The 285,277-nt window shown below is 39.6% G+C and overlaps 14 protein-coding genes and 4 long non-coding RNA genes across 33 annotated transcripts; 11 read left to right on the top strand and 7 right to left on the bottom strand.

Moving 5' to 3' along the window:
- Positions 1 to 23,746: 23,746 nt before the first annotated feature.
- mzt2b (mitotic spindle organizing protein 2B) lies at positions 23,747 to 29,754 on the bottom strand. The gene is made up of 5 exons (XM_082540754.1): positions 29,650 to 29,754; positions 29,263 to 29,448; positions 29,021 to 29,181; positions 26,607 to 26,744; positions 23,747 to 24,241 (listed from the first exon to the last, which is right to left on the bottom strand). The coding sequence occupies exons 2-5, from the start codon at positions 29,436 to 29,438 to the stop codon at positions 24,093 to 24,095; spliced, it is 624 nt and encodes a 207-aa protein (XP_082396880.1). The 5' UTR covers positions 29,439 to 29,448; positions 29,650 to 29,754; the 3' UTR covers positions 23,747 to 24,092.
- A 94-nt stretch (positions 29,755 to 29,848) lies between these two features.
- On the top strand, positions 29,849 to 40,015 carry trim23 (tripartite motif containing 23). Its single transcript, XM_082540750.1, has 11 exons — positions 29,849 to 30,191; positions 30,816 to 30,978; positions 31,389 to 31,510; positions 31,600 to 31,878; positions 31,970 to 32,152; positions 32,234 to 32,449; positions 32,598 to 32,732; positions 32,850 to 32,979; positions 33,101 to 33,211; positions 37,624 to 37,748; positions 37,827 to 40,015. The coding sequence occupies exons 1-11, from the start codon at positions 29,991 to 29,993 to the stop codon at positions 38,004 to 38,006; spliced, it is 1,845 nt and encodes a 614-aa protein (XP_082396876.1). The 5' UTR covers positions 29,849 to 29,990; the 3' UTR covers positions 38,007 to 40,015.
- Positions 40,016 to 40,212: 197 nt separating this feature from the next.
- On the bottom strand, positions 40,213 to 46,241 carry ppwd1 (peptidylprolyl isomerase domain and WD repeat containing 1). Its single transcript, XM_082540749.1, has 11 exons — positions 46,073 to 46,241; positions 45,853 to 45,955; positions 44,907 to 45,010; positions 44,630 to 44,750; positions 44,063 to 44,510; positions 43,787 to 43,977; positions 43,415 to 43,604; positions 43,147 to 43,328; positions 42,983 to 43,064; positions 42,717 to 42,899; positions 40,213 to 40,417 (listed from the first exon to the last, which is right to left on the bottom strand). Exons 1-11 carry the CDS (start codon positions 46,203 to 46,205, stop codon positions 40,274 to 40,276), a joined length of 1,881 nt encoding a protein of 626 aa, XP_082396875.1. The 5' UTR covers positions 46,206 to 46,241; the 3' UTR covers positions 40,213 to 40,273.
- Positions 46,242 to 46,466: 225 nt separating this feature from the next.
- Positions 46,467 to 79,798, top strand: cwc27 (CWC27 spliceosome associated cyclophilin). The gene is made up of 14 exons (XM_082540751.1): positions 46,467 to 46,886; positions 47,015 to 47,111; positions 47,523 to 47,635; positions 47,747 to 47,890; positions 48,053 to 48,151; positions 48,237 to 48,340; positions 50,266 to 50,335; positions 50,501 to 50,580; positions 50,671 to 50,713; positions 50,790 to 50,965; positions 63,847 to 63,950; positions 72,278 to 72,387; positions 72,491 to 72,594; positions 79,301 to 79,798. Exons 1-14 carry the CDS (start codon positions 46,845 to 46,847, stop codon positions 79,461 to 79,463), a joined length of 1,449 nt encoding a protein of 482 aa, XP_082396877.1. The 5' UTR covers positions 46,467 to 46,844; the 3' UTR covers positions 79,464 to 79,798.
- Positions 79,799 to 95,943: 16,145 nt separating this feature from the next.
- Positions 95,944 to 170,996, bottom strand: adamts6 (ADAM metallopeptidase with thrombospondin type 1 motif, 6). Of its 3 annotated transcripts, XM_082539453.1 has the most exons (27): positions 170,942 to 170,978; positions 170,525 to 170,739; positions 169,331 to 169,493; positions 169,103 to 169,243; positions 168,616 to 168,998; positions 166,203 to 166,377; positions 165,379 to 165,581; positions 165,160 to 165,243; positions 162,853 to 162,998; positions 160,232 to 160,275; positions 155,597 to 155,702; positions 153,883 to 154,029; positions 146,791 to 146,932; positions 140,732 to 140,839; positions 137,397 to 137,542; positions 133,603 to 133,666; positions 130,780 to 130,882; positions 129,723 to 129,856; positions 120,756 to 120,879; positions 119,003 to 119,083; positions 111,976 to 112,139; positions 111,112 to 111,250; positions 109,139 to 109,268; positions 105,307 to 105,511; positions 105,047 to 105,223; positions 100,854 to 101,010; positions 95,944 to 98,318 (listed from the first exon to the last, which is right to left on the bottom strand). In XM_082539453.1, the coding sequence occupies exons 4-27, from the start codon at positions 169,200 to 169,202 to the stop codon at positions 98,209 to 98,211; spliced, it is 3,372 nt and encodes a 1,123-aa protein (XP_082395579.1). In that variant the 5' UTR covers positions 169,203 to 169,243; positions 169,331 to 169,493; positions 170,525 to 170,739; positions 170,942 to 170,978; the 3' UTR covers positions 95,944 to 98,208. The 3 variants fall into 3 exon arrangements, with proteins under 3 accessions (XP_082395579.1, XP_082395580.1, XP_082395578.1); XM_082539454.1 differs by lacking the exons at positions 170,525 to 170,739; positions 170,942 to 170,978 and adding an exon at positions 169,935 to 170,387; XM_082539452.1 differs by having other exon boundaries at positions 169,103 to 169,493; positions 170,525 to 170,996.
- Positions 137,893 to 151,589, top strand: LOC309710193. Its single transcript, XR_014277678.1, has 2 exons — positions 137,893 to 138,048; positions 151,322 to 151,589. It is a non-coding gene; the product is annotated as an uncharacterized lncRNA (long non-coding RNA).
- Positions 170,997 to 171,022: 26 nt separating the features above from the next.
- LOC309710194 lies at positions 171,023 to 178,213 on the bottom strand. Its single transcript, XR_014277679.1, has 2 exons — positions 178,121 to 178,213; positions 171,023 to 171,092 (listed from the first exon to the last, which is right to left on the bottom strand). It is a non-coding gene; the product is annotated as an uncharacterized lncRNA (long non-coding RNA).
- On the top strand, positions 177,402 to 181,188 carry plac8.2 (placenta associated 8, tandem duplicate 2). Its single transcript, XM_082539460.1, has 4 exons — positions 177,402 to 177,559; positions 178,666 to 178,771; positions 179,282 to 179,406; positions 180,404 to 181,188. The coding sequence occupies exons 2-4, from the start codon at positions 178,687 to 178,689 to the stop codon at positions 180,506 to 180,508; spliced, it is 315 nt and encodes a 104-aa protein (XP_082395586.1). The 5' UTR covers positions 177,402 to 177,559; positions 178,666 to 178,686; the 3' UTR covers positions 180,509 to 181,188.
- Positions 181,189 to 183,697: 2,509 nt separating this feature from the next.
- On the bottom strand, positions 183,698 to 190,085 carry cops4 (COP9 constitutive photomorphogenic homolog subunit 4 (Arabidopsis)). Its single transcript, XM_082539443.1, has 10 exons — positions 189,908 to 190,085; positions 188,232 to 188,311; positions 187,981 to 188,132; positions 187,763 to 187,866; positions 187,517 to 187,670; positions 187,274 to 187,424; positions 186,982 to 187,152; positions 186,563 to 186,678; positions 186,326 to 186,410; positions 183,698 to 184,218 (listed from the first exon to the last, which is right to left on the bottom strand). The coding sequence occupies exons 1-10, from the start codon at positions 189,979 to 189,981 to the stop codon at positions 184,085 to 184,087; spliced, it is 1,221 nt and encodes a 406-aa protein (XP_082395569.1). The 5' UTR covers positions 189,982 to 190,085; the 3' UTR covers positions 183,698 to 184,084.
- A 1,883-nt stretch (positions 190,086 to 191,968) lies between these two features.
- Positions 191,969 to 207,470, top strand: lin54 (lin-54 DREAM MuvB core complex component). Of its 2 annotated transcripts, none has more exons than XM_082542010.1 (14): positions 191,969 to 192,112; positions 194,050 to 194,822; positions 196,449 to 196,560; positions 196,703 to 196,833; positions 199,649 to 199,804; positions 201,689 to 201,881; positions 201,977 to 202,050; positions 202,135 to 202,332; positions 203,264 to 203,355; positions 203,535 to 203,606; positions 204,894 to 204,996; positions 205,088 to 205,225; positions 205,323 to 205,525; positions 206,370 to 207,470. In XM_082542010.1, the coding sequence occupies exons 2-14, from the start codon at positions 194,079 to 194,081 to the stop codon at positions 206,569 to 206,571; spliced, it is 2,418 nt and encodes an 805-aa protein (XP_082398136.1). In that variant the 5' UTR covers positions 191,969 to 192,112; positions 194,050 to 194,078; the 3' UTR covers positions 206,572 to 207,470. The 2 variants fall into 2 exon arrangements, with proteins under 2 accessions (XP_082398136.1, XP_082398137.1); XM_082542011.1 differs by lacking the exon at positions 191,969 to 192,112 and adding an exon at positions 192,130 to 193,543.
- A 1,365-nt stretch (positions 207,471 to 208,835) lies between these two features.
- Positions 208,836 to 209,762, top strand: LOC309709713. The gene is made up of 3 exons (XR_014277581.1): positions 208,836 to 208,908; positions 209,373 to 209,426; positions 209,638 to 209,762. It is a non-coding gene; the product is annotated as an uncharacterized lncRNA (long non-coding RNA).
- Positions 209,763 to 210,656: 894 nt separating this feature from the next.
- Positions 210,657 to 235,532, top strand: sec31a (SEC31 homolog A, COPII coat complex component). 8 transcript variants are annotated; one of them, XM_082539447.1, is made up of 28 exons: positions 210,657 to 210,907; positions 212,017 to 212,096; positions 214,117 to 214,240; positions 214,334 to 214,532; positions 214,633 to 214,728; positions 215,614 to 215,754; positions 215,861 to 216,003; positions 216,417 to 216,516; positions 216,614 to 216,775; positions 217,441 to 217,593; positions 217,692 to 217,922; positions 218,018 to 218,092; positions 218,186 to 218,227; positions 221,211 to 221,510; positions 222,419 to 222,533; positions 223,058 to 223,236; positions 223,319 to 223,445; positions 223,629 to 223,774; positions 224,565 to 224,738; positions 226,077 to 226,313; positions 227,180 to 227,281; positions 227,761 to 227,863; positions 228,988 to 229,344; positions 230,975 to 231,030; positions 232,154 to 232,399; positions 233,259 to 233,378; positions 233,465 to 233,536; positions 234,074 to 235,532. In XM_082539447.1, the coding sequence occupies exons 2-28, from the start codon at positions 212,018 to 212,020 to the stop codon at positions 234,251 to 234,253; spliced, it is 4,059 nt and encodes a 1,352-aa protein (XP_082395573.1). In that variant the 5' UTR covers positions 210,657 to 210,907; position 212,017; the 3' UTR covers positions 234,254 to 235,532. The 8 variants fall into 8 exon arrangements, with proteins under 8 accessions (XP_082395573.1, XP_082395571.1, XP_082395570.1 ...); XM_082539445.1 differs by having other exon boundaries at positions 228,988 to 229,389; XM_082539444.1 differs by having other exon boundaries at positions 228,988 to 229,389; positions 232,151 to 232,399.
- A 1,454-nt stretch (positions 235,533 to 236,986) lies between these two features.
- Positions 236,987 to 242,908, top strand: tmem150c (transmembrane protein 150C). Its single transcript, XM_082539455.1, has 8 exons — positions 236,987 to 237,138; positions 238,233 to 238,347; positions 239,492 to 239,545; positions 239,624 to 239,659; positions 239,756 to 239,823; positions 240,062 to 240,189; positions 240,303 to 240,480; positions 241,930 to 242,908. Exons 2-8 carry the CDS (start codon positions 238,274 to 238,276, stop codon positions 242,115 to 242,117), a joined length of 726 nt encoding a protein of 241 aa, XP_082395581.1. The 5' UTR covers positions 236,987 to 237,138; positions 238,233 to 238,273; the 3' UTR covers positions 242,118 to 242,908.
- A 1,043-nt stretch (positions 242,909 to 243,951) lies between these two features.
- LOC309710789 lies at positions 243,952 to 248,346 on the bottom strand. Its single transcript, XR_014277806.1, has 3 exons — positions 246,252 to 248,346; positions 245,949 to 246,097; positions 243,952 to 245,622 (listed from the first exon to the last, which is right to left on the bottom strand). It is a non-coding gene; the product is annotated as an uncharacterized lncRNA (long non-coding RNA).
- enoph1 (enolase-phosphatase 1) lies at positions 246,064 to 252,682 on the top strand. Of its 2 annotated transcripts, XM_082540550.1 has the most exons (7): positions 246,064 to 246,127; positions 249,177 to 249,231; positions 250,205 to 250,306; positions 250,610 to 250,812; positions 250,980 to 251,112; positions 251,328 to 251,451; positions 251,762 to 252,682. In XM_082540550.1, exons 1-7 carry the CDS (start codon positions 246,120 to 246,122, stop codon positions 251,899 to 251,901), a joined length of 765 nt encoding a protein of 254 aa, XP_082396676.1. In that variant the 5' UTR covers positions 246,064 to 246,119; the 3' UTR covers positions 251,902 to 252,682. The 2 variants fall into 2 exon arrangements, with proteins under 2 accessions (XP_082396676.1, XP_082396675.1); XM_082540549.1 differs by lacking the exon at positions 246,064 to 246,127 and having other exon boundaries at positions 248,894 to 249,231.
- A 684-nt stretch (positions 252,683 to 253,366) lies between these two features.
- hnrnpd (heterogeneous nuclear ribonucleoprotein D) lies at positions 253,367 to 262,891 on the top strand. Of its 4 annotated transcripts, none has more exons than XR_014277677.1 (8): positions 253,367 to 253,907; positions 258,114 to 258,282; positions 258,643 to 258,804; positions 258,913 to 259,044; positions 260,362 to 260,458; positions 260,819 to 260,974; positions 261,059 to 261,601; positions 262,403 to 262,891. XR_014277677.1 is itself a non-coding variant. In XM_082539439.1 (8 exons), the coding sequence occupies exons 1-7, from the start codon at positions 253,741 to 253,743 to the stop codon at positions 261,124 to 261,126; spliced, it is 951 nt and encodes a 316-aa protein (XP_082395565.1). In that variant the 5' UTR covers positions 253,367 to 253,740; the 3' UTR covers positions 261,127 to 261,152; positions 262,403 to 262,891. The 4 variants fall into 4 exon arrangements, 3 of the variants coding, with proteins under 3 accessions (XP_082395565.1, XP_082395564.1, XP_082395563.1); XM_082539439.1 differs by having other exon boundaries at positions 261,059 to 261,152; XM_082539438.1 differs by having other exon boundaries at positions 261,059 to 261,152; positions 261,500 to 262,891.
- LOC309710185 (vesicle-associated membrane protein 8) lies at positions 262,739 to 265,254 on the bottom strand. Of its 2 annotated transcripts, none has more exons than XM_082539441.1 (4): positions 265,140 to 265,254; positions 264,710 to 264,791; positions 264,158 to 264,328; positions 262,739 to 263,295 (listed from the first exon to the last, which is right to left on the bottom strand). In XM_082539441.1, exons 2-4 carry the CDS (start codon positions 264,710 to 264,712, stop codon positions 263,158 to 263,160), a joined length of 312 nt encoding a protein of 103 aa, XP_082395567.1. In that variant the 5' UTR covers positions 264,713 to 264,791; positions 265,140 to 265,254; the 3' UTR covers positions 262,739 to 263,157. The 2 variants fall into 2 exon arrangements, with proteins under 2 accessions (XP_082395567.1, XP_082395566.1); XM_082539440.1 differs by having other exon boundaries at positions 264,710 to 264,749.
- Positions 265,255 to 265,337: 83 nt separating this feature from the next.
- mat2al (methionine adenosyltransferase II, alpha-like) lies at positions 265,338 to 273,730 on the top strand. Its single transcript, XM_082542198.1, has 10 exons — positions 265,338 to 265,393; positions 269,083 to 269,178; positions 270,643 to 270,720; positions 271,123 to 271,245; positions 271,345 to 271,457; positions 272,216 to 272,359; positions 272,469 to 272,687; positions 272,781 to 272,963; positions 273,084 to 273,217; positions 273,297 to 273,730. Exons 1-10 carry the CDS (start codon positions 265,354 to 265,356, stop codon positions 273,397 to 273,399), a joined length of 1,233 nt encoding a protein of 410 aa, XP_082398324.1. The 5' UTR covers positions 265,338 to 265,353; the 3' UTR covers positions 273,400 to 273,730.
- The last annotated feature ends 11,547 nt before the right edge of the window (positions 273,731 to 285,277 follow it).

Here is a 285,277-nt window from a genome sequence, read left to right as displayed (position 1 = left end):
GTTATGCACTCATTTAAAGTTAATTGATATTCCTACCGTTATCTTTGGCCATGAGCTCTGGGTAGTGACCAAAAGAATAAGATAAGATTTCGTTTAAGATATAAGCAAAGGAAATGAGCTTCCTCCAAAGACTCCCTTAGAGGAGGAGGAGTTGTATAGCTCAGGGCACTGAGAGTACAGCTGCTACTGCTCCACATCAAAAGAGACAGTTGACATGGTTCGGGCATCTGACTAGGATGCCAGAATCCTGAGTGTCTCCTCGGTGAGGTGTTCTGGGCATGTCCTGCTAAGAGGAGGCCCTGAGGGCAGAACCTGGACATGCTGGAGAGATAATATCTCTCAACTGGCTACAGAATGCCTCAGAGTCCCCCAAGTGAGCTGGAGAAGGTAGCCGGGGAAATCGGGGTCTGGACTTTTCTGCTTAGACTTATTGATAAATTTAAATTTTTTTAAAACAATATGATATTTTATAGGAAGTGTGTCGAGGTGCAATAAATCTGAAAATAATAATACCTGCAAGTGGACAGTTTCTTTTAACTGGATTTGATTACTTACAGAAACAGGAGGCTGGTGATGATCAGAGGCACCTGAATCAATAGAGATTTAAGAGCTCAGGATTGGAGATCTGTTGGAGGTGTCTGATACACAGCCCTAACAGAATTGTAAGCCAATTTTGAAATGAGGTGGGAGCCAAAATAGCAGCAGTGTAAGTAGATGTGTGAAGGTGTTACATACATTTTAGGCAACAGGAGTCAGATTTGAAGAGCATGACTCCACTAAAATCAGCAGCAAAATTTACAAGAAGTGAATGAACACATCTATTGCTTACATGTAGTCGTGTCAGGGCACGTTATGTTGTAAGGTAAAATGTAATACTGGAGACAATCCCATGTGTGCAAGCACTTGGTGATGGAGGGGAGGAAGAGGTCTGAGGCAGAACCACACTCAGGGACTGGTAGCAATCTGCTTATCTGGTAAGAAAACACCCAGTGTATTTGAATTCCAGGAGGAAAAGCTCAGCATGGTCACAGTGACCTCCATCTGGATCTGTATGTGGAGACTTTCCATTTTATGCCGCCATTACTGATAACACTACTGTCACTGCTACTATGAACTGTGATGTCAACGCAGTCCCGTAACCACCTATGTTTATGTTTGAGGTGCACTCAGCTTACTGCAGTAGGTGTTGCAATTCATAAAAGAGAATAATAACAGGTTTACGAATAGAAGTTGAACTGAACAAAGTGACAGCAGAGTTCGTTCATTTTTTCAAAGTTTTTTCAACTCTCATCTTCTTCTTTTTTTAGCAATCTCCTTCTGAGTTACCTGAGAGTCTCTATGCCCCTTTATCTACATATATTTGAAATATATGCACAGAGTAACCTGCTCACACAGTTGTGCCTCCAGCTTTGCACCAGGTTACAAAAACAGGGAGGTGCACAGCAAGCCAAATCAACACCAAAGCACACCGTGAGCCAGAAGTTGTGACATAATTTTTCTCAGATGCCACCATTCACAAGGGCAACAATGCCAAGCATAGACTGTTAGCGTGATCACTGCCTCATGCCTAAAAAAGAGATTTAAAATTAATTCTCATTAAGGCTTTAGTGAATTCCAGTTCTTTCCTAACATATGATGGTGGATTACCGTGGTCCTGGATAATTATTTACTCCATATTTGTACTCTACAGTGTTAGATTTGGTATTATTTTTGCTATTTTGTATAATGTACTTAATGTATGTATTTTAAAGGCAATCAAATAAAGAAGAACTATAAATAATAAAAATAGCTGTACATTTTCCCCCAAAAAATAAGACTTCTTCCGTGTTTCAGGAAATGTGTTCCCATTTTTGTTTGCCTTGTACATTTGTGGGTGAGGTGATACACAGTATAGTGTTACATTCAGTTCAGGTGATCAACAGGTGGTGGTAATGGGCCAAAAAAACAAAAAACACACACAGGCATTGGTGGCTGCAAAGGCAGCACAGTAGACTACTTACTGGCAAGTATGGCTGTAAACAACACAGGATTCATACTTTGAAGACTGTCAACTTTGCAAATGTATGGAGGAAAGAAGTGAATGCGTCATATAAACAGAATGTGGTTTTGGACATAAAAGTGGATGTAAATACGTTTTGTGGTCAATGAAAATACCGAAATTGCGGCGGGTGTGGATCAGGAGGTAGAGTAGGTCATCTACTAATCAGAAGGTTGATGGTTCAAACCCAACAAAAGTATCCTTGGGAAAGATATCGACGTGGTCTACAGAGTATAAATACGTGTGTGAATATTTGATAAAAAGTACTTTTATGAATCTGTGTGTCAGTGGCTAAAATAGACGTGTAGTATAAAATACTTTGAGTGCTCAAGTAGAGTAGAAAAGAGCTCTATGAGAACCAGTCCAATGGCAATGCTACACATGCACATTCAGTGGTGAAAACCATTTTACCTCAATGCTGTTTATGTTGAATGCACTGATCGAGTGTTGTATTTGACACTATAACTAAACTTACCCAATCTTGATTAATCTTTCTTAAATGATTACGTTTTTTTACTTTTGTTTGTTTGTTTGTTTTAGCTTAACTTCCACAGCCCCTTCAGTCTCAGACTCTGCTAACATCTAATTCCAAACAGAAGGACAGGGCAAACAATAAACGGCACACAGCTCCAGCCATGCATCATTTGACCTCTACCTGTGATGAACAGCACTCAGTTGAATTTTTCTATTTGGGTGGACACCAGTGGGATAATTGTCACCTCCACCTCCAGCCACCTACATTTGCATGTATAAACAAAAGTTGGCTGTTTAGACTGCTGACAACAGGAGTTCCTCAATATTGCTGCAGCTATTCCATAGCACTTTGGATAAAATCTCATTTTTTGTCCATTTCTGCTGTTTGCTTTTCATTCAATTTTATACATACATAAAATTATATATACATACATACACATATACACAAACACCCAGCACGCCCCTACGGGCGGTTTATCCTTCAAGCTCGGGTCCTCTACCAGAGGCCTGGGAGCTTGAGGGTCCTGCGCAGTATCTTAGCTGTTCCCAGGACTGCGCTCTTCTGGACAGAGATCTCCGATGTTGTTCCCGGGATCTGCTGGAGCCACTCGCCTAGCTTGGGAGTCACCGCACCTAGTGCTCCGATTACCACGGGGACCACCGTTACCTTCACCCTCCACATCCTCTCGAGCTCTTCTCTGAGCCCTTGGTATTTCTCCAGCTTCTCGTGTTCCTTCTTCCTGATATTGCTGTCATTCGGAACCGCTACATCGATCACTACGGCCGTCTTCTTCTGTTTGTCTACCACCACTATGTCCGGTTGGTTAGCCACCACCATTTTGTCCGTCTGTATCTGGAAGTCCCACAGGATCTTAGCTCGGTCATTCTCCACCACCCTTGGGGGCATCTCCCATTTTGACCTCGGGACTTTCAGGTTATACTCGGCACAGATGTTCCTGTACACTATGCCGGCCACTTGGTTATGGCGTTCCATGTACTGTATGCCTTGCCTGCTAGCATCTTGCACCCTGCTGTTATGTGCTGGATTGTCTCTGGGGCATCTTTACACAGCCTGCACCTGGGGTCTTGCCTGGTGTGATAGACCCCAGCCTCTATGGATCTTGTGCTCAGAGCTTGTTCTTGTGCTGCCATGATTAGTGCTTCTGTGCTGTCTTTCAGTCCAGCTTTGTCCAGCCACTGGTAGGATTTCTGGATATCAGCCACCTCCTCTATCTGCCGGTGGTACATACCGTGCAGGGGCCTGTCCTTCCATGATGGTTCCTCGTCTCCCTCCTCTTTCTTGGGTTTCTGCTGCCTGAGGTATTCACTGAGCACTCGGTCAGTTGGGGCCATCTTCCCAATGTATTCTTGGATGTTCGTTGTCTCATCCTGGACTGTGGTGCTGACACTCACCAGTCCCCGGCCCCCTTCCTTCCGCTTAGCGTACAGCCTCAGGGTGCTGGACTTGGGGTGAAACCCTCTATGCATGGTAAGGAGCTTTCTTGTCTTTATGTCAGTGGCTTCTATCTCCTCCTTTGGCCAGCCTATTACCCCAGCAGGGTACCTGATCACGGGCAGGGCGTACGTGTTGATGGCCCGGATCTTGTTCTTACCATTCAGGTGACTCCTCAGGACTTGCCTGACCCTCTGCAGGTACTTGGTGGTTGCAGCTTTTCTAGCGGCCTCTTCATGGTTCCCATTCGCCTGCGGGATCCCCAGGTACTTGTAACTGTCCTCTATGTCTGCAATGTTGCCTTCTGGTAGTTCAATCCCCTCAGTTCTGACTACCTTCCCTCTCTTTGTTACCATCCGACTACACTTCTCCAGTCCAAACGACATTCCAATGTCATTGCTGTATATCCTGGTAGTGTGGATCAGTGAATCGATGTCTCGTTCACTCTTGGCATACAGCTTGATGTCATCCATGTACAGGAGGTGGCTGACAACTGCTCCGTATCCGTAGCCAGTCTTGTTAATGATCTCACTGAGGGGGTTCAGGCCTATGCAGAACAGCAGTGGGGACAGAGCATCTCCTTGGTAGATCCCGCACTTGATGGTGACTTGTGCTATGGGCTTGGAGTTGGCCTCTAGTGTTGTACGCCACATCCCCATTGAGTTCCTGATGAAGGCTCTTAGGGTCCCATTGATCTTGTACAATTCTAGGCATTCCAGTATCCAGCTGTGGGGCATTGAGTCATAGGCCTTCTTGTAATCAATCCAGGCAGTGCACAGGTTGGTCAGTCTGGTCTTGCAGTCTCGGCTGACTGTTCTGTCTACCAGTAGCTGGTGTTTTGCGCCTCTGGTATTCTTGCCAATTCCTTTCTGTGTCCCGCTCATGTATTGACCCATGTGCCTGTTCATCTTAGCCGATATGATGCCTGACAGGAGCTTCCATGTAGTACTGGGGCAGGTTATTGGTCGGTAGTTGGAGGGGACCGGTCCCTTCTTGGGGTCCTTGGGGGTCAGGACCGTCCGGCCTTCGGTTAGCCATTCCGGGTGTCTCTCGTTAACTAGCAGCTGGTTCATTTGTGCTGCCAGACGCTCGTGGAGTGCAGTCAGCTTCTTCAGCCAGTAGGCGTGAACCATGTCGGGCCCTGGTGCTGTCCAACTCTTCATACTGGAGACCCTTTCTTGGATATCTGCCACTGTGATGGTTACTGGACCCTGTTCAGGGAGGTCGCTGTGGTCTGCCCTCAGATCCTCTAGCCACTGAGCATTGCCGTTATGGGTTGCGTCCTTCTCCCATATGCTCTTCCAGTATTGCTCCGTCTCCAGCCTTGGTGGTGCTGTTCTCTTATTGTTCCCTTGCCACTGAGAGTACACCTTTGCTGGTTCTGTGGAGAACAGCTGGTTTATTCTCCTGCCTTCTATCTCTCTGGTGTACCTCCTCAAGCAGCTGGCCAAGGCTGTGAGTCTTTGCTTGGCAGTTTCCAAGGCCTCAGGTATGGACAGCTTGCTGTATTTCTTATGCACCTTATTTGTCGCACCTTTCTGCATCTCCGTTAGTTGGCTAACCTCCCTCCGTGCTACTTTGATCTTGCCCTCTAGCCTCCTTCTCCATGGAGGGTACTGCAGCTGGATAGCGTAGTGGTTAGACTACACGCCTTTGGAACAGAGGATCGCAAGGTCGATTCCTGCCTGGGGCGTCTGTATCCAGTAAGGGTCCTAAGGCTAGACCCCCTATGCTAAGCAAGCCTACTGCAGACATGAGCGAGACAGATAAATATGAAGGCATGCCGGCTCGGACGTCGCCCGGATCAACAAGGTCCGCGTCAGGTGTTGAGGAACCAGGGCACCCTGACGAAAAGTGGGCTACTGGAACAAGAAGGCATCGGTGGGCAAGAGACGAAAACAGGGCGTTGTTGGAATGCTACTACGCAAGTAACCCCGGCGGAAGGGGCTACATGAATAGGATGAGGGACCTATGGATTCTTCGATACCCAACATCCACAATGACGGCGAAACAACTAGTAGCTCAGTGTTCCAACATTCGAAAGAAGGGACTATATATATATATAGGGAATATCTGGCTAAAATCAAGTAAGTTCCAAACATTACCTGGAAGACAGATGGTTTTTTGCTTAAATCCCAAGTCTCCTTAAAAATTGTTGGTGGCTTTTTACCGCAAAGTGTCATATTAATTCTGTGGTTTATTCGTATATCTGTTACAGAGCAACTTTATCATTAATTTAGTGTTCATTTTATAAATATACCGCTAGTTCAGTATTTACTCTTCTGGTCTCTACCAAATGCTCTAAATCACGTGTGTCAAAGTCAAGGCCCGCGGGCCACATCCGGCCCGGCGTGCATTTATATCCGGCCCGCGAGATCATTTTATATAGATTTATTATTATTGTTATGCATGGCCCAGCAATATGAGGTGCTAATAATATACAAACAACAGATCCCATAATGCAGTGCTGCAGCCTCCTTGCTGAACGCTAGGCTAACTGGGAAAATTCCTGCGTCAATCAAGTCAAACTTTTATTGCGAAGCTGGCTGCTCACAGTGGTGGAGAGAAAAGTTGATTCTGAAAACAGAGCCTTTCAGCGCCAGTGGGTGACTGAATATATGTTTACAGACATTGCTGGTAAACCCATGTGTCTTATTAGTGGAGCTAATGTGGCTGTAATTAAGGATTTTAATTTAAGACGGCACTACGAGACAAAACATCAGGATAAGCTGAAAAACCTAAATGCAGAGCAGAAACTACAGAAGGTAGAAGAGCTAAAGAAGAATCTGACATTTCAGCAGACGTTTTTCACCAGAGCAAAATCACAAAGTGAAGCTGTTGTGAAAGCAAGTTTTATTGTAGCAGAGGAGACAGCCAAATTAGCCCGGTACCACTCTGAAGAGCTGCATGATGAAGGTGTGCGACGTCTTGTGTCCAGACAAAACGCAGATTTTGGCAAATGTGAGCCTGAGCAGAGATACGATTGCTGATCGGGTTTGTGAGATGGCCACTGATTTAAGAACACAGTTGTGTGAAAGAAGCAAAAACTTCATTGCATACTCTCTTGCTGTGGATGAAAGTATAGACATGATGGACATTGCACAGCTGGCCATCTTCATCCTTGGAGAGGAAATATTGAACATTAAATCGATGCACGGGACAACGACAGGAAAAGACATTTTTTAAAACGTATGTCAACTAGCCAGCAGGATGCGAGTAAAGATGCAGGATGAAAACTGTACCGTGAGTTAACAGCATATCACTGCATCATACACCAGGAAAGGCTGTGTGGTAAAGTCCTAAAAATGGAGCATGTAATGATCACCATAACGCAAACCGTAAATTTTATCTGAGCTAAAAGTTTAAATCACCTTTAATTTCAGTCTTTTATGTGGGAAATAGATTCGGAGTTTGCCGACATTCCTTATCATACAGAGGTCCGTTGGCTGAGTTGGGGAAAAGTTCTCAATAGAGTTTTTGAGCTCAGCAAGGAAATCTGTCAGTTCATGGACATGGCATGTATGATGCGGTGAAGGCATTTCAAGTGAAGCTGTCACAAATGCACCAGTGCAACTTGCCTCACTTTCCCTGTTGCCAAGAAATGTTGAACCAAATCAGCGCACTTTGCTGAACTGCACCTGTGCAGATTCAGATGGAGCTGCAGTGTAATGATACACTCAAGGGAAAGTACGACACTGAATGGGCCGCACAGTTTATTAGTTCCATTCCTGAAGCAACGCCCAGCTCCGTCTACATGCAGCTCGAACCTTGTGTATGCTTTCATTTATTTTTTCTGGGGTTTTTGGCAGCATGTTCATATTTCTAACTTGCATAATTTTGAGAGGATATATTTTTATGAAGAGCAAAATATTTAAAGTTTATTTTTTAAGTTAATTTAATCTGGAATAATATTCCTGTCTGTTTTTATTCATATTTATGTTTAAAAAACATTGTTTTAGTGTGTTCAATAAATGTTTATCTTGTTTGGCCCGCAACCTAAAGTGTGCCTTGAGTTTTGGCCTCCTGTGCAATTGAGTTTGACACCCCTGCCCTAAATGTTCAAACATGATTAGCAAGTGGCTAACTACCATTTGGTGCTCATAACATTATGTACTTAAATACTGGGAAAAACACCAAATGCAATGAAAGAATTTCTCAGGTGGATGCTTGAACACAGTGAGGTGATTATACAAAGTGAGCAAGAGGCTCATAAAACAGTGAAGTGTTTTTGAAGGTCTGAAGTGAGCATTACCTGTGATCGCATTCTCATTAGAAACTAAGAAGATTGTGAAGTGTTGCTATTCCCTGCACTCTGAAGATGTGTGTGAATGTGTGAAAATGCCGATGTCAGAAAAGAGAGAAAAATCCCTTCCTCCGTTTGATTTTAGCTCCAAACACCAGCTGAAGTGGGCACAAAGGAGATGAAGGATACAGGAACAGAGAAATGCTGATTTATATTGGATGTGCAGACTGCATAGCCATAAGTGAGAATACAGAGGAGTTGCTCAGTGAATACCTTTGTATTGCATAGCTCTAGGAAATTTGGTCTTGATCTATATGGTTTATTAAGTATTCGCGAGCTGACTTTCAAAGTGAGACAAAATAGATAAAAGCTGTGCTGAAATGGTTAACCTTGCAGTTTAAGAAAGATATTAATATATATAATATATGAAAGAAACATAAATTAAAAAAACACTCTAAGTAGTGACTGAGAAATATGAGCAACTACATACTATCAAATAAAATTATAAAATATTTTTACTTACTTTACTTGAGTGTATACATTTTATCTTTATAATTTTACACTTGCGCAGTGTGGATCTGACTGAGGAGTGAGGACACTTTGTGCTAATATGGTCCTTGTCTATTTTACTCTATCCTGGAAAATCATTTACAAACTGATATCATGTTGGAGTCATCAATGTGAAACTAGCTACTGAGAAAAGAAACTCATCAAGAAAGTGTTTGCTGACGTTACAGATATTGGGCATCAGGGTCAGTTTCTCATAGTCAGTACAATCAATTATTTCTTTTTGCAACCACGTAAGTCACCTCTCCGCTAGCCATTAAAAAGAATGCAGGTTTAATCCACTTCTGCACTGGCTTTACTTTACAAACCCATCTTTTATATACAGACTAAGCTATTTCAGTTTGGTCTCACAGGATAGTATTTAGACTATAACAGAAAACCTGCTTTATAAAGTAAGGCTTTAACATGGTAGGGTGTAACAAACAGATGCTACTAGCTGCGTTAGAGAAAAAACAGCTGTTTAGGCCTTTGCTGCTTCAGTAGTGATTTTTAAGCAGTTGTAACATCGAGTTATAGAAGCACCCCTTTAAATCAAACAACAATAACAATACAAAGGATCTTGCTCTAGCTCCTTGTGTGTATCGGCTACTTTTCTCTATCTGAATATGTTTAGATTTGGGGGCATCACATAATGCATCTTCTCAACTGTATTACTTCAGATATTTCCTTATAAAACATCCTGTTTTAAGTTTAAAGAGGTTTAAGAGCTGTAGAGTGCACATTTTGGGGCCAATACTGATGTTGAAAATAACAAACTGGTTTCTAACAGTTATTTTTTACAGTATTTATTTGCTTAATTAACAATTTCGAATTGTCTTTATTTGTTTCATCCTCTGACTTTTTTCAGCTCGTCATCACACATGAAAAAGGATAAGACACACCTGATACACAGTGGCGACTTACAAGAATAAATGACATATGTCAGTATGTTGATATCAGTCAGTAGTGACAGAATTGGCTGATATTAATAATTAGCTGATATATCAATTGAAGGGAACATTTGTTTACAGTGTTCTTATAATTGTAGAGGACTGATTGATTAAAGAATAATATGCTGTGGCTCACTAAATAAACATATTAATTTTTCAGGTTCCAACTTCACTGTTATGAAGATTTTCAGTTTTGTTTTTCTTTTTTTTATTATGTTTTTTTTAACTATATAGCTTTGGGCTTTGAACCTTTGAATCTGTAGGACTCTGTAGGCCTGTGGGTTTTTTTCCTTTTTCCTTTATATTTTGCAGCTCAAATTATTAATTTGTGGAAAAGAATAAGATTGCCAATAATACAAAAAATACTTGGCTGCAATCCTACTTTTTTTTATTACTATTGATTGATACCAATCAGGTCCTATAAATATAAGCTCTCTCTTTTGTGGTTAAATGATTTCTGCATATGAAAAGAATAAATAGATTAAAATTTGAGTGTGTCTTGAAAATCATAGCTACTGTATTGCCTCTACAACTTCAACTCTGTTGTCTCATCCAAGCAATTCAGTTCACAGTGCAGGGCTGAGTTGCCAGGAGCCTCCCAGGACCTGGAAGGTTAATATTTGAAAGAAGGATGGCTCATAAATATGAGCAAAGGGACTTTTAATTAAATAAGCACTTTTTAAATATCCTCCTGGGCCTGCTGCTTTTGTTTAAACATGATTGATTGACTACTATCTCTCCAGGCAGGACCATTAGTTTCGCCACTCCCCACCATACTCTATCCCTCCTCACTTTTCCTCTGTTTTTCCAGATCTGCCAACATCTCTCCTCCCTTTCTCTCTCAATTACCTTCCTTTCCTTAACTCTATTTTCCTCCCTCCTTTTTCTTATTCATTCCACCTCCTCCCTCCCATTTTCTTTTGCGTTCTCCATGCGTCGGCTGTCAGCTTCCCTTCCTTTTCTCTTTTCATCAGTGCACGTCCCTGAGTCTCTCTCAGGAGGCCCATATTTCTCCAAACTCATGACAAGGTAATGAGGCCATGCTAAATCCTACCACGCCCTGGAGCTACATCAGAAGGTGGAGGGGGCAGGTCAGCCCCTGCCCATCCCAGCTGCCTCCACATCTGTGTCAACTGCTTTAAGGCATTTGTCATCACTTGTACTCTGAATTTAAAAAAAAGAAAAAGAAAAGAAAAACACTTTCTGATTTCCACGGCAATGCAGCTAAAAAACAAATCTGCTTTTTCAACAACCCCACTCATCCTTTTCTATTTGTCTTTATCTCCTTCTGCTCTTTCTCCCACTTCTTTCTGTTCTTCCTTCATTCCTTCCTCCCTTCAGAGTGGTGCTATAGCAGCAGCCTGCCATGCTCTGCTGATTTCTAGCTGGAAGATGAAGATCGGCGGGGGAGCTCAGTCTGGCTGTGGGCAGCTGAGCGTTGGACAGAACACACATACAGACACACACACAAAGAAAGAAATGGGAAGAGACTATATGTGAGCCCAGCTATGAGAGGAACTGTAGGTGAACATTTGCACCTTGTCATACTGAAATCTTTAACTTCCGACACACATTATCCTTTTGAGAAAGAAGGACTCTATATTTATGTCTTTACACACGATGGAAGGACGATATATCTCAGCAACTTTGAAAATGTATTTTTGTTTCCAAGGGAGATTCTGCAGTCGCTACATTTGTCACTTGCATTGACATTTTGGTATTCTTTGTTGTTATGTATTTTTTTAAACAGTAAATAAAATAATTAGCATTGCAAACACGCATTAATGATAAGGAAACAGCTCATTGTCTTGAAATTAATTAGGATGGACAACAGGATGTTTTTGATTTTTAACAAAAGTTGCATTTGCACGAACGCACACAGAACAGCAGAACAGGCTTTTTCATAAAAAGAACGAAAAATGGAAAATGTAAGAACAGTCGGCCAAAAATATTCAAATCTGAAGGCAAAGTCATCAAAGCTAGAAAGCACCGTGCCTTCATTAGTGCCTATTGATCAAGTGAACCGGACAACATGTTTACCAAACACTAATGATACTGCTGAAAAGTGAAATGCAAACAGAGAGATTGACATGGACAGGTCCATGTGTGGGATGGAGCGACACTCCACAGAGAGGAGGAGAGCCGGGAGAGGAGGCAGGAGAGGTGATGATGTGATAATGGAGGCGGTGGAGAGAAAACACTCCGAGGGTTGCACGGGAAGAGTATAGAGACGACGGATGCACTCCAAGTATTGGACAGAGGAGCAGGTAAAGTCGGCTGCAGGTGAATGGAAGAGAGGGGGGCTGTGTGGGAGAGAGGGAGGGAGAGGGAGGGAGAGAGAAAGCGAGAAGGGGCGGGGGCAGGCATATTAAAAATGCAGCAGTGGGGAGCAGGCCGGGGATTCACAGTAATTAGATGACAAAACGGCGGCGGGCTGGAGATGAGAGAGAGGGGTCACACACAATGCCACTGCCGCCGGGTAATTTGTAAGTGTCAATCACCAGCCTGCCAGGGGAAAAGCGAGAGGGAGAGAGGGAAGTGAGAGGGCGACGAGGGAGGAAGGGAGGGAGGAGGGAATGAAGAAGGGGTGCAGGCAGAGATAGAGGGAGTGAGACTGAATATGAGGGTGCTAGCAAGCTGACAGAGAGGAAGGAAGAAAGAGGCTTTTTGGGGTGGGAGGAAAGGAAAAATCAGAACAGGAAGAAAAAACACAAATTTAAAGATAGAACAGTGTGAGACACGACCAGAGGACAAAGAGAATAACTGGAAACTATGATTTGGGGGGGGGTTGGTTTTTTTTATCTCTAAAAATCTTGTTAAAAAGTGGTGATATCATTCAGTTTGTCGTTACACATTATTTTCAGTTATGCATTACTCTAAAAACAGAGTATATACACAAATACAATCAAACCCCAAGACAATGCAGGGAGTAACATTTAGTCTGCAGGGCTTGGAGAATTAAAAATAAACTAAATGTTTAGCATAACAGTTTTCAGTTCAGCAGCTTAGTTTTGTTGAGATTAAAAAGTTCTAGAAACAGTGTCTCACTTAGATTGGACAACCATGAATTTTCCTACAGACTTCCCCTCATTATTTGTTTAACAATCGTAGGACCAGCACCACAAATCTGAATGAATTAACTCATAAATTAAAAAATAAAATCAAAAACTTTATTTATTTACTTAGAATAAGAGTGGCCAAAAGCCTTTATTTTAGAAGCAGAAGAAAGAATGAGGAAAAATACAAAAATGACCAGAATCAAATGGTCCAGCCTTCCTTAATAAACTGTCAAGTCCCTTCTAAACTTCAAAATTCAGGTGCAACTGCACAGAGAGGTTCAGCTCTCTGAGGCACCACAGGGGTTGAATGAAAATGAGATTAACCTTAACGGGATCAGCAATGTATGTAAATATTCGTTATGTTATAGGCTAATTTATGGCTTTTTCTATGTGATTTGATAGACAAATGAATGTGTGTGTGTGTGTGTGTGTGTGTGTGTGTGTGTGTGTGTGTGTGTGTCTGCAAGACAGGTCTTTCATTCTTTTCAGAGTGGGTACAATGGGGGTGGGGAGTTGGGGTTTTGGGGGGCAGTTGTTGGCATATTTCCAGCACGCCAGTGAGTGAGGACCCAACACAATGAGCATGGAGCACGGTGATGTTGGACAGCCAGCCCATGCACGTGCAAACACACATGCACGCATCAACAAAATGGGGTAAAAGCATGTCACAAGAAGAGGAAGGAAAAAAAGTACATAATCTGTCTTTACACATGCAAAATACTTGTGCCGATACTGTAGTGTAGCAGGGAGTCAGGGCTGTAACATAACATGACATAACAGCACTGACATATAAAGGACTCCTCAGGGGGGAAATGTCCTGCACTACAACTGGGTGCTTTATCTCTGGGCTTACACACACCTGTACCGGCATGGATGCATGAATACAGACACGAAAGGTTAAAATACTGCATGCAACCAGAAACTAGGAGCTGGTTTGTTTAATAGTTAAAAAGAAAAACATAACATGGAACAAATATATTTTTCTTTAAAAAATGGGAGATGTTGATTGCTGTTTTTTCTCCTGCTTTTATTGATCCAAACAAATATGGGTACTTAGACAGAAAGAGCTCAGAAATAATTCCTACCCAACAGGTTTAAAAGTTTGTAAACTGCAAATTGGACGAGTATTAATTAAATATGCAGAAATAAAAATCAATTAAAAATCTTCAGAGTTGAAATACACAGATTAGAAAGAATAATCTAAATCTCACATAGACAAAGGTAGAGGAGTAACCTCCATCTCTGCCTTAATTAAATAGAATTTGGAGCACCGCAACACACACATGCACACAAAACACCTTTGAAAGTGTCTTAATTGGGAAATGATTAAAATCCTCTTTTCTTCCTTGTTTATTCTTAAGTTGACAATTAGCAGCTCATAATCAGTAACACAGTTGTTGTTACTTCTCCTCCTCATAACAGCTATTACACGTATTCTTTAAAAAGTTTAAACAGATTTTAATTTACACTGACTACTATGAAAAGAATGCCAAGGCCTTGGACACACTGCCAAAGGTCTAGGAATACTGTGGTTATCGCTTACCCCAGTGCAATCAATCAGAAAAGCTGTAGACATTTTTGATCGTTTGGAAATTGTTTAGTTTAGAAAATACCAGAAAACGAGGGGGGGAATCCCATCAGATATTACAGTTTGCTTATTAAAAGCAATATTGTACATTAAAAATAGGCTATGGGCATATAAAGTATGTATTATTTGTGGTTCATTGCATTTACTTGAAATCAGTTTTAAAAATTGAAAATTAATGTGGATCTGTTTTTTTTAAACTAGTGGATCATTTAAGTTTTTTAATTTAAAAAGCAGCTTATTTCCACATAAAATGCCACTTGCTTTGATAGCGATCAATAAATGCGGTGAAATGAAAAGTAAAATATTCTGTGGAATGAATTAGAGGGGCACTCTTGAGCAGCATGGAATGGGGAAAAATTTACAGGCACTTGATTATATTTAGTTACATTTCACCAGTGGCAAATTGCTTGTTTTGTCTGACCAACATGTTAAACGAGTTAAAAATATGCAAACTCGTTGCCTCAGAACCATTAAGCGCTAACTGAAGATGATGAGTTATAATAACATGTCTATTTCAAGTGTGATATTTCAATTAAGTAGTACAAATAACCTTAAAAAAAAAACACAAGTCACATGAACCTGATACACTGTGCAGGAGCATGTGTGCTGCACTGTACATAACTTAGGTGTGCTGACTGAAAAAAGTAAACAAACTGCAAAACAGCACACAGACACAGGCAAGTGATTACAGTGAAACACTGATAAGACAAATATGTTGCAGGGTAAAACAGGACAAACAAGTAAGAGTCTCTGCACTTGAAAAGTGTGTGTGCATGTATGTTCATGTGTGCATCCCTCTTATCTCCAATACTGTCTGACCAGAAGGGGGAACCAAAGAGGGGATGAAGAAGGGGGAAAAAGGAATGGAAAATAAATCAATAAATTATGGCTATTGCTACTACAATCACGTCCCGCTAGGGATAGAGTGGTGCTCGGACTCTAGGACAGCAATGGCAGCATGGTTAGGCTTGTAGGGTGAACAATATTACAGTTATCATTAATATTGTAATCATGTATGCTTCAATTCATCCTCTTTCTCTGTAAGATCATCATGTTTGCCTTTTTTCTGTTAAGTTTGATTTTAGTCCCTATTCTGAGATGCATAGATACCTCTTATAGATGGAAACTGGCCCACTGGGTTTGATCCTTATCAAACTGCCCCCAGACCCTGATGAGTGGGAATAACTTAAAAAACACGATGAAATACATTTTTCCCTAAAACTTAAGTGTTTAATATTACCTTCGATTTTTTTTCCAAACTGCCTTTGCCCCTATACTCAAAAGTTGGACTAATTTAGCTAACAGCTCATTAATAGGCCTGAACATGAACACTCGAGTCTAAGTCATGGTGTTCCGTTGCAAGTTAAACCTCAAGACTGTCCCCTGCCAGATCACAGAGCAACAACAATCAAAGATGAATTGTAACATAACTGATAATGTCCATACAAGGGAAAAAACAAGCATAAATCAGTAGTATTTGAACATCTATGCAGACAATAATTATGGAAAACTCAATTTAAACTTGTTTCTCCTGGAATGTCAAAAATGGCTTGGCTTTGCTTCCTATCATTGTATGGAAACATATTTGAGACTAAATCTGATAGTTGGCCTGGAGTGGCCTGATTAGACAAGCTTGTATTTATATAGTCGTAACAGTAAAGATTAGAAGCACCTTTCTACTGTAACTATGGAGATTTCAGAAAACAAATAATATAAGACAACAGCTGTGCACAGTGCCTCCCCTATTGTGTGTGCGTGTGTGTCAGCGTGTGTGTAACCTGACAGCCTGCCACACAATAGGGGTCCAAGTGAGTGTGAGTTCTATTCGTTCCCACAGCTGCCATTAACAGACGGAATGAACAGCCTCTTGCTAATAAAGTGAATAAATAAATAAAGCTTAAGAGGCCTTGTTTACCTCCTCAGTCTCTGTTGATTAGTGCTACTTAACAAAAAAGCAGGATTTGGTATGTATGTGTGGATTAACTCTTTGTCATTACAGTCAGGGTTTATATGTTTACTTTGGTAATTACAGTTACTCGAGAATCATGCTGTTTGGTGGATTGTAAATCAGATTATGGATAATGTAAAACAGCAGCAAGTGAACAAGAAAGCAGCAAAAGTGTCTGCAGAAAGTTTTCGTTTCCACACTTCAGTCATAAACTCAATCACTGTTAAAAGACAAGGCTGTGAGAGGCAGTATTGCTGTTGTTGCTTTACAAATGTAGAAAACCATACAACATGTGGCAGCAGATTTGTATTTCTAGAATTGCTCAACGATTAGTTCATTAAGAGTGAGTGAGTGAGAGTGAGCAGCTTCCGCTTCCTTGGTGTACATCTGGCTGAGGATCTTACGTGGTCAGTACACATAAACAAAACAGTGAAGAAGGCGCAGCAGCGCCTCTTCTTTCTCAGGAGACTGAAAAGATTCGGCATGAGCCCCCGCATCCTCAGGACCTTCTATTGCTGTGCCATTGAGAGCATCCTCACTGGATGCATCACCACCTGGTATGGCAACAGCACCGCTTACAACTGCAAAGCTCTCCAGAGAGTAGTGCGGTGCTCTGAACGGATAATTGGAGGTGAACTTCCCTACCTCCAAGACATCTACAGGAAGCGGTGCCTGAGGAAAGCGGGAAGGATCATCAAGGACTCCAGTCACCCCAGCCATAAACTGTTCAGACTGCTTCCATCAGGAAGGAGGTTCTGCAGCATCCGGTCCCGAACCAGCAGACTGAGAGACAGCTTCTTCCACCAGGCCATCAGACTGCTGAACACTTCATAGACACCTCACCTTCACTACTGGAACTTCAACATCATGCACTCCACACTGTATATAAATGCCACTTCTTTTGCACAATATCCAACTACCAACCTCTGTATATTTTATATATTTTATTTATTGTTTACTCTATTTAATTTGTAAAATATGTATACACACACACACACACACACGTAGAAAAAACATATTTAGTATACACATCCAGTAATGCATACACTCTTATATTGTACATATATTTATTACTCTCAGATTTAGCCGTCCTTATGTTTTGCTTGTTTTATGTTATTGTATTTTTGCACACCTGTTGCTTGTGAAGCTCGCACACAAGAATTTCACTCGCATTTACTGTACCAATGTACCTGCACATGTGATGTGACAATAAAAGTGATTTGATTCGATTTGATTAGATTAAAAACACTGAATAATCAATTAATTTGCGTCTATTTTGTGTGATGGATTAATACACCCATGCTGCAGTATACGCGGAAATGGTTTAAATAAACTACATGGTGCATGTGAGTGTTTATTGTAATAGCAAAGCCCAAATGAGCATTTTATCATCTTATCATGTGGCTGAGACACACGGGAATAAAAATGCAAGTTACAAACAGAGACATTATAGAAGGAGCTGAAATAGCACTCAAGGAATCCTAAATTGAAGTCTGTGGCAGAATTGTGAAACACTAAAGATGGCGTTTGTCCTACCCTTCCCTTCAAGAGCCAAGTAAGCAGCAGACTTGGGAAACATGTGAGCTACTAATGGTTTTTATAGAGGTTCACAACAGTTTCAGCTGTGTGGTGGCAGCTATACAGTCAAGGTGAAACATAAACTACGCCTGTTTTTGTACTTTGTAGTTGTTATCAGGACATAATAACAGAAATGTGGTCCTTATAAAACCAAAGTTTTGGAAGTCTGCTGGTTTGAAGCATTCAAGTGTGTGTTAACACAGTGTCAAGGAGGGATCTTAAACAAGTAATTGCTCCTGCCCATAAGGGAAGGGTTAAAAAGGTCCAAAACAAACAAAAGGGAAAAGATTAATTCCCATATGTGGATGTCCCAATTAGTATGCTGTTAGATAAATAGCATGGTCTCAGTTAGTTTGTTAAAGTTCATGGCAGTGCAATTAGGAAAGGTCTTAACAAGTATGTAAGCTTGTTTGGATAGGTTTGTCAGGAGAAAGACCATTTTTGGGACAAATATCCTTTGGACAGAGGAGACCACAATGCAGATGTTTGGTCACTGTGTACAGTGGCACATTTGGTGAAAACCAAACTCAGTGTATCAGCTCAAACAACTCAGACCAACTGTCAAGCATGATGGTGAAGGGGTGATGACTTGGGCTCGTTTTCCAGCCACAGGACCTTTCCATCTTGCCATTGAGCCAAGAATGAACTCCTGTTTATTCCAAAGCATTCTAGAGTCATCTCTCCGACAGGTAAAGCGCAACCAAAACTGGATCAAGCAATAATCCCAAACACAGCAGCAAATCGACAACAGAATGGCTGAAAAAGAAAAGAATCAAGGTTTTGCAGCAGGCAGTCAAACTCCAGACCTCAACCCAGGTGAAATGCTGTGGCGGGACATTAAGACAGCTTTCTATAATTGAATGCTGTTGTAAAGAACAGTGGCTCAAAATTCCTCCACAACAATGAGAGAGACCGATAAAGTCATACACAAGGTGATTATTCTAGTTATTGCCGCTAAAGGTGGTTCTAAAAGCTTTTGAATCATGGAGTGTTTTCACACACAGCGTCTGCTCTTTGGCTTTGTTTTTGTTAACTGATCACACTGTGCAATATGTCATGTGTTGTTCATCTAACTTAGAATTCATCTAATTTAAAACTTTGTAAGTAGATAATTCAATATCCAGGCCTGACTTTTTACCATCACTGTATCCACTTGTCTAAGTTGTAAAGATCTAAGTTGTTTTTTGTTTTTTCTTGGCTTACTCTATCCACAATATGCTCAATGGGATGAGCAGAGATGCTGATGGTGTCAACATTCTGGACTGGTATTTAATACATAAAAATATTATAATATTACATGTAATATTATCATGTTCATAGCATATATTATTATATTACATTAATTATTATAAATAAATAAATACAAACTCAAAATTTATTTTGTGGATTAAATTATCTAAAGGTTCTTCCACTGACATGAAATTATTGGTCGTCTCCCCCTTCAATAGGAGTTTTACAGTACCTCAGTCAAGTCAAGAAAGCTGCCAGGTAGCAAGAGAAAGAGTTTTATATCAGAGTTAATTTACTGGATAGTGTTTTGTTGGCATTCTCCCCAGAATTTCTGTTTTCCCAAATAGAAGAACTTGAAGTCTTGTTAAGCCAAATTGTTATTTGATGATGGTCAAAATAGGTATAGGTAATAGATGGGAAAAGATGACTGTAAATCTTTGGTGACTCATACAAGAATAGAGTAGAATCAGCTGACATTTTCTTGTTAACCTTATATAAACAGAAAGAAAATCTGTGGGAAAAGGTGTAGCTTCGCTTTGCATAAGAAGACAGAACACAGACAAAGCAGCAGGGAGCCTCTGATTTTTTTTTCTCTGCACTGTCTACCATATTCTGACTATTTTGTGTTTTTTGTGGTTTTAACTTTCTTCAATTGGTTTGACATTTTATGAACTCACAGCAATTTTAAAGTAAGATCAACTCCAAGTCACATTTTAAGGTCGTCAGTTTAAGTGATTCACAATGGATACGTTCTTGTGGGGGTTTTTAAGTGTGTTACCTCTTCTTTAAAGCTGCTTTAACATCACACCTGAGTTTTCGTCCTAGAATACAAAAGCAGCAATGCAAAACAGTATTTTAAGATACTCTTTACACTATATTACACACACACACACACACACACACACAGAGACACACACATCATTATCTTTTCTCACTTATCTCTAGTGGTATCTAGCCATGTAGATACTCTTGTATTTGAAATATCTTTCACTGACTTTACTGCCTACATGCAGAAACAATACAGGTGAACCTGTCTGGTGTTCACATTCAAGGCTGTAGCTATAATTGACAATACTTAGGTCATGTCCTTGAATTTTCTTTAAGGAGTATGGTGTTTTTAGTCATCCCAAAGAAATGTATTTTTTTCTTTGAAACCACATTTTGTCTTGTCACATGTTATTGCTCTATGTGTGACAGGATAATGTCACTTCAAGGTCTTCAAGGTCTATTTTTTTATCGTATGCAGGAATGCAATTTGACTGTTGATTTTGGAGGAGGTTTCCTGGAGAGAGGTACTGAAGGTAATGTAATTACTTTAAAAAGGGAGATTTCTGAACTCAGCTTTTCTAAAAATAGCAGCTATTGCATAGCCTACACAGACTGTATATAAAAAATGGATGCAGCCACGCGGATGTGACCCAATGGTCACCATTTTTGGCATTTTGAAACCAATTGTGACTAATAATGTGGGGTCTGACTGTGAAAATGAGACACTGAAGGCTCATTGGCTAATAATTATGACTCACAAGGAGTTAGTCAAACTGAGTAGTCACAGTCCTGATGTGTTAGCATCATTTTTCAGACCAAGAAAATCCATCTATGTTTTACTAAGATTTTAAAATGTGTTGCAAATCGCAACAAATTCACACCATAAAGTGTGGCCACATTGTGACATTCTTACAATGCTCAAAGCTGAAAAAGCAGTCATCAGTGTTCTAGGAATCTCAGGAGATTTAGGTGTTCAGAAGATAGAACAGACATTTCCTGATTCGACTAAATGGACAAATACGTTGTTTTATAACTTGGACTACTGTTAACACTATTACTGCTTTTGGCAGAAATAACAAGCAAGAAATAAAGCGACTTTTATGGTCCTCTAGTGCTGATCCAGCTATAAGAGGAACAATGATGGAAGGGGAGGATCAGTGGAAAAATGTTTAGCTGCTGGTTGAAAGACTATAGTGCGAGGCGGGTATAGAGAGTGAATGGAGATAGAGACAGAGGATAGAGGGAGGTGCTGGTGGTGGTGGTGGGAGGGTGCAACAAGATGGAGAGAGACTGCCTGCACATACTGTCAAGGCAGTTAATATAAGGTGTGGAGATAAGGCCCCACAGACAAACATTGACCAAATCAGGCATTTCAGCAGCGCAGCCTGAACTGTCAGTCAGCCTGAGAGACAGACCAACAATCAGCACTCTACCTCTGATAAGGGCTCTACTGGGCGCGTGCAGGAAATAGCCAATCTGCAGCCGGCCTGGCAAGGAGGGAGGATGGCGGGGAGTGGGATGATGGAGAGCAAAGGGGTTAGAGGGAGGGAGTGGATGTATAGACAACAAGTGAGGGGAAAGTGGCCTATAAATTTCCAGAGAAATGTGGACCGAGAGTTCACGGAAAGTGATAATACCTGAGAGAAAAAAGGGGAAAGAAGGAAAGAAGAGAGAAACAGGATATTCCTGCGTACCACACCCAAATCCTTTCAGAGAGAAAGCGATTCAGTAGGGAATATAAGTGACTTGGTTAAAAAAGAGAGGGAGAAAGAGAGAGAGAGAGAGGGAGAGACAAGAGGTGTGATATCGACTCTTAAAATAGCGTCTCTCCCCAGTTTTTTGTCACCTGGGAACAGCTTGCACAGAGAATGTGAGAACTTGGTTTAGACCAGCACCTTACATTAATGATTTGCCAACAGCTTTGACTAGCTCATTCTTCAACATGCCATTCGCCTTGCCTCGCACACAATAGCATCATTTCATCCTCTCTATTGATTAATGGAGCATATAGTGTGTGCAGGCGCGTGCACGTGTTTGCAGGCCTGAATGTTTTTCAGCGTGCCTGAGTGACGAATAACGCTCCCTATTTAATGAAAGGCTCTGTACAGGCTACGAAATTCCCTCATAACAAAATAAACACATCCAAAATACTGGAGCGGATGCCAATGGAAATCCAAGTCAGTTGGAAGGCCACTCCTCATATCTTGGATCCACACTGGCCCCTGTAGGTGACATCGAGGCACTGCAGGCTGGCAGCAAGTTTGAAGAAATAAATTCCCAGCTGTTTACCTTTGTCAAACACATTTAGGCTCCTCCAAGCAAAACAGTAAGGAGCCCCAACAGCTGGCGAGTATTTATTTTCAGAAGTGGAGTCAGAGGGGTGTCTGAGCTTCCTTGATCATGAACCAAACTGCCATTACCATGACCACTGATAACAGTAGGAATCGTAAACAAGCTAATCACCGAGGGCCTATTTGTATTCTCGTTTGTGTTTGCACACGCTGATGTGCAGGGGGGAGGGCGCAAAAACTAGAGAACAGGCGAGGGTGGCAGGGGAGAACGGGGAGGGTCTCCGATGGAGGGTGGAGTGCGTGTGAAAGGGTTAAGTTCCCTCCCTGGCTGCATGCTGCTTTCCCTTGCTCTGTCAAGCCCCATTAAACCTGCTACACCACAGCAATATGGTGCCATCAATTACAGGCACGCTGCCATCAATGCAGAGTGCAGAGGAGAGGAGAGGCAGGAGCACATAAACAGGACAAACGGCCACATAAAAGACATAAAGCCCTGCAGCCTGCCTCTCTCAAACACACACAAACACTCTCTCTCTCTGCACCTTTTACCTTTTTGAGGTGTCATTCTGTTTCTGAATGAGTCTGGGTTTGTTTCAAATACAGATGGGAAAGAAAAAAAACTGCACAATGCATGCATTCCTGACTCTTTCATGATACTGAGGCAAATTTATGAAAAAGGCTAAAAACTATGTGAAGATTTAGGCTCACTGTGTTAACTGCAGTGTGCTTCTACTGCCCCCGTGTGACAGATGAAAACCCAGTCACCAGTACAGAGCCAAAATAAAAGTCCAAACTTTTAAAAGCGCATATTAACTTTACAGCACTCCATGCTCATCATCAAAACACCGAAAGATCCAAAAGCAGTGAGAAATCTTCAAAGTGACACAAATCTGCATTTCATCTCTTTTGCATGTCTCAAATTCTTTGCTGCATTTCTCTCTCGGGTTCAGACAAAGAACCATTTGTCTGAGATGGAAAGCCATTTTTACTGACCAGCGAAGAGAAAAAGAGCCACTCTTTACCTTTGGGTGCCGTACTGTCTTCAGTACAACAGGTCAGTGAAAGACACTGACAATGTCACAAAGCAACTGAAAATCAAACACTGGGAAAATCGTGAAGATGCAATGTTGCTGTGCACCACATACTGCTGCTGCTGAGAGGCATACCTCTGCACTCACTTTAAACACCTTCAACATGTCTCTGAGAATGAAATCGGCTGAATTTGAATCAGGTATCTTTTTTTTTTTTTAAATTACATCAAATACAAGCAACTATTCCAGTACATATTCTTTGCATGCTATAAAAATGTGGAATTGGTGTATGTTGCCGCAGAGTAAAAGAGACAAATCTGATAAGTAAATTGTTAGATTTTTTTAAAGATGTGATATAAAAAACAAAAACGTTCACGATGAATAGACATTTCTCAGTAGAAAATATTCAAATTAAAACATTTATTTTTGTCTTTTGTGTCTCACTCGTTTGATAGCAACTGGGCAAAAAGCTTTACCCACCAAAATCTGACAGAGTAATAAGGAGACACACCGCACACCCATTTTGAAATAGTTAGAATCTTAAAGAACTGGATTAGGCAATTTTTTATTTATTTATTTTTTACTTCTTTTTTTTTACATCAATGACACTTGATTAAGCGATGTAGGCAGCTTTAATTTTTCAATACAGCAGACACTCCCTCATAACATATCTTACAGTTAATTGTCGGTGTCTGAACCACATAAAAAGATTAACACTGATTATTTACACCACACATTCATCTTTTAAAAGGAGGAGGAAAATGATACCAGAACACCTATATTTATTTGTAATCTAGGTAAACCAGTCCTTTAAGATGTAAAACAGAGAAACGTACACACAAGTTAAACGTAAAGTAACCTACATATTTACAAATGGCCTCCAACTGCCAGAGTTTTAGGTCGAGTTTATCTGTGAGGAAGAACTACTGCTGCCGGAGCTCTTGGTTTTCTGCCCTCTAGTGGCACTGGGCTGCCGCTGCACTCTCTGGCTGGAAGCCTCCCTGCTCTTCTCACTGTGGCTGGTACCGGCTTTACTGCGCACTCCTGAAACGAAGCAAAAAAGAAAATGCACTCAGGGAAAGGAGGAAATAAGTGTTTAGGTAACTGTTATAGGACTGCTTCGCATATACCATGCAATATGGCATTTTAGAAAAATAAAAATGGAAATAATAATGACGGGGAATGAGAAAGTGCAGCTGATAAAACAGCTAGTTTTCTTATATACTTGACACTAACTATGAAGTGGCGAGAAAGTGCCCTCAGAAATTATGAACTGCAAATATAGCATGTGTCAAGAGACCTGACTATTTTACTGGTGAAGGAAGAAAATATTTTTTTATTTTTTTTTATTTTATTATTCTTCAGCACAACTGAAGAATAGACAACCCGAACTCTCTTTAGCTGTTTATTTAAGTAGCCTTCAAGAACATTTCTCTAGGCTTCTGAAGAACATTTGTTTTCTTCTCTGTCGAGATGATTCAATACCACTTCAATAATGGTGAGGTCAGAGTTTTAGGAAGGCCAATCCATGACCGATTTGTGTTCTAGTTTGTGTTTTTCTATCCAGGTATGATTGTGTGCATTGGCAGTATGTCTGGGCTCACTGCCATGTGGGAAAAATAAACCTGTTGGCAGCTAGATTTCTTTCTTTCTTTTAGCTTTCCAGATGGGACTGTATGGTGGATCAAAAACTGACGGTACTTTCTATGTTCTCAATTCAAGAGAATATTTTGACACGTTTATTTAAAGTTTCACATTTGATTCATCACTCTATAAGACCTGATGCCACTGATTTTCAGTCTAGGTCTTTTGAAATATGGCATACTTCTGCATTTTCTCTCTGTTTCCCTTCCTTAAGAATGGCTTCTTGATGGCCACACGTTCCACTGAGCATATTTCAAATGAGGCTTCAGCAAAGAGTAGATGGATCAGCTGAAGGGCCAGATCCACCTCTCAGGTCCTGTGTCAGTTGTTTCTGGAACTTTTTCCCTATGTCTTAAACATATGACTGTCAGATACTGTCCATGTACCGCAGACAGTTTTCTGACCCGCCAACTTCTTGGTTTGTCCTTCACTTCTCCAATGTTAACTTTGGCATTTTTTAAAGATCCAGACAAAGAATTGTTTTCTTGAATATTTTACAGGTCAGTTTCAACTGGCTCAACAGGAAAGAAAAATAAATAAATCACACCTTTAAAGATGATCAACTACAAGGACTGGACTGAAAAGGAGTGAAAAAGCAGTCAAAGAAAAACTCTGAAGGACCTTTAGAAAGCCTGGAGCAATATTTCTTAAGACCACTTTAAAAATACTGGAAATTACCAGTACTACCCCTCAGATTCCTAGAAGACATGCCTACAGAATCAATTTCAAAACCCTACATCATTATATTCTTGAAAAACCTTTAGGTCAAGGTTAGTGAGATTAAAACTCACCCGAGAGTTTTAGTAGAATCACCTATGGTATCAATTTGAAGGTGCTATGTCGCTTCGTTCTCAAGTTATTGCATTCACAAACTTAAGTGTCCACACTTAAGTCCACAATATCCCATAAGCCTTAGCAAAAATAATAATACAGGAAAAAAATATATATATATTGTTCCAGCTGATAGTGATATTGTTCATTGTTTTACAAAAAAGTATTTCTATAGCGTTTATACTCTCCATTTGTACTATAATCACAGATTTTAGCATTCTTTTTTTATTTTGAAATTGCTTCTTCAAGTTAAAGTTCTGTGTGTGTGCATATATATATATATATCACTAAACTGATTTAACCATTTAGAAAAACAAAATCAAGCCATTGGGGTTGCTTAGGGTTAAGGTTCTTAGCAAGTCAAATGTTTAATCTGTTATTTAAAAAGTCATAAAAAGCTTGGTGCTCGCACACTTTTCTCCGCTTTATTTGTCAAGTTTAAGTTTCTGACCATTTATACTGAAGAACACTTCTTCAGTAAGTGAAATCCTGAAAATAGAACTCAGTAAGTGCATATTTGTACGAACCAAGTCAAGATCCTCTTTTCTTGTTCCGTCACAGGTTAACCATCACACAGCAACATAAAAGACTTTTTTTTTTTAACTTGTAAATTCAAGCTACTCTTGTGTAAAAGAGTCAATAAAAAGAGTACTTCAGAGTTTCTTTTATAACTTTCTAGCCACTTAAAAACAAAGGGAAAAAAATCCACTGCACGGTGAATAAATCTCCTTGAGTATGAAAACATCCAAGGGCAAATTCAATTTTTGCGATCCACACACAATTGCATGCATGCACATATAACGAAAGCACAGCATGCAGTTTGTTTTCCAAAATCCTGCTCCATATCAAATGGCACATAAATACAACTTTTGTTAATGAGTAAGGCAAGCAAGTTGGCAGATGGAGGTGATGGACAGAGTGCAGCAAAAGGGACCTTGAGAGTGAGGAGAACTAGTGTCTTGGGGGCCGTAGACCACAATCTTAGTGTTGACCCTTGTGGCTCTGGGGCCTGCTGCTGTGGGGGGAGCTGCGGCAAGTTTAGGGCTCTTTCCAGAGGCCAAAGAGTCCTCTTCTTCAGGAAACAAGACACACAGAAAAAAAGACAGAAAGGAAAGAACTGACCGGGATAGAGAGGAAATCAGAAAAGCCTGCAACACAGTGAGGATGAGCAATTTGTAGATGAGTTTGCATGACTATGCCTGTCTTCAGATGCCCTCCTTTTATGTGGAAAACTGTGCTGTGTGGGGTGAAGTGAAGATTGGATTTAGTTAGTGAGGTGGGGTAAGGGAAGAGTGCAGCACAGAACCTCTGCTACAGCACGTACAGAACTTAAATGGAGGAATGTGATTATTTCACACACTTAAAAAGCAAAGAGAGGAGCAAAGAAAGGATATAACATAAATTGTTAGAAAAAAAAAACAACTTTAACATTCTGAGTCTTTGCATCAAAAATCATATCTGTAGCCACACACACGCTTGTTGTTATCAGAAATTACTGTTACCAACAACTGGGCTTGTTTGCATTGGAAAGTAGGTTGGTCTTAGGATCCCCTCTGACCAGTCCTCTTCCCTAATGTTCTATTCTTGGACCTTTGATGTTGTCCATTCCCACCAGATCATACACCAATCAAGCATAACATTATCACCAACTGCCTAATATTGTGTTGGTCCACATGGACTCCACTAGACGCCCTAGAGGTGTGCATTGGTATCTGGGACCAAGAGGTTAGCAACAGACCCTTTAAGTCCTTTAAGCTGTGAGGTGGGGACTCCATGGATCAGACTTCTTTGTCCAGCATATCTCACAGATGTTCGATTAGACTGAGATTTGGGAATTTTGATAGTTTATACAACAATAGTTTATATATCGATTAAAAAAAACAAAAAAAAACGACATACATAATTTATGCTAATATAATAATGATTTGTGGCATAACTATGCTACACTTTACAAAAAACAGTGATGAGTTCTTTCTCCTTCTAGCCTTGGCTTTCATTAAAGGTGCAGAGTTTTATATATAACTCAACACCTCAAAGACTAAGGAACTGGTTGTGGACTTCGGGAGGTCCAGAGAAGGTCCACTGCCGGTTCAGATAGAGGGGGAGGAGGTGGAGGTGGTCAACAAGTACAAGTACCTCGGGCTGTGGGTGGACAATAAACTGGACTGGTCATGCAACACAGAGCATCTGTATAAAAAAGCCCAAAGCCGACTGTACTTCCTCAGGAGGCTGAGGTCTTTTAACATCTGCAGGAAGCTCCTGAGGATGTTTTACCAGTCAGTGGTTGCTGGAGTACTTTTCTATGCTGTGGTGTGCTGGGGGAGCAGCACAGCAAAGAAGGACTCATCCAGGCTGGAGAAACTGATCAGGAAGGCTGGCTCTGTGGTCGGCATGAAGCTGGACACTCTGGTGACAGTGGCAGAGAAAAGGACACTAAAAAAAACTGCTGGACATTATGAACAATGCTGGGCATCCTCTGCACACGGCCATAAACAACCAGAGGAGTCTGTTCAGTGACAGGTTGCTTCTCCCCAAGACAAGAACTAACAGACTTAAAAACTCCTTTGTCCCACACGCCATCAGACTGTTTAACTCCTCTCTGGAGGGGAGAGGGAGGGGAAACAGGAGGACAAAGGAGGGGGGAACAACTAAGCTGTAGTGCCTCTTCACCTCACTGTGCAATACTTTTGTTAATAGTCAATGGTGCAATAGACCTCAATACTTGAAATGTGCAATTCACTTGTATTTTTATTTTTATTCCTATTTATTCTATTTATCCCCTTCATATATTTTATTTATATATGTCTCTGTATTTATATATGTGTGTGTGTGTATATATATATATAATATTCTGTAACTGTAACTTCTGTCGGTGCTGTGCTTTTGGAAACCGAATTTCCCAGAGGAACCCACCCGAGGGATTAATAAAGTTCTATCTTATCTTATCTTATATTGCCAAAAATGTGAACCCACAATGATTAAAAAGAGCAAAACACATCCTGAACTTTTCTGACTTTCAGAGGGTTAAACTGTAGGTGACAAATGACAGCCCTCTTTTCCTAAGTCAATTGTGACCTGGGGGGTGACATCTGAATCTTAACTAGTGTTTGTGGCTGCTGCATCCTGGACTGACCAATGGTGGGTTAGGAGGACCCAACAGAGGGGGAAAACAGGAACGGACTACAATAAAGCAGTATAAATGGGGAGACTAAAACTTCCCAGCCTGATTTCTGCAATGTTTCTTAGTTAAAAGAAGGTAGACTATGTGAGCTGAAAGATAGTCAACATTTAAATGACAAATATACATATACTTTCAGTTGCATTACATCCCATTCTTCAGATACTAACCTCTGGCTTCTGTGTGCGATGTGGTCATGCTTGTGGTGTGGGCGCCAGCTGAAAGGTCTCCACCACAGCTTTCAGCTACCCTCTGTCCTGCACACATTGCCTTCAAGGTCTGGAAGACTGCTTGAGGAGCCACATTCATCTTCAGCAAGTCCACTATGATTCTGTGAGGAGGAGGAAGGGGGTGAGGACATAAAACCATGGTCTTCCATGTAACCCACAGATACGGCTATTATTAGACATACTTAAAAACCTCCTGATCCACAGTAATTCCTGCAGCCTGAGTAAGTTCGAACAGCTCAATTTCTTCGGCGCTGAGGACTTTCTTCTTCTTTATTGCATATTTCTGCACGTTAGATGTGACAACCAGCGCAGGGGAGTCAGGGGCGGAAGGAATCGTTTGTTGTGCTTGTTGAGACATCACTAATGAACTGAGGGGTTAGATTAAATAAGAAAGTAAAATAAGGTGCAATGACTAAAAGACAATACAGCGTAAACAATGAGAAACACGGCGTAAGTGAACTTCCTCTCCGAATCAAAAATATCAAAATTTATCAAAAATATAACCACAATGAGACTTAAATGATTAACACAGCAAACGCCTGGTTCCTTAAAATTAAAATTATACCTACCATTACGAGCGAAATGCTCAACGTTTAGTCGCTTCTGTTTGAGCCAAGCGTGACGCGCCAAAAATACGTCATTGTCATGCGTTTCATACGTAATCCTCTCAAAAATGAAATAAAATAAAAAAGTATGTTTTAAAAAGTTACATTATTCAGTTGTCCGTCACGTCTTCATTTAAGATTTTAAATCCGTGCTTTAAAACCCCATATTAATTTTAAAAACTCTTTCCAGGAGAAAATCTTGCCGCTACTCAGCTATTTTCAAATGCCCCTGGTTGTTTTTGGGGGCAGGGTATTTTTTCGTAAATTGAACATAAATGACTGTAAATATATAGGCACGGTAGCCTATGCTAGTAGAGATGCTGAAAGAGCGAAAAAGAACAAAACCGGAAGTGCTTCTGGGGATTGTCCTCTCAAACCTGCTCGGGTCTCTGCGCCGTCGTCCAAGAATGGCCGCTGCTGCAGCAGGAATAAACAAGCAGGGCGCCGTAGCGACGATGGAGCCCTGTATCCGACACGGGAGAGGAGCTAATGGGAGCACGGTTAAGGTTGTAATGTTGTCACTGCAATCTTAGATCCAACTACATGTCGATCGGTGGTGTTTGGCTATTTTGTTATGTTGAGCGAATGACCGACATCAGGCTTGCCTCTGACGCTTTTGATTTTGGGCGAACGCTGCTGCGTTGGCGTCGTTGGCAGGAGGATGTCAGAGCTTTATTTTATAGATCGGACCAGAGTCATGTGTAAACACTGTTTCACAAGACGATCTTTTTTTTTTAGCGCTGCATTATAAACTTAGACTGGTGCACGTTGACATGGCTGGTATTTGTGCCCGCATCATGCTAGCAGATGAGCTGGCTGGTCTTCCGTCGGTAATTGGCGTCAGTGCTAGCTGTTGTTCACTGCTGCAGCTCCTCTGTGAGGGAGCCCAGCTCAGAGTGTGATCGTGTCAGAAGATGCTTTTCGTACTGCTTTCAATGTATTCACTTAAAGATCACTGAAAGTAGAAATCAGAAGTGTTATCCAGCTGTAACGCTACAGGTCAAGATGACTGCATCCGACTAGTTATTGTTCTGTCTGAGACCTTATAGAGCATCTCTCTGCAGTAACCCAGAAGCATCTGTACCCTCCTGTGATCGGGTGCTTTAATACTGGTATTGGTTTATTTGCAGGTGCTGGAATGTGGTGTTTGTGAGGATGTCTTCTCTCTCCAGGGGGACAAGGTCCCTCGTCTTCTGCTCTGCGGCCACACAGTGTGCCATGACTGTCTAACCCGGTTGCCCCTCCATGGCAGAGCGGTCCGCTGCCCCTTTGACAGGCAGGTCACTGAGCTGGGTGAGTGATGTCATCACGCTTTCCAGCATCGTGTATATAGCGGACACTATATGTGTAATACCTGCTATATAAATCGTTGTAAGTGAAATTCAGTGGCTGAATCCTGAGACTGATCGTTCTTCTAAAAACAAGAGCATAAAAGAGCTTTCAAAACCAACTAAGAACCTTAGAACAACATCCTGTGATCTTCACATTTCTCTTTATTTGACTTCATGCAAGCCCCATTAAAAAAGAGACTTTTACCCAGAAGTTGTGAAAAATTGAAGTTGTCTTTATTACAGAAAACATTATTCTTGCTGCAGAAATCCATCATCCAGTTGAGGCTAAGGGTGTTTTTGAGGGCATGGAGCTCTACAGTACTTGCATTATTTGCCTTTCAAAGTGAGTTTGCTTTCTTCACATTTGCTTAGGGGACTCTGGAGTTTGGGGTCTAAAGAAAAACTTTGCTCTGCTTGAACTCTTGGAGAGACTCCAGAATGGAGCGACTAACCAGTCAGGAATGGCAGAGGACGCCTTGAAAGGCATGGGAGAAGTAAGGCAGCTATGATTTTACTGATAAGAGATGTGTCACCTTCACACCTTCTGCATGCTTTATCCTCAATCCATCTTTTTATAAACTAGTGTATAATTCGCTGCGACGAGGATGAGAGCCACACAGCCTCCATGTACTGTACCGTGTGTGCCACCCACCTGTGTGGCGAGTGCTCTCAGCTCACCCACTCCACTCGCACACTGGCCAAACACCGGCGGGTGCCACTGGCTGATAAGCCCCACGAGAAGACCTTGTGCCCTCAGCATCAGGTCCATGCCATCGAGTTTGTCTGCCTGGAGGAAGCTTGTCAGTCCGGGCCCCTCATGTGCTGTGTATGTAAGGAGTACGGCAAGCACCAGGGCCATAAGGTAGCTGGAAAACTTGTTCCCATATTAGATATAGTCACTGAAAAAGATATGGTTATATATATATGTTATATTGCCCTATTTTCCCTAACAGCATGCTGTTCTTGAGACTGAAGCCAATCAGATTCGTGCATCCATTCTGGACATGGCCCACTGTATCCGAACCTTCACAGAGGAGGTGTCCGAGTACTCGAGGAAGTTGGTGGGCATCGTGCAGCAGATAGAAGGTGGCGAGCAGATAGTTGAGGATGGAGTAGGCATGGCACACACTGAACATGTAAGACAAAGGGCTTCTTAATAAAACACGAATGATCATGCTTCTGTTTTGGCTCTTAGATCTTTCCCATGTGTGCTTCAGGTCCCCGGCACAGCAGAGAGCGCCCGCTCCTGCGTCCGAGCTTACTTTGCAGATCTGCACGAGACCCTGTGTCGGCAGGAGGAGATGGCGCTGAGCGTGGTGGACGCCCATGTAAGGGAGAGGCTCATCTGGCTGAGGCAGCAGCAGGAGGATATGACCATCCTGCTGTCTCAGGTGTCCACCGCCTGCCTGCACTGTGAGAAAACACTTCAGCAGGTAGGAGATGTGAGGAGTACTGGTGAGTTTAGGAACTTGTTTCTTTCTTTTCCTCACCCCAATTAAGATCAAAGCTGTGGTGATTTTGGGGAAATGCTTGCGTAATGCCGTTAAAGGTGTGATGTGCGTTGCTTCTTTTGTCTTTTAGGACGACTGCAGAGTTGTTCTGGCAAAGCAGGAGATCAACTGTTTGCTGGAGACGCTTCAGAAGCAGCAACACCAGTTCACTGAGCTGGCAGATCACATTCAGCTGGATGCCGGCATCCCAGTCACCTTCACTAAAGTACACGCTGTCGCTGCTCATAGAAATTTGCTTCTGTAAACCAAATGTGTCGCAAAAAATGGAAAGGCCTTGGGTTTTCCTATAAATGTAGTAATGACACTGAAAATGTCTTTTCAGGACAACAGGGTCCACATTGGTCCAAAGATGGAGATCCGCGTAGTGACTCTGGGGCTCGATGGCGCTGGAAAAACCACCATCCTATTCAAGCTGAAACAAGACGAGTTCATGCAGCCCATCCCAACCATTGGTAAATGCACTTGCAGTTTAATGGTTCACAGAGTCACTTTAGAGTCAGGATAATACAAGTCTTTCTTTTTTTATATATATATATTATCCTATATAAAGCTTGCTTTTGATCTTTGTCCAAGGTTTCAATGTGGAGACGGTTGAATATAAGAACCTAAAATTCACCATCTGGGATGTGGGTGGGAAGCACAAGCTCAGACCCCTCTGGAAACACTATTATCTAAACACTCAAGGTATGTTTTGTGCTTTCTGTGCTTTGGATATTTATAGCATGTTCTTGGATTTAACTAGTACTTTTGTGTGACTTGGACCACTGACAGGTGAAGTGAATAACTTGGAGCATCTAGTTAAATGCACAGTTTAGCTGGGAAATCTTGGCTTTGTGTGTATTTCACTTTGACGCTCACAGACGGTATATAAAAGACAAATGTAGTCACGGTGCCCATTGGGTCCAGTTTTAAGGCAGAAGTGAGGTCCAGCAGAGAGCTGATTGCAGGTGGTGTGGATACCCAAGTTTGTGAGGCGATGTAGGATTTTTAAAGTCATTCAATACTGTATTTGCATCTGCTGAAAACCTCTGGGAGTTTTAATCTTGGTAACACTGACTTTAATAGCAAGGTCAGTGGTCAACTTTCAGAAAATAGCATATGATTTTCAAACATCCATTTATCCATCTGCTAGGTGTCTAAAGGTTTAGCACTGGTGACCACCAGTATTTTTTGAATGAAGCTCTGGAGATAGTGGATATACTTGACAAAAGATGTTGAAGATGGAGCTGTCAGCAGGGGGTATATAGGAAGTTCACAGAGAACACTCATAGATGTAGTGAAAGATGACAGGGTTAAACTGACAGAGGAGGATGCTAGGGTAGGGTGACATGGCAGATGATCCCCTGTGGCGACCCCTAAAGGGAGTAGCCAATAGGAGTTCTCTACAGATTGACTCAATTTCATAGGCAGGCTCAAGGGTGTGGTGCCAGTGAGAGGTCAAATGCACTGTGATGTAAGGAAACACCAGCAAATGGAAAAAAAAAACTGTCCAAAAACACACAACCGAAATGAAAATAAACACAACAAAATATCTTTACGGCGACAATAATGTGACTGAACAGCTGCAGAAGTGACAGAAACCAAAGCATGTGTAGGGTTGAAACGAAACACATGTAAAAGAAGGGGAAGATTCATCAGTGATTTGAGGGAGAAAATGTTGCATTGTAGTGTTTGTTACAATCACATAACTCACATAATACTCTCGATACATGTTTGCTATTAGCCGTTTGCTGTCACTTTCGCAGCAGTTCCATCACATTATCGTCTCCCCAAAAACACTTCCGTTTAGTTTTGTGATTTAAAGAAAAAAGTTAATTCTTTTATTGATTGATTTTTGGTGTGAGCTTTGCACAATTTGTTTCTATTTCCATTGTGTCTTATTGAAATTATGTTTTGTGAGCTTTTGTAGCGTTTTTCTCGTTGCTTGTGTTTTGTAAGTTCCAGTTTGTTTGACCTCTTAGGGCCAACGTAAAAGTGGCTATTTGAGTTACTTCAGTTTTTTGAAGCTCTGAGTTTGCTTCATTTTTCAGCCCTATAAACTGCTGCTTTGTGCCAGCTTCTTAAACATTTTTTAACAATTCCTCCTGCCACAGTCTAAAAACTGTTCCGGTATGGCTCCGGGCATACAACAAAGAGCATAAGGCACTGACCGAGAATCCAAACTCCCCAGATCCCTATCCAATCAAAGGTCTGTGGAACAAGCCTGATCCATGGTGGCCCTATCTCCCCACCCAAAAGATCCTAGCTAATGTCCCAGTGCATGATTCCACAGACACTGGGACTGTATCTGACTGTTCAGAGCTGTAGGACTTACAGTGTATTAGTGTGTGATTTTACTGTTTCCCTCGATCAGTGTATGTTGACTTTAAGGTTTCTGAGAAACATTTGATCCCTATCATGTCACTAAAGCATTGCAGGTTTGAAGGAAAAATCATTGTTGTTCATGAGTAAATAGACCTTTGCTTGCCAGACAAGCTTTTTGACTCCGTGCATTAAAAAAAAAAAAAAAAGAGTAATTGATTGGCTTTTTTTGTCATCTTTTTCGCAGCCATCTACTTCTAACCCACAGTACTGTGTAAAGTGATGGAATCATTAACGTTGTTACACTGTATCCTCTGCAGACCTGAAATATCTCCGGGAAATGTCAAGGCAATCCATCAGATAGTTGACATTTATGGTACAGACTGAACCATAAATGTCAACCTCTTTGTGGTGTGAGCGGAAAAGTCAGAGGATCACCAATGTCAGCCGGTTTCATCCTTCGGGATCCATGCATATCAAACCAAAAAAAAAGAACGGCTGACAGTGGCCACTGATGGGTTAAGGGAAATCACGGCACACCACAGAGTGAGTGGTCAGACAACAGACCACAATAGTCTAGAGGTACTAGTAAAAGAGAGATTTTTTTTATTTTTTATTTCAAATTCCTGGCGGGGTCTAAAGAGATGTCTTTGTTGCACCTTCAATCTGTGTGTGGTTTCAGCACAGGGAGGGAATTAAACAAAGTTAGAAAAATATACCAAAATAAACCCATCGGTTACATTGGCTAAATGAGAAACAGGTTGATTTACAGCCTCACTAAACTGTGAGGCCACACAGCGTGGTTCTGGCTAACAGCAAAGCAAACCCTCATTTATCTTGCAAAATTTAACATATTCCAGCTATCATGAGTTTATTAACTTTAAAGTGTAGGCATGTGAAAGGCTTGTCGTTTACTTTAAAATAAATTGAGGACAATACAAGCACACTGACTGAAGTACATCAAGCATGGGTTCTGTTCAGAAGGAAGAATACCAGACACATTCACTTGGTCTTAACATAATCTACAAATAACCTTTGATTTATATATTAGAGAGCTCCACATTTTTTGTCTTGGACTCTACTGAAGTAGCTTTGTGCTTGACTCACAGTTTAAAATAATCCTTATTTTATGAGGTGCGGTGATGGGCCTCAGGAAGTTTTAGCTGTTTTCCTTTAAGCAGGCTTTATTGTGATCAGCTGCCCCTCAGGAACAAGATTTACCCCTCACCCACCTGCATAGCATGTGGCCATTTTTCAAACCTTTGTGGATATTGTGTTTTTACTTGATTTGTTTTTGTTTTACATTGGTTGCTTTCCATTTTTCATTTTAGGTTTTACCTTTTTGGGCTTTTAGTACATAGGACAGTAAAGACAGGAAAATGAGCTCTTACAGGTTGGCTAAATGATGCCCATGTCAGGCGGGGTCCCTGTATAATAGGCTGACTTGGTGCCAGATGTGATTAAAAAAACATAGAAGCACAGAAGCCTGTAGACAACTGTGCTGTTAGGTGCTAAGCTAAACTGTCCACAAATTCAAGTGAACAGCTCTGTCACCAGGCGCTTTGTTGCCAACATTTCAGTTGTTCACTGGCATACAAACAGTTGCATTACTGTCCTGTTGCTGGTGTTTAGTAGCAATACTTTCATCCTGGGAAGTAGCAATAGTTTCCCAGAGAGTTTGTAGTGCGGAGATCTGGTGGAAGTGTATTCCAAAGTCTTACGGGTAGGTTCTGTGTCCCATGGTAGTCGGGTGAGCAGGTATAACAGACAAAAGAGAAAATGAAAAAGAGCAGAGTGGACAAAAGGGTGAATACGTATGGAAAAGATCAGATAAATATGGAAGAGCGAGGTTATGAAGGGCTTCGAAAGTAAGAAGGAGGATCTTAAAATTGATTTGTAGGTGAACTGGAAGCCAATGGAGCTGTTTAAGAACTGTTGTTATATGTTCAGTGGATCTAATTCTGGATACAATACGAACAGCTGAATTTTGAATTAACTGCAGTTTATGGAGAGATTTATGAGGTAGACCATAGAGAAGAGAATTATAATAATATAAACAAGATGTGACAAGAGCATTGATAAGTATGGCGGTAAAGTGGTGCTGTTTGGAGAAAGTGAGGGATGCCCAGGGATGCCCAGGCTTATTGCATGTTTGGGCCGTCTTGACATCCACTCATGAGTGTATCCACTGTGCGGCTTTTCCATGCAAACTACTCCACTGCAGGCTAGCTTGCCAGGCTAACCTGTTGGGCAGCAACCTTTTGCTGTGTGAGGCTGCTACAGCACAAGGAGAAATTGTGATGCGCAATGATTTGGCCACAATGCTGTGCAGAGACAGACCCTCAGCCCATCGCTACTGCTTTCCCGTTGCTGGAGGTCCACGGAGTATGTGAGGGTTTCCCCCCCTGCTGATGTCACCCTGGGAGGTGATGCTAATGAAGTCTGAACTTTTAGCTCATAGGAAATATTTGAATTTATTTTTGTCACATTTATACGAGCATCACCCTTCACAGCATTTGTATGATGGAAGAAAGGGAAAGGCATCATAGGTCTGCTTTAACAGTAAACCAGATGTAGACAGAAGCCGCAATCTAACTGTTCTGAACTGAGCCTACTATGACTGCACTGGGGAGAAAGCACCTACTGCTCTTAACAGAAGAGGGGTGGTGTCAGCCTTTTAGTGCTACATGTACAAAACGTTGTACCCATAGCCATAGTTGTTGTCAGTCTTGATGAGAAAGGCGTACAGACCACTATTGGTAAATCTCTTTCTTTCAACTCTCATATTTGTGCAGCGGTGGTGTTTGTGATTGACAGCTGCCACCGGGACAGACTCATGGAGGCCCACAGTGAGCTGGCCAAACTGCTGACAGAGAAGGAGCTGCGAGATGCCTTGCTGCTCATCTTTGCAAATAAACAGGTAGTGTAAAGAAAAAAAAAAGACACGTAATCTTGATTAAGCTCAGATGCCAGGTTGCCTCACCTGTCCACTTTACAGGACGTTCCCGGCGCTGTGTCTGTGGAGGAGATGACGGAGCTGCTAAGTCTGCACAAGCTGTGCTGTGGGAGGAGCTGGCACATTCAGGGCTGTGACGCCCGCAGCGGGATGGGCCTCCACGAGGGGCTGGATTGGCTCTCCAGACAGCTGGTAGCTGCCGGCGTCCTGGACGTCGCCTAAATGCCGCCTCCCTCCACATGCGGACTCTTTTCACTCTCCCCCCCAACCCCCTGAAATCTGAACACAAACCCCCAGCCTCTGAGCCTGGTTCATCAGTTCTCCAAAAACTTTTTAACATGAGCTTCACTACAAGGCTGCAGCTTTAAACCCGACTTCTCCACCTTTCCATCTCTGAGCACCATTGTCGGCAAAGAAAACAAAAGACGTATATATCTTCTCTAGCTTCGTAATATGGGAACTACAAATATGTCTTCAAGCCTGCCCTTCCTGCTACTCCCGACCTCTGAGAAATAGTCACTGGACCTAAATCCTGAGTTGAGACTACATCCTCCCATCCTGCTTTATGCCTTCATGTGGCTTACACACTTCATTTTTTCTTCATAGTTTAGGTGATGAGCTGTTTATCTGGCATTTATAGCTTTTGAACTTAGGTCCAGTTAAATGTTAGACATGCTCCTTGTGCCCTGACAAAGTGAACTGTGTCTGTTTTTTCTACCCCACATGTTAACTCACCATAACCCTCCAAATATGTGACCTTGAACTGAACTAAATGCACACCGGTCCATGTTGTGATGATAGTATCATTTATGTATGCTTTTTAGTGCGCTTCAAATCGTCCTGTTTAGTCCCCTTTCAGTTTATTCCAGTACACTTGCAGGTTAAGTGAGATGGAACAGAAACATTGCTATGGTGTAAAGGGGACCTCTTATGCACACTTTCAGCTCCATAATTTTAGTCTTGGATTAAATTTGGAGTAGCTTTGCATGATTCTCAAATCAGAATACTACATAGTCATCTTATACTGGGGCTTTGGTGACAGTCTGCCCCACCACTTGGACTTTGCTCCAAAGTAAGGTTTCAAAAAGCTTTTTATTCCCCCATGGAAGTTCTAGTTATTCCACTTCCTTCCATAGATTTCAATTCAGGATTCTTTGGCTGCCACACGTCTGCAACAAGCTGTTTTCTTCTGATTCACACCCTTACACATTACACAACTGTATGCCTGCCATGACCATATTAGGATATCCTCTCACGCTGGCATCATAAAGAGCCAAACTTATTATAATGTCACCAATAACATACAAATAGCAGAAAGGAAGGAAAAGCATAATAGGTCTACTTTAAATGAACACAGTGGCTTCAAGCAGTCTAATGTTCAGATTTTGCCTGGTCATCTACCGTGAGCAATAGCAGCTGATTTTTTTCTTTGGATCTTTGTGTGCAAAGTTTTTTGTTTTGTTTTTAAGAGTGTGAACATATTTAAAAGCCACAGCTGGTAAGGTTTGATTTGAATGTAGTGTTTTCTGTTACTAAGCAACTGTTTACTGAGCTCACTGATGAGCGGGACGAGCAGACTTTACTTTGATACAAGCTGTTGTGGGTTAAAAAAAAAAAAAAATCAGAGTTTTTAAATGCACCGACTCTGCCTCCGTTTTGTTGAGCGTACTGCACGCAGAATCTGTCGACTGCACTCGTCTGCCGCCTCGCTCCAGTTTCCATTTGAAAGCAGATGAACCACCTGCTGTTTCTTAAGTAGACTATGAGTGTTAACCTCAGTGCGAAAGAAAAAAAAAAGTCGTGAAAATATTCCTCTATCCTACACAAGTTTTCTTTTATGTTTTTGTTTTTCTGGAGTGCTTTTAAGATGGTACACCGGTAATCAGCCTTCAGTAATTCTGTAATGTGAAAGTAGTGAAACGTTAAACCTAACACTTACACTTGTCTTGTTATTGAGGAACCATCATTTAAGTTTGATCTTTATTCATTGCTATGTAATGTTAACTATTTGTACTTATGTATAAAAATATTTAAACAACTACAAAAAGAAAAATGCACGTGTGAAAAGCCTTGACGCATAGTTTGCGACATCATTTCAATTTGTTTTGGGGTTTTTTGGAAACGTAGAAGCACAAAGTGCATTGAAACCTTTGTTACCAGTGGACTTGAATATGGCTTTTGTAAATTATACATAATGTGATGCTCTATAATAAATTTATTCGACTGGTAAAGTGACTGATAGTTAAAAAACACCTCAAGATGAACATTCAAAGCACTTCTTACTACAAATATTCTTCACACAGCACTTGTCTCTATCATTTTCTCTCTCTCTCACACACACACGCACACACACGCACACACACATCGGGGCAACTCAGGGTTCAGCATCTTGCCCGATGATACTTCGACATGTAAACTGGAGACACTCTTATAACAACATTTGGTCTTCTTTAATAAATCGCTGTACATTACATGACAAAGGCATACAATTACTTTATGGTGATGTTAATAATGCTGATGTCTTCATATGGCTTGTCAGTCTTCGGGTTGACTTTGGCATTGGAGATCCTCTGGACTGCCTCCATGCCTTTAGTGCACCTCCCAAACACAGTGTGCTTGTTGTCAAGCCAGGGCTGCAGAAAAACAGAAGCACATAAAGAAATTAAAAAAAAAATAAAATCACACATATGTTGATCTTATAAGCACTTGTTGTCCATTGCTGACCGAGGTCATTATCCTTAACTAAATAAAAAGCATTTTAGTTAAATAAAAGGCAAAAAGCAAGACATTTGAAAAACACAACTAAGTTAAACGAGGGTGGTGCAGAGGTTAGCACCGTCAAATCGAGAGGGCTTGGATTCAGCATCTGGGTGGAGCCTTCTTGTATGCTGTTTGCACACTCTCTCCGGGTACTCTGGCTTCATCCCACAGTCCAAAAATATGTATGTCTTACCTAACAGTACTGCCATCCTTGTTTACACCTTGGTTACTCTAACTCTCTTTTCTGTCTTCTTCTAATGTCCATACAACTTCAACCACTGCTTGCATCATCACCAAAACTCCTTCCATTGGATTCCACAGCCGTCCTTCAGCAGCTCCACCGACTTCTGGTAGATTTGATTACAAGATTTTGCTCCTCGCATTTAAGGAGATTCACAACCTCACTCCACAGTACCTCTCTGAGCTGCTGCCATTTGCACTCTCAGGTCTTCTTTCTATTTCAGAGTCCCTCCTTCCCATTTAAATACCATATAGAGCCTTCAACTGTTAAGCAGCTAAGAAAATGCACGGATGGATAGAACTAACCCCAAACTAACCAAATTTAAGTCTTAGTCAGATCAAATCTGTCAACACAACCTGCAAAATGAGGCTTTGGTGCACATTTATCGAGACTTAGGTGGATTTTTTGTTTCTGCATTAAACCAATGCTGAAACTATGTTATAAGTGCAAACCTTCTCAAGCATACACCAGTAACTACTCAATAACCTGCCCTGCTCTTCTGACAACTGTAGCTACATGTGGTTTGGTTCAGCCTGCAATGTCATTGTTTACTCCTATTCATGTCTGGTAAATATTTTCTCCCCATACTTTTAAATTGACTGGAAGAGATTTGCTAACTAGAGTTTTGGCACCAAAACTGCAAAGCAAGACGGGTATAAATGCTGATTACCCATTATGTGTAGTAAGCTCTGCATAGAGTCAACACAGAATCTTTATCCTGAGAAAAAATCCCCCATATAACAACAAAAAGACTCAAACTAACAATTCATAAAAAGTCAATTGAAAACTATATAAAAAACAAACAAACTCAAAATTAAAAAAAGAGAATTACTATAGTTTTGTTTTATCTCAAACTTCACCCCCCATTTAGAATAATTTGCGTATTAAACCGTGAGTCTGGCTCATGTAGTGATGTTGTGGATTTTGAAAACTTTGGTAAATGTGTTGCACCAGGTCTGTGTAGGCTTCCGTTACACTCTGAGTGCCTGACAGTATTCGTGTTTACTGTTGCCATGTTACACAGAAACAGAATGAAACCCAACACTCTGCTTGGTCATTTACATGTAACGTTACAAGATTGCTGACACTGATGCTGTTCCAGGAGCGACACCAGACTTTGCTGAATCCTGCATTTTCTGCTGCATTGCAAACGGTGTGTTAATATAAATTAAAAATGACTTCATCTGTAGTTATGGTGAAAGGAAAGTGCACAGGAATTTTTAAGGTTTTACATATCAAGATGTAATAAAACATTATCTAGGTGTTATGAGCACTTCGGTAAATACAACCTTTCAACATTTCAAGCAGGTTGAGGTGTGGACTTTGGGTGGTCCATGGAAACACCTTGATTCTTTTCTTTTTAGTCATTCTGTAGTAGGTTTGCCACTGTGCTTGAGATCATTTGCCTGTTGCACAACCCACTTTCACTTTAGCTGTCAGACAGATGGCTTCACATTTGACTCTAGAATAACTTTGGTTTACACAGAAGTTTCACAGTCAAGTGAATGGCTGAAAGATGCCCAGGTCTAACCATCACCTCACCAATTACATGTTTAGGAGCTGATGTGAGCGGTTTGCGCTGCCATGCCATTTGGTTTCACCAAACCTGACACATTATGACCATAAGTCCTGAGATTTGTTAAATGAATATGAGACAGTGTCATATTTTGTTCTTCGTCTGCGGTTGTTTTGAGCTAATTTACCCAATTACCTAAATTCTTTTTATTATGACCTGTTAAATAAAATCTTAGAGCCAATAAAGGGTGTAATTTATATAATCTTCTTTTTACCATAATTCTAATTATAAGTTTGAAACGGTAATATCACCATCTTACATGTAGCTGTCGTACTTTTTCAGAAAAGTAAATTGACATCTTATTCACACGATGATAAAATACACGTCTGAAAGTGGTTTTAGTTGGGCTACTTACAGTGGGTACCACGGTGATAAAAAACTGTGAGCCATTGGTGCCCGGGCCTCCGTTTGCCATGCTAAGTGTGTATGGGCGGTCGTGTCTCAGCGTGGCGTGGAACTCGTCTTCAAACTCCCCTCCCCAGATGCTCTCTCCTCCCATGCCTGTTCCTGTGGGGTCTCCAGTCTGAATCATGAAGCCCTGTCAACGACAAAGAGAAAAACACTCAGAGCCAGAATCCCACAGTTGATCGCCAAGCTTCATAAAGAAAAAGGACAACGTACCTTGATCACTCTGTGGAATATGTGGCCATTGTAGTATCCATTCCTGCTGTGGACGCAGAAGTTCTCCACAGTTTTGGGGCATCTAAAACCAAAGAGAGGAAAAGTTCTGTTCCTGTCTTCTAAAGTGAAAGGAGGAGCCAAAAGCATTCACACTGAGGACTTACTCCACAGGGAAAAGCTTGATGTGGATGTCTCCCATAGTGGTGTGGATGATGGCACTGTCAGACACTCTCTTGGGGCCCTCGGCCTGCGTGGCGGCCATCACCTCTTCTTTTGAGGGCTTCTCGTTAAAGATGTCTCTGTCGGAATCGGCGCTCTTGGTATCCTCTGGTTCTCTCTTCGAAAACTTCAAAAAGAGACGACAAAAAACTTATAGTAAGATAGGAAAAAATGCAGCGCTGTCACTTTGAAATGAATGCCTTTCTGTCTCACCAAGTAAAAGCGGTTCTTCTTAAAAGCACTACAGAAGATGGTTGGGTCAGGCTCTACGTTCTGTAAGGCAGGGTTGTCAGAAGCTTTCATCTCCACAGTGGGTGCCACTTGCATGGCCTTTGCAACACCTTGGAACAAACTCAGCTGAACCACACGGATGTTCTCCAGCTTCCCAAGGATCCGCACACATCTAGAAAACAAGAAACACAGGGCTCGGGAGTTATATGTCTATATAACTCTGTATGTGACGTTATCACATTTGATTTCATTAGTTTGTATACTACAATTAAAATACTCGTTTACATCTCTTAAACATTATTTTATTACGAAACACAACTGTGATTCAGTCTCCACCTTCATTTGTGAGCATACCTGTTAGTTTCCACATTGATGACCTTGATGCCCAGCATGGTCCCATACAGAACAAAGTGGCCAGTCTCATCAAAGATGATGTTTGCCAGCCGGATACCATCCACCTTCTCTAGTTCTCTCTCCACAGCCATCCGCCTCCCAAACTCCATGTCAGGAAGCTGCTGTCTCATCTGCTGCAGCTCTGTGAACATCTAAGACACATATAGCAGCTGTGATTGGTGTGCAAAATTCATAACGCTAGCAATGATCCAGGCTGAAAGGTGAATGGCAGGTTACCGTTAATGATTCATCAAACACTCGCATTAGTTTTCCTGTTAGGAATCGGAAGATCCTGACTTTCCTATCAGAAGCGATGGTGGCCATCTTCTTCCCATCGGGGGAAAAGGCAAGGCTGGTGGGATAGGTTTTGTGTTTTGCAAATTCATACAAGTCAGTGTCCGTTTTGTATTCCCAATCCACATGTTTGGGGAACTTGAATTCATTTGGAAGGCCTGTCCAGTACTCCAGCATTCCCGCTTTGTCAGCAGACACAATGACTCGAAACTTGGGATTCAGGCGGATTTGGGAAAGCGGTGCGGAGTGCATTTTGTCAAAGACATGGAGGGGGTCGTTGCCTCCCCTGCCATCATAGATGAAGATTTTCCCTGTGGACTTTTCTGAGCAGGCTACTGTGCAGATGGCATCCCCAGGATTATAGATCCACTCAGACTGGCCTGGATGAAAGCTACATATAGACAGATCACAGTAGAGAAACCAATCAAATTAAAGGAGAACTTGCACTCCAAATCTATCAGCAGTAAAAACATTATTGTGTCTGGCCAGAAAATCTTCATTTAGACTCACCCCAACTTCAGCATATTGATCATGTCAAAATTGACCACGTCAAATACTTTCATGGCCTGATCATCACCAACGGAACAGAAAAGGGCCCCTTCCGCACTGACCGCAATGCTTTCTATCACACCTGGGCAAAAAGCAAGAACAGTGTTTATACACATCCTTTTCACTCATTAAAGACATGTTATATTATAAGATACAATGCACTGGGTCTCCATAACTTCCTCTCAGTCCAGTGCCACTAAGAATGTTAAAAAGAAGTTATCACAAATTAAGTTCATACCGAGATGACTTCGAAAGTGTTTGACAAACTCTATCCCCTCGTCCTCCTTCTTCTTCCAAAATTTGACATGGCCATCCTGGCTGGCAGTGAGGATGAAGTCTGACCTGAAACAGCACAATGTTATGGCGTTATTTCAGGTTCAGCCCACTTTTCCCATCCACATCCCATCTACTGATGGAGTTAGACAATCTTTATCTGAAGTAAAGAGAAAATAAAAAAATCAGGATTGCGAATATGGATGCATCAAAGTTTTTCTTTGTTTGCCTGATTTGTTTTGGGGGGGGTTGTCATTCAATTTATGCCAGGGAAACAGATAATAATACAATAATACACTTTCAGGCTAAAAGTGATAAGACCCAACAGATAAATGTTAGCCATTACTGATAAAATGTCATCTTACAAGCTTACAGGTCAACAGCAAACAACACAGCTTATATCAGCTGATGGAACTTCATTGTTATTACAGATACAGCACTCAGTGGCTTTTCAAACAAACAATGAACAGACACAACCAACTAATAACATGTAATACAGCCTGCAAGGTTCCTCTATAAACAGAAGGCTGCAGGAAATTGGTATGCCTTGTCACTGGAATGATAGAAAATACATCAATAATAATTATTAAAACGGCTGCCCACTCTTAAATGAAAGAATTACTAAATTCTGGTGCTTCGTTTAGATTTCCCAGGTGATGGTATCATACACGTCACCATTTTAGGTTGACTTTCACGTTGGCACAAGCATGAATGCTAACACTGGATCAGCACAAAGAAAATCCTGGAATATGAAGTATGCTGGCAATACTAATAATTGATAGTTTAGGCATTTTAACATTGCATCGCTTTTATTAAGGTGGTTTAATAAGCTGGATGTAAGCGAGTAGTGCTGTAAAGTGGAAACGCTTCCTCACGTATAAAGGAACGTTTCCTTGTAGCTGCTGACTTACTTTGTACAAACTAAGTGTGTGATGACGTCCCTGTGCATATAGCTCCGTTCATACATTGCAGCCGACGGGAGGTTGTCCAGATAGACACGCTCGTACTCGAGTACTGAGAGAAACAAACACACACAGAAGTTAACGGACGGCGTTTGGCGCTTTATTAGCAGTGATTAGAGAGCAGTCGCAAAAAGCTGCCAGTGTGCCGAATGAACAGCCAGAATCCCACCTTTCCTTTTCTTTGCCTTTGTGGCTTCGCTTGGCATGGGTCCAACCCACTCGGCATCTTCTTCGTCCCCATCCCCATCATGATCATCATCTACTTTGCGCTTCAGTTCCACATTCTTTTCAGTAGCCGCCATTGCCGTGATCGCCCGTGTGGTCCTTCCGTAAATACAGTACTTCCGTTCAGCGCCTAAATCTCTGATTTCTTTGTGCAGTTGTTTTTGTTTCAAGTCTAAGTTGCTAAAATTCTACAATTATTAATTATAAACAACATGTTATGTGTCTCACCTTTTCTCAAGAATGCATAATTATTAGGATTAATGAGATTACGCTGTAATTACACGGAACTTGTTGTTTCCAGAGGGGCTGTTGTGATAGCGCACTAGGAGCGATCCAAAAATCTGTTTCTCGGGGTGAAGTACCGAGCTAGTTTTGGATTGTTTTGTCATCAACACTCTCGGAGTTTGATTCACGTGCGAATAAAAGCTTTTTATATATTTTATGGAAACAGAAAAAAAACAAATTAAGTGACGTTCTTTGAAAAAAACGGAACAGAAAATCAATAATTAAACCGAAACCCCCTATGTTCTCGGAAGTAAACAATCAACTCATGTATCGCCAATATGGCTGTAAAGAGTGAAATGTGAAATGTATCACATTTAAAGTTACCTACTGTAACAAACTTTACTATCTGTATTTTCGAGGAACCCAAAGTTCAGATCGTGTGAGAATATATTTTTTATTCTGCTAACAAAACACAGAAACGTAGCGGCAGGATGAGCAACATTTACATTCAAGAGCCACCAACAAATGGGAAGGTAAGCGCCCGTTTACAATTTGAACTTCAGTTTTTTCGTGCATAATGTTGCGGATTTGTAGGCACCATTAGCTAGCCACTCCTAACACTGTTTAGCTCTGAATGTATAATTTCGTGGTCTTTTCGCAGGTCCTGTTAAAGACAACAGCAGGTGATATTGACATTGAGTTGTGGTCCAAGGAGGCTCCTAAAGCATGCAGGAACTTCGTGCAGCTGTGCATGGAAGGTAAGAATTCACCAAGGAAGTGCAGAAACCACTGGAGAACAACGTCAAATTCAGTTTGCGCTAAATTAGGCCGAATTATTCCAGGCGTGCCCTTAAAATATATTGGTTTGGTAAAACTAGCCTCTTTAAGCATTAGGCCATGCGCGTGTAAGTGTCATATTTTTATCTTATTTTGAAGATTATTGATGGACTAAATGTGAGTAAATGTTGAGTCTTAGCCATCGTTACTTATATAATTCTTGTAAGCAGAGAAATGGCTGTTATGAGTGTACATAAGACTTTATTTAATCCCAGAAACTATATTCAGCTGAGCACTGTCTTTATTTAAATGTCCTTGTTGGCTCAGATTTCTTGAGGGAACTGTTGTTGCCTTATTGTTTATTTAGTATACAGTATGTCTTGATCTTCTAGGTTATTATGATGGTACAGTGTTCCACAGAGTGGTGCCTGATTTCATCGTTCAGGGGGGAGATCCTACTGGGACAGGGGCAGGCGGAGAGTCCATCTATGGCCGACCATTCAAGGTGAGGCTGCTTTTCTTCTCATTTTATTTTTAATTCTGAAGTGGATTTCTAATTCCTATGAGCAGGTGACACTAAAATACGATGTCTTCTAAACTTTCTTTCGCCTTTCAGGATGAGTTTCACTCTAGGTTGCGCTTCAATCGGAGGGGTTTGGTTGCCATGGCAAATGCAGGGCCACATGACAATGGCAGTCAGTTTTTTCTCACCTTGGGACGTGCAGATGAACTCAACAATAAACATACCATATTTGGCAAGGTAAATCTGTAAGAACATGATGACTTATTCTCTATCTGTATTCATGATTGAATGCTGTCTTCAATGAATATATGAATATACCAAGATGAGTGGCGTTTTCCCCAGGCAGGATGTGCTAAGAGTGTGCCTGACCATTTCTATTTTCTGCAATCCCCACTCCAGGTCACTGGAGACACCGTGTATAACATGCTCAGATTAGCAGAAGTTGAGTGTGATGGTGAGGAAAGACCTCTGAATCCTCACAAGATCAAATCTGCTGAGGTATTTTAGTTCATTCTATTTTACCTGCTCAGCAATATGTTTATCTAGCTTCTGTAATTTAAGCTTTTCTTTTTGTCTGTCCTAGGTGTTACATTCTCCATTTGATGACATCATACCTCGTGAAATAAAGAAACTCAAAAAGGAAAAGGATAAAGAAGAGACGAAGAAATCACAGTCAAAAGCCACAAAGTGAGTGCTCGGCCTTCATCTGTCTTTCTGATTGAAACAAGATCAAGACTGTACCCAGGAGCACCTGCATTTTTGTACATAAGGGAATATATTATGCTTATTTCCATATCTATATATAGATATATATTTTCTTGCACTTTACTAGAGTAGCTTTGCATGATTCACAGTGTAAAATATTACTCATTTGTCTTATACTGAGTCTTATACTGGACCTTGGTCTATGGTTCATCATTTATGTAAAAAAGGTTGAACCTTTAAGGTAACCCATTCTATATGCCAATGTTTTTAGTTACCCCCAGTGTTGTTGCTCCTTTAGCTTATCACCTGCCAGAAGACTACAGAGGTCATAGACCACAAAGTTATTCTGAAGTGAAATCAAGTGTTTACAAACAGTGAAAGTGTCCACTGTAGCTGCTGTTTATGCTTCTCATACACCGATCAGGCATAACACTGACAGTGGTCACACTGATTATCTCTTCATCATGGCACATGTTAGTAGGTGAGATATGTTAGGCAGAAAATTAACTTTTTCCCCCCAATTGATGTTAGAAGCAGGAAAAATATGCAGTGGTCAGTGTCATTGGCGGCCTGGCTTATAAGGCTTATTGAGGCGCGAGTGATGGCTGGCCCGTGTTTCAATCCAACAGTTGAGATACTGTAGCTCAAACTGCCAAAAATGTATTGCTGTTTCTGATAGAATCACAATACACTGTACAGTTGTGTATGCATAGGCACAGACCAGTCAGCATGCCCATGCTGACCCCTGTCCACCACAGAAAGCACCAAGCAGTAGTACTGAACTACAGAGCAATGGAAGAAGGTGGCCTGGTCTGATGAATTACGTGGATGTGCATCGTTTACCTGCCTTACACCTACAATCAGGCCTGTTTCATTTTTCAAAAATGGTGTGAGGACAAGAAGCACAACAGTGAGTTTTAAGTGTTGACTTGGCATCCAAATTCTATTTAGAGGATCTGTTGCTAGCATCATGGTGCCAGATACCATAGCACACCTTCAGCAGTCTTGTCGAGTCAGGGACCGACACAATATTAGGCAGGTGGCCATAATGCCTGATTGGTGTATGTGCTGTTATCCCTGATCTTTGGTGTTTTGTGTATATGTTGGTGTTAAAATGTTAGAAAACAATATATTCACACAGATTGCTTAGGTCAGTATGAAACCTCTGCTTTTGGTCTCTTGGCACCTAGGGATTTATTGTACCTGTGCTAACATCATTATTATTATTATTATTTGAAACTTTGGCTCTGGTTTATACACTATATGGACAAAAGTGTCTGGCTACTTACACGCTACATCTACAGGAGCTGATCGGCCATTGAAACCCATGCCACGAAGCCAGTAGCACGTCATAATTGTGCTGATGTGAGGCTGAGAACTCTGTAGTTTCTAGGTCAGCAGAGCATTGATGATTACATGCATTGTGCCTCAGCATCTCAGTAACTTTATATGGTCTGCCACGCTGTGATTGAGTTGCTGTGGTTTCTAAAGCTTTCCTCTTTGGAATAATGCCACTTACAATTGATCATGGAATATCTTGGATGGAAGAAATTTCACAAACTAACTTGCTGATCCTAATTCAGGTCTATGCTCCGTGTCATGAAGCTTTTTAGAGCGACCATTCTTTCACAAATGTTGTGAAGGCAGACTGCATGGCTTACATACACCTGAGGCAATGTGACTTAAAACACCTGAATGCAAAGATTGGCAGGTCCAGTATATTTGGCCTCTCTTTGAAGAACCTGAATGATAGCCTGAACTAGAGGTAAAAAGTTTAATAGGTCCTCTTTAAACTCATTACTGTTTGCTACATGTTTAATTTATTTTTAGTGCCAATAATGTTATTGATAAAGATTTATAACAATAGGTTATTTCCCTGCAATTACCCATGTTGGTGTGTTTTGTAGGAATTTCAGTCTTTTATCATTTGGAGAGGAAGCTGAAGAAGATGAGGAGATGGTGAACCAAGTCAGCCAGGTACTGGATCATAAAACCATTATATGTGGGCACCTCTGACATGTACTCTTGTGCCACTCACACATCATAACTAGGTGTATATTAGAAATATTAAAAATTTTCAAAAAGTACATAGACATGTAAATAACTGTTGTCTGGGCATTTTTCTTTTCTTTTTTTAAATAGACATTCAAGGGAAAAAGCAAAAGCAGCCATGACCTTTTGAAAGATGATCCCAGACTGAGCTCTGTTCCAGCAGTTGATAAGTAATTCATTAATAGTTATAAAACTATTTTAATTTCCTTTTTAAATTTGAATTATTAAAAAGTCTGAACCTATGTTTGCTCTGCTCACAGGGGTAAGAAGAAAAAAGCATCTGCATCTGGTGATGCAGCTTTGGTAAGTCTTTTAGATTTTCCTCCATTTGCACTCAGAGGCGAAGTATCAGCGTTAAGTGTTTGATGTGTTTCTCCAGTCAGGTGACGAGGCTGACGATGATGTTGAGGACGACATGGACACAGATGAGGAATATGACTCGGAGAAGAAAGAGAAGATCAGAGAGCTCATAAGTAAAAAGCTAAAGAAGGAAAAGGGTGGAGAGAAAGTGGCAGAGCCCATTGAAGAGGAGCAAGAAAAAAAGATGAGCCGCAGGTATGTTTTTTTTCCTTGGTTGTTTGTTTGGTTTTTTGCAACCCTGCTGCAAATAAATTAAACTAAACTACTAGAAAATTTTAAAACGTAGCTACTGCATAATGATCTCTCTGAAATTATGTATTTTGAAAAATTTTACCACTAAAAGCTGTTGTGTATAGTTAAAATTACATGGCTGCTAAAAACAAAAAAAATAGTATTTCATAGTTTTTTCAGCAGCGTCTTATGGTTGTTGTTGAACTTGTAATGTGGTGTGACATCCTGGTGGGGGAGCTATTGGACTATGTAATATATAGATGATGCTAAACCTTACCTATTGCTGATTGTTATTGTAACTTTTATTTTTCTGACAAGGAAAATATTTAGTAAGTCCAAGAGACAAAATGTTACTTTTCAGTGTTCATAGCTGCATATTTTTTTCTTTTTTCAATTAGGTAATTGTTAGTCTGAGATTCCTAAAGACATAGCAGTGCAACACAATGATAAACAACAATTTGAAACCCACAAATTTCATTCAGATGTGATAAATAAAAGCACCAAATTTCAGTTTATGAGAAGCAGGAAATGGTAAACCTTTAGCATCTTTACTAGAAAAATGTCATTGTTTTAGCTCCACCTTGACCTAATCTTGAAATTTCATGACAACAAGAACAAATTCAAGAGAGATGAGAAGGATTTGTATAATATTTTAACAGCTCAGTGGCCTAGACACAGTAGAAACAATCATTAGCTCGTATTAATTAGTGCCTCTCTGCAGCAGCAAATCCTCTTGAACAGTCATGCTACAGTTTCTCTGATGCAGTCGTGGTTGGATTGCTGGAGGACTTTGTTGTACAAATTAATGTATATTTAACAATTTAGATTTGGTGTTACTTGTTCGTGAGCTATTTTAGATTGTCATCCTTTAGTGCCACCCTTACAGCCACTTTGATGCTGCCTTGCTCACCATACTGGAAAGAAGGTTTCCAGACTGAGGCACTTGAGGCATGTAGGGAGGAGTGGTTCATACCTTGGCGTCACTATTTGAAACTTTAGTCATGTTTAATTTGAGCACCCACCATTGTAACTATATATGTCACAGAAGATAAGAAAATGCATAATAGATACCCCTTTTTAAGTCATTAGTAGCAAAACATTTATCTTTAACAGGCATATATTAACTGGATTTATTTAAAATATTCCTCAGATGTATTTAAGCATTCTAATGTGAGAGATTTCTAACCTGAAATAGATGGAGAACCTTAATCTTTATTCGATTTTTAGATAAAAGTGAGCCCAATTAGTTATGAAAAAAAGTAATAGGGCCAACTTGGTTCTTTTTATTCATGTGTAGTGATTTATCCAGTTTCAAGAGCTGGATCCAGAGAATATTTGAAGCTTTGGCTTGAAATGAGTTAAATTACAAATACGTTATCACAATACATTTTTACAGGACCCTGTGTAGTCTTACAAAATAGTTAGTACACCCGATCATAGCTTTAGCAGCATTCACTGGAAATAATTGTTTTGTGTTTGACCCTATCAATCTCTCACATCGCTGTGGAGGAATTTTGGCCCACTCTTCTCAACATTGCTTCAGTTCATTGAGGTTTGCAAACATTCGTTTATGCACGTTTTTCTTAAGATCCAGTCACAGCATTTCAAACAGATTGAGGTCTGGGCTTTGCTGGGCCATTGCAACACCTTGATTCTTTTCTCTTTTTTTTTTTTCCTGCCATTCTGTTGTAGATTTGCGGCTGTGATGGGGATCACTGTCCCATCGCATGACCCAGTTTCAGCAAAGCTTTAGCTGTCGACAGATGGCCTCGCGTTTGACATTAGAGTATGTTAGTATACAGAGGAGTTTATGGTTTACTCAGTGATTGTTAGGTGCCCAAATCCTCTAGCTGCAAAACAAGTATATATCATCAGGCCTCCCCCATCCTGCTTGACAGTTGGTGTGAGGTGTTTGCGCTGATATGCTGTGCTTGTTTTTTGACTAAAATAATCTCCACTTTGACCTTGTCTGTCCGAAGAACATTGCTCCAGAAGTCTTTTTGTTGTTGTTGTTGTCGTTTTGTTTTTTTAACCACAGTCTATATAAAAGACAAGCACAGCCTCCTCTGTAGTTTATCTCCATGGTAATCTCTTTCTTGATCTTCCAGTGTCAGAAGTGACCATATTTAGACAAGAGCTTCAGTGGGCTGCCCATTAGGAGCTGTTGTGACCTGAGGGTTGTTTTGGCCAGCAGGAGTAGAAAACAGTATTCTTGAACGATGCGCAGCTCTCTTATACTCACCTATAAGCTTTTCCACAGTGTCCATGGGAGCAGGTGTGGACCACAAACAAATAGAGGCAAACGTGCTTTCTCTCTTTCTCAAGAGGGCCCACTATGTCTGCTTGTCTCTTCCTACGCATAATGTTAAATCACCTCTCAACCACCTTTCCTCTCAAAAAGGAGAGGTGGTTGTGGACCAAAAAAATATGATGGAACAAAAAACAATGCAGTTAAATACTTAAAACAATAAGTATCAGTCCTGAACCAGTTGTTATACATTAAATGTCAATAAATCTGTGTGTGAAGTTTTTTGATAGTTTGATTTGATGCGTGAATGCAAAGGTATTCATTTCAGTGTTTGAGCGAATTCAGGATCTTTCTGTGTCTTTAAAGTGTGACTCTTTGTTTGCATTTGTCTTCGAGGGTGGGTCACTCTGACTGGTTAATGCTAAATGTTTGGATTTTTAATCTGGATAACTTTCATTCCACATTAACATAGTGAATACATGTCATGGAGTATGGCTATATCCTGGTAGTGGAATTGTATAATTCCATTTGTTTACAAAAGGCACCATAAATATTTCCAAACGTCCACTTTAGTGGCTTCAGTTTGCAGAGTCCTAACACAAAGCTGACAGCTGTAGGATACAGCTGTGTGTCTGTCAGAACATTTGCAGCCCTAACTAGAAGCATCAATGAAGTTCACACACGAGATATAAAGAAGAATCATCCTCATACAGTTTTTATGAAGCGAGAGAAACTTCAAAGCTATGGAAAAACTGTTCCTATTTAGGGAATACTCTATGAATTTTTGTTGGAAATTTGAAGTTGGGCGATTCACAAGACAGACTAAAAAGAATGGTCTAAATCAAAGTAGCAGAGACTGAAGAATCTTCCTGCTCCTATGCTGTTAGATATAACCTGGAAGCCATACATTTTAGACATCCTGCTTGAAGAACTATGATGGAAGTTTGAAGTTCTTATTAAGAAACCAAGACTAATATCATGCACCCTGATTTCATGAGTAGCAGTGGATGAACTTAAGAAAGTTCCTGCTCACAGCCATTTTGATTCTTTACATTTGCCGTGGAAAACTTTGAGGTCAGAATTCAGAAATTTCAGACCATAAAGTCCTAGTCAATAGTATCTGAAAAGCTCCAAACAAATCACTAGAGCCTCCTTTTCCCATGATACAGCTAACTTCACATTTAAACTTTAAGCACAAGCCCAAACTTAGAATACCCAATATTGTATAACTGATAAGTGTTTTTCACTTGTTACGAAACTCTCTTCAGAGCCAAAGAGACATTAAACAACTGATTTCAAAGCCTCCTTGTGACAAGTACACTAAACTTGCAGTGGCTCTTCAAGAAAAATTGTCTACTAGAAGTCCTTATCTCCAGTTCTCCTACTTTTTCCCCAACATGATTTATTTAGTTCTCACCCAATGAAGTGGAGTCTAACCTGTTTTTTTTTTACATTACCTCCAGCTCTGTCAATACACACCCACTTACTTTGATACATTCTCACAAACACATGCACGCACACACACCAAAGCTCGCACGTCTCCGTTGTTTCTCACTGGACCAACATCAGGACTCTGCTCTTTGAAGCAGGAAAATTGGCATTCAACACGAATTGCTTACTTAGCAGTAAACAGCACGTCTGTCCAAGCCAGCCGTATGAGCGCAATGGAGGTGAGAGTGATGGTGTGTGTGATAATATTTGGATGAAAATGACCTGTGGAGAATGGAGAGAGTGATTTAACAGTTATCTCTCCACAATATCCTCTTCACAGGTAGCTCTCAGCACACATAATCAACATACCCCTCTCTCATTAGTGCTAATAGGATAAAGAGTGGGCCCCCAGTCAGGTGTGTGTGTGTGTGTGCGTGTGTGCGTGTGTGCGTGCGTGTGTGCGTGCGTGCGTGCGTGCGTGCGTGCCCTGACTGACAGCCAGCCCAATGCAGGCAGACTGCAGTATATTAAACACAAGCGCAGATTGTTTTGCTACAAGAACTGTAACCCAACACAGTGGTTTGTCTTGGCAGGGAATCAAAGAGCAGGCTGGTAGGTACAGTGTTAGTACAGGACAAAGGGGGCATTGTTGCAGGGTGAGCTTGCTCTCCCACCGTTGCTTTGCTTTGGGCTTTCAGCTACTTTGTCCGCAAGGAAGAACACCAACTGCTATCTAGTCACCTGGGAAAAAGGAGGCAGGATGTTAACAGCAGTCACTAATCTCCATTCTGTCTGATGGCCTTCACTGCTGCATGACTTCTGCTATTTGGTCTTTCATTTAATTCCTTTGTAGTTGCTTTGTGTGTGAGTATGTGAGAGAGAGATATACAGGTTTGTAGTGACTTACGGAGTAAATTTTACAAAGCTCCCCCTATTGCTGAGAAAACCATGAAATTAGGAGCGTGCATGAATCCAAAATAGTTTTGACTTGATGTAAAAACTGTCTTAAGTTGCCTTCCAGGAGCCAGATGATATTCCACTGCAATATTCCGTCATTGCAAAATGCTTGGACTTGTTCATATTCAGCATTCAGTTTCCAAATAATAATAAACTTTAAAACTAAGGATACAATTGATCAAAACACATTCATTTCTCTCAGAGTTTGCCTCAACTTGTTGTGTAGTCGATGTTGTGGGTACCTCTCTTTAAGCCTTTACACTTACAGTTTGACACTCCCTTTATGTTACTATTGATCAAGTGCCTTTGCTCTTTCAAGTGGGCCTCTTTGTCTTGAGTGGGAAGGTGGGGGGTGCTTTATAAAAGACACTACGGAATGAAGTCCCAAAAGCAGTGTATGTGGTAGTCGCCACTTTTGTTAAACCCGACGGGGCATGACTGGGGAAGCAAAACGCTTCCATATGGCTGTGGGACACAGGGTGAGCTGCTTCTGCCAGCATGGCCTGGCTCCCTCTGCTGTTTCTGGTAATGGCTTTTTAGTTACAGCAGACTGAAGATAATGACAGAACAGCACATCCTGTTATTTATTTCACTTGTTATCACTTATGTGTATTTGGTGACTTAGTAATACAGATGGAATGACTTTTTTTTTAAATTCAGTGCGTCTTCCAGATTTTTATTTTCATGTCATCTGTAGAATATTCTAATTAAAATTACATTTTGTAGGGACTTGTGTGTATTTTTAGTGTAGGTGTATACACATGATACATAGAAATGTATTTAGGTGTGAATAAATGTAGGAAAATAAAGGATCCAGTATCTGATTTACAGTGACTTTTCAATATTGATTATGATGTAGATTTTCTTCTTTAGAGTGTAAGAATACTGGATTTTGGGGCCCAATTCCAGCAGCAGTTTTGGGGTAGTAAAAAATGTATTCATCAGCACACTGCTCCTCTGTGATGCAACGCTCCTACGTGTGCTACAGACAATACTAAGTGTGTTTTAAACAAAGAAGTTGAAGCCATTCTGTATGACATTCTGTTTAATGACACTATTTCTGAAGCTACCCAAGCATCTTTTTTGAGTGTTGTACTATATTACAAAAATAAAGTTTTACAGCCAGTATAAGAGTATGCCAATATCAGTATATTATATTGGCTGTAAATTAATGTTTAATGTTCCTTTCAAACATTCCCAGCCCAAAGAAATTTTAACATCTTAAAAGAAAACCAGGAGATATTCTCATCTGAGGACATGGAACCAGTGAATTTGTATATAATATATAATTTCTAGTTATCATAGTGTCAAACTCCTCAAGAGAAAAGAAAAATCTATGTTCCCTCTGGCACTCTGCCACGTGCTCTAATCAAAGCTGTGTGTGTTTTAATCTTGTGAATGTCTTCTTAATTCGTTGAGTTGTTTAGTCTATAAAATGTTACCACAATTTTCCAAAACCTGAGAGTAAATGTTTGTGGGAGAGTCAGTTTACGTTAATATAAAACAGAGGAAAACCAAATCTTCATGTTGGAGAAGGTTTTAGTTGAAAAACGACTATAAAGATTAATCATTTTTCAAACGAGTTGCTGACTCGCTTTCCGTTGATTGACTAACTAATGAATTGACCGGCCCCTGTAGTTCTATTCTTCATCTGTTGGTCTTCTGCCACGTTGGGTCTGTTTCTCTTTCCACATTTCAAACATCTTTTCAGTATTTAAAACACCTTAAGAAAGCATTCCCTTAGCCTTGTGGACAGTTTACCTTAAATGAGACATCAGACACTAATTATCCGACCAAGCTGCAGACAATATGTCACTGTGAATTAATTGGCTGCACTTGTCTCTTGTCATTGGTCATAACCCAGTGCGTTCTCAGGGAAAGGTTGCAGAGATCATGAAAGCATTCAGCGCTGCATTTGTACAGAAACCTGCTTGAGATAATCCAGTTCTTGGCAGCAGAGTTGTGTATGTTTTGGAACTGCCAGGTTTACACATCTCTGGACCACTGTAGCATGTCTGCACCATATGGGGCACTTGCTTGCTGGAAACAGGTCCATACAGCAATGCATATCTAAGATGTGTGAAGTTTTGAGGGTTTTTTTGTTTGTTTGTTTTATATAATTCAAAGTGAATAAAAAGCAAAAGTGAGGCTTGGAGTGAGGCTTGGACTGTAATCAACATCATCATCTGATACTGTGCACATTTATGTCTTATTCTCTCATAAAGGCAAAATATTTAAGTGAAGTAGAAAATGTGAAACTAAGTATAATTCATACAGTTAATACTCTATGACATTAATGAGTTACTTCCAGCATAACTGATTAGATGAAGGCTAAAGCATCGTTTCAGAAATTAGGCAGGTGAAGCACTCTAAAAAGGAACCTTGGTCCACTGCGTTGACCTAGATCACTTTGCAAAGTCCTGCAAATTCCTGCGTTGAGGTTAGATTCTTCAACTCCAGCTCACAGTTCTCCTTGGCTTTTGACCAAGCCATGGAGTGCCCCCCGAGGGGAGTTCACCCAGCCACCTTGTTATTCTAGCACATTCATCCACATCACTTGCTCAGTCATTAGACTGGATTTAATCCAACGTAGCAAAGAGAAGCTGCTGCTGCCACCCTTGTGGTGTACTTACTCTAAACAACTCTGAGGTGTTAAATTTTACTTTTAGACATACTTTTGACCCATCTTAATCACGCTGTGGCCACATTTTAAGTGAAAACTGTTTGATTTCTGTCAGTATTTACATTTCGTGAAAGCCATTTGAAGGCAAGATGAGAATACAAAGAAATCCAAAAAAGGATAGCACAGCGTGCTTGTCTATTTTGGAAAAACTATTGAATTTTTGATGAACCATACAGTCATCACTTTACTATTTTTAAGGTTGTCAAATTCCTGTGTCAGCCTCAGACTCCTGCCAGACACTGGAGTATTAAATGCAAGGTTCGGAATCATGAGTACTTGGTCTACTGCCAATCACTTCATATGCTTTCTTTATGAAAAGTTAATCATCCACAGCTCTCTGGTTTTCACATTTCTTGAATTTTCAGAAGGAGTGACAGTAGCTGGCAGCCCCAAAGTACACTCAGACCGCAGGGGCTAGTAGGGAGTCACAAGAAAGATTGATAATATATCTAGTCCTGCCAGTTTTGGTCTGTTTATCTGGCAACAAATGACAACAGATGAGTGCCTCTCCGATTGGCCTTGTTTTTTAAAATGATTGTTAAATTCGTCTCTCCTGCTGGCAAATAGATTGCCTTATTGAGTAAAGGGATGGGTAGACTTGCAGAAATGGGACAAGAAGGAGCTACCCTGTGCTTTGTCTATCCTTTATTCTCTTCTTCAGTTATTCTTGCCTTGCAATGAATGAAGTGTTGTTAAAGTGTTATTTTCTTTTGGGTTTTTTTCCTTGTTTTTTGCTGAACCTGAGTTATAAATGTCCATCTTAACATTGATAATGCTGGCTGCCTAAAAAAAAATCTATGACTAAAACATGCGTTTACATACATTAGACAAAACATTGTGATTCGGACTGGGCAACAAGTGTAGAAACAGAGTAGTTTGTTGTGTTATGATGTGAGGGTCTTGGGAGGAATTTGCTGAGCCCTGAGGGGAGTCCTAACAGGTGTTGGTGGGGCTTTTCCTGTCCTTTCTGCCCTTTTTTTCTTTATTGGCACCATGGTTATGGGGCTGATTGTTCAGCTGTTGCCTTGGATACATCTCCTGTTTTCCTAATGGCAACATGTCAAGGCAGGCCAAAAATGATCACGTAGTCCAGTGTGTTCTTTACTCAAAAATAGGCTTGCAAAATCCTTCCTATTAATGCCCATTAATGCCAGAGAAGTGTCAGGGATGATGTTCCTATAAAACCCACAAGATTAAAGATTAAAGGCCATTTGGAAATCCCAAATGTATGATCATCAGTACTGCCAAAACTACAGAATCTCCTCACTATTAAATGAATGGGGAGCTTCTGTATAAGGATAATATAATATAGTGTACTGCACAGCCTTTGCCAACAAGTCTTTACTATTAGAATGGTCACCTGAGCTCAGTGAGCTGTGAAAGATGGCTACTGCCACTAGTAAAATAACAACAACAATAATAATAACAAAAACTTGTGAAAAGCAACATGCCTGCAGCCTATGTGACTTTTTGGAGGCAGGTAAATTTGTGTTGACTAGGTGCACTCAAAAAAAAAAGTATTAAATAAATCATAGAAAGGATTTCCACGCGATTAAATTGCTTTATTTTAGCATTATGCAGTTCTATTATTCCAACTTAATGTACTTCAGTTGGACCAACTTATGATGAATCAACTTATTTAATGCAGTTGAGTCCAACTTAGTTTAACTCATGCAAATTACATTAGTCCAACAAAAGTAGTTGCTGCTAATAGAAAGCCATTTATTAATGCTGAAATCCTTTCCATGATTAAGTTCATTTAAAGGGTTATTTTTTTGAAATGTTAAAAAAAATTAGAGTCTGGATAACATAAAACTTGCCGGTCTATTGCAGGGCTAACACAGAGAACAATTTGCAGTCACATTGACACTTATGGGTAATTTAGAATTACCATTTAACCTAACCCCACTAACTGCATGTCTTTGGACTGTGGGAGGAAGTCAGAGTATCCGGAGAGAACCAATGCAGGCCAGATGGTTGATTTGAACTCAGGACCTTCTTCTTGTGAGGCAACAGTGCTAAGCAGTGCACCACCGAGCTGTCAATGATTATTTACAACAAGTACACAAATAACAAGGAAAGATATAGATAGATATAGATTTTTTTTATATATATATATATATATTTTTGTCAATATACAATAATGATAGCATACATGTGGTGTGTGTAGGCTTTTCTGCCTCTTAAAACCTCAGTGATTTTCTTTTGGTTTGAAATCTCATGTGATCTTGTGGTATCGTGTCCAGGCAACTAACCACTCCTGCAAGACTGTATCATATCATTTCAACAAGATCTTATATGATTCACCATATAAACATAAAATTCTTTTGATCAAATTTAGTGCCATCAGCATTAATCTCGCTGTAACCGTGGTAACTTGTTAACGGAGATTTGCCGCGTTAATGCAGTTATGGCGTTAACGTCATTTTAGCAAGATTAACGCTGACAGCACTAATTAAATTACAATTTAGACTCTTCTAAATGTAAGAACCACCCAAATTCACTTTTTTGAGTGTTTGGCTAAAGAGGCTAAAACCTCAATCTTCAGCTGGTCAACCCTGTGATGTTTCAGTGTCCACAGCAGTATATATTCCTAGCAGCTAATTTCAATTAAAAGGTCTAATATTTTTTTTAACTTGATAAACATTAGCATTCCTAGCACCAGCATCCTTCAATCCTTGCATGCCTTTCCTGAACATGGTTAGACAGTACCAGTGAAATAGTCAATACACGGAACAAAGGTTTTAGTCCCTGGCTACATTCGATACCAATATTATTCCCAAGTATTAGCCATTGTACCCAAATCGTATCAGATGATAGCAGACAAGTTTTGAAATTGTTACCAAGAAGTACAAAAAATTGCTAGAACATTGCATAAATGGGAAGAGCAGGATCAAGCATTTTTTTGAAACTTGATCCGTACTACTAGTAAGGCTGTTAAACCCTCTTTTGTTGTGTGTGTGACTTTTTTAAAACATCTTAATGAAAGTGCAATATTAAATTATTGAAGCTCAGCTTGCATTTGCACAATCTTTGTTAAATCTGACAGTTGGTATTAAAAAGGTTTGTTGTTGCCTTCATCACCTTAAAAAAAAACAAAATAGTTAACTGGCCACCTACTGCAGTAATTCTGCAGTAACGTGGATGGAGAGTTTTCTGCTATCATTTTAATCAAAGAGTACCACCAGAGAGACAAAAACCCATTCATCATGTGGGAGTGTGAATGGCAGCTGGAGTCTTCAAATTATTACGTTCTTTGCCCACCTATGGGTTTTCACATCTGTGTTGCATTACAATGCTTTATGTAAAATATGTCTTAGAAAAGAGGTTTGTTGTTATTGATTCTTCTGTAGACTGAGCTGAGCAAGCAACATCCTCGCATAGGCAGTGTCTGATTCTGCCAACCAGTTTCTACCCTTGGCAACTTAGTTTGGATTCAGCTGAAGCAATTTTTTTTTCTTGATACTGACCTCAAAATAGAGGACTAACAACTGTATGTCTGACTGATTCCTTATGTGTATCCTCAGAAGAACCAGGAAAGCTAACAAGGAAGAGACATGACATCAAGTCAGACACAGCTGTTAATATTTGCTGAGCCACTTACAGTTAAAATATCACTCAGTTTGATGCCTCAGTACTTTGCCACAGACAATGTCAGAGAATTAAACAAATATAGCACTAGCTACAAACACAAGAATCAAAGTTCCACATAAAAGGAAAGAGAAAGGATATAAATGAATGTCTGTCCAGAAAAGCAGATGTAGGAAACAAAAGCAGCCATTGTTTGGTCTGGAGATGCCTCAGATGTTTCTAGGCCAGGGGCCCAGACTGTGCAGCTTACCTGTGCTTTGTGGCTCTGCAAGTGAATGGGATGAAACAGAGCTGTCAGGCAGTACAAAAATATTATCATTTCTTAACATAACATATCTGCTCTGTAACTGGCAGAAGTCTCAGTCATATGATGGGGAACAATAATCAGCATTGCTGGCCTTGTATGAGCTGGGCTGCAGGCCGCCTGCCAAAAAGGACACCACCTTGGAGTGAAGGAAGTGAGGATGTGCCTTGGCCTGCCTCTGTCATCCAGTTAAAGGTTTTACAAGGGTGGCTAGCCAGGAGAGGAGTGCCTGGGATAGTTATTGCAGTGCCACTTGAGCAGAGGAAGTATAAAGTTTTTTATTACTTCTGCCACTCAGAGCATTGTGTATTTTATGTATCGAAAAACATTCATATTTAACTTCATACAACTTGTGTAGTGCTCTGATTTATATGCAAATTAAATATGTGCATGTTCTTTTGTACAAATATGAACATGATACTGACCTCATTAACAAATTTTGTTGAGGTCAAATTTAGCTTTAGATTGCCAAAAAAAAAAAGTACTGTAAATCAGTTTTAAAAACCAACCCCAGAGATTCATCACTTTCCATTTATATCGCAAAAGGGATGAGTTTATGGTCTGAAACACAGCTTTGGTTCTTCAGCAGCTCAGGTTGAGCGGTTTGGAGACAAAGTTAGAGAGTGAGACATTTAGAACATGTGTCAAGGAGAGAGACTGAATATATTACACACATAGGATGCTGAAGATGGAGCTGCCGGGCAGGAAGAAATGAGAGGGACCTGAAGGAAGTTCATGGATGTAGTGAAGGGCATGCAGCTGGTTGGTGTGACAGAGGAGGATGCAAGTGATAGGGTGAGATGCAAGCAGATCTCTAAAGGAAGCAGTCGAAAAAAGAGGAAGATGATTTTGGCTTTAGACTGACTGGCTTTGACATGGTTCTTGTTAGTTATTACCTGTGACTTGACTTGGAAAGTGTCTAAATCATCCTGGGATTAGATTTTTGAGTTCTTGATCTTCACTTGAGACCAAAGTTCAAATTCCAGACTCGCCTCTCTCCACTTTGGTCTTGACCACAATAAAAAGATGGGTAATACCCACTGTGACATCATCCACTGGTTAGTGAAGTCCTGTTTGAAGTGTCAAGTTGAGTGATTTTGCTGTCACCATTTGGATGTTTTGAAACGCGATCAGATGAGCGAAGAACCGATTTGACTGAGAAATTGGGGGACACTGGTCGTTTGCAGGCTAGCGTCTTGTTTGACTCTAAATGGGAACTATAATTTAAAAAGTGAACATCGTGTTGCATTCAGTAAGACTTCAAACAAGCAACTAAGGGCACAAACTCTCGAGGAAAGTGTTTTCTGTTTACTGAACCAACACCAGCTTTTCCATGTGCCTTCTTTATTCTGTGTTTCGTATGTGTGCCCACCATAATGACAAGTAGCAACTTGTTTATAAAGACATTTAATATTCTTGAAACGTAAAAAAAAATGTATGCCTTGTGTTTGTTTTGCGATGAAGCCAGTGGAGCCAAATGTCTGTTCAAACTATTCTTGTTTGTAATGGATTACTTTTTTCTTTGGGCCTGCCGCTCTGGGATTCTTCTCGTCTGTTAACAAGTGTATTCCTTTTATAACAGATGTATACGTTGAGTTTATGATCTCAAAACTGTATTTCTCCATTTACAGTGATGAATTACGGAAAGAGGCGCGACAGTTGAAGAAAGAACTGCAGGCCATAAAGCAAAGAAAAGAAGAAAGTTCAAAACCTGCAAAAGATGAAGTCAAGGAGGGTATGTGTGCAAATGTTTAATCCCCTACATGCACTCTTAAGTGTCCTGGTGTAACCCATTATATTTTACATTTATTGGTGGCAGATGATTTAGTGGGTGTATATTATATGTATATAATATATATTTATAGGTTTAGGGTTTTTTTTTAAATGATCTTTAAAAGTAGATTTAAGTGTGAAGTAAGTCTCTAGGAGGGTGGTCTGTGCTACATTCTCTGCTAATGGACACTGAGACAGGCAACCCTCTGATTTTGTCAATTAGTTGCAGACGTCTATTTCCCCCCCACCACCTAAACGGCCTGCATTTTTGTGTTGAAGCTTTCTGAAAATTGCATGGGTAAAAATTGTTGAGTGGCCGCCATGGTTGCACATCAAACCCAATGTGTTTGTTAGTTTGCAGCTTTGGCCCAACTAAATTCTGTACAAATCTGCCCCCAAATCTCCTCTGGTCTTCACCACACTCCAGTCTGTCATAATGCCGTCAATCACTGGATTTTTGCTGACGCTGAAACGCATTTTTGAGAATTACAAAAACCACTCAGACACAGAGGTTAGCCTGAGGTTGTGTGTGTTGTTGTGCAACAAAACAAAGTGGTTTACAGGGGGTGTCTGCAGGGAGCAGCCTAAGTGTGGGATTACCACCAGCCAAAATTTACAAAAGTCCACGAAGAGCTCAAACATTGTTTTTGTCTCCACAAACACTGATGGAGTCATGCTTTTAAGTAGAAACACAGACCCTAATGTTTATTTGCTGCCAATTGGCGGCATGATTTTAGATTAAAGAGGACAAGATCCAGTCACTATGTTGTACTCCAATACTATCATTAACTACAATTCTTTTGCTCTCTCTAAATTTGAGTTGTTCTCAATTATATCTCTGTTCTAACACTCAAGAAGACGTAGTCTCTAAAAAAAAAATCCACTTATTGATTCAGGTGTTGAGACGGTAGCAGCCTTGCATTGTTATACCTGATGGCGAGTAGCCTAAGCTCCTCTATTATCTTACAAGGTATTTAAATTCAGCCAGGGGCCTTTGTTTTGTTCTTTCCTGTCAGCTTAGCCAGAGGCAGGGGTTTCTTTTAAAGAGTTCCTCGTTACATTTTTGTGTTGGAAACAAAAGTTAATTCCATTAAATGGAATGGATAGATGTCACGGCCCAATGGCCGCTGCAGGGGAGACGGATGTCTGCTTAAATGCAGTAAATCTTGTAACTCCACTCAGCCACAGACGAGCACTGTGGTGAGGTTTTTGTTTTATCTCATCTCACTGGAGAAGCTGTGCGGCAATAAGGGCTACACACACACACACACACACACACACACACACACACACACAGAAACAATGCCATCCCTTTAAGCTAAAAATTTTCTCCTGATTCTGCTTTGACCACTTTGTTAAGGTCAGCGTCTGGTGCCATTCGCTCACATGTCTCTTTAATTGGTCAGTGCTGACTCAGTGAACACATGATGCTTGTTTGAATTATTTTGCATCTGTAACAAATCATTGGGGGGGTTGTCATATAATCCACTAGATATGTTCTTGGTAAATTATGTCATCTGAGATATGGCAAAACAGGAAAGTCATGATGGCATCTCCAAATTCCCATTTTCTGCAGCTGACAGTGGAAAGTCCTAGAGATGATCAGTTTACTATCACTTACAAGGCAGTTAAGATTATCAAAGATTATTCTACTGCAAGTAATTGAATACTTGAAATAACATAAAAATAAATAATAATAATAATAATAATAATAGTAATTTATTGTGCCTGCACTAAAATATTCTTAAATGCATATTCTTCAGCCTGTAATATACCATCAGTGTGTATATGATTCTTGATCTGCATGCCTGCCTGATGTCATTCTGTGTCCATTCATTATCCTCACTCACCGTTGTGCCTGGCATTAAACTTGATTGGCCTGAAATGCAAACCGTCTCTTCAGAATTCACCTTTAACACACAGTTTAGTTCATCACAATCATCACTTCAGTTTTCTCTTCAGCTTTCACAGAAATTATAGCATGTTCCTGCAGTCTGGATTTCTCTTTCTTGGCATGACCACTGGGTACCAGAGCCAAAAATAAGAGAGGCATTCTGAAACTACTGTCCATTCAAAACCCTCTAAAATGATGTGGCAGCATACTGTATCCCACTTAGATATTATACAGGTCTGCGTGTGTATTCCTGGCATTGTATTACACTGGTGGCTTGTCAGTCATGTTGTTCATTTTTAGGACATGTATCAATTGAATGCTATATGAAATGCCAAATACTGTGATTGGAATTATTATTTTAACTGCTCAGCAGATCAACTGGGAGTCTTAGACCAGCTTGATTGTTTTTTTTCAAAACACATCTCTGGTATTTTCATCCACTTTAAACCCTCAAAAGCACTGCTCAGATAAAATAAGGTAACTTATTGCCTTGTTTTTTTTCTTTTTTTAGTCAGATATTTTCCTAATTTGATAGCATGCGATCAAATTAGATGTTTTTACTGTTTGATTACAGTAAAAACATCTATTATGTCATCTCAATGACACCCAGGAAGCAAGTACAAGTACAACATGGTGACCAGAGGACACAGAAAACTGATAACATTCAGTGACAACGGGCAACATAACCACTAGAAACATTATGTTGCCACTTAAACATTTCTCTGCTTTGAGGCAAGCAATTGAACCTACTGCCAATTAGAGGGTTACCTAGGCAACTCGAGACAAAAATGTTCGCTAGCAACCAGCAGGTACAGAGCAATGCAAGTCAGGGAATTGAATCTGAATTGCCAACGACTCTGAAACCTGCCAGTAGGGGACATATGATAGAGTAGTATAAATTAGAGGCTTACCTAGGCAACAGGAGCCTGGGATGTCCACTAGTTACCAATCATCAGCTACAAAGTGATGCAAGTAAATCACAAGCACATCATTTCTTGCATGTACTCTCAATGATGGAGTCCCTTTAGTTTTCGTAATGTCTTGCTTATTTTGTTTATGAATCACAAAAGGCAGTATATCACTGAATTGTGGTTACTTTAGTAAGGCATGTGTCATGCATCTATACAACAGCAACACAAAGCCATCTAAAAATTCATTTCAGAGAGGTTTTTTTGTGTTTCTTTTTAAACAATCAGCAGAGCAGCTTTTAAGTTTACACAGTTTACTCAGTTTAACTACCTGTATTTATTACTTCTTATTGTGCCACTTGGACTTTGTTAAAAACTCCTGATTGTTTAACAGAGAATGGGGAAAACTTGATCCTGTAAAAGGGGCGTTTGTCGTCCACAACACACCTCGGTTGCTATAACAGCAGCTTGATTTGTAGCTCTCTAGATCCCAGGTGACAGGAAAGGGGAGGAATATAATTTAAAATGTCATCAAACTCAGGGATAGTCAGTGACAACAGCTGGAGAAGGGATGTGTGTTCTTCGCGCATGACCTCAGGGCATCATCAGTCAGCATCCGGCATGTCATAGGTTGCAGCAGAGGTGACTGGGCAAGAGATGGAGGAAGATCACGTGTTTGTGTCATAAATCAAGTCAGAAAAAGGGCTGCCCCTCTAAGCAGCACAACAGACTTCAGTAATGACACCAGTCAAGTGGGGGAAAGTGTTATACTTTGATTTTTTCCCCCCTTTTTTTGTGATCTGTGTGCATTTGGTTTGGAAATTAAGTGATTTCTTATTTGGCGTTATTTGCAAAGGATCCACCAGAATTTCACTCACCAAAACTGAAGCACTCACTTCTTGAATCAGCTGTACTGTACCACGAAGCAAGTTACATTATTCAGTTCAGTTTTTGTTTGTATAGCACCAAATCACAACAACAGTTACTTCAAGGTGCTTTATATTGTAAAGTAATGAGAGAAACATCAGACAACTCCCTTTGAGCAGTTGGTGACAGTGGGAAGGAAAAACTCCCTTTTAACAAGATAAAACCTCCGGCAGACCCAGGCCCAGGGAGGGCGATGTCTTAACATTTGGTTTGGAGCAACTCCTTCTAATTTTCTTAAAGTGCATAATGAATTATTGTTTAAAGACACACAAATAGTTTTTTTTTCTTTTTCTTTTTGTAGTTATAACACATTTGTATTTGTCTTTTATTCAAACCAAGATTGACCAATGACTTACATGAAACATGACCTGTCCAGTTTGTTATTCTATTTTTTTTAATCATATCCTCCTGAGAACCAAGGAAAAGGGAATCTCCCCATTGCACTTTTTTGTGATTTCTTTCTTCTTTTACAGCTAAAAGACGCCACTCAAACACATGCGATATCAATGGAAAGCTCCTCTATTTAGTACTTTAGGACTTAGTAGGTTACCTGAAATAAGTCAAAAGATATAGACCAAAAACAAATATCCATTACAGAGGACATAAATGAACAGCCTGGTTCTCAGGAGGATATTTAAGGGTTTCAGTTGGTATAGTCTCTAGTTAGTTGTGCATGCTTGGGTCATTTAAACAAGCTTTTCAGTAAGGTCTGGTTCATATGCCTGCCTTAAGTTCTTTGTTGTTCTGTTAGTTTATTTTGGGAAATATGTTGTCTCATGAACTCATAAAATAGCAGCTCTCTCCTAAATGACAAGCAGGGGCCTCGTGTGTTTTCTCTGTTGCATCATTTATTTAGTGCAGCTGAATATGTCAGAGCATCCAGTCAGGAGTGGCACAGCTTGGCGAGTGAGGTGACGGTGATCTGGGGCTTGTGTCTGTGTGTGACATCACATTTTGTTGTGGAAAGAAAGTGCTCAGACAGCCAGCAGACTGTGCTCACTGTCTGCCACTCTGTGACTTCACAGACTGTACGCCTGAACTCTGAGATTTACAGAAGCACATTAACTGCATGAGACACCGATGTCAGCACGCTGATTGTCTCTCCTTCTATTCACGATGAGAGAATTTTTCACACATACTGCAGAGAGGACAGTTTGGTGGAAAAGTATTCCCAGCATACTGTGATTTTACCCTCTCTGTCTGTACTTTGTGACACACACAGCTCATACAGTACATCTGTTGCATTAGACGGCTACAGTCTAGTTTCCTTCCTTTTATTTGTATTAGAGATGAAACTAAGGAATATCTTCATTATCAGTTAGTTCAGTTGGTTGTGCTCTCACTTATATTTTATGTCTGTAAATTAGACAAAACATAGAACATACAGTGGGGCAAAAAAGTATTTAGTCAGCCACCGATTGTGCAAGTTCCCCCACTTAAAATGATGACAGAGGTCAGTAATTTGCACCAGAGGTACACTTCAACTGTGAGAGACAGAATGTGAAAAAAAATCCATGAATTCACATGGTAGGATTTGTAAAGAATTTATTCGTAAATCAGGGTGGAAAATAAGTATTTGGTCACCTCAAACAAGGAAAATCTCTGGCTCTCACAGACCTGTAATGTCTCCTGTAAGAAGCTTTTCTGTCCCCCACTTGTTACCTGTATGAATGGCACCTGTTTGAACTCATCATCTGTATAAAAGACACCTGTCCACAGCCTCAAACAGTCAGACTCCAAACTCCGCCATGGCCAAGACCAAAGAGCTTTGGAAGGACACCAGGAAAAGTATTGTAGACCTGCACCAGACTGGGAAGAGTGAATCTACAATAGGCAAGCAGCTTGGTGTGAAAAAATCAACTGTGGGAGCAATCATCAGAAAATGGAAGACATACAAGACCACTGATAATCTCCCTCGATCTGGGGCTCCACGCAAGATCTCATCCCGTGGGGTCAAAATGATCATGAGAACGGTGAGCAAAGATCCCAAAACCACAAGGGGGGACCTGGTGAATGACCTGCAGAGAGCTGGGACCAAAGTAACAAAGGTCACCCTCAGTAACACACTACAACGGCAGGGAATCAAATCCCGCAGTGCCAGACGTGTTCCTTGCTGAAGCCAGTGCATGTCCAGGCCCATCTGAAGTTTGCCAGAGAGCACATGGATGATACAGCAGAGGATTGGGAGAATGTCATGTGGTCAGATGAAACCAAAGTAGAACTTTTTGGTATAAACTCAACTCGTCGTGTTCGGAGGAAGAAGAATACTGAGTTGCATCCCAAGAACACCATACCTACTGTGAAGCATGGGGGTGGAAACATCATGCTATGGGGTTGTTTTTCTGCCAAGGGGACAGGACGACTGATCCGTGTTAAGGACAGAATGAATGGGGCCATGTATCGTGAGATTTTGAGCCAAAACCTCCTTCCATCAGTGAGAACTTTGAAGATGAAACGAGGCTGGGTCTTCCAACATGACAATGATCCAAAACACACCGCCCGGGCAACAAAGGAGTGGCTCCGTAAGAAGCATTTGAAAGTCCTGGAGTGGCCTAGCCAGTCTCCAGACCTCAACCCCATAGAAAATCTGTGGCGGGAGTTGAAAGTCCGTGTTGCTCGGCGACAGCCCCAAAACATCACTGCTCTCGAGAAGATCTGCATGGAGGAATGGGCCAAAATACCAGCTACTGTGTGTGCAAACCTGGTAAAGACCTATAGTAAACGTTTGACCTCTGTTATTGCCAACAAAGGTTATGTTACAAAGTATTGAGTTGTATTTTTGTTATTGACCAAATACTTATTTTCCACCCTGATTTACGAATAAATTCTTTACAAATCCTACCATGTGGATTCATAGATTTTTTTTTCACATTCTGTCTCTCACAGTTGAAGTGTACCTCTGGTGCAAATTACTGACCTCTGTCATCATTTTAAGTGGGGGAACTTGCACAATCGGTGGCTGACTAAATACTTTTTTGCCCCACTGTATAAAGAAGTAAAAATCCAGGGTGGCATCTTTATACACCATTTTTGGTGCTGTTTTGTCTGACTTGCAGTCTAAAACTGCTTCAGTTTTCAGAAGATTATGAAAAATAAAAATATTTACATTTAAGAAGCTTTATTAAGTGGGTTTTTTTTTTTCAGTTCATGGGTTTTGTCCAGCCGGTGATGTGAAACAGAAAAAAGCAAAAAAGAATGAATCAACAACATGATTAATCCTCTTCTTTTCAGGTGCAGCTTTATTTCCACATTAGAGATCAGTGATGATTAGCTAAAGAATCTCCGGCTCCTGCAAGTCAAGTTCCACATACGTTATAATTTAGTCTAGTATATTTTGAAGTAGCCTAACAGTTGTATCAGTTTCTGTTTGTAGTCAACAAAGGCTGTTAAGTACAGTCAGTGCAGTATTTCGACATTTATAGTTTTCATTATCAACTGGAGGATACGCTAATAATAAAACAACAAAATAATGAGTCTCTTTGTCTTATTTGAATTCAAAAGTTTAAAAAGAGCTTTTGATCTTCAAATAAACTGCTTAATTTAAAAAATAATTTTAAAATGTACTCCTGTTCAGTCCTTTCAAACAGGTTCAGACACTTGGAGATTGTGCAAACCACTATTTTCCTTACATTTGTCACCTTCTATAATCATTAAAAAATAATAATAATAATAGATTTTTTTTAATTCCTTGATAATATTTCAGTAGGACCAGTTAAGTGACATTCACTCCTCTCAAATCAGCTGAATGTGGTTCACACTTGCTCTAATCTGTGCTAAAATTTAACTGACTCGGTTAAATCTTAAGGCTCGTTACATATGTCATCTTTGATCAGGAAAAAAATAAGGGATGATTATTTAATTCCTTCTTTGTGATGGTGAGCAATAGCATGGATACGTACAGAGCATGACAGTCTGAGATGGACGGACTATCTTTTCAGTTTTCTGGTAATCATGGTCATGGAGCATGTACAGCAGCATCTGTGAAGGCTTTTCCTTTTATGTTTTCTTGCTGCTCTTGTTCTGTGTTTTTTTTTTTTTTTTTTTTTTTTTTTTTACCTGTCGTTTGTTAAGTAGCAGTTAATTACACTTAAAACTGAACATCTAAAAATAAATATTTATTCATTTATTTTAAATCTGGTAAAACATCCCTGAATTCTGTTCAGTTTAGGAACAGTTTCACAAGTGGTCAAAAAGAGGAAAACAAAGACTATTATTAAAAACCTCTCCAGTTATCTTTGCATGAACCAGTTTGAATTTTAGACCATCCAAATAATGTAATTTTGTAAAAGTTAAAACTTCTTGGCCGGCTTTCATTCTGGCTCCCTCAGGCCAGAGTCGCTCATCCAAACAAGCTCAAACTTGGCAGTGCACTTAACTCATTTCCTTGGCAACACAGCCTGCAAGCTTGAAGTGGTTTGGATAAACAGTTGTTGAGATAGGTAAAGAACAGTTGGAAGTACGGACATGCAGAGATTTCTCAAGTTGTTAGTTAAGATTTGTCTGATTTCTTGCTTTGCTGCTATAACAGCTGTCTACTTTGTCTCTTTTGACTCTCTAAAGTGGAGAAAAAGTCAACCAGTGAAGCTGTGGCTGAGTACTTGGAGGGAAGAAAGAAATATGAAGGGCTCAAGAACCGAAAACTGAAAAAAGGCTCAAGCAGAGAAGAACAGGCAAGAGGGCACAATTTGTTGCACTAAATTACTGAAATTGAAATAGACTGTAAATTCTGTAGTTGTTAACGTGTGTTTTAATGATGTCTGATCTTTACGGTAGACGCTGGCCCTGCTCAACAGCTTCAAGTCCAAGCTGTCATCGGCCATCACTGAGGGTCCACAGGAGGACATGGAGGAGCTGGCAGAGGATGATGACAAAGGATGGTCAGTGAGCTTGACACTATTCGAGATAAATGAGCGGGATATTTTCATTTTCTTCTTTCATGGTCATCTTTTAGGAAAGAATCCAGACATTGTTCATTTATTTCAATTTATGCAACTGAATAAAGCAAAGTCAAGCATGATCATGAGCCTATCCCACCTGTCTTAGGGTGAGAGGCAGGATACACCCTGGACAGGTCGCCAGTCTGTCACAGGGCTACCATTCGCACTCACATTTACTCCCGCATTGGGCAATTTAGTGTTTCCAATTAACCTAACCCCGCTAACTGCATGTTTTTGGACTGTGGGAGGAAGCTGAAGTACCTGGAGAGAACCCACACAAGCATGGGGAGAACATGCAAACTCCACACAGAAGGACCCTGGCCTGACACAATTATGTTAAAAATGACTATTTAGTTCTTTAAAATTTGAAGACATTTAAAAGATTAAATGGAAGACGGTTAAATTTTCATTTAAATGTTGCTTTTGGTTATTTTTTTAGTTAAAACTTGCTGATTATAGTGTTATACTCATAGACAGTAATAAAGTAATATGATGTCAGCCACTGGTGTCTGGATTCCCATTTTTCGAGATTACCGTTTTCCGCCATCAACATCTTGGTTGCAAGAAAAACTGATGTAACAAGAAGAGGTGGGTCTGAGTGTAAAACCACTGACTCATCGGCAGATGGTTTGTGACTGACAAGTCAATGAGCAAAACATGGTATGAGCAAAAAGGTCAACAAAGAAAGCCTTGTCTCCGCCCACCCCCATAGCTTTCTATGGAGGGAAAAGGCTCGGGCTGGACGTTTGCAACCCCAGCTATCGCCATCTGGTGGCTTTAAGACAGAATGCAGTTTTTAAGGCACTTCCGCAGTGGCTTCATTTTTCTGACAGGGAATCTTTGTCCATGTTTTTCGTTTTCTCTGGTTAGACTACTTTAATATAATGAACAAACTTACTTGTCCAACTGTTAACAGAAATGCTGATTCTATATCAAGAAAAGAAAAGTACCACATCATTGGTCTATAACTTAAATTCACTGTTCACTGCAGTCAATAATAGTAGAAACTCTGAGCAATACGTGAGCACATCAGTCCTCCCAGAGCCCAAGAAGCAGTCCGGCATACACACCATTTTGTGGACAGTGAAGTTTAAGCATGACAGGCTAACTAGAAAAAAGATGTTTTATTATTTCATTGATATTATGATGACTATCGCTAAAAGACAACATAATATCAGGAGCAACAAACATGAGACACTGGAAAAACAAAATCCTTCCTTGTACAGATGAACCTGAACTCTATAAGATCTAAAGCTCACTCCAAGTTCTGATAAATGTGTGTGAAAGTTCAGGTTGTGTGCTTGTGTATGTGTGTCACGTTGGGATTTCAAGCCACAGCCACCAGATTGGCCATCAGGAAATCAGGCCTGACTGTGTGTTTTCCTCTCATATTCTGTTTTTCACCAAAGATCTCAAAGTCTAACTGCACAGAGTGAGGGTTTGAAATGAATACCATGTGTTTGAACGTGAGCAAAGTGTCTGTGTGCAAGAGATTTAGAATAACAAAATCTGTAGTTCCTATTAGTCTCAAGAAGCCTCCTTGAAGTTCAGTCTGGGTGTGCGTTTGTGTGTCAGCGTGCATATGTGGGGGTCCTAATGAATTTGAGAGAAGCCTTGGCTGGCCTCTCCCGGCTGTAGACACCTCACGGTGTTGCCCCTGCCAGGTATGGTGAGAAAGGAGGGACGGGGCAGTAGCATAGCAGTCCTAGAAAAATACCAGTGGGGAAGTCTGTGCCACTCTAGGAGTACTGCGAACAGAATGTGGGTTACAACAGGTCAGACATTGGAAGTCAAGTCTGGGCCAGAGGAGGTAAACTATTCCATCTGTGTCTGTGTCTCCAAATTCTGACTCTCCCTCTACAGCCCCCTCCTCCCCCAACTCCTTCTGCTTTGCTAACACACAACCTCAGAGCCCACTCTCTCAAAGCAAAGAGCCCTCCATTGCTTTCACCATTCCTCCATATTCAGTAAATCCCACCCCCTGCTTGAGTAAAAAGAATGCAAGACAAATAAATAGAGGAAAAGCTTCTGTAGACTCGCGTTATGGCAGCACAGCGGTTTTGATAAGCCCCTAACGCTGCCTTTCCACATCATGTTTCAGAGCTGGATGACTCTGAGGCTGTATGACCGGCAGACTGTCATCACAGAGACTGCTAGACAAATTATCAGAGGCGGCATGCTCACGCAGCAGGAGTCCTCAGGGCCTGCCAGAGTCTAACCGTGGCATTCTAGATGAGCTGTCACAACTCCTGCCGATTTCAAATGAACACAGGAGAAAATCCAGATCGCACCAACATACTAAAACACCCTAACTGCACAGACACGTAGAAGAGGTCATGCACGCTAGAACAACCCTTGTTTAAGTTTACAGCATGGAGTTTTGTTTTTTTAATACAGGCATGTGGAAACACACTGAAACAATCTGTTAATCGTGAACTTTGAAGGAAACATTTAAAGATTTTCTTATTTTAGGTATGAACAAAACTACGTTTGCATTTCCTCTGGTTTGCTCTGGTTTCATACGACAAGCATAGCATGAGCTGATTGTAAATAGAATTTGGCGCCACAATTGTTCCACCATGTAATGTTGGTTGGTATTTTTCATCGAAGGATTGACTCAAATAATGCACATAATATGTGTACCAGCTCAAGTTTGGGTTTTCATACATGAATTCAGTTTATTTCCCTAATTAAATCTCAAGTTTTAAACCAGTTTTTGACAGATTTCTAAAAGTTGTGTCGTCGTCTTTTTATGACAGGTTGTCTAATAGATTTTTTTAAAAATTAAATAAAACACTAAAGCACTGTACCTATATGGTGGGTGTGTGTGGTTTATATTTTACTTTCCCTTCCCCCAATTCCAGTACCAGCACCGGGGGGAGATGGGGGGGGTAATAGTTTATAAAGGTATCTGAGTATCACACAACCAGTTCTGAACCAGTTACAGTGTAAAGCCACCTTTGCAGCAACCCTGTGAGGCCATAATTAGGCACAAGTTAACATGCTTAAAGTGATGCTTAAAATGCTTAAAACATTGTAATGATGTACTCTTGTGTGAATTCAGGTTCACAACAACAATTAAGCCAGTCATTTTAGAACTACCAGTTATCCTAAAGGTTAACTGCTGGACAAAGCTGGAGTACCTGGGGATGATGGAGACCATGAAACTCCACAGATAAAGGCCCAAAGCTTACCAGCAGGTTAAAAATGCAAACCTTGCTGCGAGGGAACTGTGCCATTCACTGCCATTGCAGCTATGCTGCAAAACTAACTGGAACCATTACCGATTAAGATAAAAATGTAGTGATTACAGTTTTGCATTTTTGCCTTTTTTACATTTTGAAAAAGACTTGAAGCTGGGAAAATTACTTCTCAGCTCAGGAAATGAGGCTAAGAAGAATGTGAATGCAAGTTAACCATGATTATTATGTCAGTTCTTTGTGTTAGAGTGCTAATGTGTGGGTCTGTGGAAAAACTGTAGCAAAGTTAGAGGACCACCAGAGTCACTAGGGTTAAGCCCCCTTGGACTTCACCTTGGTATTTTTTTTTTTGTTGGGAAATGCCCTCCTCCTTGTATCTGGTTTTTTAGAAAGCCACAGTGAGGGTAAGCCACACTAGGTAAATAAACACAATACTATAGGCTTAATGTCAAAAAACACTGGTGATTTTAGAGCATCTATTTAAGTCATTTTAGCTACCGTTTAAAGAACACTATTATATTGACAAATTAGACTCTTAGTCTTGATTTAACATTTCAACTGGGTTTAAAGGTTTATTAAGTAATCCTTTCAGATCCTTAAATAGATAAAATAATGTTGTAGTTTCAAAATATACGTTGATTAGTGTGTAATTATCTGCCAGAGAGCTCGATTTTGGTTTCATCTGACCAAAGGACGATTGATTGTCAACAGTTTGCACCTTTTCTTTTTTTTTTTTTTTTTTTTGCCTGTCCCGTTTGGCTCCTTTGCCATCAGAATTGTTGTCTAAAGGCAAAGAAAGATGCCCAACGGATTTACTTTAACAAATTGACCATCCCAGCCTTGCCGTAATGGTCCATTTGATTCACCTTTTATTGTTCATTTTATTTTCACTTACTGAATACGGGACAGACTTGACTGGGGGAAAGAAGGGGAGAAAGAAAGAGGGAAAGAGAAACAGCTGAGAAGAGGGACGGGGGAGAAGGGCAAAAGACAAAAACCAACAGAATGAGCAGAAAAAAAAAGAAGAAGAAAAAATGCATATATCAGTCACCTGCTGAGAAAGAAAAAAGAAAACAAGGAGAAGAGAACAAGAGTAATAGAATAAACAACATCACAATGATATATGGGAATATGACAGTAAATACTAGAGATGGCACGATACCACTTTTTTATGTCCGATACCGATACCGATATCATAAATTTGGATATCTGCCGATACCGATATGAATCCGATATAGTGTTTTTTAATCAACAAAACTGTTTTTTAAAATATCTTGCTGCATTTTGCAAGTCTGCAAGTTCATACTCAAGTTTAAAACAACAACTACACTAAAGCTATTCTGTTATACCTGTATACAAAAAAAATATTTCATAGTTCAGCAATACTGATCAATCTAATAAACTTAGACCTACACCATCCTCCCTATTCTGGTATTTTAAAGAGTACTTAGCGTAAATATTAAGCAACCTAACTAATAGGGTTCCAACTCCCAGCAACAACAAAAATAAATAAATAAAAAATAGGGAACCACCCTCACGCGCCACCTCATGATGCTTAATCGACGTAATCAACCTTAATTTGATGCAGTGTGAAAAAAAATGCACAGAAATCAATTATTTTTCAAGAAATATTAAATAGATTCAACATCTTTCTTCAACAAAATTGCAGACTGCACAGATGGTACCTTCCCAAAGGAAAATGTACTATAGCTTACTAGGGTATATATATTAGACTTAATAGTCACTATATACAGTAATTGACTTCTATTCATTTTACATCAAATTAAAACTTTGTGTGTCAGATAATTATTTATTAAAAGCTAGACATTTTAAATGAGAATAAGAAAGAAAAGTATGTCTTTGTGCCCCCTTTTCCCTGTTAATGCCCTATCGGTCCCCCTGGCTAAACTTTGCTAGATCCGCCCCTGCACAGTTACGTCAGCTGTAGAAAAAGATCCTCGAGTAGAAAGTAATATTAAATAAATTCTAACAACAGCTTATCAAGCTTAAACGTGCTGCTGTTGTTCAGCCGCTGGTTTCCTCTTTCTGGTGCAAAGTGGGCCAAAAACAAAGATGGACTCACGACAGAAAAGCCGATCAGCTGATCATTTAAGCAGTTTCACGATTGAAGTAGCAGCCGGAGAGCGAGAGGCAGTCGCTCGTTAAGCTTAACGCAGGAATGCTTTACAAACATTCAGAGATGGACTTACACACTTGCTTTACTTCTCTCGGGGATAACTTTGTCGGAGATGAAATGCCGGGTTGCTAGCGAAGCTCCAAATGCTATCCAGACCACAGGTCCCGCATGCCACAGCCGCTCTATCACGTGATGCATATTGCTCCGACGTGCTAACGTTCTGAGGCGAGTTACGGCGTGTTGCAAGTTTTGTGAGGTGCTTTCGTGATATTTAATGGATCGGATTACATTTTTTATTTTTCTCCGATATCCGATCCAGTCATTTAGGTCAGTATCGGACCGATACCGATACGTAATATCGGATCGGTCCATCTCTAGTAAATACTAAATATTAAACATTATTGTGCAGCACATAAGATCAACAGAACACAGTGTGCTTTGAGGTAGGAGCCAAAAAGGGTGTAGTTTGTGGGTGTGATCACCCGTGTGTACACCTGTGAGCATGGACGCGCTTGTTTTTTTAAAAGGTTCCTTCATGTAATGATCTGCTAGAGGGTGTGGGGGGGCCACAGCCCCGTTTGCACCTTTTCAACCAGCTTCTTGATCTTGTAATCCATTCCAGTCTTGTGTAGGTCTACAGACTTGTTCCTGCCACCCTCTTTGGTTTTCCCCAATGGTGATGCCATTGCAGCTATGCTATGCAAAACACATTCATACAAGCACTATTTTCTATGCCTAAATGCTTTCTATTTAACATTCACACATTTTCACACTCCAATGATCACATTGGAGTGCAACTAAAGGTTCAGTATCTTGCCCGAAGGACTGAACCACCAACCTTCATATTGGTAGATGACCTCTGTCTACCTCCTGAGCTACAGCCACCTATCAGGAGTATCTGTAATTGATTCTTTCCCACACAGAGCCGATCTGCAGGAGCCCAAATTCTAGCTGGGTTGTATGGCATCGAGTAGTTATTTCACTCAATGAAATGTAAATCCATTTATAATTTTTATGTAATATTTTTTTCTGGATTTTTGGTTTATATCCTGTCTCTTTCCATTAAAATGAAGCAACCATAAAAATTAAAGACTGTTAATTTCTTTGTGTGAGCAAGCTTATGAATTCAGCAGGAGATCAAGTAGTTATTTTCCCCTGCTTCAACTAATTATTGGGTTTGTTGTTATGAAACTTCTCAAAGCAAAAGAGAAACTGGCCTCTAGGTAACGGTTCCACAGAGCAGTGATTTAGTGGATCCTGTCCTGCTGTTCTTTGAACTCTCTCCACCTCCTCTCTTTGTCTGATTTAGGATGGCCCATGTTCTGCAGTTTGATGAGCAAAGCAGAAAAGTCAAGGATGCCAACATGCAGGATGAGGACACCTTTGAGATCTATGACCCACGCAACCCCGTTAACAAACGCAGGAGAGAGGAGAGCAAGAAGATCCTGAAAGAAAAGAAGGCCAAGAGGTGAGGTCACAAGGTCATAGGTCGTGCCGAAGCCATGTGACTAAAACCAAAACTGGCCGTACAGCATCCTGGCAGTCTACCTTTTCATTGCTTCAAACCCGGCTTTGTTGAACCATTTCCTGGTGCGAACATTACAAATGAGGATGCTGAGCAGAAAACACGATGTCCCCGTTTTCTGTGAGGAAACGGCTTCTTCACAGCTTCACCTGAACAGTTACTCATCAGGAGAAAAAAAATAGTGAACCTTACATGTAATGTTCATTTATATGACTTTGTATTTTCTGTTTACAGTTAAATGTGAGCCTTTGTTAGAAAAATAAATACCAATCATAAACAGCCTGTAATGACTCTGTTCTGTTTGATTTTAAACAAATGTATCACTAAGGAGCCATTTTTCAGGATAAATTGATACTCTAATGCAGTTTGTGAGGCCTTTCTTGCTTACATGGAAGGGCTATAAAACCTGGTGTATGTGCCCACTCTCTTCTTTCCATCTGGCATCAACTATTCGTGTTTGGACAGCTCATCCATCCTCTGCTTGCACTGGTGCTATGGCTGACTTCCACATTCAAGTGTTTCTTCAGATTTAGTTTGAGCAAATATGCAAGTAAATCTCTTGTGTGGACACCCTACTATTCACTTAGCTTTCAGCCAGTCTGGGACAAGTAAGGCATATAGACCACAAGAATACTTGCACAAAAAATGCTTGCCTAATATCATTTAGGTCAGGGTATGGATACGGAAAAGCTGAGTGTCCTGTGGTTTCTGGCACAAGGATGTTGACAGGCAAGTGTGGCTTCTTTTGGCTTGACGGTGATGGTCTTTGTCATGTTACTCAAGCCTTTCCTAGATAGTTTTTGTGGTGTCTGAACCCGTTATCACTTCTGGGGAACCCTTGTGCAGTCAGGGAAGGTGTTTGATGGTCAGCATCAATGTTTAGGTGAGCGGTACATATCAAATGAATGCTATGACCTTCATGAACCTCAACAGAATATAGTATTGTTATGTAAAACGTTTTAGTCAGTCAGCCTGGCTCTGGATTTAATGTTGAGGCTGATCAACGAATGCACATGCTCCAAATCAGCTATATATTATGGGTCTTTACCATTGGAATGCTGCTTCATGGTTATAGCCAGTTAAAACAGCAGAAAGTACCACATTCTGTGGGTCTTTGGATATGAAAAATGAATGAAAGAATGATTCAAACCCAAGCAACAGGGAGTAACATTTCACAGGTATCCTAATATGCAGATTTCCAAATGCTTTAAGTATGTTTGCATGAATCTGAGTTCAAATAAAATTCATCTATTTTATACTGGGCATTGGTGCAGTCCCTTAGCTCATCCTCTGTCTGGAGAAAAAAAAACATTTTAGCTCCCTTTCCCCCTGTCTTTAAGCCAGCTTTCTTGGCAGCCCTTGCTAACAGAAGATTGGCAAGGAGCAGGTAGAAGGAACAGCAGGTGGGAGGAGCTTCTGTGCTTACAACTAGAGCACCAAAGTGCTCTCACTTACCAATCAAAATCAAGAAGGGGTGGGTCTTAGAATATCAGCTCTCAACAGTTGCAAAGAAGAAACTGATTGTAGTTGTCACTGAGGAGCCAGTAAATTGCAACTTAACACTGAAGAAGTAGCCTAGCAATGATTACAGCGCTTGAGAGAAGCCCTCTAAAACTGAGGTCATGGGGGATTTCAGTTAAAAAATGGCTGGCTGTGGACACAGACCCTAGAATGGACAATTGATACCACACTTTTCCGTAAGACAAATATGAATCTACAGCTGTTAGTGGCTCAGCTTAGCTGGAACTGGCAACACTGTGCCACTAGTCTGGCACAGTCCACAGAGCAGATGTAAAAACATCATTACACATTTAATGAACAGTTACGAGAAGTATTGATTTTCTCAGTGAACTTTCTGCTATGATTGCGTACTTCATAAAATATTAAATAGAAAAACAACTTTTTAATGCTGGGGTAAAAACCAGAGACAGCTCAGTCATCCGAACACATTTCTTTTTCATTGTCCTGCTCGGGTCATCACTGGAGCAGTCAGGGCTTGTTGAAAGCAGAACTGTTCAAACACTTAACCCAAAATGATCAGCTGCCGTGTGCGACCAGGAGCCGCACACTTCTTTTTTAACTGGACTTGTGGGATTATGCTTAAATTTCAATATGAAACGAGACGTACAGTTAATGTTACATTAAGAGGCCAGCTCTGCCCAAGCTGCTGAAAATTTAAAACAGGTGATACAGTGGCCTGACCGACTCTGTGCTTCTGGGTCTTGCTCACGATTAAATGTGCCAGTGTTAATAACTGAGATATTCTGAAATGTAACGAGAGATTCACTTTTTTCTTGAGTATGTCATAAAACAAGCCTTGTAATACTTCCATGCTCTTTCGCTCTAATTTCTAATGGCCACACTGGCCTTGAAGACACTCCTCAGATAAATTAGTTCTTTACAAGGACTCTGCTTGCCAAGTAAATCGGTAATTTATGTTTGAAGGGAAGCCAGAGAGAAAGACAAGGTGGAGAATATTTAACATTTCTCTGCGTCACTGCACCCAACTTCAAGTAGAAAATACCCCTCTTTTGCTCATCATGTGATTCTGGAGGAATGAGATGGGAAGGTAATGGCATTATCATGCTCTTCCACTGCCTTCTCCTTCTGCCCTTGGGTGTATGCATTAAAAATGACAAGCTAATTCTTCTAATGTCTAAAGACATGACTAATTAAATTAAACATTCATTTTGGAACCAGGGCATTTTGTTCTTCTCTTTCCATGTAACTTGTATTTATGACATTAAAGAAGGGATTTACCGTAAAGCCCATAAGAAAGCAAGGTTCTTTAGATTTCTAGATTGCAAAACCACTGGGGGCATCTGATCAGTCCCAAAAGTCTGTATGGAGTCTTTATTACAATGACAAATCCAGAGTCAGATAAACAGCTATCTCAAGCAATGAAAAGTACAAGGAGACCTGGTCTGGCCCCCTCAGTGCCCTTATCTCAGCTTGATGGAGTCAGTCTGGGATTACATGTGGAGACAAGACAGAAGAACTGTGGCAAGTTGTCTCAGTTGTTTATCATATGTTGAATAGCTATGCAAGAGAACACATGTGTGTTACTGTGACCATGAGTCCTCCCTCTATAGCTAACTCCTCTGGGTGCAATGGCCAGAAGAAAAATGCAAGATCAAAGAGGAGATGGTTTGTACAGGCACAGCAGAGTGTCATTGTTAAGCTCTGGCAATTCCCAGACGTCCAAGGACAGAGCAGTGAGTTCATTTGTCTCTGCTGTCAGCTTTTTGTCTGCACCTTATTGTTGAAGGACAAATTCAAAATTTTCTCACTCTATCCTAATACAGCGCTTGCATACACATGACTACACTGAAAGATTTGCTGGTGCTCAGACTGCTCTTCTTGTCCATACATCAGATAAAGTCATTTCACTGTCAGTGATGAAAGCTTATGTTGTATCAGGACTCTGCAGTTTAAGTTAGTTTAATTAAACATGTATCATTGAAACGTGGAATATGGAGTTTAGGAACAAATTCTTTCTTCCTCCTCAGACAGGGTTTGCTTGTGAAGGTGAAATAGTGTGATAGTAGATACCAAAATGAAATTTTATCAGATGCATGAATTTAAAAGATAACCAGACAACAGCGCACAGTGCATTGGTTTACAATGCTCAGAAGCAAGATTGTGCACTTTCAGAAAACAATGTTTATTTGTGTAAAATAGTGTTTTGTTAGAATAGAATGTCCTCCATCCAGGATCCTAATTACATAACAGTTATGTTATATTAACAGCCAAATGTCTCTAGCTGTTTAAACTGCAGCATATTAGTTTTTCTAATCAACAACAAACAAATTTGATGTAAAAGAATTTCATTCATTTTGGTTATAGAACTTAAAGGCAGTCACTTCACCACATGTTTCATGCTCAGTAATGCTCAGTGGGATGCAATTTAATATCTATAACCTGGTACTGTGTGATGTTAGAATAATAAGGAAAATGCTGTTTCTGCAGTAAATCAGACACTCCAATTAAACATTATAAATTATGTAATTAATACTGATGTTGTTATAAGCAGAATTTTACTGTTTGGGAAAATGTAATGAAAAGAAGGATGAGCGCAAGTAGCAACCTTTTGAGGTTGTGATATCACAGAGAATCACTTCATCAACACTTGTGAAACAGGACAGCAGGACAGCATTACCCTGTTGTTTAAATATAGTCATGTCCTCTTTTAAGCAAGAAAACAAAATGCCAGTGCCAAAATTGCTAAATTCAAGGCTTAAATAGTAATATCATAGTGCAGCTATGCAAGGTAATAGACATGAGTATGACATCTGGCACAAATCTATTATATTACAGTGGCACTACAGAAAACGGCGACAGGACCAAAACTGTTGTGAGCATGTGCATTGGACTTGTGATCTTGTTGCTTTTGAAATGGTTGCTTGAAAGCATGGGACCACACCTGCAACCACCTGCAGTCAGCTGCCATCCTCAAAGCAACATATGTGCATCAGTTTGCGGTTGAACTAAGTAAAACTGGAAAGAAAGTACAGCAAATCTTTTGCAATTTTTGTTATGTTTCCAAATCTGTTACTGTCTTCATATACAGAACTTCACATTAATTGTTTCCTTTCCATGTCTAGCAAAACCTCAAAGAGTTTAAATATATAGTGATTGCAGTCACTTCGAGTCAGTTTGAAGTTGTTTGGAGATAGGTTGCCTCCTACCAGGCAACCTTAAGACTGAAAGTGGTCGTCCAGAGGTTGAAGGTGTTGCACGCTCAGCCTCTGGTCAATAAGTTGTTTCATCCCAACTATTTGCCGTCAGTCACTGATAGCAAAAAATTCAACACAATCACCAAGCAATTACCAATTGTTCCTAAGAGGTTCCTGTTTTAGCTTTAGTCTAACTGAGCCATTACTGGAATTGATGCTAAAATGTAAAACTATGAATCTATTAATTATTAGCTTTAGCTGTCAACTGAAGTGGTGAACACAATAAATCAGTCAGTACATGAGCAAATTAGAAAGGATTTCTACACTACACAGACAGGAGGAAGAATTACAGTCACCAATAACTCTTTTGATGTACATATGTGCATGTGGGTATTGTTTTAAGGCAGAAAAATGTGAATTGGTATTTTAACATCTGCTGAATCAGGGCTCCTTCTCCTATAATATGCTTTGCTTAGATTAAAGTCCTCATGTCACTGATCATATTTCACAGCTACTTTATAAGATTTATTTTTCATATAGGCCAAGTCTTTCTCTTCCCTATTACAGCGCTTCCTCTCTTTTTTCCCTCTGTATGAACACAATATTCTCAAAAAGTTCTTCTTGTGTTAGTGCTTTTGTTTTAACATACTAAGCTGATAAAGTAACACAGAGCAGTCTTTGTCTGGCAGTGTTGCTATGTTCTTTTTGTTGCTGGTATATTTATGGATCATAGTTGAGACTACTTAGACACACCTTGAAAATGACATGCCAGAGCAGAGATGCCAGCCAGTGCTGGGTGATGCAGAGAACTGCCCGGGTGTTGGGATATGAGCAATAACATATTCATTTTGCCAAATATTAAGTCCAACAAAGGCCTGCCTGTGAAATTTCCAATACCACAGCAATTGGACAGGGCTGAAAAGGAATGAATGCAATTCTCTAGAAACTGAGTACACTGAAGGACACCAGTGTAAACAATAAATTAAGGCCAAGACTACAACTACCACCAAGGTTAAACTAAAAAAAAAAAAACCCTCAGAAAAGCTGCGTTTTACCTCAAACTGGAACGAGTCATAGAATTGAGTTACATGGGCATATATACTGACAGAGTACAGGAATATGTAAATATACCTGTATTTTGATAAGTGCCCAGAAATGTATGGCTCACATGGGCCTCAATGTGGTTTGGATTCAGCGCAGACAAGAATTCTATCCAGTCACGGTATACATGAATCCACTGTTTAATGACTGTTTCCTCAGCTTGGCCCCAACATGTGATGCAATCTGACATATTAGAAATAATGGCGTGCATGAATCATCCCAAGGTATTTAAACCCATTCACAATTTCAATCCTCTCACCTTTACTGAAGGTTTCTGCTCTAGCAGGTTGTTGTATTATTCAACCCAACCAATCAGCATTAGATCAATTCAATAGGGAAAAATGAATTTTCCCCAACCGATTGTGAGTGGTTGCTGGTAATTGCTGTGAAATCAGTTACTATTTCCCAGTATTGGTCAGTGACCCCATGGTAACCATTCGTTGCTAAAGAATAACATGTATTCCCTGACCAACTGCATGGCAGTTGTTTGCAGGAGGTTACTTGCTACTGCCATGTGAAATTGGTTGCAAATCTGTATAAAGCACTGCACCAAAAAACTTATAAATGCTTTGGGCACTAGCAGATTGAAGCGGTTGCCTGTAGTTTGTATGGAAGACACCGACTTGTTTTCCATACAAACCTGGCAACCATCAGTCCCAATAAACAAGTGGTTGCCAGAGAGTCATGGACTAAGATAAGATAAGATAAGATACCGTAAGATACCTTTATTAGTCCCACAAGGGGAAATTTCACATAGACTAGTGTCTATGCCTGTGTGACTGAGGCCTGAGGTTTTTTTAACTCCCACAGTCCCAGATGGATGGATGGATATTTTTTAATTATATTTCTCTAGAAGTGGACATTGCTAAGTTTTTCAAGAAGTCTTACAAGAAGCACAAAGCTTATCCTCAGGCAAAGAAAAAAAGTTACAAGCTCAGACAGGTTGTCCTTCATCTATATCTCACTGTGACTTTTACAAAAATCACACGGTACTGCTGTTGTTACTTCTGACACATACCGCTCTGTTGAGTTCAGTGCTTATTTGGTTGCTGTGTTACATAACCTAAATGAAGTGTAATCACTTTTGTGCCATGACTATGTGTAGTATGTTTCCCAACTTGTTGTATGTCTTGTTGTGGTTTCTGATGGCCAGGACACTGGAGAACAATTTAATAAAATCAGAAATTATACATTCTGATTGCCTAGGGTTAGAGTTTGGGTTGGGTTTGGAGTCATCACCAATTATGATTTAGACCTCCAAAAGTTTACAGTGGCTCACAGAACCTCATAGAATACTGCAAATCCAAATATTTCCTTCTGCAACTGAAAGTTATGATAGCTGCAGTAGTTTTATGAAAATTGTGTTATCTGCACAATTTTGTTCGTAGGTGTGACTTGTCCTTTTTTTTTTACCATCTTAAAGACAAGAACAAGGGTGGTAATGGACTTCTGTTCTCTTATTATTACAACTTACTGATGAATCTCTTTTTCACTTAATTGAATTGCTTTCAAGCAGACCATTTCATCTTTACAGCCACTTTTTCACTGTAACGAGAGAGCGGCGAAATTACAGACACTATTAAACAGGATGACTTTTTCCTCCAGGAGACATTTTGTTACCTCATAAATTAATTACAATTACAGGCTACTAAAAGAATAGATCTTTAAAAGGTTTCACATTACTGGAGCTGTCAAACGCTTGGCGTGCCTTGACTGGATGTCCTCAACATGTCCATGTATTACAAAGAGATTCACCTTTTACTGTAGCAGTGAAGGACATGCAAAACAGAGACAGAAGCAGCATTACAATGCAACTGAATGGCCTTGTAGTTTTCTGCACTGCCTCCTCATTTGTTCTCATTAGCTTTACTCTCATTTATTAGATGTAGACAGCTGGAGCAGAAAAGGATGAATCACAACATCATTGACTCCTGATGGATTTCATAATGTCCTGAAGTGAGGATGTCCTTAAGCGTGCTGCATATAGAGTACGCAGTTCAACAGCACGCACGCACACACACACACACACACACACACACACACACACACACACACACACACACACACAATTATTCAGCCCCATCCACAACCAAGCAAGGGCTCTTGGCTTTATTCCACTGGCCTAAGTGATTGGCTATTGATTGCTTAAACATATAATCCACTTACCTGCTGTCTGTCCTGCTGACAGAGGACAGTAATGTAACAAAGCCGTATCCTTTAAAGACAACCCAGCTGGTAAAACAGTACACACTGCTTTTGGAGAAAGCCAAAATTGACAGTTTATTTAGCTTTCTGAAAACAGGGAGTAGTAAAAACAGCACTATGGCGCTGCTACTAGGATATCGCTTGGTAACCCTTTAAATTTTCAAAAATCTGAGTCTTCTAGCCCTGTTTTTGATTTGGTTTTGATGATGAAGAGAGAAAGATTCCAATTAAAGAATCCTTAATACCGTAGAAATCTCTGGGAGAATTCTATAATGGCAAAGATGCTGAATGCCCCACCTGTGATCCCAGTAGAGCCGGTCAAAATAGGAAAAGATGTAAGTCGATACATGCAAGTTAGAGTTTATGTCACTTTAAGCTATGTGGTGGTATTATTGTAGTAAAATTGTATATATTTATATTTACTTTCTATAACTTACACTAACATGTTTTTTCAGCAGAATAAGCTAGGGATTATCTTATTGCCACTCCAGATTGAAACATTAGACTATGTGCAGTTCTGTGAAAGGCTAAGTAAACACTTACTGTTTCCAAATTAATTAAAAGGTGCTGCTTATGAAATACCCTTGAATAACTGATTTTCAGCATGTATAATAGCATCTGCTATAAAAGCAGATGTTTTGGCAGTTTGCTGCTGTGGAGCATTCAGATGCATGAATCTGAGAAGTTCAACCCAAAAGCTACATTCAGACTCTACAGGCCTCAGTTAGCATGTTGAACACTGAAATTCATTACAGTACAATTAGAAAAAAGACTGAACAACTATGGCTTGTTTTGAAAGATTACTAAGAGACGGCCTCTTCTAAAAAAGAAGGTAGCACAGCTGAATGAATCACATGCCTTCTGGAATAATGGACAGATGAAACTGAAGCAGAGACCTTTGACCATAATGCATATCACCGCATTTGGTGAAAAGGGAACACAGCATATGTATACAAATACCTCATACCTAATGTAATGCACAGTGGTGAAAGGGTAATGAGTTAGGTTTTTTTTTTTTTTGCAGCCACATGACCTGGGCATCTTGCAGTCATTGAGTCCATCATGAGCTCCTCTGTATACCAAAGCATTCTGGAGTCAAATGTGAGGGCACCTACCTGACAGCTAAAGCTGGGTTAAAACTGGGTCGTAAAACTGGAATGGACAGTGATCCCAAACACAGCAGCAAATCTACACAAAAAATGAAAAATAAAAGACTCAAGGTGTTGCAGTAGAGCTTCAAAGGATCTGAGGTCCATAAACGCATCTCCGCAAACCTCAGTGAACTGACGCAATGGTGTAAAGAACGGTGGGCCAAAATATCTTGATGCATGCTCAATCATCCAGGTAAGTAAATCCCCAAAGTTTGATTCTGGTCATCCGGGCGTAGCATTTTCAGTGGGAGAAACGTTTCATCACTCATCCAAGTGACTTCTTCAGTCTCAGCTGACTGCAGGTTTCCCCAATCTTATAAACAGTACATTTGCATAATGACTGAAACTAGCACCACTGAAGGAACAATGGGCTGGGAGGTCAGTGGACAAGTGGGTGAAGAATTTGTCTGACAGACAGCTCGACCAAGCAGAGAAAAACATCCTTGCTAAAGGGTTGAATTTGGCGGTGAGAGACAAATCCCGCTAGTGGAACTGATCACAGCCACAAAAACAGCAATTCGAAACAACAACATTGCAGACATGGAAGCAGAGCAACTACGGACGAAAGTTTCAGCCTGTCTCAGCAATACGAAGCCCCCAGCATCCAACATGAGTATGGAGAAGAGGAAGGCACTCACATCATTTAGCAATGACAACAACATTATCATCCTTCCAGCAGACAAGGGTAGGCGCAGGGTTTTGCTAAACCAGAAAGACTATCACGAGAAAATTATGTCACTGCTCAGTGACGAAAATACTTATGAGCCCCTGAAACAAGACCGTGATAGACTGTCTGAAGCAGTTAGAACAAGACCGGACCTAATACTACAGGCTATACCCAGGGGAATCTACACCAAGTCTGTATGGTTTACCGAAGATACATAAACAGGGTGCACCTTTAAGACCAATTGTCTGCATGATCAATTCAGTCACCTCTAACATCTCTAAGTTTCTGGCTCCGATCCTCAACCTGTTGGTGGGCAGCTCTGAATATCCAGAACACCTTGGCTTTTGTCGAGAAGGTGAGAGATGTCATTATGGAGGCAGATGAAACCATGTTCTCGTACGATGTTACATCTTTCTTCACTTGCATCCCAGTCACGGAAGCGTTGGAGGTAGTCCGTAAGAGATTACAGGATGACCCCAGCCTCAGCAACAGGACCACTCTCAGCACCGACCAAGTGTGTTTGCTTTTGGAACTGTGTCTTAATTCCACCTATTTCACATACAAGGGTCATTACTACAGGCAGAAACATGGGTGTGCCATGGGTTTCCCAGTTTCACCCATCGTGGACAATTTGTACATGGAAGAAGTGGAAAAGAGGGCTTTGCTATCCTACCCTGGAACAACACCAAGTCATTGGTTCAGGTATGTGGATGACACCTGGGTGAAAATCAAATCTCAGGACGTACCACAATTCACGGATCACATTAACTCGGTGGACCGATACATCAAATACACCAGGGAGGATATGAAAAGTGGAAGGTTAGCCTTCATAGACTGTGAGATTTCCATCAGTAGTGGGGGACATCTAAAAGCTGATGTGTATAGTAAACCTACACATAAAGATCAGTATTTAAAATTTGACTCTCGTCATCCACTGGAGCATAAACTGGGTGTCATCAGGACGCTACAAGAGAGAGCGAACACCATCCCCACTGACACGGCGGCCAGGGAAGCAGAAGAACATCACATCAAGAAGGCCCTGAGTAGATGTGGTTATCCCAGCTGGACTTTTGTCAAAGCTGGAAAGGCGCCTAAAGAAAGCTCCAGCTGATCCAGGAGAGAAGGACAACCGCTGCCTAAGAGAAAACCCGTAGTGATCCCGTACGTGTCAGGAGTATTGGAACAGCTGAGACACATTTTTTCTAAACACCGAGTCTCTGTGGCTTTTAAACCCCAAAACACGCTGCGCCACAGATTGGTCCACCCTAAGGACCGGGTCCCCCAACACAAACAGAGTAACATAGTGTACAGGAGGATTTGAGCGCGGAGTCAAGGAGGCCATTTATGTGAAAAGGGAAAGACCATTTCTGAATCGAAGAGAGGGCCTAAGGGTACATCTTTTGCCATCTTACAATGCTGTGATTGCAGCCATTCTCCAACTCTCTGTGAATGGTACTCATGGCCATTCATCAGTGGTCTTTGATCAATGAGCTTTGATCAGTGGTTGTTAATCAATGGTCATGAGAATTTGCATATTAATGATCAACGAACTGACCTCCCAGCCCATTGTTCCTTCAGTGGTGCTAGTGTCAGTCATTATGCAATGTACTGTTTATAAGATTGGGGAAACCTGCAGTCAGCTGAGACTGAAGAAGTCACTTGGATGAGTGATGAAACGTTTCTCCCACTGAAAACGCTACAACCAGATGAACAGAATCAAACTTTGGGGAATTACTTCAAGTATTGCTGCTAAAGCTGGTTCTTTCCTCTTTTTCACATGACTGTGAAAGTCAGTAGCTGGAAAAATATGATTTTTACATTATTTAAGATGTTTTTAAATGACAGTTTACTTTTTATGACCTGGAAACTTTATTTCACTCAATCATTTAGATAAAGGCTTTAATATGTTCCCAAACAACAGATTGGAGGTTCTACTAAAACAGCTGCCTAGTTGTGAGACTTTGGTTTAATACAGCAGTGTTCTTCTAGATGAGAAGAGCTTCCACTAAAGTTTTCCTCTTTTTTTCCATTTTCCACCAAAATAAAAATAGCCACATCATTAGCCACATTCTGCTGCACAACCCGCCAGTAACAACTCCGTTCTAGGCTTCCCGTGGTGTATACAAATACATTTCAATGTGCCATATTTTAGTTCATTCACAAACACTGCCCTGCTGAAATATAACAGTATGGCATCCATATACACATTAGTGTGTTTAGTCCACTGAGAAAGGTGTGAAGAAAAGCACATTGTCCTGGTGTATGTGATAGCATGACTGTTGCCTTCTCCTATGAAACTAGTGGCCCTCAGGCCTTTGATCTCACCCATGGCAGTTCAGTCTGGGCCTCAGCTGTGGGAAAAAGCAGCAGGGCTTAACAGGACAGAGCCCAGTAGATAGCAGGTGCTGAAGCCATGACCTTCCCATCCCAGGCCAGCATTCCTGCCTGTCAGACCCCCTGGATCCACGCATGTAGTGTCTCCAGCCACACCATCTGGAGCTGTTTGTCCTGCTGCACTGCGTTCAAATGGAAGAGTGTCCAAAACACTTCAAGCACTCATCGCACATACTGCAGTGGCACAGCTCTTCTGATTAAGATAAACCTTTACAGTGCTACTCTATGTTATTCATCACTATGCTAATCCTCACACCTCTCAGCTGGAGAATGGGCACACAAACAGAGGTATGACAGGGCCACAGGACCACAGGCAAGAGTAAATCCACAGGTATTTGGGGTTTTAAACTTCAAGGGGTGGCAGATTGTTAAGTTGGACACACAGCAGAAAACTCTCGGAGGAATTCCAGCATGTAGTCGAGCCTGAGTTCTCAACCTGGGAATTGTTGGTGTCTTATCACTGGTGTATCTTTGCACAGCTTTGTTTTGTCATAGCTTGTAAGATATTGTGTTGCTGATAAAACACAGCAATGGGTTCTTTCATTGTCAGGAGTTTGCTAGAGAAATCTGATCCTCGTCCTCTCCACACCTCTTATCATAAGTAGCCTGCTAGCTCCTAGTCTTACTAAGCCGATGTACTGGGAATCACACTATCACTCCTCCATTCAAGTGTCTCCCTGCAAGTCAGAGAGACTAATTTTATCTCCTTAACTATTAAAGGTAACATATAACGGTAAAAAGATTACACTTTTCTTTCCTGTAGTCTTCATGTTATAACTAGTTGTGAGCATGCAATGAAGTGCTAGGTGGGGTACTCTTGTTTGTGTTTGTGCAGTTGAGCGATTAGCTTTTTAAAAAAAGATTTTTTACCTTCATGCTGGACTCTGCTGTTTCTATCCCCTCCACTAACTATGCATAGCATCATCACTGTCATGCTACACGTCTGTATTGGTTGCATACCCCAAAAACCAACCAACCAAGCTGCTTTTGAAGCCAGTTTCTGGAGACATTATAGCAACTGAACTGCAGTTTGTGGAACTTCTGCTTTGGCTTTGTTTTTTAATCCTGGAAGCTGCCCCTTGCTTGGTTCTTCTCCTGCTGTATTACAGTTGAATTGGAAATCAAAAAATCAGTTGAGATGTTGCACACTGGTATCCTGAAATGTTGCACAAACACAGGAGAGCTAAAACCTGTTCTTTTAAACTAACATTTAAGAGAAAATCACATAATTTATTTTTTTAAGTTATATTTGATTAGTTAAAAGTGCAGTTGTAGCTATTGTTGAATGGCCTATTGTTAGTCCTCCCAGTCAACCAAGAAACTACTTTTTCATGTCACCATCCCAGACAAATAAGTCAGCTCAATGGATTGGTGGGATTCTAAGGCCTGAACTCATGAGACTTAAGACCTGCAGGCCTGAAACCAAGAAAGGTAAATACCAGTAAATCTTGCTTTCATTGCCTGGAGCCTTCTTGTCCATGTGTACATTCACAGTATCCAGTGGATGGCTTCTGTTTCTTTCTGTTTGTGTGTTGAGTCTACAGCAAGCTCTCATGGACGTATGTGCTCACATAATCAGGTGTAAATGTTTCATGTAAGGCAGTCACCTCATGGCTGTCAGGTCATCTGCAGATACACGATCCCTCAGCTTCTTATTTTTCTCTCTCTCCTTGTCACCTTAAGCTCCACAGGTTGGGGCTAATGTAATCACAGACCCCTGCAGAAGGGCCAGTGTAAGAGACAGAAGCTGGGCCAGACATACAGGTATTCTAAACTGGTTACATTAAACCAAACAGGCCATCTGTCTCCCCCAGTAATTGGACACTGGATTAGACAGAGATGGCTGTGTTTCCCAGCCAAGTGGGCTAGTTACTGTTTATTTGGAATTAATTACCAGGGAGAGTGGAAATCTCAGAGCTTCCTACGAGTGGACCTAGACACTTTCTGATGGGGATAAGAGAACGTAAAGTCCAATAATAAAACTATATCAACAAAAATGTTTGGCAAGTTGTTTGACGCTGCTCAAACAAAGTCTTATCCTTGAATCTCAGATAATGATGTGGCTGGGGATTTCGAGTAAGGTGGATCAGAACAAAAGTCCCTTCTTTGATATGGTCACCCTAAACTGAGGCAGCAAATCAATGCACTTCTTTAAAGCTGGTAACCAATATCCTGGTGTAACACCATCAGCCGTTCTCACTCTAAGGATGTTCCAAGAGTTGAATTTAAAAAAAGAGTATACATCTCTTAAACCCTGTGAGTGGGGCATCCACCCTGGCACCATATTTCATCCTGAGTGTTTCCTTCTCACAGGAATCACTGCTGAGGTATTGCAATCCTTAACCCTAACATATAACTCCAACTCCATGCTGTTCCAGTGTGGGATTCTCTTCACAAGTATTGATAATAAGCTGGCAGAAAAAAAACACATTCTGATGAACATTAATACATTAATTGTTTTTCCCCAGTAAAAGTTCCTTTTTGACTTTTCTCTAAAACACAGGGTTAGAGAAGAAACGATAAAGATAAAATATATAACATAATAAAATAAATATAATATATAAATAATAATAATACAATAAATAAAAAGACTAAATGCTTAGTTTGAGGATGGCTATTAACATTTATACAAATAAATAATGTTGATTCCAATTCTCTGAGGCGACTGTTGTGATTTGGCGCTATATAAATAAAACTGAATTACTTTATCTCCTGCCTAGCAGCTCCATGTTCAACATCCTTTGTCTAATATAGCCACCATCCTGCCGCTGCACATCTAAACTATCTCAGCTCCACCTCTTTGTCTCCAAACCACTGAACCTGAGCAAAACCCAGTTAATGATGGAAATAACCTTGCCATGCAAGTTTAAGGTTGCACGCTCTAATATGTTTTGACAAGCATAGTAAAAATGAATGTGTTAACAGAGGATTCTGTTTAAAAGCTGCTCTTTTTATTCATTTATCTACTTAAAAAAAAAAGTTGGTGAAGGGCCGTATCATGGCATTTTTTTCACTATGCTAAATTTCAGTTTGCATGCAGTGAAATCAATGTACAAGTGACAATGCAATAAATTAGCATATAATTTACATTTGAAAAAAAAATTAGTAACAGTGTACCAACAATAATACTGAATACAAAATATATGCAGCTAATCACATGATGCTTTTCATTTCGCTTGCACTTCAGATACGTTTTGAAGCAATGTGACATTCAAACATCCAAGTTCACAGCAACGAGTACCAGTTTGATTAAGTTGTCTTTTCTTTTTCTAAATGGAGCTTCTTAATCCCACAGCAAGTAGATGAGTCAGTTCAAGCAGTTTGAATTCTGCTGTCTTTGAATGCAGCATCCACCATCCTTTCCAACAAAATCTGCTCAGCACTGTCATTCTGAAGGTGGCTACAAAACAAAACAAAACAAAACAAAACAAAAAACGTAGCAGCAGCAAAATTAGAACGTCGGTTTTAACAGCTCTGACAAGATCCTTACACACTCACTTTAATTGCTGTTCCCCTTTCACAACCCAAACGTCACCTGGGTGAAGTGATCGCTTTCGTCCGGGGGGGTGACTGTTTTGTTGGCTGCACAAGCAACAATACACAGTTGACAATGAAAATTCCCAGTGTGAGGTATAGACAGATACAAACTAAACGATAACATGACCAGCATTAAATCAACAGAAATTTTGACAAGTATATATATATTTTTTTTCATACTGTTTGGATCCAGCCTCACTTTTCTTTTCTTATTAGCACACTGGAACGGGTTTGAATGGAAGCACCCACTTGATAGCACCAGAAGCCTGGGAAGGCCGGAAGCCTCGAAGCATAGCAGGAGGAAAGAGAGGTAAACACAGTATTTCTTGGAAATTAAAAAATAAAAAAAGTACAAGAGCAGGGCAAGCACCACTGAGTATGCTGTTTTTGTTTTGTTTTTTTTATTCATTTACGGGACAAAGGTGATGATGATGATGATGAACATGATGGGGGTAGGAGGCAGAGTGTGGAGTCTGTGAGTAGCAGAGTGAAGCCAGCTGACATAGCCTGGTAACAAAAGTGGTGTTTGCATGTATATTTAACAGGAATATCTCAATATTTGTGAAACAGGCCTGTTCACTTCCTTGTGAATGATCCCACACGTTAGCTTAGTCTAAAAGGCTGGAAGGTTGGAGAGATGCCTTCTTATTTTGTCCCATATCACATTTTTTTTTTTTTTTTTTTTTGGGGGGGGGGGGGGGGGGGGTTCATTAGAACAATTTTTAAAAGTGTGTTTTTCAGTTTCAGTTTCTGATGTACATGACCAGCTCCAAAATGCCTAGTTGGTTTTATTATGTGCCAGTGGGCATCTTTGATGAGAATGAATGGGTAGGCTACATTTAGTTCATTAGTCCCCCTTAAAGCATCAGCTTCACAAGTCAGGCAGCCTGTGATTAACCTCCCATAAAGCCAGAAGTGTTCAACAATATTGACAACCAAATCTTCAAATTAAGTCTTTGCTTGCATTGGTGGCTTCAAGCAGATACAGTACTGCTTATTTAAAGATCACAGAGCTAAATTAAACAGACATATTAGCTGTTGCAAACTGTTGCTGAACTGGTCTTCATACGACATTTATATGGAGCTGGTTTTGTACTAAAGACAAAAGCAACATTATAAACACTTACTGATTTATGTCCTAATTTACATTTAAATGGTGACTTTTAATCATCCTTTTTTTTTTTTTTACATTAAATGTTAATTGTAAATTGGTGAGCTTTAGATGTGCTAATAGGTTGATTCATGTCACCCTAGCTAGTCAGCATTTTCCCTCCACTTTTCCTAAGGTCTTAGTCAAACAGCTGTGCACACTAGTGTGCAGACCAGTTAATGACCTCCTGCCAACCCCCATGTGTATTTTACAACTGTTTGGCAACTGATTGCTGGAGGTTGCTGGCAGTCACTAGCATAAATTGGTCGCTGCAAGGGTGCTGGACAGAAAAATTCTCTGAAATTGCTTTGGACACTGACATTTTCAGCTGTTTTTTGCATGGAAGAAGCGGACTTACCAAGCAGTAGTGAAATGGTAAGTGTAACCTAAACATATGCTTTCAAAGTAAAAGTTACACATTCCAAAATATGTAGGTTGCAGCAGTAAGACACAACTTATTCTTTAAAAGCAAATAATTAATTAAAATGTCATTAAAGCTCAAGAAATAAATGTCTGCAGATAAGTTGGCATCTTTCATGCAAACTACAGGTGACCAAGGTGGCAATCTGCTAATAACTAAAGCAATCACAGGGACCTTTGCTGAGGATCACCCTATTTGTGTTGCCAGTATTAAACTGTGACTGAGGCCTGAGCTAACGATCGTCTTGCCCAGACCTCATATATCAATCTTTTCATGTAATCATTGGTAAGAAGGCCATTTTGCAAACTGCGGGTCTATTAGTTTACCTCAAAAAGATCCTTAAAGAGAGTATGTAATGGTGACTGCACTTTGACTCAGATGAACAAAACCTATAAATCCTTTAATACTAAACTGAGTAAGATGCTAGCAAAGGTCTGGTCACTAATTTTTCATGTGGCGTAGGCACCATTTGAAAAGATGACTTTGGTGATTTTGGGTGAACTTTTACCTGACTGTTAAGAACTAAGGCACCCAGCTGGGGGAAAAAAAAGATTTAAAAATCTCCAATAACCACGGTGTATTTTTTGGCCCTGGATTAACATATGTATATAATATACAAATCCTTACAGTATACAAGGGTTTAACATATGTTACAGTATGTAATATTTTCACTCAAGCAAAAAAGAAACTGAATATGAATTCAATCACATTACATTCCCTTCCATAACAATAGGCTACTATCTGGCGAAAAGATGATCAGAGGACAATATATAAGCTCTGTTTTGGATTGTACAATAAATATACAGTACACCAACAGGGATTCTCTGTTGCATTTGAGCAGTAAATTGGTATTTACATGAAAAAAGTGCACCGAAGCCAGAAGTCTGCTCTGCCAATAGCACCATCACAGTCATCCCAAAGACAGGAGTCTCCCATCCCCCCTCTTCTAATCTCCGGGGTACATCCTCTGCGAGCGATGTGTCCAGCACTTTGGATTCGTAAAAAAAACAAACACTGAGGAAGACTAACAATGATATTAATAATTATTATTATAATAAAAGATAACATCACCAACAGTTAGTCTTCCGAGTTCCACTTCACAGAAGTGAAAATGTAAAAAACAAAAAAATAATGTTTGTGTCAGCATTATTGGCTGAGCAGTGGTTTAGATTCCACCACGACAGAGGGCAGGAGTATGGGGTATGATAAACAGGGAAATCCTCGCTTTTCTCCCGTCTTCAACATTGACAACTTTTTCATTCTTCCACTGGTTCAGAGTCGGGATGCATTTTCCAGTCTGCTGTTTTCTTCTCACCCTCTTAAGCACTGTATCCCTCCATCTTTCTTGCCTTTATGACCATCTTCTTGTCTCACTCTTGTATTCAAAGGGTCAGTGCCCCTGGCAAGTCTTGCAGCACATCTGTCTGAAGTACGCTCGACTGCAGAACTTGAACTTCAGTACCAGCGGGCAATAAGCCACTTTGTTTACATCTTTGCATTCTGTGGAGAGACAGAAAAGACCTCAGATATAAAGACAGCAAAAGAAAACATATCTTTTATTAGTCTGGCTATGTTTAAGAGGAAAACTCCTCGTCGTAGGAGCTGACTAAAAAAAAGACACACACACGAGAAAGTTTTTATACCTAACATAACACAATCATCTACATATTGTCACCTTTTAAGTAAAACCACCCCTATTTCCCTAGACTATATATAAATATATCTATTACATATATCTATCTACATGGCACTGTATTAACGTATTAACTGGTTGTGCCACCCTTAGCTTAGCTGGTGTGTTTTGGATTACTATCTTGCTTGATAACCCGATTGCGCTTAAGTTTCAGGTCGTCAACTGATGGTTGGACATTCTCCTTCGGGATTTTCTGGCAGAATTCATGGTTCCATCAATTACGGCAATTCATCCAGGCCCTGAAGCAGCAAAGCAGCCCCAGACCAGTACACTACTACCACCATGTTTGACTGTGCCAAATATAACAGGACTCAAACTTTCTTCAACTTTTGTCTTGTCAGTCCACAGAATATTTTGCCAAAAGTCTTTAGAATCATCAAGATATTTTTGGCAAATGTGAAACGAGCCTTTGTGGGGTTTTTTTTTTTTTTTATCAGCGGTGGTTTTTGGCTTGAAATTCTCCAATGGATGCCATTTTTCTCTTTCTTATTGTTGAATCATGAAGACTGACCTAGACTGAGACAAATGAGGCCTGCAGTTAGATGTTGTTCTGGATTCTTCTGTGACCTCTTGGAGTTGCTGATGCACTATTAGAGTATATTTAGGTAAGCTGGCCTGCCCTCCAAGTTTTCTCTATTTGTGGATAATGACTCTCAACATGGTTCACTGGAGTCCCAAAGCCTAAGAAATGGCTTTGTAACCCTGTCCAAACTGATAAATGTCAATGGCATGTTAGTTTCTCAGCTGTTTCCTTAGATCATGAAATGATGTGTTATTTCTAGAGATTTTTTAGAGATCTGCTTCACTTTGTCAGACAGGTTCTCTTTAAGTGATTTCTTGATTCAGCAGGACTGGCAGTAATCAGGCCTGGCGGTGGCTAGTGAAATTGAACTCAGCTTTCCAAAAAATGTGGTTAATCACAGTTAATTCATGACTTAACAAGAGGGAGCCATTACTTTTTCATATAGGGCCAGGTAGGCTATTTTCTCCTAATAGAGGAAACCATTATTTCAAAACTGCATTTTCACAAGTAATCTTTGACTAATATTAAAATGTGTTTGCTGATCTAAAACATTTAAGTGTAACAAATATATATATATATATATATATATATATATATATATATATATATATATATATATATATATATATATATATAATAATAAAAAAAACCTAGGAAATCAGGAAAGAAGCAAATACTTTTTCACAGCACTGTGCATCTTTTATATACATCTTGTTCTCATGGAACAATATTATCAATCATTTGAAGTATTTCCGAATTGAAAATCCAGTGATAGCTGACATGCTGACTCCAAATGTGTGCTACATCAAAATTCAAATGATATCTCATCAACACTAATAATATACAGTCATTTTTCTTTGCAACATTATATTTAATAGAAATAACACATATACATCTAGCTTTTGTTTTGCAGCAAAGGCAAACTTGATAAATAGGTTAAAATAGATGGTCAGAAGAGGTTGTGTATTTATTAAATACTTTCAGAATGAAGGCAAGTCATTAAACAGCGATGTAATGATAACATATGAGATATACAAACTGGACTAAACTGCTACATGAGAGCTTGTGGATCTCCCTCAGGTCTGAATAGAATAAAACTGCAACTATACTTGGATGCAGAGACTAAGACAGATCCTGGCCTCGTTCACTAACTGGGCTGGCTGCCATCCCTACTATGCACACTCACAGATACACAAATACACACACAGACTGCTTGCTGGATGCCAGACAGGCAGTGCTCTAAATGCCTTATCATGATCAGAGTGTCTTCCCTTATTAGGCTTTGGCCCCTGCCTTCTCAGAGCCAAATGAAACGAGACATTGCCTCACTGCTGTCCGTAAAGGAACAATTAGCCTACAGCTAATCCCATTAGCCAGCCTGTAAACGCTGCTCACGTTTTCCATTCAGGCTAATCGAAGGCCCCTTCTCTACATATCTGAATAGCCATCCATCATGTGTAAGTGTATATGGAGGGTTGAGCTGCTTCACTTTGACTAGGGGCCAACCTCACTGGAAAGATTAATGTTGCTGGCAAAGTGTAGAAGAGCGTGTCATCCAACTGTGTTTAGGTCATAGTAGAACAGTGAAGATGAAGATAGAGATAGTTTATAACCTTTTCAAGTGGGGCTTTGTGTAAAAGCTGAGCACCTACAGCACAATATCTATGAGCATAAAGCAATCAACCTTTGCTTATAAAGAAACTGCAGATCAGAAATTGTCTTCTCGACCGTGACGAAAACTGCGAGAAGTAAACTTTTCGCACAAGCAAGTTCTTAACTGAACTTGCTTGTGACACGATGGCATGTTTCATCATCTCACCATCACCACTGGAGATCGGGGTGGCATCGCACTTGCTCTCACACTGCTGCATGGTGGCTGGTCGGAGGGACTCTACGCAGTCATTCGATGGCTGTCCTGTGTAGGACAGACACTGTACCGTCCTCATCTGCTGGCCCAGACCACACTGTGCTGAACACTGAAACAAAGAGCACCAGACCAAAAGTCACTGTCAGCGCAACACCATATTTAGCCAGTAAATTTAACAAGTTAAATGAGGACCATCTTTTCTCTGTGACCCTGAATACTAGGCAGGGAGTCTGCGCTCCCTCATGGACCTCCACACACATAGTAATCCCGGCACATGCACACATACACTGTACGACCTGATCCAATCAAACAATCACCGGGGCACAAAGGGAGGGAGCACACAGAGCCAACCAGAGTCACCTTCCTCAATCTGAATTCATTTTCCTAAATTTGAGCAAACAGGTCAAATGAGGTTGAAAAGGTTACCTTTTGGCATTCTCTTAACTTTATACTTGTTGTGAGTCTTGTTTTCCTTTTCTTTCCCTCTGCTCATTTCTTCTTCACCCTCTGAAGGCTTTTGCAACATCTTTTTTGAAAACTGCTTGTCAAGGGATATTTTGTGCACAAGTATATTAAGGGTTTAGACTGGTTAGTAATTCTGCTCATGATCACAAAAAGAAACGTGAAGCTCTCTTCAAGCTTTTTTTCCCCACATTTAACTATTATTACATTTATTTATTTGCTTATAATAATTTGTATCAAAAATCTTATTTGCAAAAAAACAAAATAAAGAAAGACATTCCCAAACAAAAATGTGAGAAAGATAGCAAAGTTTGTTGTTTTTATGCTTGCCACGTGTGCTGAGCTTGATGTCACATCCTTTGTGACACATCATATTTGTAACGCTTCAGTCACTTGTGCACCTCTCGATTTTTGTAACCTAGCACAGGTTGCAGACACCAGTGTAAGATTGTGTCAGTTTTTACTCCATTTTATTATATTCCCGTGAATTATATGCCAGCAAAAAAATAAAAATAAAAAACCCGAAATAAACACACATTTAAACAGTCTTTGCTTCAGGTTTGGATTTCTTCTCTTCCTAGCAGTATCATCTGAGTGGGGAAACCTACTGTTCAGGAGAATGCTGCAACGGCTTCCTCCGAATGAGCGAATGAGGCGGTGCAAAAAGCGATCAATGCAGAGGGTATACTGGCACCTAGAGTGGCTTGATATAGGTTTGGGCAATAGGACAGCTGTAATGGATTTCAGCCAGTTGGTCAATTTACTTTTTTTCCTAATTTTTTCTTGTTGTTATACTGAAATAAATCTTAAAATCTGCCTTGTATCTAAAGGGCAATCAAAAACATTTGACTAACAGGAACACATCTGTTTCTGCTGCAATACTGAAATTGTTTGGAGTTTTATTGCTAAAAATTATTATTATTATTGTTGAATCATGAAGACATGAATCATGAGGCATCTTGAAGTTTTTTTGTTTTATTTTGGGTTCTTTTGTGTCACTGATGTTTTAATTTTGGTAGGCTGACCACTGCTGGGAAGATTTAGCACTGTTCCAAGTTTTCTCCATTTGTGGACAATGCCTCTCACTGTGGTTCACTGGAGTCCTAAAGCCTAAAAGCCTAACAAACAGCTTTGTAACCCTTTCCAAACAAATGCATTTCAATGTCTCTGTTTTCAGCTGTTTCTTGAGATCGTGGCATGATGTGTTGTTTTCTAAGACCTTTGAGCCTAGGTTCGATTTAAGTGATTTCTTCATTCAACAGGTCTGGCAGTGATCAGGCACGGGTTCGGCTGGTGAAACTGAGCCCAACTTTCCAAAAAAAAAAAAAAGAAAAAAGGGGGGGATCCAATTACTTTTTCACGCAGAGCCAGGTAGATTTGCTTAGATTTTCCCTTAATAAATAAAATCACAATTTAGAAATTATTTTGTGTTTATTTGGGTTATCTTTGACTAATATAAAATTTGTTTGACGATTTAAAACATTCAAGTGTGACAAATATGCGATAAACAAAGAAATCAGGAAGAGGGCAAATACTTATTCACAGCACTGTATGATGATGATGATGATGATTGCAGCATCCTTTCCAGTAAAAAAAAAAAAAAAAAAAAATCCAGCCAAGTGAAGAACGCTCTTAAGACGCAAGCATATAAGTATCCAAGTCCTCCATGATCCACAATGAAAACACTTAATGAGAGCAAATAAAAGCCATTGAACAACTGATGTTCCAAAACATATTGCATCAATGTTACACACTGACATGCATGACTTGTCTAATGGTGCTGGGAGACTAGTTCTCATTGAATGATTTTTTTTTTTTTTTTTTGGCAAACTTAAGATCAAATGACCCAAGAAAAAAGAGAAACTGCAGTAAAGGACTGGCAAAGTAGTCGCAAAGGACGAATCCCATTTTTTAGTGATTTCTATTAGGTTCAGGCAGGAAGCCTGAAAGATTCTCCAAGAAGTATGAGTTTTTTATTTATGAATACGGTAAATTGTCCAAATTAAAAATGGCTGCAATTCAACAAAGATTAATGTGATATTAATGTCCCACTGCTCAAACTACAGCAGAAATTCTGCACTTTAAGGCTGTACTCATAATATAACTGTAAATTTGCTTTGTTGGTGCATAAAACGTTTGCTTTGGTAAACACAAAATGCGCTCCTGCCTCTTTATATGCTAGTTGTTATAAAAAGTGAGATTGGCCTTGTGGGCAGCCGCTAATCTCCTTTGTAGAAGGAAAAAAACAGACAGAAACAAACTAGTAAAACTAATAAAAAACAAAAGGTGTAGGTGCCAGCACACTTTCGACTCTATAATGGAATTGTTCATCTGAGCTGATGCTGGAAAGGCTGAGAAAAAACACACCTGTGAGCCATAACTATGTGTGTGTGCTCATATACGAGTGTGTGAAATAAACCCAGTCACCCCCCACCTCTTTCTGTCACCTTCACAGATTCTCTCTGGCTGCCTTAGATCAGTGAGCCTGCATGTCATCCCTTCCCAATTAGAGAGTCTTTATTAGGGCCCGCTGCAAGCTATGACAGATGGCGTACGTCAGTGGTGTAACTTTAGTGGGATTTGAACTGGAGACCTTTTGGCCTGGGAGACTGGGATCTTGGTAGCTGGCAACAATCCCCCCTTTCTGGCACTTTGAGGGTCAGCTGGCCAGAGAGGGACGAGAGTAGTGGAGGCTAAGCTTGTAATTACAGCCAGAAAAACAGAATAGGTGGGGGAGAGAGTACACACACACACACACACACACACACACACACACACACACACACACACACACACACTTCTACAGTGTGTCAGAAAGCGCTGTGTAAGGGCAGACTCCAGCTGTTGGTCTATGAGGTATTAACTTTGGCTCAGCATGGCAAGAAGCCTGTCCTTTGATGAACTATGTTGAGGTTAACATTTTGGTCTGCTTTGTTTATGGCTCAGACTAAATTGTAAAGGTGTGTTATCGATATTTGTGTGTGTTAACGGGCATGTGGCAGATATGAAAAGAACCCAGAAAGCTATGACTTAAACTGCCAGACTCTCAACCTTTGACTTCTGACCTGATCAGCACAGCTGAAACCATGACATCACCTTCATCAGAGCGCACAATCCTTGCACAATTGCCTTCTAAACATCAGAGCACACTGTTTAAAATTCCACTTCTACACTGAGTTACTAACAAATCCTACAAAATAACAAGCCATACTTTTTGTAGATACAACTATCTCTGACGCACGACTTTTTGGCGTCCTCTCAGCAATATGAGTCAGCTGTGTTGTAAAGTGTTGAGCAGCTTTTTCAGAGCATACTAAGTCATATCAGGGTGAGCCCAAAACTTCTATTCCTCTGTCTTCCTCAAAACCCTGTTCCTGGAAGTGACAGAGAGGCCTCGTCTGGGGTGCAGATAAACTTCAAACAGCCAAGAAGATATTACTGCTGCCGATCACATACTCCAGGCCTGTTTTAACTCTTGGAATCACAAACACAAACACAGCCTCTATGCACTCACATGCGTCACAGGCCTGATTGGAATCCCCAGTATTTCATCCAGGTGTAAATGATACAAATCATTCACCTACACATGGAGTTTTATCTATGGAAACTTTGTCTTTTAAACATGCCAGTAGGATTAACCGCCATACTGTTGTGGAAGAAGTTAGAGAGAGACAAGGTCCTACCTGTCCCCATTCACCAGGGATCCAGCGGGGAGGAGGACAGCGCCCTAAAGTGCAGCGCATTCGGACTTGAGGTTTGTTATGGATCGAGCAGCGGGCAGGCGGAAAGGTCTTGGTGAGGTCGCTGCTCTTACACGAGGCAATGCGGTGCTTAAAGCCAGGACCACATTTAGGTGTGCACTACAGAGGGAAGGAAAGGTGTTAAACACATATCTTGACAGTGCAATGAGTTACAGAAAAACACTTATTATTACTGGCCTTACCTCGGACCAATCCAGAGTGACCCACTTTGGAGGACAGGACTGGTTGTTGCAGGACTCTCTCTCGATAGGCCGATGAGTCAAACAGTGAGTGTCCTCCAGTGTCTCCTCCTCAGCGGGACCAATCTTCCTGATACAGAGGACTGTCCTCGTCCTTATCCCTCCATCGCACGTCTTCGGACACTCTGACCAGTCTCCAATAAACCATCTGGAGGATGGAGCAACCAATGCTAACAGTTTTGTTGTAAAGTGATTTCACGAGGTTATACTCACTATAAACACACATTAAATAACTTTACTATAGTCACATTGCCAAAGAGGGAAAGAAGCAAACTACTCCAAGGCATCAAACATTAATACTTTGCAGTATCAAGAGTATTAATATATATATATATAGTAAAAAAAGGTAAATATGGCAACTGAGGGGCCTAGCCTGGCTTTTTTAAATTAATGTACAGACAAGACAGTGGTATCACTGGACAAAAAGAAAGAGCATAAAGTATTATAGGTTTTTTTTTTATAAGACTATTAAATAACCGTTTTAATATTTTGAAAGCTGTCTTTTGTAATATTTGCTGTAATATCCATTCTCATCAACATAAAAGAAAATTATATACCACAAGAAATTACACACTTTTTAAAGAAGTTTAAACTTGCTGCCTGGCTGACAGGTAACTAATGCTGGGGAGTGCATTTTAGTGCTATGCCATGTCAGGATGATTAGCTTTAGAACCTGAGAAAATTAGACCCAGTCATATTCAACCCCCTCCAGACTTTAGAATTAATATCATAAAACTGCACAGACAACAGTCCTCCAAACACATCCAGCCTGTGAGATATTACATCATCTAAAGGAATGTATACAGAATTAACGACATGTTCAAACATCTGTGTTAGCTTTCATTACCGGCGCCCATAAAACCCTGGGCTATTCTAAAACAATTGTGTTTACATGGTCTCCTGTAGTCGGCCTTTCCTGACGCTGCAAAAGGAGTGTTTGCCTTCCTAACAAACACAAATGCTGCATGAGCGCTCTAACTCCACACACACACACACACACACACACACACACACACACACACACACACACATACACACACGAACTGCCACGGCCTTCTAGTACTAATCAAAATAAATGCGATACCACAAGTCTGCGACCACTGAATACAGATGTGAAAATAAATTACCCAAGACTGCAGTCTGAACATATGAAGACAAATTACCGCTGATACAGTAGATTTACAATACTATCAGTTTTTTTGGCTGACACCCAGCTGAAAGACACTGGCGCTCCCTCTCATATACAAATAATTGTCAGCTAGTCTGAAACTAATTAACCTGGTGCATTTAATCCCTCTTTTTCCAGACATTATTGAAGTGAGTCTGGCCATTCTTCCAGCTACAGCGAAGGGATTTACAGACATTTGGCCACCAAACACAAGTTCATATTCCACCTGTATACGTGTGTGTTACCCCTCGAGGTTTGGTAAGGATGCCAAAACAATCAAACACAGGTGGTCATTTTCAGAGCTCTTATTTCTGGCATGAAGCAGATATTGAAAATAGTTAACATATGAAGTTATAAATCACGGCTATTTTATTTTATTATTTTCTTCCAAACACATTTTACAACTAGGGCTCATTGAAGGCGAATTAATATCATGAGTCAGTCTCATTTTTATGGAGGCTTTTTCTTTTGAAAACATTAACTTAGGTTGCTATACTCTGTGTTTTCATTATTGTTTTTATATTAACAATGCATTAAATGTTAGTACATAATGCAAAAGATCCTGATCATACCAAAATGATGAACCTACAGAGAACTACCTTGTCAAAAAAGCATTATAGCATCCATCCATCCAGGATGGAACGTATTGCAGCTGCCATAGGGCGAAAGCCGGGGTACGCCCTGGACAGGTGGCCAGTCTGTTGAAGCCTAACACAGAGAGACTGACAACCATTCAAACTCACATTCATATCACCAATTAACCTAACCCTGCTAAGTGCATGTCTCTGAACAAGCTGGAGTACCCAGAGAGAACCCAAGGAGACCCATTCAGGCAACAGTGCCAACCGCCGTGCCACCACGATGCCCCTACATGTTTCAGCAAAATGTTTTGGGTTCATACCCTGTAGTGCTCCAGTTACCAACTAGTTGATCACACGAAGCATTTAGTGGGATGAGACCGAAAACAGAGCTAAAGGTAAGCAAATACATACTTAACGTTGCATTAACATCATCACAAATACAGCGATTAGCATCTATACACATTTTATGCACTCCATTTGCATTTGTTTCACATCATGACCAACATAAATTAGCAGTACGCAACTTAACAATCAATAACATTTGTATACTGGGCAGAATTTCCTTCAAGTCAGCACTAAACACAGAATGAAGAATTAGAATAAGCACCGGAGATGAGTTAACTTGAATGCTAATATGCGATCTAGCGTGGGAAAAGCCAAGGACAGAGACCAAACTGAGCACAAAAATAGCCAAGCAATGACATAATGAAGAACTCAACTTCCCAATATTTACAGTGTTTGCAGTCTTCCAATATTTCATCTTCTTTTGGCTACAGCCCACCATTGATCATCTGCCTCCATCTCACTTTTTCACTGTCCTCACTATCCTCACAACATCATCTTCTGTCCAACCAGGAAACTGCATATCCTCTCACACTACATACATACACCATCATTGTCATCTTCCTGTTTTCCTCAGCTCCATGGTCAACATCCCTTGCATTCTTAATTAACAAATTATGTAACTAATTTCAGCTATACCATTATAATTACAATTGTTATTTTTATGAATGAGTATTTATCTCTCTGCATTGTTATTAAAGCATAGTAATTCAAAGAACATATGCAATTTGACATCTTTCATTAAAGATTTTTAGAAAATAAGCAAATAGATTAATTAATTTGTTTTTGCATGCCAATTTAGTAGTTTAGGAAATATAAGAGTAAAAAATTCACACTTTGGACTTTAGCCTGGTATTCACATCTTGCGTTACATGTCTTTGTTTACAAGTTGCATCGCATAGCTGTTCCACCCAGTTCAAGATCAATAATTACTATTCTAAACTCTCACTTCCTTATATGTGAAATATTACAATTACTAGTTTTTATGGTTTCTTTCTCTATATAAAAAACATACTGCATCAAATATACCAAGCAGCCTAGTTGGAGTAGAGCACCTAATGCTGAAACAACACTGTAAATCAAAATATTTACATTTTTTTTCCCTTTGGTTTCAAGTTTCTTTCAGGAAATTCTGTGAGGAACAACTTAGTGGAAGACTGATGGCTGGATCAGTGCAGCTGTGCAACTATCTGTTATGATGATAGGAGCTAAGCCTAAGGTCTAAGCTGTAGATTTACAATTTACCTTCTGACAGAATAAGACACAAGCAGGAGAAACAGAATTCTTCAAAAGCATTTAAAGGAGCCAGGTGAGGGAGTAAGGACATCTGTATCAGACACCTCTTGTTTCAGACTACTAACAACCTAAATATGCTGCAGGGGGTAGCGGGAGAGAAGGACGTTTCTATAGTAATGCTAGAGCCGCCGCTGCTGGCCTCATGACCCAAACCCTGATAAGCAGATAAAAACAGAAGGAATTTTATTAAGTGTAACAACTTTTCTCTGAATTTTTTATCACTGTACTGTGATTCTGAGACAAAATAAGCAATTTAGAGATGTTACCTTCTACTTGGGCCCTGTAACACTCACTCTGTTCATCATTTTTCTCTCATTTCAGTCATTTGACAGATTTTACAAAAGTAATCATCTCATAAAGAGAAGAATCATGAGTGAGTATTACGTACTCTGGAGGACACGGCTCAGTATTGCAGTCTCTCTGGTTTTCTGGAGGTTTGCTGTCTGGGTCACAGTAGTTGTTCTGTACCACTGAGTTGTCGTCCAGCCTTTTACAGGCTAACTCCTGCTTCTGAGAACCTGCAGGAGAAAACACTGATCAATAGTGCAGCATGGAGCTCAGCTGATCTGGCACATTAAAATGCCTTCGCAGACACAGAAGCCTGCCAGCCGTGGTGTCGTGCACCGTGTTAAGAGAGGAGATGGGATCATTTTCATTCTGTAGTAAATCCAGACATGTAAATTCGTGATTCTTTGCAGGATATGTTGGCAAATCACTTTTACAGAGCAGAGAGCTCTTTACCTTGGCTTCTGCCAGAAAGAGTGAGGGCTACCGTATCAGTGTCACACCTCCCACTGTGTGTGCGCGCATGCTGCATGTGTTTTGTGTGTGCGCGTGCATGCGTACCAACCAGGAAGGGGTCTGTTTGGACCCTCCTGGGACATATCCCACAGCAGACTTGTCTGGCAGATGTAATGAGATATGGATGCGTGTGTGTGTGTGTGTGTGTGTGTGTGTGTGTGTGTGTGTGTGTGTGTGTGTGTGTGTGTGTGTGTGTGTGTGTGTGTGTGTGTGTGGTACAGAAAATCCACACATCTGTGCTTGAAGTGAAATACAGTTTAGAGGAATAGTAGAAAAGTTTCACTTGAAAGGCTGTCAAAAGGTGGTTTTCACTGATTTTTTTTCACTGTGGTGATATATTGAACAATACCTTATGATTAGCTGAGCTAGCACTATTGAATAGGTGTATGATTAAATAACATTTTAATGATTTAAAGCTCTGCACGGTCAGACACACACAGTAGACACAAATTAGATCATTTGGATCAACAATGCAAAGGCATGTTTATGATGCTGGAAAGCCATGGGTACTTCCCCATCTAAGGAATAGTTTTCTGGTCTGGACTTGGAAATCCTTCCTCAGAAGAACCCACATGCTTATTCAGTCATGCTTTTACAAAATATTACAAACCCTTCCAGGCCACGCTTGACAACTGGGAAGAAACACTATTTATTGTTATATGAAACCCATGGCTTTTGGACTAAAAGGTTTGGTTTAGTCATTCTTAAGGCCATAGTCAACATTTCACTGTGGTTTCTGATTCTGAATGTTTATAGGACAGGCGACTGGGAAGAGCAGCTGCATCTCTACCCCATCACTGGTAAACCAGAAGCTATGCAGAGCAGCTCATTCACATAATTTGCGCTATATTCATTACTTTGGCTATATTATTTAAAATATACATACTGAATTTATTAGAGGGCTGAATCTCCAGGGTAATGATTCTGGCAAACCATTCTCAAATTATGATACTGGGTTTCTGCACAGCGTTCTTCAGCATTTGTGGAAATATTGGTTGGGGAAGATTTACAGAATAACACACAAGATATAAAGTTTTAAACATTTGAAAATGGTTAGAAATATTTAAAGAGAATGTAAACACCCACAGCATGTTATGGTATTTAACACCAAAATGCTTGGAGTGCTAAAAAGGCAACTGACCATCATAGCTCAGTAGAATGTCAGACATTAATCTTTTCTCCAGAATTTAATAACACAGTCTCTTATATTACTTTACATGCTTTGTGCCAATGTATGCTTAATAGCATTTTCCAAAATATAATAAATTAAAAGATGCATTTGGAACCATTACAGATGCAAAACTTTAACTATTTTCCACCATGCTGTGAGCATTAAAAGAGATGAGCTATGGTCTAATTTAATATAATAAAATGTACTTAAGCTAAAGAAAAACACAAGTAAATAAGCATTTAATAGGTTAAACGGAGCACCCCGGAGCTCTTTGACACTAGTTTTACATTTGACAGAGGCCAAGCAGAGAACATAAAAAGCACAGGGGAGTTGCAATGGTACCAGCACAGACAAAAAGTCTGTCATCAAAGATTACAGGGTGGACTTGCCTCCGGCACAGGTAGCTGAGCATTCAGACCAGGGCAGGTGGTGCCAGGAGAAGCCCACCTCATTATCACCACTCCCTGTGCGCTGGATGGGGACGTTGAACTTGTAGTGTATTCCAAGGTTCTGCTCTTGAAGGAGGACCTGAAGGGGCATCAGCCAAAAAAATAAATAAAATAATTTGTGGAACCAGCTATAAGTGTTACTCACTGGTATCATGTGCTAGAAAACATCAATTCATATAGACAACAACAGATGATGAGCAGTGTAAGCATTAAACTCAAGTCACGTTTCTATTCATCTGCATATTCTTTTTTAAATAACCAAGTATCAACAGATCAGGCATCGTATTAGTTTAAGTCAGCCACAGGGTGAAGCTCAGACAGGAATCCCAGAACAATAGCTCGCCACCTTCTGCACATCCTCCTGGCCAATCTGATCTGAAATGTCCTATTTAAGTTGGTTCAGCAAACATATAGTTGTTGTTGTTGCCTCTACAAGCCACACCTCCACCTCAGTTCCTCCATTTCATGTCATTTATGTCATCTCTGCCTTAATCAGGCGCATGACCATTATCACTGATGACTTCCCTGTTTTTATGTGGACTTGCTGATATTCTCTGGAAGGGTGTAGGAGATTACTGTCTAGCTCAGAAAAGAGCCTTAAAATGGACTTGAGAGAACGAACTCTTTTTTTTTTTTTTTTTTGATGTTCTATGAGGCTCATGGTGAAAAAACAGGTCATTGTAATGTTTGGTGTTCAAAAAGTGTTTTTGTCGAAGCATGTATTGTAACAGACTTTCAAAATAAAATGATGGTCATATAGATGATGTAAGAACTAGATTTGGAACAAATGAAATGTTATATTACCATGACAACCAGATTTTCAGTGGTAGCACCCAACGCTTCTAAAGACTCTGGTTCATCAGAGGGTCTCTTGTAGTGGAAGGCTGTCCCTGCAATCTCAAACTTCCTGGGCCAGTCAATGGTCCATGCTCCATTGATGTAATAATCATCCCCTTCAGATTTCAAAGCTAGGAATTCAGATGACAAGAAAAGTTTTCAGAATGCTGAAATCAAAAACAGACAGGAACAGTAGCTGGAGACAATCATTTGTTTTGATGTCACTGCCATTGTTTGTCTTCTTCATCATCCTCAACCGCACCCCAAAAAGTCACTGACAACTCGCTATTTGGACACACTCAGCAGAACCAGACTCATGCTGCCAAGAAAGACATTCACGTGCACCGACACGTATGTGCATCTAATTTAGGAAGAGAAGAAAAGCACAGTTCAGGTGAAAGCTTGGACGGATCTCATGAATACCACTCTGTCTGGTTGTCAAAACAAAAGCTGGTCTCCAAGCACAACAGATCTGAAAATATCCACTTTCTCTGCATTGAAATAGGGCCAAATTGAGGAGAAACAATCCAACCGCTCACTCTTCTGACTCCTTGGCTCACGCTCTGCAGATCTCCCCCTCTGTAGCATTCACGCATATTCGAAGAACAATAGTTTACTGCTCTTAATCATATCACAATCTTCTGCTCCAGAAATGCGCTTTCAACACATCTGGCACTGATTGTGGGCATTGTGACATTTGCCAATTTGAACATTATATTTATATTGTTTGACTAAAACTTAATAAAGATTTTTTTTAAATGCTAACTTTGCTGACCTAAATAGCAAGGACTCAGACAATGCTACAAAAGAAAAATATTATCATTATCATTGAGGTCACAGATCAACTGCATAACAAAGTAAATAATAGATCAAGTCTAACACAACAGCCAAAACTGCTCTCTTTAAACTTTGATATATAGACATCATATCCCCCATAACCCCAGGGGACCAGGCAGCTGTCACCATGGCCCTGTAAATCTGGTCTCTGGTTCAAAGTATAACTTAAGCCCTCCATTAACACCATCCCCTATAAATTCAGCACACAGTCAGATGTCTTTCTCGCTTTAATCAAAAAGTGGCTTAATTGAACAGTTTTTTTTCTGATTGTTCTGTAAGGGGTGTGTGGTCTCAGACTGTTTTTGTCTTAACATTAGGCGACAGGACATTAAATGATGGGATCATCCTTTTGTTTTTGACAAAGACACAAGGAAATTACTAGAAATGTGGTTGACACAGAACTGAACAGATAATAGGAAACAGGATGACATTGCAAAATGCCAAGTCATCACACTGCAGTGATTTATAAGGCTTAAAGTGATTGATTAAAAGTAAAACAAGATCAAGTTTCTACGTCCATACTAGGGAGGCTGTGAAACTATACTGGTGACTCTATATGGTCAGATTAGATGACTCTGAAGAAAGCCATGAGTCAATAAAATTCTCCTACATACAACAAGTTTTCTTTAGAGCTTTAACCTCTTCAGATTTCTGCACTTCTGCACACACCTTAGAAACAGGTGGAGCTGTGCCAGAAACCTGTAGTCTGTTTACAAATACAGACAGGTCACGGAGCTACCCACAGGTTTTCTAAAATTTAATGATCTTGCATTAATTTGAAGAAATTAAATTAGATCATTTGAAAAACCTTACTGATGCTCTGAAGGTATGCCATGAAATGGTGTTGGCTCCATGAAGAGGTGATTTTCTCCATGAAAATGAACAATGATTTGAAACAGATTAAAAATCTTCTATCAGGCTAGAGGAGTCTTTAAGGACTCATTAGAAGAGCTGCTAGGTATTTTTAAATTACCTCATAGGCTTGTTAAAACATGCCCATTAATCAGCTTTTAGAGAAGCCAGGCGTTTTTTACTGTGACCCAAATGTTTGCACTGGTCAGCAACTTTTCAGAAGTTGTCTGTTAGAGAGATAAAATCTAATTTTTCTTACAATTTCTTAGTATATCCTGTCAGGCCAAGGCAAGATGTGTTAAGGTGGGATATCAGTTTCATCAGCTATCCAGAATATTATGACGTATAGGTTTTCTCGTTTCAGCATTTGAGTACATATCAATTGATGTGTCCAAAACCAAACATCTTTGATTATTTAACAATGTAGGCTACCAATAGAAGAATGGCAAAGGGTACACCTAGAAAAATGTTTGCCCCCTTCCTGATTTATTAGTTTGTTGCATATCTGTCACCGTTGAATGATTCAGATCATCAAACAAATTTTAATATAACACAAAGATAACCCAAACACATACAAAATGCAGTTATCAAATTGTGATTTTATTTATTAAAGGGGAAAAAGCTGCCCAAACCCACTGTATGAAAGACTAATTGCCCCCTAAACTCAATAACTGAATAACTGGTATGCCACACACAAGAAATGAAATCAACCATTTGCCATTAGTAGCACTGAGTTTTTCACATTGCTGTGATATAGCCTTCATTTTTTTCTGTTTTTAGCCCTTCAGAGGTAGACTTGCTGGTGTGTTTCAGATCATGGTCCTGTTGCATAACCCAAGTGTGTTTTAGCTTCAGGGCATAAACTGATAGCCAACATTCTCTTCCAGGATTTTCTGTGGAGAGTAGAATTCATTGTTCCATCAGTTCTATCAGAAAGTTTTCCAGGTTTCGAAGCAGCAAAGTGACCCCAGATCATCGCAATACCACCACTAACCTAGTAGCATATTATGAAAAAAAGAGCCAACCAACGAGCTAACATCATTTCGGTCTCCAGAGTTAGAACTGTTGCACTGAATATATTTCAGAAACATTATGGCTGTATACCAGCAGTAAGTGTGGTGATTTTGAATCAGTGCTAACATTAAAATGCTGATGCTAACATACATGCTGTGATAGTGCTAGCAGTTAGTGATTTAGCAGGTAACTATAGGTTACCAGCATAGCTGGACTGGCCATCGTGCATACTGGGCATTTGCCCGGGCCAATGGTGATTTTTTGTTTTTATGGGCCGATGGGTTTTTTGGGTTTGTTTACATAACGGTATAAACAATGAAAGGTGGTGAATTGGCCAGATGCTGGCAGATGTGTAAAAATAACTCAATTGCTTGGTGGTGGCTATGGCAGAGCTTCCACAGATTCAGTAACATGAGCAAGTGGTGGAGGCCAGCAGGTGGATGAGGGAAAGGGAGGCAGGAGGAGGAGAGTCCCGAGGCGGCCACCGGCCGAGTATAAGAGGGACTGAACTCCAGGTGAGAAGTTATGAATTGCAGTCTATCTGGATCAGATATAAACCAAGTTTAGATATAGTTTATTTTTGTTGTGCTGACTTTTTACAGTCAGTTACAATAACTCGCACTGCGTACTAGCTAGAATGACGGAGTTTCTGGGCGGGTGTTTTATTTTATTCATAAAGTTAGTTATTAGAGAACGGAATCGTCTCGTATTCAGAGAAAATATTACGCGTTTCGTATTGAGGTGAAAAGGAACGCGATTTGTCCGATACTTCAGCTAGAATAAAAAAAAAAAGACAATGCTGGAGCTATTCTGGGTCTTTACGCTACACAGCTGCCTCTTCTTCTCTCATTCTCTCCACCTCCCTCTCCTGTTGCTTCTTCAATCATGAAACTGATCAGTGATCAGCTGATCGGCTTTTCTCTTGCTTTTTTGTCGCCCACTTTGTGCCAGAAAGAGGAAACTAGCGGAGGTCGCGCTAAACAACAGCAGCACTTAAGCTTGATAAGCTGTTGTTAGAATTTATTTAATATTACTTTCTAGTATCAGCTGATGTTTGCTGGAGCCACAGCTGTAAACCTGCTGGTCATGATATCGGTTTGGATATGTGGTGAGAGGGAAACATGAAGATGAAACCAGGAGATGTCCTTACTGAATCATCAGAGCTGAACAGGTGATGGAGAAACAGCTTTATCTTTAGGTGACATGAATGAGTTGAAGGGAAGTTATGAACTGTTTCTGAGAGACAAATGACACCAGGATCCTTTTCTAAGTAGCTGACAGCTGGTAACTGTGCAGGGGCGGGTCTAGTAAAGTCTTGCCAGGGGGGGCAGGTAGGGCATTAACAGGGAAAGGGGGGCACAAAAAATACTTTTCTTTCTTATTCTCATTTAAAATGTCTCGCTTTTAATAAATAATTATCTGAATCTTACAACCAAAGTTTTCATTTGATGTAAACTGTATAGAAATCCATTATTGTACATAGTAATTTTTTTTCAGGGTCCCATCATAATTTCTTCAGAAGTAGCTAAGTACTGTATATGATGCCAGTATTTTCCCACATTTTCTAGATACTTTACCAGTACTGTGTGTAAAATGACATCAAAAAGTCAATTAAGTTTTATTCTTTCTCACCTGTCTTTCTGTCTCCTTTCACTTTTTAAAGGTTGCCATGTTAGAAAAAATATTTGCCATGTTAGAAAAAATATTTGCCCTGCCATTGATGTGGTAAATAAATAGTTTATGAAAATATCACTAAATCTGTCATTTATTATTTTTTAATATTCAGTAATGATCATGTCTCACCTCTAGTCTTCTCTGTCTTAATTTCAGGTTTCCACCATGCGTTGTAGATAGTTTAGGAGGTTAACTCGACAAAGCAGTCTTTGGGTTTCGGCTAAGTACTGATTAGAATACCAGAATAGGGAGGATGGTGTAGGTTTAAGTTTATTAGATTAATACATATACAGTGGCTTGCAAAAGTATTCGGCCCCCTTGAACTTTCCCACATTTTCTCACATTACAGCCACAAACATGAATCAGTTTTATTAGAATTCCACGTGAAAGACCAACACAAAGTGGTGTACACGTGAGAAGTGGAACGAAAATCAGACATGATTCCAAACATTTTTTACAAATAAATAACTGCAAAGTGGGGTGTGCGTAATTATTCGGCCCCCTTTGGTCTGAGTGCAGTCAGTTGCCCATAGACATTGCCTGATGAGTGCTAATGACTAAATAGAGTGCACCTGTGTGTAATCTAATGTCAGTACAAATACAGCTGCTCTGTGACGGCCTCAGAGGTTGTCTAAGAGAATATTGGGAGCAACAACACCATGAAGTCCAAAGAACACACCAGACAGGTCAGGGATAAAGTTATTGAGAAATTTAAAGCAGGCTTAGGCTACAAAAAGATTTCCCAAGCTTTGAACATCCCACAGAGCACTGTTCAAGCGATCATTCAGAAATGGAAGGAGTATGGCACAACTGTAAACCAACCAAGACAAGGCCGTCCACCTAAACTCACAGGCCGAACAAGGAGAGCGCTGATCAGAAATGCAGCCAAGAGGCCCATGGTGACTCTGGACGAGCTGCAGAGATCTACAGCTCAGGTGGGGGAATCTGTCCATAGGACAACTATTAGTCATGCACTGCACAAAGTTGGCCTTTATGGAAGAGTGGCAAGAAGAAAGCCATTGTTAACAGAAAACCACAAGAAGTTCCATTTGCAGTTTGCCACAAGCCATGTGGGGGACACAGCAAACATGTGGAAGAAGGTGCTCTGGTCAGATGAGACCAAAATGGAACTTTTTGTCCAAAATGCAAAACGCTATGTGTGGCGGAAAACTAACACTGCACATCACTCTGAACACACCATCCCCACTGTCAAATATGGTGGTGGCAGCATCGTGCTCTGGGGGTGCTTCTCTTCAGCAGGGACAGGGAAGCTGGTCAGAGTTGATGGGAAAATAGATGGAGCCAAATACAGAGCAATCTTGGAAGAAAACCTCTTGGAGTGCAAAAGACTTGAGACTGGGGCGGAGGTTCACCTTCCAGCAGGACAACGACCCTAAACATAAATCCAGGGCAACAATGGAATGATTTAAAACAAAACATATCCATGTGTTAGTCAAAGTCCAGATCTAAATCCAATCGAGAATCTGTGGCAAGATCTGAAAACTGCTGTTCACAAACGCTGTCCATCTAATCTGGCTGAGCTGGAGCTGTTTTGCAAAGAAGAATGGGCAAAGATTTCAGTCTCTAGATGTGCAAAGCTGGTAGAGACATACCCTAAAAGACTGGCAGCTGTAATTGCAGCAAAAGGTGGTTCTACAAAGTATTGACTCAGGGGGCTGAATAATTATGCACACCCCACTTTTCAGTTATTTATTTGTAAAAAATGTTTGGAATCATGTATGATTTTCATTCCACTTCTCACGTGTACACCGCTTCGTATTGGTCTTTCACGTGGAATTCCAATAAAATTGATTCATGTTTGTGGCTGTAATGTGACAAAATGTGGGAAAGTTCAAGGGGGCCGAATACTTTTGCAAGCCACTGTATACCAACAAGACAGTGTACATCACTGTCACAACAGCGTTTGTTTTCATTGAAAGGCTTTATGGTTTTTCCTATAATACCTGGTGGGCCAGTCTCTAGTCAAAATGCCCGGGCTGATTTTTTTGTCCCAGTCCAGCCCTGGTTACCAGTCTACTTATGATCATTAGCTAGACTATTTCAGAAGATTGTTGGAATCTACATCCCGTAAACCACCTTTCTCTTAATTTCAACAAAAGCAATCCAGATCCACATGTAAATTATACCTTTGCAAATGTAGGTAATAGTGTTTCCTTTTATCTCGTTGATAAAACAGATGAACAGTCACAGTTCTAGCTAACATGGAGAAATTAGTACATAAGGCAAAATACAGCTGCTTGTCATTGCAGATACAAGGACAAACTAAAGTGGACAGCATGGGCAATTTTAAGAAATTTCACAGCAGTCAATTTAATCACTCTATATGCATTTTCCTCAAATGCCAATCTTTTGAAGGCATGAGGATTTTTAAATATATTTAAAAATATAGTTTCAGTTAAATATACTTAACTTAGAATCAGAAATGTCAGGCTTATGGTGCCTGCAAGAGAAGCCAATTGGTCATGAAATCAGTGGGCTATCCAGCATTTATTAGGACCAAAGTCTCAACACCTTACACTTCTATCACTGCAGGTAATAAAAATCTAATAAAATAATTCTATACATGTGTCTTTATCATTTCAAGGGTGTTACTTACCGATGTAGTTCTTTGACATAGTCACTTCTTTGATTTCTATGTGAACAGAACCTTTTGGGATTTGAACCACCTCCATGTAGCCTGGAAGACAAGAACTAATATCGTTAAGATAGTGTTCCTCCCACTGAAACAACCGAAGTTCTCATTCCTATCTGACATGTTTTACAACACAGAGAACACACAGAGTTACATATCATACAACGTAGGAGTACATCTATAGAATAAATTCCAAATCATCCAAAATGGACAAAGCAATCTTCCAGTAGTATGAAACACTCTCCTTTTTTTAACACTTATGCACACACACACACACACACACACACACACACACACACACACACACACACACACACACACACAGTATTTTTAGATGGTTTACTAGCCATACCATAGAAGGAGAAATATGTTTTCTCTTTTGCTCACTATAGTCTACCTCAGACCACAACCAGCACCAAGTCCCTTTCTCTGCTAGTGACTCCTTCACTCCATTCCTTCACTGATTAATGAGAAAAGTATTGCATTTAGATGTGTCATCATAATTTTAGGTGGCTCAAAACATTTGCCATGTTAAAAAACAATTTAAAAAAAAGAATCACATGGTGATGAAAGATTATTTTTGTTACGTGAAGGATGTTTTGGCATTTGGACAATCTCCACTGACTTTAAATTTGTCACAGGTGGTTAGACATTTCTGCATATTCTACATGTATAAACTGCATTTTGCCCCCTTTCAGTAACTTACTGTAAAATCAATAGAGACAGAAGTGATCTGCTGGTTAAGGTAAAAGTTTGTAGCTACACAATCATCCAATGAATATTCCATATTCTTGTTTTGTTGGCTGATATGTTGAAGCAATAGCTAACAATAGCTAATTTTGATTAAATATGACCAGATTTAATTAAATAAATGAAAATTAAACAACTTTAAGAGTAAAAGCTGAATTCTGTGGAACTTAGTTTTGTGGAACTTCGCTGTTTGTCCAAAATTGCTCCTTGACAAATAGTAATTGAGCCACCAAAACTGGCACACACGTACATTTATGATGACATAATGATCCCAGTTTTTTCTTGTGTATAACACCTTGTAAAAGAATGCTATCATTTTAATTTCACAACATCTAAAATACCACTTACCCATTTTTGATATCAACAAATTGTGATGTTTACAGTATCGATATTATAACACACCATTTGACTCATTAAGGTTTGAAGTTTATTGCTCTTAGAGACCTAGAGGTTCAACAAAAATAACTGTGTAAATGTATCTGAGGCTAATTAATTTTAAGCCATGTGACTTAGTCCAGCCTAAAAACGCATCTTTTCAGTCATTGCATGCATTTTTGTCAAGAACATGTTATTGAAATAATTAATGCATATAAATATGCAACCATAATGAAAGTTAAATTATAAATTAATCATTTACTTTATGGGTGTATATTCGATTGAACTTAATCTTGCATACCACTTTTTCATCACACCTATTACACTTAATGGGGGTTGATAACATCTGGGTAATGAGTCTAGCAGACAATGCACAGTTGGCATGGTCCTTTAATCGTACCAAGATACGACTGCATTTTGCTGTATAGAAACATACAGTGACTCCCATATTGTGTGTTTGCATGCAGTAACAGTCACATCAATCACCAATTTTTTTAAAATTTATTTATTTTTTTTTTACTTTTCTCAGTGTGATTAATTTTAACAGCTTAAACAGACTAAAGAACACTTTCTGGAATCAGATATGTTTTACCTCCTCTGGGTAGAGACTTGTTAAAGAGTCCTTCTGTGGCCTCGCAGGTGCTGCCATCCCCTCCACACACACGGCATCGGTCTTCTTTGGCATCTGAGCCCAGTATGTTGTCACAGCCAACATGCTTTTGAAGTTGAACAAAGTTAGAGATTGAGAATCAGCATCGTTTTAAATGAAAACTAGAAAAATGGTTAAATGTTTGCTTTATTTTGTACTATTTTACATTTAAAAAAGTTTTTTCAAAGATCAACTGGTTACATTCCAGAAAACAGGCTTTATGTCTTAAAAAAATAGTTAAACCTTTTGTGAAATATAGCTATGTGCTAAACTATATCATGAAGGGAAATAATAGTTTATTGTGTCAGGTAATAATTAAATCATAGTTAGGTGCACTACACTAGTCCGGAGTCTGTTTATCCAGCTCTGTTCAAAGGTAACAAAATACACTAAACACTGTCCTTAAAGTTAATTTGATAAAGCTATACTGTTTATTTAAGCTCCAAAAAGTGGTGTAAAAATATTGTTTTGCAAGCATTATGTAAAGGTTAAACCAACCAGATTTAATGTGTTATTTACCAAACTACAAAGCACTACTGTGTGACTGTAGTAGGAATATTTTCATTAGTTATTACACATCCAGCGTTGTTTCTTTTTGTTTCCAGGCTTCATGCTTGGCTCAGCTAATTAGCCACCAGCTGTACAGTATCATTGTACAGTAACATCATAAGGGTAGCATCAAACGTCAGCATTTAACACTTAAGAAAAAGGCAAACAAAGAAATGTCCCCAAATGTCAAACGATTGCTTAAAAGCCAATAAAACCTTCCCTTTAAAAGAAATAGTAAGACATGACTGACATGTTCACTGTGGGGGAGTTTTTTGGAAAGAATTTGTTTGTTCCTGAAGGAAGTCCTCAGAATACAATGCCGTACTTTATTTATACAGTATTCACATAGGCCCATGCAAAGAGTAGTCCTTATTTTTAGGGAGCTTCAGTGGACACACAGTGCCTGTATACTGAGTATAAATCTTCATTCTTTACATTGAAAATCTGCCAAAATCCGTCAAAATACTTTTGACAAATCCAATTCTAAAAAATGTAAATAGATATTTAATGCAATGACTTACAAATCTTATAAACCTATATTTTTTTTTTCACAGTAGAACATAAAAAAAAACAACTCATCAAATATTTAAACTGAGACATTCTACTAGTTCATGAAAAATATTAGTTCATTTTAAATTTGATGGCAATAATACATCTCAAAGTTGGGAAGGGAGCAATGAAGGGAAGGAAAAAAAGTGGAACTAAAAGGAAACAGCTGGAGAAGCACTTCGTGACTAATGAGGTTAATTGGTAACTGGTCAGTAACATGAATACTTATAAAAAGAGCATCTTAGTCTTACTCAAAAGTAAAGATAGGCAGAGATTCCCCAATCTACAAAAAGTTATGTTGACAAATTGTGGAACAATTTAAGAATAATGCTCTTCAACATAAAATTGCTAAGACTAGCTAAATCATCAAAAGTCGCAGAGAATCTGCAGAAATCTCTGTGTGCAAGGGACAAGTCAGTACTGGACTGCTGCGATCTTTGGCCTTCAGGCAGCACTACATTAAAAACCTGATTCTGATATAGAAATTAAATCCAGAAATCATTGTCTGTTAACATAATTTGCAGTGCCGTCTACAAACGCAGGTTAAAGCTCTATCATCCATATGTGAACATGAGCTAGAAGGGCTATTGTCTTCTCTGGGCCAAAGATAATTTAAAATGGACTGTTTATATTCATTTTACTCAGTGTCCCAATCCTAGTCAAGTTAGCATTAATAGCTGTAACTTTTTTTCTATCAGAGAGAAGCTTATTAAGCTACCAGATTCAGAGTCTGAAACTAGCCAGTCTAACAGATATAAAATGTGTTGGCTCCAAATAACTTTTTATATGGAGTCCTTATGGACCCCATTAATTTTTTTTTATCTGTGCTCAATTTGCAGTGATTGCTTCATTGCTTGATTGGAAATGCCTTGGAGCTTCACAGAAGGACTGCTGGTGTTCAGTAGGTTTTGACTTAAGGTTTTCATTATGTCATTTTTTTTTTACTATTATTTAAAGGCCTTTAAGGGCTACAGTGCCAGTAGTACTGTCTGTTGATGGTTAGTTCTAAAGCATTTCAGTATTATGCAAAGAACTGCAGGCTTACTGCTAATACTTTACATGAGAACATCAATTTTACATTTTACACGTACATTTACTTCCATAAAAATGTGAATGCAGCACTTAAACTTAGAGAACTGAGAGCACTGACAGCTTTATGAAAATTACTTTCATTTTTGTTACACACAAGGATAAAGCCATAAAGTGCAAACTGTCCACATCAGAAAGAATCCACTCGTGCTGGCAGAACATTTGCAAAGACAAAAAGACAAAGCTATTAGCGAAGAACTCTGAAGGGTGTTAGCTTAGTGATTTTGTGTTAGTGTGGTAGCCTAAAGTTTACATTAGTAACTGTAATTATGTGTCAGTGCATCAGTTCACTCATATTGCGGATTAATAAAAGAATGTCTACAGTAGATGAGCATTATCTGAAAGTCATGCCCTTAAGAAACAGGAAAAAAAAAATCTAACAAAGACATCACATCTTTGTTGATTTATTTCTAACAGCACCTGAGAGATACATCTGGCCGTTCAGCTGACCCATCTACTGTTTGCCAAAGCGTCACTGGAAATAGTGGCTCTCAATAAGCTATTGTTGAGGAAGTGAAACATTGTGAAAATGCTAAGGTATGCTAAATTACACAAGAACTGGTCTGAAAATCTGTGAAAGTGGGCCCTATGGAGTATTGAATCCAAATTTACATTTCTTCGGTTCAAATCGATATTTACAGAGGAAGCCAGGAGAGACGTACAAATGTCTACAGCAAGGTTCAGGCTGTGTTGAAGAATAAAGGTGGTATTCCCCAAATACTCCTTGAACTGTACAAACTCTGTTTGTGCCTTACATACTGTATTTCCATTTATTTGCACATTTCAGTAAATCGCTGCAACTATCATGCAGTGGTGAATATTGTATATGTGTAGAAATGCTCTTAACTTGCACACATGCACAAGCAAGATTACTACTTGTTTGTGTGATGTTAGGGAATTAGAATCACTCTAAATTCGGCAGGCTTGCAGACATAGCACTTTCCGAGCACTCAAAGCCCTTTTTTTTTTCCCTCAAAGCACCTTTTACTAACACGTGTCATTCATCTATTCACACACAGCTTTAATCAATGCCTATCAATGCCTGAGGCAGAGCTGCCCATCATCTGCCATCTATAGTATGTCACGCCTTGATTACTCTATATAAGAAAATACATTGATCTTGAGATAAGCTGTTCTAAGAGCGAAGCCTACTCCAAAAAAAAAAAAAAAAAAAAAAAGGGAGGAGAGTTTATGACTGAAACTAAAGAAACTAAAATAATTAAGCTTCCGAGTAGGAAGCCAGAGAAGGCGTAGCTTTCCAAAGTGTTTCCTCAGGAGAGTCGACAGTTACAAAAAAAAAAAAAAAAGGAGCTCAGGCTACAATAACTAAGACAGTCAATGTTGTGTCCCATGAGACACAGACAACTAAAGAGGGAAAAATTTTGACATTCAAGTTGATTTGGAAAAAAGGAAGGAGGAAAAGAGGAAAGTGGGTGGAGGAACACCTGATCTGCCAGCTTGAGATGAGAAACCCACTGCAATTATTGAAATAACATCCACAGATGAGTTATTGGACATTTATGTTGATTAAAAAGAGGGTAAAATATCAGCTGACCAGGGTTTGAGAGCAGCAGTGACACAAAACCTGATGACTACAGACGGATTTCGTTGTCATTGATCCTTACAGTTGTCCTGTGGGTTTCCTAGGTTCTTTTTTTACTCTGTCACAATCTCCAATGTTATTCGTAATCGTTCCTCCTCCCTTTCTCTCTCTCTCCCACCACATGTGCACAGCATAGCAGTTTTGAGTGTTTCTGAGATCTTTCCAGGCAGACAGTGTTCCAGAGATTTATCACAGTGTGACAGTAAACCCACAGAGAGCCAGCCCCTGAAATAAAACGACAAGCCGGATTCAGAAAACCCACAATACTCCTTCAGTGAGGAATATTCCACCTCTTCTGAGTTTTCTTGCTATTAAAGCACACATCATGTTGTGTTTTTAATATTAGACTCGCAGTAAGGTTGTGGGCAAAGACGCTGTGCTTTTATGCCAAACAGGGATCCAGTTGTATCGGTCAGGTGGAAATCAAAGCAAATACTTTAAAGTGAGCAACCAAAAAGTTATTTCAGCTGCATCTCAGAAAATACACACTCACTACACAAAATGATTTACAGTCAGGAAAACAAAGACAGCATCAACTGCCAACCCAAATAACATTTTATTGAAAGATAAAATGTTATTTTCCTTGTTATTAAATCAGCCTTTTCAAATATATATATATATAATCATTATTCAATAAAAAAACAAAACAATGATTTTTGTGTTTTATTTACCACAAAACAATTCTGGTGGAGGCTGCAGAGTACTGATAAGAAGCAAAAAGAGCTATTCAGCAGTCATTCGATCACAATCAGCCACAGTCAAAGACCGGATTGTTCTTCACTGGAGAATGGTGCGGTTTAGGCTCTTTTGTTTACGCAGTCAGTATCTCACTAGCAGAGTTGTTATAGATAAAAACTGGCTCACATGCTGAGCAAACTCTTACTAAGCTAAGAGATAAAATGTCATTTTAACAGGAACTTGATAAAATGTCAGGGTTAAACACCCACAAAGGACGGTGCTATAGCACAGTGTTTTATTTTATGTTATTATTGCAAATCAGCATCAGCATTAGCGTGAAACAAACATTTCTTTTTCTGGTAATTTACCTGATTTGCCTTCATCGAGCAGAAGTCGTCTCATATTTATGTATGACTACAAATATTAGAATTGCAATGAAAAGCTCTGAATGTAAAATCAAATTGAAAGGTAAAAGCTCATTCTTGACTACAACATGAAGTAATGGTAATGTTTAGAGTCAGTCTTTCTAGATTTAAACATCACTGGGTCTCAAACTCTTTCTACAGTTCAATAAAACTTGAGTTTTATTTTTATAGCTCTTGCCATAATTCCATTAAACGTACATCCAAAAAGTCTTGAAACACAAGCCAGAAGCTTTCCGCAACAATTAAAGAAATGTACAGTTTAGCCAGATTAGCTATGAGGCACAGTGAAAACATTCTGAGTTTGTGCCCCCTTCGAGGTCAACTACTTGTGCAGCCAAAAAAAACCCTCAAGTCCTCCTTCTACATTTACACTCACTTGAAATCCTCCCTGACAACTTATTAGTTCATATCTGCTGCTTTACCATGGACCTCAAAGCTTGCCAAACTGCAACCTTTAAAGGGGACATATTAAAAACATTTCTATCTCCTTGTTTTGATTCTTTGATGCTACTAGAGTAACTCCTCATGATTCACAGTACATAATCCTTATTTATCTAATAGGCGTAGGCGCAGTCTCATCATTTCATCCTTAATGGCAAATGGACTGGTTTTCTATAGCACTTTTCTACTCTACTTGAGCACTCACTTTACATAACACACACTTTACATAACATGTCTCATTAACATGAATGCATCAGGAGCTACTCAGAGTTGTACCCTCAGGTGCAAATGCTACAGCTAAGCTACCGGTATTACATCCAGTCATGAATGCACAGATTGCTGAGTATTTTCAGCGTGGCTTCAAAAATGATGAAATCCTTGTGTTATTAGCCGAATCACATGGCGTTACTATCAGCAAACATACTAGCAAAAGCGCCCATTTGATGCGATCCGGTTTTGAGTGCGCACTATTCTGCGCCATATGCTTCCGGGTAACAAGAAAGTGACCTCATTCACGTAGATTACTGATTGGCAGAGTAGGGCTGTTCGATATAACGATATATATCGGATGACGATATAAAAACGTCTATCGTTTCATTTTACGCAATCGTTTGTTTCGTGGTGACGCAAAATAAACTGTTTACTGCAACATTTTTTCATCGTTTTGATGGTCACTGTAGTGGCTATATTCATTTCTAAGTTCTCTCTTTGTCTTACATTTAATATAACCACACTACAGACGGACAAGCGCCTGTTTTTATGCGTTGTCATTAGCAACAATGACAGTAAAACCATCGTGTGTCCGCTTGTTTATTTTCTACATAAACCTTTCACAATAAAGCTCAAGATCCTGTTGAGACTTTACAGAATACTCTGCATACTCTTTCACATGATTCAGAGTATTTACAGATGAGAAGCAAAAAAGAGCCGTCAAGTGCTAAAAAATAAACCTTAGACTCAAACGTTAGAACAGGCTTTTCCCCGCAGCACGCCGTGTAATAAATACTCACAACTCATGTCTAAAAATGTATAGTTTCATGCATCGGTTAAAACACTCGACTCCAGGTACACGACGCTCAGCTGGAAACACTTCACGCAAGTCGAGCTGCCAGAGATTCACAGAATTTACAGAAAATGCAAAAATTTTGTGATTTATATCGTTATCGGACGATAGATATCTCATATCGGGATATGAGATTTTGGTCATATCGCACAGCCCTATGGCAGAGCTAACTCGAAATTTCAAGTAACTCAAAATTTCAAGTTATGTTTCTCCAAATTTCGAGTTAATAATCAGAAAGTGAGGACAGTGAGCTAATATGGAGCGACTGTGAAGTAGAGGAGTGGATCGCTGAATAAGGTTTGAGGGACACTTAGGAGCTCAGGGGTCAGTTGGTAAAGTAATTGTGTGTGTGTGTGTGTGTGTGTGTGTGTGTGTGTGTGTGTGTGTGTGTGTGTGTGTGTGTGTGTGTGTGTGTGTGTATTACTTATTGTGTGGGGACACAAATTTGTTTACACACTCACATTGAGAGGTCTCGCCAACTTTATGGGGACAAATTGCAAGGCAAATCATTAAATTTTAGGGTGAAGGCTTGAGTCAGGGTTAGGGTAAGGTTAGGTTTAGGATAAGGTCAGGGTTACGGTTAGGTTCAGGCAGGGACTTGTGATGGGTAGGGTCAGGATAAGTCTCCAGGAAATGAATGTTAGTTAATGTAATGTCCCCAAAAGTGATGGAAACACAACGCGCGCGTGTGTGTGTGTACGGGGTTAGGGTCAACTGTTGGATGTATTTTGGTGTTTTATTGTTCTGTGAAATGTTTATATTGTTTATTTGTTGTTTATTTATTTTTTCATCCTTGTTGTACTAATAAAACTTATTATAGAATAACTTTGTGTTTGACTACCCTTGTCGCACAGTGTTGCCTTGAAGCAACAAACCAATATCTGTTTGGGGGGGGCAGGGTTTCAAATTTTATGATTGATATATTATTAGGGACCCCAAAGTCAAAGGAGCTTGCAAAGAAAAGCGTCTGGACTTCTTTAAGTTACTTGAAGACGTTTCATCTCTCATCCGAGAAGCTTCTTCAGTGGGAGTAACCCCCCACAGAGGGACAAAAGGACCCCCTGATGATCCTCTAATCGTCTGAGCCAAGGTGTGAAACTGGGTGTGGGTCCTTTTGTCCCTCTGTGGGGGGATACTCCCACTAGGTTTATATCTGGGACTCTCCACCATTTGACCTTAGAACTGAAGAAGCTTCTCGGATGAGAGGTGAAACGTCTTCAAGTAACTTAAAGAAGTCCAGACGCTTTTCTTTGCAAGCTCCTTTGACTACGATGACCTGGATGACTGAGAACCTTCACAGACAAAGCTCCCCCAAAATAGGGAGAAATATTTTTTTCCCCAAAAATTAAAAAGTCATGCAGTAGAGGGCTAAATAATTCTTTTTTTTATTCCCCTCCCTTTAAGGCACATATTTGAAATTTAATGCCGGCCAAATATGGGCTTTTGCATATTTTAATCAGGCTTGTGTATCACTTTACGTTCTCAATAAATTTCAGCCCGCCCAGTTGTACTGTGGTCTGCACAGAAACATGCATTCTGAGTAAATGCAAAACTAAACAGACACGGACTTCTACAGTAACTGCATGCTGACAAGCTAGCTAATTACAGAAGAAATAGTAAAGTGAATGCTGTAAGGCTGATCAATTCTACCAAGCTGGGAAACTGATTAGCCTAAGGCTTTACTGCATGTAAATGCAAACCTGTTAACCATTTGTTACGAGAAAATTCCTACTTTAAAAAAACAGAGGCTTCAGAATGTCACTGAATTACAAAACGGTGTGCAACTACAGCATGCTTGCGGCTAACAACTTGGTTTTGCTAATTAATCTTTAAGTCAGTGGTCTACAGAATATCAACAAATAAAAAAAAAACAACTATTTTCATAATCACATAAGACAAAAAAGTAATAACTTCTAATTAACTAGATAATAAACCTAGTGCTTAACGTTTTTCCTCAAAAATTACTTACTCAAAAAACTATTAAGAGAACAGTTGTTTGATTATGTAGTTAACTGAAAAACACAATAGACACAATAAGTCCAATAATTACAAGGCATGCTGGAGCGGTGGTTAGAGCTGTCACCTCACAGCAAGAAGGCTTTTTTACCCTGCATTGTTGATTCCTCATAGCTTCCTCATAGTTACATCAATATTTCCTCAAACTAGCCACATGAAATTTCCTGGACTGAAAACAACTTTTAAGCTCTATTTTTTATGTTTAAATAAACTCATAAGCCAAAGCCACAATCTTAGTTTTTGTCATGTGCAAAGAAAAAAACAAACAAACAAACAGCTGATTGTAAGGCAGTCAAGTTGGAGGCACTGGTTGATTTTTCATGCATGACCCTCACTGATGCGGTTAGGTAAATATAAAGATATTTAATATTTAATACATCCAGTGCCAGGAGCAACAACAGTTTGTTGTAACAACTGCATATCCTTCAATAATGAGAATCAAAAATACATTTGTAAAACACAAGAAGTGTTTGAAGATGTGGTTTTGGCTCCCTTACCTTACACTCTCCATTGATGCAAATGTCCAGCGAGTCAGCCTGACATTGGGTGCCATCTATGACAGCAGGAGACCGTTCAGTGTAGAAGTTATAGCCTTCTGCCAAGCAGTTCAGCGCACAGGGCTTCACACCACCTGGGTTACACAGCATGTACGAAAACCGAGCAGGTCATTACATCATTACCTAAAGTTCAGTTTCACACAGGGAACAGACAGCGTGACATGGCCCCTGACAGAACCCTAACAACACAGAGACCAGCAAATACCGATGCTATTCCAGGACTTGCAGCCAGCTCTGGGATCTTCTCTTAACTTGTTGACAGTAATAATCATGAGGGGGGGAAATTCAGCGGTGCTCAGATCTAAAAAAACCCAAAACTTGACGTCACTGTAACATTGACAACAACAGAGACAGCGCTGCTTGCCAAAAACAATTACACTGACATCCACGTGTAGGTTATCTCCTGTTTTTACATGACGCCTCAGCCCACGGAGCGCTATAAGAGAGGAGGTGATGGATTTGACAAAACAGACTTAAGCTCTCACATCTCTGAGAGAAAACAAAAGCTGTGTTTACATGCTTCAAACTTTATCACTTTTCTCTGAGATATTTGTGGTCTTAGTTAAGTGAATATTTTCCTTGATCTGCAGACTTCAAGGAGAGACACTCCTGCCAGTACCTATGACAATACAACAGTCCTTCCACTGGTATTGGCTCAATAAAAAACTGTTGATCCAGAGAGGGGAAAAAAGGTCCAGAAAACAGACTAGCCTGCAAACTGTCATTTGAGACACAAAAGGGATGATAGGGAGGCTTTACAGCTCAGCTCTTAGAGAGTTTTGACAGAACAACAGCTTCAACTCTTAGCAAGTTCAAACTGAGAGTAAGTAATTATTAATTATTTAATAAGAATTGAGTGGGAGTGAATTTAACTCTGATCAAACTTCATCCAGACACTATTGCCTATATAGTAATTAATCGTTCATGTTATACAGTAATACTTTGAAACCATGGATGTATTATACAAACAACTGATCACAACTAGTCCTGAACTCACCCCCAGTGTAAGGCTTCCAGTTGTAGTACTTCCCACGGAAAGGGGAGTTGTCAAAATCAGCGCACTGCTTCTCTCGGAAATCACGAGATCCTGCAGGGCAGGCCTGCAAACAACAGTGAAACTGAATGTGAATACAAAGGACCAAGCTTATCGAATGTCTTATCCCAGTTCACATTAGACTGGTGCCAATGACCTTTGGAATTAAGGTCAGTAAGAGTGATCTCCAGCAGTTTGTCAATATAATAACTGTGTGATCTGCCACGTAATCGGTTCATGTCAATATTTTATCATTTAACCAGCACCATCTGCACTGCATTGAAATTCGTCTGGGGAGTGACTACACAGGTTAGTACCAACAAGCCCACAGGTCTGGTACTCTCCACCTCAACAAATTCAAATTCCTAAACCGAACCTCTGATAACAGCTAACACTTTAGCCCTCCAATCTCCTTTGACTTCTGATAAGCCAAATTGCTAAAATCAAGCTTTAAAACAGGACTTGATAAACCAATCACATCAAGAGGGGTACATTCATCTTTTACAGAGTCTATATGTAGGTTTGAGTGCTGCTGCCTTTTGAGTAAATTAATTATCTGCTCATTTTATTTTCTAAAATCCCTACTTTATTAACAATGTCACATTTAATTTTTTTACAGACTAAAGAAGATGTGTTTCTTGGCATTTCTGTCTGAGAACATTGTGTTCTGTGTGTGAAAAGGTCCTTAGGAACCGCAAAACACTCTCCCTCGGTACAAATAAAGGCTCTCGGGTCAAAGCTGTATTTCACATGCTCAAAGTGTTCCATGCTGGAGTGGGCCATAGGGAGGATAGGCCACTTTCATTACCATTCAAGTGTTTTGCCAATTTAGCCGCTTTAAACTTGCACATCAAACATGCAGATCCAGTCAGAGGAGACAGAATAATATTATTGCAAGTGTGTGTTGAAATGAAAACACAGTACCAAATGAGATTTACATGTGCTAACGTCTGTTGGAACAAAAGAAAAGCTCACTTTAATAATGTTGGGTTTTCATCAATGTTTAACTTGTTGATTATCAACTGATTAAAATAATAATAGAACAGAAGGCACAAAAAGGGAGAAAAGTCCTATCATTTAAGCAACTCGAGTCCAGTTGCTTAAATGCTTGACACTTTCCCTTCATTATCTTGACTTTAAAAATTAAAGTTCTTAAAAAGGTATCGTCTGTGCCTCTTGAGGAGCTTAATATAAAACAAAATGTGGTATTTGTAGTGGGCTTTATAAACAAATCAAATTAAATGTCAGTGCTCTACCAGTGCTTGACCAAAAATGAGAAATAAAGATTGAATTCAGAGGCTAATGCACATTAAAACTTAAAGTGAAAAAGACAACAAAAGAAGTCAGATAAGAAGACAAAATATAAATAATAAAAGGTAACAGAATTAGCACAAAAATAAAATTGTGAAATATTATGCAAAATAAATGGATTCCTATAGAATGTTAAAACAAAGTTATTATTATTAATCTCAGAGGTTTCTTCCTGTTAAAAGAGTCTTTTTTCTTCCCACTGTTGCCAAGTGCTAAGCAACCTCCTACAATCACTTGCCAACTGGTAAATTGGTAACTTCTGGTTATCATCGGGGTCACTGACAAGTCTTTAGGCGTGGATGATTGGGATTAGCAATCTATTTTACAGCAGCTGCCTCCAGCAGCTATCGCAACCAGTCAAGGAAATACTAATTTAACTGTCCTTAGAGATAACACGTTAAGTTAGATGCTAGTGGGATGGCTCTATGATTGGCATGCTCTTGGTAGTCCACCAGTTTGGTGGAATATTGCAATAATTACTGTGATAAAACCTTTATACTGAAGGTATGCATGGTAATCACAGGATGAATTCTAGTGATTTGGGGGACCATCTGATATCACCAGCACCACCAGTTTTAATTTAGGTAATGAAATATCTCAACATGTATGGCATAAGCACAGATTATGATTAAGACATATGTTTTTTAACTATGCTAAAGAGAAAAGATCCTAATGACTCTGGCAGTCATCAGACCTTTTTCCAAGGACTGCTACTACCAGTTTAACTGTTTTGAATAAATAGGCTGTCTGCCATGAAACTTGGCCCACCCATTTATATACTTTTGAGGATAATTTGTGAGTATTTGTCATTGTATCTACATTTGGCATGCTCTCTCACACACACATGCTTCTTTGGACAAGGTGTGGTTAGTGTGATGAAATAGTGGTTAGGGACATTGCTTGTTTTCCAAAGAAAACACTCAGTGCTTGCTCAGAACTGTTATTTTTAAGACTTGTGGTTAAATGTCTACTAAGGCCCTAACTATTTCAATTTTCACCTAGTGAAAAAGGCCACCTAGAAATAGTTGAACAGAGATCTTAACTTGCAGCCATGTCAAATATTTGGATAAAATATTGCTCCAGACCTCAAAAAAAAAAAAAAAAAAGCTTGCTTCTTATGAAATACACCCTGAACTGTCATCATCGTTTGACTCAAGTGAAATGTCACAAACAATAAATGAACTATAAAATGACAGAGGGCGCGAATAAACCCAAAGTCACCAGGGGAATATTGAATCTCTGTCTGTTCATTTTTATCATTGTCTGTCCTACGTTCCAGGAGAAAATATGTCAGAAAGCTTAAAGGCAACGTGATGCTGTGTGCTAGTGTGCAGCCTGTAAAGCCCTTTTCTAAGATAACATGTTCTGGAGGAGAGCTGTGGAAGAGCAAAGAGGTGATCCAACATTTTTTTTAAGTTGCTCGCATGCTACTTGGCAGAAAATGAAAGAGGGAGGCAAAGAAATGAAGAAACTCACGTTAGTGTTACAGGATCTGTATCGTTTCCTCTCTCCGAGACAGTACTTGCCTCCTCCAGATGGGCTGAGAGACACAACAGAAATGAATGAGGGATGGGGAAAAGAGACTCTTTACATCAAATCACATAAAGCGCCGTAAATTATATTCACAAATTCCTCTCAGAGATTATCTTTAGGGCAAACAGTACATAAGAGATTTTTTTTTCTGATGAAACAGGCGCAAAAAAAGTCTCTGTGTGTCAGCATTTGCTGCTTTGTTGAGCATCTGTGCCAAGGATTCATTCAGGAAATCCAACCTGTTCTAAGAGCTCTTAAATGTGACATGACATTTCAAGTCTAATGACTCTTAACTCACGCTTTTCCTTCTTCTACTCTTCACTACACATCTACCACATCTCTGAAGGTTTTCTTTTCCTTTCCCTATCATCTCTCTGCTTTTTCTCACCTTCAGAAGCCTCCCTTCCCTTCACTTTATTGCAAAAAAAACCTGTGAGACAGGCCATGTACGTAATGAATGTGTTAGAGGCTGTGTCTGGCTGTGTTTTTTCTGCCTCCCTCCTCTTTGCACTGATGGCTGAGCAGCAGTGATCACCTTACACAGGTGTTCCACATTATGCCTGTGCCTTCACCTCCTCCCCTTTTTCTTCCTTCCCTCTGGTTCACCCTGGCTCTTTTTCTTGCCTTCCCATGACATGTTTGACGTAATACCTAGTTTCCAAAACAAAGGAATGCGACAATGGAAGAAGGATAAAGATCCCAGATGTCTGCTTGCCCGCCAAAGATGCACTGGTCAATGATTTGTCTAGTGAGGACACATGGGAGGTTTTAAAGTAAACCTACGCATCACCATAATCTTCGAAGAAGAGTAAGCTATGTCTTAACTTAACGCACATGTCACATTAACCGAGACTGCGTGAAACTGCACAAGAACAAGGACTAAGAACCTTTACAGTCAGTTGTAATGGCTGCAAAGTATTATCTGAAACAGCTAATATTGGTCTTTGTGGTAATTTCAGGTTACTGACAGTTGCGTTGGTGTATTCCTTTCTTTCCCCATTTCAAATAACATTTGTCACTGTTGTTCAAATTTAGAAAATGGTAAAGAAGAAATCCAGACTTTCAGCTGAGCCTTGGAAAGCCAGTTACTATGGCTCATATTGCACACTTCTCTACTTAGACTCGCTGTTTTGAGTGCATAAGTGTGTTTCACAGTGACAGTGAAATACACTTATGCACAGTGCACTACGAGTACCCAGATGGTGAACTCATAACAAACAAGACGTGTGTGGAACAATGTTCACGTCATGCCATCAACGATCATCATCTTCGGTATGCAGCAGAATGGAAGGACCACCAAACAATTTTCAACCAATGGTGTCCACGCTAGTCATCGACAGTATGCCAAAAGGACTCTGGGTTTTTTTTGTTTTGTTTTTTACAGTATGAACTGAAATAAGTGACTAAGACTCATAAACTCAGCAGCCAAATATTTACAAAGGTCCTGGCAGAGGGCCATTTTCCCATAAACTTCCACAGGCCCAGGAGTCTTTTTTTTTGGGAGCCCTGTGGTGGCCTTAAAAAAGAAGGCTTATGGCACTTTTGTGATGGCTTCACTTTTTAGAGCCAGAAGCCAAATCTGTATTTTTATACCTACCTTTTATACCTTACTAAGTAAAATTATTTCTTCAAAAGTACTTCATTCATTGATTCAATAGAAGTCTTGACCTACCTAGAACTCTCCTACTGAGTTTGAGACCATTTTTAAAATTTTGGTCGTTATCAGAAAGCGAGATCATCCAAGCTAACGACTTACTGCCAGTAAATGGGTGTGGGGTTACACAAGTTATTGGTCACATCCAAATGGTGACAGTAAAAACATTCATAATGAGGCTAAAAATGGGAATTCCAAAGCCAAAAACATGGTTGAAACCCCAACGTCATCTCCATGGTCAAAACTGATCACAGTACAGCAAAAATGGAACAATAGATCAATCAATCAATATTTTATTTATATAGCACATTTGAAAAGGACAGTGTCCATCAATGTGCTTCACACAAGGTAGCAAAGCAGATTACAACAAAAGCAACAAAAACAGTTAAAAACAATTAAAACCAGTAATAGTTACAGTTACACAGCACAACTGCAGACCAGGTGGAAGACCGAACTAATTTGCTTCAAACGCTAGATGGAACAGCTGAGTTTTTAAGCGGGATTTAAACGATTGAATGGAATCTGACATGCGGACATCGATAGGAAGATATTCCAGAGTTTGGGTGCGGCCATTGCAAAAGCTCGGTCCCCTCTGGTCTTTCGTCGCGGCCTTTGTTGCACTAAGAGCAGTTGGTTAGAGGATCTGAGCGCTCTCTTGGGGCTATACGCGTCGAGAAGGTCTGTTAGGAAACTGGGCGCCAGGTTATTTAAAATTTTAAAAGTACACAAAAGGATTTTAAAAATGAGAGAGAGAATTGGAGGCCCATGTACAGAGAATTGCAATAGTCTAGTCTCGAAGTAATGAAGGCATGGATAAGCTTTTCAAGGTCTTTATGTGGAATATAGGGCTTTGCCTTGGAGATTTGATGTAAAAACTCATTTTCACAACTGAGGCAACTTGTTGGTCTAACTTGAGTGAGCTGTCCAGGACCACTCCAAGATTTCTAACGGTATAAGAGAGATGGCTGGCATAGGACCCCAGTGTATTAGTTAGCTGGTCCAGGGGAATGGGACTGTCAAAAACAATAATTTCTGTTTTAATTTCATTTAGAGTTAGAGAGTTTTGTAATAGCCAATCTTTTACTTCCCGCAGACAATTGAACAAAGGCACTAATGAGGACTGGACATCCTGATTCAGGGGGAAGTAGATTTGGATGTCGTCAGCATAGTAGTGAAACGAGATATTATGCTTTTTGAAAATGAGTCCCAAAGGCAGCATGTATAAAGAAAATAACGTAGGATAGATGAACGGATATTATTTCCACACAGAACAAAGGCTGTGTCGGTCAACAATATTTTGAAGTTATTTATGGTTTTGTACATATAAATTCTATTGTTTATAGGAATGGTGAATTTAATGTATTATAAAATTACAATTACCACATTAGGTTTGAAGCTGCTTAGCTCAGTAGGGTAATTGGGGGACTTCAAAGCAGAAGGTTGCTTTGTTTATCCATACCTACTGTAAAATTTATCTTACTAGAAATTCTAACCAGGCATCCAGGCAATGTTGAACACATTACTTGAACCAATGTCACAGTAATGCCCGAGACATCGGTTCAACTTTCATTTTAGAGCCTCGACTCGACGGCAAGAAAAAAAACAACAACTAATGGTTTTCTGGGCAGTAGAGATGTTTACACGTCCAGCAAATATGCAGCAATATTCTTAAATATGTTTAATAATGACAAATGTGACTCAGATATTCACCCCTTACATTTGGCTGTCGAGCTGCTAAATCATTATTTGTTCTAAGCAGGTGGAGGATTTTAAAATGAACATTAAAATCACTGTACCACATGTCAGAATATTTACACTTGTCATAAATTAAAAGCGTCATTACCTGTAGCAGTCAACATATTTTTACTTTAGGTCTAACAGTTTACTTTTTCCACTAAAGAAGCATTTAGCCTTGTGAATATTTCAGACATGACTGCTATATAATTACTGTAGCTTGACTCGCACTACGACACACATCCGCACAGCCACGCATACACATGCACATCTACACACAAACACACACTTGTAGGCAAGGACCTGGATGTGTGTGTTCAGCTTGCTGTGGCTTACTTTGCCTACTTACGCTGGGCTGTCACAGTGCCTCATGGAGGAGGATACACCGCCCCCACAGGTCCTGCTGCACTCCCCCCAAATGGACCATGGCCCCCAGCCTCCATCCACACTCTGAGGCCAGGTACCAAACGCAACACATTCCCCCTGGTAGCACCACTGGGTGGGGAGAAGCAGAAGTATCCACAGAGTGGAAAACTTTGGTTATTACATATCTTAATAATTTCTTCAGACACACTGACCAGCTTCAAGTTAAAGAGGCCCATTCTCACTATAACATACAGCTTATTTCGTCCAATAATTAATTCTCGTGTGTCTCGTGACTCTTCTATATTTATTTAATGTTTCCATTATGGGAAGTTATTTCCAAGACAGGTGAGGCAGAGAAAGAGCTGAACTACGTTTCAGGAGTAATCATGTTAATCTGTTCAGAGTTGTGGGGGAAGAGGGGATCAGAGACTTTCCTTTGTCCCTCCAACTGTGTCAGTAGGTTAATAACCCTCTAGAGAACGGTACAGTCAAGGTGAGGGCTAGGCTGAGCTGCTGCGTTCTTTATCTCTACCTCTCATTTAATTTCTGAGATGCTGTCTAAACAAGATTAGCAGTGTGGAGAAAGAGAAATGTGGAGGACCAACTGATACGGGCACAGAACCTCAGCGTTAACTGTAAGTTTATTGGTCAATCTGAACACACAGAAGAAACGCAAAGCTCCCTTCTATTGGTTAATTCCTGGCTGTCTCCCCTCCCGCTTTCCCTTCCCCCAGTCTCTACCTCTATCTCTGTCTGGTCCTGTTGGAAGGGCCTCTCTCCATTACACGCTGGGTGAGAAATGGCTGACATTCATATTCCTTTGAAGCCGTCCCCAGCAGGGGCAGACAGAGTATGCCACTGGCTCTCCTAAAGCTGCTCCAAAAGCTGTTCTAAAGCCCCCCAGGCTCTACCTGGGGCCCCCTGTGTTGTACAGGACTCTGTCCGTGGGCCCTGGTCCTCAAAGGCTCCACTGAGCTAATGGTAATTATGGGTGACAGCTCGTGACACTCTCCTATTCTTCCCTTTTACCCCTCGGACCATCCGGTGACAATGGTTGCCTTAATCCGTGTTAAAACAGTCTCCCCTAACCTGGCTGGCATCAGCACTCGGCTGATGACCTAAAGCCTGGCCTGCTTACGTCTGTGAGTTTGTGCATGTGTGTGTGGGTGTGTGGTTGCACCAAATGCATGAGTGCACACTAGTGAGGTACCACTAGCTACACACAGAGAAGAGAATAAAAGTGCTTGTTTCACATCACAGGTCACCAGGTATTAAATATAGCCGCAGTGCTGAAAGGGCAGGTTCACCCAAATTCTAATTTAAAACATATAAACTTCTAGATGTAGCTTGGTCCATCTGGCAGCCTATTTTCACTTGGAAGAAATGTGTATTCCCTGACGGTTGCTGGCTGTCGTTGGGTGAAATCGGTCACTGCAGGCCACTGAACCAAAAACCTCCTTGTGACTGCTTTGGTCATGAGCAGATTGCCGCGGTCACCCATCGTTAACTGACTCATATACAAACACTTGCTAACTAAGTGCAGAGCGTTAGTGAAACTTGAAAAGGTGCAATGCAAAGTGCATAAAATAAAAGTTGTGTTACCTCTGAAACCAGCACATTTCAAAAGGCACAACTGTGAAGGTAAACAGTGTCAGTTTCCAATTTGTATCACACTCCTGACATTTTCACAAACACTTAGAGGCTTAGGTGAGTGTGTGCAGACAAGTTGGCAACTTCCATGCAAACTACGGCTGACAACAGTAACCTGCTGGCGACCAAAGCAATCGCAAACAGGTTTTCAGTCAGACATCATGTACTTCATTGTGACCAATTTCACCCACCTACAGCAAACAGTTGCCACAACTCACTAAGCAGGCAAGCAACTCATAAGTATTTTAACTGTCAATCTCTGGTGACAGGCAACTTGTCTCCAAAGTATTACAGTCAAAATTGGATTTCCCACAATCACTCTCAGACATAGTGGCAAAGGTTTGCAAGTAACTGCAATCTATTTTATAAACACAGTCAATGTTGTAACCAATCTGAATCAGTCTGTGCTGATGAGCGCAATTCATCTGCGATGTGGCTCTTTCTAATAGAGTCCTTGACTTGACTGGTTACCAGCTGGTTGTATTCTGGTTATATTCCAATATAAAAGGGACAGCTCAGATTGAGCAATATGGAGACAAAGTTGAGATCATTTGGACATGTGCAGAGGATGGATAGTGGATATACTGGACAAAAATGTGGAATATGGAGCTGCCAGGCACGAGGAAAAGAGGAAGACCTCAGAGGACACTCATGGATGTAGTGAAGTGAAGGAGGACATGCAGAAGTTTAGTATGCTAGAGGAGGATTCCAGAGATAGAAGCAGATTGTCCACTGTGGTGATCCCAAAAAAGGAGTATGTGAAAACCAAAAGAAGATAAGAGTCAAGTTGCCTAGTGCAGGCCATTTGTATTTAAATAACTATCCCACAGTAACTATCACTATTTCAGGAGGGATTTCTGAATTTCTGAACTTTCATATCAATGAGCTTCTGGCTATACTGAAAATGCAAGTAGTTAATGTGAATTTCTCTTTAGTTTCAAATTTCTGTGCATGTAGATGGCAAAAGATTTGCAAGAGACCGTAACACATTTATGGCTTCCTTCACTCTTTCTGAAATGGAGGAATTTTAGACCACTCTTCTTTGCAGAATTGTTTTAATTCGGCTACACTGAAGGGTTTTCAAGCATAAATGACCTGCTAAAGGTTAAACCAAAGCATCTCAATTTAATTTGAGACCAGACTTTGGTTAGGCCATTGTAAAACCTGTAGTTCTCTTGTTCTGGATTCATCTTTGACCTACTAGATGAGGATTTTTGGAGTATTATGCTTTGTCCATTTGTGGATAATGCTTCTCATCATGGTTCACTGGACTCCCAAAGCCTTAGAAATGGCTTTGCAATCCATCCCAGAGTGATAGATGTTAATGATTTTCTCTCTTTATTCAGACAGGTTCAATTTAGGTGATTTCTTGATTCATTGGGTCTGGCAGTAATCACAACTAGGTGTGTCTAGTGAAACTGAGCTCAGATTTCCACAAAATGTGGTGAATCGCAGTTAATTAATGATTGAACAAGTTTGGGCAATTACTTTTTCACACAGGGTTGGAGGGTTTTTTTTTTTATCTCTTTTTCTTTCCTGTTAATAAATGAGATCATTTAAAAATAGCATTTTTGTATTTATTTGAGTCATCATCTTCTAATATTAAAAATTGTGTATCTGGAAAAAAACTTTAACCTTTAAATGTCTGAGAAACACTAGATGACTTACCCCTTTTTCAATGTTGCCTGTCTGGCACAGGGTCCCCTCTGCAGCAGGAATACTGTTAGTTACACAACGGTTGCTTTTGCTAAGGCACCAGAGCTCTCTACACACTTCCTAGGAAAGAAGGCAAAAGCAAGTTGGTCAGAATAAATCAATTCAGCAAGCTGGGGGTGGATTTGTTAAATAAGGCTAAAAATGATTTATCAGTGGCCTTTTACTGGTTTTCCCTTTTAGTATTTTTTGTGCAGTCTGACAGCTGTGAGAACAACAAAAAAGAATGGCATGGAAATGTGTCTATAAATCCATACAATTCCAGATCAAATCAGAGGATCAGAGATGATGAGACCACATCAAGACTGCTATCTTCAAGAGCCCATATGCTTTGGATCATAGTGTATTTTGAGCAACATGCTAAGGGTCACTGCGTGTTTTTAATGCTCTCTTATGAGAAATGAAGAGTCAGCTAGATCAACACCATGACTAACGTTTGCTCATGTTCATCTCAGGACCACATGGGACCGTGACATCAGTTCAAGAAATCCAACTTTGGCTTCTTAGGGGAAATAAAGAGTGAGCAATAGGCCTCCCAAGTCTTAGATAAAGATGGCTTGTAGCCTAACAAATATCCTTAGTATTACTGATTTGTCTGCGTAAACATCATCACTCTTCAGTACAGAACGGAGAAACCATTTAGATTATTGAAAGAGAAGAAATACACTGTTAAGTTGCCCCCAAATAAATAACTGGATAAAGTGAGCACATGATGTGCTGCACAACCAAGACTGGATTTCCTGTTTAAGTAAACTGGGAAGTCTTAACTTCAAAGGTTTTTATAACACAACTGAGTAGAGCAGAAGAGCAAGCTCATGAAAAAGAATAACGAGCCAACACGTAGATTCTGAGCCCAAAGGTCAGTAAATATCCCACAGCTCTTCAGCTCCTTGAGCCTATCCAGATTCAATAATGCAGCTAACTGCCAGTCTCTGGTTGCACCGACTCCCCTATGCCAGCTGGTTTTAATATGCCACCCCTACTGCTCCAGTCACTATCTCAGCCATGGTAAAAGGTCACTGACCGGGCCTCAACAAACATGGATGCGGGGCTGATAGATTTATGTCAAACGAGAACAAGCGGTCAGAGACACTCAGTAAGAGCCCCACTAATATCAAAAGATTGTTTGTTTTTCATATGTTTCATAAATTTTATGACAACCCTTGGTTCAAGGATTTTTATAATCTATAAATTAAGCCTAACCCCCTGAAGGCATTGTGGTCCTTAACCCTGGGAGGCATATAGACATATATATATATTGTGAACTGTTGAAGTACAGTGATTTTGTATATACAACTCCCTTCTTAGATTGTCTGAAGTGACTTCATCTTGTCCATGTTTCCAGATTTGTAAATAGGATAGAATTAAAGTGGTTGTATACAGTAATATAATGATATACCATTCAAACAATTCAAAACAAACATCAACCTCCAAAATAATCACAAGTTTTAATCTTACCTCTCCAAAACTGTGTGAGAAAAACCAGACAAGTTTAAGCATCATAAAGAATTTTTTTAAAATTAGGAATACCTAATAAGCTGTTTGTTCATATATACTGTATACATGATCCGCATGCAGTGTATGGAAGCAGTGCATTTTTCTGGCTGCTTCTTACTAAGTCAGTGTCACAACTTTTGTCAGTGATAGCTGCCCTGTGATGTTCTTGTGTTTTGCTGCCACTCTTCCCAGCTCTGACTCATATATGCACATGCAAAGAAAGATCCCAAAACTGAGGCAATTCCTGAAAATGGAAATATCAGTTTCTTTTGATATTGTTGAGCCTCTGTGAATCATGACACAAGAATTGCCTGAGGACAGATACGGAGTAATAGCATTTTCAAAGCTTTTTCCAAACATGGGACAAAAAAAGCAAACCAAAAACTTGAGGAAAATAGTAAAAGCTAGCATTTTACAGGCATGCTAGACTACCTGGAGACAGCAACATTTTGAGCATGGTCACATGCTAACAACAACAATGTACATACAATAGCTTAGCTTTGCGTAGCAAAAAAATCTTGAGATAACAAAAGACCTTGAAATTTGTCTCTTGGTACAAATATCAATGAATATCTGAGGTTTTTTTAAGATATTTCAAACTGGACCATGGTGGTTTCCCCAGACAACTATCAGTGCCATCCTTACAGCCGTGTAGCTAAAATGATTTAAAATAGTTTGGGACTGTTGGTTTTTGATATTGCTGGTCATAGAAAATGTTATGCCTTTTAAACCTAAGCAAGTTTGTTGAAGCAGGCGCCAGGTCACAAGAAGGAAGCCAAACATATCGCTTGGGTAAAATCCCAAATAGTATGTCGTGGAAACGTTTGGTACATTCTGGGTAAGAATTGGCTTAAGAAACCAGATTCTTCCATTTATTAAAGCTTTGATCTTTTTCTGTGGTTACATCCATCCTCTCACTGAGGGCATCGATTTCAAAGTATGAAATAAATCTGATCGTCAGACGAAAAACTCCAATCGAGCTCTGATAAATCAGCGCCGGAATTCCACCCTTTCATAAATGGGTGTCTTTCTTGGCAATCTAAAACCACAATTATGAGCTTAGGAGCCAAAATAACTGAGCGTTGATTTGGGCCTTGTTGTAATCTTCTGTCAGATATTTCTTTCAATGAAAAGAAATAACTCTGTGATCTCAACTAATCTGTCCTCTCTTCCATCATGTGCCCAATTTTCTATGTGATGCAGAGCAATATTACATTACTGTCCATTAGATATCAGAGGAATCTTTCAGCTGCTCATTTAAATGTGTGGTTGGTTCTTGTCTTTCACTGCCTGTGTCGCCTTGATATTAATAAAAGTATTGTCTTCCTCTTCACCCCCATCCATCCATCTTCATCCGCTTTATCCGAGGCCGGGTCGCGGGGGCAGCAGCCTAACCAAAGAGGCCCAGACCTCCCTCTCCCCAGCCACCTCCTCCAGCTTATCCGGGGGAATACCCCAGGCCAGCTGAGAGATATAATCTCTCCAGCGTGTCCTGGGTCTGCCCCAGGGCCTCCTCCCGGTGGGACATGCCTGGAACACCTCACCCAGGAGGCGCCCAGGGGGCATCCTTGTCAGATGCCCGAACCACCTCAGCTGGCTCCTTTCGATGTGGAGCAGCAGCGGCTCTACTCTGAGCCCCTCCTGGATGGCCGAACTTCTCACCCTATCTCTAAGGGAGAGGCCAGCCACCCTTCGGAGGAAGCTCATTTCTGCCGCTTGTATCCGCGATCTCGTTCTTTCGGTCACTACCCACAGCTCATGGCCATAGGTGAGGGTAGGGACGTAGATCGACCGGTAAATTGAGAGCTTCGCTTTTACACTCAGCTCCCTCTTCACCACGACGGACCAGTGCAGCGTCCGCATTACTGCAGCTGCAGCCCCAATCCGTCTGTCGATCTCCGGCTCCCTTCTCCCATCACTCGCGAACAAGACCCCGAGATACTTGAACTCCTCCACTTGGGGCAGGAACTCATCCCCGACCCGGAGTGGGCACTCCACCCTTTTCCGGCTGAGAACCATGGCCTCAGATTTGGAGGTGCTGATCCTCATTCCTGCTGCTTCACACTCGGCTGCGAACCGTTCCAGTGTGAGCAGGAGGCCATCACCCGATGAAGCCAACAGAACCACATCATCCGCAAAAATCAGAGATGAGATTCTGAGGCCACCAAAGCGAAAGCCCTCCGCCACTTGGCTGCGCCTAGAAATCCTGTCCATAACCTCTTCACCCCCTTTTAATCTAAATGAGGAAATAATGAAAAAACGAGTTTTTCTCTTACTTTTTTTTTTAACTTAACACTTAAGGTTAACCACACTCAAAGGCATGGTAAGACACAATATGGTTAGTAAACTGGGATGATGAAGTACATTTGTACATTTTCACACACTCATTTAACCCTCTGCAGGAGTTTCCTCAGGACCTTGGACTAAATCAGTCTGTTTTTACCACAGGGAGCAGGGTTTAAATGAAGTTCTGTGTTCCATTCTATTTATCTATTTTCCAGTTTCAGTGCCCAGGTTGGAAAGCTGTAAACCACAATCAGAGGCAGCAGTACTGAAAACCCACCCGTGCTAACTGTTGTTGCAGTTGTCTGTCATTTGCTTTACATAGCGCAATCTTTGCTGCAAACTCTTCTGCATTACAACCACCTAATGCACTGGAGTCCGGAGTATGTCAGTGGACTCATTTGGTCCAATGAAAATGACCAACCATCTCAAACAACTTTTTTATTTCCTTGTGAAAGTGTAATTTGGTTACTTGGTAGTTTCAGTGTCCAGATAAATTAGATAGTTATTAAAAATAAGAGAGTGTGTAGGGATATATTGCATGTTTTTTTATATTGCAGTTAAAAGAAATCAAAATGTCAAGAAAACCAATAAGTGCTAAAGAGATTGGCATTTCTGCATTTACTTTTCAGACAGCTCAGCCCTTTCCAGATGGGGATATAATATGGGGGCTATAAGGTCAGATAACAAATGTGCAGTACAATTCTACAGACCTGATGGAAAGTTATTGACATCACAGGTCCATTTTGACAAATCGCCAACATGGAAAGACATGTTACAGTAGATACTAGCACTTCCTGTTCGCACTGTAGCCACATAAAAGTTTTTAACAATGATAATTACACAACATTAAATTCTGAAGGACTTTTTTCTTAGTTATCTTTAATTACTTGTTCTACAAATTTTATAACTTTCTCGTTCTACAAAATCTTTAACTTTAAGTGATCCCTTAAGAGTCTAAAATCTGAAGATGCTCAGGTTTGCTATGACAGAGCAGTCATGTACTGTTAGTTACACAACATTTGCTTTTGCTAAGGCACATCCTAGGAAAGAAGGCAAAAGCAAGTTGGTCAGAATAAATTAATTCAGCAGGCTGAGGGTGGATTTGTTAAATAGAGGCAAAAATGATTTATCAGTTGCTCTTTGCTGCTTTTTCTTTGAGTGTTTTTCTTGGTGTTGTCTAACAGCTGTGAGAACAAGAGAAAAGAAGGCAAATGACATGAAAATGTGTCTATAAATCTACACAATTCCAGATCAAATCAGAGGATCAGAGCTGACGAGACAACAATGAGACTGCAAGCTTTAAGACCCCATATGCTTTGCATCATAGTGTGAAGATGCTCAGGTTTACTATGACAGAGCAATTTTAATGATTCCAATGATTATATTCATTCTTAATGGACACTGAAGATCACACCAATATATGCATAATATTTCTATGTACAATACTAAGCAAAACGTCTTGAGTCACCCATCTTTATTTCTTCTGTTTCTTTTTTCCTCTTTCTTTGTTTCCCTTCTTTATTTCTTCTATTTTCCTTCCAGGGAGCCGACTGGCTTGTAATATTTTTTAAAAAGGTCTTGAGCAATAATTCTTCAGTTGTCTTCCAGTGTCCTTTTTTTTCTTCATTTAGACATTGGTTGCTTTTTCACTCATTTTTTAATCATTCAAGCATAAACAGCCTCCTGATTCAAGGGATGAACAGTTGCTATGTCTACACATAACAGAAAACTTAGGAGAGAGATACAGCAGTCTGCTGCTGTGTTAAAACCCGATGGAGGCTCTGTCATGGTCTGGGTGTACATTTCAGGGAATTATGTTTATTATTTCTTGTCAACATTGTTAGAATTCTAAATACAGAAAAAGGTGGTTATAGCAAATATCGACTTTCTAGCTCATTAGAATTCTACAAACTGTGTTTTTACCTTATATTACATTTCTATGTACGTTTGCACATTTAATAAATTACTGTGCCTGTTTCTAATTACTGCAAATATTCAAGGGGTTGTTTATATCCTTATTCCACTTTGAAAGTAAAGTCTAGCAATGTTTGGGTATTGTACCTACTGTGATATATATTTCACTGTGAACTCTGCGTTCCAAAACTTGCGTTTGGGAACTAGAAAATTTTATTTTAACTGCCCTAGACATAATATAGGAGAGAGATCCCATTTTCTCAGTGTAAAGAGGAAGAATCAGGAGGAGAGTAGTCTGAAAGATGCTGGTTTCTTACCCCATACTTGCACTGGCGTGAAGAGGTTCCATACTGGAAGCGACACTGCTCATCTGCATCATACACCTGCCCCGGGGCCACTGTTGGGTACAGGAAGTCTCGTTTCAGAGGTTCATTGTCCAGACACGTCCCCCGACCTGAGCTGTCAAAAAAACAAACCTACAATAGGATTGTTTCTTACACAAAGAAACCTTTCTACACTTGCATAATAGCCGAGTTAGAGATGCCAAGACCAGAACAATTAGAGTCAATCCCCTCTGAGACCTTTGCTAGTTTTCTGTGACTCCTTTAATTTTAGTACCAAACTACTGTTATAGGACGCTTTGACAAAGATCTGAAAAGTCATGTAATTAATGCTGATATTAGACATCAACGCCTCTTCATCAAATGAAGTGTTGAAGCACAAGCAGACATTTTACCCAAGGCAATAGGGTGCAGGCTGTCAGCCTAGAATGGCCAGCCCTCCCTGATTATATGGCTACGTGCTCCACTATTGTGTGTATGACTCCTTAGACTGAGCCCACCGACTGCCAATTAAATGACAGTTGAGGAAAATAAAGAAAGAAATCTGGAGTTAGATTTGGATCTTATGTCCAGACCTAGGATTGTTTAGTCTGTTTTGTCAAATAAAAATATGTACAACATGTACACCACCAAAAGCAGACACACACACGTACACACACACTGCAATTTTGTATTCTAGGAGTTAAAACAATGAAAATACTTTTACCAGCACAGACACTTGCTGCCATGAGGTTATAAAAGTTTTTTTTTATGAAAGACTACATCCACTGGTCTTCCCTGAGTCAGAGGATTATCTCGAGGCAAAGTATTACCATGACTGTTTACTATAAGATAAGATAAGATAAGATAACCTTTATTAGTCCCACACATGGGAAATTTGTTTTGTCACAGCAGGAAGTGGACAGTGCAAAAGTTATGAGGCAAAAATTAGAATACAATAAGAATAAATACAGTACACAACTGTACAGAATAGAATAAAATAAAATACTATATACAGTAGAATAAAATAAAATAAATATACAATAAGATAAAAATAGAATACAAATACAAATACTATATACAACTGAGTAAAAATACAACGATGACAGAAAGGATTATTGCACTTGGTATTATTGCATATGTATGGATGTGTGTGCTTGATCAGTTAAAGTCTTTATTATGGAGTCTGACAGCAGTGGGGAGGAAAGACCTGCGAAATCTCTCCGTCCCACACCGTGGGTGCCGCAGTCTCCCACATAAGAACTATGTGTTCCTTCCAGATGTGGCAGCTGTAGCATGCAATGGAATGCTTCTCATCCCTTTAAAGGCAAAGTGGGCTTGGTGACAACAACATTGTAAGTGCTACACATTATGACTGATCAAACTACAACTTGGGCCCAGAATGAAAATGAGGGGAAGAGTCAACAATAATATTAAGATAAATTAAATACCCGGATATGATTAGCACAACACAAAATTTGGTAATTTGGTTTTCAAGATTAAATCTCTCCAATTATTTTTGTAGACAGCATTTTGACTGACGTATAAATTTATGTAAAAATCATCATAAAAATTCATTTAATTGACTTTCACATTGTAACTACCTGTCTAAACTCACAGACTCCTGGTGCTTGAACAAGAATGCATAAACAAAATATATTATATATAATCTTTGTTTACATACCAAATAGAACTTATTGTGTATGTTTTATTTTCAGCGCTGAAGACCAAGAAGAGCAAGTCATCCTTCTTTTCTCTAATCTTTTCTATCTTTTCTAATCTCTTCCGTTTCTTGCATTTTTAATGCTCTATTCTCTGTTACTGAAAGGAATAATGTTTTTTCTTTACTCTTGTCCCTCGGAGGACCCTCTCATCACAGGCAGAGGCAGAAAAGCCAGACTATGAGGCCCCCAGACACCCTGTGTACTAAGGGCAAGCCTCAGTATTTATTAGTTTGGAGAGAGACAAAATAGTCAAAGTTTAAACATAGAGACTATTATTTGACATCGTCGCAAAGGCTTCCTGTCCAGTGGATTTAGCCAAATTCATTATGCTGAGCGGAAACGTCTTCTAGCAAGCAGGAACTTCAGCTATCCCTGTACTCTGGGACTAGTCATTCACGAAGATATTAAGCCTGCTGAGTGCATCCAATAAGTTGTGAGGCAGCAGTATGTTTAAATCAGTATAACCTAACAATTATTAACAAAAGGTACACGTTTAATATGAAATTCATTGCAGTATGTGGTCTCGGAGAGTTTAATGAAGCCAAACTGCTTTCCTTTTAACATTTAGAACAAACTGGCACGCAAACTCTGGAGAATAAACTATGACTGAACTGTGAGCACATTCATAAACCATTCGTAAAAAACCCAAACAAAGCACCACATATTGCTCGAGCAAGATGGTGAATCTAGGCCAATACCACAGCCAAAGTTGTTTACTTGGCAGGGAGATGCATGTGCAATATCCAAAATTCTGATTGAGGGGGAGAAAGGGAGGATAATTTGAGTTTACAGACAAAACACTTTTGTAAAAGCAAAAGGCAATAAAACTAAAACCTAAAACGCAGATCGATACAAATATGCATATAATATAAGTTAAGCAATAGTCTATTCTGCTCAAAGGTGAAGTAAAAAAAAGCTTTGTCTCTTTTGGGTACTTCTTTTTTTTTTTTTTTTTTTTTTTTTTGTTAAATAGTGATTCTCGGATACACGAGCCAGAAATCGTTAGGAACCCGGCAGCGCAGAGTAGAAGCAGCTCTTTGTGTCCCATTTGGAAGCTGGCATTTAATACTGTCATCTCTGTCACAAGTGCTGTTCACTACCCTCCTCTAACAGCTTTCAGCCGGAAACATCATCTGACAACCACAGCAGCTATTATCCGCTTTCTTGGAGGGCCTCGCTAACTAAACATGAATACACAAACAGAGGAACACACAGACACACCGCAGACTTGTAACCAATACTTCACCACAAGGTTGCAGTTATGAATTTGCTCTCATGGTCTTAATACTGAGAAATGAAGCTGAACTGCAGAGAAAAAAAAAGTGTGGTGTCTATGACTGCAAAGAAAAGCTGTTAGTACTGAAACATTTACGGCCCCTTTGGTTTCATTACAGGAACAGACTTAAAATGGACTTTTAATCTTCTCATGGACCTTAAATTGGAGGCTTTTTCTTATTTTCTGTCAAATGTACAGTACTATGCAAAAGTCTTGAGTCACATCTCCTTTCTTCATATTTTGCTAGTAAAATGGGGAATAGGTGAAGCAATTTATTGAAAACAATTGCAAACAAAAATGAAATATAGTATTTAGGAAAAATCTAAAAGTTTATAAGTCTCTCTTGGGAGTTTGCCTGAGAGAGTGTGTTTTCTTATGAACATCTTCTGGACAGCCACCCTTCCATTAAAACCATTTCAGAAAACACTAGAGGGGTCAGATGCATCTCTTAGGTCCTGTGTCAAGTCTTTTACGTGTCAGTCAGTTACATGGACTAGACTGAAAATAAGTGAAAAAGCAGCCAGCTGGAGAATGATTGCTCAAGACAACTCACAAATGGAAGCAAAAGACAAAGAAATGACAAGTGACTCAAGACTCTTGCACAGTACTGAATACTGCAACAATAACAGATTTGCATCTGAAACATTGCTGAAATTTCAATCAACAAGGTCAGCATGTTTGTGCAATTAAGCAGCATCATAAAGACAGGATATATCCAATATGATTATCTCAAACATACAGCAATAAAGACATAAACATAAAAGACATAATTTTCTGCTTCTAAACTCTGAGGTTATTGCACTCGGCTCTGAAAATATTGGAAATATGGTATCTAACCAGATTCTTACTTTGGACGGCAATACCTTGCCATCCAGTAACACTGTGAGGAACCTTGGAGTCATTTTTGATCAGGATATGTCCTTCAATGTACATATTAAACAAATATGTAGGACTGCTTTCTTACATTTGTGCAATATCTCAAAATAAGAAATATCCTGTCACAGAGTGACGCTGAAAAACTAATTCATGCATTTATTACTTCTAGGCTTCTTCTAGGCTATATTTCTCCTATATTTGCTTCCCTTCAGTGGCTCCCTATTAAATCCAGAATTGAATTCAAAATCCTGCTCCTCACATACAAGGCCTTGAATAATCAGGCCCCATCTTATCTTAATGACCTTGTAGTACCATATCACCCCATTAGAGCACTTCGCTCTCACACTGCAGGCTTACTTGTTGTTCCTAGAGTATTTAAGTAGTAGAATGGGAATCAGAGCCTTCAGTTTTCAGGCCCCTCTTCTGTGCAATTAGGCTTAAAACTTTCCTTTTTGCTAAAGCATACAGTTCGGGCTGGATCAGGTGACCTTGAATTCTCCCTTAGTTAAGCTGCAGTAGTGTAGGCTGCTGGGAGATTCCCATGATGCATTGAGAATTTCTTCTTCAGTCACATTTCTCACTCACTATGTGTTAATAGACCTCACTGCATTGAATCATACTTGTCTGGCTCTTATCTGTCTCTCTTCCACAGCATGTCTTTTATCCTGTCTTCCTCCCCTCTCCACAACCGGTCGCAGCAGATGGCCGCCCCTCCCTGAGCCTGGTTCTGCCGGAGGTTTCTTCCTGTTAAAAGGGAGGTTTTCCCTTCCCACTGTCGCCAGTGCTTGCTCATAGGGGGTCATATGATTGTTGGTTTTACTCTGTATGTATTATTGTAGGATCTACCTTACAATGTAAAGCGCCTTGAGATGACTGTTGTTGTGATTTGGTGTTGTGTAAATAAAACTGAATTGAATTGAGTTGAAATATACAAACCTGTTTACAAACGGCAACCAATCAAAAGAAGTATAGCTTAAAGGGAATGTAACTACAAAAGCTTTTTTCAGAGAGTACATAAACTAAAGGGCAACACCCCGGGCTAATATGAGATAAATAAGGATTACTTAAACCTGAAAAGTATCTAAAGAATAAAAATAGGGAGTTGAAAATTAGCATAACAGGCCCATTTTTCAAAAATGATCTCTATTATCTAGGGTAAACTAAAAAAAAAAAAAACATACTAATGTTTTAATGTTTTTCTGTGTTGTTATCTCAAGTCAGATGAAGCATTTAAAAAAAATCAGCATAAAAATGAATTTGCACATAAACCAAACAATAAACCAGACAGCAGAAGCACCAGATACAAAGTTTCTTAGTGTTAGAACTCAAAGGTAAAAATATACCCTGACCTCTTGCTCGCTGTCTAAGGCAGGTGACATTGCAGAGATAATGTTACCAGCTATGGACAAGGTAGTTTACAAGGTATAGACTTACTTAGGTTCAGGGAGGGGCACAGAGGGGAAAAGACAAAAGAGGAAAGAGGAGAAACGAGACACCACAAACAGACAGGACAAAACAGACTATGGGGGACAGCAAACAAAGATTAGTGGCATTGGAAGTGAAAAGAAGTCATTGAAGAAGAAATGCTCAGGGTGTTGTGAGTTCCACTGCAGTTTTAGCCAACAGAGGTATAACTAAGGGATGATTTAGCGTCACCTGTTCTAAAGGTAGTAGCTTTTAAAAAATAAATAAATAATCTTAAATGTAGAGAAGGTGTACGTCTGCTGAATCCAAACTGGTAGCTGGTTCCACAAGACAGTGGCCTGATAGTCACCACCCATTCTACTTTTGGAAAAGCTTATAACTACAATTAAGCCAGCACTCTGAGAGGAAAGTGGTCTATTGAGATAACACAATACAATAAGGTGTTTATGATGGATCCTGATTTTCTACATCTTGTACATGAGGAGAAGGATTATAAATGAATAAAATGCTGCTGTATGAATCTAAATATCCATCAGAATAAACCCTGTCGACTAATTGTTTATGGGAGTATAAGATAAAACAACATAAACAGCAAAGCAACACATCAAATTAGATTAGAAATCATTCATAACCTTTGGCCCATTTTATACTTTCCTCCATTGTTGTCAGTTTCTTTCCTGTTTCCGTGGTGGTCTTGTGCTACTAGCTCTGCACGGTCAGCACTATTCCATTTTTGCAAACAAGCACTTTGAGTTTCGCAATTTTTTTGTGCAGCAATAAAGCTACACGAGAATCTTATCACTCCCACAAATGCTACAAAGTTAAGGGGGTCCTTGACCTCATTCTATGATCATTAAAAAGGCATTAGCAGCTCCATGCTACAATAGCCGTTACTAGTATAACACAGCTGGATTTCTGACAGAAGTCTGCTGCCGGCTGAGTTGCTCTGTGCTGCTATAGGCTTAAATATGGAAAAAGAATTTGTGGAGCAAAAAAGATCATGACTGTAGTTATATTGCACTGATGTTAGACATTCAGAGTCTCTGCCATCTAATAAAAAGACAAAAGTGCCAGAAAAAAAAAAAAATCAGGGATTCGCAAGCGTGAAGAGCAGTAGAATTTCAAGTAAGGCTTCAAATTGACACGCCTCCTCTAAATCATGCTGTGCAGAAATAGGTGTAGAAGTCTGTCATTGTAACGATTATCTGTTTGTTCTGTTACTCCAGATGTTTTGTCTAGCCTCTGGAAAAGAAACATTGGTGTGTCCTCTACTATGCCAGGCTGGCAAGACTCAAATATCACTGCCTCGTTTATTTATGTGCTCCAATTCTTTCTCCTTTTTTTGCCTCCTTTGGCCAATATATAAAACAGCAGAGCAGTGGTTTAAGGCAGCTGGCCTACACATCACCACCGAGAACCCACATGAGCTCTAACATCACCCGCCTTGTGGTGCAAGGATGCAGGGGTGGAAAGCACTCAGTTATCATACGCAGCCACAAGGAGGTCTGGCAAAAGTCTCAGTGATGAAGTGGATGTGAATAAGTAGGGGAAGGCCTCGTGTACAAAGCAGCCTAGCGGGTCCAGCCACATGGACCAGCCAGTGGCAGCGGGTTGTAAAGAGAGACAGCTGTGGAAGGAAAACAGGAATGCACCTTTTTCTCTATTGCACACACACACACACACACACACACACACACACACACACACACACACACACACACACACACACACACACACACACACACACAGGCCCACAGGGAACAACCACCACCCATATCACCCACTTACTCGAGAAAGCTGGTGATGTAGTCTTTGCTGCAGGCAGACCAGGAGAAAGGGTTGGTGTTGGCTGTTATATGAGCAGCCATCAGTTTGGCTGTCTCGTGACCTTTGGTACCGCAAGAATTCCCAATCCCATCATGGTTCATCCCAAAACTAAAACAGAAAAAAATAAATAAGAAGAGGAATTAATGCAGCTGGGAGAAATGACCATCTGGTCTGAAAGTGGTAGTTAATTGCACAGTTTAGATGGGATCTCGCTGGACAGTTAAGGCTGCTGGATTCTGGATGTCAACCTCTGTGGCTGTAAAGATTGAGCTCATTGGCTCTAAAACAGCTGTGTGGAGGGGTCAAGGGTCAAACCCTGTCTGGGGCTCTGCAGGAAAGAAGTTCTAATCACCACTCGGATGCCTGTCTGTCAATCACTGCCTGCAGGTCTGAGCAAGCCAGGGAAGGAAAGTCAGCACAGACTGGAGCGAGGAGTCAAGACCCTTTAGATCATTACAATGAGCAGCTCCAAACTTTGAACACTGTTCTGAAAGCTACGAAATAGTTTTTTTTCCCACTGAATTCATGTTGGCTATCAATGGTTGCAACAATTCATTTTCAGAAAAACTTCATCTGTCATTTGAGAGAAAAGTTTCTCATTACAGCAGGATATCAAAGCTTAACTTTCCCTCACAGTCTAGTGGTGCGAATCAGGTCTAATGTATATAACAAATCCAACCACATTGCACAGACTGAACCTGTTTTTCTAAGGCTGGCGTTTATGACATTTTACCCTACTCGGGAAATAAATCAGGCCAGTCGAAACCCCGCTGTAGTGTGTTTTTTTTATACATCCTCTAGAAGCAGAGACTATTTTTACAACTGCCCCACAACAGAAGCAGACATGAGACATAATAAAGGAAATCGCCATCTTGCCTAACTCTCGAGAGAGGAATACACAGACTAATACATCATCATTATTTTGCTTTATATTCAGGAAGAAAGAGGCCGAGGTATGCGGACACTGACATTTGCATGAGGAAATATGTGCAGTTACAGTCTGCAAGGGGGGGGAAAAAGACTATATGCAAGTCCGGCAAAACCAGGCAGTAAATAATGTTTGTTTAAGAACAGGTCGTGAAAGTGATAAAAGGTTTGAAGACGACCTTAAGGAAAAAGAGGGCATTTGCCAACACCTAAAACTGCTATAAAAGGTGCTACATTTGTGGAAAGTTTCATTCCCAAAAATGTAAAAGGAAGAACTTCAAGTCCTGCTTAGAAATCTGCTGATATCAGCAGTGCCAATACTCATATTGAGGGATTTTATGCCACCAGAGAAGTTTAAGTTCTGAATTAAAAAAGGTCTTTTCAGTCATGACGTCATCAAAAGGATCCATGAATGAATATTGTCGGGGTGTAAGTTCATTGTGGATGTGCGTAAGGTGCCACGGCAAATTATGCTATAATCATGAAAAAGTATAAAGACAAAAAAGGAAAACTTTTACAAGCCATGATAAGGATTAACTAAGGGATAATAATTCTCAAGTCAAAGTAGACAGAGCTGCACCACTTTAAATTAATGAGACAAGTTCTGTTAAGTAATTTAAATGTGTGCCTTCAAAACCAAGCCATTTAAGGCCCTCTGACTTGGTCCCACCACCTCTGCAATACGCATCAGGGAGTAATGTCAAGTTTTATATTTTATATTAGGATCCTAAAAACTCTTAAAACTCACTTGTGGCCAATCTCGTGCGCAATGGTGAAAGCAGAACCGAGGCCGATGTCTTCATTGATGCTGCAGCTCCTCTCTGGCTCACACATTCCAGCCACTGAGGCCAGACCTAGACATACACACATAAACACACATGCCAGACAAACATACAAACACAAGGTTGAGGCAAAGCATTCTTAGGACTCGCTGTCATAAAACTGGGATTCCATACATAAGCTACTGTTTGCAGCAGTGCTGAGAGTCAGCTAGTCATGGCTATAGATTCACCAGGACAAGTCAAGCTTAGCATTTGCTCCTAAATGTTTGTTGTTTTTTACTTAAACGGGGATATTGCTGGAAAAGGTTTATACACTGGATTTCATGTAACTAGTATTCTGACAAAAAACTGACAGAAAATAGAGTTGTTTTTTCTCATTCCAAAAGCAAGACTTGGAGAAAGAGGCCGAGAGAAAAGAGGGAAAAGGGAGAGGAGAGGGCGTTTCAAGTTAAAAACGCTCCACAATCCAGGTGTCGCAGGTTCTTTTTCCCCTAAAGCCTGACAGGTCAGATAGGGAGACTGCTGGCGATCCTTCACAGATTACATCTACAGGTGACTGGAGAGTGGATCATATGACACTGCAAAGCAGGTGTGTGTGCGCCTGTGTGCGTGCGTGTGAGAGAGAGAGAGAGAGAGAAGTACTTTCTATTTATTTCATGTTGGGTTGAGGAGTTTTTCCCAGGTTTTCATATATTTGAGAATAAATTTAAGGGGAATCCTGTCACTCTGGATAATCTCAGTCATTTCTGTTAAGTTTTACTTGACATTTTAAGTAAATTTGTAAAAAAAAAAAAAAAAAAAAAAATGCAATTAAATGCTGTTCAACAATGGCAGGAGAGGGTGCAACAAGATGAAAAATTAAAAGTGCACCAGTTATAGAAATATGATATGCTTTAAGCTTCCTCATTAGTTTGAAACAGCTCAGGTATTTCCATTGCAATTTAGAGAAATTACTTTTTTTTTTTACCATCACATCTTTTCTACTTATCATTACTGTCATTTAAAAAGGACACTTTTTAAATGACAGTAAAGCTAGTTGGATTCCGCTTTAGGATGATAAATGACAATAAAATACAGAAAAGCAAATACACATCACCCCATTCTGATGGAGAGCAGCATTACAGTTTGCATAGAGTAATAAATACACTATACTGACGCTCCACAGTGTGCAAGTTGTTGATATTTTACATTATTTTACAGCGTACCTACTGAAATGTAAAACAACACTTTCATATAGTAAAAGATATGACACTACTGTGCTGCATAATATAGATTTTAAAAACAAAGTCACTTGTTTGGTTGCCATTATAATGTTTAATGTACCTTCTGTAATCACCATAAAAATGGAAAATGTCTCTGTACCCTCACCAATGTACCCTGAAATCAGTTTCTTTAAATTTCCATTCTCTTTATTCACCACACGGTTATCCAAAAGCTCCTGTATTTAACACCCTGAAGATACACGCTGAATGGACATGACTCATCACTACCAAGGAAGAACGTCAAAGGCTGAAAAGTGAGGCTGGTGTGTAAGTGCCAAAAACTGCAGTTGTGTATTGGCAACTTGGGCCTGGCTCCAAAAGCAAGTCAGGCTCCACAGAGTCCCAAAAATGAAAATACCCAACTTTACAACACAAAGCACATTTTTTTATAGCCGAATACATAGCAGTTTTGGCCTTATTGATAGTTCATATCTTAATAGCAACTTGGGGTTGCTATGAAGGGTGGTGAAGGGGTGTGCCATCCAGTCATCCACATAGATGGCAGGTGGAGCTGTACCCACTGGTGTCTTCTGAGTCTTACCTCTGCTAAATATTGTCCCTTCACTGGATCTTTCTGCCATGTTCGTGCTGTTGGTGCATTTTGGATCAAGTTATATGTCCAAGGAAGTTGTGCCTTAGCTTTGAGGAGTGACATTCTACTTTATTAGTCTGTTATGCAACATTAATTAACCGATACTGTGTTTGTCTGTGCCTTACAGTTTATAAATGTAGCTTGTAAGCATTAGCTGATAATTTAGCAGGCCACCCTTTCCTCTCAATAACAATGTGATGGCCAAAACACTAACAGTGAGGCTTCAAAAAACCCCAAATCAATGGGTGACATCACGGTGGCTGAGTCCATCTTTGATTTAGTCAGCAATCTTGGTCATCATGGTGGTCCACTGCTAGTTAAACCTTAACATTACACTTAGCCACACACAAGCTGGAAACCACATCACACGCCCACAATAATTAAAGTCTAAATGCAAAATAGCTAAAATAAACATCACAGCACTACATAATTAATGATTTGAGCCTAAGCATGTACATTCCCATGAGTCTTTGAACTTGCCACTGTGTAAATAACCCAAGCTACCACCACCTTGGGTTGCTACAATTTCAACTCACGTTGCTACTCTTTCTTTTTAATTTCTTTATTTTGACTATGTGCATTTAAGAGTTAAGTTGTGGACGTACTAAAGCAGCGGTATCCAACCTTTTTTGCGCCACGGCCTTTAAGGTGTCGCGGATAAATACAACAAAATAAAACTAGTACCCGTACCGAAAAAAAGAAGATTTATTCATAACACACGTGAAAAGAGCAAGGAAAGCCGAGTAAACGATAAAAACGATAACAAAATAACGCTGAAAACCGATAAAAACCCTGAAAACTATACATTTCACACCTGAGCCTCAACACTCACGGTCCGAGGCCCGGGGTTTGGGGACCGCTGTACTAAAGCATCACAGTGAGACTCAAGTCTGACTTAAATAAAAATTAGAAAATAGGGTATTAATATTTATATATTGATATGAATGAATATTTTTTCCTGAAAGGTATTAGCATTTAAAGTACCAAACTGTATTTACAAAAGACGGTACATTACTGTTTACTGTACTGTACATTCCCTGTATATTTTTTTAGCAGTTGATACAAAAACATCTTGCAATACAGTTGTGGGGATTTGTTTGGACTTTCATTCAAGAATTTTTCAAGTGCTTAACATGTGCATAAATCATGTAGATAGGAGCACAGTTACTGTCAACAGCTTTCAATTTTCTTTCTCTTGCGAATAAGCAGTTACCTCTGAATTTAGACAAATCAAACCAAAACTAAATGTCTGAATGGCTTCATGCAACGAACGTGAGCAAGAAAATATGTTTATTTTTATTCAGCTCGCATGCACCAGAGCGGTTTTCCAACTTGCAGAAGAAACTTTTGCAAAATGTTCTAATGATAAACTTTGCACACCTCTTTTTACACTGTTCATTAGCTACATAACATGTCGTTTGGCAACCAATGCAGCTTCACATCTTCCTGTAGCGCATGCATGGACTCCTCGCTTGCCTGCTAAAAGTGGCATGGCCTTTGTGTCCTCTTTACTAAGAGGCTAAACAAGAATAGACTCGCAAATCAGGAGGCCACTGAAACCATTACTGCAGGAAAAGAGGGAGCCTGAAGGTGAAGAGAAAAGGAGGAGAGGGAGGGAAAAGAAGAAAGGTGTGTGTGTGTGTGTGTGTGTGTGTGTGTGTGTGTGTGTGTGTGTTCGGGTGGGGGGCAAACATGGAGTGTAAGCTGTTTTCTTAACTCCAGGGTGGACTGTGCATTATCTCCACGCCCATGATTACTCTGCGACCCTAAATGCCAGCAGTCTGACCCGAGAGCATGATCCCTGGGAGGAAAAGGAGGAGGAGCAGAGAGGGAGGTGGGGGTGAGACAACAAGGAAGCCAAGCAGATGCCAGGGCAATTAAAAAGACCAGGGAATGTGACGAATGCGGTCAATCTGTCAAACCACCCCTGAAGTCACGATATTACCTCCAAGATATACTGTGGTGCCTGCAGGCTCCAAAAAAGATAAGATGGGGAAAAAAAGAGCTGGGTGGGTAGGAAGGTTTGAGGTGGAACTGAACAACTTGAGACAGAATTTTTTTTTTTTTTTTGGGGGGGGGGGGGGGGGTGATCTGCCACCACTTGCTGTCCTTTTTCCACCCCCAGTAACACCAGAGCGTGCATATCACCCACTCCATCTCCCTCCTGCATACTCTAACACCCCCTATAATTGTCCTTTTCCATTTTCCTTTCAACCCCTCCTCTTCTTCTCCATCTCCCCCATCTGCCACTAATCTCGTCTCTTCTTCATCCCACATTTCTCCTCCCCCCTTTTAAGTCTTTGCCCTCCTTAACTTTCCTGCACTTCCTTTCTCCCTTTCAACCCCCAGTGGAAGTGTAAACACTTTAGACAAACTGAGGTTGGAGGCAGAGGACAGAGACAGAGGAGATTTATAAACTAGAGGTGACCACAGCTGTCCAGGTTCAGGGCTCCTGGCCTCAACAAACAGAGGAGAAGCCACTGAGGAGCTATAATAACACAATGGAAAATATCCTTCTTATTATGTCTCACCGGATTTGTCGGATTTGTGTTCTTCTACACAAGATTGCGAAGGCTGCTAAATAAGGTTTTCTTGAGGACACGTTGAATGGGAAAATAAAAACCTCTCCAAAGAGCAGGAAAGGATAAACTCCAAAACTAGACATTTAATGTAGTCAGCATCACATAAGATTACAAAGGAAACCTAATTTAACATATATGAAATTTATATCAGCCTTTTTCACTCACCTAAGGTACCACAAGGTTTGTTCTTGTAGGTGCAGATGTCATACCTAAGAACAGGCAAAAAGAAGAAGAAGAAGGTCAGAATACTCAAACTGTTTATGTTTAATCACAGTCTGGTCAGGTATAATGTCACCTTTAAATCTTTCCCTTGTAAAGACAACCTCCCCTGTACCCTAATGGCTAGTTTTGACCCTCAGTATATGTTTGTTGACTATTAGAATAGCTTCTGGGTTTTTCCGAACATAGCTGCATAAGCAGAGACCCTCACTAACTTCTGTTATACACCCAGTCATTTTGTTTTATAAGCAGCCCTAAATATGACTGAAACTGCTCAGTCCAGAAAAGAGCTTCAAGTGTTACTCCTAACAATATCATATACTAGCTTGGGTTGTCAAGTCAATGGATATCCACTGATTGCACTAAATTTTTTTCCCATTCAGCAAGTGATTTCAAGTGGTCACGAGAACCTGGTCGTCAATAGGTTAAGCGCACAACACGCTCAATGGGCGATCGTGGCTCAAAAGTTGGGTGTTCGTCTTGTAATTGGAAGGTTGCCGGTTCAAGCCCCGGCTCGGAGAGTCTCGGTCGTTGTGTCCTTGGGCAAGACACTTCACCTACCGCCTACTGGTGATGGCCAGAGGGGCCGATGGCGCGATATGGCAGCCTCGCCTCTGTCAGTCTGCCCCAGGGCAGCTGTGGCTACAACTGTAGCGTGCCTTCACCAGTGTATGAATGTGAGAGTGAATGAATAGTGTGTGTGTGTGTGTATATATATATTTTCCATTATTATTAACCTCTGGCTGACCACTTTTAATTGTAAAAACTATAGGACAGGTTACCTGGTAGGAGGTAACCTGTATCTAAACAACAGTGGCCTGACTCAGACTGATTGCAATCACTCGCAGACAGATTGCTAAATGTTTGCAAATAACTGTTGTCTAATATTTAGGCGCAGAAATATTGCTAATATGTTTCAAGAAATCTGGGTCAATCTGTCCTGATGAACGCCACTCGTTCCTGACAGTCTATTGGTAAAGGTTATATTTTAGTTACATGCCGTGGGCTCTTTCACAGTTAATACAATAGAGCAAAAAAAAAAAAAAAAAAAAAGGAGGTCAGAACACTCAGACCCACAGTGCCCAAGGAAATTTTTACAGGATTGCATTCAAATTAATGAGACAATCATACCAAAAGCTTTTAATCTATTAAAACCAAGAGCACAGCAACTTAAATTTTACCCTCCCACCACCTCCACCATCACCTACCACCCTCACTCCTTTGTCTTTGAATCACTCCTCTCTCTCTCTCTCTCTGTTCTCTTTTAAGTGACCCTACTTGTGACTTTTCTAATCCATTTTTGATTTATTCCCCCAATTTTCAAAGGTTTTGACACCACCCATTTCAAAACAAAGGCTGGACAATGACATCCTTGTTTTATGCTAACAAGAACTTTCAATCATTCATTCACACTGATCCATGTTACCAAAGATCTGCAGGAAAAGTGTTTGTGGCTAATTTCATCACAGCTATAGAAGTGGTGTATTTTTATAAACCAAATTCATTTAAACAAGCCCATCCATCCATCGATTCATCCATTCTCTATATTATAATATAGAGAATGGATGAATCAATGGATGGATGGATATAATATTCTAATCCCCAAGAAAAACAATGTGAATATCGTATTTATTACTTGGATTTTGCTGTGAACAAACTGTGACAGATGATAGATTTGTAGACCAATGTTTGTTTGCAATGACCATCAGGTATAACAACCTAATGGGCCTTTTATATGTCAGAGCATTGGGTCTGTCAGCTTCCTTAGAGCTCATCTGTAACCAAGTATCTAAGTTAATTCATGCCCTCAAACTGAAATGTTTTAAAAAAAAATAGTTTGTGAGTTAAAAGCCCTTTCCATGATTTTTTTGGTTTATGAAAACAATAACATTTCTCAGCTTCCTGCTAAAAAGGGAAGGCCAAAAAGGCAAACTCCATGACCACTGCAGGCAGGCTCTATTAAGCAGCCTTTGCTGTTTGTGCAAAGTGAAGCTAAAACCAATAATAAAGCCAACAGCCAAAGAAGCTGGAGGATATCAACTGGCAGACAACACGCTAGCACTAATGATAAAAAGGCTGTTTTATGCAAACTAGAGAATCAAAAACTTTGCCTTTGGCAATGTCAATCACAGAACCCCATCCTGCTTCTAGATAGAAGCAGCTGGAGGAGTATACACATCAGTTGCCAGGTTAAGTAGCCAAAACAGTTCTGGCAACAATAAAGTCTATTCCAGGTAATGACAGAGTTTTATTATTTTATGACATAAATTGCGGGATGACAGGTACATTACGTCCGTAACAGCACATTTTACTTTCAAAACGATGGCATTTATTCCCGTGAGCTATTACAGGTAAAGTGTGCACACAAGACCTGGACTTTTGGATTTTCCAGTGCTGTAGCTGTCGGCATTTGCTGAAGGCACACCACAGAAAATAACCTGTATTTGCTCAAGATGAGAAAATTACAAATAAAGTAAGAACTGAAAAATTGTATTTCAACACTGGACTATTATAATGGTGTGTGAGCAACATGTTGTCCTGTTCTGTAGCTGTTAGCCAACTCTTACCGGGTGATTAGGACAGCATTGTCATGATGAGCCATGCCATTCTCTGGAATACTGTTTCCATCGCTGTGATGAGACAGGATGGACTTCTGCCACTTACAGAAACTGTCCAGAGACTTGTCAGCATGATGATTAATTTCCAGATTTGGCTGCAAAAAACAGACATGAAAAACAAAGTGATAGAAGAAAACGCAATTTCCATCAGCACCAAAAAATATTGGGTGATGCTAGATACGTGCGGTTCGTAATTATCCTCTGCAAATTTGAACTAAAATATTTACCATAGTTGGCAGTATTTTACCAGCAGGCATGTTCAAAAGGTTCTTCCAAATTTTGATATTTCATTTAAGCCCTACATTCATTTTCTCAACAGGCTTTGCTTTTTTTGCAGGTAAGAATGTGTTATTAACGACTTAAAGCTGAGGTTCACTCACTTCACCATCTCATGGTACAAACTGGTACCTTACAAAAGTACAGCCAGCTCCTACTTTTAACTTAAGTTGACATCTCTTCATCACAAACACAGATGTCAAGTCTTACCATCTTTCTTCATATTCCACTTTGGAAGGTTTTATACTACTTTTAAATAAAGGACTTTACAAGAGATACCTTTAATGTATCATGATGTTTTTCCCATGTTGTGTTGTGGCCATAGACATTATAAAGGATGGATGCAGCTACCATGAACTCATCCATTGGTTTATTATGTCAAGATGAGCAATTTTGCCTTCATCGACTTCCTGTTTTAAAATGAGTAACGTGATCAGCAGTAAAATTGCATCCTCGTTGACCAATGACTTTTTAATCACAAGTCGAGCATACTTTGGGTAATCCTCCTTTGTGAAACACAGAATAAGCTAAATTTACAACTCAATGTTTTACTCAGCATGACTCAAAATGAGTGACTGAGCCCATATATACATCAACAAGGTTTTTAACAAGGTCAGGTCCAAGAGCAGGTTTAACTTAGAATTTTATAGGAATGCAAGTTTTTTTTAAACCACAGTTATTGCCCCCTTTATTTGCTTAAAAGAACGGAGGTTTAAGGCACTTCTCCATTTGATTTACGATTGATTAGCACCTACGTCCTGCTGTTTAAATGCAGGTTGATTGATCATTGGCAAGAGTGAGCACCTCTATAGCGGCAATTGGCAGTTTGCTGGCCTGGAGTATTTTGTTGTATGTTAACATTACACCACAATCAGCCCAGTGGATATCCCAGCTAATTCACCCTAAGATCAGATTGTGCAATCCTCAGAGAAATTGTAAAAAACCCAAGAGCTACATTTCAGACTCTACAGGTCTCAGTCCTTTGGACAGATGAGCCCAAATCTGAGACATTTGACCATAATGCACAATCCATCACTGGGTGTCAAACACAATAGAGATTTGACAGTGAAAAACTTTCTTTTCACATGACTTTATACCCAGAAACCTGGAGGCCTATTGCCTGCTGTCCAAAAAATAGCATTCACGCAAAACAAAAATGTAAAAAAATAAAAATAAAAAAAAAAGCTCAAAACAAAAAAAGGGCACTGAATTTATTGTCATGCATTGACAGCTCTAAACACTGAGCCAAAGTAGAACGATTATCTGAATGAATTATTGGAGGAGTACTGTTAGGGGATCAGAGGGATGTTAGAGGACCAGATTTTGCAGAAGACATGGGTTTTGTCTTTGATTTAGGAGACGATGCAGTTGTAGTAAAGGTAAAACCATTTACAGCAGGAAGAAAAAGATGAGTCATAGGAGGAGCAGAGGACTTGCACTATTGGAAAACAGGGAGGAAAAGTAGCTAATGTAGAAGGACAACTGGGGACGTTATAGTGGAGTTTGGTAAATGCTTCCACTTCCATGCAAAGGGTAATTAAACTGTGCTGATGTCAGCTTACCCACCAAATAATTAGAAAACATTCTGCATGCAATGTGAATTTTCATAATGACTGATATACTAGTGCTGCTTCATATAATTTAAAGTTTGATTCCACTTGACATCATTTTTAGAACTGATGCTACAAAAAGAGTTGCTAGACCCTTTCAGAAAAACAGATGGTAGGAAGACCCTCTGTTTCTCTCATCACACATACATGCACATGTATAGTACATGTACAAATGCTCAATAGAAGCTCCCTGAGGGAAGATACCTAAGCACGGCTTTCATGTGAAGTGGTGTCCATATGGTGAAGAGTCTTTCTACTCTCTACCCTTTCTACACAGAAGTTGCGTTATACAGTTATACACTCAATACAGGTGAGGATATAGATACTAGAAGACGTGGCTTAAAACAGAAAAAAAGAGACTTTCTCTTACCTGATCTTCAGTCAGAACAATCAGCCGGGTCACAATAATGTTCACAACATTTCCTAGGCTGGCATCACGGTAAAGTTTGGCAACCTGACCTCCAGAAAAGAAGAAAAGACACAAAGTCAGACAACTGTGCCACACTACTCTGCCTGTCCATGAATAACATGAGCAACAATGGAGAAATCATGAGTGTAGACTTGACCGAAAAAGTAGGCTCAAACTTACAATATTCATTACGGACAGGATGTAGTGCTCAATGTCTTTGCGTCCGTGGTAACCGACCATCATTTTATCAGCGACCACAAGCGTCTCCACAAAGCGCTCAGTGCTGATGGATCGCTTCTGTCTGTGGGTGCTGTTTGACAGCTTGCTGTAGTTTTGGGGCAAAGGCGTGCTAAGCTGGCAAGGTGCACTGGTTTTAATGAGGTCTGTGAATGACAGGGAGACAAAGACAGGTAAGAGTGAGGTAACAATCAGAAGCGTGACACATTATCTGTTTGAGAGAGAGCTGGTTTGTGTGTGATAGGTGCAGATATGGAATTTGCCACTTTGAACCTAGCAGCTAAAGTCTTTGTTTTATGGCCCAGCAGATGCTCTGGGAAAAAGCTATAAGATGCTGCATGTTAGGACATGCTGGCTTCCTGGTGATGACAGTCTTTGCTCTTTCTCATAAGTCCCTGGCCGAATACCTAAATATCCACCTGGTTATTTTTGGTTCTAACTCAACGTATCTCAGCAAACAGAGCATTGGTGAAACTGAGAATTTTTAATTCTCAAGATGATTATTGGTCCTATAAATAGAATTTGTTCTTGTGTAAAGTCTTCTTTATGCACTGAAGGGCGTTATATGAAAGCTGGAGCAAGACTTTCTGTCACAGGTTGAAAGGTGTCCAGGCCAGGAGCAACTATAGCACACAAGAGGCCCGGTCATGTCTAACAGAACCTGGGCCTAGAACCAAACCAGCACTTCCTCTAACTTGCTATGTATAGTTATTCCTTTACGTCAGTTCCACCCACACAGAGTCCAACCCAGATGGAGGTTCACCAACCTGAAATGCCACAGCTGAACTCCTGGCTATGCTCTTGTGGTGAGGGAATGGCAGACATTTTATAAATAACATGCTGCTGTGCTTCTTCCAGGTTCCATTCACCAGAGGTGGTTGAGGATATGTTCTTTAAAGGCTCTATTAAATACTGTTCTTCCTCTGTTGTAATAACACCGTGCTTGTTGGGGAAGAAAATCAATGAAAAAAGCAGGTTAAAAACAGGAAACATTGGTACTAAAAGTACAGTCTTAAGAAAAAGCACTGTATTTCATAATCATTTTATTAAAGGAGCAATCCTAGTTTAGACACTTGTTACTCTTGTCTGTGCTCAGACAGGTGGACATGAAGGAAACTCAGGCATCCTTTGTTTCAACAGGTGAACATTTTCAAAATCTGCTTTTATGAATATATATGAAAAAAAAGAACAAACATTCAAGCTATATTAGAGTTATTGGTGAGTTCTGAAATCCAAGGGAGATAGTTTGAACCAAGCAGCCATGTCTCAAGGGAAAACTCAACTAAATGCCAAAAACTGCTTTTCATCTAATGACCACTTGAGGCTGGCTCAAAAAGTGACGTGCATAAAATGGTTTGGTTTTGTGAATAGTTTCCCACCATAACAAGTCTATGGTGGGACATTTTGTAATATAAATTAATCACTCTTGGTAATGGAATTATGGCCATGGCCACCTTAATTGACAAGTGTCTACTTTGCTATATTCCGTCACTCTTTTGTAGGCCTTACTTCTTTTAAGAGAAGTCACTGAATTGGACCTTTGGAGGTTCTGTGTTGGTGGCTTTTGGGAAATTTTAATGATGAAATTATATTGTAATTATCTGATAAACAATAAAGCTTGCTGTGAGGTGCACACTGTCCAAGATGTTTGGGCTTCAGTTATGAATGGAGATAGATAATCAAGCTAGCTAGCGTTAGCTCATAACTTGGACCTCCACCCAGTCATCCAAATTTGGTCGTTTCTGACTACAAAGAACGAACACAGCAGCTAAAACGCCAACACTCAAGCTTGACACTGATGTCATAGTGCCTGATTCCATCTTTTATTTACAGTGGACAGTTTGAACACAATGATTATTGGAAGCCATATCACAACTAAAGCCTACACACCTCCAACAGCCCTATTGTTTTCCACTTCTGACTGACGGATTGTCATGCTGACATCATAACAAAGTCACGTCAGTTTGAATCTGGATAGCAGGTGTTCCAAACCCTAATTTTTAAAGTCTGAAAATACTGGGCACATGTCAGGTGGGGAACATGTGAAAAAGATTTTGCTTTGTAGCAAGTTGTAAAAAAGTACAATCCAGAATTTGGGCAGCTAATTAAAAAAAACAAAAACAAAACAAGATAGTCATTTTGGAGTGTCCCTTTAAACAACTAATACATCCCCTTATGTGACCTCTTGCTTCTCATTAGGGACATGTTTTCACATATACAATGCATTAGTCACTAATCTGCAGTAAAATTTAAGAACCCCAAACAATCAGTTACATCCAGACCAGCATTAAAACATTCTTCTCCCCCTGTCAATGCCCCCTCTGGAGCATAACCTAGGAGAAGTCCTTCAGAGTGGGTTTATAGGAAACACTGGCTTGGCTTTGTAAAACCCACAATAAAAGCAATTAACCACATATCACACTAGCCTACAGAAACATTTTTGATGTAGGGTTTTAATAGTGTGTGATGTCAAGATCTCAAAATGTCCAGACAGCTGATTACATTAAAGTACAGACACAGTTTTGTCCATTTTTGGTGATGTAAGAAAAAAAGGGCAAACACTAATTCAATTTATGATACTCAGTGCTATGTCTTGCCAACACATTTGGCTAAGCGTTTCCCCCACATGATTACATTTGCCAATAAGAAGCAGGGCCTTTTTCTTTTTTTAACTTCTTTGGAGTTACTCTTGAGCATGGAAGGATAACAGCTTTTAAAATTTGGCACAATTCCGTGATTAGTTAAAAGGTACTGAACAGTCACACAGTCTGTGCTTAGACAGGATAATTAGATGCCTTATTAGAGCTGCTCAGTTTTGTTTTTGAACTGAAACCTGCACATTTATAGGCATATCATTTAAAGATCACACAAGGATCTGCTTAAGAAATGTGATCTCAACTACTCAAGTGTGACATCCAGCGCACAAGTGAGAAGAAAAGCACTGATGGTTATCACAATCAGATCACTGAGATGATGTGATTTTTTTCAACATAAACCTCAAGTCACTCCAAGCTGCCTGCAGGCTCAGTGCACCATGCGGAAAAAAAGCCAAGATTCTCTTAAGCAAACTGCAATAATCTTGTGATAATATTCTGCCGAATCTACCAAAAATCTACCAGAACCACAACCTAGTTATATCTGACATAAACATGGGGGGGGGGGGGGGCACTTTGTACTCACCAGGCCTTTGCAGTTGCTGAGTGCCACTCTAGTTGTACTGTGCTGATTTTGCAAGAATCCAATATAGTGACAGTTATCTACCATATTATGCCGCCACTCCAGCCCTTCTTTACCCCAGTACTCCACTGTAAAATGTTTTGACACCAAGTGGGGGTTGAGAGTCAGGTTTAAGTGAAAGTGCTTTCCATAGGCTGACAGTCTGTAGAACAGTCGGGGCTCCAGTGGGTCTAACGCGGGCTGGGCTCCCATCATCGGATCCACCGCCCCCCGTCTCCGTCGGCCTGGCCGGTGGTGCTTCACAGTGTAGCTCAGGAATTCTCCATTCTCATCCACCCGCACCGGGACAGTCAACTGGTAGTGCTGCAGGTAGGACAGGAACTCCTCTTTTACCAGGAAAAGAAGAGAATGGAACAGAAATAAGAAGATGTTATGAAAATAAGCTGTTGAGTACAGCAGAATTTTTTTTGTCCATGTGTCACCACCATACCTTGGGAGTTGTGTGAGAGTTTGCTGATACTTTGAAATTCAGAAGCAGTCATCACCACCAGGCTCAGTGTCCAAGTCAGCGTCTTCCACAAAATTTCCATAATTCAGGGAAAGATGTGACATGGGGTAGGGGTAGAGGGTGCTACAAATGGGTTAAAAGGACATAATGGGTCTGATGGCAGACCACAACAAGTCCATGGTGCGCCTCCTTCAATTAAAATGCTCTCACCGTGCTTGAAGGCTCATTCAGGTCTCAGATTTCTCCTGAAGATGAGCACTCCCACATCTCACCAGCCTCTGAATTCATGTCAGCAGCTCATACAAAACACTGTAATCCATCAGACGCAAACAGGAAGCTCTGTATCTTTGTCTTGACCAATCCATCTGCACTGCTGTGGAGAAAATTAAGCAGCGATTACCCAACGATAGCCCACTCTGTTAGTTGATTTATTGGTCGTCAAGTGCTAGATCAATTGGCTACTGACTATTCTAAAACTTTGTACTTATTTAATATCTGCATTTATATGCTTATACTGAGCAACTAACTATAGCAGGCTTGATGGCAAGCTTTGACTCCATCTGTGGTTTGTAATCAATGAATGAAAACGTAAGGCAACGCTGAACACCCCATATTACAGATTTCCACGAGGAGCACTGGTGTCGGTTCCATTTGTGCCAGTACCTCTTTAAATACACGGATGGCCGTTTAATGGCTGATACGCCGTGACAAAAACGTGGCAATACAATACAAATGACGTGTAAAACCCGCGCTGGAACGGACGCATACATGTCAGCTGTGCAAGCTGATATTTCTGCAGATTAGTTTTACTCACTGACGCGCTTGAAAGCAACATGTGCAAACTACAAACTGCAGCACACAAGCGGATCCAGGTGACACAGCGGTGACGATCCGAGGAAGAGACCGGACTCCAAACACGGGTGGTAGCCTTTTTGGAAAGGAGGGCTTTTCGCAAATGTTTCTTCAGCTGTAGCGCTCCTGCGGTCCAGACAGACAGACAACGCTACCTACTTGGCCACTCTGACCCAGACAGTTGGCAGCCAGCCCGCATGCATTACACCGGTACCGCAAACGCAACCCTCAAGGAGCGTCTGCAAGTCAAAATAGACCGCAGCTTTTGTTGCTCAGGGGAAGTTTGGTTGGTTTGTTTTCAGCAGCCGGATAGGCAAACTTTTGCAGATGTGGACCTGTAACGCTGCGAACTTACTGTGCGTAAATGCTGCCTAAAGTACGCCTTTTCCACGCAACGACCCCCCCTTAAACTCTCTCTCAGCTCTTAGTGGTAAAATAGCTATTTTAACATTTGAAATGTTCACACGAATCATCTCCGATTATTTTAAAGAGAAAAAGTAGAAAAAACATATAGTCTTATTTTCTTGACAGAGTAGATTTGAGCCCATTTACCATGTTCATCTTCATTGTCAGCTCCAATCCGAGTGTGCAGACAGAGCCCAGGACCAAATCACTTCTGCAGCTCTCAAGTTCCGCACACAGACCTCCTTTGCTCTCCTCTTTTCATCTCCTTTTGAACTCTGCCATCCTGTGAAGCCTCACTGAGATTCTCCCCTTCAGCCCAGACACCCGAGCAGCAACAGCAGCGGTGGTATCCCAGCCCAAGACTGTCTCACACACACACACACACAAAAAAGCAGCTTTTCCAAGTTTTGGATTTCCTTCCGCAGAAGGTTTTATATGTTCAGTCTATCTTTATAAAATAAAGTTTGTGTTCATTGTGGTCGCTCTTAAAACCTTAAATATGTTTTTAAAAAAAAGTTTAGAGAAGCTGTGGATCCATGCAAACACCAGAAAAAGTTGGCTTACAATTCTGGAGCTGCTCCTCCTCACTACTACACTGCAGAGAAACCGGGTATGTCCCAGCTCCGGGACATTTTTTTTTTGAGGGGGGGGGGGGGGGGGTGACGTCAGTGCAGAGGTGCCTCTCTTCATCCCATCAGTGTGCGCATGTCCATCACTGAAACAGCGAATTTACAGAGCCGTCTTCAATTTCCACACGTTAAAGTCACCTGTTTTATTAACCAACTCTGTTCCACTGCATTACTTCACAGCTATAACTAGCTGTCACACAAAGCACACAAAATTATCATTAAAGATCAAACGTGTGGAGGACAACCCATTTTAAAGTATTCTGTTCATTATTAACTGAATACTTAATGTTTTCATTATGAACTTCAGGTAAGAGGATACAGAATTATGAATCAAACTTTCAAACAGGAAATGTCGTCCCTGCAATTGTAGAAAAACCAAGCACATGCATATATATTTCCATGTTATTGTACACCAAAACCTCTTTGAAATACTTTTTACTCCAGTAGATTTAGTTTGACACCCCTGTCAGATTATGATATTACATCAAACACTCATGATAATATGATACATTACAGACAGCATATTTTTAGAGGACCAGTGGGGCTCTTTGGCGCAAGAAGCCAAAGTATTCAATTACTTTCTTTAACCCTTGTATGGTGTTCGGGTCTGTGAGACCCGTGTTCAGTTTTTTTCAAAAGAAAAATTAAACAATTAATTATTTTTTCACGTGTAAATGTGTTGTGTCTTTCCACTCACTCCACTTGATTATAACTGATTTATTTATAACATTTTATATAAAAGAAAAACGAGAAGCACATTAATTCATAAATGTGATCTAACAAAGGTAAAGGGAAAAAATTAACCATGTTTGCTGTTCATATGTCTTGTAATTGGGATGAAGTAAACATCTGTTGAGTAATTTAACATAAAATTGTTTGATAGTGTTAATTTGGAAAGCCAAAACTCTAGCGGGTCCACCAGACCCATGAACACTGGCTGAGTAACAAAAATACGAACACCACACAAGGGTTAAGTAAAAAACAAGGAAACTATTAAAAGTCGATTCATTGATAGCCCATAATTCAAAAACAATGAATATGTACACTTTCACATTTCGCATTAACTTTGAACAAAGAATTAATCAAATAAACACGATTCTCTGGCTTTGCCTGTGTTAACCCTGCAGTTTGCTGTGTATTCCTCCTCAGATTACACTCAGCAGTTTGTAAGACATCATAGAATTTAATGTCTGAATCAGAGGATGTGGTCTGTTTGGTATTTTTTTAGGGTCTTCTGTGCAGGTTAATAGTATCCTGTGAGCTTTGTTGTAATTACGACCGCGTCTATCTTTAGCCTGTCGGAAATTGGAAATCATGCCTCTTCCAGAGTTTCAGTTACAGCTGCTCATTATGTACGAGCATGTATCATTACAGTCAGGTCGTCATTACATGCCGTCATTCACAGATGGAGTCGGTGTTATTCTGTTTTTTGGGGAGTAGCGCCATCGTGTGTTGAAAAGACCAAGGCAGGTTGGAAAGTGTAAATGCCGGCGTGGACCTGTCAGGTAGATCACTTCGTGGAATTTAATTGCAAATAATTTATTTTTGTTAAACTATTTAACTATTTATGCACACACTGTTTGACAGTCTGAACCCCCTGATTATGGTACATATTTGTTGCCAGTTGACCAAATTTTTTTGTGGAGTGTACCATCACCGTTTTAAATATATGTACACTCAACAAAAATATAAACGCAACACCTTTGTTACTGCTCCCATTCCCCATGGGATGGACGTAGAGACCTAAAATTCATTCCAGATACACAATATAACCATCCCTCCCAAACAGTGGTCACAAATCAGTCCAAATGTGTGGTAGTGGGCACATCTGCTATATTGAGATAATCCATCCCACCCACCTCACAGGTGTGCCACATCAGGATGCTGATCTGACATCATGAGTAGTGCACAGGTGTACCTCAGACTGCCCACAACAAAAGGCCACCCTGGAATGTGCAGTTTTGTCTCACAGCAAAATGCCACAGATGCCACAAGCAATGAGGGAGCGTGCAATTGGCATGCTGACAGCAGGAATGTCAACCAGATCTGTCGCCCGTGCATTGAATGTTCATTTCTCAACCATAAGCCATCTCCACAGGCGTTTCAGAGAATATGGGAGCACATCCAACCGGCCTCACAACCGCAGACCTCGTGTAACCACACCAGCCCAGGACCTCCACATCCAGCAGGTTCACCTCCAAGATCGTCTGAGACCAGCCACCCAGACAGCTGCTGGAACAATTGGTTTGCACAACCAAACAATTTCTGCACAAACTGTCAGAAACCGTCTCAGGGACGCTCAACTGCATGCCCGTCGTCCTCATCGGGGTCTTGACCTGACTCCAGCTCGTCGCCGTAACAGACTTGTGTGGGCAAATGCTCACATTCGATGGCGTCTGGCACGTTGGAGAGGTGTGCGCTTCACGGATGAATCATGGTTCACATTGTTCAGGGCAGATGGCAGCTGAGAATGTCCCAGTTCTTGCATGGCCAGCATACTCACCGGACATGTCACCCATTGAGCATGTTCGGGATGTGCTTGACCGGCGTATACGACAGCGTGTACCAGTTCCCACGAATATCCAACAACCTCGCACAGCCATTGAAGTGGAGTGGACCAACATTCCACAGGCCACAATTGACAATCTGATAGACTCCATGCGACGATGTGTTGCACTGCATGAGGCAAATGGTGGTCACACCAGATACTGACCGGTTCTGGGTCCCCAGACCCCCAATAGCGCAAAAAACTACACATTCCAGGGTGGCCTTTTGTTGTGGGCAGTCTGAGGTACACCTGTGCACTACTCATGATGTCAGATCAGCATCCTGATGTGGCACACCTGTGAGGTGGGATGGATTATCTCAATATAGCAGATGTGCCCACTACCACACATTTGGACTGATTTGTGACCACTGTTTGGGAGGGATGGTTATATTGTGTATCTGGAATGAATTTTAGGTCTCTACGTCCATCCCATGGGGAATGGGAGCAGTAACAAAGGTGTTGCGTTTATATTTTTGTTGAGTGTATTTATTAAAGTATTACACATTTGCAGAGATGTTGTTTTATTTCCACACTTACACTACACTTGTTATAGAGTCAGCTGTTTTTATGTTTTTATTTTTTATTTTAGGAATCTGGTTAAAAACTATATGAGTCCACTTAAAATGTTATAATTTTCTTTGACTTGGCAGTCTTCACAGGGATTTTTCTCCCTGAAGTTTTAAAGCTTGCGCCTATATTTTTCAAGAGAAAAGATGGAAATTATAAAATCAGTTCACCTTGACAGTAAGTTTCCCTTTTCTACTACACTTTATTGTATTGCCAGCTGCCACTTAGATGCACTGGATACTTAGTTAGGTACAGTTCAATTGAACTCTTTTTTAATATTCAGAATTGCCTTAATTCTTCAAGGCACAGATTCAACAAGCTTGTGAGCAATGGAAACATTCCTCAGACCTTTTGCGCCACACTGACATAATATCATCACACAGTTGCTGTAGATTTGTCCATCCATGATTCAAATCTTTGGTTTCACCACATCCAAAAGGTGCTTCATTGGACTGAGGTCTGATGCTTGTGGAGGACATTCAACAACAGTCATTGTCACGGTCAAGAAACCATTTTGAGATGATCTGAGCTTTGTGACATGGTATATTACAGTGTTGGAAGCAGCTGTTGAAAGATGGGTACACTGTGGTCATAAAAGGATGGGCATGGTCAGCAACACTACTCAGGTAGGCTGTGGGGTTAAAACCATCCTTGGTATCAACAAGTCTACTAAGAAAATTTCCCTCACAACTTCACTTCACCACAAGTATGATCTAGTAGAAGTTTGGATGGATCCATGTTTTTACATTGTTTACACCAAATTCTGGCCCAACCGTCCTAATGTACAAATAAAGACTTATCATACCAGGTAACCTTTTTCTAATCTTGCATTGTCTCAGACCATGCAAATTGCAGCCTCAGCCTTATCTTAGCTGACAGGACCTGGTGTGGTCATCTGCTGCAGTAGCCCAACATGTTCAACATGTTGTGTGTTCAGAGATGCCCTTCTGCATACCTTTGTTGTAACAAATGTTTATTTGAATTACTGTTGCCTTCCTATCAGCTTGAAGCAGTCTGGCCACTGCTCCTCTGATTGCTGACATCAGAACGACATTTTCACTCACAGAACTGCAGCTCACTGGATATTTGCACATTTCCGTAACATGCTCCATAAACCCAAGATATGGCTATGAAGAAAACCATACTAGATCAGCAGTTTCTGAGCTAGACCAGCCAGTCTGTCTCAAATTACATGCCACATGCAAAGTCACCTTTAAATCACTTTTCTTTCTGATTCTGACACTTGCTTTGAATTTCTTTTCTCATCATTGGGAGGAAAAAAACAGGAAACAATAACATCAACTTGACCTAATCCAGCATATTTTTTTTATGCTTTATTAGTCATATTTGTATGGTTACACATTTGAAACGACTGGTTATTGAATGGCAAAAGCATATACTCAGAAAGGGTTTGCAATGTGTTTTGTGGGTAGGGCTGAAGGGCTTTTCTTTGGCTTTGCATTTATATTTGATTCTGCTACTTCATCTGTATCTTGTAGTTTATTTCCAGTTTCCAGTTTATTTAATATTGTGTGCATACCTGCCCAGGGACTGCAAGTGAAAATGAGCTAGTAGCTAAATCTGTTGCAAGGCCTCTACTCTTATTTGAGACCAGTGTTTTTGTGGCACACTAAAGCTCAAACAACTAAATCAAGTAAGTTAATTTTTAATATATATAATGCATTATAGAAAAAAACAAAAACAAAAACCCTTGCCACCAGCTTGATAGTCCAATAGTTCAAGATCTACTTTGTTTTGTATATACATACACTGGCTGTGGCACTCAAGCTACTGAATACTATTTGTCACTCTGTCCAAAGATTTATTACACTTATTATAAACCTCATCATTTCCAGCAGTCTGTTAAGGTTAGGCAGCTCTTTCTTTCTGAAAGGTGAGGTAAACACTTTCTATTTTTATTTATTTTATTTTATTTTATAAGGCAACTTTTTAACCCATGTACATGTCTTCGTGTCTCTGGATCTTATCAGACATGCTCAAGTGCTGGCTTTTTGTTCACTTGGAGTCTGGCAAAACATTTTTATCTTCATAGTAATAAAAAGAAAATGTATTGTGTATCTTTACTTACAGCTGTTCTTGTCCTAGGAGATTAATAAGCTTCAAATGTTAATTGATTTCAGCCCTTTTCTAGTTATTTGGGTGTTTCATGAATGTTACCTACTGTCCAATAAAAATGTCATGACCACTACTGACCTTTGCTCAGTGTTGTTAAGTAATGAAAAACATTCTTTTTCTGCATTAATAATCAGTTCCTGCCCACCATAAACTACTACCCTGCCCAGGTTGCACCCTACCTTTCCCCCCCATGATAAATGAGATAGGCTTTAGTCACACCACCAATCCCTCATTACCTCGAACTTGAAAAGCATTACCGGAAATGGATGGAAATTAAAATATGGCTAAACACCTGAGAGACCACATCTAAAATAATTTTCTCCACCCTATATTTTTTTTCCCAAATAATCACTTATTTTTGAATGTAGTAACATTGAACAAGAACATTTTAAACATTTATTTCCTGGACAAAATTTAAACTTATCCACAAAAAAGTTGTATCCAAAGCCTGTTGACACAGTCCAAATGTGAGTATGCCATTACTAAGGTTTGTTCACCAACACAGCAAAATCTCCAGTGTTAAATTAACACTAGAGAGTGTCTATATGGGCCCACACCTCTGAGTGTTAAATACAACACTGTTGAGTGTTAAATTAACACTTTTGACAGTGTTATATGTTTAAAAGTAACCTAGTCAGACTGGAATATTTAGTTATTTTCCAGTGTTAGAAAATCAGCACTGCTCAGTGTTAGCCATTGTTAATCTTCAAAACTGACTAGGTTACTTTTAAACATATAACACTGTCAAAAGTGTTAATTTAACACTCAACAGTGTTGTATTTAACACTCAGAGGTGTGGACCCATATAGACATGTCTATAAACACACTCTCTAGTGTTAATTTAACACTGGAGATTTTGCTGTGAAGAGACAGAAAAGCAACTTCCTTAAAAATAGAAAAATAAGCTAATAAAAACAGCTACAATCAGCAAAACTTAAATAATAATAATAATAACAAGTATAGTCTGGTCTTAGCAGTTTATGGGGAAAGAAGGAGGGAGCAAACATGATATGGTAGTGTTTGACTGATTTAAGTCTGTACAGCATTTTATAGAAAGATCTATTTGCATTAGGTTAAAGTAAAAAGCAAGGGACTTCATAGTCATTTAGAGCATTCGTCCCAACCAGAGACTTTGAGTAAACCATTACATGCAGGCCCCTGATCCCAACCGCAAAAAAACTGACAAATAGGAAAAGAGCTTCTTTGAACTTTTTACTGTTGTTTTTTTCAAACATTTGCTGGAAGCAGCAAGGGGCAGAAGATCATTTTTCCAGAAAAGATCTTACTTTAGCTCAACAAAAGGCCTGTATAAATCATTTTTACTTCTATATAAGTTGATTTGCTTGTAAAAACGTTGTATTTTGTTATACATTAGTTACAGTATTAGCTATCGGTGCTAGTAGGCTGTTAGCTAACAGTGGTTAGCTAGTAATGGTTAGCTAATACTCGAACACTTAGCAATATATTTTCCTTAATATTGTTTATGTATAACAAATTTTTGTTAAATATCAATAAAATATAATTGTAGCGTTATATGAAACAACGAAAAATTCATAAGTACCCCAAGAAATCTGGGCGAATTTAAAGAGGAAATTAGCATTTGCATGGGCGGGGGTGTAAAAGGTCTTCTTTACTAGTATTTAATTACTTTTATTTTTAAAAAGCTTTTTTTTTTTTTTTTAATAAATAAATAAATAAATAAAATAAAAATCTGTCTCTCTTTTAAGTTTTAAACTTTTGGTGTGAGTTTGGCTCCTTTTTTGAGTTGGTCAAACAGTAAGTTAACCTCAACCAAGTTAGCCAAATTAAACAGTTAAATGGACAAGTATAAGATATTCCTCTGCCTCCTAAAAAATTACTCACTAGGGAGAAGTGAACTTCTTCTTCTTCTGGTTCACCCGAAAGACAAAACGCCAAAACACAAACTTAACAATGTGGTGTATGCTGTACAGTGCAGCGAGGATGTGTGTGAATGGGTGGATGACTGAATGTAGCGCTTTGGGGTCCTTAGGGACTAAGTAAAGCACTATACAAATACAGGCCATTTACATGAGGAACAGATTCAAAAGGCTAGAGTGGTACACTGTAGCTTAATTGCATAGCAGCACATGTATTTTCTAAAAGAATCATCATAATGCGATAAAAGTTAAACAGGGATTTTATCAAAATGGTCAAGATGAAAAAGCTAAATTATAGTAATATCCCAATAATTTGAGAGCATTTTATAGTTTGAATGCTGTTTGAAGTATGTGTATGTGAAGTATGTGGAAGTAGTAAAGCCAAAACATATATGGAAGCACCGAGAATAATAAAGAGAAATATGAACCAGTAGGAACACTACTGTGTAGTGTTCCTCTTCCTCACATACAATATTCAAACAATAACTATAACCCCTTTTCATCCCACAGAAAGAAGATTTTAACGTGATCATGGCTGTGGTCAACCAACCAGGCAAATATGAAACTTCTGAATTCCAGACAGGCGTGTTAGATTGCTGTGATGACATTGGAATTTGTGAGTAACCTTCTTTACTGGTTCTGTAGCTCAAAATATGCACAAAGTTGAGACAGCATTTGCAGCAAGATATAATTGGATACACTTTTTTTTCAAACCTAAGAAAAGAACAGTTAAAGCAGGTTTTCTTTCTGTTCATACTGGCCTTTGTAATGCTCCATCTACATGTTCGTGTGGTGGAAACAAACCCTCAGTCCTTATTTTAAGTAAATATATTATGTTCAAATGTCTATCTGAATGTATGAATGTAGGTTTCAGGGCTGTTAAGGAACTGACAAGAAATGGATACCAAACCACTGAAACTTGGTGAAACTTGAATGCATTTTCTCATGTAAAATAAGGACTGTGGATCTTTTTCCCTTATCAGTTATATTAAAAATTAACTGGGAATGGATATTTTAATGGAATGTATGAAGAGCGGCTATACTTATAATAATAACAATAACAATAACAATAATAATGGATTTAAGTTGTAAGTGCTTCCTTTAACACACTTTCTCCCTGCCTTAGGCTGCTTTGGCTATTGGTGCTACTGCTGCCTCGGCTGTACCATTGCCAGTGACATGGGCGAGTGTTGCCTGTGTGGTCTGGGCATGCCCATCCGTAGCGTCTACAGGACCAAATACAACATCAAGGTAAGTTTTCAGTGGACAACAGGAACAGTAGCCAAGCTTTCTGCAGGATTCGCCAATTTAAGTCTATTTGAGGCCTTTTTAGAACCAAAGAAGTGGTCTTTTAGTTACCTGTTTCACTGTGAGTGAAAACAGCCTATTTCCTGCTGTATGTAACTAATAATTAAGTTGTTACCATCATGTTGTAAGTCAAATATGTTCCTCCTATATTATAAAAAGAGAAAAACTGAAAATGCTGTCAGAGTCAAATTACTAAATGTCTGAAAATGATCATGTAAAAAGTACAAGTACTTTTAACATGTTACCCAAGATTAATCAAAATATATTCGAAGATTAAGAGAAACAAAGGTTAAAAACAATAATGTGGTTCTGTCCAATTATGTTTTTTTTTCCTTCCCTGTTTAAGCCATAGTATTGCAACGTAGATTCATTTAGGTCATGGATGTCAAACTCACTGTACATTGTGGGCCACAGACAGCTCACATTTATCTTAATACTGTAATAGAAAATGTCCTGATTAAAAAACAACAACACTGGAATAAGCACAGAAATTTCTAGTAGTGCATAGCAGTGAAAATAGGATGTTTAGGGTTAACTCTAACCCTTTGGTGTTGTATAAATTGCCATGTGGGAGATCTTTATTAGCAGGAAAAGTTATGAAAAGACAGTTAAAAGTCCAAAAATTTTGCCAGATTGGAGTCTTTGCTGTTTCAATTTTGGCCCCTGGGTCTTGAGTTTGATGCTTCTGATATAGGCTCTGAAGCAGGAATGTCATATAATTTAGTGCATTGATCAATTTTCCATTGCTTGTATACTTATTCAACTTTCTGCTTGATGCAAACACAGCATGATAGCATGTGTACACTTACATTTTGATCAAGTCTGTAATCCAACCCTGGTTTTTCATATAAATAAATTCTGGTCGTGTCATTAGCCTAATTCCCTTCCCTTCACTGAGGTTGAGGCTGAACCTTCTAAGAGTTACTGCGTGTGTTTCCAGGGCTCCATGTGTAACGATTTTATGATGGCCATGTGCTGCCCCGTCTGCACCACCTGCCAGCTGAAGAGAGATATCAACCGGCGCAAGGAGCAGGGCATTTTCTGAAAGAGTAACAGTCTTGTAAACTCTCTAAAATGTATTTTACAAAATATTAATGGCATTGATGTTCTGATGGAAAAGCTACTGTTATCTCTATATACTCCAGATAAAGTGCTGGTGAAGCATTAACCCATCCCTTTCCAATAAAAATCTTAAATACTTTGAAAAGTATGGTGCACACCTCAGTGCTGTTTGTTGTAAAATGATTACCCTCCTGTGTATCAGCTGCCCCAGTCACAGGGAAAATCACATGAACCTCTTCTAGTCAGTTAATCATTAGTCAGCTGCAGCACAGCATTTCTTTTATCACTACTGTTCCTTCAGAATTTGTACTGTTTTAATGAAATTGTTTACATTTTGAACGGTGCTGTTTTGTTTTCTTTTTTCCATCTATTTGTATGAATGTATTTGTACACTTCATATCCAGTTTCATTTCTATTCGATTAAGTCTGCTGTTAGTGGAGCCTGTTCCAGACAACAAGTTCAACAAAGCAGAAAGACAATGAATCACGAATCAAACAGTTAAGACTTGTTATACTAGCTGTATCTGGTTAAGCAGATCTTGATCATTTAGAAAGATGTCAAACAAAATGTTGCTGTTTCAAGTAATTTCCGTCATATATTCACTCAAATATTCACATACATTCATAGTAAAGCAGAAGTACATGTATTCAAGTACACCCCATAATTCAGTAGCTAATAGAAACACTTTTAACAGCAGTAACTTGAATTCTGTGTTCAGTGTGTTCAGTGTTGCTTCACTTCATTGAGCGTTGCTCTCTTAAGGTTCTACCACAGCTGCTATTTTAATTAGGTTGAGATGTGAACTTTCATTGGCACATTGCAACACATTGCATTTTTTGTTTTAGGCACTGTGTTGTAGATTCACTGCTGTGCTTGGAATCATTGTAGTGTTACGTGTTACATGACCTAACTTCATCCAAGCTTTAGCTGTTGGACAGATGGCCTCACATTTGATTCTAGAATATGTTTGCATTTAAGAGTTCATGATCAGATTACTGATTGCAAGGTTCCCGGGTCCTTTGGCTGTAAAACAAGCCCAAATCATCATCATCATCATCTCTCCACCACTGTGCTTGACAGTTGGTTTGAAGTGTTTGTGCTGATATGCTGTGTTTGGTTTTTACCAAACATGGTGCTATGCGTTATGGTCAAACATTTCTACTTTTTTCTCCTCTGTCCAAAAAACATTGTTCAAGAAGTCAGCAAGTAATTTTGCAGTCATGTTCTTTTTAGATGGAAGAGTCTTTCTCCTGACAACACTCCCAAACACGTCATATGTATTCAGTCTTTTTGTTTAATAGTACTGTCATGAACTTTAGCATTCAATGTGCCTATGGAGACCGAGATATATACACACAAAGAATACACACCTTAATGTACCAAACCAGCAAGCTTCTGCTTTTATACAGGTGGTCAAACTGAGTGATGATCAGTTTATCAGATACATTTGTTAAGCAGAACCTGGCTGCTACTTACCCTATGAAAACAGTGAGAGTGCACTAAGGTTTTCACCACACACTGCTTCTGCATTTTAGCTTAATTTTTGTTAAATTAACAATGACACGGTATAATAAGCCATTTTGTAGTTCATCTGAGGCCACACCAGGACACGCTGGAAAGATTATATCTCGGCTGGCCTGGGAAGAACTTGGTGCTCCCCCAGATAAGCTAGAGGAGATGGCTAGAGAGAGGGTGGTCTGAGCTTTTCTGCTTAGGCTGCTGGGCCTGTGGCCCAGCCACGGATAACCAGAAGAAAATAACTGGATGGATTCTGTTTTATCAGGACTGTTTGAGATCAGACTCTTTGACATCATCCCATACCAAAGGAAATCATAATTAATATCCCCAATCATAATGAATAATGAAATAAGACCTTTCTTTACAGTATTTTCAAACCTGTTGTAAATTTTGTTTCTTGTGGCTCAGACCTAGGACAGTTTCCACAAAAAATTTAAATATTATACTAACACAACAATGTCTACAATATTTGATCTGCTTTATGAAGTTTATAAAAGGTGAAACTAGCAATTTTCTAGGGGGTAAAATCCCTATAGAAAATGACTTATTTTGTCTATGATGTCAGTAATCTGCAAAGTGATATTTTTTTAACGGCACTGTGTCGGGGGGAAAAAAACAATAAAGCAGAGTAAGCTTTAGGACAGGCCTACCATATGGGTGTACAGTATCATCTGACTCTTTGTAATGGCTAGATTTAAAAACCAAGACTTGTGCTTTAAAAATACGACTTCCCAAAGTCGATTTATCGTCAGTAGCATCTTGAAAATATGTCTGAAGGTTCTCAGTCGTCCAGGTCAACGTAGTCTAAGGAGCTAGGAAAGAAAAGTGTCTGGACTTCTTTAGGTTTCTTGAAGATGTTTCACTTCTCATCTGAGAAGCTTCTTCAGTTCTAAGAGCAATAGGTTAGGAGTCCCAGATTTTAAACCCTAAGAGGGTCAGGGACCCCCTATTGATCCCTACCTAATCACACGAGCCAAGGTTTGAAAACGGGTGTAGGTCACGATCACCCAGGGTTTCGGGTTAACCTATTGTGAAATCTAGCCCCACCCTATCGTGTAATTTACTGAGGTCAAATGGCCCAAGATGCGAGTGGGCGTTAATGGATCTCAAAACTGGATTATAGATGGCAGACGGTCGGTGTCGTAAGCCACCGCCTCTGTTCACCACCTTTGTCATTCTTTCCAGAATGCGAATGTTCACATTTTAGAAAGAGAGGACAGATGGCGTCAAAGAGGAGTGAAAGAAGCCATCTATGTCCACTGTGAACGACCATCTTTGAACAGAGGCGGTGGCCCCATGCTGCTTGGGGCCAGCATGAGTACACTACCGCATTTCTCCCACAAGCTGGATTTATATCTCCTCCTGTTGAACCAGCGATCTTTCAAATGTGGTAACCACTATACCACTGAATCTCCATAAAACATTTTTGTCTCAAAAACTGTCTGTATCATTCAGTATAGCGATATCTACTCCTAAACTTTTGTTAAAATGCTTCCAGAACATGTATCCTGAGTAGAAAATTGGTACAGATGCTGAAAAGTGAACTCAAATAGCATTTCATCAATTTGGTCTTCATATTTAAACTGTCAATGACAAAAAGGAAAATCCACTGAGGCAGACAGCGACCTTGAATCAAACGATGATCCTGAGCAGTTTCTTTCAGCTCCAAGTTTAATACTCTGTTGAAATTCATTCAGTGTGGGCCAAGTGATAAATCAAGAAGTACTTGACAGATATAGCTGTATTATCAAGATAAAAACAGAATGCGTTTGTTGTGCGCATCTTATTTTTGACCCTATAACATGTCAACAACCTGAATATAATATCCAAATTTTTAACATGTAAACAACATGAAATTACACCTGAATGTACAGTACAGCCCTATAAATACATGGATGCCACATCTCAAACAAGTCATGCTGGTACCAGAAGGATCTCCACAGTGCTTTTACTACTTAAACTGCAGGTGTTTTTTAATGTCTTTTTGGGGAGAAGCAAGACAAAACTTTCAGGGTGGGCTGACGGATCCTATTAGGAATACTACTGGGTCATCTGGGTTTCCATAGCCTGAGCGGCCCACTCTGGAGCAGCCTGACGGATCTTCTCTAGCAGGTTGTTGACTTGGAAACATAAAGACTGGATCTGTTTATCCCAGGTAGGAAGGGGTTCACGGGCTGCCAGAGACAGAAGAAAAAAATTAGAAGGTGCATTTTCCTTTCAAAACAAAGACTATTTGCATGTGAACCATGGTGAAAACCACAATACGTGTTCCCCTTTGGCCACAGGCCAACTATCTTTTTGTTAGTGCCACTGTCACAAACCCCTACAGAGAATACAATAGAATAGAATAATCCTTTAATTGTCCAAAAAGGGGAAATTTGGTTGTAAAAGCAGCAGAATAAAAGCACATATTCAAACCGAACAGGACACAGAACAGAAACACACAAAATTTTTACAGAAAAAAATATTTACATCATGGACAATAGTTACAAAAACAGAGTACTGTACAGTTATTAAGATTAAAGTATAGGTTTTTTATATATAAACTGAGAAAAGTAATGTGCAAGTTATAACAGTTGTTTGGTCGATTAGTGCAAATTACAGCACTGATGTAAATATCTATGTTTGTTGGGAGCAGTTTTGATTGTACAGTCTGACAGCTGCAGGGAGGAAGGACCTGCGGAAACGCTCCTTCATCCATCTAGGATCCAGCAGTCTGCCACTGAAGGAGCTCTGCAGTTCAGCAACACTTACATGCATGGGGTGGGAGACTCCATCAGAGATGTTATTTTGGCTAGAGTCCTTCTGTCTCCCACCAACCTCATCCAACCTCTTCCTCTCAGCTGCCGTTAAACTGCTATTCCAACATACAACATATCATGGCAGTGTCTCACTACCATCTTGTAAAGATTCATTCCTCACACCCATCAGCCTACACTCTCTTCGGCACTGTCCATTGCTCTGAATAATTGACCCAAGGTATTTAAACTCATCCATCTTCACTATCTGAACCCATCTGTAACTCCCACTCCTACTACCTCACCACTGTCTCGCTGTCCCCACACATGTCTAGCATCACCCTCATGTACTGCTCTGCCACTCCTGAGTTCCTTATACCACTGTTCCTCCCTTGAATCCCGTCACAGACTTTTCTAGAGCCACACAAATACAGTGCAACTCGTTCTCTATACTTCTCAATCAACACTGTCAAAGCTTCTATAATGCCATTTCTGAACATGAAGCAATACTGCTGCTCACTGATCGTCACCCCACTCCTTAACCTTGCTTCAGAAACTCTTTCCCATAGCTTCATGATATGGCTCTTTAACTTTATGTCTCTATGGTTGCTACACCTCTGCACATTATCCTTGTTCTTAAAATGTGTCTGTGTATTTAATGTTAGTGAGCTCAATTTTAACCACTCCCACTGTGTGCCCTTAGGTTTAGACTAGCCAACTAATCTGTGTTTTATTCCTCCTGTTTAAATAAGTAGTAATTAATTCACCAGAAACATACTTAAAGTGTTTTACTTACCTTTACTTAAAACGTACACTAATTTCTGTCCACTTATGTGCGCAGTTTATTATATCCAAGTCATTTATTGTTTGTGAATACAGATAACAGTGATTCAGTTCATTTTGGCTAGAGTTAGAATCTCTTCCTCTCTAACCCATTGTGTCTGCACAGAGCTGTGGGGCAGCGACCTAAACCAGTGTTCTTGTTCTGTAAATGCTGCAAAATAATGTCACAGGGATTAATGTAGCTAGTGCTACATTAATTAAGTGCACCATCCTCCTGCCACAGCAACACCTTTTCCGGCCACAGCTCTCCACAATAAGCAATGTTAGACAGTTGGCACATAGCAAAAAGAACAAAACAAAAAACAACAAACTGATTGCTTCCACTTCTTCCACTGATGTTGGGCAGTACATTGACTCACCATACCATCCTGAGGTAGATATTGGTATTACATGAAAGCCTGCTCTACTGTGGCTAAGGATTAGCTTTCAATTGTAAAAAACACACAGACTGACACAAATTGTTCTGGAATAATTTTACAGCAATTTTATCCATATCTTCTGTTTATAAAATCTGCTAATCTGTAATTTTTTATTTACAATGAATAAACAATGAGTTAATATATAAATAATTATACATTTCAACTTTAAATTACTTTTATCAAGTGTTTTGGTTCCTAAAAATCTCATGGTCAAATCCTTATACCTATATAAACCTATATAAAATTTGTAAAACATACAAATAAACAATTTCATCACTTACTTTCAAAATGTACAATGCCATCAATCTGGTCAATGAAACCATTCATACGTCCCTCAGTGATCATCTGAGAAGCAATCTTTTCAGCCTACAGATACAAAGAAGAAACTAGAGTTTGTGTGTACCACTATGGAAAACAGGAACTTATTATCAACAGTAGTTCTATAACTTCCCAATGAAGCATAAAACTAAAACTGTGGCTCTTATACAAGTTTAGCATTAATCCAATTCATATCTCACCTTTGCAGGGGGGATTTCCAGCAATGCTCCTAGCTCTTCAAAAGTGATGTTGTTGTAGAGTTTACTGGCAGATAGGAGGTTGTGTTCAATCACAGCTCTGTCAAGGATGCTGGAGCCTGAAACAGATCAAAGTTAAGAAAGTATAGGTGTTGTGTTGCAACACCTAAGTATAGAGTGCCCCTCAAGCACCAGCATAAATGGTTACAGCCCTGTGCTGACCTCAGTTATCATGAGCAATGACCAAGTCAACTATAGCATTGGCATTATAGCTGCAGTTAAGAGTGTGTCTAGAAATATGTTTCACAGTACGAAGGGAGCACAAAACCAGAAAGAATATCAGCTGGTTCACCAGCTGATTCAATGAGGGTGGAGAAAATAAGGATTTCTCTCACTGTGTAAAACCCAGTATCTCAGCTTACCATCTGCTGTGGTGGCTTTCTGGTGAGGCATCAGCATGGCAGCAAACTCCTGTAGTTGGTTACCTCTAATGATGCGGTCCAGGTACATCTTCTCCAGGATACCATAAGCAGCCAGCTGCTGACAGCGCTCATCCTTAAAGAGAGTAGCCAACATACGGGAACGTTGCTGTCCTAAAAAATATTGCACCATTTTTGGTTAAGAGTGTGAAAACCGCAAATCAGTAGTATGCCTTTATATGTTTTCCATTAGTTCTCATTACATTATTTCTGAAAATGTAACACCTGCTTATACCTGCAGAGGCCAATATAGTGCAGTTCAGAGCATGCTTCAGTGCCTCCAGGCGTTCACTTTCATGAACAATTGACTTATAAGACAGCTCGTTGTATCTTTGTGCAGCTTCAATAAACTTCCTTCTGAAGTCTAGTACTCTGGCATAGCACACCTAATGAGAGCAGCAGAAGCACTTATCCACACAGCTTCACTGAAACAACAGATAAGACTATGTAACTATGAAATCACTAAGAGATCATGTACCTTATAGTGTATCTGTAGCTGTTCATTAGAGGACTCATTCTGAAGCAATGAGGCTCTGTTGATGTAGGCCTCTGCCTGAACCGGATCATCATCTTCTAAGTAAAGTCGGGCAATTTTCAGATATGTATCCAACTTATAGTCAACATTATATTGCCTGAAGGGGATATTTTAAAAAACAAACAAAAGAAACAGGGATTTAAAGACACAATTACCATCAAGACTTGCGTGTGACAATGGTTTACTTACTTCTGTCCTGTTTCGAGGGGAATGCCAACTAAAACTTGGGCAGCATTTCTCCAGTCTCCCTCCTTTTCATAAATGGTCGCTAAGTGCTGTCTGATTGAGGCTACCTAAGGCGATGGAGGAACATTACTCAGTTAAGCGCTGCAGTGACAATACTCAAGCTTAACTGCCTGAATGGTTACCTCCATTTACACTGCGTCAGAGAGCTGGAGCAAATTTACCTGTTCCTCGAAGGAAATGACCCTCGGCTGGATCTTTTCCAAGGTGAAGTGATACACTGCTTTTGCTGTGGCGTCAGGCAGGTTGGGCAGATGTGTGCAGAAATCAGTGAGCAGCTGTCTTGAAATGACGAGACTGACATTTTCATTGACCACTGCAAGAATGTAAAATATAATAGTAAGACATGCTCCTGAAAAATGAACCAAGGACGTAGAATAAGCAGATATTACAGAAGAATACAGGCACACCATACTTGCTTCTACAAAGGCCTTCAAGGATTCCAGTTGATCAGCATCTGTAAACTGAATGGCCTTTTCCAGAATTTGTCGATATCTGCAAAAGATTTCACCGGTCAGAAACCTTCCAACTTTGCTGGTAAGTTTAAAATGTTTACATAGAAAACCGAAGGATTAAAACTTAAATATGAAACACAAATACATTTTAGCTTATTGGATGAAACCCAGTGTTTTCCCACAGATTAACTTTACTTGGGCAAGGTATATTAATGGCTGCCCATGTGATGCTACAATGAGCTCACTAAGGCTACAGAGCAGAACAAGGCCCGCTGACACCCAAATAATCTCCAGGATGACATAACTAAAAGTCATTTGCAGTATAAGAGACTCACTGATGAAGCAGCCAATAATATTTATATTCATCAATTATTTATTGTTAAAGCACATCTAAAACCCTCCCTCACCAGAAACAGATTGTAAATCTGTGGGAGAAATTACATAATCCCATGTATACTGTATTCCCTTATGATATAACAAACATCATATATTATTATGAATTAAAAAAATAGTTTAAAAAAAAAACCCTGACTGCTTGGTTGTAAAAGACTGAACAGTCATTTGTCAACTGCACCATCTAACAGATGTTGTGTCACAACCTATAAGAGTCTACAATTAATATTTAATATTGTAGAACACTATGACAGAACATCACAGACACTATGATGACACTGTGACACAACTAAAATGTTGTAAGTAAATAACAAAATGTACAAACTGAGAAGTATGGACTTATTCTGTGAGAGGAAATTTTGAATTTATTATTTTGAAATGAGTACCAAAAAAAGTACCAAAATTGAGGGAAAAGTACCCAATCCATTCAGTAAATATCATTTCATAAATAAATCTGTAATCAACATGTCACTAAAGTGCTGTGAACATAACAGAACTATGCACACACCAGTTCACATATAATTACAGCAATCAGTCTGTGGTCCCTTACTTAAGAGAAGTTGATGCATTTGATTGTGACTTCTGTGAAAAACAAGTGTATTTAAGCTTGAGTGAATTAAACCTCCCTTTATTAAACAGGTATTTAAATATTTTCACTTTAATTAACTATCAGCATATACTGTGGATACAGTAAACAATTTCTTCTTATACAAACACGTATATAACAGGACCTAAAAGATTTTTAAATAGATTTATCACCTTTTGGACAATGCTGACGAAAACTGAAATTGCAAAAGTAGACTTTACAGTACAGTTGTACTTAATAAAATGCACAGGTGTTCCTAATAAAATGGTTGTTTATAGGATGGTAAGAACGTACGCAAAGGGTGTCCTGGCAGTTTTCTAGTCAAGTATCACTTTGTTCAAACTGTATTAAAGCTATGTTGTGCTCTGCACCAAATATGTAGCTAAAGAGCAGCAAGTTAGCTAGTTAGCTTTGGTGATAAAATATACAGTTCTCATAATTATTTTACCAACAATTAATGTGGGTAGTCCCTCCTTTTATGTTCCTTGCACTTTGGATAAAACCTAAAAGCAAACATTGACAGACTGATTGCATTTCTATCTGAATGTTTGGCTAATGCAGCTAACATTAGCTTAGCTTTGTGCAGACCAGCTGCTAGCTAGCAGTTTCTGTTGCAGTTTTTAACGAGTGATGTTCTCCGTAACTAACGTTACATACTTGGCAGCAAGATCTTTATGAGATCCACTTGAGTTCATCAGTTGTGTAAGCTCCTGCCTCACTTCGGTCGCCATTGTAGCCTGCGTCGAAGTGTCAACACCGGTTTCATCTGCCGAGACAGGGGAGAGCCTTCCGTCTGCAGTCAGAGCGCAGAGCTCGGCCAGGAAGTGACGCAGCCAGCGATGGGAGCGGAAGAGGGAAAAGAATGATTATAATTATTTTAGGCCAGGCTTAAATGTTGAACTATTGTATTGTTTTAATTTTATGTATTAATATATGTTTTTAAACAAAACTTGGTGAGTATTATAAACTATCCATCCCTTTCCTGAAAACAATCATAGCTATATTTGGTTGCATTTTTTTCTGCTAATTTTGTAATTAACCTAAAAAAGGGTCAATCTATTGTTAACACTAGTATCATCTGAAATATGAAGAGCTTTCTTGTTTTTGCGCAATAAAATATCCTGTCTCACAGACATGCTGAACAACTAGATTCTGTATTTAATGCATCTAGGCTGGGCTGTTGTAAAGCATTATTATCAGGTTGTTCTAAAAGCTCCCCGAAAAGCCTTCAATTGATACAGAATGCTACAGTAACAGTAGTGACGGGGACTAGAAAGGCCTTTTCTCCTTCACTGGCTTCCTGTTAAATCCAGAATCCCATTTAAATTCTACACCTCACATACAAGGTATTGAATAATCAAGCCCTATCTTATCTTAAAGACCTCATAATACCATATCACCCTAACAAAGAATTTCTCGCACGAGTTGCTGGCTTACTTGTGTTTCCTAGAGCATTTATAAGTAAAATGGAAAGCAGAGCCTTCAGCTTTCAGGCCCCTCTTCTGAGAAACCAGCTACCAGATTGCATTCAGGAGACAGACACCCTCTCTACTTTTATGAATAGCATTTCCTTATCACTTACTTCTTCTTACTTTCTGTGTATTTATACACCACTTTACATATAATCATTAGTTACAGCCAATCTCTGGTGGACTTCCACAGCATGCCTTTTGCCTTGTCTCTCTCTCTGCTCTCTTCTCTTTCAACACACTCCAAACCAGTTGTAGTGGATGGCTGCCCCTGTACCCTCTGGCACGTTCTTCCTGTTAAAAAGGAGTTTTTCCTTTCCACTGTTTCCAAGTGTTTGTTCTTAGGGATTAATTTGACTGTCTGGGTTTTCTTTTTATTACTTTTTAAATGCTATGTAAATAAAATTGAATTGAGCTGACATTTTTATCAAACCAGTCAAAAGTATGTGTAAAGTTTAAGTAAAATATAACTAAAATATATAGCCTAACTAAATAATGTTGAATAATAGTAATAGTAATAAAATAGATACAACACCAGAGGCCAAGTTATATACAAGTGGTATCAGTTAAAAACTAAATATCTATATTCAACATCAGTCAAAAAGTATATAAGTATATGCAAAATACATAAAGAAATGTCTGATGTATCGACTTTTGTACAAGAAAAAGTTAGCACCTTAAGAGCTCAATGACTATCAATTTGACCTCATGTCCCTTATGATGAATGTACTGGAGAGACTACGCTGGCCTACCTAAGACCTTAGGCGAAAACATCTCTTGACACTCTGTAGTATGCAAGCAGCTCAAATCTGGGATTGAATCATGCAGTACTCTCCCTGGTGAAGACATTTTACTCCCATCTTGGCAGTAAAAACTGCAGGTTGAAGTCTATCTTGTCTGTTTTTCTGAAGTGCATTTCATGTGTTTTACCACTCTTATAGTAAGAGAAACTACAGGACATGTAAGTAAACATGTCCACCATCTTATTATTTATTGACTACCTTGACAGTGGTACGTGAGACTGGGCACTTAGTGAGGCTACTGGGTAGTGCTCTGTCAGATTTCGGTAAATATCCAGCACACGAGCTCCAAGGCTGACTGTGTTGTTTGTTTTTTTATTAACTAATAATAGTTTTTATTTTCAAAAAAATATTTTGTAAAAAAAGAAGAAGAAGAAAAAAAAGCATTAAATAGTTTTGTAGAAACAGTCATAACTTTGATAATGCAATTGTGCTGTAGCTTTAAGTGTTACGTCAGTGTTTCGTATCGCATGGAGGGCGTGGCCGGCCTGTGAAATGTCAGGGAGGAATGGCGCTCGGCGCGGTATTTTGAACAATCGTCTTTTCCTTTCCTCCCTTTTATCTGGAAACGCTGCTTAGCTTAAAAAATTGGGGTAAGCATGACTATGCAATGGCCCTTTCTAGGATTTAACACACCATATTCAACATAAAGACTCACATTAAAGAATGTATTCAATGTTGAGATATAATGTTGTGCTAGCTAGCTCGGGTTAGCAAGCTCTGCAAGTTTGCTAGTACAGTTGTTCTGCCCGCTGGGCTGTCTAGATGAGACTGCTGTTGCTGTCTTTGATGATAACGATATTTAAGGATACACTCTGGTGAAAAAGCAGCATAATATTCCCAGGATTTGGTTTGGCAGAGTATTTTCAGCGCTGAAGGAAAGTTTCTCGTGCACAAAACTGGGACTTTAATAACATGGTGTAAATATCATGTGAGCCGGCCGCTAAGTTTACTTACTGCAACGGCAAATGAAAAGTAAAAGCTAAGTTAGCTGCACATCGAGTTGTTTTGACATACTGGCGAAACGTCTAAAGGATCATAGATATTTTTATATGTATGTAAAATATTAGAAGGCATAAGTCAGCAGTTGCATTTGCTGTTTGTTGGTTTCATATTACTTTAGCTGTTGACCCCGTAACATTCTTGGAATTTACGCTTTTCTGGTACTATAACTCAGTCAAAATATGACTTTCTTGAGGTTAAACTAAAACATCACTTTGAACTGGTTAGGCCACGCTAACTCCAGCCCTAAAACACAGACTGTAAATGCTGTTAAGGAGATCTATAATAGCAATCGCAATAATTGCATTGTGGAATTAAAATGATGTATTTCCTCCTATGTCAAGTGACAGGAGAAATTATTGAAAGCAAGCATTGTTTACGTTGTCAGAGTCTGCAGAGTTTTGTTGTTGTTATTTGTGGGTTGTTTTTTTTTTATTCGCTAGCAGCACCCTGTTAACATCAAGTCTTATCTTGATTGTTTAGTTATGCTTGTTTTGCAGTGAACTGTCAGTGTAAGTGTCTCTGCTTGTTACCAATATTTATAAACGCTTCCCCTCAGCATAGCTTAGCGTTAGCCGGGCAGCTAACTAAGCTGATGACGAGGTAAAAATGGCGGATCTTTCGAAATCCAACCCCGGCCTGAAATAGTAACGCAGCCAGCAAAACAGCTTGTCGCTTTTTTTTTCTCGCTCTTTGCCCCAGTCAGGACCACTTCTGGGCATTTTTAAAATAAACGAGTGCAACTCAGCACAGTTTTCTTTTGATGGCTTTCACCTGGGGACGTGAAGAGATTCAGCTCAGTCAGCTCTGCGTGTGAATGTGGTATGGAGTGGGTAGGGTTCATATGTGCGTTTCGGTGGCTTAATGTTGAGTAGAGTGCAGCAGGACAAAGATACGGCAGAGATGATCGTTGCGGCCTAGCATCAGCTGTCTGCTTCAGTCAAAATCAGCACAAGTCAAACGTTACTCATTCCCACCTCCTTATTTATTACATCTCACGTAATTACTGAAGTCATTTACAGGTAAAGTTATGACAATCTGGCACTTCTACTGCACCTACATGGCTAGCTCGCTAGCTTGAACTATCTTGCTCTATATTCTCAGCACAGCTTTTAGCTGTCTGTCTGTATTATAATCCAGTTATGTATATTGTATAAATGAGTAGAGGAATACATTTTTTTAATGAATTGCAAACACTGACTGCAATTAAATGCAACAGCTCTCTAAAACGATGAATGTATATCCTCAGAATTTTAAAATTGTATTATCTTTGTCTGTCTCTCCCTGTTCATGGTGTATCTAGTGCAGTAAATGTAAGCTTCTAGGTCTTTCAAATAATATAAAAGTGATCAAATACAACAGAAAACCCTCCTGCCTAATATAATAGCCAGAAAAACAGATTTGACCTGCTGGAGTTTGAACATGTGTGCCTGTATTATAAGTTAAACTGACAGTGGTGTTAATGTAGTGGCTTACTAGTGTTTGTGATGTATTTTGCAATGACAATTAAATTGTATTGGTTTTTCAGGATTAACAGAAAGCTGAGAGTTTGCAAGCATGGATGTAGTGTCACCAGAGCTCAACAGCCTCCTCCCAGATGAGATCATGGATACTGAGGATATAGAGGATGTTCCTCACTCTCAACCTGGCACCACTGCAGTCCACTCAGAGCCCAGTGATGATGCATCGGTCCCAATGGAAACTGATACACCCGTGGCTTCAGAGAACGTGAGCCTCTGTTCAGATGCCGTTTTAACCGAACCCACTAAGGCTATGACCACCTCCACGGCCACAGACTCCATGCTTAGTGCCAGCCCCAGAAGTCCGCCTCCTGTCTCAAATTCCAGCACATCGTCTCCTCTTCTTACCATCAAACCAGCCTTGGCTACTTCGACAACCACAACCAAAACCACAGACAGTGTTACTGGAACTAGTGTGACTACAAGTGGATTACAGAAGCTCACAACTCCATTTACAATCTCTCCTGCAAATCGCCAGATTATTCTCAATAAGGTGGCTTCTCAAGCCTCAGAAGCAGCAAAGTCTGCAGGTAATCCACCCCAGGTCATCAAGCAGGATGGACAGAAACTTTTGGTTACAGCTATAGGAAAATCGGGGCAGCCTATAGTGCTTCAGTTACCCCACACAGGCAGCAAGCCTGGCATTTCACAGACTGCCGGAGACACCAAGTCTCAAGCGCCGCAGTTTAAAGTGGTGACTATAGGTGGGAGGTCAGACCTGAAGCCAGTGGTGGGCAACCAGGTGACCACATTACAGACCCAGCAGCTGAAGACTGTCCAGGTAACAATAACCTTTTGTATTATTAATACATTTTTACAAAAATATTGCTTGTCATGTTCCACATGTTACTGTTAAATTAAACATAATTACTACTGTAAATGATTGCCTCAATATTAATTGAACATACTGTGTACAAAGTTTTTCAAGTTATTAGATAAGATCTGCTTTGACCTTGATCTAGGCTGCCAGTAAATGTAAGCTAACAACAGTGTACTGACTAAGTACAGTTTGGTGTTTCAGAGAAGATGGAGTGGGACTGTGTCTCAGTAACCACTAGAACCACTAGGAATCTAGTGTGGAACTATAACGCGCAGAGCTCAATTAAATGTTATTTATTTTTCCAGTCACCTCAAGGGACTTTCTATTGCAAGTTAAAGGCTTCTACAGCATTAGTGAGAGAATCCTGATGACATGATGATCACTTAGCACATGACAATGGTAAAGTAGAAAGTCTTTTTCTGAATAGAAAGAACCTGCTGGTAGAACCAGGCTCATGGAAAGCCTAATATGGGCTTTGACTGGTTGGGAGATGAAGGGAAGAGAAGATAAAAAAAAAAAAAAAAAAAAAAGAAGCATAGAGAGAGAACCACTTTGGTGAAGATTAAGAGGTTCATCCATGTAGTTTGAATGTGGAATGTAAAGATTCCTTGGTGTTTAGATTTGTAATTTCAGGGTATTTTTTGTTAGGATCTGGTTAAAACCTCTTGGCAGGGGGTGGGAGTTGTCTGACTCATAAAGTACAGACGTAACAGGTTTACATTACAGGTTACAAACAAATTGGTAAATCTCCCCATTCAACTGTTCTTCGCCTGTCTGGACGTTGTTTAAATGAGCAGTTCTCATATTTGGATTAAAAATTGTTACGAGTGACTGTTTCACTCTGTGTATAAGGGGTAGAGCAAGCATATACACTCGGGCATGTTTGTTTGGGAGTTTTTATCCTCTTAAATAATTAAAAAATTTGTAGGGAAACAAGCACACTCACACTCAGGGTTTAGATGAACATTATTAGTGCGCTATTTATTTAAGAACTGAAGTCAGATCATCTTAACAAGCATAAAAATAATATTTTTGTCTAAAATCATAGTTCAGAAGAGAAGGAAATGTATATCCTCTTTTTATCCTACATGTAGGAGAATGATTGCAATAATTTACCCCCAGTAAGATATTCAGATTTAAATATGTTTTTTTTTTTTAAAAAGCCACCGATGTTGCTGTGAAATGAATACCTCAGCTGGCCTGTCTGGCTGCATAAAGTCATGTTGCAGAAGTGCTGACATTGTGTGTACATTGGAAAAAAAAAAGTGTCATAATTTCACAGTTGCTATATCAGAGCACTGACAAAGAATTGTCTTAATACTGCACATTGACCAGCTCAGTATGTAATCTTACAATATCACTGATGACCTTTTTCCCTACGAATATAAATTCAGTTATCACCCTCATAAATCCAGTATCAATTAAGTTGTACAACTAGAGCTCAGGTATCAACATCAGTATCAGTAAATGAAAATGCAACAGAACTGACCAAGCTAGGACACGCCAGTAGTCGTCATCTGCAGAAAGAGGCAATGTTTGGATATTGAATGAATACGTTTAAACATTTCTGGCTAATTGTCTTTTCAGATTGCCAAGAAGACACCAGCATCCTCAGCTGCACCGATCAAGTTTATCATCACAAAAACTGTTAACAGCAAAGGTATAAGTGCCCAGACATCAATGCCTCCTGTGATCACAGGTAAGTCTAAGTAATAACTTTTTGAGGCTATTTTGTTGTTTCAGTTTTTAAATAATTATCAAACCACATAGTTTATTGCTGTTTGTTTTCTAATTATGTTGTAATTAGCTTTGTCATTAAACCTTGCACTGTCTGTTCATAGGACGGGTTCTGACCCAGAGTTCACCAGTGATGCCCCCGAGGACCATTACTCTCTCTGAGCCCCACAACACTAATTTACAAAGTATCCCTGGCAAAAAGATTGCCATTTCCCCTCTCAAGACTCCCAGCAAGGTGATATTATATTTTTCTATATTTACTTTAACTGAATATGATCAAGTGGCTAGAGACTAAAACTAATAAGTCTATAGTTTAATTGTCACATAATTACAACCTGTTACTGCAGGTAAAGCACGAGTGTAATAAATCACCTCGAAACCCCCTGCAATGTTTACTCAAAAATGTTTGGAATCACAATGATATAATAATGGTACTTTGATCAGAGAAGGATGTTTGCTAGCCATTCTTCTTTAAGGGCTTATCTGTTTACCCTCAGTTCAATTGAGAACCAAAGACCTTAGTGTAAAACACTTTTCAAAATATTAAAACATTTAATAACACTCTGAAAACACATCAGATCTTAACTGGAAAAAAAATCATGCTGAAGACCCACTGTCAGACCAGGTAGAGAGTATTTTGTATGGGCCCCTACATGCTTGCATTCATGACTGACAACATTGAGGAATTAACCATAATGAGACGATAGATGGTATACTGGTTGATATCATCTTAGATGTGAACCAGTGCATCACTGAGCTCCTGGAAAGGAGGCAACATCGGATGGACAGAAACGTGATGTCCCAGAGATGCTCTGTTGATTTCAGGCGAGGATGGGGTCTAGTTAATGGTATCAGGGTATTGTCTGACAGTGGGTCTGGGGATTTTCTCCCAGTATGTAGTCACACTCAGGGTGTGATGCCTAGCCTGTAGAGGTTTGTGCGTCCCTCCATTCCTTCTCAGACCATCACTGGGCCACTACCAAACTATGCTGAATGATGTTATTGGCAGCACAATGTTCTCCATGGCTTCTCCAGACCCTTTCACATCTGTCACATGAGCTCAGGGTGTTCTCACCTGTGAAAAGCACAGGATGCCAGTGCTGGACCTGCCAATTCTGGTATTCTATGGCAGTCGGGCTTCATGATGCCAGGCAGAGAGCACAGAGGCAGAGTAACTGCCTGTCAGTGGCCTCCATCCAATTTGGTTGCACATGTGACCTAATTTCTCAATGGTGCAACTTAAAAAAAATCATAGGTCACACCGGTATGACCAGCCGTTTGAGTGGGGGGGGGGAGTCTTTGCAACTCTGAAAGCCTTCGTGTGGTCAACAACAGACATGTTATGCCCATATCGTGGTCTAAACCAATTAGAGAGAGAGATACTCAGTTAGAGGCGGGACCTCTCTGATTGGCCGTGGTCCAGATATTCCTGTAGGCCTACGTTTGAAAGTGCAGGCAGATAGAGAGAGAGAGAGAGAGGTGCGTAGCCTAGGCCTGATAGTGGATGTAGCTGTGGGTAATGAGAAAAGATAAAAAGATAACTTTTTTGTTAAGTTAAGGCCTGATCTGTTGAAATTCATAGCCAGTGCTCTGACAACCTCTCAGGTTACGTCTAACACTGGTCCAGAGACGGCATCGACCTCTGAGCCAGAGCACACTGAAAGTAAAAGGGGGAAAGTGCATACATTTCGAAGAGAGTGGCTTGACCAGTTTTCCTGGCTAAGATACAGTAAAGCTGCCAACATTATGCACTGCATTTACTGTCGTGCGTGTAGAAAGACCATGCCCGGCAATACTGCATTTGTGACTGGTGCAAATACATTTCGAATTGAAACGCTGAAAAAGCACAGTGTATCTAGAAAACACATTATATGACACAATATAAATGCACTGCCCAAGTGTCCCCTCTCTCCACTGCCTTTCAGCAGCAGGCAGCAGCAAACAGGTCATCAGAGGAGGCCAAATGATGATTAAGTTTAACAGTGCCTACAATATTGCAAAGAAGAATTTCCATTCTCTAAGTTGAAGTCCGAAATAATTCTTCACAAGAAAAATGGCTTGAACGTCAACTCCACATACAGTAATGATGTCACGTGCGCCCAGTTTTTGTGAACCTAACTTTTGTGCTGATGCACAGGCGCACCAATGCAACCATGGCGAAAAGTTAGTCTAGAGCCCTGGGGTATTATCGTCACCCTACTGGGCAGGGGGGTGGCATGGACACCTACATTTGTGAATGGGATAACGTAGACACTTCAAGTTAATACTATAGGTGTATGTACTAAAAATCTCAGAAGAGTTCAAATCTCAGTGACTTTGACCTTAAGGTCAAAGGTGAAGTTTTATGAAAATCTTGTGACTGCGTAAACTGGAGAATAAAATTACGTAGAATTTTGAAATTGATCCCATAGGTGTGTCTGCTAGGAAGCTGAGAGGTAGCGTTGGTGGTTGGGCCGATACTGTTGTTTAAAATAACAATTTGATTGTCTTTGTTTTTTGGAAATGTAGTTATTAAAAATGCAGTAGATGTATTCACACTCTTTGAATATTTAGACAGCCCACAACGGATTGATGTGTCACAGTACATAAACATCAGCCTCTGGCACTAGTAATCATCATCGTATTTGCAGACAGGAGTTTATATTATATTATATTATATTATATTATATTATATTATATTATATTATATTATATTTAGTGCTGTCAGTGTTAATCTCGTTAAAATGACGAGTTATCGCGAATCGCCCTGTGCGTGGGGCTGGACGGCGTTAACGAGCTAACCGTGCTCACGCATTGATGCTGTGTAGCCCCACGCACAGAGCGATTCATGAGATTAACACTGACAGCACTAATTATATTAGATATTTCTTTCACTCCTACTAATTAATGAATATGTATACATAGTGTTTGCAATTGACTTGTTATAGAATGTTGGTTTATGTGACATTCCTGTTACCATACGTAATGGCAGCTATATTGCCATCCAACTCGGGTCTTTGTTTAATCAGGTGAAATTTTCACAGCTCATGCCGCTTGTCTGTTCCTGCCAGGTGACTGTGGTGTCTGTGGCTTCCCCGACCTCCGGTGCTTCTCAGAAGTCTGTAGCACTGCCTGTGAATGTAGCACTTGGCCAGCAGATCCTGACAGTCCAGCAGTCAACATCTGTATCTCCAGTCAAGGTGGCCACTAGCCAATCAACAACGCAGGTAACATGAAAGCACAGAACAGTCAGTTGTAGTTGATACCATTTGATCTGAGGGGAGAAAAGGAATTAAAAAACAAAACAAAAACGTATTCACCTTGTTTGTGCATAAGTGTCATTTCAGCTCCGTATGAGAGTCAAGGAGTTGCAGCATACTGCTGTGATGTGCAGTCATGCTATTTTCCTCCTCTCTTCTTTCTTGCTCTTGAGTGCACCTCATTTTACTGCTACACACAAACAGGCCGCATTTAGGATTGAGCTGACAGGAAGCAGGTGAAGACGGAGACAACTCACTGTTACTGCAAGTGCAGTTTTACAAAAACAGAACAAAACCTCCCAAACTTCCAAATAAGCATTACACTGATGAATGAAAACAAACATGGAGCAAACATGCAGTTAAAAGCTGTGGAAAGATAAAAATAGAGTGAAATGGCTTCTTCTGTGCTATGTTAGCTCTTGAAATAATAATTGCTGCTGTGTAGTGAACACAGAAAGGAAGTGAATAGATTTAATCACTTATATCCGATCCAACCTTTTTGGGTCAAAATGGAGGAAATCCGTTCCAAATATCAGATTGATACATCTGCAGTTGGTGGGATTGTTGTTTATAGTCTGACACAGTTTGTAGTAAACAGACTGCTCATTACTCAAAATGACTGGCTCAGTTGTGCACTGCATGCTTTGATTTAAAAAAAAAAATTTTCTCTCAAATTTGTACCATTATGGAAATATTTCACTTTTTCTGGTAATAAAGTTCCATCTGTGAATCTCCACCTTATCGTGGTAGAGCAGCGGTCCCCAACCTTTTTTGCGCCACGGACCGGTTTATGCCCGACAATATTTTCACTGACCGGCCTTTAAGGTGTCGCGGATAAATACAACAAAATAGAACTAGTACCGGTACCGAAAAAAAGATTTATTCATAACACATGTGAAAAGACCCAGGAAAACCGAGTTAACGATAAAAACGATAACAAAATAACGCTGAAAACTGATTAAAAACCCTGAAAACCATACATTTCACACCTGAGCCTCAACTCTCGCGGCCCGGTACCAAACGACTCACGGACCGGTACCTGTCCGAGGCCCGGGGGTTGGGAACCGGTGTGGTAGAGGATTCGCGTGGCCCAGGGATCCCAGCAGCTATGTTATTGGGTGGTCTTTCGCCCCCTGGCAGGATCTCCCAAGGCAAATTGGTCCTGGGTGAGGGACCAGACAACGGGCAATTCAAAAACCCCTATGAGTGAAACTGAGGAGGGTGCCCGAGGGCGAGCGCCTGTACATTGGAGTCCGGTTTTTCCCACTGCAATTTCTAGAGAAACTGAATTTTCTTCTTTGTATATAAAACAATAAGTTGTGCAGTTGTTTTTGTTCAGCTGTCTGCATTGCTAAAGCCATGGCCATCTGATGCAGAAAAGGCAGGACAGACCGTGTCATGTTTATCTCAGTGCACTATGTGGGGCACCAATGATGATGATGACTTACTTCGCATGTAAATTTTACCTCCATAGCAATATACATTTTTGCCAGAAATAAAATGGTTGTGTAAGATTGTTTCCAAGCAGATAGAAAGATAATTAATACTCAAAACAATTAAATGTTTTCATGTGACCACCTGCCCCAACTATGATATAAGATTGTTTTTATGCATTTTACATGTATAACAATAGATCAGCATTTGGGGAGCTTAATCCTGGCCTGCAAAAAAGAAACTGAAGTGCACTTTGAAGATTGTATTGCCAGTAAAACGGGCAGCTCTTAACAAACTGTTTTCAGGATGAGGTTCTTTAGGTTTTGTTGTTGTTGTTGTTTGTTTTGTTTTGTTTTTAAATTTTCTCTTCTATTACTGGCTTCAGTCTGTTTCTCCGTTTGATGTGAATGTTTTCAGAACATTAAACCTGTGGCTGTTGGAGGAGTGGGAGGTTCCCAGTTTAAAACAATCATACCCCTGGCCACCCAGCCCAACGTGCAGCAGATCCAGGTGCCTGGCAGCAGGTTCCACTACGTTCGCCTCGTCACAGCAACGACAGCGAGCAGCACAGGACAGCCCAGTGGTCCCAGTACCAGCTCTATACAGACAGGTGACCTATGAACTTGTTTTGTTTCCTCTGCTAACAAATACAGGCAGCACTTAGTAATTGCGCTGTACCAACTCGTGATGGTGCTTATCCCACAGCTAAACCTATGGTGGTCAGTACAGCAGCGGTCAGGATGTCTGTCCCAGTTGTCCCAGCACAGACCATGAAACAGGTAACCTGGGTATCCAAGTTCATTCAAAGAGAACTTTCTCTGAAATGTCCCTTGAGCTGCATTCATGGTTTTTATTCCCCGTAGGTGGCACCTAAGCCCTTAACATCAGGACCACAAGTAGTAACCACCACTCAGACTCAGCAACGTTTGATCATGCCTGCGACTCCACTACCCCAAATCCAGCCCAACTTCACCAACCTCCCTCCAGGCACCGTCCTGACACCAGCTCCAGGAGGAGGGAATGTGGGTTACGCGGTTGTGCCAGCACAATATGTCACACAGGTTAGCGAATTATCTTTGTGTGCTTTTTGGTTTGACGGGTTTTTTTTTAATTTTTTTGTTTTTTATAATTCAAGTATTTATTAGATTTTGCATTTTATAACAGCAAATACAGAGATGCAGCAACCAAAAGCAAGAAGCAAACAAACAAAAACAAACAAACAAATTTTTTTTTTTTTAAATAAATAAATAAAAACAAAAAAACCCCACAACAAAACAAAACAAGTGAGGTTTTAACATATGTTGTATTAAGCTCAAATGTCCAAGTCAGGTAGACATGTAGGTGCAAAAATTGTCCCACTGTTCCAGCGCAGCTTCCGTCACATGATGTATTTTTCCCAGCATCTTTTTGCATGCAACATTCCCAATCATTCTGTCTTTCCACATTTTAAGCGTTGGAGTATGGGAGTCCTTCCAGTGTTCCAAAATGACACGGGTACATGTTACCAATGCAGTACTTAACACTCTAAACTGGTGTTTATTTAATTGCAGCACCTCTCCTTTGTCTCCTAGTAAACATAATTTAGGTGATCTGGGTAGGTTACAAAGTGTCCACCCCTGCAAATAATTCAGTACAGTGTTCCAAACTGGAAAAACCAGCGGGCATTCCCAGAGTACATGTATCAGAGTACCTTTGGCTTGTTGGCATTTCCAACACAAGTCATCTCTACCAATCCCCATTCTATACAGCCTTGAAGGAGTATAATAGTATCTGTTAAGAATTTTGTATTGAATAAATTTCCCCCTGGCTTCCCTAATGTATAATCCATTGTTCGACAATATAGAATCCCATGTACCTTCATCCATTGTACGCCCTGGTTTGAAGGGTTTTTTTTGTTTTGTTTTGGGTTTTGTTTTTTTGTTTTTTGTTTTTAAAAGATTGATTTCCTTTTCCTGAGTGAGTTTCAATATCGTGTTTCTGCTTTTCTCATAGATCCAGCAGCCACCATTTGTGACACTTGCCAGCAGCTCTAGTTTTTCTGCATCCACTGGTATCCAGACTCAGGCCAGATTGCCTCTTAATGGGTAAGAAATGGTAGAAGCCATCTTACTATGACTTTTGTTTTTATATATATTGCATTGAAAGACCAACTAAATGATATCTGTTCTATTTAAAAAGATGTTTACCAAAATATTAAAGTGATTTTCTTCATTTGTTCTCGTGACTGTCTATAGTTTAATCTAATTAATGTTCATTGGTTCAGTTTGTCAGCAGCAGAAACAACCTCAAGACCAAGAAAACCATGTAACTGTACCAAGTCACAGTGCCTCAAACTGTAAGTGTAACGGTCACTGATAATGTTTATCCATTGGATAAATCTGTCCAGGTGTAGCTCAATAATTAATACATGTTTGTATACAAACTATATGTTTGTAATTTCAGCTGAATATTTTGTAAAGTCATCTGTGACATTATATTTTAGCTTTTTGTCTCTGAGTCAGAAAGAAGAAACCAAGTTCCTGTTTACGCTCCATAAATATTGATGCATATTTTTAATATTGTAAATATTTTTTTGCTCATCTGGCAGAGGGACAAGTCTCTTTCTTAAAAAACATTAAGACAAAAGTTCAGTGGACTTGAGCTTAATTTGATTTGTTGGTCAAAGTAGGGCTGGGTTTTTATTAATGAACCTGTAGAAGGATTATCAGTTGCCTGCAGCTGCCTTTGTCTCCAGATTGCTCAGGTTCTCTAACCTGGTATGCTTTCAGTATTTGTGACAGTTGGCTTTCTGCGTTGGCTCTCTCTTGTCTGCTTCCAGCTGCTGTGTAGGTCTCCTGAGGCTCACAAGCCCACTGCCACTTGCGGCTAGCTGTGTCCTTACCTGCACCCACAGCCGTCTTACAGTGGAGGCCAAAGGCTGGCAGGGAATCACGTGTGCCCTTGCAAAATGAGATTTATGGTCATAAACACCCCATGGTGTTTTTAACCCTCATTGTATTTAAAGTTCAATAAAATCTCAGTTCAGTGACTTTATTATGTTTACTTTAAGGAATAATCATTGTTAATAATATAGATAACAGTAATCAGTATTATTATGTTTGCACTAATCTAGCAGCTTGCAGTCATATTAATCTCATACAAATGCCTGGGTAAAACTCTAAATTCATGACCTTTATTTCCAGGAGGTCAAAGAACAACTTTGCTATGAAATCGCCATGGTAAATGATAAATGGACTGGTATTTATGGTTTTTATAAGTGCTTTATACAACATGCCTAATTCACCCTTTCACACAAGCACTTCTTTCTACACCTAAGTGCTCTCTGATGTGTTTCTTATTAACACTTGGAGCATAACTTGGGGTTCAGTATCTTGCCTAAGGATACTTTGGCATGCAGACTGGAGCAGCAAGAGATTTAACAAACAAACTTCCAATTAGCTGACCTGCTTAGCTGGTAATGGCTAGTTTAAAAAAAATCCTAATACAGTATTATTTTGCGGTGGAAACCATTTTTCCTTTTTATCAGAGTTTAGGAAGCACTGAGAGACTTAATGTTGCTGAATCAAATTACAGTTGACATGGTTTTATTAAATGGTGGGTTTTTTTGTTTGCCTTCCTATAGCTACTGTGACTGTTTTGCAAATGGAGAGTTCTGCAATAACTGTAACTGCAATAACTGCTTCAATAACCTGGAACATGAAACTGAACGTCTCAAAGCTATAAAGGTGAGGCAGAAGTCCACTTTCTGAATTCTGTTTTTGGGCTGAACTGCATCCTGTTTGACTCATAAATTGCTGCACAAACATGTTTTCACAGACTTGTCTGGACCGAAACCCAGAGGCCTTTAAACCTAAAATTGGTAAAGGCAAGGAGGGAGAGTCGGACCGTCGACACAGCAAGGGCTGCAACTGCAAACGCTCAGGCTGCCTGAAGAACTACTGCGAGTGCTACGAGGTAAGCTCTCCAGTTTTCTTTTTTTACAGATGGCGTCACCTCCATTCATTCGTCTCTTATTGGCATTTATTTCCTTCATTTTTGTTTCTCTTCACAGGCGAAGATCATGTGTTCGTCCATTTGTAAATGCATCGGCTGCAAAAACTTTGAGGAGAGCCCGGAGAGGAAGACGCTAATGCATTTGGCAGATGCAGCAGAAGTGAGAGTTCAGCAGCAAACGGCAGCCAAGACCAAACTATCCTCACAGATCTCAGATTTGCTCATGCGGACGACGCCTGTGATTTCAAGTGGAAGTGGCAGGTACCTGAAACACAGTTCACACATTTTTCAACATAAAATCAAATCTGCAAAGAGCTTCTTTTACAGTAAGCATATGATATGTACTTTTGTAGAATCTTTAGCTTTAGCTAAAGTGTTGCACAAGTAAGGGCTGCAGGAGATTGACTGACAGATTGATACAGCATCTGCAGTGATGCGGACACAGTACCGCAAGAATTAGAAATGATCTTCCAGTGAAGGGTGGCTGGACACTCCTTTAGAGAGAGGGTGAGGAGCTCAGTCATTTGGGAGGGACTGGAGTTGCATCTTTTGATGGCTTAAGAAGGCCTTTATGTCACCCTGAAAGAGGTGTCCAGGAAGAGGGAGGTTTGGGTGAATCTGGATCCTGATACTCAGGAGAGATGAGTGAATAAAGCACTTATCTTTTATTTTATTTCAACAATAATGGCTACATCCCAGATACATTGTAAGGAAGTCTTCTTTTCTTGCAAGGACCAACTAATGTCTAGGCATGCACCCTGGGCACCAAACCAATACCAGTGTTAAATTAATAAGCTGTATAGAAGAAGACACTCAGAATCTCTGTCATCTGCAATGCAACATCAAATTTGACCTAAACTACCTAAACTTTAAAACTTTAAGTAGAGACGTACGCGCTTTCAGAAACGGTGCAAAATGTGTGTGTTTCCTGTACAAGCTGCAGGAGTTGTCAGCACATCTATATGAAGCTATGGAGGGGGTCATTAAAACTCACTTGTGTCTGATTGACATGGAGTCTCCACGATCCATCTGCTTACTACTGCTGAGACCAGATAATGATGGCTTTGTTGTCAATACTCAGACTTTTATTTTGCTTTTCCCCCAGGCTCCCGTATACGTTTGTAACAAAGGAAGTGCTTGAAGCAACATGCGAGTGTCTGCTGGAGCAGGCCAAAAAAGCAGAACAGACTCACCAGCCTCAAGTTGAGGCAGAGAGGATGATTCTGGAGGAGTTTGGACACTGCCTCATGAGGATAATCAGCTCGGCAGGGAAAGCCAAATCAGACTGTGCCTCCATCAACTGCTAGGCCGAGGCCTGTAAAGGCTCTCCACCCTTAACCCTCCTACCAGCTGTGGAGGCTAAGAGAATGGATTACTTTTTGCACTCTGTCCTAGACCCCAGGGTTTCTGGCCTGCAGGGAAACAGGTTGTCTCCTTCATCAAAAGGCAGAACAATGAACTGAAGGCAGGCAGATCCCACCCCCACCCCCCTGCCTTAGCCAAGCTGAGGCCAGCTGGAATAATAAAAAACATGGAGCAGTTGTTTGCACTGTTCACCTATGCTAACAGAAGGAGAAATGGACTGACTTTGAAGACGTTACCATACTTGTCCACCTGAGTGTGATGCACACAAATGACTGAACAGGAATACAAATGTTCTTTCACTTGATTTTTTTTTTCTCTCCCCCCCCCCCCCCCCCCCAAATTTCCCTTCCAAACCTCTATCAAATGTTTCCTTCACATTTGCTCTTCCATTTCACTCTGGGGTTTTTTAGGTTTGTTTTGAGGTTTAAAAAAATGCCTGTAATTTTATGTAATCCGTATATTTGTGCTTTCAGTAGACAAAAAAAGAATATGTATCTTTTGATATTTATTTTCACAGGTATTTGTAATCATTGTCAGCGCTAATATTGTGTGGCTTCAAATGCTACAACATGTTAATTATTAACCAAGGCTAGGCTAAATTGTTTTAATGAGAAATAAGTAGATGCAATCTTTGGTTTTATCCTAAATCCAAATGTAAGATGAATACACACACACACACACACACACACACACACACACACACACACACACACACACACACACACAGTACAGTACAGAATAGTTGTAACTTGGTTACACTGACAGAGGTTCACATTTTTCCTGGTGCTGTTTTGTTTTCTTAGTTACATGCTTACTGTACATTAAAGACCAATTACACCCACGTGACTTGTTTAGTGTTCTTTCAGATATCTGGACACGATAGCCTGAGTGTTAGTGTTTTCCAGCCCTGTCCACACCTGTGTACCTTTAGACCCTCTGTCTCAGTTTTAGTCTGGCCTAAGCTATAAAGCTGAGACTTGTGAACAAGGGCTGGAAGAGCTGCTTGTTGTGCTTTTAAGTAAACAAATGTGGGCAAAGCTTCTTTTTATGTTTGTTTGTTTTTTTTTCTATTTAGGTTATAAACTTCAAACAGAAAAGTTATTCACGGAGTTCCACGGGAGCACTGTCCCAGTACTGTCAATGAAGCTAGATGACACAAATCAATTAAAATACAGGACACTCTGAGAAACAAGTGTTGTAAAACCCATTTAAAAAGCATTCAGCTGATCCAAAACACTATATCAAGTATGCTAACAGGAAAAGAGATCATATTTCTCTTATATTGTTTTCTCTTTCTTGTTCTGCCTTTGAGCACCATTACAGACCTGCTAGTTCTATTATTTTTCATTAGTTCTCTCATGTACACACTCATATACAGACATCATATATCTGTCAGCATACATTCAAGTAATCACTTCAGTCTGCTGAAGAAGGCTCATTAACCAAAGCATGCTACAGCATCTGCCAAACATGCTGGAGGTGGAAGCATTGCTATGGCAACTCTGTATACCTGCCATTGGAACTAAGTCACTGGTGTATATTGATTATGTGACTGCAGATAGAAGAATTCCTCACTCTCTGCTCAGACTCAGCCAAAACTGACCGGATGGAGTTTCACAGTGTAAATGGATAATTTCTTTGCAAAGAAATGGGCTGTCCTTCAAAGGATAGGTCAGTCGTCTGATCATGCAGGTTACTGAAGAAAAAGGGGAAGGCAGAGAGACGTTACTGTGTGCTGTGTTTTTTAAGAAAAAGAAAAGAAGAAATGTCAATTACTTCTAGACTTCAGGCAGTTGTTGACTGCAAAAGATCTTCATGCAACTAAAGAGTCCTTAAATTTGAAATGATGTCAATTTGTCCAATAACCTTTGAACATATAAAAATAGGCAACTTTGCATAGAAATATTTGTAATTCCTAAAAAGTTAGCAGAAAATTGTTTTACAAGTCACTGAATTAAAGCTAAAAGTCTTATTATTAGGTAGACATGGTACATGCAGGTGCGATTACTGAGATAAAACAGTGCAACGTGTCGGATGTGTGAGGCAGAAAGAAAGAAGGTTGAGTAGATTTTAACTGGGTCTATTACAAATATAAAGCAACGGGGGTTATCAAGTTGTATCTCTTTATGTTGATTTTCTGTACCACTTGGTGGCGACAGTCATTGGTGGTGGCAATCCACCACTTCGTTGTTTGACCGTCGAAGAAGAAGAACAGCAAGAAGAAGACACGCAAAGAAGAAAAAGAAGCCGAAGGAGAACCATGAGTGTTGGTGTTGGCGGTCAGTATCATGGCTGGGAAAATAAGGCTCTCAGAGAAAATTAGTTTCTGAAATGCGAATTGTTATATGTACCTTAAATTGCATTATCTACACCATTCCTCTAGGTTAAATGTGTAGACGGTTTGGGGAGTTAGCTCACTTCTGAACGTGATTTGAAACGAGGTGTGCCATTGAACGTTAGCCCAACTAACCCCTCTGCACGTGTGGAGAGAGACTAGGTTGCAAACTTTGCTGGTTTGGTGAAAAAGTAAAATGTTGATCAAGAGTCGCCGCCAGCAAAATAAGCCAACATTTTCTGAAATTGGAGTAAACGCGTAAAAAAAAAATCGGCGCACATCCCATAATTGTAATTCAATTTTTTTTTTTTGCAAAATACAACTGTACGATAATCGTATTTTGCAGGCAACTTATGTTCTGATTCGTGTGCTGGTTTATATAGAAACTAATTGATTTTGTTTTCACAGGTTAGCTGCAGAAAAGTTCCCTTGAAGTGAGCCACGTGTGGATGTGACTTGCATGTATGTATGTCTTCATGCCCAACAACATATTGTGAAATAAATATCCTTCCCAATGATTATACCAATCACTACCCATCTGACCCATTCATATGTCTGGGGAAGATTATACACACGCTTTCAAATGAGGGTGTTATCTTATATTTTCTTAACTAAAGTGCACCTCTACTGTTAAATTTAACAGTTTATTTTATTACTCCGATTGTTTTTACAGGGTTCAACTGCTGAAATGTTTCCCCGAGTTCAGGTGATGTATTGATATAGATGCATAATGACCTGACTGCTTTGCCTTCATGTTACTTTAAATTTGTTGTCAAATAAAATCAACTTGTCAAGAAAGTTTTGTTTTGTGACATTCATTGGCTGTTGCTACTTTTTTAGTACATATATTAAAACAATGCAGAAAAATACATTGCCTCTGATTCTCTTTACTGTTAGCATTGATAGAGTCAGACGGCTAATGTTATAGATAAACTATAGTTACTCTGGTTCTATAGTTATGATTTTGTCCTACTGCTTTATCGCTATTTGGTGCTAATTTGTTTTAAAAAATTGGATTAATCCCTCCCCAAGATATTTGAACAGTTGTTAAGTAGGTAACTGAACAAGATTTAATGACAATTTGAGTCAAAACAGGCAAAAATATTTTATAAAATGTTATTTTTGGCCTGTGAGACTTCTTTTGTAGACTCAGCAAATCTGGACCTTTTTCTTAATAGTCACTCTGTTAGTAACCAAGTTTCTAAAGATAGAATTTAAAATGTGTTTTATGTTATGTGCAAAAAATTAAATTCCATGTAGTTTTTATGTATAAAGCACCAAAAGATACACCTGTTATTTATTCCTATCGCTTAGGTGCCCTTTTTATGAGTGTCAAGTGGCTTAAACAAACAAAAAGGAATCACTCCTTTCAAAATGGTGCCGTACAAGAACTGAATGTGACTGAAAAAATAAAACCCTAAAAGAACAGCAAGAATGCCGAGAAAACTACAGCTCGAGTCACTGGGAGCAAAATATAAATGAATGAGGGGTGGCTAAAGATTTTTGCATATTACTGTAAATGAAATGCTGAAATACTTTAAATGATATAAAGACCGGTTCGTTACTATTCCTACTCCTTAATAAAGAAACACTTTAAAATGATAAATGCTCACATAAAATAGTTATTACTAATATTTTTAGCGTTTATTATAAAAATCTTAACATTAGCATAAGTTAGCAAACAGGGAGAAGCTCCCCCGGAAGTCGTTCTTCTTCGTGGTAGGAGGAGGCTGTTGCTTAGTGCCACGTTGATGGAGACCAGTGGGGACGTGGAAATCTGTCTCGAGTCCGCAGCCGGGACCCGGTAGCCTCTTCTTCTGTTTCTACAGCTGTAAATCCCTGAGCAGAATCGAAAGGGGAACCTGTACGGGCGGAGACAGTTAGTGTTTGCCTACTCTTTTTTTAATGTGTGCGTTCATGTGAAAAGAAGAGAAGAAGAGAAGGTAAGCTGCTTTAGTGAAGTAATAAGATCTGTGTGCGGGTTTGTGTGAGTGTGTAACTGTTTCTTCTCTCATATGTCCCTGCAGGTAGCTAGCAGGCTTCTAAACACAATATCTCATTGCAGCTGCATTAGTCCAAGCTGAACCATGTCGTAGTAAACATGTACAAGAAGTGACAATAAATTTACGCGCATTTCTCGTATTATTCGAGGCTCATAAACGACACGGCTGTGTGGCTTTTAATTGGTCCACCAGCTGTTAGCTTGCTGCTAGCAAGGACTTTTATTTTGTAATTTTAACCAAACGACTGCAAAACTTCTTTTAAAGCTAAATGTAGCATTTCTGATGTCCTTTCCCGACACAGCCCCGAGCTACACAAAGCGTGTGATAATTAGTGCCAGTCAGAGCAGGCCTTTGTTACTCTGTAACTAGTGTATTTATTACAGCAGCAAGATGAATGGGAAAGCGTGTGTAAAACTGTAACTACTTGTTTATTAAGCGGTCCGCTCCCCTCGATGTAAAAGAGACAGATTCACACTTTTGAAAGTCGTTATTAATATGGTATTAAAATTCTTTGATATTGTTAGCACACCTAACGGAAAATAATCCATAGCAGTCCTGCAATAAATGCAACTCCATGAAGATGTTGTGTTGTGGTTGAACTGATAGAAAAGTCAACACATAAAAAGTTATCAATATTGATTTTTGTTTCCACAGCAGATTTCTGCTTATATATCCAGCCTGTCACAAGTGTCTAATGAACACTTAACAGTGTTTACAATGTGGTAAACGATGCTATAACTCAAATAAACAATTCAGTAAGATTCAGCTGGAACCTCTAAAGCTGGAACCTCTAAAGTGATCATACCTTGGGGAAACGCTAAGAAAAAACTGCACATGTTAACCTTTATAAAGCTACCATTAAAAAGCATTGTATTTAGCCACTTCATTTGAAACTGATCGTTTAAGCTCTTTTTTATTGTCATAGAAACGAAACTACATGAAAGGATTCAATATCTGGTTATTCTGAACGCTAAAGTGAGATAAAAGTGTCATAAATAAATTGTAATAATCACTGCACAGTCGTTCAAACTATGCCCTTATTTCTCAAGGATGAAACTTAAAGTGATCAACCGCACAGCCATCCAGAGCTGGAGTCCTGCACAGCACCACCCCATCTACCTGGCAACAGGTATGAGCATGCAGAGAGCATCAGTACAGGCGTGCATCTGCTGCCGTCTGTCACTTTGACATGAAATTACATCATTTATGTCAGTTACTTCAGCCATTTTCACAGCCTCTTTAAGTGGAAAATGACATGTTTAGTGTTGTATATTTAGGGCTGCAAGCATGTGGGACATTTAATCATGTGAAGACGATGCAGGCTTCAGAATTCTCTATGAAGTTGTCCTTATTATGAAAATAGCAGGAGGCCAGGGCAAATATTTGTAAAAGTGGGTGCTATCAGTGAACTTTTAACCCATATTCACTAAATAAGAATGAATGATAAATCAACTCCGCACCTCTGGAGACAGAGTTGTTATGGTGTGACTGTACAAACTGTAGTTGGTGTTAATGAATAGAGTATTTTATCTGTAATTTACACTTAATGTGATGCTACCACATTTTCTGTTGTCAGGACTGTAAGGCACATGAACTAATACAGTCTCTCACCATCCATTTCCATAGTCTTTAAAATGCTCCGCAGCTCTCGTCAGGTTTTTTTTGAATGTACACCAACAGAAAATGTTCTGTCCCATTTCAGCTGGGTTTTCTTCTGTTTCAATTTTAGCCATCATACTGTTGTTTAATCCCTGTTTTACATATTTGACATGATATAGTAAATGTATTAGATAGTAATTGATCATATGAGCTATTCTTATTAGTAAAATACACTTTTAAAAGAATTTATTTAACTTATTTTTGCAGAAATAGCTGGAAGGTTTTTTTTCCTCAAATAATGAGCAGTACCATGCAGATATGTAATATCACAGTTTAAGAATGGATGGATACTAGAAAGGCAAAATTTGCCAAATAAATGATGCTGCACATCCCCAAGAATCAGTTGTATGAGGGATAAAATGCTCTGGACTGATGATATAAATAGAGCATTTATCTTAACAGCTTGTTTTGTTTCCTTGTTTGCATATTATTTTTCACACTTGATGATGTTTCAGATCATCAAACAGGTTTTAATATTAGATAAAGATAACTCAAGTAAATACAAAATGCAGTTTTTAAATGATACAAAAACATTATCCAAACCTACCTGGCCCTTATCAACCGGGTTATGCAGCAGGACAATTTTCGAAAACATACCACAAAGTCCACTTCTGAAAGTCTGATTCAGATGGCAAGGAATCGGCTTGTTTAGTGACCTTAAGTACACAGTGAGATTAGGAACGCCTCAATCGCTACAAATAAATCTGGTAAAAGCCAGCACGTCTCTGGTAAACCACTTAGTATTAGTGTTACAGTTAGGCTGAATTTTATCTACATGCTGAACAAGCATAGTTTCTGTTACCTTTCACATCTAATTTCTTACATACATTTTGACTTTAGAATCCATTTGTTAGAATATTCCCCTACAGATGAAAATGAACGGTCGAAAAATAAACAAGAAAACAAAAAAATAAAAAACAAGTGAAAAGCTAACTTGCTTACCTAAGCATGGGTTCTCAGAAAGCTATGAGACACAGGAATGGAGATTTCCTCACTACTGCAAAAAACCTTTCTACATAGTATAAGAGTTTGAAAAAACAAGACAACTGCACTTAAAGTTTTGTGAAGATGTTTCATCTCTCATCCAACAGGCTTGTTCAGTTCTGTGCTTTGTGAGTTCATTATTAGGGAAGTAAAAAGAGGAAGAATGCTAAATGATCACAATAACAATCCCCTTCACAAATATTGAGTGATAGTGGATATATTCATCCAGTGGTGCAGCTATTGTTGAAGATCAGAAAGCAGTGACAAATATCCATAACAATTTTTAATAAAAAATGGGACTTAAAGGCTTTATTGTTTTTATTTTTATGTGATATTCTTCTAATTTCAATGTAGGACAAGAAAAAATGCAGATTTTTACAGCAAACCAAAGATTGTAAATTGTTTGGATTATGCGTTGGAAAAATGGCTTAATCTATAAACATAGCTGCATATAGAGTTTCTGTTGCTTTATTAATTGTTGATGTTTGATACCTGTATTCCTGCAGGAACATCAGCTCAGCAGCTGGATGCCTCCTTCAGTACCAATGCCTCCTTGGAGTTTTTTGAGCTGGATTTGGCTGAGCCATCTCTGGATATGAAATCATGTGGCAGCCTCTCCTCCAGTCACAGGTAGAATAAAGAACTCTCCACAGTAATATTACTGATTTTCTATTTTTCGTCCTGCTGTTAATCAGGGCTTCTTCTTCTTCTTCCTCCTCACAGATACCACAAGTTGGCGTGGGGTCCATATGGTATGGACTCCCAGGGTCATCCCTCTGGTGTTCTCATCGCAGGTGGGGAGAATGGCAATGTTATCCTGTACGACACTGCAAAGATAATGAGCGGAGAGAGCGACGCCATCATCGTTGAGAGCGACAAGCATACAGGGCCAGTGAGAGCTCTGGATGTCAACCCTTTCCAAGTATGGTGCTTTTCACCTTGTGCAAAGAATTTCAGCTTGAAGCTGGGTTTAAACTCAAGGCAGTGACTCATTTGGTGTTTTGTGTCCTTTTTTCCTGCAGACAAACCTTGTTGCATCAGGTGGAAATGAGTCTGAAATCTATATCTGGGACATGAATAACTTTGGCTCTCCAATGACACCAGGACCTAAAACACAAGTATGAAGAATTTTAGCCCTTTTAGTCTAGAACTTACTCAGCTTGACTCGGCTCAGCTGAACTTGGTTTTTAGGGTTTTTTGATAGGTGGTAGTATCTCTTACTACCGGTAAGTGCTTTTTTAGCACCTACTCGGCCGGGGTCTGAAGCGATCTGAATCAGTCCGAAAGTGTAACGTCAACAGATTGCACGCCACTGATTGGCCAGTCAGGGGCATCACTCGATGAGTCATAAGAATGACTCCTTCACAACAATCAAAACTGCCATTTTTTAAAACCTTCTAACAAGGGAAATGGCTACACAAAAACCAACACCGTGGTGCTCAGTTGTTTTAGAAAACAACCAAAACTGAGTTGAGCCGAGTAAGTATTAGTGGAAAAGGGCCATTACATAACAACAAAATAAATATCTACTAATGGCATTTTCCATTTTCACCCAGTTGCATTTTTAACCAATGTCGGTCTTCTAATGATCAAATATGACTAAAATGTTTTCCTTTTCAGAACTTTTAACTCTTTAAATGTCAGTTTGTTTACAACATGCCATGGTTAATTTTCACTATACTAAATGTGAGGCTGAACATTTTGGGAGAATTACTACAGTTAGTGATAAATCCATAACTAGAATCAGCATTAATTTGGATGCTTTTTTGTTGTAAGGACTACACAGTACCTTTCCACTGTCATTTGTACATTTCGTATACTTAAATGTACCATTTAGTGCTTTTTTGGTATTACTCTGCTATTATATCATCATCTTTCAAATATTTTAAGTGTCAGTTTTATGTTGGGCACAGTTTTTCTCAATTCATGTATCTAATTAACATTTGTATATGACACTAATGAATGAACAGTCCATATGAATGGTTTATGTTTTTCTCTTAAAGCCAATGGAAGACATCAGCTGTGTGGCTTGGAACAAACAGGTCCAACACATCTTGGCCTCAGCCAGCCCGGGGGGTCGAGCTTCAGTGTGGGACCTCCGCAAAAATGACCTCATTATCAAAGTTAGCGACCACAGCAACAGAGTACGTTGTCAGAGAAACCCTCAACATGCTGCATTTTCTCCCAGTCCTTTGGCTCTGTCTACTCAACTTAAACAGTCTAAGATCACTGTTGCGTGTTTCTTTCCAGATGCATTGTTCTGGCTTGGCTTGGAACCCAGAGGTGGCCACTCAGCTGGTCTTGGCTTCGGAGGACGACAGGATGCCCGTCATCCAGATGTGGGACTTACGATTTGCTACCTCTCCTCTCAAGATTCTAGAGCATCACTCAAGGTAAGCACTGATAAATCAGTCTAAATCTAATCTGTTTTATACTTTTTCTTACTGATAACAAGTCTCCCTAAAGACCAAAGCAGACTAAATGTATCTTTATAACAAGCTTTATCTGCGTATCCAGAGCCCGATATATCATATTCCTTTGATCCATAAGCTAATATAATTCTAAGATATAGCAAACACTTGAGCCCACTTACTCTTTCTTGCTGCTGGAATACTCAATGTAGCATCATTGTTAAACTGCTGCCGACTAGTCCATAAAATACAGTTTCCTCCTGTCTGAGCTATGTTTGCGAAAACCTGCAGTGCTCAGCTGTACCATTAGAACCATTAGACCTTTAAATAGTGTTGATAATGTGGAATAAAAGATTGTAACTGTGCTCTTTTTCATCTGACGGTTCATTTGACAGGGGTATCCTGGCCATTGCCTGGAGCTTAGCAGATCCTGAGCTGCTTCTGAGCTGTGGGAAGGATAGCAGGATTTTGTGCTGGAATCCAAACACAGCAGAGGTGAAAATTCTGTGTGTGTGTGTGTATGTTTGTGAACTGACAGTTATCATTTCATGATTGCCACTGAGGTTGGAAAGTCATTTTCTTGAATCCTCAGGTTCTGTACGAGTTGCCCACCAGCAGCCAGTGGTGTTTTGACATCCAGTGGTGTCCCAGAAACCCCGCTGTGTTGTCAGCCGCGGGCTTCGACGGACACATCGACATCTACTCCATCATGGGAGGGAGCAGCCAGGCACAGAGCCAGAGGCACGCTGACCAGGTAAGATTAAGTCTCCTGAAATAAAAGTATTGTTTGGGTTTTTTTTGGCATTTCGCCTTTATTGGATAGCAGTAGTGAAGATATCTCCAAAAGTTGATTCTGTTCATCTGGACGTAGCGTTTTCAGTGGGAGAAACGTTTCGTCACTCATCCAAGTGACTTCTTTAGTCTCAGCTGACTGCAGGTTTCCCCAATCTTATAAACAGTACATTTGCATAATGACTGAAACCAGCCCACTGAAAGGACAGTGGGCTGGGAGTGAATAGTGAAGATAGACAGGGAAGCGGAGAGGGAGGGAGAGTGGGGAAGACACGCAGCAAAAGGCTGCAAGTCAGACTCAAAAGCTCCCAGACTGAGCTAAACCGACGACTGTTAAAGTATTGTTTTAAAAACAACATTTAAACATTTAAAACAACTATAAGAGTAGCATCATTTATATTAGACTTACAGTTGGGTCCCTGAATATTTGGAAAATGACACAGTTTTTTATAGCAGCTTTGCCTTTGTACACCACCAGGGGGATTTTAAATAGTCCAGAGCAAACTTTCAGTTTAATGTCAGCTTGAAATTAACCACACTTATCCTTTCTCTCTTTTTTCAGAGCTGTGAATTATTTATTTTTGTTCATATTAATTTGTCTACCTCGACTCTGTGTGTTTCTTACAGATTAGCAACTCGTTTGGGAACATGGATCCATTTGGGACAGGGCAAACATTGCCTCCCCTGCAGCTGCCTCAGACTCCAGCTACTCCAGCTGCAGTCAACCCCCTGAAGAAGCCACCCAAGTGGATTCGCCGACCTGTGGGAGCCTCGTTTGCAGTGAGTTCTGTTTCTTTAAGCTTTGATCAAAAGTACGGTGAGACTGCTTTTCTTTTTTTAAGCACACTTGAAATCTTTTTTGATTTGTTTCCTTTTAGTTTGGTGGGAAGCTGATATCTTTGGAGAATACAAAACCAAACCCCCAGCAGCCTCAGCAGCCCACTTCTCACGTTGTGCACATGAGCCAGGTTGTTACAGAAACAGCTTTTCTGAAGCGCTCCGACCAGCTGCAGGCCACTCTGAGTTCAGGTAACTTCGTGGACTTCTGCCAGGAAAAGATCGACGTGGCTGAAAATGAGTTTGGAAAAACTGTTTGGTCTTTCCTTAAGGTATGAGGAAGCATTAAAAAACACAATTTTTAATCAATAATGTTTTTGCTGAAATTTGTGTGGATAATGCTAATGTGGATGTTATGTGTTTTAAGGTTAATTTTGAAAGTGACATCCGTAGCAAGTACCTGGAACTTCTGGGGTACAACAAAGAGGAGCTGGCTTTAAAGGTGCGACATGTTATCTGTTCATCTGCATGTGAAATATGATGCTACGCATGTTTTTCAGTTGAACTTGTGATTAATTTATCCATTTGTTGTCAGATTTCAGCAGCACTAGAGGAGCAGTCTGCCAATCCCCTGAAGGTAAGCTTGTCAAAGCAGCTAATCTTATATTGTGAATTTTAAAGGAGTATCTCAGCATTAAATCTCTTTATGGGGTATCAGAGATAAAGGATGCCACTCTGATGTGTGTCCTTTAAAAGTGAATAAAGATGAATGTGACAGTCAATACTTAGTGTGATCACCTTTATCCTTTAACATAGCCTGAAGTTTGTTAGCAAGCTTTCTTGTCATTTCTTTAACTGCTCTTAGTAGTTTTTTTCTGTTCTTAGTTAAGATGATCCCACACTCCGCCAATAATGTTGAGATCTAGGTTCTAGGAATGCCAAACAACACTGATGCTGATAGTGTTTTTCTATCCAGGTTTGCTTTTACTGCACTGGCAGTGTGTTTGGGATCATTGTTATGGTGAAAAATAAAGCTGGTGCAAATCAGATGCTTTCCAGGTGGTATTGCATTGTGAATCAGAATCTGATAGTACTTTTCTGTGTTCATAATTCCATCAGTTTTGACAAAATCCCCAGCACCACTCAGTGAAATGCAGGTCTAAACCATAACATATCCTCCTCCATGTTTTACAAAGGGCTGTAGACACTCTCTCCTAACCTCCTCTGTATAAATTGATAATGATGTGAGCCAAAGATTTTAAATTCAGTTCTTGTGTAATTTGGCATACCTCAGCCTTTTCTCCCTGTTTCCCCGCCTTTCTGATGAAGCTTTGTCAAACAGTAGACGGATTAACTGAAGGGCCAGATGTGTCTCTCAGGACCTGTATCAGGTCTTTGCTGGATTTATTTCTAATTCTTATTAGTTTTTTTAGATCTTCTTCTTTTGTCCTCCACTCTTCAGTTTCCTCAGTCTTTTAAAGGATACACTACACACAACCTGTGTAAAAAATACTGTTTTATTCTTGTCAAACTGTAATATCTTTGACATTTTTCATAGATTTAACTTAAATATGAAATGGGAACAAATGATATGTTTTTGTGATGGGCTGCTAGTAACAAAGTGCATATGCATGTAGACAACACCCTGAATGAAAAGGAAGCAAAAAGTTTTTCTGGTACAAGGACTGATAATGTGTGAAAAAGCAGCCAATGTCCAAAGACATAGAGAAGCCGGGAGAAGTACTTCTCAAGGCCACTCATTGGAGAGCCAATGAGAGACTTTTGCACAGTACTGCATGCACAGGAAAGTAGTGGGAAACACACTAACTAGTCAGCTAGCATCCTCCTTCAGATATTTTTATGTCTGTGCTTTCTGAGCTGTGCTTTCTGAGCAGTCCAGGTTTGAAGTTTTCCTTTGGTGTAAAATTGCTGGAAAAGGACTATTGGCTTGCCACATCAGATTTTCTTATTTAAACAAGCGTCATGGAGATTTGTAATTTTTAAGTCTCTCCTGAGACTCAGCCTATTCATTTATGTCCTCTGTAATGGACATTTGTTTTTGGTCTATATCTTTTGACTTAAGTCCCAGTGTGCTTGAAATAGGACATCCTGGCCTTTACAATTATATCTCATCTGTTTGCTCCAAATAGGCAGGAAATCACCAAAAAGTTAAACTGAAAGATATTTTTTCCCCTCAATCCTCACAAACAAAAGCAACTCAAAAAAGTCGAACCCTAATCCAACAAGAACTCCTGCTTTTTCAACTTTGGAATGAAACCTTTCCAGGCTTTTCCTAGTAGCAAGAAAGAAATATGGATATCAAAACATTATTGACATGATTCTGGCTCATCTGACATTTCATTCTGTGGGTAAAGCAGCAAAATTATATCTCAATCGGTGAAGTTAATAACAATTTGTAAAAAAATCATTAAACATAATGTTTGCAGTCTAATGATGAATAGTAGCAGTTTTATACTGGAAAATGTATCACTAAACCGCTGTTCAGGTTTCCAGACAAGGACTACACACACAGTGTCACCACTTTCATAGCAGGAAGACTTAGCAGCTCAATAATGTAACATTTCCTTCAGGTTTTGTTGGACTCCAAAAACTGAACTGAAAGACCGTATCCCATCACGCTCACATTTATCAGGTGCACACAAATGCAACACTACATGCAACATTAAACATAATGAAAAGCTGCTACAAGGGTCAGCCTGCCTCTTTAAAAGGATGTAGCTGTTACCTTCTAAAAAACTTCCTATGGTCTTGAAATGTTTGTCTTTCCATTCCAAGACCATTTCTTAAATGAGCAAAGTTTTACATTGATCTAAACTTTTTATTTGCTCCTCACGTGTATTTTCACGACACTGCTATGCTATGCAGTCCATATTTCACCCCACATTGGTCTCCATTCAACTCAGCCTGTTCTGATCTGTTCGCATTTGTTCACTGACAGAAGAATAAAAAAGTCTGACTGATTGCTGCTGGCAGTAATTACAGCTTGTCAAAGCCTCAGTTCACGGCGGAAAAGATGTTTGTCTCTGTCTTATGTTTTGCAATATGGGAAGTGTTGTAAGCAACAAAGTCGTGTTTCAATGCTATAAACTCAACTTCGCTTTTTGACATTACTCAGAGGAAGCTCGACATTTGAAAGTCACAATCACAGCAAAAAAGTGGAAATTCTTGAGTCTGCAGTGCCGCACACTTTAGGAAAGCACTCTGTCACACGCGCTTGTATGCACTGCTCACTTTCTGTATAAATGTATTGCAGTGTTTATGCATCTGCTTCCACCAGTGACCTCAAATAGGAGCTTTACTCCAGTGCTAAATCTAGTGATTTTGCTTTTGTCTTCATTCTCTGACATATGGAAAATAATATTGGTCTGACTTAGGTTCTGATCCCAGTTTGAAATTCACATTTCCCTAAATGTTGATTTAAATCCACTTTTTTTTTTTTTTTTTAGCTGAAACCAATTAAATAATATATGCCTGACCTGACTGCCCCAGTAAGCTGAATCCATACTGTTTCTGGTGATGCACACATCCCAGCCTCAGCCTGATGTGGCAGATCATATTATGCAGTTGACTCTGAATCCATCTCCGCCTCTTCTGTTCAGGTGGATGTGCCCGCTCCAGCCACGCTGCAGCCATTAGCAGACCTCAGCTTCATGCCGCCTGCTGACACTCCAGAGGCAGCATTTGACATGATTGCTGCTGTAAACCTTCAGCCTGCAGCCATGCTTGATCTCAATTCCACTCCTGAAGCAGAGGATGAGGATACAGCAGCACCAGCGGCAGATCCAGAAGATGCTCTTCGCAGTGAGCCATATGCAAATTTGGATCAGGTTCTCCCAGAGTTGGAGGTGGATGAGAATGAGAATGAGGAGGAAGAGGAGCAAGAGATCCCCTTAGATCAGGTACACCTTTGTTTCCCCATTAAAAAGAGCTGAGCAGCAAAGTTACAGGAGTGCAAATTTTTTAGCTGTTTTCAGTAATGAACTTCAGATAATTTGAGGAGAATCAATACAGCATTATTTCCACAGCTGTCCATGAATTAGTAATAAAATGTGATTAAGATAATACATTGTTTAAATTTATAATAGAGAAAACTCAATGAACAAAAAATACTCCAAAATCATTTTGGCTGTAATGTGGAGCTGTCACCAAATATTAAAACAACCTATTGGAAACTGATTGAACACTACGGAAAGCTGAAAACACCTGTCTGGGTGTGCATATTTTTTTTATAATTAATGAACCATGTAATCTGATTACTAACACTGTTTGACTCTTCATGCAGGAATAGATGGATTCTGGGTTGGTTTTAGGCATGCTCAAGGGGTTAGTCCAAACTGAAATATCTCAGAAAAAACTATGAATTGTTATAAAGTTTGGTACGTATACCCTTGTTGCTATGGCAACATTTACTTGATTGAAATAGCAAAAATTTGGCACAGGTATCCACTGTGCCAGGAAGGTGGAGGGCTCACTAAAGTTATCATGAGACTGGCAGTTGTTGTTTTAAATGAAATATCTCAGCATCTTTGGGGTGGCCTGTCATGAAGTTGTTGATCCCATGACTTTGCATAATCTTACATTTCTGAAATTTACAAAACTAAGGACATTTCAGTGAGTCTCAGCTGCACTTTATAATGCTAGTGAGCAAGTGTTGGCATGGTAACCTGCTAAATTATGATTATGAAACTGTACTGTTACTAAGTTTAGCCTCAGGGCCTTTCATTATGTTAGAAAATCTTTAGTATCCTGGAACACTTGAAGGCTGGAGAAAAGATTGAAGCATCATTACATGTTTCTGTTGTTACAGGAGATGACAGCATCAGTTGATGAGGAGCCCATTCCTGCTGAGACATTAGCCCCTATTGAGGTCCGAGCTCCAGCTCCAACACCAGCAGGAGGGGTCAATCTCAGCATTAGTCAAGGTAACAGCACTATCAGTGTTTCAACACATTAACTCAGTAATTTGTTGTTTGCCCTGGGATTTTAACCATCATCAAATTGTAACGGGTATGGATATGTGGCAGGATAAATCCAAAGGTGTGTATAGCAAGGCACCAGAGAGTTGAAAAAGAAATCCACTAGGAGGTGGATTTAAGTGGAAACTTATACTCTTCTGACTCATTATTGCTAGTATTTTCTTCAGTATTAAATGAATCTAGTTAGAGATGTCTGAACTTTTAACAGCTAAGTCTGCTGCTTTTGAGGATTTACTTTTCTTTCAGTAGAGGAAGAAAAAGCAGCTCTTTATAAAAGAAAAGCTCAGACATACATTTAAAGCAGACAGCTGTTATATGATTATAAATTGGTTGAAGGTCTCACACCAGTAAAGACAGAAGCCATTCGAGGAGGGCTTTGTTTGTTGGACATGAAGATGTCACACTTATGAAGCTCACACCTGCCACTGGGTTTTTTCCTAAACATAATGGGGTTTTTTATTTCTTGCCAGATGTGGATGGGCTCATCACACAAGCTCTGCTGACTGGAGACTTTGAGGGAGCTGTGGAGCTTTGTCTCCATGACAACCGATTGGCGGACAGCATCATATTGGCCATTGCTGGAGGGCCAGAACTTTTAGAAAAAACCCAGAAGAAGTATTTTACAAAATCACACAGCAAGATAACCAAGGTGACAACTGGGGGAAACTTCCTTGAGTGTTTTTTGATTAAGAACGTGTTACTGGTGTTGTAATTGTGTATTTGTCCTGCAGCTGATCAATGCAGTGGTAATGAAAGACTGGCACGACATCCTGAAGACGTGTGACCTTCAGAACTGGAAGGAGGCTCTGGCAGCCGTCATGACCTACGCTCAGCCTGAGGAGTTCTCTTCCCTCTGCGGTTAGTTCACATGTATTTTGTTGTTGGATATCAGGGGGTCGATCACCTTTTTTAAGGTGAAGACTTACTGTTTGAATTTAGTATTTAGATTTTCTTCTCTATCCAGGCATTTTGTAAATTCTATATAAATAAATCTATTTTCTTTACTTACATTCAGTCCATCCTGATTTTCAATTTTTTAAGACCTTCTCGGGGACAGACTGGAGGCATCAGAAGATGCTAACCTACAATCCCAAGCCTGTTTGTGCTACATCTGTGCTGGCAATGTGGAGAAACTTGTCTCTTGCTGGACCAGAGTGCAGAACGGACACTTTCCTCTCTCACTGCAGGTATAGAAGCTCTGCTGCTCATGTTTTGTTTTTTAAATGTGTAGTGGCACATGTTTAGCTGCTTTGTAGGTGGCAGAAACAAGCTTATTAATGCTTTTCCTTTGATTGAACAAATTTGTCTTTTATCTTTCAGTTTTGTTTCTTCCAGGAATATGTCTGGCTTTTTAGCTGCTAAACACTCCTCTATGTTCACTAGCTCTCTCCAGCTGTGTCTTTCTACTCTTTGTTGATTAGCAGGAATTAAACAGTGGCTTATTAGAGCTTTTACAGTGGGAATGAACCAAAACAATCCTATTTTGAGCTTAGGACAGTCACTACCTTTCATTTCGTCATTTTGCGTTATATTATGAACAAAAATATTCATTTTACTTTAAATCTGTGTTAACCAATATTTTTTGTATTAGTAATGGCTCAAGTGATAAGTCATTGCAAAGAAATTCTGAGGAAAATCTTCACCTAACCCTGCAGTGTCCCTGCATTTCCATTCCAGGACAAAACTATATGCTACCATTCCAGCACCAAAGAGCACACAGACACAAGTAGCAACTGGCTGGTGAAGACTGTGAAGTGTTTAGCAGCTAAAGAGACAGTTTTCTGGAGACAAAAATAGAAAGCACGTCCTAAACATGAAGCCAAATTAAAGTAGATAAAGTTGCTGGTTAAGTAAACAGGGAGCTTGTGGATTATGAACTGTTTATAGTTGGCAATAAGCCAATATTTCTCGAAGTGACCATTGACATATTTAATTAATGACGTTGTCGTGCTCATATATTGTGCCTCTGTGCCTCAGGACCTGGTGGAGAAAGTGGTGGTGCTGCGGCGTGCAGTAGAGCAGACCCAGCGCTCTGGCCCCGCTGCTATCGGCATCCTGCTAGCTGAGAAGATGAGCCAGTATGCCAACCTGCTGGCCTCCCAGGGCAGTTTGGCCACTGCCATCACCTATCTGCCTGACAACAGCAACCAGGTATGTACACAGCTGCTGTTTGTTGCACCTGCTCTCTGAAAAGTGTGTGTGTGTGTTTTTTTAATATTTTAATATTTGGGAGTATTTGTCCTTAATGAGATATAAATTTCCATGAATACACTCGGCCTAATCATCCCTGCTGTTTTTCATTGTTACTGGTTATAAGTTTGTTTTCATGACCATGAACAGAGTCTATGGTATTAATTAAAAGCATCAGTTTAAACGAAGCATCACTGAACTGGACTGCTCCACCATTTTAGTGCTGTTCTTACTTAGGATTACATGTCTGTCTGTGCAGTGCACCTGTACAGGTTGAAATGCTGCTTGCTCACCAAGCTTGTTAGTGTTGCTGTTAACAGGACTCTAACAGTTTTACATTAATAAAGTTCTTCTCCATGCAAACATCCAGACATTTAAATGACAGTAAATGACCTTTTTCACGTTCAACAATAGAAATTTAGATTTTTATATAGTCAGTTTATATATTTTTTTTGTCAGTTCTTATATTAAGACATCTGAGGGATTCAATGTGTTGTTAAACCTCTTTACATTGACAGGTTTGGTTCATTTAAGGTTAAAGGGGGCTCTATGAGACCCACAATGTGAAATGAGTTTGACATCACAGGTTTGGACCATCAGACCCCAGACAGACATGGTCAAATAGAGGGACTTAAGCGAAAAACCTTACTAAGCTCATTTCTTTTTTACTTAAATAACAAATGGAGTTATTTAATTTGTCTGTGTGCAAAGCAATAAAAATGTATAATGTTTTTCAGTCTGTTTAGTTTCATAATTCTTAATCTAACCGCATGGGGCGATCGTGGCTCAAGAGTTGGGAGTTCGCCTTGTAATCGGAAGGTTGCCAGTTCGAGCCCCAGCTTGGACAGTCTCGGTCGTTGTGTCCTTGGATGAGACACTTCACCTGTTGCCTACTGGTGGTGGTCAGAGGGCCCAGGGTGGCTGTGGCTACAACGTAGCTTGCCATCACCAGTGTGTGAATGGGTGAATGACTGGATATGTAAAGCGCTTTGGGGTCCTTAGGGACTAGTAAAGCGCTATATAAATACAGGCCATCTTTTTTTTTTTCTTAAATAATAACAGAGGTACCAAACATACAAACAGTAAAAACCATTTTATTCCAGTATTTTTTTGATGGCATGCACACTTTTTATTGTGCTCAGTTATTGGAAACTACAGAAGGAAAAAAAAATGAAGTGATCAGTTGAGAAGTATTGCTGTTACTGGTGTTTTTTGAAATCATTTATTATCATTTAATATGCAATGTAGCTTTCCTGATCAAGAATGACAGGCTCTAACCAGGTCTTTTGCTCCATTCAGGTTGCCATTCAGCAGCTTCGTGACCGTCTCACTCGGGCTCTTGGGCAGCAGGGGTCGGCTCCTGGAGCTTCAGTGCAAACCCAGAGAGCTCCATCTCAGCTGCCTGCCCCTCGGGCTCAGCTTCGGCATCCTTACACCCAGGTCCATCCCACCATGGTGCCTCAGCCCACCCCAGCAGCACCAGTCCCCATGCCTACATCCGCCTCCGCCCCAGCACAGCCACAGTATTACCAGCCAGTATGTTCCGCAGAGCTGCCACTACATCTCATAACAGTGTTTACACACAGATCTGATTTTCTTGGTTCTTATCTCTCTATCATTTACTCTGATTTGCATTTGTTATGATTTTATTGACAAATTTTTTATACAAATGTATAAACTACCCAAGAATAAGATTCTGAAATCCAGCATAAACATACACAGTCTTAACTACACTGTAATAAAAAATTGGATTTAAAAAAGAGATACTGCAAGTAAGTGATCGCCACATTTTCCCACATTAATGAAAACAGATGTATAACCATTTTCATACAATATAATACAATTTCATAGAATATAGTTAACATAGTTTCTTTTCTTGGGAGTTTTGTTTATTCAACAATGTCTGTCTTTAAATCTAGGAAATGAGAAGATCTCTCTCTCTTAGCCTTAATTTACAATTCCAGTTCATGTGTGTGGATTAATCTGTTCTTTGATGTGTTCATGTTGAATCTTGCTTTAAGTTTATATCAGACCTGAGGGCAGACTGGTCTATTTCCTGTTCTTCCTCTAAATTTGACATCTCCACACTTACTAACTACCTGACAAAGTGCTCATTTTAATTTCCTGATGTGTTGTAGTCATTTCATCATTTGCCAGTCCATTCTTGCCAGGGTTTAAATGACAAGCTGTGGGTACTTTTATCAGCATCTGGGCAATTTTGTTACTGTGTCTAAACTTTCTTTCAGGATGTTGTGTTCTTGTAATTTGAACCTTGGCTCGTATAAAGTCCTCTCTTATGTCCACCCGTCCAATGTTTGTGCATTGTGGCGTTGTTTGGTGTGTGCTCCCCTCCCATGCTGCGGCCATCATTGGTATGTGCCGTGTGTTTCTGTGTGCTTCAGATGAGGGCAGCCTCCACTGTCACCTCCTGGAGTAACCAAACTCCCACAGCCCTCCCCAATGTCCCTCCTCCTCTTCAAGTAGGCAGCGCCTCTGACCAGAAGGTATACTGAGCATTACTGCCCATTCAACCTTGACACACACTTCTTTTTGCAATTTAAAAAGCTTCACTGAGCAGGCCAAAGGTCCACATCCCAAACCTTCCCATGGCTTCCAACCCTCATTGCTAGCTACCATCACTGAACTTCCTGTTAGTACTTCCGTGGCTACAGTGCATTCAAAAGCTTCATTCAATCTGTTTCTGCTGCTGCCTCATAATTAATGTGAATCACTGCATGATTTATAGCTTACTCTTCATGGTTTAAAACAAAATGCATGCCCTTCTGCACAAATTAAGCTTCACTGAAGTGCGGTTATTGCATCACTTTTATCTGTGAAAGTTCTTTTAACATAAGACTATTCTGCCCTCTAGCAAAACTAAGCTTTATTATAATCACTACATAACTTGCTTTTGTAGAGCACAGTGTTGATTCTCAGTGGACAGAGGAGGAAGAGTTCAGATTTGTTGTCCCTGCTTTTTCAGGTGGAGCCTTCAAACCCGATGTACGGGATTCCAGCCTCAGGCACGGCTGCAGCTCCTCCAGTCTCCTCCCCTCCTGCCTACATGTATTCTCATCAGTACCAGCGTAAGTGTTTTCACTTCCAGAACTTAGCTGTCTATCATGAGGGGCATTGGCTTACGAAAAAAATAGATTTCATTTTAGTAGAACAACCTTGTCTTGCACATTAGGCCCAAATTTATCAATATGTATATATATATTTTTTTCTGTATTACTACATTAATACACACACATACCCTTGACAATACAATGCACAGTTTGTGCTTCATTTGGTGGTTTCAGTAAGAAACAGTTTACCAGCTTGCACATTTCAAACACATTTGATACAGTTTTATTCAAGTTTTTTTTTTTTTTGACCTAACAAACAGGAATATTCCTACAATATGATCCAGTTAGATGATCATGGGCTACGAAATTATATTTGTTGATAAAAGTTCATCAAATGGGCTCAATGTAATACCCGTTTTCAACTACAGATACTAGAAATCTAATTACTATTTATCTTTATAAGCCCCGAGTCATCTATCTGCAGTTCCGGCCTGCAGTGTAATCATCAGTGTACAGACAGTTATCTCTGGGTTACTGAAACCATGAGGAAAACTTCAAAACGTGATGATTATATAAAAGTTGCTTTTATTGTCTCCTTTCTGTGATTTCTGGCTACAGAAGCTATTATTCATTGATAATGCACACTGAGCTAATTTCATTGAACCAAATCAGACCAACATAATGAACACACAAGTTTGAGCTGTGCAGGTTTGATCATTTTTGGCATATTTTAAAGCTGCACTTACAAGAAAAAAAAACTGGTGTTGAAGCACTGTACTTGTGAACGAGGTTAGGTGGAGCATGCGCTCCTCCTTCAGGCTGCAGTGATGTATGGGGAAATGAATCAACAGTATCTAAATGTTGTATAAAGGAGACAGGATTCCACCAGTTAATCTATTTGTGTATTCTTTGAAACACTAACAAGTATTTTGCTGTTTAACGCTAATGTCGGATCTCTTCTGTGCTGTCATACTTAATCTTAGTTACTAACAGGAAGTGAGAATGTTCAGTTTGTATATCTCTTTGTCAAAACATTGAGTACTTCAGCATGCTCTGCACTGTAACCATCCTGTTGCATGGTGCACTTGGTTTAACATGCAACAGTTTTTTCACTAACAGAACATCCTCTGTGTGACTCCCAGCTTACCCCCAGGTCAACCAGTACCAGCATGGAGCTGGTGGCATGCCTCTCTTTCAGCCTCTTCAGTACTCCTCTGTTCCTCCTCATCCACCTCCTTCAGTAGAGCCATCCTCCCCTCCTCAGCCCCCTGGCTTTCTTTCTGAGTACACACAGCCCGTCCAGTCTCAGCCAATATCTTCAGTCTATCCTGGACAGCCTCCCATCAACCAGTGCCTGTCCTCCTCTCCTCCTTCCCAGCCTCTTTTCTTTCCTAGCTCTTCTTCCTACTCCACTCCTCCGTCCTCTGGAGTTTCTTTCCAGCATGGCGGGCCAGGATCTCCTGTGTCGTACATGCCTCCTCCACCGAGTGGAGTCTCAGGTACAAAGATAGACAACAAGCTGATCCCCGCCTCTCAGAGAACAGGTCTGCATGCCTCTAATCACCCTCACTGTCACTGTGCTCCTTACAAATTCTCTCAGCCTTTAAAACTAGTAGGATTCCAGTTTCCTTTGTTTACCTACACTAACAGTTAATATCATATCTAGTTACTAAATGAATTCATTTCATTAGTGTTAACCTGCAGTGCAGGTTATTACATCTTACCTGCTATAATGTGAATAATAACAGACTTTTTCTGGTCACTATTAAATTAAATCTTAATTATCAAAGCAATTTGCATTTAAATGGTGCACTGGTTATACAATAGTAAATATGTTTTCTGTTACTGTTTACAAAAAGGGAACATATTGGGTGTCTGAAGGTCATTTCTCACAATAAAAGCACTCAGAATGTATTATCCACATAGACAGTAACTTTAAACCCTAAATGGCAGATGTTTATGTTGTAAATGTAAATCTTACAATACTTACATGTCCCATACAATTATGGGTAGGTTTCATATTTAGCAATGATTTTCAATTTGCTTCTATTTACCTGTGTCATCTTAGTATATATGGCAGGAAGGTATGCACAAAAATCAATTAAATAGTACTACAATGGAAATTGAATATGCTTTCTGCATTAAGCTAATATTACGCCTATACTTATTCCGGTGACATAGCACAACCAGATGATATTTTATTCAGACAGCAGTTCAAGTGTGAATCAATAGTGTCCTGCTCTAAAAGACTGCAAAAAGCAACAATGTCACAGGTTTTCAGCAAGACAGTGATAATCGAGACTGTCCTTTTCTGATTTGTTGGGAGAATTCACCAACTATGAACACGTAAACAAACCAGACTACTTTTTTTCCCCATAGATAATAGTAATCATACAGTTTAAACTGTGTAAAAATCAGTGTTGTCCTATGGCTGAAAACATTTCCAACTGAAGCTGAGAGAAATGCTAAATGCTCAGATGACAGAGTTGTTATGGACACAGCCAGGTAATCATACTTTTTACAGTTTGCATGGCTCCACAGAGTATGAGAAAATCACGGGTATAATTGTGACCTGCTTACAATCACACGTGTAATAAAATCCATCTATTCTGGAAGAAATTTGCACAACATTTTTTTTGATACGATGCAATCATCTTTAACATTCACAATAATTAATGAAAACCACAGTGAATACTCACTCTTTTAAACATAACAGAATCTAATGATTATACAAATCAAAGTTTGGTTAACAGTGTGTTTTTGCACCTGTTTAGCATTTATAAGCAGTTTAATTCATGGTATGTAACACAAAATAATGTCACTTTTAAATGATAAAAGTTAAATTTTATTGAACAATGTCATAATAGGTGGCAGCTGTTTAAACATTTATAGAATGGCACCATAAAGCAGTGATAAGTGATTGTTTTCATTGCTGAAAAAAAGAATTAATGATAAATGCTGCGCATTAATAAAGAACTAAAAAAATGTTTATAGCTCCTTAGAGATATATCATAGTCTGTTATCAATAACCAATTAATGTGGTTATATTTTTTAAACTTCTTATAAATGCTAATAGGGGGACTTGTAATAAAAATTCAAAACATCAGACAGATTTGTTTTCCATTATAGGGCCTCAGAACGGCTGGAATGATCCTCCAGCCCTGACCCGAGCCCCTAAAAAGAAGGTAGGTTTCATTAATCAGAGTTTGAGTGACACATTTTAGAATTAAGACACATTTATATTACTCTGTTGCTGCTGTTCGACAGGCAGTTTGAGGAGGTAAATTGATTTATTTGTAGTTATTGAAATTGTTGGATGAGAAATGCCGTTTTGTGGTCTGTTTATACCTGATTCTGCCTAAATAATGTGAACATTTTGCCTGTCGTTGTTCCTCTGGACAAAGGTACCATTATCTGAAATATAGAGTGAAAATTGAAAAAACGCAATGCAAGCTGAAAACTGAGGCAGTTTTAGTTTTTATGGTAATATGAAACATTTTGAGGTAACTCAAGTTATGTATATATATATGTGTGTGTGTGTGTGTGTGTGTGTGTGTGTGTGTGTGTGTGTGTGTGTGTGTATATATATGTTTTAACACATAAAAGATCTTTGACAATTAGCTATTTTGAAGTATGTGCTATCATTGTATTGTTTGGCTCTATATTTTCTGTTAATACATAATAAGATTCATTATTTATTTTACCTATGACGACTGGCCTTGTATGGAGAATTATTGTTATGACAACAGACCCAGTACTGAAGTAAAGTCAGTAACAGAAAAGGAGTCTTTGTCAAAGAAATCATTTGAATGAAGCCAACACATTTCAAAAGAGGCAACTTTTCCTTTGAACTCCCTCTTTTCTGGCTTATGCCAAGCTTCTTTAGAGTTCATTATGGATAATAGTACAAACTGATGTTTTGGTGTGCTGAATTTGCTTTGTCCAAAACAAAATAAGACAGGCAGAGTTTTTATATCATTTAGGCAGCATTAGCTGCTGATGAACAAGCTCACACGTGCTGATCTGTATTTGCATTTACACAAGTAGAACAGTGAAAGTATGAAAATATGTCCGATGCTGTCAGTTCTAATTATAAAACTGCAACAACTGCAAAATAATTATACTTTAAACATGGCGTGGGTACAACATTTGGCTAGCTAACTACTAGAACAGTTTGAGAATTGAAGATGGATTTCTGGACAGTAAGGAATTCCACATCTGTAAAGTTTACATCTATGTCTGTGTTTAAGTTACAGACAGACAGCCATGACAGAGTTTAAACAAACTGTGCTTACTTCTATTCAGCAGGTTCCACAGAGCTACAACCCTCCTATCCCCATCACTGCTCCCATAATGACCCCGCTGGGCACTGACCCTCAGGCACAGCCAATGTCCTCTGGGGCTCCTTCGGCCATGATGCAGGGCCAACCCGGTGTCCAGGTCCCCTACTCAGGCATGCAGCAGCAGCAGCTCTCCCCTCCACCTATGAACCCTGCAATGCCAAAGACCAGCATGGAGGGTGCACCAGGAGCACCCACTGGAGATGTGATCCAAGTAAATAACTCTCAGGTTTAACTAAATGTTAAACCATAGATTGTATATGATATACTACAGATGGTTGTCTGGAGGAAATGATATATCTGTGTGTTTGTTTTTAATTGTCTAGCACTGCTGCTTCTTACCAGATTTTCATTGCCCCAATAGACATACCTTAGAATCAACTGTATTACATTATACATGCCCCAAAATGTATTTTGTAACGTATTCCGTCACGTTACTCAATGAGAGTAACGTATTCTGAATACTTTGGATTACTTAATATATTATCATGCTTTTTACAACTACATGAATGTACTATTGTTGTGTGAATTATTACTTTTACTGAAGGTTACTCGCCATACCAATAGCAACTAGATTTTTAAATCTTAATATAAAATGAGTAACAGTAGGGTGGACATTAGGTAAGGCTGCACTTTTTTCAGCGATCTTCCGCGCGTATATAAGACAGGTAAAGGGACCTCTGGCTAATACGTCGGGCTCCGTGTCGGGCTCGTAGCCGAAAACTAGCTTTACTTTCTTGTCTGGGTCAACTTTCTATACATATATTATATATTTACATGCTTCTATCTCCCGTTTCTGGTGGGTGACATCTCTTACTTTTCGACTCTTTTTCTCCCTCCTCGCGCTCACAGACACATAACGGGTATGGCAGTCCATTCTCCCTGCAGCATGGACTACACTGCCCATGAGGCTACATTCTTTAGGGCGATGCCTGTAACACTCTGCCTGTTGCCTTCATATTAAATCATTTTTGTGAATAAGTTTTTGAAATTTATTCTTTTAATGATGAATGATTCACATTTTTATATTTTTGGTAAATACTAGTTGACACGCCTCTTACTTTACCCTTCAGCCTCTGCAGTCCATCCCTGCTGAGAAGATCATGAAGAAACCCATACCTGACGAGCACCTCGTCCTAAAGACTACATTCGAGGGGCTGATCCAGAAATGCTTGGCTGTAGCTACTGACCCTGTGAGTCTATGTAATGAAATTAACAGTGCAGTTCAACAAAGTGAGCCCTTAGATGAGTAACTGAGTGTTCTTTGATCTTTTCACAGCAAACTAAGAGGAAGCTTGATGACGCGAACAAACGTTTGGAGGCACTCTATGACAAACTCAGAGAGCAGACAGTGAGTATCCAGCACACCACTGCAGAGGTCAACAGTGAATCTTGCCTTTAACAAGAGTGTGAAATGGTTGTTTGACCTGTAAAATGTAAAGAAAATAGTGAAAAATTTCTCACAGCCTAAAATCATTTTCTGTATTCAAATTTAGTCATCATAAGGTTAGTGTGATACTCCATGCACACATCTGCAAGTGCCTTGATATGCTGTGAATTTACAATGTGCACATTGTCTCTAAGCAGACTAGAAAGATAATGAGAACCACTTAGTGGTGAAAGTAAATTCTGATGTTTTGCCCAATAGTCAAAACATGAAGAAATTTGACCTCCGGAGTTTAAACAACTCAACAGATTTTCACATGAGAAGCTCCTTCTAAAAAGAGGTGTTTCATGTATAAAGAAATAAACATATTATAAAATGTAGTCTCAGTCAAAAATTCATGCCATCAACTGCCTTATAATGACTGTTTCCCAATTGGTGTTTTGCATTGATTTGCTACAGTTGGCCATTCTACTGATGTAACTCTGCTGTTCCTCTGTGCAGCTCTCCCCTGCCATTGTAGGAGGACTGCACAACATAGCCAGGAGCATAGAGTCCCGATCCTACACAGAGGGCCTCAACATCCACACCCACATAGTGAGCAACAGCAACTTCAGCGAGACTTCAGCGTTCATGCCTGTACTCAAGGTGGTGCTGACGCAAGCCAACAAACTCGGTATCTGATGAGGCTGAAAGTGCCAGCAGCTCATTTGAGTGCTGGACCACAGGTGGAGAGAGGCCGGACATGGGTCGATCTGAGTATTAAAAAAATAGTTTAACGGGAAGCTTGTTCAATGCAAGCAATGAAGAATTATGTATGAAAATACTGTTAAATTCTTCTTTGTGCCATTCACGTTTCTCAAACAGAAGCCATGCTGTCAGTTGCACTCAGTGGTGAAAGTAAATTCTGAGCCAGTTAAGGGGCTACCTATCGACTGGCTGACAAGCAGACACTAAGCATTTATTTTTAAATCAGTCAACAATTAATACACAAATGTGAAAGATATGAATCAGGAATAAAAAGTGGATAAAGCAAAATAAAGATAATGAATTTTAAGGGCATTCCTGTCTGTTGATAATCAGCGAATCGTGGCAGACTCCTGATGCATGCTGTTGGCTCAAAATTTATGCAGCTGTATCGGCCTGTTCATCTTTAAAGTCTTTGAACTTTTGTGCACTACACTAATGCATATATACCTTTAATTCATAAATATATCTAAATTTTTCTCAAAACTACAAAGTAACACTTTAGTTGTACATACAAATGCATCATTACTTGCATGCATTTTGCAGTTGACCTGCAAATAAGATTGCAGATATAATCACTCATTTTACCAGATAGAACATGAATTTGTTAAAAACATGGCATTATAGTGACAGTTAGGGTTAAAGCAATACTACGTGCCACATGTATTTGGAGTAAAATCAGTGCGTATCAAATGCTAGTTATTTTTAATGCATCTACTATGACTTTTGTTTAAACTTTAAACCCTTTTTTCTGCTTTCACTGACTCACTTTCACCACGAGTGTTACTACATACAACACATTGGACCAAGATACAGTAAGTGTGTGGGATATTTCAGTGCAGAGCAGTGTAATCCCAGGTGTTGAGGACATTGATGTTTTACTTCTTTTGTTTGTTTGTTTTTCAGTGTAATAATAAAGCTCAGCAGAGTGCAATGGACCTTTCAAAAACAGGCTGTGCTTTTATTGAGTTTTTAAGTATGCATGCGTAAACAAATGCTAGCAATCGCCTTCCCTGACATTGGAATTAATTATCTGCTAATTAATCAGACCTCAAACGAAACTGGAAGGAGACTTGTACTTGATTTTCATTCCAATTTTGATGAGGGCTGAAGTCTGAGTGGTCAAGCTCACGTTTATGTTGTTGATAAAACGAAAACAAGTCTTTGTTTTTGATTGACGACATGCAATATTTTCAATAAATAGTATTTATTTACAGTTTGCATTGTTTTTTATTTTGTTTGTGAAATGAAAGATCATTAGTGAAACGGCTGCAGAAATTCTGGTAATTTATATGTGTTTGTGTTTATAACACAATCAGAGTTTAAAATATAATGCACTGTTACACATGCAACTTATTGTTAATGCAGTTGTTTTTTGGAACACTTCGGGCCCCTTATTACCAACTGACTATCTTTTAAACATCACAGCCTAGCTGAGTATTGTTACTAACAATATTCATTTCTTTATGCCCACAGTGTACTGATCTTTACATTATACTGCCGGTGCCACGTCACAAAGCTCAAATCATCTCAAACAGTTTAAGACAAGCTGCAGAACACAGGTCATTCTTAAATGTCCTCCATACAATGTACAAAAGACTTTCATGATAATACACCAAACTTTATTTATTTATTCATCAAAGGCTTATCCAGTCCAAAAAAAAACAATAAGAGCTCAAATAAAAAAAACAAAAAAAACACTGCTGAGTGAAATTTTAGCTGTACAAACTGACACAATTACAATCAATAAGAAAACTCTCGTCTCTCCAACAGGGTACTAAAGAACACGTTATTGTTCACACACTGTTTACGTTCATTTAAAGCCAGAGCATGCAATACTTAAATGATAAACGATTAGGCGTTGAATGAGGGAATTCCATCAGCTTAAATAGCAAGTAGCTCAGATCATTTCCAACAGGTAAGTTTGTCATCGCCAGGTGTGCTGACAGCAGAAGCAGGAAACGGAGCAAGGACCCACCTCTGCAACAGAAAGTGTGGTTAACTACACACACACACACACACACACACACACACACACACACACAGGGGAAGCTGGAAGGAAAATGAAGAGGAGGCAGGGACAGAGTGAGCAGCACAGAGACTGCAGGACCACGACAGTATCCCCCTCTTAACTGGAGCATTTTTTTTTACCAAGAAGCTGGGAGCTAGAGTCTGATGATGGTCAGCAAGGTCCTTTGTCCTGAGGAGGGTGGTCCAAGGGGCCTTCCAGATGCATAGACAGCGACAGAACTCTCACCTTCGAGAGAACAGAGGAGGTTGATTGCCCAGTTCATTTAGTCTGCCTGTTAGTCTACAGATGGAAGCCAAATAATAGACTAACCTGGACCGTGATGCAGACAGACAGAAAGCTCTCGAGGTTGGTGAGTATTCGGGAGTCCGTGCCAAACAGCATGAAGTTAGTAATTCAATTTAAACTTATCAAAAAAATAAATAAAGTGAGCGCTTGGACCAAAATCAACATGATGAAACAAACTAATAATGGCAGAAAGATGCAGCTGATGTGCACTCCTATCCACCAGAGGGCGGTGGATGTGGTACAACCAGTCTGTGCTTGCCTAGGTAACGCCCTTCTTCGCGGCTCTTGTGGCTCACTGACGACAGCACAGACGCCCACAGACCGGTTGTACCCCATACTTTGCACACTGCCCCCATGCGACAGCAGGGCGCTCTGCGGGCACACAGACAGCACCGCGGGCGGACAGTCCCGGGACTGCCAGCGGACTGTGAACACGATATACCTGCGGGACCTTCAAGTCCGCTCCTCGGTGCGCTGTTTCGGGGATTATCCGCCACAGAGACAGGTATGCTCCACAGTTTGATATGCGCTAACCGATCAGAACAGCCTGCTATCTGCTTGTAATGTTTGTGTGCAGATGTCCTAACTCTATCTGACAGTACTACACAACTCGCTTCCTGATGGTCCTAAAATACGTATACAGTGTTTCTTCTTCTGTCTTCCCACTGAGAGACACGTCGCAAGGAAAAGGGAGATTTAAGAATTTAGAAATAGTTAAAATGACTTCTTCATCGCCTTCCTCGTGAATATAAAAGTATACTTTACATGTCTCAAACAACCCTGGTCACAAGTTGCACATTTGCTACAAGGAAATTAAAATGAGATCCTACGGACTTAAGTTACGGTACTGTGTCTGAAAGTCTGATTCCAAATAACTTGTTATTGTCCTCATAAGATTTTCCAAAAAAAGATGACCTAACCCCCCCCCCCAACAGTCGTGTGTGGATGGGTCAGGGATTCGTGAAATCTAACTGTGCTCCTTCCAGCGCTCGCTCACATGTCACACACATTTAAGGTTTAGATCTACTATGTAAATTTAAGATTTATTTTGATGTTAAACATTTGTAAATGCTGTGAAAAATATAACATCGCATTTTTTTAAATGTTGTTTGGAGCTAAATTTGCTAATATGTCGCTTTAAAGGGTGCATTTGTAGTGCACAAAAGCTTAACAGCTATATGTATTTATGACAGCATATCATGATTTCCCACGCGTCCTGTTAACGGTTTTCCTTGTCCCTCCTGTGTCACCCCATCATAACATAATAATAAACATACCTCCGGTCGGTAGGTCACATGGGTCCAGCTGTAGATTCTTAATGGAGTTAGCAAAAAAAGTCATTTCAGGAAATCTAATACAAAAGCATTGTGTAGCCAGGCTGGATCTGTAATTTAGCTGCTTCTTCCGCTTTCAGGTAATACAAGCTAAAGTAAGAAAACGCAAAATTAATGCAAGAGGTAACTCAGAAGTAGTTCTTGAAAGTATTTCCTGCTGTATCCCTTCTGGACCCTGCTATTGTCTCCACCTGAACGATTTGTCTATTAATCTCCATCTCCTTTACACTTCAAATATATTAAACAAATACATGTTATCATGCAGACTAACACAGCATCTTCATCTGTGGATTGAGAGAGGGCAAGATGGTGAATTTCAGCCTGTGGGCTCTTCTGCCTCCCATCTACTCTGTTTGTACTGCTGCTGGACTGTTGATGGTGTAAGTTTTGTTCTTTTTAGGAACACATTAACCTCATATATACACTCAGAGAGGTATATGAACAGTTAAAAAGAGCCAAAAAAGCAACAAAGATAACCAGATTAACTGGTTATTATCTGTGTACACTCTGTACTATTCAATTCAATTCAATGAAATTCAATTTTATTTATATAGCGCCAAATCACAACAACAGTCGCCTCAAGGCACTTATACTATACAGATACCCAATAAAAGAAAACCATGAAGACACCAAAAAGGATCACTTGCAACACAAAACAGCACTGACACAAATATCTATGTCTGATAAGCAACTAAAAAAACACAATATCAACACAGAGACATAACGACTAGAAAGAAATGTGTAAAATGAGCAACAGGAAGTCAAATATTAGGGACGAATAAGATTAACCAAAGAGAGATTAAAAATGATAAGAAAAACATGTGACACACAAATCAGAAACTAACAAGAAGCACTCCGACAGCCCAAACCTGCACCAAGGCAGCTCACTCTCTGAGGAGTATTTACTTTTAACAGAACCGCTTTGTATTTTGGTTTTCTTTGTTCTTTTTAAATGGACTTGAAGAAGTTTGTAGTGCAATAAAAATGCATTTTGGTTTCAACTTGAACGAAAGGCAAATTTTCTATATGTTGACAATAGACACCACACGTATAAGAGTCATAGTTTTGAAGTTATAAGGCTTTTTGTCACTTTCCAACCAATAATTCTCGGTGGATGTAAGTCAAATTTCATTGGATTGTTACCATCACCCCACCCTACACCTACAAAGTTTTATCAGGATTCATTCAAAACGTTTTGAGCGATCATGTTCCCAGACAGAATGACACACGTGTGCACACCCAACCTGCTAGGGAGGGTGGGTTATGTTTACCAGTAGGTTACCAGTGAAAGACTACAAGAAAGGGAACAAAAATGGGAAATGAAGATGAAAACCAGATGATAAGAGACTATGAACGCTGGCGTTACATGAAAGTATGTATGTAGACGAGCAGGTCATGATCGAAATATTTCAAACCAGAGTAGTTAAAAAAACAAACAAACACACACACCTCAGTATTGCTTCCACTTTTGTTACAGAATGTTTTATTCATTATGTTTCTTTCTGTGTTGCTGCCTTTAAACAGGTACTTCATAGCTGTTTACAATAAGAACATAACGCCGCTGGGTTCACAATACAGGTTTGAATTCATATATTTTATATACTGCAGGTATTTCTTTTGATGTATCTGTGGATTCATGCTGTTCATTTGTTTTAGGAGAAGAAATGGCTCCCTTTATCCCCCCTACATGAGGTGTGTGCTGTGCTCTCCGTTTCATATCATATTAACAATAAAAAACGTTTAATTTAAGAATAGCAAATATGATTTTTCTCCTGCTTCCTGTCTCAGTATTGCAGGCAACTTTCCTCCAGCCAGCTGTGTCTTCAGTGAAGTCATGAACCTAGCAGCATTTGTAGGTAATGGAAACATTGCTCTAGAGCTTTCATTAAAAGACAGCGATGGAGCTCATAAGAAAAAACGTATATCAAGCTTTGGATACATAGACAGTACATTAGTTTGCTGTTTTCATTGATTCAGAACATCTTTCAGCTCATTTAAAAAAAAAGAAAGAAAAATAAATCTTGTTTTTAAACTACTCGCTGTGTGCTGAGAGGTTTGTTTTTAGATCCGTAATGGTTCTTCTCCTGTTTTCAGGGTTTTTTATTGCCGTTTTCAGATACCTGCAGCTGAAGGGCAAAATTGACAAACCTTGGCTGAACATTTCTAGTTTGGTGGTTTTTTCTATTAGCTCCTTTGGAATGACCATTGTAGGGAATTTTCAGGTAGTTACACACAAACATACACATGCTCATACATACACCACGTCATCTGGTGGTTAATTTTCCAACTTAATAACTGAAGTCTGGGTTTACTGACTGACTGGTTTTTGTGTTAGGTATTCACTGAGACAAACATTCACAATGTTGGCGCCGTATTGGTGTTTGGACTTGGAACCTTGTCCTGCTGGCTGCAGTCCTATATCACCCTGAGAGTTAACCTGAAGAATGAGGGGAAGATGGCTGCCATCGCTCGATTCCTGTTGTCTGGATCCATCACTCTTTGCATGATACTTTGTATCCTTTTACTTGGTATAAAGAGAAGAATACACTCATTTGAGTGAGATGCCCATTTTTCACATGAAATGCAAAAGAGCAAAAACGCTCCCTTACTGGCATTCAAGAACGAATTACAACTCCAGGTCCCACAGAGTTTTGCACCTTTTGTGTAAAAGGTAAATGAAAACAGTATGCAATGATTTGCAAATCTCAGAAACCCATATTCTATTTACAGAAGAACACAGAAACATAACAAGTGTTTAAGCTCATTTTGACATTTAATGGCAGCGACAGGTCCCAAAAAAAGGGCAACAAGAGGCTGGAAAAGTAAGAGGTACTAAAAAGAAGCAGCTCCAGGAACTTTTGCAACTAATACAGTGAACTGGCAACAGGTCAGTAACATGACTGGGTATACTGTAAGAGGCAGAGATTCTTGGAAGTAAAAACTGGCAGAGGTTCAGCAGTCTGTGGAAAAAACTGTCTAAAGTTGTGGAGTATTTTCAGAATAATATATCTAAACACAAAGTTGCAAAGACTTTGATCTCATCATCAACATATGTATTATTTAAAGATTTGAAGAAAATAGAGAAATGTCTGTGCATAAGAGGAAAGGCTGAAATTCAGTACTGGATACCCATGCTCTTTATGCCTTTAAGCAGCACTGCATAAAAAACAGCCATGATTCTGCATTGATAATCGCATGCATGGCCTCAGAAACACTTTCAGGAAGTTTGTTATTGTCTGTGGACAAAGCCATGCCATCCATAAATGCAGGTAAAAGCTCTGTCGTGCAAAGAAGAAGCCATAAGTGAGAATGATCCGGAAACCCTGCAGACTTTAAAATGGACTGAGGCCCTGTCCACTGTTCTGTGGTCAGGGGAATCGAAATTTGAGTCTCATGGACACTGCGCTCTCCAGACTAAAGAGAAGTGATATCACCATAATATATAATACATACTTTATCTGATATTTGTTTGATGCCCGGAAACATGTAAGTGTGACACATATGCAAAAAAATAAGAAGGGGGGGGCACTCTGTTTATTTGAAATGACAGTTTATTTGGGTTTGTATCGTTAATGCTTCATCTTTAGAATTTCCTGATATAGGCTACATATATTCTAAAATTTAATGTTTTAATTTGATAGATTTTGTATTTTCTCTTGGCTTTGGTCTTTAAACCTTTTATGTTTTTTTATCAAATTGATCTGATTATGATCTGATTATGATTATGATCTATTACTGATCTCTTTATCTGATCTCTTTATCTGATTCTCTACCTAATAAGGAGCTATAAAAATACTTTCAGACCGTCTCTCTGCTCTTAGTTTGGATGGAGTTTATTTTCTACCCAGCTCAGCAGATGAATAGCACATAATTCTGGTAGAGAACTGTAACAATATAATGTGATGTTCATTTTTCATGTGCTCACACCTTCACTCTCTGAACCCTTAACTCCATCGACACAGACTTCTCCCTGATGTCTCAACGCCTTCATATGCATGCAAGTCAATGCCAGTGGGCACTCGTCATGATGTTGCTCATCTTCATCAGCACTTTTGCCATCGAGTTTCGTCACAGCAGCTTCAGTATTCTGTGCACAGACAGACCAGGGTATCCCTTCCATCACTCAGAAACCTCTGAAGGGCCTATGTAGCTGCTCAGTGAGCTGTACACAGGCTAATGTATAAGGTCTGATGTTGCATTTACAAGTACATACTTATTACTCAGTTACAGCTCTCTTTCAGGGGCGGATCTAGAGAAATTTTCTTAGGGTGGCATGAGGGTGAAATCAAATGGGGTGGCAAAATTACACGTTACGTTCTGTAATACGCATTATATATGGGTGTAATACATCAAATGCAGTAAGTACACACGTTTCATATAAATATACATATTTTCTTTAAATTAAACGTTTCAGTTATGTAAAAAACATGCAAATTTTGATTTATTGTACTGTATATACTAAATAAGTATGCAGTCCAGTAAGTGTAAAATCCAGAGAGCTACGCAACATGAGGTGGTTCATTTCCACACACAAGTCTAACTTCAGTTTCACACTCTTTTTGTTTATTAGAAATACTGTAATCAAATTGTGAAATGCTTAAATTTACACAAAATGCCAGAAATCTGCAATGTCTCAAACACCAACATCTCAAAAATATTGAAGATAAAAGGTGAGTGGATGGAATGGCCACTACATTAAACAGTTTAAAGGTAATGTTTGAAAAGCACGTCACCTGAGAGTGTAATGAACAAAACAAAACCTTAAACACTGCATTCTTGGTGGATTTTAATTGACTTGGTACTAGCAATCATTGCCAGTATGATTATTTGTGTTATTATGCACTCTGTGTGTTAATGTGTTTTATCATCTTTTATAGGTTTCCTATTCATTTTCAGTTATATGAAATACATAAATAAAAAAAATTCAGTGAAGTAATAAAACTGATGTTTCTGACAGTATTCATCTTTGCTGAGGCTCCACATAACTGCACTGTAGCACAGCTGTGTACATACAGATGTCACTGTATCTGTAAGCCTCAATAATGTGGTCAGGGGATTCTCTGAACATTCCAACAACCAATAAACACAAAATATAAAAACTTTGAATTGGCCATCATCTTCCAAGGTGGATGGCACTATTCCCATTATAGCTGGTTAAACCATTAAAATTGTGTAATTGTAGCAGTGTAGCCATGTGAAGAAAATACAGGCAGAACTACGTAGATCCAGTTTTTCTGTGAAAAAAAACACAAAAAAAACAAAAAAACAAACAAACAAAGGGCCTCGTTCAGTATGTGTATGGAAACGTTGTTATCCTGAGCAAAAAACACAAGCGCACACAGAATTACAGAAAACCTGTGCAAATTGTGCAAATTTTGTTCATGCCACTGTGTTTGTTAGAGACTCTGAATCATCCATATAGTGCCATGCTTCTACTACTCTTTGCAAAGAAGCAAGTTTACCTCAAGGTGAAGTGGAGAAAGTGATGATAGTGTAAGCCTGCATCATTAAAGCAAGAAAACAGGAGGAGATATAACTAAAGAAACTGAAACAGTCTCACAAGTCAGTGATTCATGTATATTTTAATGAATCTGGTGTTCTACACACAGATTTAGAAGAAATGAAGGTCTATAACTCTTAGTAACATTATTATTAATGCCGCTGTTGTAGTTATCATTTGATCATTATTTACATTTCCAAAACACCATGTGCCAAACGATTCTTAGAATTACAATTTAAAAAAGTTGTGAAAATGGCCATAAGGCTCTTGTGCTTTCCTGGTTTGCACATCTCTGCAACATAGTTTGGAAGTCTGGTGGTGGAACACGGCACCAGCACTTTATCCTCTGAAGAACAGTGTCGACAAGTTTGCCCAACTGTATGATATGTGTGCGGTTTTTTGGACTTTGAGGCCACATTTAACTGCATCTCTTAGGGCTGTTTTGTAGCATGAGGCATCATGTCTGTTGTTACAAACTGGGCATTAGTAGAGTTGCAGTGACAGCTTCAGGTTCACATTGTTGGAATGATTCTGTTGATGGTTTTTGAACAGAACTTCTACGTCCATACATTGGTGTAAAAAAGTGTTTCAGATCATTGAACAAATTTAAATATTAGACAATGATAACACAACTAAACACAAAATGCAGTTTCTAAACCAAAGTGTTTATTATTTATGTCAAGGTGCGTGGTGAGAACAGGACCCAAATAACTAACTCGATAACTCAACGATCCAGCGTTGACTCAAGCTCAGTCAAACAGTTTAGTAACCACTTTGCGAAAGTGATCAGCAGCACCTGGAATCTAGATGGAAGACAGGTGTGGCTGGCTTCAGCGTGGGAAAGACCTTCTGGCCTGATGATGCCCATAAACTGGCACACTGGAAAACACACATACAGGAGAAGGCAGGGGAGCCAAAACAAAACAGAAAAACATACACTCAGGCAGATCGACCGGCGGAGACTGCCAGACGATCAGTTTAGGAGAGAAAATCCAAACCCTACATCGTAGAGAGAAATTTGAGCTAGACAGCTAAAGCCCCTATGTAGCACTTATGTTACTGTAAGACACAAGTTACTAGACCAGTTCTAGGTTGCAGGAGTGGTGGAGCACAGCACAGTGAAGAGACCAGAACCGGAAATGAAAAATGAAAAGCTGGCATCTTTAATAAAAAAAAAAATATAAAAAAAAATCAGTGTAATTTAATGAGAGAAATTCTTTTGTGTGGTTTCTCTTTTTTCCCCTTCTGACTTTTAAAAGCAAAAAGCGGAAAAGCAACAATAAAAGTTAAAATTTAAAGATGTTTTCTAACATTTTGGGACATTTTAGAGACAACATTAAACATTACTTATTCCTCACCACTTTCTTGATTCTTGCCGATCCACTTGGCACTGTCTTTATGGATCCTTACTTCATTTTGCACCGATTTACAGTTGGCTCTACAATAGATGTCCCTGGTTCAACATCCAGTCACAGCCCTGCCATATGTCCAACGCAGTTGATGGAATCAATGCCAAAGTCTTAAAACTTAAAGAGTCTTGAGAAAATAAGTTCTCCAGGGAAGGCTTCGGTTTCCTTGGTGGAGTGGGGCTCCTGCTCTCGTCCTCTGTAGCCTCTCTCTTCGCACCCTGTCTAAACGTCTTTAGAAACTGGCAGAACTCCGACATGATAACTCTGCCTCTGAGCTGTAGTCCGTGACTCTCCAGTGGTTTGTCATCTCACTGTCTTCTGTGCGATCAAGAGCAGAGATTACTCTAGTGACGATGAGGCCGTCACCAAGGTGTGGACACAGTTCCTCCGGTCTGTATTCAGTGCATAAATATCCACCTTGTCTGGAAGTACAGGAGTCAGGATCTGAGAATGTAAGTGGCACCCTGCAGGCAGCACCATCATACCAGCTGGTGAGCTTGTAGAAGGAGATGGAGTGGTGTTCTCCCTCTGACTTTTCAGCACAGCAGTAAAAGTTGTCATCATCTGCTCTGAGTGAAACAATCCCCTGACTGCAATATGAGGAAACTCCTTGGACCCCGTAACCAGGTCATGGTAAAGGGAGAGGATTTGATTGTTTATAGAGTCCAAATGGCTGCTGCTTAAAGGCTGGTTCCTCAAATTTGTGACGACCATCTGACGTAGACTGACTGGACTCACCAGCTCAGCTATGAGAAATAAAAATGTCATCCATGTTAATCATGACATAATCAGATAAATTAAGAATTTAAAATGTCAAGACATGGCTTTAGTTCATCATTTGTTATTTCCACAAACAGGCAATGAGAGGCCCACAGCAGAACTCATTCTTTATAAAACCCTTACAGGCTGTACACTCTGCAATGACCTAATTAAAGTACCCCCTCCTAAAAAAAAAAATGCTTAAATGTGTTAATTAATGCATAAAAACATGAATTTAGTTCTATTAAGTTATTTAACTGTATTTAGGAGGAGGTAAGACAAGTAAACAGGTGGAAACAAGTTTCTGCCTTACTTGTGAGCAGGTCGGAGGAAGCGTGGGGGGGAAACTGCCAGCGGGTTCGGGGTGAGTGTCTGTTTGGCTGTGATCCAGAGAGTTCAGAGTTCCACAGTGTTCCAAGACCAGAGGTGACAGCAGGGGGGCAGGCAGGTGGAGCAGGTTATCTGAATGACGGAGTGACCAGCAATGAAAAGGTAGGTGAGGAACTGCACAGATGAGTGAATGGTCTGAGAGGTACTTTGACACAAGAAACGATAAGTACACAAATTGAAGGCCCAGCACTAGCTAATGTTAGCAGACATTCTGGTGAAGACTCACTGAGAGCGCTGGTCTTAAATACCGTCAGCTGAATTGCCAACAGGTGTGGAGAATAGTTGGGCTAATATGGCTCCACATGGGGGAGGATACCTAGAGCTGCTGGAGAAGCACTGCAACTCACCCAGACATGACGCCATTTTTATTTTTCCCCCTTCCCTGACTGACATAAAACAAAAACCTCATATGAACAATTTGAAAGCTGCTAAAACATATTCAGACATAGTTTCCAAAGACCATTAGTAGCTCAATGTCTGGATCAAAAACATTCCAGTTCTGTTGATGGTTGCGGACAAAAACCCTTGTTCCAAGTGTTCTGCAGTTCCATTTCAAAGTTACACTTAACAGTCTTTCAGTGCTCCTCTGTTTTCTTGCAATTTCTTGTCTGAACTCAAGTAGCTCAACTGTAGCTCAAGACCAGTGAGTAAATGAGGCCAAACAAAATGGCAACTGGAATTGCAATGTTACCAAGGTCATGGAGCACTTCAACACTTTCAATGATTAGCCCAACATTTTCAAGTTTGTCTGTGGGTTCTGGACCTGGTGCATTCCCTAATGGTTGTTCTCAAAATAAAAAGAAATGAATCTTTAGCCAGAACACAAACCTGCAAAAACATTCTCTTTGCTTCCACAAAGCAAATTTGTGGAAAGCAGAGGCCACTAAACTTATCATGTTCTCCTTTATGAGGGTTTCTGGGTCGTCACTGAGATAAACAATTAGCACCTTCAGTACACAAGCTCTTTTAGTTTAAATGGCATCTTACTGCCGCAAAGAAGAGGGCGATGTGTAAGATTATTGTTGTATTATGCAGTAAACAACACTAGTAAAAAAACAACTACAGTAAGAAACACAAAAAGTAATCACTGAAAAGTCCACAATACCCAAAACTTTTAATAGTTTCTGCAGCTGAAAGTATCACTTTAAACAGTTTAAATCTTAGGTTTAGGGAGATTTTTCCAAATCTACTTACTTTGTAAACAAAATCTTGTGAGAAAAGGTTATTATAAAAAGAATAACAGGAAGAAACACCAAAAGTTATAGCACCCAAAAATAACCCGCACAGAATTCTAGCTGCTGCATGAATTTGGATGTAGGACAGTGGTGATGCAGGCAAACTCTGCTTCCACCTGCAAACATTTAAGAATTACAGTAAAATGTGAAAAAAGTATTTGGTGGACCACAACAATATGATGTAGGAAAATAATAACAACAATGAAATCCATGAAATGCATTTTTATTTTCTGATTCATTTTAGTTAAAACAATGTGAAATAATCAGAAGTGGGAGTGGTGCGCTTTCTTAACTGCAGATCCAATTTGAAAATTGCAATTTCCAGCTCTGGGTGAATATTCATGAAAAATTTGAACACTTTACAATTTTTTATTTATTTATTTTTTTAATGGAGTAATCAAGACAATATAATGATAACAATATCTCATGCTCAGAAAAGAGAGCTGGCCACCTTCTTTTGAAATCAGCAATGAAAAGCTTGTCTTTAATCACCCTGCCAGGAATCTACTGATCTCTGCAATGTCTGATCAACATGTGAAATACATAGGTAACTTTGGAGTGCATTTCAAGCTTTAAAGGTGCATGGAAAGTTTAAACATGTGCATGGATAAGGGTGTCTGTGGCCAAAGTGGCCGTGGTTTAACCTGCAGTGCTTCAATAACTGAGATCTTGTAGTCTCTTGTGCTGCACACTCTTTACACTTCCACATTCATGTTAGTGAAATTGAAACAAAACAAAAAGACACTACATCATATATTACTTATTACTTAAAATATCCTCACAGAAAGTGTAAAGATACACTCTGACCCTTCATCATGATCTTGAAGATGAATACTTCTAAACATTTAATGGTGATGGAATTTTACTTGCACTATGTAAGTGTCACCAATAAATTGAATTGTTCCTGTCCAGCCTTTAAGTTTGGAGATGCTTTTCAAAAAAGAGATGTGTTGTAATAACATATTAACCAAACTTGTGGCTATAAAATAGAAAATGTACAACAAGTCCTATTTTAGTTTTACAGTACTAACTACATTAAAACATTACAATAATAGCTGATTCATTACATGTCAAACTCAAGACCACCATCACAGTATTTAGTTATAAGACTGGTGAAAGTGTATATGAGTTGAAAAGTTTCATAGAGACTTAAAATCAGCTCATCAGCTCTGTGCAGACTTATTCACCTTTGTTCACTCATGTTTGGTTTATTTAAGATAGCCCTTTTATAGCCCTGTAATTTTTTATCTTGAAAGGGGCTATACAAATAAAATTTTAGTTTACTTACTTGTCTAATTAGATATTTGTGTTAATGATCAGTTAACAGGTGTACCTTATACTACTACCTCTGCATTACAGTGTTGCTCTGGCATAGTTTCAGTATTGCTGTTGTAGGACAAATAAAACACTTTCATATAAAATAGTCCCCTGTTGTCTTCGCACATTTCTTTATACTGACATAAATGTTAACCAATAAATAATACCAAATGCAAAACATGCTTTCATTTAATAAAATGGCACAGACAAGTAAACTGAGTGTTGGAATATCGATTTTAAATAACGTTTTAAACAAATAAACAAATTCTTATTGTTGTTTTACTTGTTGTTCATTATTAAGGTACCGCCGCCTACTGGCGTGGAGTCTGAACTGACGGAGCTGGCCATGTGTGCATATTACTGCCCTGTTTGTTAGCTGTGAAGTGATTGCTAGTTAGTGGCTTACCACCAGATATATTTGTTAGCGCGTGCATAATCTGTAGTCTGCTTGATCTGTTAGTCTTGTAAAAACAGCGAGGACCGGGTCCAGCCTGGTTCTTCCGCCGCGGTGCTGCTAATTAGTAAGCTAACGTCAGCTAACAAGAGCCGTTGCAGACTCACCCAGTAAAAATGGCCACTGTTTCTATTCCTGCCTGCAGTAGTGCCCTGCTGCTCGACATTGAAGGCACCACCACACCGATTACATTTGTGAAGGTAAGCAGCGTGAAATGCAAACGAAGTCTGCACGGTTGTGCGGCTATGCTAACAGCTGCCTGTCACCGGTAGCACACATCTAAACCAACAAAACTTCACAGGGTCTCTCTATCTCCTGAATATAATGCAATTTTATTGATTTGCTTCTACAAATGTCTATATTTGCTTTATATAACCAGAAATACCGTTTGACAACGAACACACCTAACGCTGCGTTCATGTCACACAAGAAGTGTTGTAATTAGCAGTTTCATGTAATGTTTTTACTTTCATGGAAGCCTCTTTGCTTTGTGTCTTAGAATACGGAAGTGCGTTAGAAATAGACATGGACATGTGAAGTCACCATTCACAATGCTCATCAACATTGAGCTACACACTGTTGGGTTTTTCAAGAGCTACATTGAACCACATTTGCGTAGGTTAAAAAAAACTCTTCTCTGGGTAGGCAAATGTCTGTGCAAACAGACACAACAGCTGTACCATAAATGAAGGAAAAGGCTTTTAAAACAGGAATCAATAAACATTGTTCTGTTGGTATTTTCCAACTAGAGAGACTGAATTAGAGCCTAAGCATAAGATCTCTAAGAACAACATGGTGATTTAACAATCCCATTTTCAAGTTCATCGGCTTTCCAACACGGGAAACAATCACATTTCTCTAACGTTTGTTGTATGTTGTTATTTATTTACTCATGTATGCTGCCTGACTGCTCGGATCAGCTGGTTGTTGTTTGTTTGTAAGTCTTTGTAAGGCCCCCTGGTGGACAAACTATGGACATCAACTCTGGTTGAAGGATGTTTCTCCCATCTCTTCTGTAGTTTCTGTTATTAAAATTAAAATTTATTCGCTGCTATAAATACGGATTGGCAGATAGGTGATCTCGATCTGCTGACAAATCACTCAGGCTCTAGTGTAGGTTTTATGTTTTATTTATTTATTTTTGCTGTCACGTGTCCATATTTTCATTTCTAGGATATCCTTTTTCCGTACATCAAAGAGCATCTTGAGGATTACCTGTCCACTCACTGGGAAGAAGACGAGTGCAAACAAGATGTTCATCTACTAAAGAAACAGGTAGCTAGCAAACATGTTTTTAAGTGTGATTCCCTACTGGAAGAATGAAATCCAGGCTGTTACTCAGCCTGGCAGGAATGCAGTTTGTTATTTATCAGCAGCTAGTGAACAAAGGAGGGAAAACCTTTATTTGGGTACTGAAGAATTCTTACATATTCAGCTTCTATCCTTTATTTTCTGAATTGCTTGCCTTTTTTTTTTTTTTTTTTTTAATGAATATTGACATACCTGTTTTAATCCACCAAGTAAACCAGGGAACATCCCTTAGTGCTCTTTTAACAAAAAGGCTGACTGTCACGGCAGATTGAAGAGGACATGAAACAGAACCGGGCGTGTCCTGTGCACACTGTGGACCAGACAGTTCACACAGATGAGGAGAAGGCCATTAGGGAAGTAGTAGAAAATGTTCTGTGGCAGATGGCAGCAGACAGGAAGTCCACAGCGCTCAAACAGTTTCAGGGTCACATGTGGAGGTCAGCTTATGCATCTGGGAGAATCAAAGGCGAGTAAGTACACTGATCATTTTCCTCACTTTTGAAATTCATATACGCTTTTACTCGGGTTTGGGTCATAATTTGGTTTGTTTGTCAGAAGTAGAGATAACCCGCCACTGCCACCCCACAAAAACATAATAATAAGCTGCTTTTTTTCCCCCATCCCTTTTTAAAATCAGGGTCTATCAGGATGTAGTTCCATCTATCAGAACATGGAGAGCACGTGGCCTGAAAGTCTACATCTACTCTTCTGGAAGCGTGGAGGCACAGAAACTTCTATTTGGATACTCTGTTGAAGGAGATCTTCTAGAAGTTTGTTCCCCTTTCCTACTTTAGTGCAAACACAACCTTTGCTTACACATAGTTTCTATTTTTATTTTATTTAATTTTGTTTATTATTTTTTTATAAGAAGGTAACATTTTTGTATTGGAGGAGCTGTTAATGGCTAAAACAAATTGTAAGCTCTTGTTGTTTTTGTTATTGATATTGTCTAATCTGATGGTTTGATTTTTTTTTTTCTTTTCAGTTATTTGACGGTCACTTTGACACCAGTATAGGGGCTAAAGTGGACGCAAAGAGCTATGAGAGAATTGCAGAGAGGATTGGCTGTCAGCCTGAGGAAATCACATTCCTGACAGACGTCACCCGGGGTAAGTATGTTAGCAATGATAATATTCTCCGTTTGGTCTGGTGTTTGTCTGCTAGTAAGATAACATAAAGACTACCAGGATGAATAGATCGGTGGGACGAAGGCAGTGATTGGCAAAGTGAGGCTTTGTGAAACACTGAAATGTTCAAAGTAGTCGTTTTGTGTTGAGGTTTTGAATCCGTCTGACACCCGTCTTCAAAGAGACTCCTATTGGCCACTTCTGTTTATTGTCACGTCTTGATAATAATATTCTGTTAAGGGCAAAAAACTGTGTACTTTTTTTTTTAACGTGACTGCATTTGTCATTGCAGAGGCCAAAGCTGCAGAAGAAGCCGGCATTAATGTTGTGGTGGTGGTCAGGCCTGGAAACATGGAGCTGACAGATGAGGAGAGGGGCCATTATAACCTCATTACCTCCTTTAGCCAACTTCAGCTTACAGGACATGCTTAACAAAGTGCGTAGACAGATGACTTCGTGATGACCTCTCCTCTTATTTTGCCCCCACCTTTTTTGCAATTCTAGTGTTTTATTGTTTTGGGGGGGTTTTTCTTCCACATTGATGGGTGACGAGGGACTGGCGATGCTGCTGGGACTGCTGGCAATCAATGGGGCTGATTATGAAATTCCAGTCTTTAAAGGTGGCTCACTATCCAGTTCTTTCAGGATGCTTTTCTCATCAATAGAAACGGATGCACCAAGCATTATAGGAACACAAATGGGACTTCAATGTCATTGGACCATTTGATTGAATGGGAAGCTGTTGCTTTACATTTACAAGCCTGAAGGAAACTGCACATGACATGTGAGACTAGCTTTTTACCTTTTAGATGAACTGTATTTGACTGCCACTCTCCAAATGTATATGTGTGAACTGTATTTCTTAACCATTTTGTAAATGTTCATGTACCATTTTCCTTCCTCTCTACCCAAACAAATGTGTCGCAGACGTATGAAGTCCTGTGCAGTGAGTGAACTGTCTCGTTTTAGAAAGTATAATTACAGTATAGATGCACTCAGCAGAATGAGAGTCTTCATTTGAAACTTTGTTTGAATGTCTTAATTAATCCCCCTCACAGGTGATGGTGTCTATTTAAATGTGCCATACTTGTTGTTCATTTGTAATGTTGATCTTGGGAAGTGAAAATACTGAAACATTGCCAGACTTTGTGTGAAACATTGTTGGTATTATTCAGGAAATGGACTTCTAATAAATGCCTTGTCTCCCCCAGAAGCCTGACTACTTCTTCTTCAGTCCAAACTGTTTTTAAAAAGTGCTTCCAAATTGAACAGTAAGGATTACAAATGGCTAAACCACAAAAAAGAAAGGAAAACAAAAAACCCTTAAAGGTGCAATTTAAAATTGGTGCTTTGATAAGTAGCTTGTGTCAACATAACACTGGTTTGTCCCAATAGGTAAGTGATTTTAACAAGCAGCAGAAACATGCGTCTTCAGAAAACCTTCAAGTTTTGCTCAAGATTACTTAAAGAATGACAAAAGTCTGGCTCCTTGGAAGAAAAATATAAATAAATGAGGGGTGAGACTTTTGCACAGTACTGCAGTCATGACATTAATTAATTAATCAATTTTAGGACTGTTAGATTCTGCATCTTATGATATTCTTTAACATGCTGATGGGTGGGTTGGTTATTTGATTCATCAATCATGATGAATCTACTTTTTGTCTTTGGTGTATTATTGACCAAAAATTTGTTCAGAGTATAAATTACTAACTGAAAAATGTCTTTTACATAATTCTGCTTTTTGGTTTGCTCTGTTCCTTACTTTTTGCCTCAATTATTTCCTTTTTTTCATCTGTATTTTTGCAAACGGCTCTACAAAAAAGAGGGAATTAAGCCCAAAATGTACTATTTGTTACATAAAGAAGGGGGCGCGGTCTAGCTTTCACGTCGGTTTGACAGCCGTTTTTAACCGACGAAGAAGAAGATGACGGCGACGAAAACAAAGCGACGCTCATAAGTCACCTCTCAATATTATCGTAACTTCAACCTAATTTTTTTTCATACCGAGCGTTGTTTTCTCCAAATTCATACTAACCCCACATTGGATTCACGTAACCCAACCAGTTAGCTTGTTCTAACTAGCGACGGACATTTTATTTAACAGCATATGATATCAAAATATTAGCCAGCGACTAGCCTGTCATCAGTTAGCTGACAGAAGCCAGACAGTTAGCTTAGCTCCAGCAGAGATATCTGACGTAGCTTTGAGTTCAGAGCCCTTTAGGGGTGAAGCTTTAGTTTAAGTCTTGTTCCAGAAAAACCCGAAACATGTCGGATGATTATGAATTAAGCGACGACCCGAACATGATGAGAATGGAGGAGGATGGAGAGGCGAACAGTGACGACCCGATGTCAGCAGCGGGGGACTGTGGCCTTATGGGGGGCGAGGCCGAAGGATCAAGGATCGACGCCAGTAAAAACGAGGAGGATGAAGGGTATGGTGATGGTGAAGGGTGGATAGACTCAGGTTCACTGTTGATAATCGAAAAGATGCTGTAGCTGCAGGACCGGATTTTTGCAGGACCTGGCATTGTTATTGTTGGGTACTACTTTATTCATTAGGAGGGGTGATTATTTTAACAAGCATTCATAAACTAAACATTACACTAGAACGATTTCCGAGGTGTTTGAGTGTTACCGGTTTGCTATTTTAAAAGTTTGGGTTTTAAAAGGAAATGTTAGACTAAAGTAAGTGATATTTTCAAATATCATTTACTTTTGAATGTTTGTTATTATTTTCAGTTTTCTGTTTAGAAAAACAGCTTTGCCTGTTGTTCAGAAAATCAAAGTATGGATGTCAAAGGAGCTTGCAAAGAAAAGCGTCTTGACTTCTTTAAGTTGCTTGAAGACGTTTCACCTCTCATCCGTGAAGCTTCTTCAGTTCTAAGGTCAAATGGTGGAGAGTCCCAGATATAAATCTAGTGGGAGTAACCCCCCACAGAGGGACAAAAGGACCCCCTGATGATCCTCTAATCGCCTGAGCCAAGGTGTGAAACTGGGTGTGGGTCCCAATCAGCCAGAGTTTCGGGTGAGTTCATTGTGAAACCTGGCCCCACCTTATGCGAATTCCTGAGATCAGATGGCCCAGGATGTGAGTGGGCGTTAAGGCGTCTGGGAAGGGATCTCAAAACTGGATTATAGATGGCAGAGAGTTGGTGTCGTAAACCCCCACCTCTGTTCAAAGATGGTCGCTCACAGTGGACATAGATGGCTTCTTTCACTCCTCTTTCAAACCATCTGTCCTCTCTGTCCAAAATGTGAACATTGGCATCCTCGAAAGAATGTCCTTTATCCTTAAGATGCAGATGGACTGCTGAGTCTTGTCCTGTGGAGGTGGCTCTTCTGTGTTGTGCCATGCGCTTGTGAAGTGGCTGTTTGGTCTCTCCAATGTAGAGGTCTGGGCATTCCTTGCTGCACTGTACAGCATAGACCACATTGTTAAGTTTGTGTTTTGGCGTTTTGTCTTTCGGGTGAACCAGTTTCTGTCTGAGCGTGTTGCTGGGTCTGAAATGCACCGGGATGTCATGCTTGGAGAAAACTCTCCTGAGTTTTTCTGATACACCGGCTACATAGGGGATGACAATGTTCAGACAGACGCAACAACAACCGCTGTACAGTGCAGCGAGGAATGCCCAGACCTCGCATAAGGTGGGGCCAGGTTTCACAATGAACTCACCCGAAACTCTGGCTGATTGGGACCCACACCCAGTTTCACACCTTGGCTCAGGCGATTAGAGGATCATCAGGGGGTCCTTTTGTCCCTCTGTGGGGGGTTACTCCCACTAGGTTTATATCTGGGACTCTCCACCATTTGACCTTAGAACTGAAGAAGCTTCTCGGATGAGAGGTGAAACGTCTTCAAGTAACTTAAAGAAGTCCAGACACTTTTCTTTGCAAGCTCCTTTGACTACGATGACCTGGATGACTGAGAACCTTCACAAAGTATGGATGCATATACAGAGTATTGGTTTGTTATTGTCCTGTGGTGTGACAGAAAATGATGCAAAGAATAGGGTGAAGTATAGGCAAATTATCCGTTTTAGCGACGTCCAATGGGAGCACTAAAAAGAAGAAGATTGCATTAGATTACCAATCATTGATATTGGCTAATAATTAGCAAATGTTTAAGTGTTGGCAATATCAATCAAAAGTGGAGCTAATGGTTCCAAAATTGTATGAAGAGCATACATTACAGTGCAGGATTTTTGTTTCCCTTTTTAGGAAAGGTGGGAAATAAAACCCAAAATAAAGTCACAAGACTTACAAAATATATATATCGCCATCAGCTGTGAGTCACAGTCCTTTTATATCAACCTGGTCACTGAATCCCTTAATTAAAAAGAATTAGAACAGGTTCAATTTAGGGAATATCTTAACATTTTATCACTGCAGTTGTAAACAAAACCATCTTTCTTGATAATAACACTGCACTGGTTGGTTGCAGGTCTACAGTACTTCACTGGTGGATTTATATGCATGGTTTTCCTTGCAATAAAGTGATTGATTCTGATATAGAAAGGGGTTTTGGACTTACACCATTTAAAAATCACCATCACTTTAAAATAACAAAACAATTACCCCACGTTTCATGATTATAGTTGAATTTACTCAAGAATAAATACATTTCTCTTTATCAAATGGTCATAAACAACAGAAAGATGTTAACAGGCTTCTGTTAAGAAAGGGAACAGATTCTTTGCCCTATTTTAATATGGACAAAACATGTTTATATGTGAAGGCCCATTTTGAGCTAAGAAAAACCCTTGTATGTGTTCACATTTTGATTGCACATAAAAGATTAAATCAGGTCCTCATTAGTCACCTAATGAATGGAGAATCTGCTGTGTTTGATATTGTATTGTCTGGATGTAAATTGATGATAAATTACTTACTAAGCAAGTTACATAGATTACTTGTAGCAAATGAGGGGACCTTTGAGCAGCCCAGCTGTTTAAAGAAGCTTGCATACAGTGGGGCAAAAAAGTACTTAGTCAGCCACCGATTGTGCAAGTTCCCCCACTTAAAATGATGACAGAGGTCAGTAATTTGCACCAGAGGTACACTTCAACTGTGAGAGACAGAATGTGAAAAAAAATCCATGAATTCACATGGTAGGATTTGTAAAGAATTTATTCGTAAATTAGGGTGGAAAATAAGTATTTGGTCACCTCAAACAAGGAAAATCTCTGGCTCTCACAGACCTGTAACGTCTTCTGTAAGAAGCTTTTCTGTCCCCCACTCGTTACCTGTATGAATGGCACCTGTTTGAACTCATCATCTGTATAAAAGACACCTGTCCACAGCCTCAAACAGTCAGACTCCAAACTCCGCCATGGCCAAGACCAAAGAGCTTTGGAAGGACACCAGGAAAAGTATTGTAGACCTGCACCAGACTGGGAAGAGTGAATCTACAATAGGCAAGCAGCTTGGTGTGAAAAAATCAACTGTGGGAGCAATCATCAGAAAATGGAAGACATACAAGACCACTGATAATCTCCCTCGATCTGGGGCTCCACGCAAGATCTCATCCCGTGGGGTCAAAATGATCATGAGAACGGTGAGCAAAGATTCCAGAACCACACGGGGGGACCTGGTGAATGACCTGCAGAGAGCTGGGACCAAAGTAACAAAGGTCACCATCAGTAACACACTACAACGGCAGGGAATCAAATCCCGCAGTGCCAGACGTGTTCCGCTGCTGAAGCCAGTGCATGTCCAGGCCTGTCTGAAGTTTGCCAGAGAGCACATGGATGATACAGCAGAGGATTGGGAGAATGTCATGTGGTCAGATGAAACCAAAGTAGAACTTTTTGGTATAAACTCAACTCGTCGTGTTTGGAGGAAGAAGAATACTGAGTTGCATCCCAAGAACACCATACCTACTGTGAAGCATGGGGGTGGAAACATCATGCTATGGGGCTGTTTTTCTGCCAAGGGGACAGGACGACTGATCCGTGTTAAGGACAGAATGAATGGGGCCATGTATCGTGAGATTTTGAGCCAAAACCTCCTTCCATCAGTGAGAACTTTGAAGATGAAATGAGGCTGGGTCTTCCAACATGACAATGATCCAAAACACACCGCCCGGGCAACAAAGGAGTGGCTCCGTAAGAAGCATTTGAAAGTCCTGGAGTGGCCTAGCCAGTCTCCAGACCTTAACCCCATAGAAAATCTGTGGCGGGAGTTGAAAGTCTGTGTTGCTTGGCGACAGCCCCAAAACATCACTGCTCTCGAGAAGATCTGCATGGAGGAATGGGCCAAAATACCAGCTACTGTGTGTGCAAACCTGGTAAAGACCTATAGTAAACGTTTGACCTCTGTTATTGCCAACAAAGGTTATGTTACAAAGTATTGAGTTGTATTTTTGTTATTGACCAAATACTTATTTTCCACCCTGATTTACGAATAAATTCTTTACAAATCCTACCATGTGGATTCATGGATTTTTTTTTTTCACATTCTGTCTCTCACAGTTGAAGTGTACCTCTGGTGCAAATTACTGACCTCTGTCATCATTTTAGGTGGGGGAACTTGCACAATCGGTGGCTGACTAAATACTTTTTTGCCCCACTGTAGAGATCTTATAAAGCAGTCTCAACACATAGACACCACCTGCTTATTTTTGTGTGATTTGTCAACAGGAAGATGTTTGTTGGAGGCCTCAGCTGGGACACGACTAAGAAGGACCTGAAAGATTACTTTTCAAAGTTTGGGGAAGTGGTAGACTGCACGTTAAAGCTGGACCCCATGACTGGACGGTCAAGGGGTTTTGGGTTTGTGCTCTTCAAAGAACCTGAAAGTGTTGATAAGGTATTATCCTGTTCACATAAGGGGATGTGTGTGGGTTTTTTTTTTTAATTACCAGTAAATTTGCTTTTCTAACAGACATGAACTTGCTGTGATTGTGCAGTTTCATGTCTGTGTGGGTGGCTTTTTTTTTTTCAGTTTTATTTAATGATTAGCAGAAAATTTTAATATTTGGCCTTTTTTGGCAATTTGGATTTAAATTAGAATGAATGTAACTATACTACTGCGCGGTTTATGAATACAACCTATAAAGTTTGAGCTCAATGATGCCCAAACAATCAAACATCCGTTCCGCTAAATCAAAATGAAAGATGAAATATTCACGTATGTACATTTTTGTCAATGGTCTATATTGCTTTACAGGTTGCCTCACAGAAAGAACATAAACTTAATGGGAAGGTGATTGACCCCAAAAAAGCCAAGGCCATGAAGAGCAAGGAGCCAGTAAAGAAGATCTTTGTTGGTGGTCTCTCTCCTGACACTCCTGAAGAGAAAGTCAGAGAGTATTTTGGTGCCTTCGGAGAGGTGAGTGACTTGTGAAAATTAGATTTTGTTTGATCTTTTTCCCCACTTGTTCTGTGTGGCTCTGCAGGGCTCCTATTTGCCCATTAAATTATGTCTTAATGTGAACAGGTGGAGTCCGTTGAGCTTCCCATGGAGAACAAAACAAACAAAAGGAGAGGCTTCTGTTTCATCACATTCAAGGAGGAGGAGCCAGTAAAGAAGATTATGGAAAAAAAGTACCACAATATTGGATTAAGCAAGGTACAGTCCTTTTCTTTTAGGTCCTATATTATGTGTTTTTATTTTTCAGAATTTCCCCCCTTTTTATATGTAGAAAAAAGTCTGCGATGCATATGTTGAAAAGCTGTATGTCTTCTCTCACTCAGTCTCTCCCTACCGTTCTGTCTCTATTACAAATAAATAAATGAAACATTAATACATTAATTTTAAAAAACCCCGTTAGTTTACCTGAACTGAGGCCACTCTCATTGTCTTATCAAAGCAGCCAGACTCCACTTATAAATTTTATAGCTGATCAACCTGTTGCTTTACTGCTGCATCAAAAGGTTCGTTTATGTGACTTTGGTGTTTTAACATGATAATTATGAATCAAACTAAGGTGTTAAACACCAGAGCCACACAGCAGCGACGTGACAGCAACTAAAGCAGCCCTGTTCTTTTCAAATGTAGATAATGTGGCTAACATAATTGTTAGCTTTGACTGTATACACAGTCAAAGCGTGTCAAAGCTCTGGGGAAAAAGAAATGCTGAGGATAGTGACTTTGTGGAATTATTACAGACAGATTAGTAACCTTTTAAAAAGTACTGTGTGGGTGTTACTTTATATGCTTCAGTGCACTTAAACTCATCTGGCTTTCTGTTAGCATTTACATCTGTTTGCTTCTTTTCTAATCTCTGTACTCATTCAAATTTACAATAACTGTGCACTCATGGGTATATTTTTTGGATTCTGTTGTAAGACAAGAGAACTACTTTGAAACATTGACTTTAATGTGGTCCATTACTAACGGAGAGCTGTTTACCAAGAGGCTGCTCCCCACCAATGAAATTTAGATTTTTGTAACTGCAGCACTTTGTTGGACAAACTTTGCATTTATATATGTGAAAAAACAAAGATCGTGCAGACAATTTGGCTGTATTTTAAAGTAAGAGTGGTGTGCAGGGAGAAAGTTGGAAGCTACAGTGTGTCTCATTCTGGTCTGTTTGACAGCAGTATAGTGTAAATGAGCTGGGCTGCTCCTATTGGCTGCTTCTAACTGTCACTCACAGACCCTTCTTTAAAGGGGCGGATGCACAACCAATCCTAATTTAATTTAAAGCTACAGACACTGAAATTGAAATGTGTGTGTGTGTATACATACCTGCAAGAGGTATATGTGTGTGTGTATATATATATATATATATATATATATATATATAGAGATAGATAGATATGGAGAGAGAGAGATTTATGTATATATATATACATATAAAATGTGTACGAACATGGAAGACTTGTGTGAATTTGTGGTGAATTATGGGACCTTAATTTGACTTAATCTGGTAATTTCTTATAGTGTGAAATAAAAGTGGCGATGTCTAAGGAGCAGTACCAACAGCAGCAGTATTGGGGTGGCAGAGGAGGATATTCATCTAGGTCTCGGGGAAGAGGTGGTGAGTGTAGACTGTTTTGCATAACTTCTTGCAGGTAAAGATATTTATAAAGCTTACTTGTACAAACTGTGCAAAAAAGTGTTTTCTGTTCTTAAAGATAACAAAGCTTTCTCCTCTGCTAGGCTTGTTATGTAAATGTGATGGTAAAACAGTGATTAAAAAACAAACAAACTAAAAACACACACATACAAAATTCTTAACTGTTTTACATTTCTGGGATGTAAATCACAAAATTAGCAGTTAAGTCTGCTCTCAATCTAACAGTCTGATTTAATAATAGAAGATGAGGTTTGACAGTTTCATTTTTAGTTTGAAACACAGGTCAGTTTATGTCAACTTGGTGTCTGTTTTTTGTTTCAGGCCCAAATCAAAATTGGAACCAGGGTTATGGCAACTACTGGAATCAAGGCTATGGAAATTATGGCAACTATGGTTACGGTAATCAAGGCTATGGAGGATATGGTGGCTATGATTACTCTGGTTACAACAACTATTATGGCTATGGTGACTACAACAGTGAGTATAGTTTTACGGCCAGTTTTTTTTCTACTTTTGAAACAATACAAACGTGTGAAATTTCCACTTTGTTCACATGTGCAGATCAATCTGGTGGTTATGGCAAGTCGCCACGACGTGGTGGTCACACGAACAGTTACAAGCCGTATTAATAGGGGAAACCCTCCTCTTGAAATAGGTATGTAATAGTACATATATACTTTTTTGCTTTTAAACTTAAAGTAGTTTTATATTTACTTTGATGTTTGGTAACATTATGCATAATTTCCTCCATAAATTTCTTTTTCTCAGCACCCTGAAGTGCTTTACAGTAGTGGTAACATAGAGGCTACGCTCTTGTGGCGATTATTTTAACAGCCGGCTTCTGCTGCCTCTTTTGCATCTTCTCTTTTTTTTTTAAACTGTAAAGTTAACAGGTAATGTACTGCTACTACAGTAAATGGATGCCAAAGTTAAGGATGTGCAAGGAAACAGAAGGAAGTATGTTGTCTCCTAACTCTGACATACCTTGTTTGTACCTGCCAGCGGAGCTTCCTTGCAGGCCATGAGCTGACTCCCAGATACTCTCAGGGCCCGCTCAATGCGGACCGGGTATGAGAAGCATACGCTCTCGAATGCTGCCATTTGGTATGGTCTTCCAACATCCTGTATCAGCATTTCTAAACTAAACAATATGGGACACGTCCAGCTTTGTCATCTTTCTTTCAATTTTTTAATTTCTTTGCAATTGTTTGTAATGTAAAACGTAAAATATACATATGTAATTGTCATTTTTTACAGGCCCTTACTCCCCCACAAGTAATAATTATAAATCTGAAAAAATAACTTTGTTTTTTAAAGGATACATACAGCTTTCTCTGGACTTTCCAGTTCCTAATGTTAATATATGCATCCCTAATCTTAATTAAAATGCTTGTTTCTTTATTTAGCTCTTGTAGCCAGTAGTCCATGAGCTAAAACCTGGTTCGTATTTGGACTCTACTGTGCTGGGGGATAAAGTGCTTTAATTTGTGTACATGTATTGTTCTGTTTTGTGTTACTCACAGCGATGGAAAAGGCTCCTCCTTTTGTTAATTTTCCTGTAACAAATTTTCCTCTTATAACCTTTGGTAAAATGAGAAGAATCAAAGTGTCACTACATCTCCAGAAAATTTGCATGTAATGCTTTCTTTAATGTGTATTTTTGACCAATCTGAACATTTCTTCCATTTAGTATTTTGGCTTTGACTTCTTCAATTTAATGCACTTCAAGATCTCTAGCTTAACTTTCTAACTTTTTATGTAATATGTTAAAATAATCAGTTTGGTTTTTTTCTTATAGTTTTTTTTATTACATTGGACATTATAAACACAGGGGATTCCTATTGTTTTGCAATCTTACCCTCTTTGTTTGTCTATAGCTGATTTATTGTTGTTTGTTTTTCATAGGTTTCAGAGTGATGAAAGTCTACCGTGCGCTGTTGGAGCGTTGGCCAGAGAGATGATGGCATCCAGCAAAGATTACTTAGCTAGTTGTAAGACAGTAATTGAAGAACACCGAGACCTACAGTACATTTTCTCCTATACCTACTGAGTATTTCATTGTTATGCATTTATTTGGATTGCTGCAATGTTTGATCAGTTTGCTTTCCTCATCCCTTCGTTTTTTGTACTTATGTCCAAATGCTAACTTGTGAACTGCTTCATATATTCCATGACTGAAATGTAACATTGGTTGGAACAAATCACTCACATATTCAGTAATGTGGTAGCAAAGATACAAAATGTGTTATTACAATTCATTATCTTTATCATATTCATCAATCATATATTAAATATGTTATTACAGAGTTTGACAGTCATAAACATACAATATATATACAGTGTATTGGACATGAAGAAATGCGACTAATATAAAAATAAACACATTTGAATTTCTGTTCCATTAATAGAGTGGTTTTATGTCACACACGTAAGACTGTTGGAGTGTTAAAGTATTTCAGCTAACTTCATATCACTTCAATCTCTGCTGCTCTCAATTTCTTTTTCACATTATGTTGTCACAAAATAACATAATCAACAATCATTAGCCCTTTAAATTTACATGTCTTTGCTTAAGCTGAAGTGATCACTTGCAAGAGTAATTCAAATGCCGGTAAGCGCCATGTTTGTAGCTTTCAGCCTTGAGTAGGTAAACGTGGAATTTATATAACTTTTGTGGCAGCAAGGATGATGAGGATGATGATGATCAGCACAATCACACCGATTAGGATCATCATTTTAACATTTTTCCACCAGTATTTTCTGGCCACCCTTGTGGATGTTCTCTGGAATGAGTCAGCCTGAAAAGCAAAAAAAATGCCAAATTAAACCCTGATATTTGAGGAAGCACATGCGTCGTTAAAAGACAAGCAATCTCCAGAAGCCCTATAAAGCATCAACCATTTGCAAGCTTTAGAGATGAACACGAAGGTTTCTGATTGAGTGATTACAAAGTGATGAAGAATGATGAATGGATAATTAAAACAGGGACCCTAAAATACTAGAAGAACAAACGTGAGTTTTTGTTTCCCAAGGATGGTTACATGTATTGCAAAGATGTAAATGTGCATGAAATACTGAAATATTAAGTATCTAGTGAGAACAAGTTACCATACATATATAAATAATTGAGATGAAATAGATACTAAACTAAAGGGGTGACCGCAGTAGTGTATAACTGTTTAAACATCCTAGCTAAAAGTAACAATAAAACATTTAAAAGTGGGTGAGCGGTAAAAAAGAAATGTAGTTGAATAGCTGAAACAGGTAGCAATGTGTGGGTTATTTTACAAATTTGGTCTGTAAATGAAAGCAAAAGAAAACAAAGGTTTATAGGGGAACTGGAAACTGCTAGGGACGTTTCCCTAATCAGACAACAAACTGTAAAGGTTAGGAAACTGCTTTAGTGTCAAATAAGGCATTTTATTATGACTATATGTATCAGGAGCAGGATTTTCTTTTTAAATCTCAACCCGTCTAGTTACAAACATACCATACTATCCCCAGAAATCATGAAATCACTCAAAGTATCTGAAAGCTTTACTTTATGAACAAAAAGCATAAATATGCTTTGTAGCACAGCTAAACATAATATCTTCATATATGATAAAAGATAAAATGGATTCAAGCTTCTTCCTAAAAGGCCCACGATCGGATACTTACAGACGCCTGCAGGTCATCCGTCTTGCCAATCAGATCATCTAATCTGTCGCCTCTCTCCAGCACTTTGTTGATGTTGTCTGTCAGAATAACTTTAACCTCATTTACCTGACCTTGCACTTGGTCAAGCTTAGAGGCCGGAACAGCGGGAGTTGGCTGAGAATGTTGGTCAGCCTGTGAAAAATGGTGGAAATTGATTCACTTTTAGTGCTGTTGGTCCCTTATCCAAACATTTACTACCATGTGTATGCCACTACAGGTCTGCCGGGCAAATGGCGGTGCTACAGTCCCTGTATAAGTTATTTCTAAGAACCAAACCTTACTTCCTGCAACTGTGCTAACAGGAAAAAGTGCTGTCAAGTGTCAGTAAGTTTACCAAGGCCTGTGTCACTGCCAGATGAGCACCATTGTCACAAAGTAAATTTTACTTTCAAAATTTTGATACAGGATTGTTCAATAATGTCAAGATTGACATCAAGTCACCCTCAGTCATCAATAGAAGAGCAGTATATTAGGCAAAAATGAAGTTATAGTCTAAAAATAACATCGACTTACCATAGCAACACTGTTTCCTGGTCAAAACAGCAAAATCCAGCTTCGAACAAAAAAAGGAAATCTTCAGACGAGTTCAGTCCAACTAATTTAATAAACAAACATAGAGATCTGTGTTTCGGGTCATACAGCAAAAGCTGGACAAACGTTTCCTGAAGGTTGCACCTCTTCACAGTTACTTATTAACTAACAGTTGCCGCAATCAAAGTCTCACTGTTTTACCAGAACAAGTCGCCATCACCAGAGAGAACTAAATTTAGTCGAACATGAACATGCAGTACTTTCATTTCCTGCTTTTGAGGAACTAGGCCGCTATATGATCACTACATAAGAGCAAAAACAGCCACCCTGTTTAGTTATTACAGACAAAGAAGATTGAAGTTAAGCTGGTAAATAAGTGTCTACTGGTTTTAGTTCTGTGTGGTTTACATACCATCAGCTGTCAGAGTGGTAAATGCAGGCCAGTGTTGAGCTGATATGTCTGGGCAAAGTACTCTGTGTTTGCGGCAGAGGGATATTTGCAAGGCAATAAAGGGGTGTATTCACTCGGCTGCTCCACTTCATTTCCTCATCCTGTGTTGTGCAGTTTGTTATTTCACCAGTGTAGCAGCCCACACATGACAGTTTGAAAGTTCTGTTGTGAAATTATGCTTCATTCTAACATATTCAAGCGTCGGTTTAGTGCAGGTTAGCCCCTTTTTATGTAATTACTAGAAAACTTTTGAAAATATGTTATATAAAACAGGTCACAAGACGCACTATTTACCAGTGTCTGTAAGCTGTCTCATCAATGTATCATATCTATTTCTGGTCATTTTTGCATGGCCTTTGCCTTTTTAAATCGTCTTCGGTGATTCAGAAATAAAGCTGCAATATGGGATACAAGTTGAATATTATTTTAACAATATAACCGTTAGATTAACACAGTGGGTTAGCCTGCGGGGCCTGGATATGTTATGTGTGTAGGTTTTGTATGTCTTGTTTTCACACCAAATTGTGCTTCATTTACAGTTTTTTTTTTTTTGCTGTTTCAGCTTTCTTCCCCCACAGTGCAACACAGTAGTGTTTGTGTGCATGTAAGATAAGATAAGATAAGATAGAACTTTATTAATCCCTCGGGTGGGTTCCTCTGGGAAATTCGATTTCCAAAAAAGCACAGCACCGACAGAAGTTACAGAGTTATACACACACACATATATATAAATACAGAGACAATATAAATAAAATATATGAAGGGGATAAATAGAATAAATAGGAATAAAAATAAAAATACAAGTGAATTGCACATTTCAAGTATTGAGTCTATTGCACCGTTGACTATTTACAAAAGTATTGCACAAAAGGTATTGCACAGTGAGGTGAAGAGGCACTACAGCTTAGTTGTTCCCTCCTTTGTCCTCCTGTTTCCCCTCCCTCTCCCCTCCAGAGAGGAGTTAAACAGTCTGATGGCGTGTGGGACAAAGGAGTTTTTAAGTCTGTTAGTTCTTGTCTTTGGGAGAAGCAACCTGTCACTGAACAGACTCTTCTGGTTGTTAATGGCCGTGTGCAGAGGATGTCTGGCATTGTCCATAATGTCCATCAGTTTCTTTAATGTCCTTTTCTCTGCCACTGTCACCAGAGTGTCCAGCTTCATGCCGACCACAGAGCTAGCCCTCCTGATCAGTTTCTCCAGCCTGGATGAGTCCTTCTTTGCTGTGCTGCTCCCCCAGCACACCACAGCATAGAAAAGTACTCCAGCAACCACCGACTGGTAAAACATCCTCAGGAGCTTCCTGCAGATGTTAAAAGACCGCAGCCTCCTGAGGAAGTACAGTCGGCTTTGGGCTTTTTTATACAGGTGCTCTGTGTTGCATGACCAGTCCAGTTTATTGTCCACCCACAGCCCGAGGTACTTGTACTTGTTGACCACCTCCACCTCCTCCCCCTCTATCTGAACCGACAGTGGACCTGCTCTAGACCTCCCGAAGTCCACAACCAGTTCCTTAGTCTTTGAGGTGTTGAGTTGCAGGTGGTTTGTGTGACTCCATGCGACAAAGTTCCTCACCAGACTTCTGTACTCCTCTTCCTGATCATCCCAGATACACCCCATGATGGCTGTGTCGTCTGCAAACTTCTGAATGTGGCATAATTCAGAGTTGTAGCAGAAGTCAGAGGTGTACAGGGTGAAGAGAAGAGGGGACAGCACAGTTCCCTGTGGTGCTCCTGTGCTGCTGACCACTGTGTCAGACGTGATGTCCTTCAGCCTGACGTACTGTGGTCTGTCGGTGAGGTAGTCGGAGATCCAAGCCACCAGGCAGGGGTCCACCTCCATCCTGTTCAGTTTTTCTTGAAGCATACAGGGCCGGATGGTATTAAAGGCACTGGAAAAGTCAAGAAACAGGATCCTGACCGTGCCTTTTCCCCCATCCAGGTGTGAGTGGGCTCTGTGTAGGAGGTACAGGATGGCATCCTCCACTCCGACACCCGCCTTGTATGCAAACTGTAGTGGGTCCTGGGCATGTTGTACCTGTGGTCGGAGGAGGTTGAGGAAGAGCCGCTCTAGAGTCTTCATAAGATGTGACGTCAGTGCCACCGGTCGGAAGTCATTCAGCTCATTGGGCCGGTTCTTTTTGGGGACCGGGACGATGCAGGATGTCTTCCATAGGGCGGGCACTCTCCCCAGTCGCAGACTGAGGTTGAAGACTCGTTGTAGCGGCTCCCCAAGTTCAGCAGCACACGCCTTTAGCATCCTAGGACACACCTTGTCTGGGCCTGCTGCCTTTCTGGGGCGAAGCTTCCTCAGTTGTCTCCTGACCTGATGTGTGTTCATTTGTGTGTCATTTTTCTGCTGAAAGGACAAGGAATAACTGAAGATTGTGTAGCAGTCAAAGAAAAATAAAGCATTAGTAACACATAAATACTGAAGCCATTCAACCATTAATTCTATTTACTGAGCTCAGGATGTACTTCTCTAATAAAGAAGATCTGGGTGTGAGTTGTGGGAACTGATCATTGAGAGGGAGAATGCTTGCCAAATACTAACAGTAGCTGTGGATTACTGAAGTGGAAATAATAAAGACAAATCTTTAAGTGTGCATCAATGCTGGCTTGCTTGAAGTCACTGGTACAAAAAAGGTAGCCTTAGGCTGAAAGGGAGAGGACAGATACAGGTTGGTTACTTGCCAGATGAAGTAATGGGTAGGACTGCAAACTGAGGGGTAAAGGGAAGCAGGTGTGTGAATGGGTGTGGCTACAGATCATGGGTTAGTGCAGATAAGTGAATCAGGTGACTGGGTGAGGAGCAAAGTCTGATGGCATCTGGTGGACAGATGGAGAAGCTAAAAGAGTGAATACTGAACAGCTAAATCACAGAAGAAACTAATATTACAAGTCTTTGCATCACTAAACATTATGTTTCTTTTCTTTAATATGAAGCATTAAAAAAAGTTGTATCCATGGTCTTAATAGGCTTATCCAGCTACAATCACAATGCAAGCAAGTATTCATAATTAGTTGAGTTACACACAGTAAGAGATTTGAGTAAATTGCCTCTGTGTATTTCTCTTTGGAGCGCATGCTTTTATAGAACCAGTGTTTTGTCTGTAGTTTTATTATTACATGATGAACAATTAATCTAGAAAACGTGGCTCTAGAAAACTTTACATTGGGGGCAAAGAGGTCTAGGCAGTGTCGCACATGTCTCTTCAGTGAAGTAGTAAAAATCCCCTTTATGCAAGTGGAGTCAACAAAATATCCACAAAAACACTTTAAAACGATTTATTCTAATATAATCTCTTCTAAGAAGACAAACCCGATTTTTTTAGGTAGGTAAGTTAAAACAGTTAGTTTTTTAAAGTAACTTTTAAGGACATAAAACTGTAAGTGGGGGGTGGGTTCAGCTGGTGGGCACCTGTAGATCCGCCCCTGCCCTGTTAAGTGGCTCAGTCTAAATATATTCCATATAATTTTAGAAGCTGGGAATGTGTTTTCTAGAAAAGTCTTCATTTGTTAGCCCAAAGCTGTGAGATACATGGAGTGGGAGTGACAAGTTCAATATAAAAAAGAAAATGCATCCCAACAGTGCCATCTTGAGGCTGCCCGAGCTTGCAAACATTCCTTCTTCAGCCATTACAGCTGTTTGCAGATCCTGAAACGGAAATTACTTCTACGGTGTGCTGATGTATCGTGTTTTCCTGCACGACTACTGATGAAAGGTTTCATCAGTTGCTTTCTGGAGTTTCTAAATCACAGTTATCTTCAACCTTCAGAGTTAATCATTGCTTTATATAATCGGCGCCGGCGAACATCACAGGCAGCTTTCACTTTATAAAGCAAACCTACATCGGTACGATTGCCCTTTGCTTCATTTTGACCCGCTGAATTCAACTTTTCTGCAGCGACTGTCGACGAGCAGAAGATGAACCAAGGTAGCGGAACCCGCAGCGGGAAGACTTTCCTGTTCACGTCGGAGTCTGTTGGAGAAGGACACTCCGGTAGGCTAGTGCTGTACTCATGTCTCACAGTGTAACGAACAATGTCCAGCTAGACATTCACACATGGATGTATCAGAGACACTTGGACATGTCTGGACATGCACACATACATTGTCTGTCCTTGTAACTCACCACAGCCGTGATGTTAGCAAACTACACAAGTGTATGGAAGATCATTTTACTCAAAACTGATATTGGGGGCAAATAATGATGGTCAATTAACACTTCAGTTATTTCCGTTAAATGAGAATATGAATGTTAAAATATTCAAAAATTTATTTTTGCGGCAGAATAATTAAATGTTATATCCTAAATTCAATTTTTTAAAAATATAAATAAAATGAGAACCTTAAATAATTAAGATGTTTTTTATAACTAACACTAGAGCGTGAAATATAATTTAAACCAAAATTGAAATTAAATATGCAAATTGCCAAAAATGTGACATAAAAATTTATTTAAAGTAGTTTTAATATTTAAACAAGATTGAAGCTTCAATACTAAACATACTTTAAACATCTTTGAAAAGAAAGCATGATAATCTCAAAAGGTGGGAGGAGAAAAATATTTATTGGAAAAGTTCAGCATTTTAGAAAATATGTTAAGTGGTTTTCTTGGTATGATTAAGTATACAATTATGATGCAAACTAAGTAGCTTGTAGAATCGCCTTTATTAGTAGTGACTTGAAATAATCTATGACTTAATTTTTCATCATTGTGGAGGAATTTTGACCCACACTTCTTTAATACATCGCTTAGTAAAAATAAACATTGTATGCACACGGGTGTTCACTGCTCGTAGACCCAAATTACACCTTTCTTGGCTGCTACTTCGAAGCACATCTGTCCTGCGTGCTGCACAACAACATTGAATATTTAGTATTTACTGCTGTTTACACTTAGTGATGGTGATGGTGTTGTGTTTAGTATGTTGCTTTGTTTTGGGTTTTTTTTGTCTTTTTTTGCTTGTTTTCTATTCTTCTCTCAACAGGTGATCCAGGAGATTTTTATTTTTTTTCTCCCCCCCTTTCTCACTGTCCCTCTCCCCTTCTGTTTTTCCTTTCCTTCCTCTTTCTTTCTCCCTTTCCTATCTCTCACTCATGTCTGTCCCGTCTGTAACATCTGAAAATAAAATATAATAAATAATAAAAACAAAGATCGACCAAATGGACCAATACGGCAATGCCACGATGATCCATTTGGCAAAGTAAATCCATTGGGTATCCTTGTTGGTCTTCAGACAACAATTCTGATGGCTAAAGAACCAAATGGGACAGGCGAAATAAAAAAAAAAAAAAAAAAATGTAAAAATAAACATTGTTATCATATTTTATATATTATTATCCTTCTACAACATATCAGGATTCAAAGTGAATACAAATCTGCAGAATGTATTTATTTTATTTCACTTTACTTTATTGTTGCCCAATTAGAATTTTTTACATACTGATTTTGTGTTCACAGATAAAATGTGTGATCAGATTAGTGATGCTGTGCTCGATGCGTACCTAAGTCAAGACCCTGACTCTAAAGTGGCCTGTGGTAAGTTTCCAGTTTTATTAGATTGGCGTGATAACGTTTTCACTACTTAGTAAGATTTCCGTCAGGAATTCAACACAGAAATTCCAAATCATCTGCTATTGTTATGTGAACGATGAGAGTTGTTGGTGGAGAATGGAGCATGGATCGTGGTGTGTCAGAACTAATAGTACTAACAGATCTTTAGAGTGAATAAAGTTCAATTCGTTTTGAATGTAGCTGCAAAGGTAGGCTAATTTGGTAACTAATAATTAAACAGTGTTTGCCTTTTAGATCAAAGTTCAGGTCAGCATTTTTCTTCTGGGTTCCTCTTGGATGACGAAATAAATGCAGTTTCAGATAACAAACCATCTTCTTCCTCTCTTCCTGAGACTCGCTCACAGTATTCGTTTCAATTTTTTACAGAATGTGTGGCAAAGACTGGCATGATTTTACTAGTTGGAGAAGTAACATCCAAAGCCACGGTAGACCTCCAGACAGTCGTGCGAAACACCGTTAAGAAGATTGGCTATGATGACTCCTCAAAAGGTAAACTATGGATGAAATTGGTATTCTTTTGATTACGTGGTTTTACAGAAAGTCAGAGTCAAAGAGTGTTGCTGATATTTTTTCAACTGTGATGTGCAGGCTTTGACTACAAGACCTGCAATGTACTAGTGGCTCTGGAGCCGCAGTGTGCGGAGATCTCAGACTGTGTGTTCGAAGGCAGGGATCAGGAGGATATCGGTGCAGGGGACCAGGTTCAGTATTTGATTTTCAGCCACCATGTTTGAATAAGTATTTTGGAGTTGGGGCTAGGATTAGGAGGCCAATAATAAACACATTAATCCTTTTTTTATGTTTTTGGTTCAGCAGCAAAGGCATAGGAAATTCATAAATCAACAATTTTGTAATTTAAAGATGAAAATATTGAAAAAAGTCATAATTCTGATTGTAACTCTTTTGACATTCAAATACTGAAAACTACCCATAAGAAACGACGTCACAACTTTCATACATATTTTTGTGTAACTCTTACTGTCTCTGATCTCTTTAATGAAGTAGAACTATTTCTTCCCAAGTAAATTATTATTTACATTTTTTTGCTATAATATTCATAAAAGATTAATGTGTGTGTGTGTGTGTGTGTGTGTATATCATGTAACCACAAGGAATTTCCAGTTTTTCAGAAATCGTGAATAAACTGATGATTGGCGCTACTCCCTCGCCTCCCTTTAGAATTTTTAAATGGTGTATTCACCGAAGGACTGTTTGGAAAAACTTGATTTTTAGCACTAAATAAAAAATATGGGAAAAGGGGGTCAAGGCATTACCTTCACTACAGGGTTTCATTTACTTGGAATGACTGTGTAAGCTTATTTGTTGAGATATTCAAGTGGCAAACCAAGCAACAACTTATTTGCAAAACACTTCATATTTTTCAGAGACATAATTTGTAAATATTTGCAATTAAAGATTTAAATACAAACTGTTATGTAACTGGCCTTTCACCCTTAAGGGCTTGATGTTTGGCTATGCCACGGATGAGACTGAGGAGTGCATGCCGTTGACCCTGCTTCTGGCTCATAAACTAAACTACAGGATGAAGGAGCTGTCGCGGAATGGAGACTGTCCTTGGATACAGCCAGACTCCAAATCACAGGTAAGCTTTTTCACAAGGAAAATCTTGCACACTTCATCTTTTTTGTGTTTTTCCTTTAATATTATGGATGAAACTATACCCTCTCTGCTTTTTGGTTTCTCTTCTGTAGGTCACCGTGGAGTATCGAGACAACATGGGAGCCATGGAGCCCCTGCGTGTCCACACTGTGGTGATCTCAGTACAGCACAGTCCTGACATCACCCTGGAGGAGATCAGATGCAACCTAATGGAGAAGGTGGTGAAGGCTGTCATTCCTGCCAAGTACCTGGATGATAACACCATCTACCATCTGCTGCCGAGTGGGAAATTCCTTTTTGGGGGTCCACAGGTTAGGAATGACTAAAGCCTGTAGTAAATTGTGATTTTCATCCGATGTGAGGGCATGAATGATATGCCTTTGACGTTTTTTATACATCAACAGGGAGATGCGGGACTCACAGGACGTAAAATCATAGTGGATACCTACGGAGGATGGGGTGGGCACGGAGGAGGGGCTTTCTCTGGAAAGGACTATTCCAAAGTAGATCGGTCTGGAGCTTATGCAGCACGTTGGGTAGCCAAGTCACTTGTCAAGGCTGGACTGTGCAGGCGAGCTCTCGTTCAGGTGACAATCGAATGGCATTAAGGGGATCAACGTGTAAAGAAAGTATTTCACTCTTTATTCGCATCACTGTTTTTGTGTCTAACGTGTGATAATTGGTGTCCACTCTGCCATGCTCTTAAGATCTCCTATGCTATTGGTGTGAGCCATCCACTCTCCATCTCAGTGTTTCACTACGGCACATCTAACAGAGACGAAGACGAGCTGCTGCAGATCGTACAGAAGAACTTTGATCTGAGGCCTGGAGTGATTGTGAAGTATGTGCAGTTTGTCCTAGTTGCATCTGATAAAGATAAGAGATTCTTTTATTAACAGTGTAGCACTTCGCTTTTACAGAGAGCTGGGACTGAAGAAGCCAATTTACCAGGCCACTGCCTGCTACGGTCATTTTGGCAGGAAGGAGTTCCCTTGGGAAAAGCCGAAGACTCTGGTGTTTTGAGTTTAGTGTTGAGTGTTTTCTAGTTGTGTCCTAGTAAAGTCTGCTTAGTGTCACATAATCAATAATGTCTAAATTCACCTGTTTAAATGTCTTCTCTCTGTTTAAGTGTCTCCTCATTTCTGGCTTCAAACTGCAAAAGCCGTGGCCACCACCTTTTATAACAAAGATTAATTACTATTTTTTTAATTAGAAAAAAGCAACACATTGATGTATTGTTGTATGATGGTTACTGTAAAACATCTGAAGATAAGTGTCACTTTTATACACACTGTCAAAATTCAGAATCTATATCTGTACTATACATTTATTGATTAAAAGGCTGCAATAAAAACAGACTTTTATTATAATATCATGTAACACTAATACACTAATTTGAAATACTTCAAAGATGGAGTGACCAATAAAGTATGATCTGTATCATGTAACCACCCACAAATATATACAGATACTAACCAGTCTACATATTCACTCTAAAAAAATATTGCTTTGGCTCTACCAAGTGGACATGAACATCCATCTACTTTTTCCACTTACCCAACTCCAGGTGAACTTATCCCCGACATAGGGAGACAGCCATTCACAGTCCCATTAACACCTATGTGCACGTCTTTGAGGAAGGTAAGGTAAGGTAAGAGGAAGCTCGAGAAAGCATGCAGGGAAGAGGGTGAACATGCAAACTCTACACAGGAAGGCCCCAGCTGGCTCCTGGAGTCAAACCAGAACCTTCTTACTTCTTACTTAGTCCACAGTACCAACTGCCGAGCTGTCCTGGTTATGAACAGTCAAACAATCGTTTTGAGATGCATGGTGAGAACAAACAGTACACTGGCAAGGAGACGTTTATTATACCCGTTGCTAAATTCCACGAATGGACTGATAGTGATGTTCTGCAGATGCCATGCCTGGAGATGGCGCTGTTGCATCATGTGTGTGGTGGATTGACCCTTTGGCCTTGTAGCCACTCTGCTTGGTGAGTAATGTCCCCCAGAGGACATTCTTCTTGTTGATGCAAAAACATGACATACACCCACAGAGTGAACACTTACATCGGGTGTTTCCATGAAAGTGCAGCGCACAGAGAGATGAATAATACCACCATGTTGTCAGATTTCAGTCCAGAGGGGGAGTGAGTTGGAAATGTGGGGAAAAGAGAAATACATTCATTTAGTGATACTGACTTTTAAGTTCATGCAAAACGCCCTACATTTTACCATGCAGCTAAAGAACAGCCAGTTTGCAGCAAACTGGATGAATTTAATGGTTGGGAAGTGTAAAAGCTGAAACTTGTGTTTTTTATGATCACTGTGCCAAAAAGTATGTGAAAGGAAATCAGTCCAGCGAGGTGTGCAGAGGCATGAAGCAGCCACTCTGTCCTCAAGTACAGCCTTGTTTATCTAATGTGTCATCCATGCTAATGGAGAGAACAGGAGGATACTGGGTAACTCGTTATATTAAACCTTTTAAAACAATTAGACTATCATATTTAAAGGAACATAAATCACAATCTTAATATTCTGTAAATGTTAGCTTAAAAATCACAGAAATATGTCCTCTTGTAAAACAATTTATCTGAAAAGGACATCTTTATCTTTATATCGTCAATACAAAATTATACAATATTTATAATCATGGAGCTAAATTAATTTGCTGAAATCTAGATTTACATATATTGGATTTATTTATTTAGTAGTTTTTTGTTAGACAGAAGGACATAAAAACACTAACAGTTGCAATAAGCCAGGTTTTATGCATTGTGTAAACAGCTGATTCTACCTCATTGCAACATGAGAATTTTGCATAACACACTCTAAATACAGTGTTTAACTTTTCTTTTTATACTAAAAATTTATAATTAATCTTTTGCACTCAGTTTTTAGCTGTGTTGAAACATTAAACTAACAGGTATTGGTAATATGACTGTATTTAGCATTTGTGGTATTATTTTGTCACAAGATTTTTTACTATTGAGTTTAGTTCAGTGGTATATGCTTAAATCATTTTATTTCTGTTAAATCACTAACAAAAATCCTATTCAGTATATAAAAAACATTTATTGTATTTTGTATTATACTGTAAATGGTTTTTAGTCTAAACCTTAATAGTGGAAGTACTATATTGGTAAAGGTTACACTCACATGTGCAAAAGAATTCTTGTGATTTCCCTTTGATATATTTCAGAGGTGTTAAAACGACCGACTTTAGCCTTTATGCACCTATAACACCTTATAGCATTTTTCATTTAATTTCATAGCAATAACATCTAATTTGTATCCACAGCACTTGAATATTACTGACACTTTATTTGGCACATCTTGCTAATACTCTTTTACTCTAATACGCTTTTTATTTTTAGAGGTGGCCATCTGATGTTGGTCCATGTTGACATGATAACATCACTCATTTGCTGCAGATTGTGCCAGTGGATCAGCCATGCTGTGTTCAGAGTCACTTAAATCACCATTCTTCCTCATTCTGCTGTTTGATTAGAACTTGACCATGGTTGCATACCTGAATGTGTTGCTTTCATATGATTGAGTCATTAATATTTGCATTAACAAGGAGCTGAACAAGTATACCTTATATAGTGAGTATACAAAGAGCTTACATTTCTAATCAAGATCATGTCAACACTTATTAATGCCACTGATTCTATGAACATCCTTTAAGTTGTAATTTCAGACTGCTTTCTGTATAAATCAGCTTCCACACACTTCACATATTTTCCAGGCATTTCTCAAACGCATGAACAAATGAAATGGAACAAACGCATTTCATTTTTGCAGCAGCTGAAGATAATGTATTTTAAAAAGAAAGACCTACACTGTGCTTTTATTATGAAATCTCACCTTCGTTATCACATTTTACCACTCCGTCCTTCTTAACAAGAGAGACACATTTGTGTGAGACTTACTCTGTCAAAGAAATTATTCATAGTTTTCAATCAGCAGTTCGTCAGTGTTTAACAGTAATTGAATTTTGATATGGGGGCAATTATTCATCATTTAAGGTTATTTGCATTAATTTGGAATATTAATGGGTTCTTTCGGGGTGAAAGAGGAGATGAGTATTTGGTCACAGAGGAGCTACACCACTCCAGGCAGCACATGGGAGAAGTTTGCCTTAAATTCTTTCTATCAGACAGGTTCTGTAAGACGTGATTAATTATGTTAAAAAGTTGTTGTTGTTTTTTTAACCTGAGCTGTTGTCATTTTTTAACCCTAACTAAACTGAAATATAAAATATTTTTTAAAACCCCGAAGGCTAAGTTCTCCTTGCCTTCAGGTCCAGGTCACTCAACACTGCTACTATCTGCAGATTGTTTTTCCTTGAAAATAATTATTCAGAAAATTAAGTCTTTCTGGGAACAGGCCCAGAAGAGCTTAAGAAAATCATTCAGTGTTTCTCGATATCTTCTCAGAATTAGAATTCATTATTTATTTATTTTTATAAAATGTTCTGGATATTTTCCTCCAATGAAGGACATATATGTTGTCATAGTTACCATTTCCTTTAAGCTCATGCTCAATGATTGCTCAGCATCTACAAGATGACCTGCTATTATTATTATTATTTTTTTAAATAACAAAATTTGTGTCTCTGTTGCATAGGCAGTGGTTTGAGGCCTGGCTGTGGTTTCTCCAGATAGTCACTTTGTGTTCTTTAAATTGGTCAATAATGACCAGGAGCTGGACCTCCTCACCGTGTTTTATCTAAAAACAGACATAGCCGTTATAGCATCCCGCACAGGATTTTGAGCTTCCGTTTTTGAACTATAGACTGCATTTTAATATGACGCTCTACTGGGTTTGACTGACTTTTGAAGCAGCCTCAAGTGGCACCCAGAGGAACTGCAGCTTTTCACAGTACTTCTGCCTTGGTTTAATCTTTCAGCTTTGCAGTTTCCCCTTGAATAAGCTGAGTCTCGCTTAGTGGTTATAACAAAAGTTAAATGCTTTTCAGCATTCGGTTTACTGAATTCATAATAGTAGTAATTTTTAATTCCAGCCCCACTAATACTAACATTTGCATTCAGCACAGAGGTATGTTTTGAGTTTTGCAGAAAACTTAGCATGGCTGTAGACTCTCTCTCTCTCTCTTCCCTTCTTTTTCGATTTCCCTCCAAGTAGCAGATGATAAGAGGTAATCCTATGGTGCTACATTTTCCCCTCAAATTTCAAGTGTAATGAGATTTTTCGGACTGGGCACACAGCAAGGTTACAGTATAAGGACAGCAGCTGTGAGGGTGTGAGATAAGAACAGATTGGCTTGGTGATAGAAGAGACGAGACGGTTTCAGTCTGGAATAGCTGATTTTCTGATTCAGAGCTCAGAGCTCTTTGATTGTTTTGACAACCTGCTAAGATATTCAGGAGAAGGACCGCTACAGCTCATGAAATTTGCAGATCCTGATTGACTGTAGGATATTTTCATAGAGGCCATCCATATGTATGGTGCGTGTGTGTGTGTGTGTGTGTGTGTGTGTGTGTGTGTGTGTGTGTGTGTGTGTGTTGGCATATGTGGACCGGTTTAAGCTGAGCTGGATTTCTTTCTCAGCTGGTCTCTTATGATTTTCAAAAGGATGGGAAGACTTCTCCATCCATCTCTCTCTCACACACATTAAGCAGACACACAGATTTTGTATATTTTTTTAAAGACCCCTCTGTCTGGTTATACTTGACTTTACTTGGTCTTTGCACATTGTGACAAGACGCCAGAGGCTTTTCTACGAGTGTGAATTTGCTTAATTGACCACACAGGGCTCTAGTAGGATTCTATAGAAGCCAGGAAGCCATGAGTTCCAGTATCCAAATACCACCACAGTAGCTCACAAAATGAAAATATAAGTTTAAAAGTTAACATTGTGGCAAATTTATTGCAAAGCCAGCCAAATATCACCCCCCCCCCCCCCCCCCCCAAACAAACAAAATACAACAGAAAAACCCTGTAAACATAACATTGATTAAGAGATAATTGTTAATACCACTTTATTAAGGTAAACATCTTAGCAAATAATTGTATTTTTATACTTGCAGTAGTTTATGTCTAATAGTCAGAGAAGCACTTAAATAGCACTACAGAAGAAGTGCAAGCATACAGGGAGTAACATTTTTAAAGTTGAAAGGTAATTTCAAATGCAAAATGGTAAAAATGGTAAATGGCCTGTATTTGTATAGCGCTTTACTAGTCCCTGAGGACCTCAAAGCGCTTTACATATCCAGTCATCCACCCATTCACACACTGGTGATGGCAAGCTACATTGTAGCCACAGCCACCCTGGGGCGCACTGACAGAGGCGAGGCTGCCGGACACTGGCGCCACCGGGCCCTCTGACCACCACCAGTAGGCAACGGGTGAAGTGTCTTGCCCAAGGACACAACGACCGAGACTGTCCAAGCCGGGGCTCGAACCGGCAACCTTCCGATTACAAGGCGAACTCCCAACTCTTGAGCCACGATCGCCCCATAATGTCTAATTGATCAGCAAATTTCGGCAAACACACTACACAAACACAATGTGTGCAGTTTGTCACACATCATGTCTGCTAGCTAAAGTTATGGCTGCTGTTGTTTCCCAGGGAGAAAAAAGAATCCGAGGTTTCTAAATATAAAGAAAGACAGAAGAGGAGAAGAAAAGAGGAAATTATTTTTAAAGGTAAACACCCTTCAGTAACATTTGATAAACTAGGAATTTAAAGCTTACATGTCCTAATTGATTTTAAAGGTTTTTGAACGTATATCTACAGATGATGTGTTGCTGAAGGGTTTTTTTTCATATTGTGAAATGTTTTGCAAAACAAATCGAAGTATTTGGACTCTGTGTTATTCATAGGTTGCATGAATATACTAGGCAGTTTAGTGCAGGCCAAACAGGTTGGTTTGGACTGCATTGTACTTTGTACTTTGGTTGCATTATGCTGGTCTAGTACAGAGAAGATGTGGTATTCATAATCAATGTTAGCTTACATTAGGAGTAGCAGACATATAATTTGAATGTAAGCTGATGATGTTGGTTAGAGTCACTCACTGAATTCCACCTTTGCACTAGCTTTATACTAGGGTTTGGAAAGCAGTCATGATATAGCTCATGTATTGCCAGCTTATAGATTGTTAAATTCAGTTGGCTAAATCCACAAAAGAGCAGTAAATCTCAGAATGGTAGCAGCACACGTCAGCTGATGACAACCTGCACACAAAGAAACGCTGCTGGAGCTCAAAATAGAAATGATTGTGAGTTATTTCTATTTGTTTTTTTTTTACCTGCCTGACCCACTGCAGCTAAACTTTGGATTCCATCTGACAAATCCAATTTTAACACCTAACTGTGCTCATTTGTATGTTTAGGGAGGCAAAGCCATTCAACTAAAATGTCAGGAATAGGAAATTGATTCACTGAATAAGTACTTGAGTATTTTTCACACAGTATATATATTTCTGTGTAAGTGAAGATTGTACTTTTTGCCATCGCTGCCAATATTATCACCTTCTTCTTCAGCTTGAACTGAGCGGTACCACTAATATACTCCTCTCTAATCATGTTCATTCTGATTAGTACAAACAAAAATCTTAGCATCTTCAGCTCCACCTCCTGTCTTTTTGTCACTGCCACCATCTCTGAACCATACATCATAACAGGTCTGACTACCATCTTGTAAACCTTCCCTTTCACACTTGCTGCTATCCTTATCTCACAAGTCACCCCTGACGCTCGTCACCACCCACTCCGCTCTTCCTGCGCTTTCTTCTTCACCTCTCTCCTGTAAAGATTTTCCTGTTGAGTTTATGAGCTCTGCCACTCATCTCAAGTCATATTGAATCCGTTTTGTAAATTCTAAGTTTAAGAACGGATGATTTAGTCTTCTGCTGCGTCAAGCTTTGATGTGTAGTGCATTCACAGATACTGTTCTGGATACTTTGGTTGTAATGACTGGTATCAACAAGATCCCAGAGAACTTACTGGATATTTCCTCTTTTACCAAACATTGTCTGTCAACCATAGAGGTGGCTGTATGGAAAAATCCCAGTGGACATTGGTGAGTGCTCAATCATCCCAAAATTAGATATATAGCATCCTGAAAAATAACATTGTCTTCTAATATTATCTTTTCCCAACTTGTCCACTGGAAACAGGTTACAATGAAAATAAGTCCAGTCTTGGTTATATATATTTATTCTATAAATAGCACCAAAAATGTAATGTAGGCCAGATTGTTAGAGATTATTAGCTAATTAAGCTTTCTAAGTTATAAGTCTGTTGGTATATCACTAGTTGCAAACCAAGGAGCAGGTGTACTTTGTTAGCTTCCTGTTCTGCTCGAATTGAGCTTCAGTTTTTGTTTATATTACAGCAGAGCTCTAGAGATTAAGTCAGAGTGATGTTACCTGTCAGTGGCCAGCAGCAGTCTAGTTCAGTAAGAATATTTTTAGTGAAGTGATTATAAATGAGCCTTTTATTGGGTGGTAAATTTTGTTTCACTGTTACATTTACTTTTTGGTTTCAGCACAAAGCTTGAAAGAGGAGGATCGAAAAGGTTAGAAGAGAGCTGGATGACAGCAAAAGGAGAGAGAGCAAAAAGAAACAGGTACGAGTGGAATAAAAGTCAACAAAATTATAAAGATGTAATATTTTCACACTCTAAACCAAACATATGAATTGATATGAACGGTACCATTTAACAGGATCCATTTCATTATACATTGACTTGAACAGGATAGTTTCCATTATGTTGAAGTGACAGACCACAAATCTATTCTTCACCCCATATCTGCATATCTGATATGCCGAGTTAATTCTGTACATTAAAGGGAGGATTTATATGTGTTAGAAAACTTTAATGTGAAAGAAATTCTATTACTAGTTTGCATTTTGTCCAGATGGAGTGGCAATGTATGTGTGTGTATTTTTTAATTAAATTAATAAATTAATGCTATATTGAAAACTGTCATTATTTATTCTGAAACATTCTTATACACTACTGTAGGTCAACTAATTAGATTGCTTTTGAATATTTGCAACATTTTAATGTGTACCCAGTTGAATTTAGGTTTGCAAAGGTGAAAGGGACTGAATGTGTTTGCAAGCAGCATATTCCATTAATATTAATAGCAAGACAATATATGCATATTATGATTAAAGGCTGAGCCCTTCCTAAAGGTTTGATCCTAGATCAGTAGTAGTAGTTTCTTCAATGGTAAATGGCCTGTATTTATATAGCCCCAAAACATTTTACATTCAGTCATCCACACACACTGGTGATGGCAAGCATTGCAGCCACAGCTACCCTGGGGTGCACTGACAGAAGCAAGGCTGCTGGACACCAGCGCCACCGGGCCCTCTGACCACCACCAGTAGGCAACGGGTGAAGTGCCCAAAGACACAACGACCGAGACTGTCAGAGCCGGGGCTTGAACCAGCAACAAGGCGAACTGCCAACTCTTGAGCCACAATGGCCCACACTCAAACCAGCTCATCTTGCACCAACAACCACGTCATATTCAAAGTCACTTAAATCACCTTTCCTGGCTGATTGATTGGCTGACAGATATTTGTGTTAACCAGGAGTTGAACAGGTGTATTCAATAAAATGAGTATTTTGATTTAATCAGATCCAAGGTTCTTTTTTTGTCAGATGCGTAGTCATACAAGTACAATGCATAGTGACTGTACAAAACATTATAAACAATCAGGCTTCCAACATCTAGTTATTGTATCTGAACCATCATGTTAGTGTGTTCTGTCTTAAATGCTTAATGCAATGCGCAAAATCAGTTTCCCTGTAAGAAAAAAACTGAAGGACATAATTGTTATTTTATCAGAAATTTGCATATATTATTAATAATATATGTGCAAAAGACAAAGAAAGGGGTTTTTCGTCTAGATGCAGGTGTAAATAATAATTTTAGTCATTTGACTCCATTCATACCTTGAGGGCCTGTATTGCAACCCCAGTTGAACTGCAATCAATGTTGGGTGTAACAGGATTAAGAGAAGGTGAAATGTGTCTTCTAGATCTACTCTGAACGTTAGCATACATACATGCTAAAATGTTAACAAGAAAAATGGAGACCTGTTGGTAGTGGTGGTGTAAATTCACTACAGTCTTTAAGGTTTATCATCATAGTAACAAAAACATCTGTACACACTGTGATGGCAGTGATCTGAAAGGGCTCTGTGCCCTGTTTCTTTACTTCTTCTGAGTTTCTACCATCAAGTATTCAGTAGCTGACTTTGTGAAGTCAGAACGATTCATTTCCACATCTTAAATCTGCCATCCACTCACAAAATCCACCAAGAGAAATCCTGCTGACTTCACTGACTGAAAGATGTTGGCTAATATGCAGATCAGGGGCTGGAGCAGACACTTTCCCCTCCTTAAACTTTTCTCTTTTAATGTATCACCTTGAAATCCACAGGGCATCCTCCCAGGAGTCCCTTTGTCTATGAATGCTAATGGGATCTCTCTATGTTAATAATAAATAGCTGCTGATAAAATAATAAATTTCTAATGTCCCTCTCAGACCTTATTCCTGCTCCTCCATCTCAGATTAGTTTATCAGGGCTTTGCTGCCCCCCCAAACACTTTGAGCTTAATTATTTAAAAAGCCTGAAAAATTCATATCCTTTTTTGGGGGTGCAAAAGCCATCGTTCAGCCTGTGAAAATTTGGAAAAAGGCAGAGGGGGATGAAATATTAAGTAGCGCACAGGCCCTTCAATTATTTTTAAGATGCATGAATGTTATAAAACACATGCAGCATTTTTGAGGCAGAATTATTCTTATAGCAATATAATACGGCATTGTTAATTATTTAGGGCTAAATCTCCCTGCCGAGACTTTACACATTTAAGTTTAATCACCTTTAGGGAATTTGGATACAATCGCTCGCCTTTCATTTATTTTGTTCACCCTCAAGCTATAAAATTAAGTATAAAAATATATATATTTTATGCTGCAAATATTAAAAAAGTGGCCATTTGGGAACGCACCCTAGTGGCTTCCAGTCTTTTCACTAGCTTTTCTTTTGGATGGTCAGACACTGGAACGCTGTCGCCATCCTCTCTCATTAATGTTTAACAGACAACAAAACGTATAAAAAAAGATGTTTCCATTCTCGTCTGTAATTCAAGCATTCCTCTGCCTCTATCCTATCCCCAGTATCGCTCCTTCACAGCACAAATGCTTTTGTTTGCTGGCTATCATTGCGCTGTATTATTTAGAGGACGAACAACAGAAAGCCTTTCGCCATCTTCTTCTCCTTTTCTTAATTCATTTGAACACTGGCTCCTCAGGCCTGTCAGCGCATCTACCACTGGGATCAATTTCACCACTGCAAACCTGCTAGATCAGATCAGATGGGAGGTACACGCTTAAAAACGCCCTCACTATCTTTGGTACTGGCCCTCTGAGGGTGAAATCTTCTGGGGGAGCTTTCCTCTCACTGAAAGAGAGAAAAAAAAAACTTTTAGGAGAAGAGGTTCTAGATTAATAACAGTTTAAAACTCCTTCATGTAATTGAAAAGAACATAAATGGCAATGAGAGTTAAATGATGGGCTTGGAGACGTATTTGAGTCTCAAATTAATTTTAATGGCTTCGTGACATGCCCAGAGGTTCTGGGTCAGTTTTTTCTTTTTTTCCCCTCCCTCTGTCTTCTTCTCTGTCCCTGTTTTACGTACTATTTAACTAAAGAACACAGGACTGAAAAGATCTGAAGATAAAACTTTAGAATGAAATATTGAACATAATTGGTATTAAAAGTCAAAAGAAGTTATATTAAATGTTATTTTATGTGGGGTTTTTTTGCAAACCTTTTGGTGTTTGGATTATTGAACAGAATCTGAGAAAAGGATCGGGATCAAATTTGTGTCAGTACATCTTAACAGTAAAATGATACAATAGGACTATATTTAAATGCAACATCCATGCCTTTCATTGACTCGTCTGTCTCTTCTGTGGACACCTTTTCCAATTTCTCTGTCAGTTTTTAGTTTCAGTTCTTTCTTAAAGAGACAGGACTGCAAGTGCAACTAGTGGTAAGGCTAATTTCACCCAGCACCTTCTTTTACCTTCAAATTTAATGCATGGGAAAAGCATTTAATTTTCATTCAGCTGCTTTGAATTACAAATGCCACATGCTGTGATGCAAACATGTAAGAAGTGTGTCAAAATATCCTTGGGCATGATATTCAACCCCAAGTTGCTCTCTGATTTGTCCATCGGAGGATGAATGGGTGTGAATGTTAGAAAGCACTTGTTTGAGTATAGGTGAATGAAACATGTAGTATAAAAAGCTTTGAGTGTTCCAGTAGAAAAGAACCAGTTGATTTACCATCTCAGGAGGACGTTTCTTTGCAGCCTTCTTGAGTCCAGTGCTGGTGAACCCAAAGATGTAGCTGAGTCAGATTCATGTCCTCAGACTAACAGTAGTGTATTTGCTTTAGGTTGTGGTTAAATAAGATAACATCAAGCTGTGCTTTTTATTCTTCATCTAGAGCTCATTAGTTGTTACAACAACAACAACAACAACAACAACAATTTTCCTGTTTAAAATAAAACTGTATAAGATATCCAACCATTACACTAGTGAGTCAAGAGAAATGTGTGAATGTGTGATGTTTTTCGTGTTTAGGCTGTCATGACAGAGACTCCAGCTTTAGTTTTTAGTTTTAATTTCAGCACCCATTAGATTGTTAAAGTCTTAAGTTACCCAGAGATTGTGATCATAGGGACATAACAACAAAGATTGACTGATAAATCAACAGTTAAAAAAAAAAAATCCAACAGATGTCTTGACTCCCCCTTAGGGACAGGGTGAGGAGCTTGGTCCTTCAATGGGGTTTCAGAGTAGAGTTGCTTCTCCTCATCAAAAGGAGCCAGTTACAGC

This window comes from Aulonocara stuartgranti, assembly GCF_965226115.1.
Source record: "Aulonocara stuartgranti genome assembly, chromosome: 7".
NCBI lineage: Eukaryota > Metazoa > Chordata > Actinopteri > Cichliformes > Cichlidae > Aulonocara > Aulonocara stuartgranti.
This window is presented reverse-complemented; position numbering and strand designations above follow the sequence as displayed.

Coding starts and splice junctions, on each gene's coding strand:
- mzt2b (XM_082540754.1), bottom strand. CDS start 29,438: ATGTCTCAACAAGCACAACAAACGATTCCTTCCGCCCCTGACTCCCCT. Junction 26,745..29,020: donor ATCGCACACAGAAGCCAGAG/GTTAGTATCTGA, acceptor TGTTTCCTGAAG/AAGAGGACTCTTTGGCCTCT. Junction 24,242..26,606: donor TAGTTCTCCTCACTCTCAAG/GTCCCTTTTGCT, acceptor GCTTCGTTTCAG/GAGTGCGCAGTAAAGCCGGT.
- trim23 (XM_082540750.1), top strand. CDS start 29,991: ATGCTAGTAGAGATGCTGAAAGAGCGAAAAAGAACAAAACCGGAAGTG. Junction 32,153..32,233: donor GCATGGCACACACTGAACAT/GTAAGACAAAGG, acceptor TGTGTGCTTCAG/GTCCCCGGCACAGCAGAGAG. Junction 32,980..33,100: donor GCAGCCCATCCCAACCATTG/GTAAATGCACTT, acceptor TCTTTGTCCAAG/GTTTCAATGTGGAGACGGTT.
- ppwd1 (XM_082540749.1), bottom strand. CDS start 46,205: ATGGCGGCTACTGAAAAGAATGTGGAACTGAAGCGCAAAGTAGATGAT. Junction 45,011..45,852: donor ACACACTTAGTTTGTACAAA/GTAAGTCAGCAG, acceptor GTGCTGTTTCAG/GTCAGACTTCATCCTCACTG. Junction 44,751..44,906: donor ACACTTTCGAAGTCATCTCG/GTATGAACTTAA, acceptor CTTTTTGCCCAG/GTGTGATAGAAAGCATTGCG.
- cwc27 (XM_082540751.1), top strand. CDS start 46,845: ATGAGCAACATTTACATTCAAGAGCCACCAACAAATGGGAAG. Junction 50,336..50,500: donor TGGTGAACCAAGTCAGCCAG/GTACTGGATCAT, acceptor TTTTTTAAATAG/ACATTCAAGGGAAAAAGCAA. Junction 50,966..63,846: donor GAAAAAAAGATGAGCCGCAG/GTATGTTTTTTT, acceptor CTCCATTTACAG/TGATGAATTACGGAAAGAGG.
- adamts6 (XM_082539452.1), bottom strand. CDS start 169,202: ATGGAAATTTTGTGGAAGACGCTGACTTGGACACTGAGCCTGGTGGTG. Junction 165,582..166,202: donor GTTCAGCTGTGGCATTTCAG/GTTGGTGAACCT, acceptor TGTCATTCACAG/ACCTCATTAAAACCAGTGCA. Junction 98,319..100,853: donor CCCGATCTCCAGTGGTGATG/GTGAGATGATGA, acceptor GTCTCTCCACAG/AATGCAAAGATGTAAACAAA.
- plac8.2 (XM_082539460.1), top strand. CDS start 178,687: ATGGCTGTGGTCAACCAACCAGGCAAATATGAAACTTCTGAATTCCAG. Junction 178,772..179,281: donor CTGTGATGACATTGGAATTT/GTGAGTAACCTT, acceptor TCCCTGCCTTAG/GCTGCTTTGGCTATTGGTGC. Junction 179,407..180,403: donor GGACCAAATACAACATCAAG/GTAAGTTTTCAG, acceptor GTGTGTTTCCAG/GGCTCCATGTGTAACGATTT.
- cops4 (XM_082539443.1), bottom strand. CDS start 189,981: ATGGCGACCGAAGTGAGGCAGGAGCTTACACAACTGATGAACTCAAGT. Junction 188,312..189,907: donor CATAAAGATCTTGCTGCCAA/GTATGTAACGTT, acceptor AATCTTTTGCAG/ATATCGACAAATTCTGGAAA. Junction 188,133..188,231: donor GAAGGCCTTTGTAGAAGCAA/GTATGGTGTGCC, acceptor ACATTCTTGCAG/TGGTCAATGAAAATGTCAGT.
- lin54 (XM_082542010.1), top strand. CDS start 194,079: ATGGATGTAGTGTCACCAGAGCTCAACAGCCTCCTCCCAGATGAGATC. Junction 203,356..203,534: donor GCCAGATTGCCTCTTAATGG/GTAAGAAATGGT, acceptor TCATTGGTTCAG/TTTGTCAGCAGCAGAAACAA. Junction 204,997..205,087: donor AACGTCTCAAAGCTATAAAG/GTGAGGCAGAAG, acceptor ATGTTTTCACAG/ACTTGTCTGGACCGAAACCC.
- sec31a (XM_082539444.1), top strand. CDS start 212,018: ATGAAACTTAAAGTGATCAACCGCACAGCCATCCAGAGCTGGAGTCCT. Junction 224,739..226,076: donor TGCCTGACAACAGCAACCAG/GTATGTACACAG, acceptor TGCTCCATTCAG/GTTGCCATTCAGCAGCTTCG. Junction 229,390..230,974: donor CCCCGCCTCTCAGAGAACAG/GTCTGCATGCCT, acceptor TTTCCATTATAG/GGCCTCAGAACGGCTGGAAT.
- tmem150c (XM_082539455.1), top strand. CDS start 238,274: ATGGTGAATTTCAGCCTGTGGGCTCTTCTGCCTCCCATCTACTCTGTT. Junction 239,660..239,755: donor CTTTATCCCCCCTACATGAG/GTGTGTGCTGTG, acceptor TTCCTGTCTCAG/TATTGCAGGCAACTTTCCTC. Junction 240,481..241,929: donor CACTCTTTGCATGATACTTT/GTATCCTTTTAC, acceptor CCATCGACACAG/ACTTCTCCCTGATGTCTCAA.
- enoph1 (XM_082540549.1), top strand. CDS start 249,148: ATGGCCACTGTTTCTATTCCTGCCTGCAGTAGTGCCCTGCTGCTCGAC. Junction 250,307..250,609: donor TTCATCTACTAAAGAAACAG/GTAGCTAGCAAA, acceptor CTGTCACGGCAG/ATTGAAGAGGACATGAAACA. Junction 251,113..251,327: donor TTGAAGGAGATCTTCTAGAA/GTTTGTTCCCCT, acceptor TTTTCTTTTCAG/TTATTTGACGGTCACTTTGA.
- hnrnpd (XM_082539439.1), top strand. CDS start 253,741: ATGTCGGATGATTATGAATTAAGCGACGACCCGAACATGATGAGAATG. Junction 260,459..260,818: donor TAGGTCTCGGGGAAGAGGTG/GTGAGTGTAGAC, acceptor TTTTTGTTTCAG/GCCCAAATCAAAATTGGAAC. Junction 260,975..261,058: donor TGGCTATGGTGACTACAACA/GTGAGTATAGTT, acceptor TCACATGTGCAG/ATCAATCTGGTGGTTATGGC.
- LOC309710185 (XM_082539441.1), bottom strand. Junction 263,296..264,157: donor CGGATGACCTGCAGGCGTCT/GTAAGTATCCGA, acceptor TTTGCTTTTCAG/GCTGACTCATTCCAGAGAAC.
- mat2al (XM_082542198.1), top strand. CDS start 265,354: ATGCTTCATTCTAACATATTCAAGCGTCGGTTTAGTGCAG. Junction 271,458..272,215: donor ATATCGGTGCAGGGGACCAG/GTTCAGTATTTG, acceptor TTCACCCTTAAG/GGCTTGATGTTTGGCTATGC. Junction 272,688..272,780: donor TCCTTTTTGGGGGTCCACAG/GTTAGGAATGAC, acceptor ATACATCAACAG/GGAGATGCGGGACTCACAGG.